General features: G+C 46.8%; 1 protein-coding gene across 1 annotated transcript; it reads left to right on the top strand.

The window, feature by feature from the left end:
- The first annotated feature begins 146651 nt into the window (after window positions 1-146651).
- FJX1 (four-jointed box kinase 1) lies at window positions 146652-151677 on the top strand. Its single transcript, XM_086959539.1, has one exon. The coding sequence runs from the start codon at window positions 147439-147441 to the stop codon at window positions 148636-148638; it is 1200 nt and encodes a 399-aa protein (XP_086815665.1). The 5' UTR covers window positions 146652-147438; the 3' UTR covers window positions 148639-151677.
- The last annotated feature ends 136681 nt before the right edge of the window (window positions 151678-288358 follow it).

Here is a 288358-nt window from a genome sequence, read left to right as displayed (position 1 = left end):
TTTGTGAAGAATTAGAATCCCCCCCTCCCCATGTATATAAAAGAACATTGTCTCTGTGATTAGCTTTCTTGGTGTGATTTTTCGTATACACGACTTACTGATAACCTGGACTTGAACGATAATTCTAACGAATTATGATTCCTCATATATTTATTCAAACCCATTTTTTCTTTCGATACAGTGGAAATATTACCCCCTTGGTTAATCGTGTCATTTACCCAAAGGCCCCTGACGTGTGTATAACATTATCCGGATATCGGAATTTTGATATCGGGTAAGGTGTTTGGACGCCCTGACATACTTATTAGGGTTTGATCTCTGGACAATTTTTTATACACTCAAAAACTTTTTTTCATTTCCAGCATCCATACTACTGTATTGGTCAAACTTTTTCATCTACGTCAATTCGTCGCTTTAAGATCTACTAACATCTTTGGTGAGATCATTATTTTGTATAGTGTCAACCTTGGCCCAGTCACCTGTGCGTAGGTGTATGTACATACTTTTCACATTGGGTAACCTTTCGGTATAGGTTCTTTTAGGGGCCACCCCCCCTTTTTTTCTCTCCTTTCCCCCCTTTTTCGTACTTTGGTTTTACTTTACGACTTTTTCATCTCTATTCATTTGTTTGACCTTAAGCACCCGTATTCGGTTCTGTCAATGTTATCTACAGTCATTAAGTTGCACCACTTTTGTGTTTATATATTTAGATATAGAGGCAAGATGTCTCTCAAAACATAGGATTGATATTGCGGCCCTTCTAAGTGTTGCCATCTCGTCTAGCAAAAGTTCGACTTAATGTATTTTTAACCTTGTTTGTCTTTTGTTGTAAATGTAATGTCAGTATGTGTTATTAATATTGGTGTATCATTTCTGTGTTGTTTTCAGCCCTGACGAAGCTCCCATGGTTGGGGAGCGAAACGCGTTGGCTGTCTTAAAAATGAAAAAATAAAAGAAAATATATTTTTGATACAACGTGGTCCTGGTTTACTTCATACTTGGTGCTGCCTCCATTCTTTTTCTGAAGTTTTCGTCTGGAATTCCAGTGGGACCAAACCACAGCAGGTCCTGGAGGTTATCAGCACAACAAAAAATTGGACATTTGAGGGACATTGGAATATAGAGGTGCTGGTTGTCAGATCCGCTGTGGAACTTTTTTTCTTTGGATTTAAATTTGATCGCTTAGCACTCTTTCCGCCCGTGACACTTGTGGATATTATATCATGGCTAGATACAATGATGGACGTGAAGAGATGGCACTTAATTTGTTTGGACCCAGCAATCCTACAATTACACCTGCTCCGGAACAACCTGGCAAAAAAAGTTTAAAGAGCCTTTTTTTAAAACTAGAGAGATTACGCAAACTAGAGTTAAGTAGATGGTGGGATGGTGTAACCCTGACACAATACCTTGAGAATGGGAAGGTCCCTAGAGGACTTAGGATACTCATTTTCCCCACCTTTGAGGACTTGAGTGAAAACCTACTCAAGGAATGGGAGAGCAATTTAGAGGGAGCATCATCTATTATGATGAAAATCTTGATTAAACACTCGTTAGAAAAGGGTGAAAAACTACAGGCCGAGATTGAGCAAATAGAGAAGGAGATTGGGGAGATGGGAGAGAAGGATCTAATTGAAAAGAATTTTGCCATTTTGAAAAAAGTAATGGATAATCACCAAATCTATCTTAAAGATAAAAAACTACGTAAAATTAAGAGGGATGACCGTGATTACAGGGACGGTCGTATCTACACTTTTGCTAAAAAATGTGACAATCTCCCAGGTTCTGAGGACAAAAAAAGATCTAGGGAAGACAGGGATGATGGTGATGATAACCAGTCAGTCAGCAACATCTCCATCTCATCAGCCAGCAGTGTTGCTTCTTCAACTATTACACCTGAGGTCCCTTTAGGCGAGGGCGCCTCGTCGTTCCAGAAGGAACTAGCAAAGCTAAGAATGTCAAGCCGTCTCCAACAAAAGAGGGAACAGCCAAAACCAGGAGGGGCGGTAGGAGGTGGAAAGGAAGTAGGAAAAACCGACAAATCTGTAAAAACAAAGAAATAGTCAATACTGCTCATTTGTTAAATATCACTGATGGTATACAAGATTTGAAAGTTGTAAATTTATCGAATAAAACCCTTGATGCTACTGATATGCAATTTCTGAGTAAAGGATTGAATTTTTGTCCTACACAAATGGGTGACCTTGCTGATGTACATGTTGACCTGTTTAAATTCACCAGGCTCCTTAAATTGAAGGATTTCTTTTCCAATAGATCTGTGTGTAGTGCTGTTCCAAAAAACCGGCTGAATGAGAGCGAACACACTATTGCCTCCATCCGTGCTGTCCATTGTCTCATGACTTTAGATGAGGAGGAACAGATCAACATACCAGCCCTAATGACAGAATTAGGCATTGACCAAGAAATCACTGATGATAGTGGTCTCCATCCCAGATCCAAATTTATTCCCACATTTGGTTACCACTCCAATATAGACGCTTTTTACAAAAAGGTCACTGAAGACCTGTACAAACTTGAAAATTCTAATCAACAATATACTAGAATCAGGTCCAATATAACTGACTCTGAAAGAAAAGCCCTTAAAAACCTCAAGGATGACCCCAACATTGTGATACGAGAGGCTGATAAGGGTGGAAGTGTGGTAATCATGAATCGGGCAGACTGTTTTGGTGAAATTAAACGGCAACTATCAGACAGTAAGGTCTATAGGGAGATGAAGAGCAATCCAGTACCACTTGTTATAAATACCATCAATGAGAGACTGTGTGAATGGAAGGTTTCCTGTTTACTGATGGTGGATGAATTTAGATTTTTACACGTATCTAACCCCTCCTACCCTTGTATATATATCCTCCCGAAAATTCATAAGGGGGGGGAGGGGTTTCCACCTGGTACACCTATCATCTCGGGGGTGGGCTCACCCACCGAAGGCCTCTCTCATTATGTGGATCTCAAGTTGCAGAAATATGTGCTTAGTCTTCCCTCCTATGTTCAGGATAGTAAGGATGTCCTGATCAAACTCAACGACTTTGAGTGGTCGGATGACCTTAGTTTCGTGACATTAGATGTCACCAGTCTCTACACGTGTATTGACAGAGTGTATGGGAAAATAGCAGTTCAATCATTTTTAGACAGAGAAGATGCCCAGCTCTATTCTCAGAATGAAATGATCATGCAGATGATAGATCTTATTCTGCTTAACAACTACTTCCTCTTTGATGATCGCTGGTACCAGCAGACCAGTGGTACCGCGATGGGTTCCAGGTTTGCTCCTTCGTATGCCTGCCTCTTTATGGGGTGGTATGAGAGGGAGCAGGCCTGGGCCCGATGTGCCTCCCCCTGGACTAACAACATCGTGTTCTGGGGGAGGTACATCGATGATGTGATATGTTTGTGGTCTGGAACTGATGAGGAACTTGCCAATTACTTTGTATATCTCAATGACAACCCTTACAATGTGAAGTTCACCATGTCACATAGCAGGAGCAGTATTAACTTCCTGGACATCACGTTCTATGTACAGAATAGTCGGGTCCAAAGTAAGTTATATCGAAAGGAAACCTCCTGTAACTCTGTACTACACGCCTCCAGTGCACATGCCAGTTCGGTAATCAGAAATATTCCATTTGGTGAACTCGTCAGAGTTCGTAGAACTTGCAGTGAAGAAAACACATTTAAAGACAATGTAAATGTGACCAAACAGAGATTCCTAAAACGAGGTTACGACCAACAAATTGTGGATAGAGCAGTATGCAGAATTGAGACGGTGGACAGAGAATCCACCTTGTCCAGTAAGAATGAAAGAGCGAAATTGGACAAGGGAACCAGCAGAGTTAGATTTGTCACCCAATATACATCCCACAGTGATAAAATCTTCAACATATTCAGGGGAAATTGGCATTTATTGACTGAAATAGAGGGCTTGAAAAATCATGTAGGTGAAAAACCTTCCATTACTTATAGGAGAGGCACTTCCCTACGCAGAGAACTATGTCCAAGTTATGTGACTACTCCCTCCAACAATAAGAATTGGTTAGCCCCTAAACCCTCAGGCTTCTTTATATGCGGAACCTGCAATGTCTGTGAGATGGGCAAAAATAAGACTACTACCTTCTCATACAACAACGATCGTCAATTCAGGATCACCCACTTTTGTAATTGTAACACCACCTACACAGTCTATGTCCTAGGATGTCCCTGCGGTCGTATATATGTAGGCAGCAGTATACGACCACTTAAACTGAGAATTCAAGAACATCGCAGGGCAATCATCAATAGGGACAGTAGGCATCCGATAATGGAGCATTACAACTTGGAACATGCTCATGATAACACATTCTGGTTCCACGCAATTCAACACATTCCGCCTAACAAAAGAGGTGCCAATAGGGAGCTTACCCTAAGGAGAGAGGAAGCTAAATGGATATGTCGCCTTCGAGCCATCAATCAGGTACACAATTCTGACAATGAAATGCACTATTTTTTATAATGTAATATCGAGCTATCCCCTTAGTGGCATTTCCTTGACATATCTTTGACCCATTGCCCTTAGGTTGATTAATTCCTGAATTCTGTACTCATTTTTTGCTTTTCCATGGCCCTGGCTTAGGTATAAAGGTGATGACTGTATCCCAGTGTGACCAATAACATTGGCCCTTATGATTTGTGATATGTTGTTTTCAACTTCGTATTTGCTGTCTTGTTGCTGATTGTATTTTTGCAATGTCTATTTAGAAATGGTTATGCTTTGCTTTGTTTACGTTTTGTTATTCCTTGTGTCTGCACTCGGTACTTCAAAGGTGATTGGGGTTCTTTTCTTTTTCAATCTACTCTCAATAGCTTGTGATTACTCATACTTTCAATTGGGATTAGTCCAGTATGGTTGAATTTTTATTTAGTATTCGACTTAATTTTTTAATTAATTTTTTCTTACTTCTTAAGGGCTCTGGCAGTATATCCGGAATTGATACATATATGCATACTTTTTACATTTGGTCTACCTTTCCCTCTGGGTAAAGTGCAGCTTTTTGAATTAAAGGTCTGTTCTTCAAGGTTGACGGTATTTCGTGGGCAGTCCATCATGGCCGCTCCACTCGGACTCCGTGTAGTCCCTTGTCTATCTCTCCGTCCGATGTTGTAGTCACGGGGCCTCTTTTTCTGCCTGCACAAGTCCAAGTGTGTGTAATTAAACACCATGTGATCGGTGCGCGGCGCGTTTAAAAACGCACCCGACGAGGTCCAATCTTTCTCGACCGAATCCGTCATGAAGACACTGCTGTAATAGGAAGCATGGAGGTAAGTGTGCACTATACGGACCATATGCTCTAGCGTTACCGGGCTCTGCCTTTTGTTAATTTCCATGTTATGGGTGGCGGTGTCAAAGCGCTCCGTTTTCTGCCAAGTTGCCTTTTTGTTAATTCCCTTGTTACGGGTGGCGGGTTCAAAGCGCTCCGTTTTCTTTAACTTGTCAAACCCAGCTTCCGGTCATCTACGGAATGCAATCTGGCTGCAGATATTTTATCGATGGTCCGTATGCGCTATGTACGCGAGTTTCTACTTTGGGGAAGGGAACGCTTATTTACATTGGTACGCTCCCGCTTTGGGGAAACATTGGGAACGTATACTACACAGAGATGCAATACGGGCTATTACGTGAGACTTCCTTTTCTAAGATTAATTTTTTAAGCCTGCGCAAGTTTTCTTAAACGATTGTGACAGCATTTTTTCCATAGGTTTGCATATGTGGTCATCTGTTTTCACACACGGTCCGTTGTTTAACAGCTAATTGTAAATTTTCTTGAACTTATTTTTACTCTTAATGATACTTGGTCGATATGTATTTGCAACAGGACCAACATTTTAGCAAATATCATTTTGACTAGCAGTGACTAATCGCTTGTGAATCAATATTGTAGATTAATGGAAAATTACTGAGTGGGGGCGTAATTTACATGCCTGTTTATATACAACCCCCCCCTTTTTTTATTTTTCCATTACAGCATTTGTGGTAGCAGCTTATTAAGGTCTGCGCACGTGCCTGACATTGGACGCGAAGTTCACATTATTTTTGTGAGTATTTTTGTAATAGCGATTTGTGAAGAATTAGAATTCCCCCCTCCCCATGTATATAAAAGAACATTGTCTCTGTGATTAGCTTTCTTGGTGTGATTTTTCGTATACACGACTAACTGATAACCTGGACTTGAACGATAATTCTAACGAATTCTGATTCCTCATATATTTATTCAAACCCATTTTTTCTTTCGATACAGTGGAAATATTACCCCCTTGGTTAATCGTGTCATTTACCCAAAGGCCCCTGACGTGTGTATAACATTATCCGGATATCGGAATTTTGATATCGGGTAAGGAGTTTGGACGCCCTGACATACTTATTAGGGTTTGATCTCTGGACAATTTTTTATACACTCAAAAACTTTTTTCATTTCCAGCATCCATACTACTGTATTGGTCAAACTGTTTCATCTACGTCATTTCGTCGCTTCAAGATCTACTAACATCTTTGGTGAGATCATTATTTTGTATAGTGTCAACCTTGGCCCAGTCACCTGTGCGTAGGTGTATGTACATACTTTTCACATTGGGTAACCTTTCGGTATAGGTTCTTTTAGGGGCCACCCCCCTTTTTTTCTCTCCTTTCCCCACTTTTTCATACTTTGGTTTTACTTTACGACTTTTTCATCTCTATTCATTTGTTTGACCTTAAGCACCCTATATTTGGTCGTGTTCGGTTCTGTCAATGTTATCTACAGTCATTAAGTTGCACCACTTTTGTGTTTATATATTTAGATTTAAAGGCAAGATGTCTCTCAAAACATAGGATTGATATTGCGGCCCTTCTAAGTGTTGCCATCTCGTCTAGCAAAAGTTCGACTTAATGTATTTTTAACCTTGTTTGTCTTTTGATGTAAATGTAATGTCAGTATGTGTTATTAATATTGGTGTATCATTTCTGTGTTGTTTTCAGCCCTGACGAAGCTCCCATGGTTGGGGAGCGAAACGCGTTGGCTGTCTTAAAAATGAAAAAATAAAAGAAAATATATTTTTGATACAACGTGGTCCTGGTTTACTTCATACTTGGTGCTGCCTCCATTCTTTTTCTGAAGTTTTCGTCTGGAATTCCAGTGGGACCAAACCGCAGCAGGTCCTGGAGGTTATCAGCACAACAAAAAATTGGACATTTGAGGGACATTGGAATATAGAGGTGCTGGTTGTCAGATCCGCTGTGGAACTTTTTTTCTTTGGATATATGTGTGATATGTGCATATGTATGTTTTTGGAACAACACCAATATTAGTGGTCAGATTACGTAGATGTATATATATATATATATATATATATATATATATTCACTGAAAAAACCATAGGTTTCACACCAGCTATAGTTAGCTGGAAATTTTACTGACATAAAACCATTGAAATTCCCACGTTATAGTTAGTTGGACTCACTATAACTTGCGCCTGCAATGCACTGCTGATGACGTCACATATTACATCACTCATGACATGGTCAGTGACATCACTCATGACATCACTGATGACACCATCCAGTGAATGTGTGTCTTTCTGAAAAATAAATATGTTTTACATATGTATATGTAAAGGTCGATGGAAGAATACATGTTTAAATAAGTGTCTAAATGGATGGTTTAAAAAAAATTCATTGGTTAACTGGCTTATTAAGTGTATATTAGTGAATACATATATTAGCGGGTAATGTTTAAATATTTAAATATATGTATCAGTGTTTCACTTTGTGTATAAGTGGCTGCATGGGTTGGTGAGTAGCTACACGTGTGTGTCTATGGGTTATTAGATTTTTTTTAGTATCAGTATGAGTGTCTGTATGGTTTGGTGGGGGTATTACTTAGCAGATAGATGCATCAATGACTGACTCACTGTTTGTATGTGTTTTGAAGACAGCATATGTGCAGAACTGTATGGGTGGATGAGTGTGTATATGTGTGTGTTAGTGAGTGAATGACTGTCTCACTAGTGTCTTTATCAGTAACGACATATGTTTTAATTTAGTATATGTGAGTATTGATGTATATAAGTGAGTATATGTGAGAGTGAGAGATTGTAAGAGTTCCTGTTTAAATAAGTATGTGTTTCTATAAGTGATTGTTTAAGAGAGTAAGTGTGTGTGAGTTCCCTTAGAAGTAAGGTGGTAGTGTGTGTATAACTGTATATGCAAATAAATGGATGTTCAATAGTTTATTTGCATGTGTGAGTTTGTGTGTGAGTAACTTTTGGATGACTGTCGGAGTGTAACAGGATGTATAGGTGTATCACTACATATGATGAGTGAGTATATGTATGAGTGACTATATAGAACTGTTGGTGAATGAGTGGATGTGTATTACTGAATTGGTTGTTGTAACTGGTATGGGTATCTCCATTTTTTTGACAATGTTAGTTTCTATTTTTGAATATGTGTTTCAAGGGTAATATTACACTGAAAGGAGGTCTGTCACTCTGTCACAAGGATGGTGTCATCAGTGATGTCATAAGTGATGTCACTGACCATGTCATGAGTGATGTAATATGTGACGTCATCAGCAGTGCATTGCAGGCGCGCAAGTTATAGTGAGTTCAACTAACTATAACGTGGGAATTTCAATGGTTTTATGTCAGTAAAATTTCCAGCTAAGTATAACTGGTGTGAAACCTATGGTTTTTTTAGTGAATTTAATAGGTTTTTTAAATGCTAATTCCTAACTATAACTGGTGTGAAACCTATGGTTTTTCAGTGAATATATAGGTTTTTTAAATGCTAATTCCTAACTATATATAGGGCCTCAAACCTATGTTTTTTCAGTGAATTTCAAAGGTTTTTTAATAGCAAATTTCTACAGCTATCAAATATAATATTTATAATCCTATATTGTATATTTATGTAATATTATTTTTTTTATGTAGATTGTTCATGTTTTTTTTATTTAATTTGTTTGCCCTGAGCGCTCCCGGTGCCTGTACCGGTGAGCGCACCGGTAAGCGCTGTCTTCCGGCGCGCCCCGGTGCGCTTACCGGTGAGCGTCCCATTTGAGCTATTGCCGCGAACAAAAACATCATCGTGATGTATTGCGTAGCCGCGTCCGCGTGATACGCACGGCGTAAGCGCACCCGAAAGCACTCGAGCGCATACGATTGCGCTACGTAAGCACCCCGGGGAGCGTAGCGTAAGCTGCCGTAGCGGTACCTGCCTGAAGATACTACCACCTATAAGCCTAAGGAGCACATTGTCTGGCAGTTTTTTTAAATCCCAAGGGGCCTCAAGAAAGTAAATGCGCCAAAGGTTACTTGTCTAATCTGTGGCACTGTACTTTCCAGGGGGAACCCTGCCAAAAAGTATTCTTTTGGCAACAACACCATGATTCGCCACATGCAACGCCGGCACCCAAACAACTATGCTGCGGCAGAGGTCAGAGGTCATAGAACGGACCAGAAACCCTCCCCAATCTTCTCCCAGTACCTCCCAAAGTAAGCAACCCACTCCATCGGGTCCAGAGACAAGTGAGATGGTCCCAAACATCCAAACCCAGTTTGGAGATTTCAAGATAGTTTGCAAATTTTGTGGAAGGACAATTTGCTATGGAGAGCAAAGTATTAAACTAATTAACCGTGCTGGAGACAACCACAAGTGCAAATACAATTCTCTGTTTTTTGTTTGTCCCCATAAAAATTACAAAAAAAATATAAAATTGTTCATAAAAGCCAAAAAAAGTAAAACATGTTCCAAACAACAATAAAAAAATATAAAACAACAAAAAGAATAAAAAAACAGTTCTTTTTAGAACTACCTCCAATTTATAAAAAAATGCTACATTTTTTAAAAACTCTGTCATTCTTTTTTCCCCATGGTACGCTCTCCGGTACGCTCCCCGGTGCGCGTACTGGGCACTCCCCCCGCGCAAATCGAACAAAAAAAAATGTTGCCCCGCGGGGCCCTTTTATGTCCCCCACATCACACCTAGAGGGTCAGGGGGGCCTACCCTGCCCCCTTTTGGTCATTTCCCCCTTTGTTTTTGCCACCTCTTGTGTCTCGATCCTACTGAGACACAAGATGGCAGCCGCTCCGGACTGTTTGGAATGTTGACAGACACCCGAGAGCCAATCAGCTTACCGCGCGTGAACTCGCGTAGCACACTGGTACGCACCCCGGTACGCGTACCGGGGCGCGCTAATAGATATATATTTTTTTTTTAACCTAAATTACTCAAAATCCACTGGAGCACATATCTTGAGACATAGCAAAGGCACATCGAGCTACCAGTCCCTACAATTTTGCCAAGTTTGGTGGAAATCCATTCAGCCGTTCGGGCTAAAAGTGAGTCCAACCGCCCTATAGAAATGAACATGGGGAAAACACGTTATGGGGCCCCCCTTTTATCTCGGCCCCGCTTGACGAATCCCCCCAAACGTTCAGGGAAGGAGCGGAGCGCAGCGAGGCAAATTTAAGGACAATTAAAGGCAGATTCCTCAACCGGCGCCAAAGTTATTCCCAATAGAATGTTGCGGATTTCCTATGGAAAACAATCTTAACTATAACTACCTACTGGAGACCGCCAGTAGGTAATATGTATGTATGTATATATATATATATATATATATATATATATATATATATATATATATATATATATATATATATATATATATATACATATACATATATATATATATATATATATACGTTTCACTTCCTCCAACAAAACCGGGACACATTGACTGCGGTGCAAAGCAGGGTCAGAGGTTTTCCTGCCAGTAGTACTCCGTTTTGTTGGAGAACACGTCCAAATACATTGACTTTTTCCTTCGTCCCTTTGTGGAAGCTATACCATCATACCTCAAGGACAGCAGGGACTTCATTAATAAAATCAAGAATTTTGTATGGCAGGACAGATTTTTACTCATTTCCCGGTACACGAACATTATCGTGTGATCAAGAGACCGGTTGGTCTCGAAACGCGTAGCGGTAACTAAGTAATAAACTTGGTGTTTTTTCACCCTCTTTCCGAGTGCGCATCAAATCCTTTGCGGGAACTGGGAACTTTCTGAAATTTACCGGCGTTGGGGCTCTGCCGGCATATGAGCCACCTGACTCGAGATTCATTCAAGAAGGACCCCTGTTTGTATATATATATATATATATACAAGGCCTCTGCGAAGGCCGAAACGTTATGCTGAGGTGTGCCGCTTTTCTAATTGAATAAAAACCCTGCTCACCTGCATTTAGGTCTCCTCTCTTCATCTGCGCCGAAGGTATCCAGGACTGGGCTCCGGGCGAGAGATAGCAGAGACTATTTCATATATATATATATATATATATATATATATATATATATATATATATATACAGACACAGAATCCCGGTACACGCTAGTACCCGCTCTCGAGTGGGTCGTCTCTGGGGTCCCGTAAGCCCAATTATTTCTCACCACGTTCTCCTTTTCGATAAAGTACGTAGACGACACACCAGGACGACACACCGACGAACAGAGTTTCAACAATATGTTAAAACTCTGTGCTTCCCTCTGCTCTGGCACACAAACTGCTGCCGTGCAGTAGCGCAGGCAACCATACATTCATAGAGAGAGTGAGTATCATTAAGTTAAACCTCACCAATAATATTGGTGATTAAATAAAAATAACATTAAAAATGCATATATGTATATATATGTATATATTTCTCACCACGTTCTCCTTTTCGAAAAAGTACGTAGACGACACACCAGGAGTTTGCTGTGTTGTGGAAGTTTATTGGCAGCAAAAAGCAAACCAAAACTGCTTTTTGCTGCCAATAAACTTCCACAACACAGCAAACTCCCGGTGTGTCGTCTACGTACTTTTTCGAAAAGGAGAACGTGGTGAGAAATATATATATATATATACATATATGCATTTTTAATGTTATTTTTATTTAATCACCAATATTATTGGTGAGGTTTAACTTAATGATACTCACTCTCTCTATGAATGTATGGTTGCCTGCGCTACTGCACGGCAGCAGTTTGTGTGCCAGAGCAGAGGGAAGCACAGAGTTTCAACATATTGTTGTTAATATGTCACAGCTAGGGTGACCAACCATCCACAAATTTCACGGACAGTCCGTAAATTGGACCTCACGTTCGTTGTCCGTGAGGATCCCTTTTATGGATGCCTTTTGTCCGTAATTTTGGGCTTTTCAGGGAGCAGATCTGTTCCCCTGCAAAAGGCCTCATCTCCCTGATGGGGCTGCCTCGCACTCCTCTGAGCACCAGAGCAGCCCCACCCCGCCTATTGTCATTCTGTGTGGGACTGATTGCCATATACAGAATGACAATGGGTCAGTCTGGCCTGGCACAGCATGTGGTGGCCTCTCTTCAGCCTCCGTCTAGGGCAGGGCATTCTGTCACATGGAAGTGCAAAAACGGCCATGCTGCTGCTACCTGATAATCCAGTTATTCAAAGGAAGGCAGTGAAAGAAGTTCACGAGGAAAGGATTATAGTTATAGTATAGCAGCCATGGTTGCTGCTTTTTATTTTATGCAACTGACAACCATTAACAAAGCCAATAGTTGTGGCTTGTTGTAGGTGTAACATTACTTTTACTAGTGTAACATTACTCTTTGTATTATATATCTGGATGTCTATGACAGAAGGAATAAAAATACCAGTCGGGCGTCACATTATATTATGCACAGATTTTTAGCTTATGAGTCTTAAGCCACCCATTTTATTATGTTGGATACCCTTTTGGAGAGACCCCCCCTAGTTTTTTCATCCCACTTAAAGCTCTGGAAACAACACCTTGTCACAGTCGCCCCACGTCCAGGTACTGTGCATCATGCATGACTCATGCCTTCCACTTTTTCAGAATGCCTGTGTGCAGGGGCATAGTGTGCCCTGCCTCACCCTACCCCTTGCTTTAGGAACCACAGCATGGGTAGATTTCTAGATGGGTCTCATAATTAATGTGAAAAGGTGAGTAAATGTAATGTAAATGTAATGTAAATGTAAATGTATGTGAGTAAGTAAGTGAAGGGATGGAATGGGTGGATGGCTGGCTGGATAGATGAGTGAAAGGATGGATGGATGAGTGAAAGGGTGGATGATGGGCTAGTGAATGGGTGGATGGATGTGTGAAATGATGGATGGATTGATGAATTGATAAGTGAAAGGGTATATTGATGAATTGATAAGTGAAAGGGTGAATGGATGGACGGATGAGAGAAAGGGTGGATGTAAGGCTGGATGAGTGAGTGAAAGGGTGGGTAGATAGACAAAAGGATGGATAGATGAGTGAAGGAGTGAAAGGGTGGATGGATGAGAGAAAGGATGGATGGACGAATAAAAGGATGGATAAGTGATAGATTCAATGGATGGATTCATGAATGGATGAGTAGATGGATGGGTGGGTGGATGGAAGGATGGATGGCAAAGTGAAAGGGGAATTTAAAGAGAAAGGGGGATGCATAAATGGATGACTGAATGGGTGAATGGGTGGAAGCATGAATGACCGGATGGATGAATGAGTAAGTGACAGGATGGGTAGATAGGTAAATGGCTGGATGGATGAGTGGAAGAGTGGATGGATGAGTGTACGATTGATAGGGTAAAAGGGTGGATGGATAGATAATGGATGAGTGAAAGGGTGGATTGAGGGTTGGTTGAGTGGAATGATGGATGGAAGGATACGTAATAGATAGGTTTGTAAATGGTTGAATATGGACATGAAAGGACAGAATGAATGGTGAAATACTGAGTGATGGATGAAAATATGATTACACATTGTACGCCCCATTATCTTAAGCAACATTTCCTATACATTGACTTTCACATTCATATGAGTGATTGTCTCTATATTATATGTGTGTGTTGTAATGCACTCCAGCGGTCTGCCCCACATACTTGGGATGAGTAGCACTATAGAAGAAAAAATACACATGAGAGAGAGTCTATGGGCGCCATTGGAGGGTGGTAGCAAGGCCAGACTAGCTGGACCCAGCATTAGGCATTTTCTCTGGGAGCTGGAAAGGTGGGGGCAGTTTTGTAACCACAAAAAGACCTGCACATTTGCTTAAAGCTGCGCGTGTACTGACAAACCAAGAAGTGCACAATTGTCTTAACCTCATATAAACTTAATTTCATTTGTACTTTTGGGGTTGTTTTTTACTTACTAATATACTATTGTGTAACCTCCTCTGATGTGTCTGTAAAACTTACCTTTTGTCCTGAATTTTGACCTTCCGTTCTGAATTGTTATCCCGAATTTAGACCCTTTGTCCTGATTTTTTACACACACTGTCCTGAATTTGCACCCATGCCAGTTGGCCACCCTAGTCGTATCCCTGTGCTTTGAAAGTGACTCAGTACGGCGCATTGAGTCACTTTGCTTGTAGATCTGCCCCTGTGCCTAAGTCACGGGAAGTTAGCCAATGGTTGAAGAGAGGGCGGCTGACACAGGTTCCAGCACAGCATGTATGCTGTAGTGGACAGAAAAAAATATGAATGCCACAACCAATAGTTGCAGATGCCTGGCCATACGTATTGATATAATTTTAGTAACATAAAAAAGTCTTGGGTAGCTTACATAAATAGCCTGTCAAGTTGAATGGCACTTGTGAACTTCAACTACAAGCATGGCTCTGTATTCATAGATCGCCGTTTAACTGAACTTGAAATGAAGGCGCATATCTTATTTTGACCAGCAGGTGTCACTATTAGACAATGCTATAAAAGAAATGGCGCCTACACGACTATGCAATCCCACATTAATAAAGAAGTTCGTTTGAGGTAACGTTTTGAAATATTTTGAAAGGCTTTTTTTAGTTTAGAGAAATGAAGGAGCGTGAATTAGAAAATGCGAGTTTGAAAGAAAACTGTCATGTGATGTGCGGATAAACAATTTGCGTAGCCCGGCGCCTGGAATGGGGTGTATGGGGGTGGTAAATCCCCTAATAAATACATTAAGATTTGCTAGGTCAATTGTTAGTAGAACATGAAGCTATTCACCGCCAGCTTCTCATGCTGCTCCTATTTTACAAAGGATGAGTAAATCTGCCTCTAGAAATGTACAATCTCACATGAATGCAGATGTATTTATTTTTGCAATTCACATAAGTTTTTTCAGGGTGAGCCTACTAATGGGCCCGAGTCACATGTTTCCAGGAGCGCTCCTGGAAATCTTTAGTGAATCCTACTTTTCCACACACAAATGTTTACACTTATGTTTTTACTTGAAAAAATTCAGAAGTGCAACAACTTTTTTCTCCACAGAGAACCCCCCCCTGCAGCAGACACTTTCCCTTAATCGGATCTGCTTTGTAGGTGTTCCCTTGCCCTTCCCACCCAGGAAAGGGTTAACTTCTCTTACTGAAAGTAGTAAATCCCCATCATTTTTCGAGGTAGTTGAAGAGTTCGTGAACACTGACAAACGTGTACGGGGGTGTGCTAACACACAGGGGGCACTTATATTCTAAAATACCCATTCCTGGACCCCTCAAGAAACCAGGCAGCAGATTTCCCAACACAAATATCTCTGTGTGTGTGAAACCATGGACACGTGCAAAACTATCTGTTCTGAATTGAAACAAAGTAATTTCACTCATAAAGAGGGCTATTTCAGTATGTAGGTCTGATTTATGTGCGCAAATAATTTTGAGAATACGCTCCATTCTGTCTTTAGCTGCTTCCACGTTCAACCAGACCAATGCACCTTCTGACCAGACCACGTGCACTCAGAACAGTTGTATGTGCCACACCTTCTGTGACATGCTCCTTCTGACCGCAACAATATACACAGAAACACACACAAGAACACACACACACACACACACAGACAACAGACAGACACTTCTCATTTTACTAGTGCTGCAGCATGTGCCTGTATCTCCTGGGCTATCTCATTGGTTTGGAGAGTGCAACCTGCAGACGACAAAGCTTTCGCACCAACCTGGGCAGAGGCAGCGCTTGCCTTAAACCCTTCCCCAACCCATAATTCCATTGTCATGGCTATCAGGTGTAACCGACCTCCGTCACAGGTGTAAGTGGGCTGTGGTGGAAGTACATAAAGGGTGTAGACATCAGCAGGCCAGTGTAAGATGTTTTTTCTTCTTAGTGGCCCAGGACGACTTGGTAGAAAAAATACCTTGTGCAAATGTCCAGGTCCGTTGGGCCACGGGAGAGTCCTGAGATACCTCCATGCACTGACTCCAGTGACCCTTTGTGACGCTTTAGATTACCTTCCCTGGGGTATCCAAGCACACCTTAGCCCTAAGTATGAATAGAATCCACTGGATTCCTTTTCTGAGTGCTGGGCATGCCACCTCCCAGGATTCCTTTTTTGTCAGGGCTTTCTTGCACACCCAAGAAAAGTTATCTTAAGGAGTACCATGGTTTCTAGGGTGACAAGATGCATTTCCCCTGCCCTTTGGGGCAAGAGAATCCATAGAGATACCCCCAGGTGCACCAGCCATCTGAAACAGGCCGGAGAAATTCTGTGGGATTCCTTGAACCTCGGCGAGGGACGGCGAGGGAGAAATTAGGAAACTACAATCAGATCTGGGGTGTCAGGCTCCTGTACCACCCTCGTGCCAGATCATGTGTAATGTTTGTGGAGAAAATGCTTATTAAATTCATACTTCTTAGGGCTTTTGTGGAGAGAGTGCAGTGGTGGAAATGGAGACAAGGATGCTGCTGTCGGATTGCCCCCATACCCCTCTCTGCTTTATAACTGGGTGTGAGTTTGATGCATTGTAGGGCAATATAGAGATACAAAAATACTTGGATAGATTTGAATGTCTTTAAGAGTGTATACATATCAAAACATCTCTTTCCTCTCCTAAATCTACTCATGCTTCTGACTTCCCAACCTCACAAGTACCCCATCTCATGCTCATAGCATCATATCACTTGTTGGCTCAGGTTTACTAACCTAGGATTTCATGCAAAACCATTTCACACTGCTTTGGCAGATTTGGATTGACATATGATGGAGTACCCTGTCTGCAAAACTCTAAACCAGGCCCAAATACCTTCGCTCACTCAATTCTACTGTGGCCTCCACAGCGGTATCAATAAGTAGGAAGTGGTGTGTCCTGTGTTCTTCAAAAAGTGTGGTGGCTTCTATTTATCATTGTAAAGGGCCACAAGTGCAGCACTTAATTGCATTGCATTGCTTAGCGCAAACACCCGTGCAAACTCTAGCAAATGTTGATCTGCATCTTTATTGCAAGTGAAATAGGCAAGGTAATATGTTAGATGTAAAATGTCTTTAAGTGCCCACTTTTACTAGTAACGGGGGAAAACAACTGTTGTAATTTATATTTGAAATGGTACATTCCCTGTGGCTCTACCCACTCATTTCCCCCTTCTCCTCCTTGCCTTTGTCATGCTCCATTCCAAGTTAGAATGTTCATATGGAAGCTCACATTAGAACGCAAACTGAAGGTGAGTTGTGTTGTGCTGGAGAACTATGTGAGTATAAAAGCGGAAACTGGAAAATATATCTTCTCCATGTGATCTTCCAACAAATTGGCGATGATCTGGAGAAAGCTGCACTGGGGGCTGCCTAAACTGCATGAATCCATTCCAGCATTTGATTTCCCAGTGGTACTACACTGGTTACAGACCCTGGCTCTTTGTGAAGGACTTCCTCAGCTTCATCTCTGCGAGTCCTACTCACAACTGTGGAGACTCATCTGCTGCCGAAGTCTTATTTCCTGCCACATCGATCACGACTTCTTACGGATCAGAGTCCTTCTCTCTGCCGCTCTTTCTGGAGTGTTAACCCTGTGTTCCAGTCTTTGGAGGTGTCCATTGATAAGGAAAGTTACTGTTTTATTCCATATAGTTACCCTATATAGGCATAGGTAACACGACAACCGTTCACCTATATCCTTACATAACATACATAACGGTACATAGGGACTAACTTTTTACCTAAATACGACACTGCATTCAGAACGGTGGGTTTTCTCTAGTTTGAAACTCATACATTAGGCATAAGGCTTCTCGGAAGCACAGCAGGATTTACAGCCGGACACGCATCTCCTGTATAATATCTATGTATAAAGTTCAAGCCCGATGTCAGCCTTTAGGCCAACATAGTAACACAGCAAGGTAAGACCTCTGGGGAAACTTGTGGGTATATATCATGTCTTGCTTAGACAGACAGAGAAGACCGTTACTTCCCAGCTGACACATTAACCAGAGTGCCTGAATGCAGACACTCCAGCGCGCAGTGGTCTAACATCCCTCGCGGGGTGTCCAACTTGAGACCAAGACATGGGCCCACATTCTCTCCTTTCTCAGGTAATGGGTTTGACTAGATCCTAGAGGGATTCTTGGCAAAACACCTACAGAGATGCTAGGTACATTTAGGTACATCTACTTAGGGAGGTATCAGTGAAGTACGCACTTTCTTATAATGTGTTTTATGTACTTGTATATGTTCATGATTACTGCAAAATGGTAGAACTATACCATACCTTTATTTTTGTAGTACTGATAATCATATATCTCTGCTACTGTCTAATGGTCATTACAGCACATCTATTTTACACTAGAATTACAACTGTTCAATAAATCTTCATTGAAACACCCAGACTGTTTTTTCATTGTATCTCTGAGACAAACTAAGTGAGCACGAGAGACTGAGCGAAAAGTAATATGTTGTTTCCATGATCCTAGGGGATCAGGGTTGTCATGTAGTGAGGTTGCCAGAAACTATTTTCTCCCAGATAAGAGTAGTTTCTAGTGGCACTGTGAGCTAGCTAATGCAAACAGGTTAACATATCCGGTGGGGTGGGCTGCCACCACACCCACAGTTTATGTTATTCTAACGTTCAGATCCTGTATAGAATATATAGGAACTACACAACAGTACAGAGAGGATGACATTGGCTAATCGGAGCCATTTGGCACTTTTCTGTGTCAGCTGTCAGCTTTGGGGCTGCCCACACGTAGGAGTTGCACCTACAGGTGGTGGAGTACGGCGTGTATGGGAGCCATTGGCAAGACTGGCTTTTGACCATGCAGAGACGGGAGGAGCCACCCACAAATCGGAAGCATCGAAAGGCGAGTGCCGTCTCCACGCTAAACCAGGAAAGATCCGATGCTCAGGATCCCATGATGAGAAGATACTTCACAGAAGAATACGTATACTCAACACTTCAACACAACATGGACCTTGACCTGTGGTGAGAGGTGTTAGGTAGCAGTTTGGAGAAGTGTACAAATTCTTCAACTTCGATTCTCCCATCAAATTAAGTACATTCTCTTCATTATCCTCATACTTATGTATGTGTGTTATAGCACTTCCTTCATGTTAACGCTTATTGGGAAATTTGCATAGAGATTCTAGTGGGCCTGGTATTTTATTTTTACATATACCAAATATATCAGTATTACATGCCCTGATGATGGTACCTTGAAGTTAGCATAACTTTTTTTTCTAGGATGACTTTTTGCATTTATAGCACTAGTAATTTTGGACCTCTTTTCCTCTTTGGTTATGCACATGTAATTTCTATTTGGACTGTCTCCTCAGTTCTCTCTATTACATTATATCTCATTCAGATTTCCTGTGCAATCTCTCAACCTCCACCATTCCTAAATAACCGCAGTGAACCTTTAATCCCATGGAAGAGGTGGGTATGGTTGTTTGCATCGCATCTGATTGCCATTGGAGGAGATAGATTCTCCTTAGTGCGCAAACAGCATGTCCTTTTACACAGTCTAGGAGCTCGTGCAAGGGAAGTTTTTGATGATTTACTGTAGTTTAGTGTGGGGGAGCTAGGGGGAAGACAATGTGCCAGGTGGTTTACAACTAGATGTTTATCAAAATACGCGCAAGAAACCGGAAAAGCAATTTGGAGAAAAAATTCACGTAGTTTTAGAACACAAGGAAAGTAGAGAAAGGTAGGTAATTACATTGCTGCTCTTAGAGGGTTATCTGCTACATGTGAATTTAAGTTACTGATTCTCTTATAAGAGATCAACTTGTAGGGTGCGTAAGGGACGACAAGGTTCAAGAGAAACTGCTAGTAAAAAACCCAGATTTGAAGCAAGCCATAAGTATTGCCAAAAGTATAGAACAAACTGTGTCCTGTAAGAACAAAATGAAATAATCTCTAGATACAAGTGATGTGACAGAGCAAAATATACATATAATTGCAAAGAAGAATGGCAAAACTAATGTAAGCTCTTCTTTACTACCTAATCAGAGTTTGTTGTCAGATCCCATGGATGCAACATAATCTCCTACATATGCGACACTTACTGATCCTCTCGCTCACCGAGGACCCCTTTAATGTCAAAATCAACTTCTGCAATGCCATGACCAACATGCCAAATGGATGAGAAACAAGTGCCTCCAACTCAACTCCAAAATACTAAAGTTCTGACCTTTAGAAAAAACACCTCCGCTTCGGACCACCGCTGTTGGCCTGCAGAATTGTGACCGACACCCATTGACCGACTATGCAGGCAACCCATGCATCATCCTCGACAGCCAACTAACTATGAAATGACTACTCAATGCAGTCGCCTCCTTCTGCTTCCACACACTCAGCATGCTCAACAGAATCTTCAGAATTATTGCAACCAACACTAAAAAGACCATCAGGCAGGCCCTTGAGACCAGTTGCCTCGACTACGACAACACCCTCTACGACAGCTTCTCCACCCAGTTACTCAGAAGACTCCAGAGCATACAGAACACTGCAGCCAGACTCATCCTGGACCTCTCCAAATGTTTCCACATCGTTCCCCACCTGAGAGACCACCACTAGCTCCCTATCTAGGAGAGATACCAATTGAAGATCCTCATGCACGCCTAGAAAGTCCTTCATGGCCTAGGGCCTGTATATATAAACCACTGACTGAGCTTCCACCATTCCTGCAGACACCTGCATTCCTTCTCACTCACCTTCGCACACACACCCCTTATCCATCACAGCCACTCCTTCTCCTACATCAGGGAACAAGCTTAGCCACCAGCAACGTACAGCGTGTTGTGCTTTGAAAATACTGTTGTAGTTCAAATTATGAACCTTGCACATTTCTACAAAAAAATTAAAATTCTGCAAGTAACAGTGGAAGAGTAGAACACAGAGGTACTGAACTCTCATAAGTCCACAAGAAAATGTAGACAAAAGAAGGCAGAAGCATCTCTTGAAACTAAAATCAGTAAATATAAACCCAATCATACACCTTAAAATGCATTTTAAGGCCTTTTCCATAGGTTATCATTACCATTTTGTTGAGCCCAAGTGTCTTATTTTGACTTTGGCAGTGTGTGAGTGGGCCGCCATATTGCCTGCCCGTTTCCACTACGCTAAAGATAAATAGACCACCCGCCACATTACGGTTTATTTTGTTACTGGCAGGCAGTTCTTTGGCATTCCCATGGCAGTGCCTTTGAAATAGGCACTTCAATGGGAACAGCAAAGCAAGTTCCTGCACAGCATGTAATATTACGTCCATGCCGTGCAAGAACTGGGCGTCCAAGGCCAAGAGGCAATAGGGTACGGCCTCCTTAGTTTCCGCTCCACCACAGTTTTCATGGCAGGCTCACCGTCATGAAAATCGTGGCGGAGAGTAAACTCGTAATTAGATCGGCGTAACTGCAGCAGCCCCACTAAGCATATTGCTACCTCTACAAAACCCCAACACCACTAGGAATCTCTGATCCCTGGCGGTTGCGACAGTGTCTATGCGGTCCGACTACCCATCTTGTAATGGGGTGGTCAGACCACCGGTGAGGTGCTGCATGCACTGCCACAGTGGCTATGGCGGTCTGATGGACCGAATAAGGCCTAAAGTCTCTGCCCTTAACTTGCCTTATTGAGTTGCCATCTCTGAGAAAACATTACTGTTAATAACAATTATGTTTTCATCATTAGACCATATAGACACAGATCAGGAGAAACACACAGTCTGAATTTGTTACCTTAAACATATACGTTTAAAAATATGAAATATTTCAAACCTCTTATTCCACAAACATTGGCATCAAAGGGGCCCATTTCACATGATAGGGAAATCCAGTTATTACAACAATAAGTAGAACTCCCTGCAAATATTTTCAAATATCTTAAACGGTCTAAACTGCAGTAATTATTGAAAAATCAGAGGACGGGCAATTAAAAATGTATATCAATATTTCTCCAAATGAATCGCACAAATAATGAAGAAAATTAAACAATAAGATTATACTCATTTGTTTCAGAATTCCTGAAGGATTTGAAAGTAAGCCAATGTAAGGAATGCACCCCACACACCGTTCCTATTCACCCCCCACACACATCTGTCCTAGGTACCTCTTTACATGATCTGAAGTTATTATTTAGGTTCCCTCCTACAACTCTCCCTTTATCTGCCTGTGCAACACTGCCAGATTCTCTGCACTCCCACACACCTAATCACTTTATTTAATTTTGCCCCTGAAAGCATAGACCTACTGGTAATGTACAGACATAGGCAATGCCACTGGAATTATGTGGCACGGGAGGACTAAATTATGCAGCAGGGTTCACTGAATTATGCAGCAACAAAGGGTAAATTATGCAGTGTAATGTGGCACGTTTTGTGTTACAATAACCTCATTATTTTCGCTTTTTATTTACATGTTAATACTTTCTGGGCAAAGGTTTCACCTCATTAGTACGACTTTAACAACCAAATACAGAAATAAGCAACAACAGTAAGGTAACCAAGCAACCTTTACGAAGGGCCTTCCACTGCACAGCAACATGTGTTCCTGCATTTTTAGTAACTTATGATCTATTTGAGCTAGAAACAATTTTTGTGTATTTGATGCAAGCAGCTCAAAGATGTAACACAGCAAGTTGGAGATGTTTATGGCCGAGTATGGGTGTGTTCATCAGTGTAAAGATAGTACTTTTAACACCAAGTCATCCATGATTCAGTATGCCACTAATGGCCACTAAAACTCTTGCAGCCCTGCTGAAAAGTGGCACATCCTGTCCCATTGCCTTTCAAGCCATAATGAGCCTTGTTGGGAAGTGTTTACACTACCCCTTTACTAATGATGTTGTACTCTAATAAAAGCAGGTATTTCCCCATGAAAACTAGTGTTGTCCATCACAACTTGCACACATTCATACACCAAGCACTGGTCTGATTCCACCCAGTACATCAGAGCATCCTTTTTCTAGCCATTGTTTCGTTGTTTATCTGTGATGTCATATCCAGGAGCCACAGGTTCCTCAGAGGCAAGGCCGTATTAAGAGCATTATAGGCCCCCGGGCAGAGCAGTGCACTGGGCCCTGCATAAACAACCACTCACATGAATAAAGATGATTAACAGAACGTTTTTATTATATTTTCGACTGCAAAGGGCTCCTATGCTTGCGGGTCGCCGGGCAACTGCCCAGCATACCCATGCGTTAAGACAGCAAAGCTCAGAGGTGCCACACAAACCCAATGCCATGAGTCACATATGAGTGTAAGCTTTCTTTTGGGTTGGCAAGACCACCAGCAGGCAGTGTTTTGGCGAATTAATAAGCCACAATTCCAAAAAGTCAGCCAGGTGTGTAACCACTACTACCAAAAACAGGGAAATGTCACCTCCCTCCAAGCATTGGAGACAGTGCGAGGAACAAGCAATAATCATCTCTTTGTCCACTAGGTGACTCGTGTAGGGTATCGTCACAGATAATCGCTGGTAGTGACTATAGCATGCTTGGGTACTATCTCTAAACCAATATTCGCGTATTCAGATGTGCTCAAATCTGACCTGCAGTATTCTGCAGAGATGTGCGGCCAAGTGTCGGTGGAGATGCTAATTCTTGTGGCAGACAATGTCTTTGATGCTGGGTTCACCCTTTGTATTAACAACATCTTTGAGAAGTCTCGCCAAGCCACCGAGCCTCAGAGGCCAAGGACACAAACCCAAGAAACCCCTTCTCCAGGTCTCCAGAACAAATAATGACTACAGCCACTCTGGCACCCTTTAACACATAACAAAATGTGCGTATTTGTAAAGCACACAATCATCGCAAAGGGTGTCTTGGTGCTGAATAACAGATGTTTATTGTTACCCAACTCAATGGTATTGACCTCAGAAGGATGAAAGACTGAGTGGACCCACCAGGATTTGATCCTGTGACTATGAGGTGAATGAATGATTAAATGCATTTATTTTATTTACATTGCAAAGTTACTTAAAACCATTTGCAATACAACTTACATACCACTAAAAAGAAAGTTGGAACAACCATTGTTTAAAAAAGTATTCATAAAAAAAGCATTTACATACAGCACTGTCAAAACATATTAAAAGGATGTATATATACATTAGTAAAACTGCGAGAGATTGCCAGTTCAACATTTTTGCACAATTTCATACAAGTTCTAAGATTTAATAATGAAAATGACGTCTTCACCGGCTGGTTACGGGAGACAAATTATTTAATAAACCAGATTTACTTTCGTATTGCCTGGAGCCTCTTCTTCCATAAGCCTAAGTCAGAGCTCGCTCGTGTATCTCCCATACCTGGCCAAGACTTGCAGTAGAGTGCACGAAAAGAGTACAGAGACGGCTACTTATACTGTTCGAACCCCGTTAATCAGCCATATTTATTTTGAAAGGTTCTGACGGGGCTGAAGCATACCAGGACAGCAACAAATCAAGTGTAGTAGAGATTCATGTGACTATGAGGTCAAACACAGGCCCCTACAGTGGACACATTAGCCCACTAACCTACTAGACCCGGTTGTTTTGCACATTTCCTGAACCATAATGAAATACGTTGCTTCCCCCAGTGAGAACTACACTATGGAGCAGTGAGCATTCTACTACAAATATGACTATGGTGCACTGCACTGTTCCAGGCACATCCCACCATATGCACTAGTCCCGGCAGAGATGCCATCCCAGCAGATATGCCATCCCGGCAGAGATGCCATCAATTCAGAGGGAGTTACAGGAGAGGACAGCGTCTGCCAATCCCCTATACCTAAACACACCATCCTAAAAACTGGCTCCAGAAAAGATGATGGTAACAGTCCACTTCAAGTTAGTGTAATCTGGTTATAGGCCTCACCTTGAAGCACATCTACATCACACATTAGCTCCTGGTGCCCTAACCAGTTCACGACAACCGTGATAGGTATTTCATTCTTGTAGTACAATAATACCCAACATTTCTCCAATGGAGAGACCCCTAAAGTCTTTTTTGAATGTCCAAGAAACCCCTACCCATGAAAATGCTTAAAGGTCAGAAATAGTCGATACTGGTGACACAATTCAATTATTGATACATATTTATGTGAAGTAACCATCACTCACAAAAATAACGTACTCTGAGTATCACTGTCGCTGACTACTGTGAAAGCGTTCTGTCTAATCAAAAATATAGTAGAAACCCAGAGAATTATTGGAAGCAGTCAGTGGGTAAACAGGATTCTTGCATCATGACACGGCGGCAAGTAGAAAATTCAGTTTTCAGCTCTATTAAGATGGCAGAAGGTTTACCTTTCTATCAACACCAGTGACATGGCTACATAATACAAAGTGCACAGAGGCACAAGACACGTAATTATAGGGCCTCATTTACCAGAAAATGACCCAGCGAAGCACCGCAAGCCATATTGCTGCAACTAGCTGTTTCATTTTATAAGCATAGGGATGCCTTGTATTAACAACAATATGACTCATCCGTGTGCTTTCCCCTGCGCTGGTGCACAATTGCCTCCCATCCGCCAGCACAGGAACCCTGGCATCATGTTGCTAGGGTGTCTGCATTGGGAGGGATGATTGTTTTTGTGCAGGAAGGGGCATTTATAGCATTTTCCTCTTTCTATGCATGCTATAGATGCAGCACATATAGAAAGATTAAAATAGATGACATATAAAAGTATTTCTCCTTGTTGAGCCACACTTATGCTTCCCTTGGGGAGGCGTAGGATTCTGCCTCATACCCGGCTTTACGCAAAACGTTGTAAATCTGGGAATATGTCAGGTTCCTTGGATGTTGCGTGGGAACACCCTCAGCAACACACATGGAACGCCCCTTTCACACAGATTATTGCGTGAATGGGGCCCGTATTTACAAGGCAATGAAAAGTAAACCTAGGTGAATTTATGTGATCTTGTAAATATGGGCAGGCACACTGTGCCGCTAGGGCATCAAAATAGTGCCACCCCGGCAGCTCCATAGACTTGTAAATGAAGCCCTTAATCTTAAATACAAACTGACCATAAAAATAAAAAACATAAAGAGTTAGTTGGAAGCACAAGGAGTCTACTCAAGTACCACCAATGGCTGGACAGAAATTTGTGTGATATTTCTAGGTATATTAGGAATTGTAAGCAGTTATTCTAGTTTTTCTTTTACAGTTTATTTATTATTTATCTAATATTCCACAATTTCTGGCAGAACTCTCTGCAAGTCTATGGAACTTTATAGAGCTTTCCCAAAACGCTGGTTCTGCAAAACTAGTCTAGAAGAACGAGGAGTGCGCCCTTTTCAACCTGAAAAAGAACTCATCACCACAAGCATTGGCCTAAACTGAATGAGGTCCAGGGATTAGAACCATCTTGGACAGGGAGATCCGCCCCATCGGTAATGTGCCACTTGACAGGACAGTGGCCAATACTGGTACTTTATAAATTTTGAGTCCTTTGCTGGCCTCTACCTCTGCAATTGCAGTTGGCTGCTAGTATTGCCAGAATGGATAGTGGCTCTGAATTTTAATGAGTAAGTATTTCTGCAAGTCCTTACAAATGGTCTCTTGCACCGTTCCGGATTCAGCACAGCACAAAGATTGGTCTGGATCGCATCAGAGATGCTGTACAAAGCTTGTGAATGCAAAACAACAGGTGATGGACAGAATGCAGAACAATGTCATACATTTACCCCAGTACAGAGATCTGGGCCTAATTCCATCGTTTTTTTGCTCAGCATGCCTTTCCAGTTTAAACCCTGCTATATGCAAATCAGTCTTGACCCTGAGCCCCATGGGTACAGTCTAGCCCGAACTGCTAAGCCAGGTCCTCCCTGGACTGGAAACAAGCATCCAAGGACCGGTTTCGGGCTTTCAGCCCTCATCAGCCAGGATAGCTTGATTCCAGTGGCATGGAGAGCACAGGACTCACGTCTGATTATACCCGTCCCACTCTGGGTGACAAATGCAAAACAACAGGTGATGGACAGAATGCAGAACAATGTCATACATTCACCCCAGTACAGAGATATGGGCCTAAATCCATTGTTTTTTTGCTCTCCATGCCTTTCCAGTTTAAACCCAGCTATATGCAAATCAGTCTTGACCCTGAGCCCCATGGGAACAGTCCAGCCCGAACTGCTAAGCCAGGTCCTCCCTGGACTGGAAACAAGCATCCAAGGACCGGTTTGGGGCTTTCAGCCCTCATCAGCCAGGATAGCTTGATTCCAATGGCATGGAGAGCACGGGACTCACGTCTGAGCATACCCGTCCCACTCGGGGTGACAAATGCAAAACAACAGGTGATGGACAGAATGCAGAACAATGTCATACATTCACCACAGTACAGAGATCTGGGTCTAAATCCATCGTTTTTTTGTTCACCATGCCTTTCCAGTTTGAACCCAGCTATATGCAAATCAGTCTTGACCCTGAGCCCCATGGGAACAGTCCAGCCCGAACTGCTAAGCCAGGTCCTCCCTGGACTGGAAACAAGCATCCAAGGACCGGTTTCGGGCTTTCAGCCCTCATCAGCCAGGATAGCTTGATTCCAGTGGCATGGAGAGCACGGGACTCACGTCTGAGCATACCCGTCCCACTCGGGGTGACAAATGCAAAACAACAGGTGATGGACAGAATGCAGAACAATGTCATACATTCACCCCAGTACAGAGATCTGGGCCTTAATCCATCGTTTTTTTGCACACCATGCCTTTCCAGTTTGAACCCAGCTATATGCAAATCAGTCTTGACCCAGAGCCCCACGGGAACAGTCCAGCCCGAACTGCTAAGCCAGGTCCTCCCTGGACTGGAAACAAGCATCCAAGGACCGGTTTTGGGCTTTCAGCCCTCATCAGCCAGGATAGCTTGATTCCAGTGGAATGGAGAGCACGTGACTCACGTCTGAGCATACCCGGTCTTCGGAAGCTTGTTTCCGGTCCAAGGAAGGCATGGCTTGGCAGTACGGGCTGGACTATTCCCATAAGGCACAGGGTCAGACTGATGTATATGGCCATGTCTGAACTGGGGTGGTGTGGAGTGCAAAAAAACGATGGATTTAGATCCAGATCTCTGTACTGGGGTGAATGTATGACATTGTTCTGCATTCTGTCCATCAACTGTGGTTTTTGTACAAAGCTTGTGAGACAGAACTTGGCCAAATATTATGCGCAAAATGTATCCGCATCAGGGCCCACCAGTAAGAAAATTTTGTTTTGCAAGTCTCTAATTGCGCTTTCTTGTGACTCGCAAAATGATACGTACTAATGTGTCTCAGATGTATTAGTGATTCCAAACGGGGTCGCAAAAGACCTGGCTCATCAATATTCAAGAGGCAAGTCGCAATTTGCGACCCCATTGGAATGGGCAATAATATAGGGATGGTGGCCTGCTGAGGACAACAGACGCCATGTCTGTGTTTGCTTTTTTAAAGAAAAGCAACCTTTTCCATTCAAAAGCAGCCTGTTTACTAACAGGAGCACAGGATGCCTTTAAAAGAAACAAATGAAAAGTTCCCTTTTAATTTTTTAAGGGCTAGCAATGGGCCATGGGACCAGCACCTGCTCCTAGAAACGTTTTCGCCGCCATTCTTAGAGGGAACGGGCTCACTTGGGTAGTCCTACCCATTTACAAATGGGTTACAATCAGATTGAATCTGATTGGATACTGCAAATGTTTTGCTACTGGAATTCGGTCGCAAGACATTCCTACATACCTCTGCGACTTGCTATTAGTAAGGGACGCCCTTGACACACTCCTCCTTAATAATGACCCACAAACCCATTTTTCGATTCGGCAATAGGTTACTGAATCGCAAAATAAAGGTTTATACATTGAAAAGCTGTTTTTGTGGTCGCAAATGGCCTGATTCTGCGAACCGCTTGTGACCGTATAAAACCTTAGCACATCTGGACCCAGAATCCTTTTCAGCGCCTTTCAGCTGTGTGCCCTATTCTCAAGGGGATCTGTCCCAGCCCCTCCTGCCTTTCAGAGGCCTGTCAGCAGATGTTCATATTTCCAGCAGAGTATCCCCCTCTGTGACCTCACATACTTTCACATATCTGAGTTCTGAGCGGAGTACCCTGCAGTCAAGAGTTCAACTTTCCTTCCTGCAAACAGTTGGGCGCAGATTAGCCGCATTACATTACAGGACAGCAGCGTTTCAGCACCGTCTCCGACGCTGACAGCCGCAGCCTCACTCACCGCAGGCGCATCATGCACACAATGGAGCTAATTTCTCTTCCCTCTTTGCAGCTTTGAAGCCATTGTCAGAGACAATGGGAGACACAGCTCTTTCATCCTATAAAGGCAGGCAGTCCCTTACAATGGGGCTTGTCTCTGACTCTTCTCTTAAAGGATTAGGCAGACCTGGTAATTAGCACGGCTTCCTTAAAGTGAAAACAAAGGGTTTCCAATATCTGCAAAACCGGACAGGAAATGGTTGGAAAGGAACATCCTTTCTTGACTGTGAGTGTATGAGGTGTAAGTGGTTGTAATTTTTACCGTACGCAATCAATTCAGACGCAAGGCGGCATAGTAAAGGGGATTTGGCGCAGGGCAGCACAGAAAGTCACCTTGCTGCGCTGCCCTGCGTCAAAGTGAAACGGCAGAAATATGCTGTATCATTGGCATGCGGCACATTCCTGTCCTTCACCCAGCGCTGGCACCGTTTCTGCAGCCTAGCGCCAACGCAGGCAAGACATGGTGCAAGGGTGCCCGAGTTGAGTGCAGGATTGTTTTGGTGCAGGAAGGGGCCCCTTTCTGCACAAAAACAATCCTGGGAGGCTTTTTCCTCTTAATATGTGTGCTAAGGACACATGCATTGGCATAGCCAAGAGGTCTTGCTTTTGGGACCTTCTAAGTATTTATTTATGCCGCACAATATCCTTGGTGCAACCACATCAACTGTTGTGTGGCTAAACACTTATAAGGTCCCAAAGGCAAGACCTATTGGCTATGCCAATGCTTGGTGTAGTTGTGTGTGTGTGTGGTTGTGTATGGGTGTGTGGATGTGTGTGTGTGTGTGGTTGTGTGTGTGTATGGTTGTGTGTGTGGTTGAGTGTGTGGGTGTGTGTGTGGGTGTGGTTGTGTGTGTGGTTGTGGGTGCGGGTGTGGTTGTGAGTGTGTGTGTGTGGATATGTGGGAGGGTGTGGTTGTGTGTGTGTGGTTACGTGTGTGTGGTTGTGTGTGTATGGTTGTGTGTGTGTGTGTGGTTGTGTGTGTGTGTGTGGTTGTGTGTGTGGTTGTGTGTGTGGTTGTGTGTGTGGTTTTATATGTGTGGTTGTGGGTGTGGTTGTGGGTGTGGGTGTGGTTGTGTGTGGTTGTGTGTGTGGTTGTCTGTATGGTTGCGTGTGGTTGTGTGTGTGGTTGTGTGTGTGTTTATGTGTGTTTGTGGTTGTGTGTGTGGTTGTAGTTGTGTGTGTGGTTGTGGTTGTGTGTGGGTGTGGTTGTGGGTGCATGGGTGGATATGTGGTAGGGTGTGGTTGTGTGTGTGGTTGTGATTGTGTATGTGTGGTTGGCTATACCAATGCTTGGTGTGGTTGTGTGTATGGTTGTGTGTGGTTGTGTGTGTGTGTGTGCGGCTGTGTGTGTGTTTGGTTGTGTGTGTGTTTGTGGTTGTGTGTTTGTGTGGTTGTGTGTGTGTGTGTGTGTGTGGTTGTGTGTGTGTGTGTGGTCGTGTGTGTGGTTGTGTGTGTGGTTGTGTGTGTGGTTGTGTTTGTGTGGTTGTGTTTGTGGTTGTATGTATGGTTGTGTGGTTGTGTGTGGTTGTGTGTGTGGTTGTGTGTGGTTGTGGTTGTGAGTGTGGTTATGTGTGTGGTTGTGTGTGTGGTTGTGTATGTGTGGTTGTGTGTGTGTGGTTGTGGGTGGTTGTGTGTGTGTGGTTGTGTGTGGTTGTGTGTGTGGTTGTGTGTGTGGTTGTGTGTGGTTGTGTGTGTGTGGTTGTGTTTGTGTGTGGTTGTGTGTGTAGTTGTGTGTGTGGTTGTGGTTGTGTGTGTGGTTGTGGTTGTGTGTGTGTGGTTGTGTGTGTGGTTGTGTGTGATGTGGTTGTGTGTGTTGTGTGTGTGGTTGTGTCTGTGGTTGTGTGTGTGGTTGTAGTTGTGTGTGTGGTTGTGTGTGTGTGGTTGTGGTTGTGTGTGGTTGTGTGTCTGTGTGTGTGTGGTTGTGTGTGCGTGGCTGTGTGTGTGTGGTTGTGTGTGTGGTTGTATGTGTTATGTGTGTGTCATTGTGTGTGTGGTTGTGTGTAGGGTTGTGTGTGTGGTTGTGTATATGTGTGTGGTTTTGTGTGTGTGTGTGTGTGTGGTTGTGTGTGTAGTTGTATGTGTGGTTGTGTGTGTGGTTGTGGTTGTGTGTGTGGTTGTGGTTGTGTGTGTGTGTGGTTGTGGTTGTGTGTGTGTGGTTGTGGCTGTGTGTGTTGTGTGTGTGGTAGTGTCTGTGGTTGTGTGTGTGCTTGTGGTTGTGTGTGTGGTTGTGTGTGTGTGGTTGTGGTTGTGTGTGTGTGTGTGTGGTTATGTGCGTGTGATTGTGTGTGTGTGTGTGTGGTTGTGTGTGTGGTTGTATGTGTTATGTGTGTGTTGTGTGTGTGTGTGGTTGTGTGCGTGGTTGTGGTTGTGTGTGTGGTTGTGTGTGTGTGGTAGTGTGTGTGTGGTTGGGTATGGTTGGGTGTGTGGTTGGGTGTGTGGTTGTGTGTGGTTGTGTATGTGGTTGTGGTTGTATGGTTGTGTGTGTGGTTGTGTGGTTGGGTGTGGTTGTGTGTGTGTGTGTGTGTGGTTTTTTGTGTGTGTGTGTGGTTGTGTGTGGTTGTGTGGTTGTGCATGTGGTTGTGGTTGTGTGTGGTTGTGGGTGTGTGGTTGTATGTGTGGTTGTGTGTGGTTGTGGTTGTGTGTGTGTGGTTGTGTATGTGTGGTTGTATGTGTGTGTGTGTGTGGTTGTGTGTGTGGTTGTGTGTGGTTGTGTTTGGTTGTGGTTGTGTGTGGTTGTGTGTATGACAGTAATATTAAAAGCATCCCAAAATAAAGGAACGCAATCATTGAGTTTGGGGAAAGAGAAAGCACGTTGTAAGTCAAACGGGCGCAGCAAAGCATTGACACAACAATAAAACTAGATCACTTAGCGAAGACTGATGACTAATAATGGATACAAACAGCCCATCATCTTAAGAGTTCGTTTGCAGCCCATGTGCACTCAAACCTGCCCCCTCCTTGTGAGTTGCAACCCATATTTCATGAGTTATAACTGCTGCACCCACCATAGCACTTTGAGATCTAAAGCTCTACATAGGTGTAATCGACTAACCAGTCGCCAACATGCTGTACTTTTAAAGAGAACGTGACAAAAGTTTCCAGCTTCCTCATCATGTCCTAATGAAAGCGCCAACAAAAGGACTTCCTGAATGGTGCAACGAACATGAAGCAGCCGCTGCGATCAGAAATAAACACTGTGTACGTTGTCCAGTTTCACCTGCCCGCGTACATGCACTGTAGCTGTAGGCTGGCCATGGTAGCATTTATTAATCCCTCACTAAAAGTCTCGCCTGAGCTAGTGCATGCGCTGGGTCAGGTGAGACCTAAAAACAAGGAGAAATAGTTATTTCTCCATGTTACACCTTCCCTGGGGAGGCGCTAGGTTTTGGTATCATCCCCAGATTATCATGGTCTTGTAAATCTGGGGATGCATCACAATCCATGGGTGTGGCAAAGGAACACCCACCACAATGCCAATGGAACGCCTCCCTAGCGCAGAGTAAGGCAACACAGCAATTTGCGCTGCCTTGTTTTAGTCCATATCTCTGAGGCCATTCATAGTCACACAAAGTGGCTTTGCGTGGCCTCACCAATATGATTTGGTGACTATAAATCTAATGAGTGATGTCATCTATGATTTCATTTCACATATAATGACTGACATAACACCATAGCCTAACTGCACTCTCACTTCAACATTTGTTTTTTTTAGATGCCTGCTGTAGTTTTTATGATATTCTAAATTGGCCCAATGCTCTTCCCTGCAGGGTGGACATTCCCTACTGCGCGCAAAGTTTGTCTATCGAAATATTACTATTCTAACATTAGGAAGCTATTAAGAGACTAAGGAGATGGGTAGGATGAGTGATTTAACATAGAAAGTGGTTTCTGTACTTATGAAGATGTCTGTCTTTTGAACAAATTTTTGTCCCTCTAAAAATACATTATGCCTCTAATGGCTTAAAATCCATCCCCTTCACATTTTTAACCCGCTAGCTCCAAACCTACTTTACAGTCTCAATACTCGTTTACCTCAGCCTGCTCGTTGCTAAAGGCTTCCAATTCAACAGCTCCTATTCCAACAAAGTGGCATTCTTAACTGCCTCATTTATGTCATGAATACAAAATATTAACATTCTAGTTCTTCATTAGAACTTAGTGTTGATGCTGTGTGTCTTCACTTTATCTTTCTAGAGCACTAATCATGATTTCTAGGAAAAATAAGAAACAATGGAATGTTGGGAGCTCCAATGTTATTGCATTACTGACATCTAGGAAAGAGGTACGAGAAGAATTTGGGAAACTCTCCAGCTATTCTCTAAATCAGTTTACCACGCAGTTGTGGCCAATAAATATGTACAAACTGTTGATGGCCATACTGTTAGAGAAGCAGTCTATCTGGCAATTAGTATTATGGCAGACCTAGAGCAGATTGTCGAATCTAACTTAGCTTCAATATTATAAAGGAAAAATAACTTTTCGTAGGATGGATAACATATATCCATTGTTGGTGCTGTAGTGTCATAAAAATGTTAGGGCACATAAGCAAGTACTTGCCATATGTATCGCAGAATGCGCTTAGCGCGTTTATTTCTATCGCTGGATATTTTAGCGGAGAAAACATGCAATTAGCAATGTTTATCTCCACTGTGATAAAATACAGCTAAGTCAGGTTTACAGCAGGTGTTAATAACTAGCGATAATCGCGCTTAGCGTGACTCTTTTTATCGCTTCGCCTGCGTTGCTAATAGGCGATAGCTGTGTTAGCGACTGCTTTCAGTTAATACTAGTTTGGGTGCGCCCACTTTGCATGTCATTAGCGATAAATATCGCTGACATGCAAAGCAGGCCCCAAACCTGTCGCTATCGCCTGGAAGCTGTTGCTAACAGCTGTTAGCGAGAGCTTGCTGATAGGGCGATAAAAATATCACCGCTTTAGCGGCAAAAATTGCTGCTAAAGCGGCTATACAGCCCTTGCTAATATGCCCCGTTATTCCGATCCAGAGAACTGTATCCCTCTTGGGTTTGGAAACCAATGGTTTAAGATGTAGGAGGATATGATAAACAGCTTCATCCAGTCCTATGCTAAGGCTCGATTGGCTCTGAAATTCTTGATGTTATCTAGGGAAAGAGGTGGTTGGGCTGTTCCTAATTTCAAACTCTATAAGTGGGCTGCTGTCCTACTGTGTATGAATTATGAAACCTCCTAATGGTGGGAGTGAAGGGAGTGGTGGTTCAGGAGAAAGTATACCCCCTATATACAAATAACTTCTTTGGGACGACGCTGAATGCAGTTTTTCAAAGAGAATTGAATCAAGCTATTACTAAAATGTAAAACCGCCTACTGGGCTGTTAGGTTCTGGTCAAACATAAAGAAGAGAATCAGACTAGGGGAAGTCAAATACCTTACCCCAAACTGGGGAGCTCAAGGCCTTCCCCCCATTATTCAAGGACCCCTGCTGTCTCAGGTGGGTGGTCACGGGGCTCAGGAACCTAAGGGATTTTTATACGGTAAACATCACAGCGTCATTTGGAGAACTGTAGCAGGATCACGTGTGGTATAAGAGGGGATTTTTTAAATATCTTTACATTCATGATTACCTTTTCAAAAAGAGAAAAGGACTGAGCAGATGAGCTAAATCTGCTGTCGTGGAAATGACGGGGAGAGACTCCCGATGCGCTATCAGTCAGATTTATGAATATTTGAGTGATGGTATGTCTAAGGATCTAGAAAAACACTCTGGCAAAGGAAAGAGAAGAATCAATAGTGCTGACTGTTGTTTTTATGAGTCTTTAGAACTTGGGCGCACTTTACTGTTGTCTGCAGGTTTGCAGGTGCATTACTGTAAAACACTGTTTGACCTTTATCATATGTCGCAAAAATCGTCAACTGGGGAGGGAATGCGGCATCGCCTGCCCCTGGTGTCAAAGGCAGGAGGCAGACCTGGTGCACTCGTACAGTTCTTGGCCGGCACTAGATTCACTGAAATGAAAAATAACGACGTTTATGAAAACAGAGCTACTGGGGAGTCCCAGTTAATATTAAGGGGCACACATACTGACATGGTTACTAGGGTGGGGCAGCTCTTTGTTTATGTAGTAACAGCTGTCGGCCGTATTATTTTTATGTGTCAGAATGGCGAACCCATATCCCCCGGCATTCCATCAATGGCTAGCAAGATTATTGTCTATTTATAATCTTGAAATTAGCCTATAGGCTCGGAAATGCTAGAAAGCCAGGAAAAAAGTGAACAGGTTTGGGCCCTACTGCGAAGATGGGTGGGGACAGGCCTCTATGATATATTTCTCTTTTAACTGGGTCTTAAGTGAACAGGTATGATTTTTGTCTATCCGGCCCTCCCCTGGTTGATGGTAGCACAACTTGTCCTTTAGCTGTAACCCCTGAGTGCCCCCTTTTACCGAGGATGTGAAGGAAGCCTATTGCACCATGTTTTTTTTCTCTTTTGTTTATCTTGATGTGGTACCTAGTAGTCCCCGAACTGTTGTGCACTTGCCTGTTTCTCACTGGTCTACACTTGAAGCATTAACGGCACTTAACCCTTTAGGATATGCCTCTGTAAGCACTATCACGTGCATTGATGTATGTTTTATGATGTAATCATACTAATTTCATGCCAAATCACTGTATGAAAGGACTGATGAAACTCATTATGGTATTTTATATCCATCTATTCTCCTCTTGTGGAATTAATTGAAAAATATTCTATTTAAATAATTTAAAAAAAAGGAAAGTTAGGAGCATCATTGAAGACAAAGGGGTGGCTCCGGGCTCATAGTGGCTGGTAGAATCCCCGAGCTTCAACATTCCAATGTTTGTCTTCATGTTGCTTATGTTATTAACATAGCTGCCAAGGTATCTGATTTCATAATTTCATTGAAATTATGAGTGATATTTCAATGACTATGAGTGACACTTTCTTGATTGCAAAATCAAGCAATGCAGACGAGGGAAACATATAAATAACATAAATTACACCCACTTAAGCAACAAGAAACGCCAAGAAAATCTTTAAAGTGCTGCAAAGCACCAGAAATGAAAGAGTACTAACCACTCGGTCCATGCACTGTGATGGCATTATAGCAGGTATATTCATGCAACCCTTTAGGGCCCCCTTCTCCACAGGCTGCATGATTGGCAGGTGCAGACTGCAGTACGCCCCCAGGCACCGCTGTCTACATTGCAATAGAAGGATGTTTTATTACAGGGGTTGGGCCTGCTCACCACCTGCTGAATCACTGCTCAATTAAGAGAACATGGATAACCTACACAGCTGAGGATTTGCCTAATGCAAAAAAGATGTAAACCTGCACTAAACAGCCTACCACCTGCATGTGCAGAGGAGGCCTGGATAGCAGGCTCAGGCCGAGGAGGGCTGCCGGCGCAACCCCAAAAAGCCCGAATCATGAACCACTCCTAGAAACTCGCTTGGAATCAAATCTCCTTGTCAGAGCCAGTACTGTTGCATACCGCTAACGTGGAATGGGTGGAGTCGAATGGGCAGAGCTTATACATTATTTGCACCATTACATGCTCTGCAGCAATTAAAAGGGAGAACCAACAATGCATCAGGGATTTCATATAGTTTTTCCGAGTGGAATTGCAGAGACTATCCATCGGCTTGGTAAAAGGCGGGAACGCCTTTGCATACTACCAACGTGGAAGTGGTGCGGCCAAACCGGTAGAGCTTGCAGGTAATTTGTCACCCTTGCATACTCAAGTTCTCCCTTTTAATTAAAAGGGAGAACTGTAGACTCTGCCCTCGGACCAAGAGACAACAAGAAAGACACCACTTGTCTTGGACAGTCACTACAACAGAGATTGCACTCCAATAAATCAATGATGTATTCACCTCCTTCAAGGATTTCAGATTGTCTTTCAATGTGTATTGAAGAGAAAACACACTGTCCATCAACCTGGATAATGGTGGGAACTTCGTTACATGCTACTAACATGGAAAGGGTGGGGCCAAAGTGTTGGTGCTTGTAGGTAATTTGGCATCTTTATATACCGAGCAGCAATTCAAAGGGAGAACTGTGGACCCTGCCCTCAGACCAGGAGAGGGACAAGGAAGAATCCACTCCTCTTGGACAGTCATTACAGAAGAGGTTTCACTCCAATAAATCAGTGATGCTTTCACCACCATCAAGGATCTCATATTGTTTTTCAACGTGCAATTGTAGAGAAAACTCACTGTCAATCAATCTGGAAAATGGCGGGAACACCGTGGCATACTAATAACATGGAAGAGGCAGAGCCAAATGGGTGGATCTTGTAGGTGATATGGTGCTTTTTTATTAAAAGAGAGGGGGGTCTTTAGAAGGCCTTGAAGACCCCATCCCACAGGGATACATATATTTTTTAAGGAGTCAGGGGCTGTGCAGCCCCTTCCCGAGTCTACTTTTATACCGGAGACCCCATCCCCTGTGGCCAAAATTTTATATATGTGGGTGCCCTGTTGCTCACCCAGGGCACCTCAAATAGACTCCTTGGAGGTTGCGGGGAAGCCCCACAGCCCCAGCCCCAGTCAGCTCACAACATGCTGCAGGAGCCGGTATTGCTTACACCCGGAGGAAGCAGCTATTTATGCTGCTCCATACAGGCGAGAGTAGAGAGTAGTCTGTGTCCCTGCAAGCATCACTGCAGGCAGAAATAGATGAAAAGTCTACTCCCAGCTGTCTGGAGCATTTTTTTAAATTTCGCCCGCCAGGGACTGGCTTGGTCTTTGCTTACGTTTGCCGGACTTTTAAAAAATGCTCCTGTCAGGTGAAAGCAAACAAAGGTTTCTCAGTGAGGGCAGGGAAACTGCTGTGTCCCGGGGGTGGGCAAGTGGACTGTGTGGCTCCCTTCTCTTTTAAAAATGTAACTGGCCCTGGGGATGGGGTACCTGTGGCCTTTGAAGGTTTGGTGAGGGGGGGCATGAGGCCTTCCTCCTCTTTTTGGCATATGCCGACCCTGGTCCTATAATGGCTAAGAACGTTGAGTTCTAGGGCTGAAAAGGCCTGGGGAGGCAGGTAACACAACCCCTTCCTGTCAATGAATGTGGCCCTGAAGGTGGACTACCCGGGTCCTATAAAGATTTGATGAGGGGTGTGAGAAGTTGGCCTGATATGTAGTATTTCCAATTCTGGAACCACTGGGTATCAGTCCAAACAAACCCCAAAGATGTCAGGTTGTAAGTCAACCTTGTTAGACAAGCTATCCTAGTGGTAGCATGGACTAAGCAGCCTTAAAGGCTTAACTTAAGAGGTCGTGTTAAGCGAGCTGTTTTACCACATACAATCCTGTAATCAAATGAAAGGACACCACACAAGTATATATTATAAAAATATATGTATTTATTTCTAAATTACTCCCCAGTACTCTTTATGAGGAAAGGGGAACAAGCGTTAAATCAAAAGCACAGTAAAACATATAAAGTTGCACAATTATGGATGAGGGCGGGTGGCCACTCAGACCATATACTAAAAAAATGGTATAAGGAACACTTATCGAACAGTGGTTAGGCCTAGGGCCTAGAGATTCGCTGGGAGCAGTCAGGACTAGCAATGCTGAAGTCGGGAGTAGCCCACAGGAGACGGGTGCAGCACGGAAAGTGCGGCGCGCACCAATGCACTGTCAATGGTGCGTAAAAGTCAGTTAAAGTGAATTAAAAGATACTTCCGCTGAACCTAGGAACACAAAACTTTAGACACAGACCCTAGAGGTGTGTACCAGTGTATAGACACCGGCGTTGCAATGTTACCTCACCCACAGGCCGTGGGTGCACAGGGTCGAAGTGGCGTCGGGTTCTGACACGCAGGTTCTTGGTGCTTGAAGCTGTTGCAGCTGCAGGCGATGTGAAGCAGAAGTGTCCGGTGCGATCCAAGGGTGGATCGAAGTAGAAAAGTACCTGAAAGCAGAGGGGACAGAGTCTGGGTCACTCAGCAGTGACCAGGGTGGAACCAGGACGGAACCAGGCAATGTCGGGCGCAATCAGGCGGTTGTCGATAGGCTTCTCTCCGCTGTCACGTGGGCTCTGGGGCATCTGCGACGTCCAGGAGCAGGTCACGATCTGTCCCACGTAGGCTCTCGCCGTCAGCACCGTCGGCTTCAAGATTGCAGCAAACAGCACTTGGCAAAAGCAATCCACGCGGAACCGGGAGATTGCTTATCACTCGAACCAGGAGGGTCAGAGTGGGGGCTCCTTTTCACAGGAGCTGGTGCAGATCTGGAGCAACCAGAAAAGCGAGTCGTATTTCAAGTTTCGTCGGCACAGGGGCCACAAGCCAGCTGGCAAGTGACCGGGCCAACGCATCAAGCGCACACAAGCAGAAGGGCCCCACGCAGCACTCGTCGAGTGTGGAGGGGTGAGCTTTGGTGCAAGTGGAGCTCGGGGCTGGGGCTTCTCAAACCCCGGTGCACAGCTTCGAGGATCACTCGTGGGCTGCACGGTCAGCGTCTCGTGGCCTTTTCAAGATGGCGTGCCCCACGCTTCCGGTCGCCTCCACGGGTCTCAGCTCTGCAGGGACTGTGGATCGGGCAGGTAGAAAGCAGGCAAGCTTGATCTCGTCGATCTCTGTCGCTCGAGTTCCGGCGGGAACTGCAACAAAGCAAGGGTCGAGGGCTGGATGGTGCCTGTTTGCACAGGGTGGTCACTCCTTGACCACAAGGGAGATTCTTCAGTCTTCTCACGTCGTGTAGAAAGTCGAAGGGTCCAGAATTCGTTTCTTATGTTTCTTCAGGATGATCTGAGTTGCATTGGGACTGCTCCCCCTCTTATTCGAATCTGGGGGGTTGGACATCCTGCTAGGTCCCCTCCTATGGGTGGGACCCAGGAAGGGGGTGGTTACACCCCTCTCCTTTGATCCTGGCCGCGCTGGGACAGGGGCTGGGAGGCCCCAGAACCGGTTTGGCCGGATTATGCAAGGGGCAGCCTTGTGCTCCCCAGGCAGTGTCTGGTTTCTTTGAAACCTCCCTACTCCAATCCACTATCTCCTGTCTGGGGTGGTTTGACACCGCCCTGTGACAGGAAACTCTTTGTCCAGGCCTCCTCTGCCGAGTTTCGGTCAGCAGCAGGAGGCCAGACCCGTGTCTGTGGCAGGGGCATCCATTTTGTGGATCTGAGGCTCATTTTAAATCAACCGCGTTTCAGTAAAGTAACATGTCTTCTCCCTCTAGAAGGGTGGAATGCTACCCCCGTCGCCAGAACTGGCGAGGGGGTAGTATTCCAATTCGTATGACACCCTACACGACATGTTTTGATAAAGCCAAACCAAAGTTGCTATATAACCGCGAGGATTATAAGGCGCTTAAGAGTATATGGTTTGGCATTATCCCGGAACAGCTTAGGGAGTTGTTCCCGACAGCTGCAGACAGGCTCAGCTCATGCCAGAGCTCCATCTCACATAGAACCACGCACTCTGCCTCCAGGATTGATGAGGCCTTCCATAGGAGTGGCTTACAGGCTATATATGTGTCCAGATATAGGTTTAGATATAGGTATACTATATCTAAGCAAGGGGTGATTACACCCACTTGCCCCAGCTGAGTGATCAGCCAGTTGTGTCAATTTAGATAGCCAGCCAGGGGTGGCAAAAGATATGCTGCAGCCCCTGGTAGGCCTTGGATGCACCTATGCCCTGGGCACCTATAGTGCTCTGTACAGGGCTGATAAGGTGACCCAAGCCAATCTAGTTATGCACCTAGGGTACATGGAACCCGTTTTACAGAGAGAGCAGATAGCCTGGGGCCCTGATTAGCAGGGAACCAGGCCAACTAAGTCGAAAACCAGCTAAACACAGGGCAAAAAATCTGGGGTAACCATAGTCAGGTAGCCACCTTCCTACATAACCCCCCCCCAAACGAAAGGAGATAAGGCTATCCTTGGCCAGGTAAGCCTATATTGCCTGAGTGGCCATATAAGGAAGTACCTGCACTAGCATGGGTACCCCCTGTCTTATGGTCCACTAAGCAGTCCCTCACCCTAGGGGTATTAGAGGGTCTCCACCATAGGGAATCACTACCTTGGGTGTGTTTATGCAAAGTTAAAGGCTGGTTTGGATATGGAGTATTGAAGTGAGGCTCCCCTAATTTTGGGCTCAACTTCCTCCAATTATCTTCCACCATGTGGGCCTTTCTTTCTTCAACTGAGTTGCACTGAGCTCTCAGGGTCAACCTCTGGCTACCTAAAGCTGGAGGCTGGGTCCCTCTGTTTGGCTTGCTGGAGGGACAGTTCAGGTTTGGGCCCTTTGGGTCCCAGGTTTGGCTGTGCCCAACGGAATCCATCTGTGGGAGGTCCCTAACTACTTTTAAGGGGGCTCCCTCAGGAGTTTTTAAAGTTTTCACCTTACTAGGGCTACTAGTTTTGGTGCCCCTAATCTGTTGATGGGGGTGCTTTATTTGACAGGGGGCCCTCTGGGTCTCACTGTCCTTCTTGTCCTCTGCAGCCCTGGGCTGACTAAGGCAAGGTAGAGAGGGGCAGGTTACCTGCTCCAGACTGGATCCCCCCTGAGAAGGGTCCACTGCCATCAGAGGCTCTGTCAGGCCAGGCCTAACAACCTCTGGGGCAGTTCCTTCATCAGGGGTAAGATCAGGTCCCTGAGGAGGCTGATCCTGTCTTAATGTCTGGTGAGGGGGAGATTTCTCTTCCTCCTCCATGCTCTCAGTTTGGGTGGAGTGATCCATCATTTCAGGCTTCACAACAAACATATCTGTTTGAGTTTGGGCTGTGGCCATCACAGCCCCACCAACCTTTTCAGGAGGAGACTCAGTTTGGGTTTCTGCTGTTATCATAACAGCTTTGCTATTCTGTCTTGGAAGAGCTTCTGGTAAAGATGGGGCAGAGAGTTGCTCAGCCCTACCAACCTTTTCAGGAAGGACATCTTGAATTGGGGCTATAGCCAGTACAGCCCCACTAACCTTTCCATTGGAATTTACCATTCTAGAATGGATTTCCTGTTCAACCTCAGCCCAGGCTGAGATTTCCAAATCATTACCCAGTAGACAGTCTACAGGCAAGTTTGGTGACACTGCCACTCTCTTTGGGCCAATGACACCTCCCCAGCTGAGACTTACTACTGCCATGGGATGATTTGTTTGGATGCCATCAATGTTTGTTACCTGGTATGTGGCACCTGGTAAAAGTTGCTTAGAGGGGACTATACAGTCAGCCACCATGGTGATGCTAGCCCCTGTGTCTCTAAAAGCTTCAACTTTCAAACCATTGATGATGGGTTCTTGTCTATATTTGCTCAAGGTATTTGGGCAAACTGAGAAGTTGGCAAACCCCATGCCAGTCTCATAGACAAGATCATTTGGGGATGGGGACCTGGATAGGCCAGGGTCCTCCTGGGCTCCAAAAGTAAACCCACCCAGATTCCTGGTGTGCTCCCACTTCCTGGGGTATTACTGCTGACAGTAACAGGAGGTGTTGGAGCTGGCTTTGGAGGTATGTTTTCTTTATTGCCATTCTTGGGACAACAGCTGTCTGTTTTGTAATGCCCAACCTGTTTACAGGCATGACAATAAGGCTTTTTCTCTGTGGATGAAGTGTCTTGGGACCCACCCCCATTCTTGGAGTTTTGGGGCCCTGGGGAAGTCTTTTCTTTACTTTTATCCCCACCCTTATCTTGAGGCTTGGTAGACTCCTTCTTCTGGTTACTGTCCTGATTCTTAGGCCTAATCCTGGTTCTGACCCACTTATCTGCCCTCTTTCCCAATTCTTGGGGAGAGGTCAAATCTGAGTCCACCAGGTGCTGGTGTAAGAGCTGGTTCTGACAATTACTTAGGATCTGCTCCCTCATAATCAAATTATACAATCCTGTGAAGTCATGTACTTTGCTGCCATTCAGCCAACCCTCCAGAGCCTTAGTTGCACAATCAACAAAATCAGTCCAGTCCTGAGTCTGTGTCTTCTGGGTATCTCTGAACTTTAACCTGTACTGTTCAGTGGTTAAGCCAAACCCATCTATTAGAACACTCTTCAGGACTTTGTAATTGCTGGCATCCTCATGTCTGACAGTGAGGAGCCTATCTCTCCCTTTCTCTGAAAAGGAGTACCGTAAGATTGCTGTCCACTGTTCCTCAGGAACCTGCTGTACCATGCAGGCTCTCTCCAGAGCAGTCATCCATTTGTAGATGTCATCCCCTTCCTGATAGGGGGGCACAATCTTTGTCAGGTTTCTACTATCATAGGACCTGGGTTTCTCTTTAGGAATTTTGCTGCCACCAGTGGCATCTAAGCCACTTAATTTCTGTTCCCTTGCCAAGGTAAGTTTAGCTTGAGCCAAGGTAAGTTTAGCTTGAGCCAGAGCTACCTCCTCCCTCTCTATCTGGAGTTGGACAGCCCTCATTCTGGCCCTATGCTCTTTCCTCTGGGAGGGAGTCATCCCTCTTTGAGATTCTCTTGAGGCACTAGAAAGATGAGAGTCCCTGGATTGAGATTTCACCCTCCTGTTACCTGGGAGAATTTGGTTATGAGATCTGGAGTGGTGCTGGCCCTCTCCATTCTCATGTAGGGCCAAGTTGGCCTGGTTAAGCCTGGCAACCTGTACCTGGTTTCCCCCCTGATCCTGATCTTCAGGCTCTTCTAAATCAGAGTCTTCCTCTTCCTCCTCCTCCACTACTTCATTGTCAGGAAGATCCTCATTCTCAGGGGAGTTTATCCCTTCACTTGTTTCTAAGGGAGCCTGACTCACCTTATCTAGGTCATCCTTTTCTAGGAGAGCTACTAGGGAAGGAATGGTAGGGCCTCTGCCCTTTTTTAGCCCCCTGGCTGTGCACAAGGCACTCAGGTCTTTGTGGCTAAGGTTGTCATATCTGGATGTTGTCCCTATAGGATCAACTATTACAGGAGCAGAGCCTGAGGCTCTACCTGTATCAGACATGACTGCTAGTGAGGTGTAAGTGATGCACTTACCTACACTAAGTGGTTTCCTACTGTACCTTGCTAGTGAGTTGTAGTCAGGGTGTGCTAATCCCTTTAATCTATGTAGGAAGGTGGCTACCTGACTATGGTTACCCCAGATTTTTTTGCCTTGTGTTAGCTGGTTTTCGACTTAGTTGGCCTGGTTCCCTGCTAATCAGGGCCCCAGGCTATCTGCTCTCTCTGTAAAATGGATTCCATGTACCCTAGGTGCATAACTAGATTGGCTTGGGTCACCTTATCAGCCCCTGTACAGAGCACTATAGGTGCCCAGGGCATAGGTGCATCCAAGGCCTACCAGGGGCTGCAGCATATCTTTTGCCACCCCTGGCTGGCTATCTAAAATTGACACAACTGGCTGATCACTCAGCTGGGGCAAGGTGGTGTAATCACCCCTTGCTTAGATATAGTATGCCTATATCTAAACCTATCTGGACACATATAAACCTGTGAGCCACTCCTATGGCAGGCCTTAACAATCCTGAAGGCAGAGTGCGTGGTTTAATGTGAGATGGTGCTCTAGCATGAGCTGAGCCTGTCTGCAGCTGTCGGGACCAATTCCCTTAGCTGTTCCGGGATAATGCCAAACCATATACTATTAAGTGCATTATAATCCTCGCGGTTATATGTCAACTTTGGTTTGGCTTTATCAAAACATGTCGTGTAAGGTGTCATACAATTTGGAATACTACCCCCTCGCCAGTCCTGGTGACGGGGGTAGCATTCCACCCCTCTAGAGGGGACGACATGTTACTTTTGCTAAAACGCGGTTGATTTTTAAAAGAGCCTCAGATCCACAAAATGGATGCTTCTGCCACAGACACATGTCTGACCTCCTGCTGCTGACCGAAACTCAGCAGAGGAGGCCTGGACAAAGGATTTCCTGTCACAGGGAGGTGTGACACCACCCCAGACAGGAGATAGTGGATTGTAGCAGGGAGGTTTGAATGAAACCAGACACTGCATGGGGAGCACAAGGCTGCCCCTTGCATAATCCGGCCAAACCGGTTCTGGGGCCTCCCAGCCCCTGTCCCAGCGCGGCCAGGATCAAAGGAGAGGGGTGTAACCACCCCCTTCCTGGGTCCCACCCATAGGAGGGGACCTAGCAGGATGTCCAACCCCCGAGATTCGAATAAGAGGGGGAGCAGTCCCAATGGAACTCAGATCATCCTGAAGAAACATAAGAAACGAATTCTGGACCCTTCGACTTTCTACACGACGTGAGAAGACTGAAGAATCTCCCTTGTGGTCAAGGAGTGACCACCCTGTGCAAACAGGTACCATCCAGCCCTCGACCCTTGCTTTGTTGCAGTTCCCGCCGGAACTCGAGCGACAGAGATCGACGAGATCAAGCTTGCCTGCCTTCTACCTGCCCGATCCACAGTCCCTGCAGAGCTGAGACCCGTGGAGGCGACCGGAAGCGTGGGGCACGCCATCTTGAAAAGGCCACGAGACGCTGACCGTGCAGCCCACGAGTGACCCTCGAAGCTGTACACCGGGGTTTGAGAAGCCCCAGCCCCGAGCTCCACTTGCACCAAAGCTCACACCTCCACACTCGACGAGTGCTGCGTGGGACCCTTCTGCTTGTGTGCACTCGACGCGTTGGCCCGGTCACTTGCCAGCTGGCTTGTGGCCCCTGTGCCGACGAAACTTGAAATACGACTCGCTTTTCTGGTTGCTCCAGATCTGCACCAGCTCCTGTGAAAAGGAGCCCCCACTCTGACCCTCCTGGTTCGAGTGATAAGCAATCTCCCGGTTCCGCGTGGATTGCTTTTTGCCAAGTGCTGTTTGCTGCAATCTTGAAGCCGACGGTGCTGACGGCGAGAGCCTACGTGGGACAGATCGTGACCTGCTCCTGGACGTCGCAGATGCCCCAGAGCCCACGTGACAGCGGAGAGAAGCCTATCGACAACCGCCTGATTGCGCCCGACATTGCCTGGTTCCGTCCTGGTTCCACCCTGGTCACTGCTGAGTGACCCAGACTCTGTCCCCTCTGCTTTCAGGTACTTTTCTACTTCGATCCACCCTTGGATCGCACCGGACACTTCTGCTTCACAGCGCCTGCAGCTGCAACAGCTTCAAGCACCAAGAACCTGCGTGACAGAACCCGACGCCACTTCGACCCTGTGCACCCACGGCCTGTGGGTGAGGTAACATTGCAACGCCGGTGTCTATACACTGGTACACACCTCTAGGGTCTGTGTCTAAAGTTTTGTGTTCCTAGGTTCAGCGGAAGTATCTTTTAATTCACTTTAACTGACTTTTACGCACCATTGACAGTGCATTGGTGCGCGCCGCACTTTCCGTGCTGCACCCGTCTCCTGTGGGCTACTCCCGACTTCATCATTGCTAGTCCTGACTGCTCCCAGCGAATCTCCAGGCCCTAGGCCTAACCATTGTTCGATAAGTGTTACTTATACCACTTTTTTAATATATGGTCTGAGTGGCCACCCGCCCTCATCCATAAACGTGCAACTTTATATGTGTAACAGTGCTTTTGATTTAACGCTTGTGCCCCTTTCCTCATAAAGAGTACTGGGGAGTAATTTAGAAATAAATACATATATTTTTATAATATATACTTGTGTGGTGTCCTTTCATTTGATTACAGGATTGTATGTGGTAAAACAGCTCGCTTAACACGACCTCTTAAGTTAAGCCTTTAAGGCTGCTTAGTCCATGCTACCACTAGGATAGCTAGTCTAACAAGGTTGACTTACAACCTGACATCTTTGGGGTTTGTTTGGACTGATACCAAGTGGTTCCAGAATTGGAAACACTACATATCAGGCCAACTTCTCACATTGGTGTGCAGCGGTGCGGATTTGAGCTTGCTGTTTGTTTTACCATTGCAATCTTTATCAAATTGAAAGATCACATCAAGTACCTCTAGGTACATATAAATCAAAAGCTTAGCATATTAAGTTCTACTGAACTTAGTAGTTGTAGATTAAAGGGATTAGCACACCCTGACTACAACTCACTAGCAAGGTACAGTAGGAAACCACTTAGTGTAGGTAAGTGCATCACTTGCACCTCACTAGCAGTCATGTCTGATACAGGTAGAGCCTCAGGCTCTGCTCCTGTAATAGTTGATCCTATAGGGACAACATCCAGATATGACAACCTTAGCCAAAAAGACCTGAGTGCCTTGTGCACAGCCAGGGGGCTAAAAAAGGGCAGAGGCCCTACCATTCCTTCCCTAGTAGCTCTCCTAGAAAAGGATGACCTAGAGAAGGTGAGCCAGGCTCCCTTAGAATCAGGTGAAGGGATAAACTCCCCTGAGAATGAGAATCTTCCAGATGAAGTAGTAGAGGAGGAGGAGGAAGAAGAAGACTCTGATTTAGAAGAGCCTGAAGATCAGGATCAGGGGGGAAACCAGGTACAGGTTGCCAGGCTTAACCAGGCCAACTTGGACCTACATGAGAATGGAGAGGGCCAGCACCACTCCAGATCTCATAACCAAATTCTCCCAGGCAACAGGAGGGTGAGATCTCTATCAGGGGACTCTCATCTTTCTAGTGCCTCAAGAGAATCTCAAAGAGGGATGACTTCCTCCCAGAGAAAAGAGCATAGGGCCAGAATGAGGGCTGTCCAACTCCAGATAGAGAGGGAGGAGGTAGCTCTGGCTCAAGCTAAACTTACCTTGGCTCAAGCTAAACTTACCTTGGCTAGGGAACAGAAATTAAGTGGCTTAGATGCCACTGGTGGCAGCAAAATTCCTAAAAAGAAACCCAGGTCCTATGATAGTAGAAACCTGACAAAGATTGTGCCCCCCTATCAGGAAGGGGATGACATCCACAAATGGATGACTGCTCTGGAGAGAGCCTGCATGGTACAGCAGGTTCCTGAGGAACAGTGGGCAGCAATCATATGGTACTCCTTTTCAGAGAAAGGGAGGGATAGGCTCCTCACTGTCAGACATGAGGATGCCAGCAATTACAAAGTCCTGAAGAGTGTTCTGATAGATGGGTTTGGCTTAACCACTGAACAGTACAGGTTAAAGTTCAGAGATACCCAGAAGACACAGACTCAGGACTGGACTGATTTTGTTGATTGTGCAACTAAGGCTCTGGAGGGTTGGCTGAATGGCAGCAAAGTACATGACTTCACAGGATTGTATAATTTGATTATGAGGGAGCAGATCCTTAGTAATTGTCAGAACCAGCTCTTACACCAGCACCTGGTGGACTCAGATTTGACCTCTCCCCAAGAATTGGGAAAGAGGGCAGATAAGTGGGTCAGAACCAGGATTAGGCCTAAGAATCAAGACAATAACCAGAAGAAGTAGTCTACCAAGCATCAAGATAAGGGTGGGGATAAAAGTAAAGAAAAGACTTCCCCAGGGCCCCAAAACTCCAAGAATGGGGGTGGGTCCCAAGACACTTCATCAACTGACAAAAAGCCTTATTGTCATGCCTGTAAACAGGTTGGGCATTACAAAACAGACAGCTGTTGTCCCAAGAATGGCAATAAAGAAAACATACCTCCAAAGCCAGCTCCAACACCTCCTGTTACTGTCAGCAGTAATCCCCCAGGAAGTGGGAGCACACCCAGGAATCTGGGTGGGTTTACTTTTGGAGCCCAAGGGGACCCTGGCCTATCCAGGTCCCCATCCCCAAATGATCTTGTTTATGAGACTGGCATGGGGTTTGCCAACTTCTCTGTTTGCCCAAATACCTTGAGCAAATATAGACAAGAACCCATCATCAATGGTTTAAAAGTTGAAGCTTTTAGAGACACAGGGGCTAGCATCACCATGGTGGCTGACTGTATAGTCCCCTCTAAGCAACTTTTACCAGGTGCCACATACCAGGTAACAAACATTGATGGCATCCAAACAAATCATCCCATGGCAGTAGTAAGTCTCAGCTGGGGAGGTGTCATTGGCCCAAAGAGAGTGGCAGTGTCACCAAACTTGCCTGTAGACTGTCTACTGGGTAATGATTTGGAAATCTCAGCCTGGGCTGAGGTTGAACAGGAAATCCATTCTAGAATGGTAAATTCCAATGGAAAGGTTAGTGGGGCTGTACTGGCTATAGCCCCAATTCAAGATGTCCTTCCTGAAAAGGTTGGTAGGGCTGAGCAACTCTCTGCCCCATCTTTACCAGAAGCTCTTCCAAACCAGAATAGCAAAGCTGTTATGATAACAGCAGAAACCCAAACTGAGTCTCCTCCTGAAAAGGTTGGTGGGGCTGTGATGGCCACAGCCCAAACTCAAACAGATACGGTTGTTGTGAAGCCTGAAATGATGGATCACTCCACCCAAACTGAGAGCATGGAGGAGGAAGATAAATCTTCCCCTCGCCAGACATTAGGACAGGATCAGCCTCCTCAGGGAACTGATCTTACCCCTGATGAAGGACCTGCCCCAGAGGTTGTTAGGCCTGGCCTGACAGAGCCTCTGATGGCAGTGGACCCTTCTCAGGTGGGATCCAGTCTGGAGCAGGTAACCTGCCCCTCTCTACCTTGCCTTAGTCAGCCCAGGGCTGCAGAGGACAAGAAGGACAGTGAGACCCAGAGGGCCCCCTGTCAAATAAAGCACCCCCATCAACAGATTAGGGGCACCAAAACTAGTAGGCCTAGTAAGGTGAAAACTTTAAAAACTCCTGAGGGAGCCCCCTTAAAAACAGTTAGGGACCTCCCACAGATGGATTCTGTTGGGCACAGCCAAACCTGGGACCCAAAGGGCCCAAACCTGAACTGTCCCTCCAGCAAGCCAAACAGAGGGACCCAGCCTCCAGCTTTAGGTAGCCAGAGGTTGACCCTGAGAGCTCAGTGCAACTCAGTTGAAGAAAGAAAGGCACATATGGTGGAAGATAATTGGAGGAAGTTGAGCCCAAAAATAGTGGAGCCTCACTTCAATACTCCATATCCAAACCAGCCTTTAACTTTGCATAAACACACCCAAGGTAGTGATTCCCTATGGTGGAGACCCTCTAATACCCCTAGGGTGAGGGACTGCTTAGTGGACCATGAGACAGGGGGTACCCATGCTAGTGCAGGTACTTCCTTATATGGCCACTCAGGCAATAAAGGCTTACCTGGCCAAGGATAGCCTTATCTCCTTTCGTTTGGGGGGGGTTATGTAGGAAGGTGGCTACCTGACTATGGTTACCCCAGATTTTTTTGCCTTGTGTTAGCTGGTTTTCGACTTAGTTGGCCTGGTTCCCTGCTAATCAGGGCCCCAGGCTATCTGCTCTCTCTGTAAAATGGATTCCATGTACCCTAGGTGCATAACTAGATTGGCTTGGGTCACCTTATCAGCCCCTGTACAGAGCACTATAGGTGCCCAGGGCATAGGTGCATCCAAGGCCTACCAGGGGCTGCAGCATATCTTTTGCCACCCCTGGCTGGCTATCTAAAATTGACACAACTGGCTGATCACTCAGCTGGGGCAAGGTGGTGTAATCACCCCTTGCTTAGATATAGTATGCCTATATCTAAACCTATCTGGACACATATAAACCTGTGAGCCACTCCTATGGCAGGCCTTAACAATCCTGAAGGCAGAGTGCGTGGTTTAATGTGAGATGGTGCTCTAGCATGAGCTGAGCCTGTCTGCAGCTGTCGGGACCAATTCCCTTAGCTGTTCCGGGATAATGCCAAACCATATACTATTAAGTGCATTATAATCCTCGCGGTTATATGTCAACTTTGGTTTGGCTTTATCAAAACATGTCGTGTAAGGTGTCATACAATTTGGAATACTACCCCCTCGCCAGTCCTGGTGACGGGGGTAGCATTCCACCCCTCTAGAGGGGACGACATGTTACTTTTGCTAAAACGCGGTTGATTTTTAAAAGAGCCTCAGATCCACAAAATGGATGCTTCTGCCACAGACACATGTCTGACCTCCTGCTGCTGACCGAAACTCAGCAGAGGAGGCCTGGACAAAGGATTTCCTGTCACAGGGAGGTGTGACACCACCCCAGACAGGAGATAGTGGATTGTAGCAGGGAGGTTTGAATGAAACCAGACACTGCATGGGGAGCACAAGGCTGCCCCTTGCATAATCCGGCCAAACCGGTTCTGGGGCCTCCCAGCCCCTGTCCCAGCGCGGCCAGGATCAAAGGAGAGGGGTGTAACCACCCCCTTCCTGGGTCCCACCCATAGGAGGGGACCTAGCAGGATGTCCAACCCCCGAGATTCGAATAAGAGGGGGAGCAGTCCCAATGGAACTCAGATCATCCTGAAGAAACATAAGAAACGAATTCTGGACCCTTCGACTTTCTACACGACGTGAGAAGACTGAAGAATCTCCCTTGTGGTCAAGGAGTGACCACCCTGTGCAAACAGGTACCATCCAGCCCTCGACCCTTGCTTTGTTGCAGTTCCCGCCGGAACTCGAGCGACAGAGATCAACGAGATCAAGCTTGCCTGCCTTCTACCTGCCCGATCCACAGTCCCTGCAGAGCTGAGACCCGTGGAGGCGACCGGAAGCGTGGGGCACGCCATCTTGAAAAGGCCACGAGACGCTGACCGTGCAGCCCACGAGTGACCCTCGAAGCTGTACACCGGGGTTTGAGAAGCCCCAGCCCCGAGCTCCACTTGCACCAAAGCTCACCACTCCACACTCGACGAGTGCTGCGTGGAACCCTTCTGCTTGTGTGCGCTCGACGCGTTGGCCCGGTCACTTGCCAGCTGGCTTGTGGCCCCTGTGCCGACGAAACTTGAAATACGACTCGCTTTTCTGGTTGCTCCAGATCTGCACCAGCTCCTGTGAAAAGGAGCCCCCACTCTGACCCTCCTGGTTCGAGTGATAAGCAATCTCCCGGTTCCGCGTGGATTGCTTTTTGCCAAGTGCTGTTTGCTGCAATCTTGAAGCCGACGGTGCTGACGGCGAGAGCCTACGTGGGACAGATCGTGACCTGCTCCTGGACGTCGCAGATGCCCCAGAGCCCACGTGACAGCGGAGAGAAGCCTATCGACAACCGCCTGATTGCGCCCGACATTGCCTGGTTCCGTCCTGGTTCCACCCTGGTCACTGCTGAGTGACCCAGACTCTGTCCCCTCTGCTTTCAGGTACTTTTCTACTTCGATCCACCCTTGGATCGCACCGGACACTTCTGCTTCACAGCGCCTGCAGCTGCAACAGCTTCAAGCACCAAGAACCTGCGTGACAGAACCCGACGCCACTTCGACCCTGTGCACCCACGGCCTGTGGGTGAGGTAACATTGCAACGCCGGTGTCTATACACTGGTACACACCTCTAGGGTCTGTGTCTAAAGTTTTGTGTTCCTAGGTTCAGCGGAAGTATCTTTTAATTCACTTTAACTGACTTTTACGCACCATTGACAGTGCATTGGTGCGCGCCGCACTTTCCGTGCTGCACCCGTCTCCTGTGGGCTACTCCCGACTTCATCATTGCTTATCCTGACTGCTCCCAGCGAATCTCCAGGCCCTAGGCCTAACCATTGTTCGATAAGTGTTACTTATACCACTTTTTTAATATATGGTCTGAGTGGCCACCCGCCCTCATCCATAAACGTGCAACTTTATATGTGTAACAGTGCTTTTGATTTAACGCTTGTGCCCCTTTCCTCATAAAGAGTACTGGGGAGTAATTTAGAAATAAATACATATATTTTTATAATATATACTTGTGTGGTGTCCTTTCATTTGATTACAGGATTGTATGTGGTAAAACAGCTCGCTTAACACGACCTCTTAAGTTAAGCCTTTAAGGCTGCTTAGTCCATGCTACCACTAGGATAGCTTGTCTAACAAGGTTGACTTACAACCTGACATCTTTGGGGTTTGTTTGGACTGATACCAAGTGGTTCCAGAATTGGAAACACTACATATCAGGCCAACTTCTCACAATCTACAACTACTAAGTTCAGTAGAACTTAATATGCTAAGCTTTTGATTTATATGTACCTAGAGGTACTTGATGTGATCTTTCAATTTGATAAAGATTGCAATGGTAAAACAAACAGCAAGCTCAAATCCGCACCGCTGCACACCAATGTGAGAAGTTGGCCTGATATGTAGTGTTTCCAATTCTGGAACCACTGGGTATCAGTCCAAACAAACCCCAAAGATGTCAGGTTGTAAGTCAACCTTGTTAGACAAGCTATCCTAGTGGTAGCATGGACTAAGCAGCCTTAAAGGCTTAACTTAAGAGGTCGTGTTAAGCGAGCTGTTTTACCACATACAATCCTGTAATCAAATGAAAGGACACCACACAAGTATATATTATAAAAATATATGTATTTATTTCTAAATTACTCCCCAGTACTCTTTATGAGGAAAGGGGCACAAGCGTTAAATCAAAAGCACAGTAAAACATATAAAGTTGCACAATTATGGATGAGGGCGGGTGGCCACTCAGACCATATACTAAAAAAATGGTATAAGGAACACTTATCGAACAGTGGTTAGGCCTAGGGCCTAGAGATTCGCTGGGAGCAGTCAGGACTAGCAATGCTGAAGTCGGGAGTAGCCCACAGGAGACGGGTGCAGCACGGAAAGTGCGGCGCGCACCAATGCACTGTCAATGGTGCGTAAAAGTCAGTTAAAGTGAATTAAAAGATACTTCCACTGAACCTAGGAACACAAAACTTTAGACACAGACCCTAGAGGTGTGTACCAGTGTATAGACACCGGCGTTGCAATGTTACCTCACCCACAGGCCGTGGGTGCACAGGGTCGAAGTGGCGTCGGGTTCTGACACGCAGGTTCTTGGTGCTTGAAGCTGTTGCAGCTGCAGGCGATGTGAAGCAGAAGTGTCCGGTGCGATCCAAGGGTGGATCGAAGTAGAAAAGTACCTGAAAGCAGAGGGGACAGAGTCTGGGTCACTCAGCAGTGACCAGGGTGGAACCAGGACGGAACCAGGCAATGTCGGGCGCAATCAGGCGGTTGTTGATAGGCTTCTCTCCGCTGTCACGTGGGCTCTGGGGCATCTGCGACGTCCAGGAGCAGGTCACGATCTGTCCCTCGTAGGCTCTCGCCGTCAGCACCGTCGGCTTCAAGATTGCAGCAAACAGCACTTGGCAAAAGCAATCCACGCGGAACCGGGAGATTGCTTATCACTCGAACCAGGAGGGTCAGAGTGGGGGCTCCTTTTCACAGGAGCTGGTGCAGATCTGGAGCAACCAGAAAAGCGAGTCGTATTTCAAGTTTCGTCGGCACAAGGGCCACAAGCCAGCTGGCAAGTGACCGGGCCAACGCGTCGAGCGCACACAAGCAGAAGGGCCCCACGCAGCACTCGTCGAGTGTGGAGGGGTGAGCTTTGGTGCAAGTGGAGCTCGGGGCTGGGGCTTCTCAAACCCCGATGCACAGCTTCGAGGATCACTCGTGGGCTGCACGGTCAGCGTCTCGTGGCCTTTTCAAGATGGCGTGCCCCACGCTTCCGGTCGCCTCCACGGGTCTCAGCTCTGCAGGGACTGTGGATCGGGCAGGTAGAAGGCAGGCAAGCTTGATCTCGTTGATCTCTGTCGCTCGAGTTCCGGCGGGAACTGCAACAAAGCAGGGGTCGAGGGCTGGATGGTGCCTGTTTGCACAGGGTGGTCACTCCTTGACCACAAGGGAGATTCTTCAGTCTTCTCACGTCGTGTAGAAAGTCGAAGGGTCCAGAATTCGTTTCTTATGTTTCTTCAGGATGATCTGAGTTGCATTGGGACTGCTCCCCCTCTTATTCGAATCTGGGGGGTTGGACATCCTGCTAGGTCCCCTCCTATGGGTGGGACCCAGGAAGGGGGTGGTTACACCCCTCTCCTTTGATCCTGGCCGCGCTGGGACAGGGGCTGGGAGGCCCCAGAACCGGTTTGGCCGGATTATGCAAGGGGCAGCCTTGTGCTTCCCAGGCAGTGTCTGGTTTCTTTGAAACCTCCCTACTCCAATCCACTATCTCCTGTCTGGGGTGGTTTGACACCGCCCTGTGACAGGAAACTCTTTGTCCAGGCCTCCTCTGCCGAGTTTCGGTCAGCAGCAGGAGGCCAGACCCGTGTCTGTGGCAGGGGCATCCATTTTGTGGATCTGAGGCTCATTTTAAATCAACCGCGTTTCAGTAAAGTAACATGTCTTCTCCCTCTAGAAGGGTGGAATGCTACCCCCGTCGCCAGAACTGGCGAGGGGGTAGTATTCCAATTCGTATGACACCCTACACGACATGTTTTGATAAAGCCAAACCAAAGTTGCTATATAACCGCGAGGATTATAAGGCGCTTAAGAGTATATGGTTTGGCATTATCCCGGAACAGCTTAGGGAGTTGTTCCCGACAGCTGCAGACAGGCTCAGCTCATGCCAGAGCTCCATCTCACATAGAACCACGCACTCTGCCTCCAGGATTGATGAGGCCTTCCATAGGAGTGGCTTACAGGCTATATATGTGTCCAGATATAGGTTTAGATATAGGTATACTATATCTAAGCAAGGGGTGATTACACCCACTTGCCCCAGCTGAGTGATCAGCCAGTTGTGTCAATTTAGATAGCCAGCCAGGGGTGGCAAAAGATATGCTGCAGCCCCTGGTAGGCCTTGGATGCACCTATGCCCTGGGCACCTATAGTGCTCTGTACAGGGCTGATAAGGTGACCCAAGCCAATCTAGTTATGCACCTAGGGTACATGGAATCCGTTTTACAGAGAGAGCAGATAGCCTGGGGCCCTGATTAGCAGGGAACCAGGCCAACTAAGTCGAAAACCAGCTAAACACAGGGCAAAAAATCTGGGGTAACCATAGTCAGGTAGCCACCTTCCTACAAGGGGCGCAACCCCCACCCCTTAAAAAACAATGCAGGCCGAGGGTGGGTTACCCTGGGCCTATAACTGAAGAAAGCAGCCCCGTACATCAATTTGTTTTTGAATCCCACAGGATTCCCTTACGATCGTGGCAAAAATTACTGATTTCTTTGTGTGTATTTTGACCCCGGGGGCAAGGATCCTAGGGGAACAGTGCATTACTACCCTGTCCCTTTATAGCACTATTTTGTAAACTTCTTTTTCTGATGTTGCTGGCAGCCAATCAGAGCTGACTCCCTAGAACCAATTAGCCCAAGGGAAATAAAGCTACCTGGGCCAATCAGAACGCTCTATTTTCACACTTACGCTCGCACGAGAGTCTCTCGAGCTTCTCGCAGACCCAACTTTCCAGACATACAAATATTTTTACCCTACATTTCTACATAATTACTGAACACATTTACACCAAACCATAATAGGCACAATCAGCGAACCAAGATCTAGCTTTTTGCCAAATTTTGTATAATTCCGTTCACCAGTTTTTTCTATATACCTATCTAAAGTCTATGTAAAATGCTTGGAGATTTTGCATTTTGAGACCCCTCCCATTATTTTTCCGGCTTTAGGTTGGAACACGTTATCTATCTATATGCCGTTTCAAACAAAGAAAACCATCGAAATTCACCTGTTATAGTTATCTCGAGAAACTATAACGTGTGCCCTAAAGTAACTATAACTCACGCCCCCACAGTGTATTTTTCATGGGAGTCCAGTTGTCATCAGTGATGTTATCAATAATGTCCCAGAACATCATAAGTGTCATAATATGTGTGGTCACATGCAGTGCATGGCAAGGGTTCAAGTTATAGTTACTTTAGGGAACAAGTTATAGTTACTTGAGATAACTATAACTGGTGAATTCCAGTGGTTTGGTTTGCCTAAAACTGACATTTTAACCTAACTATAATGGCCTTCCGGGGCCGCTCATAGAAGGGCTAGCACGGCAGTGTATCCCAATCCTGCCCCCTTATATTATTTTTTTATAAAAATTCAGGACAGAGGACCAAGTCCCCAAGGCCTTTTAAGGCAACCGCAACAATTCTTTTCATGTTGCGTCCAAACTGATGAAACACAACTGCCAACAACTGGAGCACAAATAGAGAATGAGTCAAAACAATACTGACAGGAGCACGTTCACATCTGCCCTGGTATTCTGCCATGAAATGATCCGGACTACCAAATGCGGCACTCCAGTAGACAGCATAGATGCCGGCATCATCAAAAGCAAAGAAATCTTCACCATTGTTAAGGAATTCACCACATCTGCGGTCACCACTCACTTGATCATCCCCTCACAAAAACTCTGCAACAATCTCTCTTAATTCTTCAACAACAAAATTACTGCCATTCAAAGTAAGTGACCTGCGATTGGACCCAACAGGCCTCGCTAAATGCCATGCGATCTTATGCAAAGAACGAATGCTAACCATGTGGCCCATTATCACCACCATTAGAAACTGCCACCACCATAAAGTCCATCCACTCAGGGGCCCCATCAGACCCCTGCCTCCACTACACCTACTCCAGGGAATTGCAACCCATCAGTGCCATGCTCACGCCTATTCTGAATGTTTCACTGCTTCTGCAACCTTCCCAGTCATTTGGAAACATACAATTGTCCTCTTATTGCTGATTAAACCCTCCGTGGACCTTTCAACACTTGCCGACTATAGGCAAACTTTCCTTTTACTATTGGCGGCCAAGGTGTTAGAGAAAATCATCAACAAATGCCTCACTGAATACCTCAACAACCACCAACTCCTTGACATCACTCAGTCTGGTTTCAGAGCCAACCACAGTATAGACACTGCAATCATTGCTGCCACAGATGACATCCACATGATTTGATTGCCCTCATCCCCTTGGCAACTCTGGAGTGTGTGACAAGGTCACCCACCCCATCCTCCTCCAACACCTAAACGACATCAAAATCTAACAACATGCACTTCAGTGGATCTCCCCCTTCCTGACTAGGAGGACCCAGTCAGTCAGACTAGCATCGTACTCAATAGTTGCCCACGACATCATCTGCGGAGTTCCACAAGTACCGTCCCTGAGCCCAACCCTCAAGAATGCATACATTATCCCTCTAGCCAGTACCAGCCGCTCTCATGACATAAATGTCATCTCCTAAGCCGACAACATGCAAATTATTCTCTCCCTTACGAACAAGACGTCCAGTATCTAGATCAAGTGTAATGCCCGAAAGACGAAAATCACCTATTGGATGAAGACCAACAGTGAACAAGCATTGGAAATGCAATAGGTCTCGCACCATTAGAGTTAGTGCTTTTAGAATTGTTTATGGGGTTTTTTTGTAAATGTTTAGCATTTTTGTTTCCTGTAGCCAATGCTAAAGTATTACAAATAAAAAAAGCCATAAACATTTCTAAAAGCTCTAACTGAAATGGTCTGAGAACTATTGCACTGTGTGAGGGTGAGGGTGAGTGAGGGTGAGGGTGAGTGAGGGTGAGTGAGGGTGAGGGGTTGAGGGTGAGGGTGAGTGAGGGTGAGTGAGGGTTAGTGAGGGTGAGTGAGGGTGAGTGAGGGTGAGTGAGGGTGAGGGGTTGAGGGTGAGGTGTTGAGGGTGAGTGAGGGTGAGGGTGAGTGAGGGTGAGGGTGAGTGAGGTGTTGAGGGTGAGTGAGGGTGAGGGTGAGTGAGGGGTTTTGGGTGAGTGAGGGTGAGGGGGAGTAGTTGAGGCTGAGTGAGGGTGAGTGAGAGTGAGGGTGAGTGAGGGGTTGAGGGTGAGGGGTTGAGGGTGAGTGAGTGAGGGTGAGGGGTTGAGGGTGAGGGGTTGAGGGTGAGTGAGGATGAGTGAGAGTGAGGGTGAGTGAGGGGTTGAGGGTGAGTGAGGGGTTTAGGGTGAGTGAGGGTGAGTGAGGGTGAGGGTGAGGGGTTGAGGGGAGGGGTCGAGGGGGAGGGGTTGAGGGTGAGTGAGGGTGAGTGAGTGAGAGTGAGGGGTTGAGGGTGAGTGATTGAGGGTGAGGGGTTGAGGGTGGGTGAGTGAGGGTGAGGGTTTGAGGGTGAGGGGTTGAGGGTGAGTGAGTGAGGGTGAGGGGTTGAGGGTGAGGGGTTGAGGGTGAGTGAGGTTGAGGGTGGTTGAGTGAGGATGAGTGAGAGGGAGGGTGAGTGAGGGGTTGAGGGTGAGGGGTTGAGGGTGAGGGGTTGAGGGTGAGGGGTTGAGGGTGAGGGGTTGAGGGTGAGTGAGTGAGGGTGAGTGAGGGTGAGGGGTTGAGGGTGAGTGAGGGTGAGGGGTTGAGGGGGAGGGGTTGAGGGGGAGGAGTTGAGGGGGAGTGAGGGTGAGGGGTTGAGGGTGAGGGTGAGTGAGGGTGAGTGGGTTTCTGAGCTGCAAGACGTACCATCAAGCTCAGCAGTAAGACCTTACAGAAAAAAAGGTTTTCCCTGCCAAATTGCAAACACATGATCGGCCATGCTACAGTATAAAACTGCACTAAATACTTTTAAATATACACATGATTAAACAAAGGTGTGTCCAAAAACATCCTTCAATCACAAACGAGGTAATGGATATAAAGATGTACCTATATTTTATGCTAGAGGGGCGTGATATTTCAATCACCCTCTGAAGTCATAAAAGTTTCAAAGAAATTTGAAAAACATGGAATCCAAATTCAGATTGTTCCTCACGTAGAGAACACAAGGTTGAAATTCCACTTGCGAAATATATAGGACGTGAGCAAGCTGATAATATCTGACAATATAATTTCTCAACCTCTGTAAACAACAGTATACAGGTAGATCTAGAATGAGGCAGCAGAGAGGCCCGCGGCCAGGATGATTAATTATACACTCATGCTCAGCCGTTCCCTTGGTATCCGGTTTTCTGCTTACAGTAGATAACACAGGTGTCATTTCCATGAAATGTTCTCTTATTTACTTCAAGCACAAGAATAAAAAAAAAATCACAACGCGCCTCAAATGAGGCGTCACAGATATGCACACATTAAACAGGTTTGCATCATTCAAAAATCTAACTCTTGCATACAACCCTCTTCAAACCCTAGGGTGGTGAACGAGATCCCCTGCTAACCTAAACCAGTCAGAAATCTGGCTGCTTTTATTTTTGGAAAAATGCTCATTCACTAAAGTGCGAAGAAGGCAGTGGGAAGGGGAAAAGCATCATGGCGGTCGCAGGCTGTAAACATGGGCACGGTGGACACAAAACATTCCAGAGCCTGGCGGGCGCACTCGCTTTTGTAAAATGCTTACCGGATTAGGAGAAAGTTTGGGATAAGCGCTGCTGAGGAGGGGCATACCCAATTGCAGTTCACCCACCAAAAGGTGTTTAACTTCAGGCGAGTTCTTCTGAATTGGGTGGAGATGTTATTCCAAATTGTTGAATATAGGGAACACGTCAGAACGTGGCAAGATATTTCTGAATGTGCCTGTAGTGGAAGTTCTTTTTCCTCCAAGTCCCAGTCCATGGTGGAATGTGGTTGAAAAAAAGCGAAAGAGAAAGCAGGGTAACCTGACCCAGGAGGGGGGAGGAGGGAGGAGAAATGCGTCTCGGCCGGAGCAGGGGGCGGAGCAGGGAGAGCGGGCTTTAGCACGGCGTCAGTGTTGGCATTGATGGGGGGTAGGGGGGAAGTGGGGATTTAAAAAAAAATAAACAAACAAGACGGAGGGAAGAGAGGGGAGGGGGAGGAGAAATGCGACACGGCGGGAAGGGGAGGGGGCGGAGCGGGTGAAATAAACAACCAAACAAGACGGAGGGAAGAGAGGGGAGGGGGGAGGAGAAATGCGACACGGCGGGAAGGGGAGGGGGCGGAGCGGGTAAAACAAGACGGACGTGCACGCGCTTTTAAGCTCAATGCGCATGCGCATTGAGCTTAAAAGTCACGGGCACTGCAAGGAATCGCCACGATTCCTTGCAGTGGATAAAGAGTGGATAAGCCCCCATAGTCTTGCTTGCTCGATGCGCATGCGCATCGACAGGCGAGACCTAAAAATTGAACAGCGACAAGACTGAAATTATTATGTTCGGGAAGAGCACTTCAATATGGGACTTCACCTGGTAGCCAACAGCGATAGGTTGAACACCTACCCCCACCTCCCCTGCCAAGAACCTCAGGATCGTCGTCAACAGCAAACTTAACAAGTCAAAGCTTTCCCTGCTTCATTCTTCTATACCCTTAAGATTTTCAAATGGCTCCCAATCAGGATATGGAAAACCATCACACACACCTGGTCACAAGCAAGCTGGGCTACAAAAACACCTTCTACGCCTGGATCCACAAAAAAACTCCCCAGAAGGCTTCAGACAATTCAGAACTTGGCAGTCAGAATCACTCTCAACCTCCCTCCCCACACTGATGTCACAACACACCTGCAGGTGCTTTGAGGTTCGGTAAGAATCGGAATGGCGTTTTGGGCTTGTTCGTAAATGGATGAGTTTGGTTTCTATGAACCGTAAATGACGAGATTAGTAGATGTACGTGTTTTCGCTACACTACTTGGAAGGGTTCGTCTTATTTACGGGTTTTTCATCTGAACCTTCGGGTTCCATTTTAGATACAGCATCCATTTTGTTTCTTGCCCTCACGTAGCCGGCGAACGGACAGTGTCCGCCTGATGACCCTGGGATTCCCAAGCTCTTGCGGAAGATGCATATTCCTTTGAGTGTGCCTTTATGACTAGGGGAATGACACGGCAGAAGCAGATGGCTCCGCTCGAGGCTCATCTTGCCGGGCCGGTCTACTGTTTCAGCCTTGCATACGTTAGGCTCGAATCCTTTGATCCTGTGATCACGCTTCCGATATTGCCCCCACACTCTTTTCAATCTGTTGTCTGTCTTTGTTCTCCTGCACCTGTTTCTGTCCCTTCTCTTAGGTCGTTTACAACTAGAATGGAATGTGCCTAATGGTGGGATAGCTTACTTTTACAGTTGGGAACCGACATGTTACTGTAATTATGTTCCGGGCTTCTGAAAACATGAATGCGATCCTTTTGAAGTTTACTGTGGGAACTGAGTTGTAACCTTTTGTTCGTTATGTTGTGCAATGGCGAAAATGTGTATAAAAGGAGCGATCCACTTTTGCAATTCGAAGCAGACTCTCTGAACCTACACTATGTTGTACTTCTAGCGATTTCTGTGTCCCTGCAGTAAATAAACGCTGATCTTTGATGCCGAAGGAAGTGTCCTGTGTCTCTGTAATTTGTACGCCGGAACAGATATCCCCACGAAGGTTTCAGGTGTTGTTCCCTGGCACCGCTGGGCCTTAAATTAGCCCAGTCCTTCAGTTGGCGCCCAACATGGGGCGACATCATGCGGTACCGGTCCAAAGCCTGGCGATCGTGAGGAACTTCGTGTGAAATCTCTGAGGGAAGGTGCACCCCGCTTCATCGATCCTGTTGTCGAAATAAGTGGTCCGAAGATTTTTCCCACGAAGATTCCCGCTTCCAGACGGCTGCGACGGACTGATGCCCTGACTGTCGACCTGTTTTGGTGCCTGGCGTAGTCCTTTGTACGGCGAGACGATAGACGGGCCGTCCTGGTGACGTCATTGTTCTTTCAGTTAAGTATTTGTGGGTCGCTCCCAGTTAGCTCTTTGGTTCCTTTTTAGGAACATTTGTTTCAAATTTGAAAACTTTGCATTTTGCTTGACATTTGCTACGTACTTTGAAACTTGGTTGTTGTTGTTGAAACTTGGTTGATTGCATGTTTCCATTGCATTTTTTGATTCTCAGTTGTTGGGTTTTTCTTTGACAATTGCAATTGCCAAAAACCAAGCGTCTCGTATTTTTGCGAGGATATCGTAATTCGATAACCCTTGAAGTTTGAAACTCGGTTAGTGTGCATGATGCCTGGCCGTAGTATTTTGTTTGGTTTTCTTAAATGTTGCAGCACGGATTCCCGGTTGGGGGACTCGTGTCCGATACCTCCGGTTGGAACTCTGATTTATGAGCTCTATAGTCGACATGGAGTGGGCCCAATTGTATATAATGAATTTTCGATCCGTTATACGAGAAAAGATGGTGTCCTTAGTTGGCCACCCCATGGTAGCTTTGAAACTGAGATCTTAGATAATCTCGAAGCAAAATTGTTTAAAAAGAAAGCTAGGCCAGCAATGTTTGATTCCTTTTGGTTATGGCGCAAAGAGGCCAGACAGAAAGAAATCAAGCTGACTAAGAAAATTAAGAGAGAGGGTATTATTTCGATAATGCAAGGTGCAAAACAGCATCAGCGAGACAATGCAGAGAAGGAAAAGGAAGTTTCTATCAGACAGCATAGCATGGCGGTGGATAAATGTTATCCGGTTTTACCGTCGAGTTCTGAAAAGAAGGAAGAAGATTCGAAAGAGGATCCTTTGTTATCTTATTTACTAAAGTCACCACCCCCTTATGTACAGGGTGTTATAGCCCCTATAGTTCCTCCTGTTCTCCCGCCTGTCGTTCAGGCGGCTGCTGGTCAGCCCATAGTTGGTCCTGTTCCTCTAAATCCCCTTCTTCCTCAAGTGGGCCCTGCTCCTTTACCACCTCTTCTTCCTACTGCTCCTTTGCCCGTAACTTCTCAGTCTATTGTTACTACTACTCCTGTTATCTTGGCTATTCCCACTGTTCCTACGTTTAGTCCTAATATTGTTGCTCCTATTCTTCTCTCCTCTTCTCCTTCTGTTCGTAAACGTATACCTAATTCTGTTGCTACTCTCTATTCTCCACTTTTCGGATCGTTATTCGAATCTGATGTCTCTGAAATCTCTCAGAGACGAAGTCAAATGCCTGGTTTAAGGGAGAGTGAGACGTTAGTAACTATGGCGCGTAGGTGGATTAGACACCCTGCTAAGTACACTTCACGCATAGTTTTCGATACGTTCTCTCAGTTTAATGAGCCCACACAGAGATTCGTGTTCGAAGAGATGTGCAAATCATTGAGAGAAGAGTGGGATAATGATGAGCTCGATATCGTACCGCCCGATATGGCTGAACTTCAGAGTCAGTTTTCGAACGGTATGATTGTAGGTGGTGATGTACGGCGTGAATTAGAGCGATTGTTAGCTTTTAGGTCTATAGTGCCTTCACGAGTGTCGTTTGACGACGACTCCGATGATCCGAAAATGAAATCTGGTTAGTATCCCATGCGAGAGGTCCCCCCAGTGTGGAGGCCGGGTGATGCTGCTGTCGTTCCTCCCATTTTGCCACACTTCCAGAGAGTTTAGATACACCTCCCATGGAAGCAATCAGAAGTCTTGCAGGTGAAACAATCCTTGCCTGACCCACGGAAGAATCTGGCAGGTTATTACAAGGAGTTATCTCAATTTGTGGATGCTTCTATTATGAACCTTGCTGATATCGACATGCTGTTTGGTAATGTCGTACCGCAACCAGTCTGGGCAAAGATTCGTCACGAGAATCATGCATCTGAGTTAGGTGGTGATTGGGCTGCAATTGTAGCAGCCGATGGACAGCAAGTTGGTGGGGCCAAGCCTGACAGTTAATTACGGATCTGCCCCAAAGAATCATTACGCTCATGAAAACACTCATGCCGGCGATGAGGGTGAACTGGGTTAAATTGTCTGCTTGCAAACAAAAGAAAGACAAGAGTGTCTCCGATTTCTTTACTAGGTTTAAGGAGGCTTTTATCGATCATAGTGGTCAGGACATGAGCACTGAGGGAGGTCAGCGATTGTTTGTCGATAAGTTTGTGTTCAATTTGTTGCCTGAACTATGCAATAAATTGAAAAATTCTGAAAGTGCTTGGGCTGTTTCAACAACGGCTCAAATATTAGCAACGGCTCAGTATTATGAGAATAGGGAAAAAGAAGAGAGTGATCGTGCAGAAAAGAAAACGTAGGAGCTAAAAACTAAGGTCTTGTTGCAGCAAGCGTATCCTCCGCGCTCGAATCAGAATGATTCGCAACAGCAGCATGTGCAGTATCGACCACAGGCACAGTCTTCTAGGATGCAGTCGCGCTCTGAAGACTCTGCATCCAGATCTATGATTGGGAATAATCAGTGTGCATATTGTAAGGGTGAGGGCCATTATAAATTTCATTGCCCTGTTTTACGTGACCGAACGAATAGTGCCTCAGTTCGAGGAGGTCGTGGTGATCATCAGCAAGCCTCTCGGGGTAGAGGTCGTGGCACCTCTCAAAATCAAAATGAGCGTTCTGCTCCTCTATCAGACACGAACAATTGTTTTGATCAGCGAAATACATCGTCTGGTAGATATGCACAGTATCATGTGGATGATTATTATGTTGAGCATGAGATAGGTGCAGACAATGATTATTAGGACAGCCATAGACAAAGAGAGGGAGTGGTATCAGTTCCGGTTGATCAGAGAGGGCCTTATGTCGCAGTTTCCACATTGGGCATAGTTGAGCCTTTTCTGTTGGACACTGGTGCAGCAAAAAGTTCCATCATGCATTCGAAACTCCCTGGCGCACCTTTGTCTGGCTTAACGAGCGTTTCTGTTGGATTCTCTGGCGCCCCAGTTAGCAATCCAGTTCTAGCCCTTTGTCCCTTACGATCGGGACACGTGAGCTAGAGGCTCCTTTGATTTTAACTACTGGTTGTGGTGAGAATCTCTTGGGTCTGGATTTGTTAAAGCGGTTATATGCGACTTTGTATTGCTCTCCTACGGGAGTGGAGCTTACATTAGGTCAGAGAGGGATCTCTCCTATGTACTTGTCAACTGATAAGTTCCCACCGGAATTGAGTTCCCTTCCTGAGTCTTTATGGGCAACAGGTCCCAATGATATGGGCCTACTTGACATACCACCTTATGTAGTCCAATTGAAATCACATGTGAGATTACCGCGTATCCCCCAGTATCGTATCTCTCTTAATGGCGAGCGAGCGCTATTAGCGATCATTTATGACTTGATCGAAAAGGATGTTATTGAAGAAACTCGGGGAAATGTGTGTAATAGTCCGGTGTTACCTATTTTGAAACTAACTGACCCATCCAAGCCTCCTGTGTACCGTTTTGTGATTGATTTGAGAGAAGTGAATAAAATCGTGATTCCACAGTTTCCAGTGGTTCCTGACATCACGGCTTTGCTGACCCTGATTCCAGCCTCTGCCTCCTGGTTTTCGGTGATAGATCTAAAGAATGCTTTCTTTAGTATTCCGATTGCTGAGGAAAGCAGAGATCTATTTGGCTTCTCATTAGGTGGTCGCAGTTTTAGGTTTAAACGCACAGCAAAGGGCTACTGTGAGAGTTCATCGATCTACAGTCAGGCCCTTAAGAGTCAACTTGATGCATTCGTGTTACCTACTGGTGCGGCCTTGATTCAGTATGTAGATGATCTGTTAGTGGCTGCCGACACTGAGCAAATTTGTAAAACTGCTACGGTATCGTTGTTAAAGCATTTATGTGACTTACATCACAAGGTGTCACCTTCTAAGCTACAGTATTGCTGTCAAGAAGTCACCTATTTAGGTCACTTATTGTCAAAGGAGGGAAGAAGGTTGACCCCAGAACGACTTGCAGCGATTGCTCGAATGACTGTGCCAACAACTCAAAGAGACGTACGTGCCTTTCTAGGTATCACGTCATACTGCAGGCAATGGATTCCAAACTTTTCATTGTTAGCGAAGCCATTGTTAGCTCTCACGTGCAAGGATGTTCCGATTCCTTTCCATGGACTGAAGATTGTCAGAAAAGTTTTTCTGAATTGCGTGATGCGTTGTGTTCGGCTCCTGTGTTAGGTACTCCTGATTACAGTAAGCCGTTTACACCATACGTTCACGAGAGAGACGGTTGTGCGTTAAGTGTTTTGACGCAACAATTTGGCGGCAAACAGCGTCCATGTGCATATTTTTCCTCGACTTTAGACCCCGTAGCTAGAGCATTGCCGAGTTGTCTAAGGGCGACAGCGGCAGCTGCGGTGTCCATTCGACAGTCCGCAGGTCTGGTCATGGATAATATGCTTACAGTGATGGTTCCGCATGCAGTTGACACTCTCTTGAATGGAACGAAGACTCAACACTTGACGAGTGCAAGGTTGTCCGGCTATGAGTTGACACTTTTGGCAAGTCATATACAGATAAAACGTTGTAATCTATTGAATCCAGCGGCATTGTTGCCGATTCATATGGAATCAGGTGATGTAGCACCACATGACTGTTACTTAAGAACTGAAGAAGAGACGAAGGGTCGTATTGACCTGAAAAACACTCCATTGGTAGATCCCGATGGTACTTTGTATGTTGATGGTTCATGCTTCAAGTTGCCGAATGGTGATGTGACGACTGCGTATGCTGTAGTGACGTTGAGTACGGTTGTGGAAACTGCGAGATTGAGTCAGAATTCGGCGCAATAGGCAGAGTTGATTGCTTTAACGAGAGCGTGTGTTTTGTCTAAAGGAAAGCGAGTGAATGTGTTTACTGACAGCCAGTATGCGTTTGGCGTAGCGCATAGTTTTGGTCGATTGTGGAGAGAGAGAGGATTCATGACGTCTCATGGCACGAAGATTCAACACGGACAGCTCGTGAACGATCTTCTAGATGCACTTACATTGCCTAAGCAAGTGGCAATCATTAAATGCAGCGCACATCGAAAGGTTACAGATGATGTTGGTCGTGGTAACGCATTTGCAGATGAGATTGCTAAGGAAACGGCCAAGAATCTGACAAACCGAATGTATGTTACGAGTTCAGTGAGATGGCTGGCGGAAACTGGTATGTGTGGGGACACAGTTGAGAGTGTGAAAGCGATTCAGAATGAGGCCACCGAAACTGAAAAGGCTAAGTGGAAAGAAAGCACGGGGAAGTTAGACATGAATGGATGTTGGGTTGATTTGTCAGAGAATCAGAGATGGATGTTACCGGATGCGTATGTGCTTGCCGTTGTTACTATGGCCCATGGCATGTCACATATTAGCGCGAAAGGTGTATGTAAATTGTTGTCTCCGGTATGGAAGAATGATGGGATTGTTAAGTGTGCTGAGAGAGTGGTTAAGAACTGTATGGTATGTTTGATGCATAATCCTGGCAAGGGCACTCCCACTCCACCTGGTCATTTTGCTCCTCCTACATGCCCCTTTGAAGTTATCCAATTGGACTTCATCCATATGGAGAGGTGCAATAATTTGAAATATGTATTGGTTGTGGTTTGTGCGTTCACCAGATGGATTGAGGCCTACCCTCTTAAGGATAATACTGCCCTGTCCACAGCAAAAGTTCTACTCAAAGAATATTTCCCGAGATACGGAATGCCACGGATCGTATGGTCGGATAATGGTAGTGAGTTTGTGGGAAGTGTGATGAAGAGTGTGTGTGCGGATTTGGGTATTCACCAAAAATTTCATAGCGCTAACCATCCTCAATCGGCGGGTTTGGTGAAAGGGTACAATGGTACTCTGAAACTGAAACTTGCCAAAATCCAAGCAACGACGGGGTTATCATGGCCTGATGCATTGCCTCTAGCTCTCCTGTCGACCAGGGCGACTGTGCACTCTCGAGTAGGGCTTAGCCCATATGAGATTGTGTTCGGCCGTCCCGCGAACATTTGGGGAGTTCCAAGGCCTAAGGAATTTAGCAGAATTGAATATCCAATGTTGATTGACTATCTTTACGATCTGACTGCTAAATTGAGTTTGATTCATCAACAGGTTTTTGAAGCTCTACCGGCACAAACAGAAGGACCTGGACATCGGCTCCAACCTGGAGAGTGGGTCCTAATCCGCAATTTTGGGAGAAAACGAAATCTTGAGCCAAGGTTCGTGGGACCCTACCAAGTCTTGTTGGCAACGAGGACTGCAGTTCGGTTGGACGGCAGGAAGCATTGGGTGCATGCCACCCAGACGAAGAAAGTGCTGCTTCCATTGCCAGCAAATAATTGGATACGGAAAGGATTTGCCTCGACTGAAACATATGTCATCCCAAAGTACGTGCCATTTAGTGATGCTCAACCTGTAGAGTTCAATCCAGCTCAGCCAGATACGTCTGTTAAATTATCTGGAACTTTACCTTTGTCCTCAGCATTGAAGAATTCAAGTTCTGAACAGTCACCTGAACAATCGAACTCTGTCTTGCAACCTGAATCATTGTTTGAAGAACAAACTCGACCTGGAAAATGTCGATATTTCCTTCGATCGCGTGATTAAGGACAAATAAAAAATTCCCTTTTATTTTTGAACTTATATTACCCCCTTTCAGTTGCTATGAACATTGTAAATATTTGCATTTTTCCTGATCTTGAGTTCTTTCATTTTGTTTGACATATCACGTGTGTTCCTTTTCTGTGCAGCTAGGAGACTTATATGAAATTGAATGCTTCATTGATTAAACCTACCATCTGGGTTGCAGTAGGGCCGTGCGGGTACCTACTTCTGTTTGGCATCTTTCTGACACTAGGTCGGTTACTTTTGTCGGTTTCTGGGAACTCCTGGGAATTGACAATTGCTACTCAGAATCAGGTGCGTCAAGAACGTTACGGACGGTCTTTAGAGGATGGAGTTCTCTAAGCTGTCAGAAAGAGAGATAATGTCGGCGCAAAGATCTAAGTTGCGTAAGATTTTTCAAACAAAGTGTGTTCTGTTTCAGATTTTCATGTTGTTCCTAACTGTGTCTATGTTATTGGTGGGTGGAGTGTATTTTGGGATTCAGTCACTGTTGCCTTCCACTTCATCTACTCCTCCTTCTCATGATCTGAATTCTGTTCTTGTTCCCACTGTCTCTCCACATTCTTTTCATCCTCTGCCCCACACATGAACAGGTCAGACATGCGGAATTCATGAACGACTCCTTTGTCCAATTCTTGCATCAGCATCAGTTGGTGATGAACACTACCAACTGTTGGGTGTGTGGGTTAATGCCACATACCATGGATAAGGGTATTCCGTATTTAGTTCTTCCCTACAGCTCCCAGGGGTCAGCTCGAGCGTTCCAAACCATGTTCCGTAGTGCACTAGATTCCTACCCCGTCGAGAGCCACGTTCTACAGACCCTGGTTCTGGCCCGTACCACAAGTCTTTGGCGATAGCGATTGCTGATCTGGATAGAGATATTTTTGATGCATCGCTTATTCCAGAGGAAGAGGTGCGAGCTTACAATGATCTGAGTGAGGCTGAGTACAGTATTTCAGTAGGTGATAGACAGCTTAAGAGCTCGTCTCCAATCTGGATTGTACCCCACCTAGGTCATTTTTGTCTGCAAGGTCTTGGTCGAAATCCAAGAGCTCAGCTTGGGAAGAGTGCTTGTACTGAGACATACGTGCTACCGATGCTCTCTTCCCCTGTATTTCTGACTGCCAAGGGTACCTATTTTGTGTGCTATGATTGTGCTTATACGTGGTTGCCCCGTGACTTCTCGGGCACCTGTTATATCGCGAATCTCTTGCCACCGACTTTCACAGTTGCCTCAGACTATCACAAGACAAGAGTTGTGAGAGGCGTTATTAGCAAAGAGGACACTGCTGGTCAAGAAGCAGGAGACTTCTTTAATGGTTTCCTACTGTTTTGGGGACCTATGGTCAATAGTAGGAACCTGAGACAGTTGACTCGTGTGGTAGAATCAACTGCTAATATAACTGCAAGTGCTCTTGGTAACCTGACAGCAGAGCTTCAAGCGGATAGACTGATGACGTTACAGAACCGTATGGTTCTAGATGTTGTACTCGCAGACAGAGGTGGTGTGTGCAAGGTGATCCATTCGAGCTGCTGTATTTTCATACCTGATAATGCTCCAACTGTTTATCAAGCCATCTCGAAGTTGCATAAAATCTCCGAGTCCATACACGTGGACGAAGGTGATTGGACGCTTCTAGGATGGTTTTGGGGTCTGATGTCGACTTGGGGTTGGAAGATTCTGATGATTGTAGGGGTTGTTGTGACATTTCTGTTCACGTGTTGTCTTTGTGTACAGTGTGGTCCTACCTTATGTAGCCTCTGTGCTACAACGTGTATAAGAAGGCCATCTGTTACCAGAGAGACATTGATGGATAGAATAATGTTCCAGCAACATCTAAACGATCTGATGAATATCGATATTGATTCTGATATCGACTAGTGCTTGCCTACATGAGGGCAAAAGGAGCGTCTGAGGTTCGGTAAGAATCGGAATGGCGTTTTGGGCTTGTTCGTAGATGGATGAGTTTGGTATCTATGAACCGTAAATGACGAGATTAGTAGATGTACGTGTTTTCGCTACACTACTTGGAAGGGTTCGTCTTATTTACGGGTTTTTCATCTGAACCTTCGGGTTCCATTTTAGATACAGCATCCATTTTGTTTCTTGCCCTCACGTAGCCAGCGAACGGACAGTGTCCCCTGATGATCCTGGGGTTCCCAAGCTCTTGCGGGAGATGCATATTCCTTTGAGTGTGCCTTTATGACTAGGGGAATGACACGGCAGAAGCAGATGGCTCCGCTCGAGGCTCATCTTGCCGGGCCGGTCTACTGTTTCAGCCTTGCATACGTTAGGCTCAAATCCTTTGATCCTGTGATCACGCTTCTGATATTGCCCCCACACTCTTTTCAATCTGTTGTCTGTCTTTGTTTTCCTGCAGCTGTTTCTGTCCCTTCTCTTAGGTCGTTTACAACTAGAATGGAATGTGCCTAGTGGTAGGATAGCGTACTTTTACAGTTGGGAACCGACATGTTACTGTAATTATGTTCCGGGCTTCTGAAAACATGAATGCGATCCTTTTGAAGTTTACTGTGGGAACTGAGTTGTAACCTTTTGTTCGTTATGTTGTGCAATGGCGAAAATGTGTATAAAAGGAGCGATCCACTTTTGCAATTCGAAGCAGACTCTCTGAACCTACACTATGTTGTACTTCTAGCGATTTCTGTGTCCCTGCAGTAAATAAATGCTGATCTTTGACGCCGAAGGAAGTGTCCCGTGTCTCTGTAATTTGTACGCCGGAACAGGTATCCCCACGAAGGTTTCAGGTGTTGTTCCCTGGCACCGCTGGGCCTTAAATTAGCCCAGTCCTTCAGCTTCACTGGCTCCATCTACACAAATGAGCACAAAGTAAACTCCTTAGCACTGGCGGTGGGGCGACCGCAATGCCTCGCTGCAGTTCCCGCCTGTGAACTGAATCAGACACCTGTAAAATTCCAATGAAGGTCAAACGAGGTTATTTGTATAGTGTATTTATTAGCATAAATACAATGAACTATTTCTTAACAGAGCCTGGGCCAACTGACCACAGATAGAATGTGAAGTATGTGGAACCCTGACCCATGGTTCTGTAAGACACCATTGGTCAGGATGCCACACATCCCCTTTCGTTAATATAAATTAAAAAAAAACTATATTTTAAATAGATCAGTGTGTTACATGTTATTGTCATTGAATCGTTAACAGAAAATGAATAATTAAACAAAAATAACGAATATCAAATTTCCAAAGTTAAAGTAGATAAAAGCTTATTTAAATGCTACCTTGTACATATATTCAACAGTAAACAAGGATAACCAACTTTAGTAAATATATTATGTCATGACATAATCATTACACCAGGCTGGTTTGGATTTCAACCTTGAGGTAGATGAATTTCTTGTAACATCACTGTTTTGTTGATTAAATGAGGTAGTCAATGAACCAGATGTAGTATCTAGCTTAGACCATAAACATGTAGGCACTTTCACTACCTTGCTCATGCTCCACACATTTCCATCAGTGAATTCTACAACTTGATGTGTCCGAATCATCCTCGTCGCCAGTGTAAAATTCCAATGAAGGTCAAATGAGGTTATTTGTATAGTGTATTTATTAGCATAAATACAATAAACTATTTCTTAACAGAGCCTGGCCAACTGACCACAGATAAAATGTGAAGTATGTGGAACTCTGACCCATGGTTCTGTAAGACACCATTGGCAGGATGCCACACCACCCAAAGAGGCTCTGTGGAAGGAGACAGCTGTGACTGCAGAGGGAGATAAGATAAGGCTATGCCTGGTGCCTGCCTTTTTCCAACTTACCTGCCCCACCAGCTTCCTGTATTAACTGGTTCCATGCTGGTGACGGAACCACTCCATCATCAGCCTCGGACGCGCTGTGCCGGTGACGGAACAGTTCCGTCACGGCCCGCCCGGCACGCCTGCACGGCAGCGATTTCGCTTTCTAGGGAAAGAGAGTGGTCCACAGGAAATGCCAAGTCCATATCAGTTTTCACGTATTGTTATTCAAAAAAACACACTCAAAAAACTCTGGACCTCATGAGTTTTGTAACAATAAACTTTTAAAGGGGGTGATGAGCGTGTTTAACAGAAGTTCTTGATATCCTTAGGCTGAATCCTTACTCATGCAATCAGAGTCAAAAGTCCAAATTATGTAGAAAAGTAGCTTTTTATTAATTTAGATAAAACCATGAAACAGCCGACACGTGTTTCGCCCCCTGTGGCGATTTGCGCCGGGGCTTTTTCAAGGCTGTAAAAGATCAAAAATACATCTGTGAGCGCAAGTGATTAAGGGAAGTGAGCCTTTGACCCAGTACCAGTGAGATGGAAATTGTGAGGAAAGGGTGAAACAGTCCGAGCTAGGTGAAGACTAGCGTGATTTTATTTATTTATTTATTATAAAGTTTTGTATAGCGCGAACAAGACCCGTGGGTATCAGAGCGCTTAACATGAAATAAGAAAAGGAAACAAGGTTAACATATGTATAAGCAGTTAGCAAGCAATCGCAGTGAGGTAGATGACATATATATTCGTAGCACATGTGACGTTAGCATAAGTAAATATGATATGATTAAATAATAACAAAACATGTATATATAACAAATATGAGGTAGCACGGTATAGGTTCATGTATGAGGTAGCACGGTATAAGTTCATGAAAGATGCTGTTCTCCTGTTCAATAAAATCTCCATTCCTATTGGCCTTTGGGTTGTTCCCATATCATAGGATACGTATTCCATTATAGTATTGTCTGTGCCTCCCATTTTGATGGCGTACATGATCTGTACTAAGGCAGTATTATATCAGATCCATGATCAGTGATCTTCGCTAAGTAATGTATCTATTCATCAGCAGGCACTTCACTTCCCGTTTGAATGTTACCAGATTCTGGATCTTCCTGATGTTTGGAGGGAGTGAGTTCCATATTCTGGGGGCCGCTCCTGAGAACGCTCTGTCATAGGTTTTTTTCTTTCGGAAGAAGGCTGGTCATGGTAGCAGTTCCCCAGCACTCCTAGATGGTCGGTTGCCACCGGACAACTGAATTTTCTTTGCTAGATATCTTGGGGTGTTGTCGTGTAATGCTTTATGTGTGATACATGCTATCTTTATTTGGATTCTTGCTTCATATGGTAGCCAGTTTAATGCTTTCAGGTGCGGGGATATATGGTCATATTTCCTAGTTCCAGTGATAAGTCTTGCTGCAGCGTTAAGGCAGGCTTTCAATGGTGCTGTGGACATTTTTGGTAATCCAGCCAAGGTGGTGCACCCATATTCAATCCTCGAGATAACTAAGGATTGGATTGCCAATTTGAGGTCTAACTCTGTGATGAATGGTTTCAATTTTATTAGGTAGTTCAAGTGAAAGCGGGCACTTTTCGCCATTGAGTTAATGTGGGCTTTCATGTCTAGATTCTCATCTAGGATGATTCCTAGAGATTTGGCTGAGTTGACAAGGGTTGGGGTGCAGTTTAGCGCAGTCACGACTTTCATCCATTCCATTATTTCTGTATTCCTCTTTGGTGGAGAGATTAGTAGGAACTCTGTTTTATGTGCATTCAGCTTCAGGTGGTTTGCCGTTAACCATTGAAGTGCCATTTTTAGTGTCTCATTCATTAATTCCAATTCTTTTATGGATCCGATCTTTACGTAAATTTGCGTGTCGTCAGCATACATGTGATAGGATATTTGAGATTTTTGGAGAATTTCTGTGAGTGGCTCGACGTATAGGTTAAACAGATCTGAGGATAATGTCGATCCTTGAGGGACTCCAATTGTGGTAGGGCAAGGAGGGGAGATTGATTGGTTAACCAGGAAGCGCTGTGTTCTGTTCTGTAAAAAGGACTCGAACCATTTCAGCACTATTCCCGATATTCCCATCCTGTCCCGTAGCCTGGTCAGTAATGCTTCATGATTTACCGTATCAAATGCCGATGACAAGTCAAGGAGAATCAGTAAGCATGCTTGATTTTGGTCAAGGGCCTGTAGTGCGTCATCGGTAATGTGGAGAATCGCTGTTTCAGTGCTGTGCCCTGCTCTGAATCCTGATTGGCATTCATCTAGCAAGGAGAATTTGGTGATGTGTTGGCTCAATTGGTTCTGCACACATTTCTCGGTCAACTTGGCCAGTAAAGGGATGTTGGTCACTGGGCGAAAGTTATTTGGATCTGATGTATCTGCTGTGGGTTTTTTGATTATGGGAACGACTTGACCTGTTTTTAGGCAGTCGGGAAGGATCCCTTGTGACAGTGACGCATTTATTATTTCGGTCCATATTGGAATCAGGATGTGATTGATTTCTTTTACGCATTTTGCAGGCAGAGGGTCTTTGTGGTGGTTGTTAGGTTTGATTCCTGAGAGCGTCTTGGCAATCGTGTGTTGGTCGTACAATTCGAATGTTTCCCAGCTCGCCTTGTTTTTTGCCATAGTGCAATCCGTTGTAGAGTTGGCATCGTTAGTAGACCAAGGTTCGTTGGGAAGGTTCAACGCCGAGTTGTTAAGCTCTATTTCGAGTGCTTTGGCCTTTTCGGTGAAAAATGTGGAGAAATCATCACAGCTTAGAGATGTTTTTGAATTTTCTTGCACTGTTTTGGCTAGTTTGTTTGATTGCTCCTTTAGGATTTCAAATAGTTTTCGTGGCCTGTTTCTGGCATTATCCAGTTCTGCTCTTATAAATTCCTTTTTTGAGTTGATGATCTTTTTATTATATTGTTTCCTTGTTTTTCTGAGGGCTTCCAGTTCAGGAGATGATGGGTGTTGCCTCCATTTTCTTTCGGCCATTCTCAATTTGCGTCTATCTTCATTTAGTGCTTCGTTAAACCACAGGTTTTTAGTCTTTTCTGAGATTTGTTTCAATTTTAATGGCATGGTGTTATTAACGATATTTTCGACAGTTGTTATGTAGTGTTCCGTCAGCTCGTTAACTTTTTCCAGGTTGTTGGGTGGCTTTAAGTCTCTTTCACAGCTTTCGACCAGTAGTTCCATATTTGCTTCTTTTGTGTCTCGAGTCCATTTTTTGGTCTTGACAGGTTGCCTGGTCCTACCTTTTCTCGTTGCGGGTATCATGAAAGTTATGGCGTGATGATCAGACCAGTCACATGGTGTTATGGAGTGGATTGTTGCAACTTTGTTTCTTGAGATTATCCAGTCTAACGTCCCTCCTTTAGAATGTGTGGGCAGTGTGCACGCTTGAGTGAGGTTTAGTTCAGTGAGGAAACCTTTAAGCATGTTGACCCGTTTGTCATTGCAGTTCTCCCAATGCAGGTTGAAGTCGCCTAGGAATATGTTATTGGCAGCGTCGTTAGAGTTGGCTGTTATGATCTCCATTAACTCTGCTATAAACTTTGTGTTATCTCCTGGTGGGTGGTAGAAAGTATGCAGGTTGCACCATTGAGTGTTAGTTGATCTTATGTTAAGACCAAGATACTCACAGGATTCAAGTGGGTCGGCCTGAATTTGTTTAACCTCTATGTCAGATCGATGAATACAGGCTATCCCTCCCCCTAGCTTTCCGTGTCTATACAGTCTCAGAACGTTGAATTGCGGTGGTATCAATAGATCCATGGTTGGGGATGAAGATTCCGTAAGCCAAGTTCCTGTAAGGATTGCCAGGTCGATGTCATTGTTGAGGATGAGGTCCGCTATGCCCGATGCATGTTTGGTAGCTGATCGGCAGTTGAGTAGTAGACAGGATAGATGTTTTTCTTTTTTACTAGCGTTCACATTTTCGGCTTCGTTTGGTGTTAGCTGTATGTGCTGTAAATTGTGGGGGTTGGATGTTCTATCGTTTTTTCTCGCTGTTCTGTTAACGTCTAGTGGGACTGTTTGGATTCTCTCTTCCTCCTTGTGGTCCGATAGGTCATATGTTCGGATTAAGGCCAGCGTTTCCTCTTTAGATAATGATTCCGTCCTGTCTGGTCGGTTGTCTCTCTGTTTTAAACGCATGTTCGCCTCGATGCTCTTTCTGTGTGAGGAATGTACAAGATTTTGGATATCCGTGACTTTGGCGTGAATGTTCGCCGTCCTCTCTTCGATTTTTTCTATCGCCTGTACGGTATTCATAGTGGCTTGTGTTAGCTTGCTCACAAGTTTCTGAAGCTTATTAAAGTCCTTCTTGTTCTGGTGGGGTTTCTTTGGGGCGGCCGATCTGTACATCCGCTCAACTCTTCTCCTTTTTGGAACGGTTCTTCGTTGCGCTGCCATTTTCTTTATCTTCTCTTTTTGATTGTCTATTCCATCTCCACTAGGTGTGTCGTTGGTGCTGGATATGTTCTGAGTTGGTAGGATCGTGTTAGAGGTTGAGGGTCTGTAAGCCGCTGGTGTTGTATTAGCGTGAGGTGTAGGGAGGTCAATGGAGTTAGATAAGTCCTGTGTTGTTGGGAGTTCGTTTGTTGATGTAGGTGTGTACGAATTTGGTATAGTGCTGGCGAGGGTTTGGGATGTAGGAAGGCTGATGTCTTCTGTCTCATCCAATTCCTGGTTGTTGGGTGGCGCTACCCTCACTGTCTCACCCTCTTCAGTCTCATCCCACTCCTGGTTGTTAGGTGGCGCTACCCTCACTGCCAGTGTATGATCTAATTGAGGGGTCTCATGGTTCGGGAGTAGGGGCGATTCTTCTCTGAGGCGCTGATTTTGTTCTTTGTTTGTTTGATAGGTAGACCTCTCAGTTCTTCTAGTCGTGTTCTCTGGTAGAGGCCTTACTAGACCCGTTAACTTTACCTGGGTAGTCGGTAGTGTTGACGCCAGCGCATGATGGCTCCTGGTTCTAATTGCGCCTCTGATTGTGACATCGTGAGTGTCTAGAGTGTCTACTGGTGGGGTTAGGAGAGGTTGATTACTCGGGTCGTCCATTGAGTCTTTTATCGATAGGAAAGTCTTGGCAAATCTCTCTAGATCTCGATTTGCTGCTTGTATCAGCACTGTTCCAGATTTATATATCGTGATGTTAAGTTCGGCTCTGCATCTTTGTGATGGTGCGGTTGACATTTTTAAGCCGTGAGGAATGTTTTTCGTAGTTTTTATGGTAAGCATCCTAGTGAAGGCATTGCGCCATTTAGCTGCTCTGGATGTATAGAATATGAGGTCATTCATTTTCCTACCATTAGTTGCATTAAAGTATAGGTCTGCGAATAGTATGTCCGGGTTTTTCCTCAGGTAGTCGTGTTTAAACTTCTTAGCTGCATTTTTAGTTAAATTATTGGGGTATTTTATACTCTGGGCACTCAAGCCAGTAGATTCTGGGTATCTTTCGCTCATTTTTGCTCCGTTCTGCATTTATTATGGTGTTTCTTTTTCCGTTTTATTCCAGGTAGCCCCACTGCTGATGTTATTTATTGCTGCTTTTAATCCCAGATCTAGAATTTTCCATTATAGTTTCACTGAGTAGTACTGGATAAGGCTTCTCTTTTCCATAAATATTCCTCATTTACCTCTAGTAGTTGTACTTTCAGAGTGCTTATTTATTAATTCGCCAGCTGACATTTGTTCTGCTCTATGCTGGGTGTAAAAACAATCCTTGTAAGATGGCTGCCGTTATGTTTGTTTTTATACAGGCAGGTAGTCCTTTCTCACTTTCCACTTCTTTCTCTGGTCCAGCTTCCCTCATTGATTGGTCCAATTTCCCTGGCTTTCCTTTAGTAAGTTAGATTGATTGCTGTTGCATGTAAACTTGCAGAGATTCCGCTTTTCTGTTGGTTGCACCTAATCTAGCCAAGTTCAACTTATCCCACAAGTGTGTGGATACTTATGTCAGATCCTCTGCGCTATATGTGTAAATGTTTATTTGTTACTTGTCCGCATTGGCCGCCATTTTAAGGTCAGGCAGGGCGGACTGCAGACCTTTCTCACTTTCCCGGTCTGTCTTGAAGTGCGGCGGGGGGGGGGGCGATGACTGGGCGCCGTGGGGCTGCGCCGCAGCAGCGCGAGTGCCCTCACCTCCTCGTCTCTGCGCTCGGTCCCCGATCCCCGTCCTGGGTCCCGGTGAAGCCGCCTCGTCCCCCTCACGGATCGGACCCCGCCTGCACCGCTCCGAGAGTTCTCCGCTCTCCGCCCGCTCCGCCAACAGTCTCCCGGGCGTCCGCTGATGCTGTCCCCGCCCGGGCGCCCCCGAGTCCCCTCTCGGTCCGGATGATGCCAGGCTACCTCTCCTACGGAGGTAATCACAATATCTTCTTTTTCATTCTGTTTCCGAGTCCTAGGTCGCCAGTCTTGGCAGGTCTTGGGCTGTAAAGTCGGGATGTTCAGGGATTTATTCCAAAATTGGCGATCCCAAATCCCGGAGCCCTTGCCTAGGACTCCTGGTCAGCGGCCATCTTCCTCTTTTATATTACTTCCTCTTTTATATATTGTGATATTATAGTACATGTTTCTGATTAGAAGTTATTTGAAAAAGATCAGCCCAGTGATGATTATAAGAGAGAGAAGAGAGAAAGGGAAGTAAATGCGTGAAAAGTTAGAGCCTAGCCCCTCTGTGATTTATATAGCATTAGTGATTTGAAAGGTTGTGTATCTGGAACTTGAATCAAGTGATTTACAGAAAGTGCAATACAGAGTGTTCAGTTTAGAGCAACATGCACGAGATGATATATAGTTTCAAGTGATCAGAGTGGCATGCCAGGAGAGTGTAAGGCGAAAAAGAAAATTCAACAATAGTTTCTGCATACCTATTTACAATATATTGTGTTCATTATAGATCATCATAATATGGGCATGTTTTCCACCAAAGTCCAATTTGTTTCAAAAGTTTCAATCTGTCAAATACAACATGTACATTTTTTAGAAGGTTTTACTGCCTTATATACACAAGAATCCATTTCAATAAATTTCTTTATCTAGACAAGGGTTCACATTCTAGGATATGCAAATATTGCCACAGTTGTTATGTTTTCTTTACTTCACAGAGCTCTTGCAACCGGCCATATATTATGTTAGGATAGGGTTCTTTTGAGCGTTTATAGAGCAAGTATAGCTAAAGATCCCGGGTGCAGCATGGTGGGCATTTAGTGAGTAGGGATCAATCTAGTGAGAACGATCATTGATGTGCTTCCATTTAAGAGACTGTAGCACTCCAGTCTAAACAGTGATAGCGCAGCATTTTGGTTAAGCACGGTGAGTTGCGAGGAAATGATGATTTGTTAGAGGCTCGCTTAAGAAAAGCATTCCGTAATCTGTGTTGGGCTATTACGCTAACAGAGAGTTGGTTGCCGACGTGAGGAGGCGGGAAGGGCGCGAACGCTATTTAATCAAAAGTACGGTTTTTGGTTAAAAATGCGTTGGCGTGAGCCCAGCGAAATTGAAACATAGAGGGGGTGTCCCTTGCGATTACGGACTACTTACTTGTGAGGGTGTAATCCCCAATTCACGTCGTTGTCCGTCCGCTCGATGCCGCTTTCGCGTTCTCTAAGGGAATGTCCTGCTGCCACTTTTAACCCGGAGAGAGAGAGGTTGACCCGGAAGCATGGGTCCCTTGATTTTGCTCTCATAAGGTGTTGGTTGGCTAATTAACTTATGCTTTAGCGCATGGACTACAGGGTCTATATTTTACAATAGGTTCACTATTTTCTGGTAATTGTTCACATTATTGTAAATGTTCGAGTGTTTAGTAAAAAACTGTCTTAAAGTAACCCGAAGGTCACAGACACAGTGACGTATGTGTAGTAATAGTCGAGGGTGGACTTAGTGTGTTTTCGTGCTCCGCCATTTTGGAGTGGTCTAAAATGTATGACTATTATGTTTAAAGATCATGATAGGCATAATAAAGCGGCGTATTTAAGCAAAAGTTGCAAGCCTGCATGTTAAATTAAGATTAATGTTGATATTTTAAACAGTGGTGGTGTGCAGGATTTTAATCGTAGAGGTCAGCGAAAATAATAAACAGAGAGGAGGGATAACCACACTTCATAAGGTGTGGAGTGGACAACAGAGACAATATATCGGAATTCTCGTTTTAAGATGATAAACCTGTTGTGGGTTATTGCAACAGGCAGGGCGGGTGTTCATTAGACCAGCATATTGTTGTAAAAATTACAGAGATGGTATTATGAAAAGGAATTTGTTGAATAGTAACAATTGTCGAGTGCAAAGTAGTTCTTCTGGGTATTCTACGATAGTATTTTGACAAGGGGACAGGGATAAGCCCAAACAAGTTGGTCTAAATGAGCATCAAAATCAGTATATGACATTTATAGCATGTGGACTTCACATATCTACTCTTTCGTATATAGCTTTGATCAGTATATATATGGAAGCAAGAGAATATAGTTTGCACAGAAGGAGAGATAATGTCCACAGTATGACCAGTCTGGTGTTTTTGGATTCATTCTATTGTATGTAGAAGGTGTCTGACCAAAAAAAGGGCAGGCCACAGCTTCCTTATGTAAGGCTCTGGTTTGCAGGTACAGTTTAATCCAGCCAATGGTGCCATTCATATTCTTGATTCAGGCCTTTTTCCACTGTTTCCATTTTTATAATCAGACAGCTCTCCTCTCTTCGTAGGAGGCGGTCTACATCACCGCCACGCACGTTCTATTGAGCGGGCGGGGCCGTGACGGAACCGTTTCGTCACAAGTACAGCGCACCCGAGGCTCGTGACGAAGCGGTTCCGTCACGAGCATGGGAGTGCCGTGCGGCCCCCCCTCCCCCTTAGCTCTGCGGCAGAATTACCGCCGCAGCGAAGGAGTTAAGCTGCAAGGCTGTGAGCACCCACATCAAGACACTGCTGGGGCTGTGTCCTACCAGCGGCTCCGCACAAAGTATCAGGCTTGGAAAAGAACTCCAGTGTGCTGAGGCACAGTGCCAGCCCTGGCCGGTATTTTAGCATGTTAACCAGGGCACAAGTCCTAAAAAAAGAAGTGGGGGAAAGCTTATGTCACAACAGGAAGTGATGTAACGAAAGACGGCTTGCACTAAGTTGCAGTTTATCGTTATTGGGCTTCCAGTAAAATAAGTGGGGGGACACTGTCCGCCCGAGTGGTAACCCGACTCGAGCCCCGATGTTAACATGTTGACTAATATAGCCCAATTACTCAAGAACTGTGGCCAGTAATGCCTGCAGATTGTCAACCACCGTTTATTCACAGTTGCCTGGACCACCCCTTGAAAGCTGATGGATTCTGATTATCGGAAGACATTTCAATTCCATTGGTATAGTATGTTTTAAATGTTATAACTGCAAAATAGATTACTATGAAATATATTAGGATAATTGGAAACTTGAAAGGACATGGTGTAAGGGCAAAGCTGCAGACTTTGGTGCTGGGTAACCAGGTTTTATTCTAGGTGTCGGGTCAACAACCTGTGATTCGGGGCAAACCACTTAATCTCCTATGCCTAACAAAAATAAAGGAGTCCCTGTGTAACGTAACTGGTTCTCATGTAAAGCGCGCTGATACCTCCAGGTTGAGTTTGTGCTACATCTATATCTATACTAATATAATAAATAGAGAGCCCAAACCTTTGAGGCGGATAATCTCAGGAACCACAGCACCAATCACAACACCCAATACAGCATTGGAAAGGGCAGTTGCAGCAGAAGGACATAGGCTATGCAGCCGCCCACCATATACATTTAAAAGGTCAAAGAACCATGCCAGCAAAGTAGTCCCTTGTGGGCGTGTCTGTGTTGTGCTGTGGGCGTGTGCTGGGGGCGTGACAAACGCTGGGGGCGTGTGGTACGTTCCGCCCTTCATGTCATGTCTCATATTGTGTGCTGTGGGCGTGTGCTGGGGGCGTGGGCGTGTGCGGGGCGCGGATTTACGGAAAAAAGCGAGCGTTGTGCCCAATATTTCATTGTTTTTTCTTCCCAGGTTCTGTACATTCCAGCTCCGGGTGTCCACCCTGCTCTCTTTTAATACCCCTGCACCCCATAATCATAACCCACTCTTACTCCTTAAAATACCCCAACACCCTTAAACACTAACCCATCTTAACCCTATAAATATACCCTGTACCCCAAAACCCAAACCTATCCCTAAAGCCTAAAAATACCCCTGTACCCCAAAAACCAAACGTAGCCCTGAACCCTATAAATACCCCTGTACCTCAAAACCCAAACCTACCCCTGAACCCTAAAAATACCCCTGTACCCCAAAACCCAAACCTAGCCCTGAACCCTAAAAATACCCCTGTACCCCAAACCCCAAACCTACCCCTGAACCCTAAAATACCCCTGTACCCCAAAACCCAAACCTAGCCCTGAATCCTTAAAATACCCCTGTACCCCAAAGCCCAAACCTACCCCTGTACCCTAAAAATACACCTGTACCCCAAAACCCAAACTTAGCCCTAACCATAAGCATAACCCTGTACCCCAAAACCAAACCTACCCCTGAACCCTAAAATACCCCTGTACCCCAAAACCCAAACAAGCCCTGAACCCTAAAAATACCTCTGTACCCCAAAACCCATACCTAGCCCTGAACCTAAAAATACCCCTGTACCACAAAATCCAAACCAACCCCTGAACCCTAAAAACACCCCTATACCCCAAAACCCAGACCTAACCCTGAACCCTAAAAATACCCCTGTACCCCAAAAACAATACCTATCCCTAAACCCTAAAACTACCCCTGTACCCCATAACCCAAAACTATATCTGAACCCTTAAAATACCTAAACATCCCAAAGCATATACCTCAGTACCCCAAAACATATACCCCTATACCCATACTTACCTTATCCAAACATTAAAAAAAACATGCTTTTACCATCCATGCATTTACAACGAATTTCGTTGTAAATGTATGCGTGGTAAAAGCATATAAAATGTAATGCCATGCGTTTTAATGGCATTGTGGAGTCATGGTACTTTCGTAATGAAAGTATGCGGAGTGATGATATGCGGAAAGAAAGTTGCGGAATAATGGGTGTTTACCCTCCCCCGGTAAGTACATTGGTGGCAGGGCGGCCCACATCTCCATCAACATACTCATTTTTTTTCACCACTGATTTGAAAAATGCACAGGTCTCTCTCATTGATGGCCAGCACCGACATACACTTTTAGACACACCTCCCGCCACAAGTTCTAGAATTGCGAACTTTAGAGCTGGGGAGCTACGTTCGAATCTCGGCATCAGCTCAACATCCTGTGATTCCAGGCAAATCGCTTTGTCTCCCCGTGCCTACCACAAATGAATGTGTTCTTCTGTAATGTAAATTGTGCTCATGCCATATGGTTGAGTTTGCGCTATATAATACTGCAAGGAAAAATAAAGTAGGGAAACTCGAGTTCACACACTACTGAACGCGCACTCTTAAGTGCATCAGCAGTGCACTGTGAATCGGAGCGTTTCACAGGCCTGTCACAGATAAGAAATGCTATCAAAACGAAATCCTACAAAACAATATACTACTGGCCGGCAGTGATTCATACCCGGACAACGTCGGGACAGGCTGCTAGTAAAACTATAAAAGAAAAACAAAGCACACACAAATACGAGTTAAAGAGCCAATAATGGCTGGCATGGACCTTGCCCTCTAACATCCTAGGGCCTCATTTATGAGGCTGTGCTTCACTTTTACGTCGCTGGTGCGTTACTTTTTGTGACGCACCGGTGACGTAAAAAATGCATCTTGTTGCGTCAAATTCACAAAGTGACGCATCTAGGTAGAGGCGTCACTTTGTAAACCCCTGCGCCACATTATACCTGCGCCAGGTATAATGTATGCAAGGGGGGCATATTGACGCAAGAAAGGGTCATGGAAGTGATGCAGTGAAATCTATGAGACTTCACAGCGTCACATTTAGGACACCGTTGCGTCAAAATCTTGCGCCTGCCTCACAGCAGGCGTAATACTGACGCAAGCCCTTTCACATGGGGATTTCCCCATGTGAAAGGACGCATTGCTGGAGTTACGTCACTTTTGTGACACACTCCAGCAATGCGTCACTTTTGCGCTTAGAGATACGTCAGAAATACTGACGTATCTGTAACTGCTTACGACATGATGCGTCATACATTAAATATGACGCATCAGGAATGTCGCAAGGAGTGCGCACTGAGAAGTGACGCATCGCTGCTTTCACACAGCGATGCGTCATTTCTCATAAATGAGGTGTTTTCTTTTTCGGTTTTCCACTCTTTCATTGAGAGCATCCGGCTTGGCTGGTTAGAATGTTCTAACAGTATTATTGCCTTTCTCCCCGGGGTTATACTAATTTAAAGGTCCTCTCCCTCGCATTGATTGGCCCTCGCCTGTGGCTCTGACGTTAATCTACTAAAATGGCCCTCGGCAGCCGCTATAAACCTGCATTACCGTACGTTACATTGATTTTAACCTGGGACCTACTTCTCGGATGTGCAAAAAGAAATGGACATAAAGAGGTTAGAATGAAAGGTTTCTGGGAAACGCAGGGGTAAGCTGTCATCCCCACAAGGGACATTAATGCAGGGCAATCACACTGCGGTATATTTAGCGAGGTGGGGGTGCACGTGACGGTAAATGGGGACAGGGAACGAGGCCTCCCCCGCCCAGCTCCCCGTCACAATGCTGTGTAGCTGTAATTAGATATTTTTAATCGAAAAAGAGACGCAACACCCGGGCTAGCGGTAAGGACATGGACTAATAATTTGGATTTTCGGTACAATTGCTTCTTTGTGAATCGCGGCCGCTTTCCTACCCTCGGGCTGATTCTCACACATCGACTTTCTCGCAGTTTCTGTTTCAGTGACGCTGGAGCTGACACACAAGTAAAGGTGGTGACAAAAAGCATTAACCCTTTAGAAACGACATCAGCTCTTTAAAAGCCAGAACGTTTGCTTATACGTGCTCAGACGAGAAGCGCTGGGGTGGCCCAGATGGATTTTTCAACTGTCTGAATATCAATTAATGTATAGTTGGGGGAGGGGGCACACCCCCCAGGGGGCCGGAGGAACCTAGGGAATGACTTACTCCTGAAACCAATGCTTAACATCCCATCAGCCCACAAAAAACAGCCGAGGAACTCTAAACGCTGAGGTTGGGAATAAACCTTGCCCAGGCTCTGTTTATTAAACCAAAAAAAAAGTGCAAACTACATTATAAACGTCATATTTACATTGACCAATGATGTTACATTAGCCCCCTGCAGCCCCTGTGGTGCGGTGGCTCCAGGAGCTCCAGGGGGGCCACATCCGACTCTGTGGATGGGCGGCGGGTCACTGTCTTGAGAGCTTCTGACTGGGTAATGTAATGTAATGTAAATTGATACTTGTATAGCGCACTACTCACCCGCAAGGGTCTCAAGGCGCTTGTACGAATACCGCTGTGGAACCCATCCTGGCTTTCCCTGTGAGGCGTCCACTACTGGGCACCCCCAAGGTGGAGGCCAGGCATCCTTAGCGTTGTGGGGGCCGTTGTGGAGATTAAGCAAGCTATTGCCCAGAGTTGCCGAGTGGGACTCCATGATTGGAATAGGCACCGAGGCGAGAATTATCAGGTCCGTGGAATTTTGAGCCCAAGACCCACCGAGGCATTGAACCCTGGTCCCGGGCTAGACCTCTGCATCAGGATCTGCCGCTCTAACCATTGAGACACACTTCTCCTCTGGGTGAGGGCTCCATGTAATTTACATGGAGCCCCCTGCACTGCTGGCATTCATTCACATAACATCTCTAAAATGTAAGGAAATGCTTCTTTTTGCATGAGCACCCCTAACGTTTTGACTGATGCTGCTGGGGTGTGTACTCTGCGAGTGCCATGAGATCTGCTAATTAGACCTCAGTGCCAGTGTTCTGCCCCTTACTAAATGTATGTTGAATTTTCTACCCCCAATTGGCATATGCTGACTGACTTATAAGCAGTGCTTGCAATGGAAAAATAGAAGTGCAGGTAGTACTCTGTAACAGAGTGCCTGCTTGTTTACTGAGAAGTGTCAGTACCTTCCAATTAAAAGTATTTCGTTTTTCTTGAGAAGTGCAGTTTATCTCTCTTTCAAAATAAAAAAAGTGCTGGTACTCAGTAATGGACGGTACCAGCAATTTAAAGCACTGCTTATAAGTCCCTTGCATATGGTGCCATGGGTACCACAAGCATGTAAGATGGAGAGTCTCCCCAGGCCTGCGGCTGGTCTTGCCACCCTGCGTGGGACAAAATACAAAATAGCTCCCAGCCCGCCACTGCAGCCAGGAAGGGCAGTACTAATCTGCTAGTTTGAGTTTGCAATTTAAACCAATGCCAAAGCCCTCACTTCCCTTAACAATATATATACAAGTCTCTCCTAAGGAAGACCTATGAAGCCCTGTAGCAGGGAGATGTATTGAGAAGGACATATACTCTAAATTTGAACTGACAACAACACTTGCAAATTTACGTTTTTGCTCAGGAAAAGTTAATCGTGCCATTGGCTAACACAGTTATCGTCTGACCCCTCAGCCAGGCTAACTTCTGAATTGTCTAATGGACTGCATCTGCCGCACCTTGCGATAGTGGAGAAAGGACAGAGTTTGTGGCTCCTGGCTCATGGGAAAGTCACTCCTTAAGCCCAGGCCAAAGGAGTGACTTCAAGGGGCAGTCAGCTGACCCCCTGGAGCTATCATCATGGCCATCAAAGCTGAGTAAGTCCACTCTGGTAAGTCAGCAGCCCCGTCTGTGAATCACCGCTGACAGCCACTGGGGGCATCAAGAGACCAATCCTCGTAGGCCAAAAGTTGCCTCTTAGACTGGTCAAAACAGGAGTGTCGTCTGAGTCTGGTTTGGTCAATCCAAGAGGGACACTTGCCTTCACCAAATGATATCGCTCGACCGATGTGTTCGGATATCAGTAGTCCAGCCGCAGCTGACCTTTTACTGGCTCAAAGAGGACAACAAAGGATACAGACCTCTGTGGCCAAAGTCACCCTACCAAACCTGTGGACTAAGGACTAACTGCAAGGACATTCCTGTCAACCGGACGCACTCAGAGTAACCTCAGCATCCTGCATCAGGACCACTCCATTGAAGTCTACAGAGGTCTTGATATAAAGTGTGGAACAGGACTGGAGACTGCTTTGGTCACCAGGTAACTGTCCACATACTGCTTAGGGGCCCGCTGACCTCCCTGTTAGACTTAGTCTTCCCACTTGGGCTGGAGTAGTCGAACAAAACTCTTTCAAATTTTTCAAAAGTTTAAAAACTTTGGAGTTTTCACTTTTGGACTACCAAGCAGAAATCTACATCTTGCTTAAAAATCTAAATATAAAAATATATATATATATATATATATTTACTGAAAAAACCATAGGTTATAGACCATATATAGTTAGGAATTTGCATTTACAAAACCTTATTTTACTCGCATAAAACCATTGAAATTCCATATATAGTTAGATGCGCTAACTATATATCGCGCACCCGCAATCCACTGCTGATGATGTCACATATTACATCATTCATGACATGGTTAGTGACATCACTGATGACATCACTGATGACATCTCAAATGACATCACTGATGACAACATCCAGTGACTGTATGTTTCTGTAAAGTTAAAATGTGACTTACATATTGAAGAATGAGTGGATGTATAAGTGTCTGGAAAAAGGATTTAGTAGGTGCATAACTGACTGTATGAGAGAATGATTAAATGTGTCTTAATGAGTGCATGGGTTAGTGACTAAACTATCTTAATTTGTGCATCATTATATCTGTTGTTCTACAAACTGCTGCATGTGTTGATCAGTAGCTATATGAATAACTGTATGGGTTATTGATTGGTTGTCCAAGTATTTGTATGGGACACTGAGTGAGTGTGTATGGGTAGCTGGGAGGTGTGTGACTCTGTACATAGATGTGTGAGTAGTTGATTCACTATATGTATGGGTTCAAAACTGCATGTGGAAACAGCTGTATGGGCGGATGACTGTGTGCATTAGTGTATTAGTGAGTGAATGAATATCTCAGTGCTACATGTCAAAGTAAGTACATATGTAAAACACAGTACATGTGAGAGTTGACATATATAAATAAGTGTGCATAAGAGCCAGTGAATGTGTGAGTGTCTGTATGGATCATTGTGAACTTGTATCAGGGATTGTATAACAGAGTAAATATGTGTTAGTATATGTTTGAATAAATAAGGTGTGTATAACTGTATAGTTGAGGAAATGGAAGTCTGATTGATTGTTTGCATGACTGACTAGGTGTGTGAGTAACTCCATGGATGAGTGACAGTCTGTGACTGTCTTTTTACACTGATTGTATCTAAGGTTATATTAGAGTCTGAAGAGGTTCATGGTATTATCACATGAATGATATCATCAGTGATGTGATCAGTAATGTCAAATGAGATGTTATCAGTGATGTCATCAGTGATGTCATTTGAGATGTCATCAGTGATGTCATCAGTGATGTCACTAACCATGTCATGAATGATGTAATATGTGACATCATCAGCAGTGGATTGCGGGTGCGCGATATATAGTTAGCGCATCTAACTATATATGGAATTTCAATGGTTTTATGCGAGTAAAATAAGGTTTTGTAAATGCAAATTCCTAACTATATATGGTCTATAACCTATGGTTTTTTCAGTGAATTTTCAAGGTTTTGTAAATGCAAATTCCTAACTATATATGGACTATAACCTATGGTTTTTTCTGTGAATTTCAATGGTTTTTTAATAGCAAATATCAAAAGCTGTCAAATGTCAAGTACGTGATAGGTAAAAACGTTTTCGTGTTTATGCACGCTGATGTGCTTTGAACGCTGCCCCCCCCCCTCCCCTCTTTTCTCTTAGTAATACTCTCTCTTTGCAGATAGTGAAGGGTAGTTAACGCAGACCTTTACCCCCGTTGTAATCCGTCGTACCTGCTTGTCTCTCCATTTCATTGATTGTTATCCAAGCATTTACTGTTTTAGAATTGGTTCTCTTTGGATCATTCTCTATTTACAAACAAGCACAAAGTCGCAATACTCTGTTTAGTCTTTGCAGATAGTGAAAAATCGTGTAAAAAAATAAAAGTAATCGAGCAAAATCAGTAGACCACTAATTGGATCTCTTTTTGACCTCGCTAAAATACAAACATTAGGAACAACCCTTCATGAGAAATACGAAAATAGTGAGATGAACTAAGCTCCACACCATGATGGCTGCAAGACAGATCGACTCCGCCACCCACCCCGCCCAAAATAACAACAAACCCTATGCAAATATTATAAATAGATACAACACACCAGCAAAGTAAAAGGGTAAAACATTTTATTAAATAACTATTTACATAACTATTTTATACTTTTTGTTGCCCGATCCGGCTAGCTCAATCGATCGAGCATGAAACTCATGCACTGATAGCAAGCGTTGCTGCTGATGCTATGCAGACAAAAACTGGTTTTCAGTTTGTACATTCTTTAAGATTTTTCCATCCAAGGCTGGTTGAGAGTTTGTAGAACGATGGCTTCAGATTTTCTACATACGGTGTGGTGGCGCGGACTGGGAGGGGGCGCTTCGCTCCTGCCCCCTCCCCAAGTAAGATTTTCATACGTGAGTGTTCGTTCATGCTTTTGGTCCCTGAGTTGCTTCGATGTCACTGCCTTATACAAATGGCATAAGTCCTGGATGTTGAGTGCCATACTTCAGAGTTCTAAGCAGCGCTTGTAACACTGTCTAAACCTTATTTGCACCTGCTGCAGCTTCACTATTCAAAGTAAGTGGGGTCCGTTTGTGGACCTGACTGCATTAGAAAACAATGTGATACGGTGCCTCCCTAAACCGCTTCACGGAGGCCCCCGAGGGGTGGTGAAATGGCGCGGACTGGGAGGGGGCGCTTGGCTCCTGCCCCCTCCCCAAGTCGTGTTGGCCTGGTGTGGCCTGAGATCGCCCCCGACATAGGCGGCCGGCTCCCGGGGTCCGGCGGATTTTTTTGCCTTTTGATGACTCTTCCATTCTGGACCTTGTCCCACAAACCGTTTAACCTGAAGACACGCTGTAGTGGGGCGCCCCTTTACCGTTTTAGTTGCCATTTCTCCCGCTTTTGCTACTCTGTGCCTCTTCCGCCATTCAGCTGTTTACCGCCCGCTCTTGCGACTACAGCGTCTCGCTCACCATGTAGTTGAGTTGCTCCCGCTCTTGCGATTTAACAGAACTTTTTGGACTGCTGAAAACGGTTGTACTCCGACCGCTGGTTGGTGGAGATATTTTGACTATATTCTGGACCTGCGTTGTCGCGTAATGCGTCATATGACGCGCCGCGTTAGCGCACCCGGAAGTGCTCCGGTGCGCAAGGCGCAGCTTCCCGGAAACGATCCAGAGCGCGCCGCGCAGCGCGTAACGTAAGCATAACAGGTCATGTGACTTGTTAATAAAACTTTTCATTGGTTCATTTTACTTTTGTTTTCATAATGATATAAGACTAGGTCATGTGACCTAAAAATAACACTTTTCATTGGATTAAAACATTTTTTTTTCCCAAACGATGAAAGCCCCACCTTGTTTCTGGATGTTTCATACTGAAGCTGGCGTCTCCATGAGAGCACCACCATCTCGTAGCTCCGTCGTGGCCATTCCGCAAGCAATCATGGCAGCCGCTCCCCACCGGAAGCCTGCGGGAGTCGAGATCCCCAAGACTTTTGTAGAATCTTCAAGGCTGAGGGGACGCTTTCGAGAATAGGACCCAAGCCCTGGCAGACAAGCGTCCGAGTTCCAAGGTGTCCCAGGGCCATTTTACTGGACCAGGCCCAAATCCGAAGAGCCGGCCGTCATTTTAAGAGTCCTGTGGCAGCCGCCTATCGCTGCACCGCAAGAGTGGGAGCAACTCAACTACATGGTGAGCGAGACGCTGTAGCCGTAAGAGCGGGCGGTAAACAGCTGAATGGCGGAAAAGGCACAGTGTAGCAAAAGCGGGCGGAATGGCAACTGAAACGATAAAGGGGTGCCCCACTACAGCAGACGAGCCTCCGCCATGTGCTTCAAAACTGCATACGTATCTCGTGATATCAAGGTTGGGCAACCAGTACACAACAAGCAGTTACGAGTCCCATTTACACCGGAGCCATTTTGGGCGCGGCCGGGCAGGTCCAAGATCTACTGAAACATAACAAATGAGGCTGACGTCTCTAAAGCAGTTGACGCACAGCAGGACATAGCAAATAAACATGAAGTCTCTAAAGCTGTTAACTCACTGCAGGACAAAACAAGTGAACCTGAAACCTCTGGAATAATTGTTGCTCAAAAGAACAACACACAAAACTCTGTAGAGCCTGAAGAAAGAAAAACAGAAGGGCACTGTAGTTTCAGACACACTTAACACTAATGACTAAACAAAGATATCGTCTGTTTATGAAGCAGTTTTCATGTTCACAGAATTGACAAAGAAGTGTGCAGACACCAATGCTATTAAGAAACACAAGGAAATCCCTAACGCATCAGCATTCTCGGAAAAGGTTGACACAGATAACATCTTAAGGAACGAAGAAAGACAAAATAAGGATGAGGAAGTTATCACTTTAGTTTTTTCATCAGCTAGCGACAGCAAAAAACACATTGTAATGGAGATTAGAGAGGCTACGGATGGATAACTAAATTATCAAAAGAAATAGCGACTCCCCCCTTTAGCAGATTAGCCAAATCTTTGCGTAATTTGGACATTAAAGTTATATTATTGTTGTTGTTGTTGTTATGGTTATAGTTCTGGTTAATTTCAGCAAGAAACACATTGTAATGGAGAATAGAGAGGCTACGGATGGGTGAATAAATTATCAAAAGAAATGGCGACTCCCCCCTTTAGCAGATTAGCTAAATGTTTGCGTAATTTGGGCATAAAAGTTATATTATTGTTGTTGTTGTTATCGTTATAGTTCTGGTTAATTTCCATTCAGACTGTCCTACACAGCACCACTCTAGGTAAACACTACTTTATGTAAAACCTGCACTTAGTTGGTCACCATGGGGTTTAAAAAAGGGATGGTTCTTCACCTGGATGCCGTCCACAACTCAGCACGTTGTGCTGCCTTGGGACTATTCGCACAAAAGACAGCTTCGGACCATTGTTGTTTTTTTTTGTCAAAAAATGTTTAAATATATTTACAGTTTTTGTTGCGTTCGTTATATTTAAAAGTTAATAAAGTTTTATAATCCTACTTTTTTGGAGTACTATATATTATTAAAAAATCGGGTGAATGGGGCCTTGAATCGGGTTATTGTCATGTGTGTGCTTTGCAAGTGTACTGCTACAGGATCGGACATTTCAAACTCAAATGCACGTTCTTTTTCTTACCTTTCCGAAGCATGGAGCGCAATAGCAGGCAGAGAAAGGGTGATGCAAGTGTTGAACACTGCCTGGCCTGGCAAGTTGCTGGCAGTGCCCCGCCCGCTCCTGAAAGAGGGCACACACACACCGCCGCCCGAGTACTTCACAGATCTTTAAAAGACCATGCGCTTGTTCATGAGGCTTAAATGGTTTATCACCCCTTCTAGAACCCCTGCATCGACCCTCTGATGTTTCCTGGAAGAATTAGCACGTAACACAATACCAAGCCTGTCAGCTGAAACCCCCGAGGAATCGTGGAGCATATTATCAAGGGGGTTTATTTCCGCTTTTTTGGCTTTAAAAGCCAAGAAAGCGGAGATAAAATTATCTCCCTATTACCAAGCTGTCGCTAACTCCAGTTAGTGACAGCTAAAAGGAGATAGCGACCATCTTGGGCCCCGCTTTGCATGTCAGTGATATCTATCACTAATGACATGCAAAGTGGGCGTGCCAAGATGTTAGCGACTGGAAACAGTCCATAACATCGCTATCTCCTATTACCAAATTTTGGAGATATTCGCGCTAAGCGCGAATATCTCCAAAAGCTAACACCTGCCCTGAGCAGTTTTTAGCCATGTTATCCAATGGGAGGTGGATAACATGGCTAAGAGCATTTGCTGGATAATGCATGAATATCGCTGACTTTTCAGCGATATTCATGCATTGCGGCCGTTTTTTATCGCATTTGCGATAAACCTTGCTAATAGCAAGGTTTATCTGCGATAAAAATCGCCGATGTGCGGCGATAATTTTTGTCTCTAAACAAGTAAGAGACAAAAATTATCGCTAGTTGTTGGTAATATGCCCCCGGGTTTTTGCTTGCAGGAATCGGGAGGCGGGAGACTAGCACTGAAATCAGTAGTCTCACGCCTGAATCGGGAGGGTTGGCATGTCTGGATTCCCTACAGCTGGGGCCATAAACTACATCCGCAGGGCTAGGTGATAGCCTGGGACCGGCCTGGCATCTAAAATGGCTGCCGTGCACGACAAAATTGTGGCATTGGAAAAAAGGCAAGATGGCGCAGACAATGTTTAACAATAAGGATTCATTTATAACAAAATATTTTATCGCACTGACAAATTGGTGGTCAACACTTCCTGATTTCCATCGAATCGAACGTTAACAGACGTCACGCAGCAAAAAAAAAAAAGCTCACGCACAGCCGCTGGAAGACATGTATCAACATATATGAGCCTCCTCAGCCACCCTCAGAAAACATAAGGGATTAGGATACGTCTCCCGCAGCCCCTTATACCTAGTAATTTAATTAAAACGAAGCACAAAATGGTCTCCCGCACCCCCTTATACCTAGTAATTTAATTAAAACGAAGCACAAAATGGCGAATTCCCGTTTCGCTACCAGTTCGCGGCCCGGGAAGCGCTTCTACCGTGAAAAATAATTTTTTTTTTATTTTCCCCACGGGACCCTTTAATAACCCCAACAACATTCCTAGGGGGTCAAGAGGGGTATACCTTGCCCCCTTTCATTAAATTCCCCCTTCGTTTTTCACCTCTTCTTCTCTCTCGATCCTACCGAGAGATAAGATGGCGGCCGCTCCGGACTGTTTAGAATGTTGACAGACACCGGGGAGCCAATCAGCTTCGCATCGCAAAGTTCCGTTTCGCGAAAAGTAAGTGGACCGGAGCGCAGCCCGGAGCGCTGTTACAGATATATATCTTATTTTCAACGTTAATTTCTCAAAATCCACTGGAGCACATATATTGAGACCTAGCAAAGGCACATCGGGCTAACAGTCCCTACAATTTTGCCAAGTTTCGTGCAAATCCATTCAGCCGTTAGAGCTAAAAGTGAGGCCAAAGGCCCTATGGAAATTAACATGGGAAAAACGCGTTTTGGGACCCCCCTTTTTTCTCGGCCCCCCCTTGATGAAACCCCCCCAAATTTTCGGGGGCTGCTCAGAAACAAAATGTGCCATTTTCCTGAAAATTTCAGCCGATTCCGTCCACAAACGCCAAAGTTATTAGACATAGAATTTTCAAAAGTTCCATAGACAAATAATCCAAACTATATATACCTACTGGCGACACGCCAGTAGGTAATATATATATATATACATATATATATATATATATATATATATATATATATATATATATATATATATATATATATATATATATATATATATATATATATGTATGTATATATATATATATATATATATATATATATATATATATATATATATATATATATATATATATATATATATTTATATATATATATATATATATCTGGAACCCTCTGGTGGATTTTGGTCATTTTGGTGTCTAAAAATTCATAAAAATATCTATTTTTATTAACTATGTTGGAATTCTAATGTGTCGAATGACTTTCTTATTTCGTTGCTTGGTGCTTCTAAATGCTTTACACTTGTTCCTTTGTTTAAACCTTTGGTTCTCGAAGACACAGCTACCAAGGGTTGAGCTAAAGGTTTTCCAAATGAGCCTTCTGGACATAAGACAGTTTTGCAAGTGTAATATATGGTAAGGGTGTACAAGCGTACAATATAATGCACCACAATCCTCACACAAAACAATTAGTCATAGTGCATTTTACAGTAATCTAGACATTAAACCACCTTATTTATTTTTGTGCTGTCACTTACATCAGAATACATTAGTCTTACTTAACATGTCTGCTATATACTGTTATTGCTGTTCATTTGTAGAGAGTTATAGACATATTACTTTAAAATATTATATTATATAACAATGTTATCCTTACTCTAAAGGTGGGTGAAGACAGCCTGGAAACACCTCAAATACATATTTATACTGCGGTAGATTTTCAATCTTCAAAAAATACATGTAAAAGTGAGCCTTCAAAGGTCCCCCACGCTGCCACGCAGAGGCGTGAAAGATTGTGGCGCCCCAGTTCTTCTCCTGTCTGTGCACCTTGAAGTCAGACTACCAGCAGAAGAGAAAGGAGGTGACACAGCTGAGCATCTTTCTTTAACACTGTGCGGGAGCTTGAACAAGAACCACAGCCGACTGGGAGAAGATTGAGACTTGATGCAATATAATATTTAGTGTAATACAGCATCCCACCTTTTTACAGGCGCGGTTCGTCCATTAGGGCGTGGGGGCATAGCCCCCCCTGCCCGACGCCGCCCACAGCTCCCTCATGACAATCATGTCAATGAATCAACATGACGTCAGACCACCGGGCGGGCGTCATGTTGATTCATTGACATGATTGTACAGACGGCAACACAAGGACGCATGCGTGGGGACGGAGGGTGAATTTTTACCCGTGCCCAAGCATGCGCACTTGTGTTTTGGCGGCGTTGCGCATGCCCATCAGGAGCCCTAATGGGCGTGCTGCGGGCGAGAGGGTACCTGTGCCCCTGGCGCCAGGATTGGCCAGGGGCGCAGTGAGCCTGTGACGTGTGCGGGACCGGCAGCAAGGTAAGAGTGTGTGTTTTTCGGTGTTCCAGTAAACTAGCTTGCACAAATGACTTGAGATAGTTCAGTGTGTTAAAGCATCTGCTGCAGAAATGTGTGCATCTATTCCAGGTCACCCGTTTATTTCACGGCATGGGGTTTTGGAAATGTAAAAATTCTCAGAATTTCTTTTTTGATAGTTGCAACAACAGCCTTCAACAGATTTCATTTTATAAACATTTTCCAGAAAATGAGTTAACTGTCACCACAAATATAATGTACTCTTTGAACTAAGGTTATAAAATTTCAAAATGTTAACAAACGGTAGAGGCGGAATAGCATGATATATGCATTTATTATTGCATGCATGTTGGTGTATGTTTGTATGTGAATTTGTATAGTACATACCTAGGGCTTACAGGATGGCAAATACATGGGCGGTAGAAGGTTTCCAGCATAAAAAGGTAGGGGTGATGTAATATGTAAACTGGCACATCCTTCAACATCGATCCTAAAGGCTTGTTAGAGTCCATAATTTATTTTTATATGGTCATAAAAATTCATTAATGATGGATGGATGCAGGGTGGGTGCATTCATGATTGTTCGGTGGATGGGTGGGTGGATGGGTGCATGGATGAATGCATGCATAATGGGTGGATGGATGCATGAATGATGGATGCAGGATGGATGGGTGGGTGGATGGGTGGATGCATGAATGATGTATGGATGTGCATGGATGCATGCATGATGGGTGGATGCATGATGGATGGATGGATGGGTGGATGGGTGGGTGCATGAATGAATGATGTATGGATGCAGGATGGGTGGGTGGATGGATGGGTGGATGCATGAATGATGTATGGATGGATGCATGCATGATGGGTGGATGCATGATGGATGGATGGGTGGATGGATGGGTGCATGAATGAATGAAGTATGGATGCAGGATGGTTGGGTGGATGGATGGATGGGTGGATGCTTGAATGATGTATGGATGGATGCATGCATGATGGATGGATGCATGATGGGTGGATGCATGAATGAATGATGTATGGATGCAGGCTGGGTGTGTGGATGGATGGGTGGATGCATGAATGATGTATGGATGTATGGATGGATGCATGGATGAATGGATGCATGCATGATGGGTGGATGCAGGATGGATGGATGGGTGGGTGCATGAATGATGTATGGATGGATGCTTGCATGATGGGTGGATGCATGATGGATGAATGGATGGATGGGTGGATGGATGGATGGGTGGGTGCATGAATGAATGATGTATGGATGCAGGATGGGTGGGTGGATGGATGGGTGGATGCATGAATGATGTATGGATGGATGCATGATGGGTGGATGCATGATGGATGGATGGGTGGATGGATGGATGGGTGGGTGTATGAATGATTGATGTATGGAGGCAGGATGGTTGGGTGGATGGATGGGTGGATGCATGAATGATGTATGGATGCATGCATGCATGATGGGCGGATGCATGATGGATGGATGGGTGGATGCATGGATGCATGCATGATGGGTGGATGCATGATGGATGGATGGATGGGTGGATGGGTGGGTGCATGAATGAATGATTTATGGATGCAGGATGGGCGGGTGGAGTTATGAATGATGTATGGATGCATGCATGCATGATGGGTGGATGCATGAATGAATGATGTATGGATGCAGGGTGGGTGGGTGGATAGATGGGTGGATGCATGAATGATGTATGGATGGATGCAAGGTGGTTCGGGCTCGCTCGCTGCGCTCGATCGCTGCGGTGCAATATGCAAATTAGTTTACGCCTCACCACTTTCAAATGTCACCAGCCGCCACTGCCTTTCAATAAAAGTATGCAGTGCTGTCATACTCATAAAGTGGGTGTTCATCTATTAAAGGAAAACTATGATCAATGCTATCCTATGGGAGCAGCTTTGACCACCACTCATCACAACAACATGGCAACTCCTACTTCTCTGTTCGTCAACACCAGCTTATTGTACTCACAAGTGTAACTATAAAGAAAAACATAATATGGTGAATACAAAGAGTGGCAAACTTCCTAAATGCTATCATTTCGATGTACAGCAGGATCTGGGTGAGAGTAAAACTGGCAGGGGAGAAAAGTATTCCCTTAAATTCCCTACATCCCGGGGTCTGAAGCAAGGATGTATTCTTGCGCCAACACTGTTTAACTTATATACAGCAGACCTAGGCGAGGAGCTACAAAACGCCAATCTAGCCATGCCAAGAACAGGTCAAAAGAGAGTGCGCCTACTACAGTAGGCAGTTGATTCTCTAATTTTCGACCAAACAGTAAACGCGACCACAGCAGAACAGAATGAAGCCAAGGGATTAGCAACGATACATCACCAATGTAAGCTCTATGGAAAACTATATAGCCCAACGATAGCAGGAATCGGGAAGATCATCACTGCAACACTGATACCTAGAGTAGGGTATGCACATCAAGCTTTCCCAGGAAAAGGTGATACATTATTAGAGAAAGTCCAATGCCAAGGATACAAGCGCATCTTTCATCTACCAAAATACACATGTAACAGCCTGATAGGACGTGAATCTGGACTCTCACAGCAGAAGTACGAATGCTTGGGTAGAACTGTGAAATATTTCTATAGAAGACTCCTGGTGTATCTTTGAAGGACGTATTAAAAACAATATATAGTGAACGGCAGACAGCCTGGAGTACTCAGTTACATAGCACAGTGGAGACTTTAAAACTGACAATATAAAACTGTACTATGGAAGCAAAAGGCTACACGATGGTGAGGTACTCATTACCCCTTCGATGCTTGTGACGGAACGGTTCCGTCACGGCGCCGGTTGGGCTGTGCTAATGACGGAACCGTTCTTAGAACCTTCAGCACAGCGCGAAAATTTGCGCCGCGCTGAAGGTGTTAAACAAACAAATTTGTAAGATATCGCGAGAATCTGATATTGCCAGTGTTCAGAAAAAGCAGCTGCAGATAGCCTTGTCTGCATCCTATGAGGCCCACAAAATACAGCCTTATTTTAGCCAGGTACTAGGGAGGAAATGCTTGAAAGAAATTATTTTGCCAAGACTGGTACCCTTGAAGTCAAAATAATTAAATCCCACCGGGAAAACAGTATCCAGCATCACACGTTTCGAAAGAAACTATTAAAAACTATCTTTCAGACAATGGGAACACGCACATGCGTGGAAGCGGTGGATGCATTATTACTTTGTACGGCTCCATTGCAACTATCAAGATTTGGCAAAGAACGGCCTTTAAAGGGCAGTCCCGCTGTCTCAATAGAAATTCTGCCTCCTAACTTGTGTGATGTCCTTGTCATCCAGCGCGGTACAAAGCGAGCACACTGGCACTTTACTTACTAGCTCTTTAGTGCACCTTATGTCATCCAGATGGGCTCCCAGAAGTGCCACCACGGAGGGAAAAAAATGGGAGCGCCAATGAAATTTGACATTATTACTACAGGTTATCCTGCATATTTTTAGATTAGATCATCACTGACCTCCCACCTTTTTGTTCTTCCTGCGCTTTCTTGCGTGTGCCAATGTTACTTCATAGCAGAAGTCATGACACATGATGAGAATCCAAATCCCGCTTTGATAGGGCCGTGTTGTAGGGAGCAGGAGCGGCTGCTCCACTAGGGCGGAGGAGTGTCGCCCTACTGCTACTCTCAGTGTGGGAAAGCCAAAACATAAAATGGCAATAATATTTGGTTATTACCATTTTATGTTTCTTTGTGCATTGCGGGCGGGTGGGCGGAGCTAACTAGGCAGGGCAGGATTTGTTTGCCCACTCCTGTATGGGCAAAGACTGTTTGGTCGGCCCTCTCGGGCCGCCCCAACTAGTCATGCACACTTTGCACTCTTCATTGCAGCCTGCATGGAGAATATGCCATTCCCGCCAGCCCCTGGCTGGGCAGCGTCCTGATCAATCACAACACTTCACTGGAGTGTTGTGATTGGCTTTGGGGAGGGGATAGAGGCTGCTGAAGAACCGGGTTTTAGAACCCAGCGGCGCCAGGGAAAACGCCCGATGTCTTCGAGTTCCCCTGGCTTGGCAAACAGAGACACAGGACACTTCTTGATGATGTCAAAGACCAAATTTATTGGCTGCCACCAGGAACAGAGGTCTACGAAGCACAACACAGGTGGTTCGCTAGAGACTGCACAAATTCATAGAGCGGAGCATCGTCTTTTATGCTAAAAATCACATTCCTGGCTAGCATCAATTACATACAAACTGACCAATTGGAGGGTGACATTTCAAACATATCGCATGACGACAATCCCACTTTCCATTGTCCAGCCCACCAGAAATGACCAAGCAAAATCCAACATTCCTGCTCGAACAGGCCGGACGGGCCCATCATAAAGACCTCAACCCAAATCAATAATTAAGCCATAAAGGAAGGAACAGAAGCAGATGACAAGCAAGATAGAAGGGTGTGTGCATGTACCATAAACTCAGCAATGTCCTGCTCTTTGATCTCTATCTGACCAGCTGCTTAACAAGTGTGAGAAGTTGGCCTGATATGTAGTGTTTCCAATTCTGGAACCACTTGGTATCAGTCCAAACAAACCCCAAAGATGTCTGGTTGTAAGTCAACCTTGTTAGACAAGCTATCCTAGTGGTAGCATGGACTAAGCAGTCTTAAAGGCTTAACTTAAGAGGTCGTGTTAAGCGAGCTGTTTTACCACATACAATCCTGTAATCAAATGAAAGGACACCACACAAGTATATATTATAAAAATATATGTATTTATTTCTAAATTACTCCCCAGTACTCTTTATGAGGAAAGGGGCACAAGCGTTAAATCAAAAGCACAGTATAACATACAAAGTTGCACAATTTTGGATAAGGGCCGGTGGCCACTTAAACCATATACTAAAAAAGTGGTATAAGAGATACCAATCGAACAGTGGTTAGGCCTAGGGCCTAGAGATTCGCTGGGAGCAGTAAGGACTAGCAATGCTCAAGTCGGGAGTAGCCCACAGGAGACGGGTGCAGCACGGAAAGTGCAGCTTGCACCAATGCAATGTCAATGGTGCGTAAAAGTTACACAAAGTGAGTTAAAAGATACTTCCGCTGAACCTAGAGGAACAAAACTTTAGACACAGACCCTAGAGGTGTGTACCAGTGTGGGAACACCAGCGTTGCAATGTTACCTCACCCACAGGCCGTGGGTGCACAGGGTCGAAGTGGCGTCGGGTTTTGACACGCAGGCTCTTGGTGCTTGAAGCTGTTGCAGCTGCAGGCGATGTGAAGCAGAAGTGTACGGTGCGATCCAAGGGTGGATCGAAGTAGAAAAGTACCTGAAAGCAGAGGGGACAGAGTCTGGGTCACTCAGCAGTGACCAGGGTGGAACCAGGACGGAACCAGGCAATGTCGGGCGCAATCAGGTGGTTGTTGATAGGCTTCTCTCCGCTGTCACGTGGGCTCTGGGGCATCTGCGACGTCCAGGAGCGGGTCACGATCTGTCCCACGTAGGCTCTCGCCGTCAGCACCGTCGGCTTCAAGATTGCAGCAAACAGCACTTGGCAAAAGCAATCCACGCAGAACCGGGAGATTGCTTATCACTCGAACCAGGAGGGTCAGAGTGGGGGCTCCTTTTCACAGGAGCTGGTGCAGATCTGGAGCAATCAGAAAAGCAAGTTGTATTTCGGTTTTCGTTGGCACAGGGGCCACAAGCCAGCTGGCAAGTGACCGGGCCAACGCGTCGAGCCGCCACAAGCAGAAGGGCCCCACGCAGCACTCGTCAAGTGTGGAGGGGGTAGCTTTGGTGCAAGTGTAGCTCGGGGTGGGGGCTTCTCAAACCCCGGTGCACAGCTTCGAGGATCACTCGTGGGCTGCACGGTCAGCGTCTCGTGGCCTTTTCAAGATGGCGTGCCCCACGCTTCCGGTCGCCTCCACTGGTCTCAGCTCTGCAGGGACAGTGGATCCGGCAGGGAGAAGGCAGGCAACCTTGATCTCGTCAATCTCTGTTGCTCGAGTTCCGGCGGGAACTGCAACAAAGCAAGGGTCGAGGGCTGGATTGTGCCTATTTGCACAGGGTGGTCACTCCTTGACCACATGGGAGATTCTTCAGTCTTCTGCGTTGAGTAGAAAGTCGAAGGGTCCAGAATTCGTTTCTTATGTTTCTTCAGGATGATCTGAGTGGCATTGGCACTGCTCCCACTCTTATTCGAATCTGGTGGGCTGGACATCCTGTAGGTCCCCTCCTATGGGTGGGACCCAGGAAGGGGGTGGTTACACCCCTTTCCTTTGATCCAGGCCGCGCTGGGACAGGGGCTGGGAGGCCCCAGACCCGGTTTGGCCGGATTATGCAAGGGGCAGCCTTGTGCTCCCCAGGCAGTGTCTGGTTTCATTGAAACCTCCCTACTACAATCCACTATCTCCTGTCTGGGGTGGTTTAACACCGCCCTGCGACAGGAAACCCTTTGTCCAGGCCACCATTTGCTGAGTTTCGGTCAGCAGCAGGAGGCCAGACCCGTGTCTGTGGCAGGGGCATCCATTTTGTGGATCTGAGGCTCATTTTAAATCAACCGCGTTTCAGTAAAGTAACATGTCTTATCCCTCTAGAAGGGTGGAATGCTACCCCCGTTGCCAGAACTGGCGAGGGGGTAGTATTCCAATTCGTATGACACCTTACACGACATGTTTTGATAAAGCCAAACCAAAGTTGCTATATAACCGCGAGGATTATAAGGCGCTTAAGAGTATATGGTATGGCATTATCCCGGATCAGCTTAGGGAGTTGTTCCCGACAGCTGCAGACAGGCTCAGCTCATGCCAGAGCTCCATCTCACATAAAACCACGCACTCTGCCTCCAGGATTGATGAGGCCTTCCATAGGAGTGGCTTACAGGCTATATATGTGTCCAGATATAGGTTTAGATATAGGTATACTATATCTAAGCAAGGGGTGATTACACCCACTTGCCCCAGCTGAGTGATCAGCCAGTTGTGTCAATTTAAGAACCAGCCAGGGGTGGCAAAAGCTATGCTTCAGCCCCTGGTAGGCTTTGGTGGCACCTATGCCCTGAGCACCTATAGTGCCTGGTACAGGGGCTGACAAGGAGTCCATTTCCAATTGTGGTATGTACCTATAGCACATGTATTATGAATTTAGAGAGAGAACAGCAGGCTGGGGGTCTGATTAGCAGGCCCACAGCCTCAGTAAGTCGAAAACCAGTGAAGCATAAAGCAAAAATTGGGGTGACCATAGGATAGCAGACCCTACTCTCCTACACAACCCCCCCCCCCCCAAAAGCAGGGACATTAAACTTAACCTTGACCAGATAAGTCTTCATGTTCTAAGTGGAAGTACCTGGAGAGACCATCTGCATTACCATGGTCAGTCCCTGGGCGGTGCTCCACTGTAAAGTCCATCCCCTGTAGGGAAATGGACCACCTGAGCAGTTTGGGATTTTCACCCTTCATCTGATTTAGCCACAAGAGGGGCTTATGGTCTGTCTGAATTAGGAAGTGAGTACCAAACAGGTATGGCCTCAACTTCTTCAGGGCCCAAACCACAGCAAAGGCCTCCCTCTCAATATCTGACCAACGTTTCTCCCTGGGGGTCAGCCTTCTGCTAATAAAAGCAATGGGCTGGTCTTGACCATCTTGATTAAGTTGTGAAAGCACAGCTCCCACCCCCAACTCAGAAGCATCTGTCTGTACAATGAACTGTTTGGAGTAGTCAGGACTCTTCAGGATAGGTGCAGAGCACATGGCCTTCTTCAGGTCATCAAATGCCTTTTGACAGCTAACTGTCCACTGAACCTTTTTGGGCATCTTCTTGGATGTCAAGTCATTCAATGGTGTCACAATGGACCCATAGTTCTTTACAAATTTTCTGTAATACCCAGTCAGGCCCAAGAAGGCTCTGACTTGTGTCTGGGTAGTTGGAGGAGCCCAGTCCAGTATGGTCTGGATCTTGCCCTCCAGTGGTTGAACTTGACCCCCACCTACTAGGTGGCCCAAGTACACAACCTTGCTCTGCCCTATCTGGCACTTAGTAGCCTTGATAGTCAGGCCTGCCTTTTGCAGGGCCTCCAGAACCTTCTTCAGGTGGATCAGGTGATCCTCCCAGGTGGAGCTAAAGACAGCAATATCATCTAGATATGCTGCATAAAAGTCATCCAACCCAGCAAGGACTTGATTCACCAACCTTTGGAAGGTGGCAGGTGCATTCTTCAAACCAAAGGGGATTACCACAAATTGATAATGTCCACTAGGGGTAAAGAATGCTGTTTTGGCTTTTGACTCTTCAGCTAGTCTGATTTGCCAGTAGCCAGCTGTCAAATCAAATGTGCTCAGAAACTTGGCAGAAGCCAATTTATCAATGAGCTCATCTGATCTTGGAATGGGATGAGCATCTATCCTAGTGACAGCATTGAGACCTCTGTAGTCCACACAAAACCTCATTTCTCTCTTCCCATCTTTGGTATGAGGTTTTGGCACAAGGACCACTGGGCTAGCCCATGGGCTCTCTGATGGCTCAATCACTCCAAGCTCCAACATCTTTTGCACCTCAGCCTTTATACAATCCCTGACATGGTCAGGTTGCCTGTAGATCTTATTCTTCACAGGCAGACTGTCACCAGTGTCCACCTCATGGGTGCACCAGTTAGTCTGGCTGGGTGTGAGTGAAAACATATGTCTGTGGGCCTGCAACACCTGTCTGCAGTCCACCTGTTGCTGCTCAGTGAGGCTGCCTGCCAAGGCTACTCCATCAACTGAACCATCATCAGGGTTCTGGGAAAGCAGGTCTGGGAGAGAGTCACTCTCTTCCTCCTGTTCCCCATCTGTGGCCATGAGGAGACTCATGTCCTCCCTGTCAACAAATGCTTTCAAACGGTTTACATGGAGCACCCTGTGGGGGCTCCTAGGGGTACCAAAGTCAACCACATAGGTGACTTCTCCCTTTCTCTCATTGATAGGGTAGGGTCCAGTCCATTGGTCCTGGAGAGCTGCTGGGCCCACTGGGTCCAACACCCACACCTTCTGCCCTGGCTGGAACTCAACCAGAACAGCCTTTTGGTCATGCCAAGCTTTCTGTAATTCTTGACTGGCCTCAAGGTTTTTGGATGCTCTCTCCATGTATTCAGCCATCCTGGAGCGGAGACCAAGTACATAGTCCACAATGTCTAGTTTAGGATTTTTGAGAGGTAACTCCCATCCTTCCTTCACCAAACTCAATGGACCTCTCACAGGGTGGCCAAACAAAAGTTCAAAAGGGCTGTAGCCAACCCCCTTCTGTGGGACCTCTCTGTAAGCAAAGAGCAAGCAGGGTAAAAGGATGTCCCATTTCCGCCTAAGCTTCTCTGGTAAACCTTTTATCATTCCCTTTAGGGTCTTGTTGAACCTTTCAACAAGCCCATTGCACTGTGGATGGTAGGGTGTGGTAAACTTATAGTTTACTCCACACTCTTTCCACATTGCTTTCAAGTATCCAGACATAAAGTTGGTACCTCTGTCTGAAAGAACCTCCTTTGGAAAGCCCACTCTTGAGAAAACTGCAATGAGGGCTTTTGCCACCACAGGAGCTGTGGTGGTCCTCAGGGGAATTGCCTCTGGGTACCTGGTGGCATGATCTACTACCACCAGTATAAATCTGTGCCCAGATGCTGTTGGAGGATCCATGGGACCCACAATGTATATCCCAACTCTTTCAAAGGGTACCCCCACCACAGGTAGTGGTATCAGGGGGGCCTTTGTTGTGCCACCTGACTTACCACTGGCTTGGCAAGTGACACAGGAGCGACAAAACTCCTTGACATTTTCTAACATGTGAGGCCAGTGAAAGTGTGGAACAAGCCTGTCCCAAGTCTTATTCTGGCCTAAGTGTCCTGCAAGGGGAATATCATGGGCCAAGGTAAGAAGGAAACCCCTAAACTTCAAAGGTATGACCAACCTCCTGGTTGTGCCAGGCTTGGGGTCTCTAGCCTCTGAATAAAGGAGTCCTTCATCCCAATACACTCTATGGGTACCTTGAGCATTCCCTGCAGCCTCAGCAGCAGCTTGCTGTCTGAGGGGTTCATGTGAAGGGCAATCTAATTGGGCCTGCCCCAGGTCTGCCCTTAAGGGTCCCCCTGTCCCCAGAAACTCAACCTGATCAGGTTCAAGCTCCTCTGAGACAGTCTCCTCTTGGACTGCAGAATCAGTTTCCTGTGAAACTTGATCCTCAACCTGGGGCAAGTGGGAAGGCACAGCCTTCCCACTTGCCCCAGGGGACCTAGTACAATCTGACCAGGGTCCCACCCTCTTGCTCCTTCTCTTGGGTTGTGGTTGGTCTATTGTTTCAAGATCCACCACTGGTTCAGGAAGGCACTTCTTAGCCTGAGACCTTGTCACTGCAAGGACATGAGCTGAAATCCCTAGCATTTCTGCATGAGTCCTGTACTCCACTTCTGACCAAACTGAGCTTTCAAGATCATTGCCTAACAGACAGTCTACTGGGAGGTCTGCACTCACAACAACTTTCTTTAGGCCATCTACCCCTCCCCAGGAGAAGTTCACAACAGCCACACTATGTGAAGTAGTGGAGTTGCTTGCATTGGTCACTAGGTAACTTTCACCTAGTACAATCTGACCAGGGTCCACAAAGTCAGGTGTCACCATAGTGACACTGGCACAAGTGTCCCTGTAGGCCTGAGCCAGTTTCTCATTGATTAAGGGAGTCTGCCTATATTTGCCCAGGTTACTGGGGCTTACTGCAGTGGTCAAAGATAAGTCCACATCATATAGGAGAACTGCCTGTGTGGGGATTCTGACTAGGCCAGATTCCACCTCAGTACCCAGGGTCAACCCTACTAAACCCTTTGGCTGTGTACCACCACTGCTAACTGTACTAGGGAGTGCAGGTGCTTTAGGAGCTGCAGTGGTGGGGACTGGATTTTTCTTTTTGCATTCACTGCCCCAGTGTGAAACTGATTTGCAGGTATTACACCAAGGTTTCTTTGGGCCATCATTCTTCTTTTTCTTGTTTCCATTTTGGGAACCCCCCTCCTTATTGCTAGTTTGGGGGCCTGAAGACTTCTGGTCCTTTTCTTTATCTTTCTGATTCCCACCCTTCTGGTCTGTTTTCTTCTGGTCACCTTGGTTCTGGTGTTTCTGCTTAATCCTTGTTCTGACCCATTTGTTTGCCTTCTTTCCCAATTCTTGGGGAGAGGTCAAATCAGAGTCAACAAGGTATTGATGCAACAGCTGGTTCTGACAGTTATTAAGGATCTGCTCTCTCATAAGATTGTACAATCCTGTATAGTCTGAAACTTTACTTCCCTGCAGCCAACCCTCCGGAGCCTTAGTGGCACAATCAACAAAATCAGTCCAGTCCTGAGTCTGTGCTTTTTGGGTGTCTCTGAACAACAACCTGTATTGCTCAGTGGTTAGGCCAAACCCTTCAATAAGAACACTCTTCAGAACAGAGTAGTTTTTGGCATCCTCAGGTCTAACAGTGAGGAGCCTGTCCCTCCCTTTCTCAGAAAAGGAGTACCATAAAATTGCTGCCCACTGATCCTCAGGGACCTGCTGTACCATGCAGGCCCTCTCAAGAGCAGTCATCCATTTGTGGATGTCATCCCCTTCCTTGTAGGGGGGCACAATTTTTGTCAGGTTTCTATTGTCATAGGCCCTGTCTTTTTCTTTAGGAACTTTGCTGCCACCAGTGGCATCTAAGTCACTCAATTTCTGCTCCCTTGCCAAGGTAAGTTTAGCTTGAGCCAAGGTAAGCTTAGCTTGAGCCAGGGCTACCTCCTCCCTCTCTATCTGGAGTTGGACAGCCCTCATTCTGGCCCTATGCTCTTTCCTCTGGGAGGGAGTCATCCCTCTCTGAGATTCTCTTGAGGCACTAGAAAGATGAGAATCCCCTGATTGAGATCCCACCCTCCTGTTACCTGGGAGAATTTGGTTATGAGATCTGGAGTGGTGCTGGCCCTCTCCATTCTCATGTAGGTCTAGGTTGGCCTGGTTAAGCCTGGCAACCTGTACCTGGTTTCCCCTCTGATCCTGATCTTCAGGCTCTTCTAAATCTGAGCCTTCCTCTTCCTCTTCCTCCTCCTCCTCTACTTCATCTTCAGGAAGATCCTCATTCTCAGGGGAGTTTATCCCTTCACCTGATTCTAAGGGAGCCTGACTCACCTTATCTAAGTCATCCTTTTCTAGGAGAGCTATTAGGGAAGGAATGGTAGGGCCTCTGCCCTTTTTTAGCCCCCTGGCTGTGCACAAGGCACTCAGGTCTTTGTGGCTAAGGTTGTCATATCTGGATGTTGCCCCTATAGGGTCAACTGTTACAGGAGCAGAGCCTGAGGCTCTACCTGTATCAGACATGACTGCTAGTGAGGTGTAAGTGATGCACTTACCTACACTGAGTGTTTTCCTACTGTACCTTGCTAGTGAGTTGTAGCCAGGGTGTGCTAATCCCTTTAATCTACAACTACTAAGTTCAGTAGAACTTAATATGCTAAGCTTTTGATTTATATGTACCTAAGGTACTTGATGTGATCTTTCAATTTGATGTAAAGATTGCAATGCTAAAACAAACAGCAAGCTCAAATCCGCACCGCTGCACACCAATGTGAGAAGTTGGCCTGATATGTAGTGTTTCCAATTCTGGAACCACTTGGTATCAGTCCAAACAAACCCCAAAGATGTCTGGTTGTAAGTCAACCTTGTTAGACAAGCTATCCTAGTGGTAGCATGGACTAAGCAGCCTTAAAGGCTTAACTTAAGAGGTTGTGTTAAGCGAGCTGTTTTACCACATACAATCCTGTAATCAAATGAAAGGACACCACACAAGTATATATTATAGAAATATATGTATTTATTTCTAAATTACTCCCCAGTACTCTTTATGAGGAAAGGGGCACAAGCGTTAAATCAAAAGCACAGTATAACATACAAAGTTGCACAATTTTGGATTAGGGCCGGTGGCCACTTAAACCATATACTAAAAAAGTGGTATAAGAGATACCAATCGAACAGTGGTTAGGCCTAGGGCCTAGAGATTCGCTGGGAGCAGTCAGGACTAGCAATGCTGAAGTCGGGAGTAGCCCACAGGAGACGGGTGCAGCACGGAAAGTGCGGCTTGCACCAATGCAATGTCAATGGTGCGTAAAAGTTACACAAAGTGAGTTAAAAGATACTTCCGCTGAACCTAGAGGAACAAAACTTTAGACACAGACCCTAGAGGTGTGTACCAGTGTGGGAACACCGGCGTTGCAATGTTACCTCACCCACAGGCCGTGGGTGCACAGGGTCGAAGTGGCGTCGGGTTTTGACAAGCAGGCTCTTGGTGCTTGAAGCTGTTGCAGCTGCAGGCGATGTGAAGCAGAAGTGTCCGGTGCGATCCAAGGGTGGATCGAAGTAGAAAAGTACCTGAAAGCAGAGGGGACAGAGTCTGGGTCACTCAGCAGTGACCAGGGTGGAACCAGGACGGAACCAGGCAATGTCGGGCGCAATCAGTTGGTTGTCGATAGGCTTCTCTCCGCTGTCACGTGGGCTCTGTGGCATCTGCGACGTCCAGGAGCGGGTCACGATCTGTCCCACGTAGGCTCTCGCCGTCAGCACCGTCGGCTTCAAGATTGCAGCAAACAGCACTTGGCAAAAGCAATCCACGCGGAACCGGGAGATTGCTTATCACTCAAACCAGGAGGGTCAGAGTGGGGGCTCCTTTTCACAGGAGCTGGTGCAGATCTGGAGCAATCAGAAAAGCAAGTCGTATTTTGGTTTTCGTCGGCACAGGGGCCACAAGCCAGCTGGCAAGTGACCGGGCCAATGCGTCAAGCCGCCACAAGCAGAAGGGCCCCACGCAGCACTCGTCGAGTGTGGAGGGGGTAGCTTTGGTGCAAGTGTAGCTCGGGGTGGGGGCTTCTCAAACCCCGGTGCACAGCTTCGAGGATCACTCGTGGCCTGCACGGTCAGCGTCTCGTGGCCTTTTCAAGATGGCGTGCCCCACGCTTCCGGTCGCCTCCACTGGTCTCAGCTCTGCAGGGACTGTGGATCGGGCAGGGAGAAGGCAGGCAAGCTTGATCTCGTTGATCTCTGTCGCTCGAGTTCCGGCGGGAACTGCAACAAAGCAAGGGTCGAGGGCTGGATGGTGCCTGTTTGCACAGGGTGGTCACTCCTTGACCACAAGGGAGATTCTTCAGTCTTCTGCGTTGAGTAGAAAGTCGAAGGGTCCAGAATTCGTTTCTTATGTTTCTTCAGGATGATCTGAGTTGCATTGGCACTGCTCCCACTCTTATTCGAATCTGGTGGGCTGGACATCCTGCTAGGTCCCCTCCTATGGGTGGGACCCAGGAAGGGGGTGGTTACACCCCTTTCCTTTGATCCAGGCCGCGCTGGGACAGGGGCTGGGAGGCCCCAGAACCGGTTTGGCCGGATTATGCAAGGGGCAGCCTTGTGCTCCCCAGGCAGTGTCTGGTTTCATTGAAACCTCCCTACTACAATCCACTATCTCCTGTCTGGGGTGGTTTAACACCGCCCTGCGACAGGAAACCCTTTGTCCAGGCCACCATTTGCTGAGTTTCGGTCAGCAGCAGGAGGCCAGACCCGTGTCTGTGGCAGGGGCATCAATTTTGTGGATCTGAGGCTCATTTTAAATCAACCGCGTTTCAGTAAAGTAACATGTCTTATCCCTCTAGAAGGGTGGAATGCTACCCCCGTCGCCAGAACTGGCGAGGGGGTAGTATTCCAATTCGTATGACACCTTACACGACATGTTTTGATAAAGCCAAACCAAAGTTGCTATATAACCGCGAGGATTATAAGGCGCTTAAGAGTATATAGTATGGCATTATCCCGGATCAGCTTAGGGAGTTGTTCCCGACAGCTGCAGACAGGCTCAGCTCATGCCAGAGCTCCATCTCACATAAAACCACGCACTCTGCCTCCAGGATTGATGAGGCCTTCCATAGGAGTGGCTTACAGGCTATATATGTGTCCAGATATAGGTTTAGATATAGGTATACTATATCTAAGCAAGGGGTGATTACACCCACTTGCCCCAGCTGAGTGATCAGCCAGTTGTGTCAATTTAAGAACCAGCCAGGGGTGGCAAAAGCTATGCTTCAGTCCCTGGTAGGCCTTGGTGGCACCTATGCCCTGAGCACCTATAGTGCCTGGTACAGGGGCTGACAAGGAGTCCATTTCCAATTGTGGTATGTACCTATAGCACATGTATTATGAATTTAGAGAGAGAACAGCAGGCTGGGGGTATGATTAGCAGGCCCACAGCCTCAGTAAGTCGAAAACCAGTGAAGCAAAAAGCAAAAATTGGGGTGACCATAGGATAGCAGACCCTACTCTCCTACAACAAGGAACTGACTGAACGAGGTCAGCCTCGGGCAAGGGAGTCAGTTCGTTCAGGTCACTCAGAAGTCAGCTAAGGTGTACGTGTCCCAAAGACTCGTTCGGCCGTAGTCATCGGCCTATGTGAGGGCAACCACACAAAATGGCAGCCGTACACAAAATGGAACCTGAGTTTTTGAACGAAATCCATGAATACGTAGTGTTCTCATTGATAAATTATTACGAAAACACTCATGCATACCGCACTCGTCATTTGCGGTCCGCTGACACTAAAATTGTCTATATCCGACGACCTTTATTAAACGGGTTCGGAATCACGTAACCACAGAACCACAGACCCTCCTTCTGCACTTACATAGGCAACAAACCCAAACCCATGCCAGTCTGGATCCAGGTCTATATTCATCAGATCATCAAGATGTTGCTGTAGCATCATCCTAGTACTTAGCAACTCTCTCTGGACAGGCTCCTCGCAGATGAAGTAGCACAAAGGCCACATATAGCAGGAGCACACTGTACGCAAAGATAGAACAGGAAAAGGATAGCTAAAATCATCCCAATGACCATCAGAATTTTCCCTCCCCACGTGGATAACAATCCCCAAAACCATCCCATCAATGACCAATCTCCCTTGTTTATATGTACAGACTCAGATATCTTATGTAGCCTGGAAATGGCCTGGAAGACTGTCGGAGCGTTGTCTGGAATGAAAACGTAGCAGCTCGATTGAATCAATTTACACACCCCACCTTTATCTGTAAGTGTGACATCAAGCGCAACTCTGTTCTGAAGAGTCATAAGGCGATCCGACTGGAGCTCAGCAGTCAAGTTACTAAGGGCACCGGCAGTTTCAACTATGGTGGACTCAACCAATCTCGTCAACTGTCGAATGCTCCTGTTGTTAGTCATAAGTCCCCAGAACAGCAGAAAACCCTTAAAGAAATCTCCCAATTCTTGTCCTGCGGTATCTTCCTTACTAAAGACACCTCTAGCAACTCTCGTCTTATGGTAATCTGCCACAGCTGTAAATGTGGGAGGCAACAGGAACGAAACAAAACATGTGTCCGAAAAGTCAGGGGGCAACCATGTGTACGCTTTATCATAACAGATGAAATAGGTACCCTTAGCTGTTAGGAACGCTGGGGAAGTCTGAGACGCAAATACATAAGTCTCAGTGCAAACGCTCTTCCCTAACTGAGCTCTCGGATTCTTGCCATTACCTTGCAGACAATAATGACCCTGATGGGGCACTATCCAAATCAGAGGGGATTTCTTCGCTCGCTGGTTAACACTCAGACTAACTCCGTATCCAGTAACGTTCCAACCAATGTATGCTTGTGTCTCATCTCTCGGGATAGTCTCATAGGAACTAATTCCTCTAATCATATCAACTATACCCTTGACCAGAGCACTAGTCTTCGGACTATCTTTCACGGAATGTTGGGGATAGACTCCATGAGCATAAATGAACATCGTTCTATATGCCCAAATAGAACCATTGTAGCTAAAAGGCAAAACCAGGTAAGGAATACCTTTATCGGTAGTATGAGGCATGAGGCCACACACCCAACAATTTGTCGTGTTCATTACTAGCTGGTGTTGATGCAGGAGCTGAACAAAGTAATTGTTAGCAAATTCCAATCTTCTAACAGTTTCATGTTCGGGCAGAGGGTGAAAAGAATGTGAAGAAACAGTAGGAGGAGGCATGGGTTGCATAGTGGGCATGAACGTCACTTGAAAAGAGAATGTCACATATCCAATTAAAAACATCATTAAGCTAATCAACATAAGCAAACACAATATTAAAAAAACGTTTTCTGCTCATTAATTTACAGATTTTGCTCTTGAAGCTTATTCTTTCAACAGGTCTCTCCATTTCGAAAAACTCCATCCTCTCTAATTGCTGCTCGCGGTGGTAGGGTGTTCTATGCTAAGGAACGCGTCTGTCAGTCCAGGGCAACTCCCTTAGACCAACCAGAACCGTCAACCTAACGTCTTCGGCTTGCACTCCAAAGACTTGACACCGCGACCCTACAGCTGAACCCGGATGGCGGTTCGAAAAACAAAAATCAAAGTAGTTCCTCGGAGGAGAGCTAACCTTAAAAATCAGTAAAAGAAAGAATTTCACTCTTTTATTTGTCCAGTGACTCTCGGTCGCAAATTATAATGCTCTTTGGCAGGCAATGTCTGTTCACGAAATAATAACTCAGGTTCAACAGTGTTCAAACGGTTCAACGGAGGCACAGCTTCCTGAAAAAGATTGTCACTTTCTTGCTCAGTGTTCGTTCCAATCAAACGGGCATCGCTAAAAGGCAGAAAACGAGGCACGGTCTCAGTTTCAGAATCAGGGTGTCCTTTCTGGACCCACCGGTCGTACGACATAGGCAGAGGAGCCCTCTACAATATACACCGTGGATCCAGTTCTTTTTACAGTGCACTCGTACTGCAGTACGGGTGGCCAATAAAACTAAATACGGGCCGTTCCAGCAGGGCTGCTCATTCTTGGTACGCTGGAAATTCTTTACCAGCACCCATGTACCAGGTTTGATGTCCTGTCCTGGATCTTCAGAAGCTTGTGGCAGTGTATCGTGAACCTGTTGATGCAAAACACGCAATTTAGCCGTCAATTCGTACAGGTAGTCAAACAATACAGGATGTTCTATCTCACTAAACTTTGTCGGCCGCGGCACTCCCCAAATATTTGCCGGGCGACCAAAAACTACCTCATACGGACTCAGACCCATTCGTGAATGCACAGTCATTCTAGTGGACAAAAGGGCTAGCGACAAGGCATCTGGCCATTGTAAACCAGAGCTCGCTTGAATTTTGGCTAATTTCAGTTTAAGAGTGCCCTTATAGCACTCAACTAAACCAGCTGATTGGGGGTGATTTGCAGCGTGGAACTTCTGCTTAATTCCTAATCCATCACATACTCTCTTCATCACTTGATCCACAAATTCGCACCCATTGTCACTCCAGATCATACTCGGCAAACCAAACCTAGGGAAGAATTCCTAAATAAGGGCTTTCGCTGTGGACAAGGCAGTGTTATCTTTCAAAGGGTAGGCTTCCATCCATCTCGAAAAAGAGCAAACAATCACTAACACGTACTTCAGGTTGTTGCACCTCTGCATGTGGATGAAATCTAGCTGCAAAATCCTCAAACGGATACGTTGGAGGAGCAAAATGGCCAGCTGGAGTTGGAATTCCCTTACCAGGATTGTACATTAAACACACCATACAATTCTTAACCAGATTCTCAGCACACTTAGGAATACCAGTATTCTGCCATACTGGAGCTAACAACTTACAAATCCCTTTCACGCTGATATGAGCCATTCCAATGGCCATCGTAACCACTGGAAGTACATACGCATCGGGTAACAACCATCTCTGATGCTCTGACAACTCAATCCAACAACCATTCGAATCCAATTTACCCCTGCTCTCTCTCCATTCATTCAACTCTTTCTCTGTAGCTTCAGCTTGGATGGATTTCACACTCTCGATCGTATCTTCACACATACTTCTATCCGGAACTCATCTCGCCGGACCCACAACATACATTCGACTCATCACATCTCTCGCAGTTTCTTTCGCGACTTCATCTGCAAACACATTACCACGACCAACATCATCCGTAACTTTCTTATGCGCACTGCATTTCACAATCGCAACTTGCAACGGCAAAGTAAGAGATTCAAGAAGTTCATTCACCAATTGACCATGCTGAATCTTAGTCCCATGCAAAGTCAGGAACCCACGCTCTTTCCACAAACGTCCAAAACTATGAGCCACACCAAACGCATACTGGCTATCAGTATACACAGTCACTCGCTTCCCTTTCGACAACACACATGCTCTTGTCAATGCAATCAACTCTGCTGCTTGCGCTGAATTATGTAGGATACATGCAGCTTCAACAATCGTATGCAAAGTCGTAACACCGTATCACCAGTCGTATCACCATTCGGAAGCACGAACCATTAACCCATAAGGTACCATCACACTCTAAAAGATGAGTATCCCTAAGGTCTATCCTCCCTTTCGTTTCTTCCTCTGTCCTAAGGAAGCAATCATGCTGTTCAGTAACATCTGTCTCAACTGAAATCGGCAACAACGTAGCTGGATTCAACGTGTTGCATCTCTTTATATGCACATGACTCGCTAACAGTGTCAATTCGTAACCCGACAACCGAGCACTAGTTAAGTGCTGTGTCTTGGTACGATTCAACAAGGTATCCACTGCATGTGGAACCATCACAATCAGTGTATTGTCCATCACCAAACCAGCAGACTGTCGAATCGAAACAGCCGCTGCTACTGTAGCTCTCAGACAACTCAGCAACGCTCTAGCTACCGGATCCAAAGTCGACGAAAAATAAGCACATAGACCTGCTTATCGCCAAACTGTTGAGTCAAAACTGACAATGCACATCCCTCTCTCTCGTGGACATACAATGTGAAAGGCTTACTGTAGTCGGGAGTACCCAACACAGGAGCCGAACACAACGCATCACGCAATTCTGAAAAGCTCTCCTGACATTCGTCAGTCCAAGGAATAGGATTTGGAGTATCCCTAACAGTAAAAGCTATCAAAGGCTTCGCAAGCAACGAAAAATTAGGGATCCACTGTCTACAATACGACGTAATACCTAAGAAAGCACGTACTTCTCTCTGTGTCGTAGGCACACTCCTTTTCGCAATCGCTTGAATTCTTTCTGGGGTCAGTTTCCTTCCCTTCTACGATAAGAGGTGACCTAAGTAGGTAACTTCTTGTCGACAATATGGCAACTTCGAAAGAGAAATCTTATGATGCAAATCAGACAAGTGACGTAACAACGACAAAATAGCCTCTCTACAAATCTCTTCATTGTCGGCAGCAACTAACGAATTGTCGACATTCTGAATAAGAGCAGCACCATCAGGTAAAACAAGCAAATCAAGTTGCGTTTTCAAAGCCTGACTATAGATCGATGAACTCTCACAATAACCTTGAGGAGCGCGCTTAAACCGGAAACTTCGTCCTCCTAAAGAGAAGCCAAAAATATCCCTACTCTCCAATCCGGATGCTAAAGAAAGCATTCTTCAAGTCAATCACCGAAAACCACGTGGCTGTAGCCGGGATCAAAGTCAGTAAAGCGGTGATATCAGGCACAACAGGAAATTGCGGAACTACAATCTTATTCACCTCGCGGAGATCGATCACAAACAGATATACAGGAGGCTGTAAAGAATCAGTTATTTTCAGAACAGGCAAAACCGGACTATTGCACAAATTACCTCTTGTTTCCTCAATCACACCTTTCTCAATCAGATCATAGATGATCGCCAAAAGTGCTCTTTCACCATCAATGGAAATTCGATATTGCGGACTGCGTGGCAATCTAGCATTCGCTTTCAACGTTACAATATATGGCGGAATCTCTAAGAGACCCACATCATTAGGACCAGTAGGCCAAAGAGAATCAGGGAGAGAAGACAATTCAGGTGGTAATCGATCTTTAGACAAGTACATCGGAGAGATCACTCTCTTACCCAATGTAAGATGTACTCCTGAAGGAGAACAATATAGCGTCACATACAATCTTTTCAACAAGTCCAATCCCAACAAGTTCTCACCACAACCTGTCATCAGAATGATGGGTGCTTCGAATTCGCAAGGTCCAACAGAAATAGACAACGGACTAGAAATCGGATTCGTAACCGGGGCGCCAGAAAAACCTACTGAAACATTCGTTAAGCCAGACAAAGGTGCGCCAGGGAGTTTAGAGTGCATAATAGAACTCTTTGCAGCACCAGTATCCAACAGAAAAGGCTCTGACACACCTGATGCAATCACTTCAACATAAGGTCCACTCTGATCTACTGGAACTGAAACAACTCCCTCTCGTTGTCTATGGCTGTCCTAGCAATCATTACTATCCACATTCTCACCTACAACATAGTAATAGTCCGCATAGTACTGTGCCGTCCTACCAGACGCACCATTCTGCTGATCAAAACTATTCATAGAGTTCTGTGGCGGCAAAGAACGTGCATTTTGAGGAAACACACCACGTCCTCTACCTCTAGGAGCTTGCTGAACACCTCGACCTCTCACACCTGAAGCACCATTCGTACGCTGTAACAGAACCGGACAACTACTCTTGAAATGACCCTCTTCTTTGCAATTACGCACATTGATTAGGACCTACGGGAAAACGCTGTTGAGAAGTCTCGAATCTTTGCGAGGTTCTCTGATATTGCTGAGGTTGCTGATAATCGCGCTGATTATTACGGGGCGGATAAGCTTGCTGTAGAAGAACTTTAGTCTTCAATTCCTTATCCTTCCAATATGCTTTCTCTATCTCATCCTTATTTCTATTCTCATAGTACTGGTCAGTAGCCAAAATCTGTGCTGACGTAGAAACAGCTCAAGCACTCTCAGAATCCTTCAACTTAGTGCACAATTCGGGAAGCAAATTATGGACAAACTTGTCAACGAACAACCGTTGACCAATTCTGTACTCATGTCCTGACCACTGTGATCGATAAACGTGTCTACGAACCTAGTGAAAAAGTCGAACATAGTCTCGTCTTTCTTCTGCTTGCACGCAGACAACTTGTCCCAATTAACACGCATAGCAGACTTCAAAGTCTTCATATAATCAATAATCCTACCAGGGAGTTCAGCAATCACATCCTCAGGTTTAGCACCACTTACTTGTTTATTATCTGTGGCTCTAAGATTATTCCATGTATCACCTAATTCCTGTGCATGATCCATATGACGAATCAATCCCCATATAGGCTGTGGAACAACATTCCCAAACAACATTTCTATATCAGCCAAATACATAATACATGAATCCGCAGTCTGTGATAATTCCTTATAGTACCCTGCAGGATTTTTACGTGGATCAGGCTTAAGGGCTAAAACTTCAGCACGCTTCCAGGGAACATGTACCCAAACTCGTTGGAAGTGTGGAGGAATAGGTGGAACAGCATTTGCATCACCAGGTTTCCAAACTGGGGGAACCTCTTGCATCGGAAATTGACGCGCCTTTCTCCTGACTGAAGAATCAGGCTCAAACAATCGCTAAGAAGGAGATTCACTCCTAAACGACAACAACGTCGCAACTGCTGTCTCAACCTCAATACCCACTAGAGTCCCTTTCGCAAACTCAGACCGTATATGGTACAACTCAGGCGGAGTTTGTCCTAAATCACCATCTTCCCATTGGTCACGAACGAAAGAACACATCATATCGAAAACATATCTTTGTTTTGGTGCTTCCCATTGACGGAAAACATCCATAACACACTCGAGATCATAGTGTAAAGGATACGTAACCCATTTACGCGCAAAGTGATCTAACACTGTCCGTTCATCAGGACCAGGCAATTAGCTACGCAATTGCTTACGCTCTACAACAGGAGACATACCCAATGAACCAAGAAGAGGAGAAAAGAGACCAGCAACACCATCAGTCATTCTCTGTCGAGCAGAAGGAGAAGTTGACAAAAGAACAGGAGACAAAGCAGAATGAGAAGAAACCAACGTCGGAACAGTAACAGGAGGAGTAAACAAGACAGGAGTAGGAGTAGCAGACTAAGGAGGTAGCAAAGTCGGCGGCCCTTGAGAAGGCTGCGCCAAAGGAATAGGAGCCAACGGAAGAGGATTTGGCTGTTGAGGAACCACAGGTGGCAAAGCAACCGGAGGTTGCGCAACTACAGGTGGCGGAGGTGCTGTAGCACTCTGCACATAAGGGGGTGGCGAACTCAATAGATGCGACATTAAATGATCTTTCACAAGATCTTTCTTTTCTTCTTGCTGTTGAGGCGGTAAAGCTGGATAGCACTTGTCTACCGCCAGTTTACGCTGCCTAAGCATCTGTTCGCTTTCTTGTTCTTCTTCGTTATCCCTAAACAGTATAGCAGCTTGCACCATTGACATACCTCGTTCTCGTTTATTTTGCTTCGCTAACTTAATTTCTTTCTGTTTGGCGTCCTTTCGCCATAAGCAGAAAGAGTCAAACATCGCCGGCCAGGCTTTCTTCTTAAACACTTTAACTTCGAAATTGTCTAAAATCTCGGTTTCAAAGCTACCATAACGGGGCCACTGTAGGACACCGTCTTTCCTGGTATATTTAATCCATACTTCATTATACGCGATGGGGCCCACTCCATGTTTTATATAGAGCTCATAGGTCGGAGCTCCAGTCAGAGGAACCGGACATGAACCATCCAATCGGGAATCCCTAGTACAACCACAACCAAATATCTTTCCAAGTCTGCTAAGACCAGGCATCTTCGCTCACTAGTCTAGCTTCAAACTTCAAGGGAATATCAAAAACGATAGTCTCGTGAATGCACGAGTCCTTCGGCTTTGGGGCCTGCAGGTACCAAATCAAAGAATCCAGATGGGATACCAAAACAAAACTAAGGACTGGGAGACGCTCCACTCATACTTAACTGAAATGTTGATGGCGTCACCAGAAGACCAGACTATCGTCTCGCTCTACAAATCATCTAATGGCTCCAAGACAGGGCGACAGTCAGGGCAGCAGTCCTTTGTAGCCGTCGGAAAGCGGGGAACCTCGCAGCAAAGACTTTCGGACCACGACGACATACAGGGGTCGATGAAGTGGCAGGCCTTCCTCCAGAATTTTCACACGAAGCTCCTCCCGATCTTCAGGCTTGGACCGGTACCGCTGAAGTCGCCCCACGTTGGGCACCAACTGAAGAACCGGGCTTTGGAACCCAGCGGCGCCAGGGAAAATGCCCGATGTCTTCGAGTTCCCCTACCTTGGCAAACAGATACAACGGGACACTTCTTGATGACGTCAAAGACCAAATTTATTGGCTGCAACCAGGAACAGAGGTCTACGAAGCACAGCACGGGTGGTTCGCTAGAGACTGCACAAATTCATAGAGCGGAGCATCGTCTTTTATGCTAAAAATCACATTCCTGGCTTGCATCAATTACATACAAACTGACCAATTGGAGGGTGACATTTCAAACATATCGCATGACGACAATCCCACTTTCCTTTGTCCAGCCACCAGAAATGACCAAGCAAAATCCAACATTCCTGCTCAAAAAGGCCGGACGGACCCATCATAAAGACCTAAACCCAAATCAATAATTAAGCCATAAAGGAAGGAACAGAAGCAGATGACAAGCAAGATAGAAGGGTGTGTGCATGTACCATAAACTCAGCAATGTCCTGCTCTTTGATCTCTATCTGACCAGCTGCTTAGCAAGGAACTGACTCAATGAGGTCAGCCTCGGGCAAGGCAGTCAGTTCGTTCAGGTCACTCAGAAGTCAGCTAAGGTGTTCGTGTCCCAAAGACTCGTTTGGCCGTAGTCATCAGCCTATGTGAGGGCAACCACACAAAATGGCTGCCGTACACAAAATGGAACACGAGGGTTCGAACGAAATCCATGAATACGTAGTGTTTTCATTGATCGATTTTTACGAAAACAGTCGTACATACCGCACTCGTCATTTGCGGTCCGCTGACACTAAAATCGTCTATATCCGACGACCTTTATTGAATGGGTTTGGAATCACGGAACCACAGCACCACACTGCCTGCTTCTTGTTCCTGTTGGAGGCAGGAGAGCAGGATCAGTGAAAATGTATCAACCGGGCCAGCAGAAAGTAAGGTTAAAATGTTTTTTTTTAATTATTGACCCCTCCCTTCCAGACAGGATCCCCCCCTCTACGTGCGACCTCACTCCTGCCCCCCCCCCCCCCACCCGTGAGCCCTGCCAGCTGCTACTGTTAGGGGGATATCCTTTCGTTTGTCTAAAATCATGTACATAAGCATTTTCTTTACTCTTTGGTGAGTCCTCTACCACTTAGTTTTACTACCAGAGGAGCAGCCTCTGATAGAACAAAATGAAAGGTTTAATGAAATCGGACTCTAGTATTGCATTTTACTTCCTATCCTTAAAGCGTAGATCATTGCTGTCTCCATTCCTGCAGCCTGGCTGTCCTTGCACTTTATTTCTTGCGCTTCTTGCACATGATGTAGTCTCTGAATCTGGTCCTTTAAAACAACCACCCTCTGCGCACACAGGTTTAGCGTGCAGGAAGAATTTTTGTAAATCTTCTGTCACTCAGTGCAGTTCCCAGAGAAGCCGCCTTGATGAACAACACTAACAGTTCAATGAAATCTGACTCAAGCGTTGCACTTTATTCCCCATCTTTCCAGCTTACAACCTTGCTGTGTTTGCACTCTAATCCCCATCTTTCCAGATTGCAACCTTGCTGTGTTTGCACTCTATTCCCCATCTTTCAATATTAGAACCTTGCTGTGTTTGCACTCTATTCCCCATCTTACCATATTACAACCTTGCTGTGTTTGTACTCTATTCCCCATCTTTCCATATTACAACCTTGCTGTGTTTGCACTCTATTCCCCATCTTTCCAGATTGCAACCTTGCTGTGTTTGCACTCTATTCCCCATCTTTCCATATTAGAACCTTGCTGTGTTTGCACTCTATTCCCCATCTTACCATATTACAACCTTGCTGTGTTTGTACTCTATTCCCCATCTTTCCATATTACAACCTTTCTGTGTTTGCACTCTATTCCCCCATCTTTCCAGATTGCAACCTTGCTGTGTTTGTACTCTATTCCCCATCTTTCCATATTAGAACCTTGCTGTGTTTGCACTCTATTCCCCATCTTACCATATTACAACCTTGCTGTGTTTGTACTCTATTCCCCATCTTTCCATATTACAACCTTGCTGTGTTTGTACACTATTCCCCATCTTACCATATTACAACCTTGCTGTGTTTGTACTCTATTCCGCATCTTTCCAGATAACAACCTTACTGTGTTTGCACTCTAATCCCCATCTTTCCAGATTGCAACCTTGCTGTGTTTGCACTCTATTCCCCATCTTTCCATATTAGAACCTTGCTGTGTTTGCACTCTATTCCCCATCTTACCATATTACAACCTTGCTGTGTTTGTACTCTATTCCCCATCTTTCCATATTACAACCTTGCTGTGTTTGCACTCTATTCCCCATCTTTCCAGATTACAGCCTTGCTGTGTTTGTACTCTATTCCCGATCTTTCCATATTACAACCTTGCTGTGTTTGCACTCTATTCACCATCTTTCCAGATTACAACCTTGCTGTGTTTGCACTCTAGTTCCCATCTTTACATATTACAACCTTGCTGTGTTTGCACTCTATTCCTCATCTTTCCGTTTTATAACCTTGCTGTGTTTGCACTCTATTCCCCATCTTTCCGTATTACAACCTTGCAGTGTTTGCACTCTATTCCCCATCTTTCCAGATAACAACCTTGCTGTGTTTGCACTCTATTCCCCATCTTTCCATATTACAACCTTGCTGTGTTTGCACTCTATTCCCCATCTTTCCAGTTTACATCCTTGCTGTGTTTGTACTCTATTCCCCATCTTTCCAGATTACAACCTTGCTGTGTTTGCACTCGAATCTCCATCTTTCCGGATTGCAACCTTGCTGTGTTTGCACTCTATTCCCCATATTTCCATATTACAACCTTGCTTTGTTTAAACTCTATTCCCCATCTTTCCAGTTTACATCCTTGCTGTGTTTGCACCCTATTCCCCATCTTTCCAGCTTACAACCTTGCTGTGTTTGCACTCTATTCCCCATCTTTCCAGATAACGACCTTACTGTGTTTGCACTCGAATCCCCATCTTTCCGGATTGCAACCTTGCTGTGATTGCACTCTATTCCCCATATTTCCATATTACAAACTTGCTTTGTTTGCACTCTATTCCCCATCTTTCCAGTTTACATCCTTGCTGTGTTTGCACTCTATTCCCCATCTTTTCACATTACAACCTTGCTGTGTTTGTACTCTATTCCCCATCCTTACAACCTTGCTGTGTTTACACTCTATTCCCCATCTTTCTAGCTTACAACCTTGCTGTGTTTGCACTCTATTCCCCATCTTTCCATAATACAACCTTGCTGTGTTTGCACTCTATTCCCCAATTTTTCCAGTTTACATCCTTGCTGTGTTTGCACTCTATTCCCCATCTTTCCAGCTTACAACCATGCTGTGTTTGCACTCTATTCCCCATCTTTCCAGAGTGCAACCTTGCTGTGTTTGCACTCTATTCCCCATTTTTCCATAATACAACCTCGCTGTGTTTGCACTCTATTCCCCATCTTTCCAGTTTACATCCTTGCTATGTTTGCACTGTATTCCCCATCTTTCCATATTACAACCTTGCTGTGTGTGCACTCTATTCCCCATCTTTCCATATTACAACCTTGCTGTGTTTGCACTCTATTCCCTATCTTTCCATATTACAACCATGCTTTGTTTGTACTCTATTCCCCATCCTTACAACCTTGCTGTGTTTGCACTCTATTCCCCATCGTTCCAGCGTATAACCTTGCTGTGTTTGCACTCTATTCCCCATCTTTCCAGATTACAGCCGTGCTGTGTTTGCACTCTATTCCCCATCTTTCCAGATTACAACCTTGCTGTGTTTGCACTCTATTCCCCATCTTTCCATGTTGCAACCTTGCTGTGTTTGTACTCTATTCCCCATCTTTCCAGCTTACAACCTTGCTGTGTTTGCCCTCTATTCCCAATCTTTCCAGATTGGAACCTTGCTGTGTTTGCACTGCATTCCCCATCTTTCCAGATTGCAACCTTGCTGTGTTTCCACTCTATTCCCAATCTTTCCATATTACAACCTTACTGTGTTTCCACTCTATTCCCCATCTTTCCAGATTACAACCTTGCTGTGTTTGCACTCTTTTCCCCATCTTTCCAGTGTATAACCTTGCTGTGTTTGCACTCTTTTCCCCATCTTTCCAGCTTACAAACTTACTGTGTTTGCACTCTATTCCCCATCTTTCCGTATTAAAACCTTGCTGTGTTTGCACTCTATTCCCATATTTCCATATTAAGCCTTGCTGTGTTTGCACTGCATTCCCCATCTTTCCAGATTGCAACCTTGCTGTGTTTCCACTCTATTCCCATCTTTCCATATTACAACCTTACTGTGTTTGTACTCTATTCCCCATCCTTACAACCTTGCTGTGTTTGCACTTTATTCCCCATCTTTCCAGCTTACAACCTTGCTGTTTTAGCACTCTATTCCCCATCTTTCCAGTTTACAACCTTGCTGTGTTTGCACTCTATTCCCCATCTTTCCATAATACAACCTTGCTGTGTTTGCACTCTATTCCCCATCTTTCCAGTTTACATCCTTGCTGTGTTTGCACTCTATTCCCCATCTTTCCAGCTTACAACCATGCTGTGTTTGCACTCTATTCCCCATCTTTCCAGAGTGCAACCTTGCTGTGTTTGCACTCTATTCCCCATCTTTCCAGATTACAAACTTGCTGTGTTTACCTTCTATTCCCCATCTTTCCAGATTACAACCTTGTTGTGTTTGCACTCTATTCCCCATATTTCCAGATTACAACCTTGCTGTGTATGCACTCTATTCCCCATCTTTCCAGCTTACTTCCTTGCTGTGTTTACACTCTATTCCCCATCTTTCCAGATAACAACCTTGCTGTGTTTGCACTTTATTCCCCATCTTTCCAGCTTACATCCTTGCTGTGTTTGCACTCTATTCCCCATCTTTCCAGATAACAATCTTGCTGTGTTTGCACTTTATTCCCCATCTTTCCAGCTTACATTCTTGCTGTGTTTGCCTTCTATTCCCCATCTTTCCAGATTACAACCTTGTTGTGTTTGCACTCTATTCCCCATCTTTCCAGATAACAACCTTGCTGTGTTTGCAATGTATTCCCCATCTTTCCAGATAACAACCTTGCTGTGTTTGCACTCTATTCCCCATCTTTCCAGATTACAACCTTGTTGTGTTTGCACTCTATTCCCCATCTTTCCAGATTACAACCTTGCTGTGTTTGCACTCTATTCCCCATCTTTCCAGATTACAACCTTGCTGTGTTTGCACTGTATTCCCCATCTTTCCAGATTACAACCTTGCTGTAATGTAATGTATGTGTTTTTGTAAAGCGCACTGCTGCCCTGAGGCGTCGTGGCGCTGTAGACCGCTGGGGAACCCGTCCTGGCTATCCCTGTGAGATGGTCCCGACTGGGTATCTCCAAGGTGAAACCAGGCATCCTCAGCGAATGTGGGGGGCCGTTGTAGATATGAGGCAAGCTAATGCCCAGAGTTGCCGAGTGTGATCCCTCGTTAGAGTAGGCACCGAGGTGAGAATTATCAAGTCCGCTGACCCTGGTCCACGACCCTGCCGCGTCGGGAATTGAACCCTGGTCCCGGGCCGTTCTCTGCTTCCGGGTCTGCTGCCTCTAACCAGAGAGCCACACCACTCCACTTTATTTGCACTCTATTCCCCATCTTTCCAGATTACAACCTTGCTGTGTTTGCACTGTATTCCCCATCTTTCAAGATAACAACCTTGCTGTGTTTGCACTCTATTCCCCATCTTTCCAGATTACATCCTTGCTGTGTTTGCACTCTATTCCCCATCTTTCCAGATTACAACCTTGCTGTGTTTGCACTCTATTCCCCATCATTCCAGATTACAACTTTGCTGTGTTTGCACTGTATTCCCCATCTTTCCAGATAACAACCTTGCTGTAATGTAATGTAATGTAAGGGGTTATTTATACCGCGCAACTATCGCTCCAAGGAGAATCTTGGCGCCCACTTGTATGGCTGATCAGATAGAATTCTTACACTAGGGATCTGGCAGTAGTGTCAGGTAGAGTAAAGATCCAGGTTTTTAATTGTTTCCTGAATTCAGTTTCTCTATCCAGAGCTCTTATGTAAGGTGGAAGTGTGTTCCAGGCTTTTGCACCTAACACCGCGAGGGACTTGCCTCCGCGGGTCTTAAGCCTGAATGATTGAGCTGCCAGAAGACTGGCATTGGTCGAGCGGAGAATTCGGGTTGGATGATATCTGGTGAATTTTTTCCGCAGATACAGTGGTCCTCGTTGATGAAATGCTCTGAAGGTGATGAGCAGTATTTTAAATAGAATTCTTTTAATGATAGGTAGCCAATGTAAAGTCTTAAGGGCTTCTGTCGCTGATGATCTTCTGGGCCACTTTATTATGAGTTTAGCCGCCGAATTCTGCACCATTTGGAGCCTATAGGTAACCTCCTTATTGGTGCCTGCATATAGTCCATTACAATAATCAAGGTGAGATGTAACCAGTGCGTCCACTACTGTTTTCCTGGCCTCCAAAGGAAGGAGATCGAAGAACTTTCTCAGACTCTTTATAACACCAAAGCACGTACCTGCCACTTTCAGTGCCTGCTGTTTAAAGGACAAATTCCCATCAAAGGTCACTCCCAGATTGCGGGCCGTGATAGCAGTATTGGGTGGTATTTCTGCTTTCTCAGGCCACCACAGTCTGGGTATGAATTCATTGTTTGGGCCCATCGGTATTATCTCTGTCTTCCCGGTGTTACATTTCAAATGATTAGTTTGCATCCATTCAAAGGTCGCCGTAAGGCAGCCCTTGAGTTTCTCTTCCCAGACCTGGTTGTCTTTATCCATAGTCAGGATCAGTTGCGTGTCGTCGGCATAGGCTATAGCTTCTATGCCAAACGATGCAATCAAACTGATTAGGGGTGCGGTGTAGACATTAAACAATGTTGGGCTAAGACTAGAGCCCTGAGGTACTCCTGTCGTGCTGTCCTGCTGTGTTTGCACTCTATTCCCCATCTTTCCAGATTACAACCTTGCTGTGTTTGCACTCTATTCCCCATCTTTCCAGATTACAACCTTGCTGTGTTTGCACTCTATTCCCATCTTTCCAGATTACAACCTTGCTGTGTTTGCACTCTATTCCCCATCTTTCCAGATTACAACCTTGCTGTGTTTGCACTCTATTCCCCATCTTTCCAGATTACAACCTTGCTGTGTTTGCACTCTATTCCCATCTTTCCAGATTACAACCTTGCTGTGTTTGCACTCTATTCCCAATCTTTCCAGATTACAACCTTGCTCTGTTTGCACTCTATTCCCCATCTTTCCAGATAACAACCTTGCTGTGTTTGCACTCTATTCCCCATCTTTCCAGATTACATCCTTGCTGTGTTTGCACTCGATTCCCCATCTTTCCAGATTACATCCTTGCTGTGTTTGCACTCTATTACCCATCTTTCCAGATTACAACCTTGCTGTGTTTGCACTGTATTCCCCATCTTTCCAGATAACAACCTTGCTGTGTTTGCACTCTATTCCCCATCTTTCCAGATTACATCCTTGCTGTGTTTGCACTCTATTCCCCATCTTTCCAGATTACAACCTTGCTGTGTTTGCACTCTATTCCCCATCTTTCCAAATTACAACCTTGCTGTGTTTGCACTGTATTCCCCATCTTTCCAGAAAACAACCTTGCTGTGTTTGCACTCTATTCCCCATCTTTCCAGATTACATCCTTGCTGTGTTTGCACTCTATTCCCCATCTTTCCAGATTACAACCTTGCTGTGTTTGCACTCTATTCCCTATCTTTCCAGCTTACAACCTTGCTGTGTTTGCACTCTATTCCCCTTCTTTCCAGCTTACAACCTTGCTGTGTTTGCCCTCTATTCCCCATCTTTCCAGCTTACAACCTTGCTGTGTTTGCACTGTATTCCCCATCTTTCCATATTACATCCTTGCTGTGTTTGCACTGTATTCCCCATCTTTCCATATTACAACCCTGCTATGTTTGCACTCTATTCCCCATCTTTCCATATTACAACCTTGATGTGTTTGCACTGTATTCCCCATCTTTCCATATTACATCCTTGCTGTGTTTGCACTGTATTCCCCGTCTTTCCATATTACAACCTTGCTATGTTTGCACTCTATTCCCCATCTTTCCAGATTACAACCTTGCTATGTTTGCACTCTATTCCCCATCTTTCCATATTACAACCTTGCTATGTTTGCAATGTATTCCCCATCTTTCCATATTACATCCTTGCTGTGTTTGCACTGTATTCCCCATCTTTCCATATTACAACCTTGCTATGTTTGCACTCTATTCCCCATCTTTCCATATTACAACCTTGCTATGTTTGCACTCTATTCCCCATCTTTCCATATTACAACCTTGCTGTGTTTGCACTCTATTCCCCATCTTTCCAGATTACAACCTTGCTATGTTTGCACTCTATTCCCCATCTTTCCATATTACAACCTTGCTATGTTTGCACTGTATACCCCATCTTTCTATGTTTACATCCTGCTGTGATTACACTTTACTTCATGTGCTTTTTCACACACTTTGGTGACTGTGAATATGCTCATTTAGAGCAGCTGTCATGAGATTATTGAGGGACAGCCCCACTCTGGCTACACAGGCTTAGTTCATAGGGAGAAGTCTGTCAGAGTGGGGTCCCTCTTCCAGCTAAGACGGCTATTGACCTGGTCGGTTACTCTTGCGCTTTTTGTACAGTTAAAACGTTCTGAACCGAGACCCTCAGAACAGTGACCCAGATGCTAAGCACCGGGTCCTAAGGAGGAGGAGTTTTAATATTATTCTCTGCCAGATAAATTGCAATTTATACTATGGCTTCTTGCATATAGATTGAACCCGAATTTGTATTCTTTTTTCTATTTGTTTTGGAGGATTTTATTATTATGCGATTTTAGGCCTATATATTGTTTGGTAACTGTATAATGGAAACAGAACGTGTAAGAATATACAGTCGCACATTGCTAACATAACTGCATTCTGTTTGCTTTTCATTTTGTAATACTGTGTTTATTGAGAAGGAATTGCAGTGATTCTCATCAATCACGTAATAAACATGGATTCATTCATTGCAGTGCCAAGGTTTCATCCAGGAACCATTCCTTCTCACCGGGTTTAGGGTTAGGGTTTCACAGCACTTCTAAAGCTGTACATTTAATTACCCAAAATGCTAACTAACACCGAGTCCACAGCTCCATATCATGGACGGACTGAGATTGATAATAAACGGTATAAGGTAGGATTTTGACCATAAGGGCAATTTACAGTATTGAGCCCACCAGGGCATAGGGCGCAGGCAAGGGCCACCCAGGGCAAGACAGCCGGGTGCTGGGCCTCTGCGGTGCCTGAGAGGAGGGGAGACTCTTTTCCAACACTGGTGGCACTTCGTAGCCACATCAGACAAGAGTGACTTGGCCCTACAAGAGGGCGAACTGGAGGCAGATCTACAAAAGGGAAAAAAAAGCACTATTTGTCAAACCACTCAACAATTTTTAGACCTTCAAAACGTAGAGGAGAGAGTGTGTGCAGATGTGTCCTGCAATCCACAGGAATGTGACCCGCCTCCAGCTACCGACTCGAACCGGCATGGCACATTGACATATTAATAATATAGTAAATGACTATTTTAATAATTTGTCTGTGTTCTGCGGGTGCTCTTGCAGCAGGTGGGGCGACGCTCCTCCGCCCAGTAAGTGGTATCGGCCCTGGGTAGTACATTGCAGGGGTTGATGCAGGGGTAGCTGGCATGGGTCGCTGGTGGGGGGTGGAGTGGCAGGGGGTCACGATTGTGGGAGGGAGGGAGAATAGTTTTTTTCAATGACTCACTTTGCCGCCACCGAGTCCCTCGTCTCTGCTCCTGCTCTCCTGTCTCCGACTACAGGAACAGGAAGCAGGCAGCCAGGCTTATCCCCAAAGCCATGGCCACATGGCAGTCAGCCAGAGACTGGAGGGATGGGCATGTTCTCCATGCAGGCTCTATTGCAGCATGCATGGCGAAAAGGGAAAGTGTGCATGACTGGTGGTTTGGGTGGCCCAATGGGGTAAACCATTGCTCACTTAGGAGTGGACAAACCACTCCTCCAATGACCTGCTCACTGAGCAGCCCCACCCACCAACCTGCCACAAAGCAGCACAAACATAAAAAGATAATAACTGATAGTTATTATAATTTTATGCTTGTGCTTCTCGAGCTGTTTGAGAGTAGTGGGGAGACGCTCCTTCGCCCTAGCGGAGGAGCCGCCACTGGGTAGATGCCTCTGTGGCCAATGCTCTCCGTGAGATCGGCTATGACAGGATGCTCTGAGCACTCCCCTCCCGAGAGGCCATGGGAATGACGAAGGGGTGTATGAGGTGGTAGCTGCGCGGATCCCGCTGATACTGTTTAGACAGCAGCCACCTTCCCTTTAACTTCTATTTCCACCCAAAAGCAAGCTTGCAATATACTAAGAGTAACACTACTACTAGGTGCACAGGAGATAATGACAATCCCGCCCTCCAATCCTCCCCATTATTGTGTGATCACTGTTGTGATTGCAATGCAGACAAGGATTGTAAAAACTAAAAATAAAGACCGACGATTCCCAGTTACCAAAGGCCACTTATTGTAATTTACATGAAGGGGCAATCATCACAACCCCCCCCCCCCTCCCTCCCCAATTGGTGCAACTTCTGCTCTCCGCACCTATGGCACAGCTACCAAAAATCATAGTTTGGGGCAATGATCAAAGTAGGAAACCCCTTGAGACTTGGGGTATAAAGACCAGTGTAGGTGCTTTCTTGTCCCGAGGCTACCAAAGATGACTGCCAGAGATGAAAACCAAAGAAGACTGGAGGAGTAGGAAATGTACAGTTTGAGGGGCGCTTCTTACATTACAGCTCTCTCAAAAGGAACCAAAAGTGAAATATTACAGGGAAACTTTGCATCGCTTGAGGGACTTTCTGCCTCACAATGTGCCTGCAGATTGATATCTAATTATAAATTATAACTGTTCTTTATTGGTGGTTATTTAAAACCAGTCCAACTATAACTTCAACATATAGGTACAGAGTAAAAGCTGCAGGAAACATAAAGTGTGTATACAACTGTGCTCTCAACGTCTTTCTCACCTGAATTTAGTGGGTTCTCTCCTCTGTTTTTAGCGTCTGGCTGTACTTTCTAACTCTGATGAGACAGTTGCACATTTAGTAAAATCCCAAATACAACACAAATGTCCAAAAGCATGCGGTCTTTGGAGACAAGGAAATAAAGAAATAAGTAACTTAGAAAGCAAAAAAGAAAGTGAAAAACTACCAAAAAACACAACACGACAGACAGAAAGGAGGAGTGATGTGAAAGAAGAAGAGAAATAAATAAACGTATGACATCAAGAGAAAAAAAATGCAGATTTTAGAAATTACAGCATACGGAAATAAACACTAAGAGATTAAAAAGTAAGAATAAAGCAGCCGAAAAGAAAGAGAAGTAAAAAGGAAGGTGAAAGTAAGAGCAAGGACGTCGAGTCACCAAAATACCAGGGGTAGTGCTTATGACATCATATACCGTTTTACCTAAATGATGTGACAGGAAGGGACACCATATGACATGTGACCCAGCATCGTCCCAAGAAGTGATTTCACACAAGAATTACCATTACTGAATTTGCATAATTGCATAATTAAACCTATCTATTTTTTTAGGAGAGAACAAAGGAAAGGGTGTAACTTTCTCTGGGAACATTTTGAAAAAAAATGAGCTTTACTAATGAATTTTAATGCAAACTTTTCACATAAATTTACTAAAAAGCCATAGGCTCTAAAAACACACAAAATATTAGAGTTATTTCATGGTGTGGCAAGCTACTGATATCCGACAGTCCCCACGAGTTTACCCAATTAGTTTTACAATGTCTATCTGTGCCCCATTAAGTAAAAACTGACTTCCATTGCTATGACCAACATTTTTCCATGGTGGCCCCTTTTTGCCCAATCAATACATATAATATGCCAGTGCCAGAATGTTCCTAAATCTGCTTCTCTTACACAGTGGAGATCCCTTATGTCAAAGGTAGTGTCTAATATGTCATGGACCTCATTTTGTCATGGATGCCCCCATGACGTTGCAACGGTGTCTTCCCACATGCCAAGAATGTCCTCCAAAGCACCACCCCAAGCAATGTGCATGAATTTTCTCTAGGAAGTCAGTGCTTAAATTTTTTCATGGGTGCTCATTGTAAACTTCCCCTACAGAGTGCCAGCAGTAGCATTCTGAAGGGGGTATCCCATATGCAAGTATTGCCTCCAGTATTCCAGCGCCAACATTTTGTCACGGGTGCTTCTATAAGCCAAGAAGCATGCCTGGTCTAACAGCAGAACTGCTAGCATAACGACACATGCTCACTTACATTCACTAATTTACACTCATTCTATCATTAAAACTGACTGGATCAGTCATTCGCACTCTCCCACTCGGTTACCCTGACTCACTGAAACGTACTCACTCATTTTGGCACACACAAACACACATCCACCATCTCATATACAAACGTACAAATGTACACTCGTTCTCACCCAAACTCACCCTCACCCACATGCATGCACACAACATACATTAAAACCATTTTATTTTTCTTATCTAAGTAGCCAGTGAAGGTCCAAATCTTGCTGCTCCACTTTTTATTACATTAATAGTGAATAATAAATCCCCTTTTTCTTTCTTTTCTCTTGCTTTCTTTTTCTCCTCTATCTTCTCCTCTTTTTCTCTCCTCTCTCTCTGCTTTTTCTCTTGGACTTCTTTAGTAACCTTCCCCTTTTCAACATATCTGCTTTGTGTTTGGAAGATTACTTTTGTTCGGCTTGTTCATATACTATCTTCTAGCTCCTCTCTGATTTATCTTCTACTTGACCCATGCCTGGCTTAAATGTATTATCCCTTAATGTTAAGGGTCTAAATCACCCAGTTAAAAGGTCAAAAATGTTGGACTACTGCAATTCTCTTTCTTCAGATCTTGCACTATTACAGGAAACCAAGGTTTCGGCTAAGGAGGCACTGTTCCTCAAAAAAGAGTGGGTATCAGACGTTGTTTGTTCAGATGCGTGTGGCAAAAGGAATGGGGTCATTACGCTGATTTCTAAAAAATCTGGTTTATCTATTGTCTCTTCTGAACAGGATACGGAGGGTCGTTGGCTGCTATCTAAATTGTCTGATGGTATTGTTGATCTTTTGTCATGAATATTTATGCTCCGAATAAGGATGATCCGTTATTTTGGAAATCAGTAACCAAAAAATTGCATGACACTCCTCATTCTGGTAATTTGTTGGTGGGGGGTGATTTTAATTTGCCAATGGATCCCATCCTCGATAGGAATTCTGCCTTTCATTTTCGTCCTCCGAAGTCACATAAACAAATGACTAATATGTGTTCTCTGCTTCACCTTCAGGATGTCTGGCGTCTCTTTAATCCCACTGGTAGTGATTTTTCATTTTTCTCCTCCCCTCATTCTACTTTCTCGCGTATTGACTACCTTTTAGTACACTCCTCCCTTCTTCAATCTTCCTCCTCTCCTCTTATTCATCCTATTTTGATTTCGGACTATGCTGCGATTTCTTTTACGTTACTGTCCTTTGCTCCCACGACAAAATCAAGGTCATGGAGACTAAATACAGAAATTTTGTTTGATGACTCCCAGGTGTCTGAGTTTTCTAAGGAGATTGAAACTTTTTTTCTTGAAAATGAAGGCTCAGTTGATTCACCAGTGATGCTCTGGGATTCCTTTAAATGCACTTTCCGGGGGCAGGTCATTAAATGTATGTCAAGGAGGAATGCTGCTATTAGAAAGGAACTAACAGATTTCGCTGATGAGATTAAAAGACAAGAATCTATTTTTCATCACTCTAAGGATAAATCCTGTCTACAATTCATTGAACACTTAAAATACACATATAATACTATTGTTACCAGAAGGGCTCATATTGGTCTTCATGCTCAGAAGTCTAAGGCACTCTTATTAAAAAATCGAGCTGGTAAGATTCTTGTAGCTACTTTAAAATTTCAGGAATCTTCTTGTAAATCTTCCAGGATTTCTTCTAATAATGATCATTTGGGTAATAAGAAATTTCGGATGGAGGAGATTCTTGTGGTGTTTCGTGATTTTTATGATAAATTATATACTCCCTCTAATCAGGCATCTTTTGAGCAATGTCAAGACTTTTTAAAGACTATTCCAACAAAATCGATATCAGTGGAAGATAGTTCCGTTTTGAATCGCCCTATTTCTTCTGACGAAATTACTGCTGCAATTAAAGATACTCGTTCTGGGAAAGCCCCAGGTCCTGACGGCTACCCTATTCTTTTTTACAAAACCTTTCTTGTTCCCAAATTACAATCCGTCTTTGATGCTTTTATTAAAGATGGCTCTGTCTCTGGTTCTGCCGCTGATGCTACGATTGTAGTGATTCCGAAAGAAGGTAAGGATCATTCCGACCCCAAAAAATTTCGTCCTATTTTTCTTCTTAACATGGAAGCTAAAACTTTTGCGAAAATCTTAGCTAAACGTTTAGAATCCTTTATTCCTCTAATACATCCCTCGCAAACAGGTTTTGTAAAAGGTCGGTTGGCACGTGACAATATTCGAACATTCTGTCACATTCTTGGATCAGCTAAACGTTCTCAACTTCCAGCTGCGGCCTTGGCACTCGATGCTGAGAAGGCCTTTGATAAGGTTTCTTGGCCTTTCCTGCGTGCGATTTTATGTGCCCATAATCTTGGGGACTCCTTTATTCAGATGGTTATGTCTCTGTATTCTCGCCCTAGAGCTAACATACGAGTTAATGGTACTACATCATCCTTTTTTAACCTTCCCCAAGGTACTAGACAGGGTTGCCCTTTATCCCCTCTTATATTTTTATTATCCATTGACCCTCTTCTCAGACTGATTGACCTCCACCCAGATATTAAAGGCTTTTCTTTTGGTTTTTGGTTCGCATTGTTTCAAAACAGCTGCTTATGCAGATGATGTCCTTATTTTCTCTGACATTGCATTGGCCATCCCTGCTATTTCTGACACGATTTCTCTCTTTTCAAAGGTCTCTGGATACACCTTGAATAAGGATAAAACTGAGATGTTCCCTTTAAATGCGTACTGTTTTTCTCACCATATGGGGTCTGCTGGCTTTGAGTGGCAAACTAAACAATTGAAATATTTGGGTATTTATTTTTGTTCTTCCTTAGCTGCTACAGTCTCTTATAATGAATCCCAAACCATTCTTAAAGTGCGGCGTCTTTTGGAAACCTGGTCTCCGAAACACATCTCTTGGTGGGGTCGCCTGCAAACGCTTAAGATGATGATTACCCCTATTATTAATTTTGTTTCCTCTATGCTTCCGGTTAAACTTTCTGCTTCCTTCTTTCATGAAATTGATGTTCTCACTTCTAAATTCTTATGAAATGATAAACGGGCTAGGATTGCCTATACATCTTTGCGTCAACCTTGTAACATGGGTGGATGTAATCTTCCTGATTGGGAGAAGTACCAAGTTGCCTTCTTGGCATCTCAAGGTGCTTTATGGTTTTCTTCCCCCTCTATTCATATTCCATCTTGGCTGTTGATAGAACAAACTCTTGCCTCCCCACTACCGATCGCTTCTTTTATGACTACGAACACCCTTTCTATCCTTTTCTCCCGTTCCATTATTTTAGATACTATTGCTGCGGTCCGCAAGATTGATAGAAGAGTTGCGGTTCCATTGCATAAATCTAGATGGTCGTCTATTTGGCGAAATTCTAAAATAAAAAGCAATATTGATCCTTCTCTGGTGTCCTATTGGGCTAACAAAGGGATTTCGGTTGTTAAACATCTCTATGATGCTGATGATCAACCGTTACCTTTTTCTTCCTTGGTAAGTCAATTCTCTTTAACTAACTTGGATTTTTATACCTTCCTTAAGATTAAAGTAGCACTTGCCAAGGTGCACCTTCATCCTTCTTCCCCCACAATCACTCTTTTTCACTTATGGATACGGTCTGGACATGTAGCCTCCAGAATCTATAAATTCTTATCGTCTTCTCTATTACCTACCCCAACTGTTACACAACGGAAATGGTTGCATCACTTTGATCATGACGTTACGGACCATATCTCTCCCGACACCTGGCAGCTTATTGGTAAGTTTTCTCTTCGTAATAAAATTGCCCCTTCACTAATGCAATCTAAATTTTTCTCTATGAATCTCCTTCATTGGACTCCTACTCGCTTGCATTCGCTTCATCTTATAGACGATAACTTGTGTTGGAGTTGTGGTTTGTTACCTGGGGATTTTCAGCATATGTTCTTTAGGTGCTCCCTCCTCCAACCCTTTTGGGATCTAATACATAAGCATCTTATGCTTTTTTTGGTATTAAATTTCACCTTTCCTTTCCATTAATTCTATTAGGCCTGTTAGCTGCCCCGGTCCCTCTTCCTTTGGCTTTTACGGAATTGCAATTGTTGGACCTGTTGTTAACCGTGGCAGTGAAAATCATTCTCATGGAATGGAAGTCTTTTTCTTCACTTTCCTATCATACCTGGTGGGCTTGGGTCTCCTTTATACGGAGTGCTCATACTTCAGTTGATCATGCTCATCTTTCTCCTACCATATCCGCTGGTGTTTGGTCTGCCTTAGATTCATACATGGTTTCAGCCTCGAAAGGGTTGGTTGCTCAATTTCCCTTTGATTTGTCTGTTTAAATGGTGTTCTCCTTTTTAGGAAGGTTCTTTGGAAGTCCACTTTCTCTCGTTCTTTTCTCTCGTTCTCTTCTCTTTCTTCCTTTCCCTTTCCTCTTTTTCCTCTTTTCTATTCTTTCTTCTCCCTCCCCTTTTTTCCCTTAATATATTACCTGATAGTGTTACTTTTGACAGTTATGTCTACTGTTTATTAATTGTTCTCCTTTTAGTGATTTATTTACCCGACTTCAGTAGCTTTAATGTATTAGACATATGCATCGAGACATTTATTTTTTAGCCTCATATGTTCCTTGTACTTATCTGATTTCTATGGTATCACTAATGTTTATACCTTATTTCCGTATGTGCTCCCTCAAAATAATAAAATCTTTTGAAATAAAAAAAAATAGTGAATAATAAATTATTATTTACTATTAATGTGATCAAAATTAGCAGAAAACGAGGTGAGAACATACTATGATAATGCGAGACTCCGCTGTGTTATTGCCACTGATATGTCAACTATAAGGCCAGAAGTCACAAAGGCAGTGTCTGGGGTAACAAGGAGCAAGCTAGGGGTCGCAACTGCGACCTCCGGCGATCCCTAAAGGAAGTGCATGGGTACGAGTGCACCCAAATTGTGTCACCAAAAATAAAGAAGGGTAGCCATGTAAATGTAGACAGGGGACAGAGTGAACAAAGGAATGAAGAACATGAAAGTAACGAAGGTACAGAGCAGGCCGGAAAACAGAGAACTGCAATATCAAAGAAACGAAAGAAGAAGAAAACAATCTAATAAGGGAAGACAGAGAAAGAAAAGGGAAAAATAAGAAATTAATTGGGAAAGATAAGAAATAAAGAAAGAGAATTAAATGACGATAATGGAGGAGGGAAGGGGGAAGGAAGGAAAGGAAGAAAATATGAAATGATTGATCAAATGGTGCATTCAACAGGAAGGAATGGGGTGCATAATATAAAAAAAGAGGAAGCAATGTGCGTTGTTGCTGCTATCATCATTAACGGTGTTGTTGCCTTTGAACATTCATAATCAACATAATATTAAAGAGGAAATTCAAGCAAAGAAAAAAGGTAACGTATTGATGAAAAGAGCAGAAATCAGGAAATGATGGAAGAAGAATGAGTAAGGGAAAGATAAAAGGATGACATTCAAAAGAAAAACGAGACAAAAAGTGATAGAATCTAAACTTTATTCGCAAATCGCTGATGTCTATTTTGACTTGGTTTTTAAGTACTGAATTGTGACAATAACCTATATGGACACGGGAGGGCGCGCGTTACCATGTTTTTTTGGAGAACAAAAAATATATACTTTGAAAAGAAGAAGAACTTGTTAAAATAATCTTTAACGGTTAAAAGTAGCCTTTGGAAATCACAAAGGTGACCTTGATCGTGTCTTGCAAGACCGGAAATGGCTGCTTTCCTATAAAGTCTGACTTACCCGGCTGCAGCGCTACAACCAGCCACACAGACAAGGCGCTTGTTTTAACATGTTGTCAAACTGGCCAGGGCCAGTGTCCTAATCTAGACGATTACAGCAGCACAATGGTGACAGCAGGAACATGCAGACAAAAAAAACACAGCGGGATGCCCAGGGTTCATGGTTCATTATATATGAATTGGTATATATTTGCTTTATATAGCGCTACACAAAAGGCTACTTCGTTTTGTAAACACTGTAAATAACAGGTGTAAAAATCACTCAATTTAATACGAATCAATTTACCATCATTAGAAGGATGGAAGGCTGAATTGGTCTGTGTGTCTGCGTTGCATAATGCGCTTGTTCGGGGAGGGGTGGGGGCTGCAGCAGAAACTGGCACATTTAAAATTATGGAACGGCATACTTGTCAGTTCCTTTATGTATGCACTGGTGAGCTTAAAGAAACGTGCTACGTAGATGTATATAAATGTATATATAGAGAGAGAAATGAAGAGACCATGGGGTTTATTTACAAGCCCCTTGCACCACTTTTGCATAATTTTTATCATGGGAAAAATGGCGCAAAAATGGTGCAAGTGGCTTGTAAATATGCCCCATGTGTCTCACAATACCGAGGGTTCATTGAACCAAAGGGCCCATAATCACTGGCCCCCATTTAAAAATGAGAAGTAAGCTGTTTCTGTATTATTTGTATTTTTAGTATTATTTATTATTAATTGGGGTCAGCAATGCCAAGCGTTCGAAACATATCTAGCAAAGGTGTAGGGTCCAACTTGCCAGCACAGTGGGAGTCTCTCCCTATCAGGGTGAAATCTGGAAATTACCCATTTGAAATGAGTGACCTGCCCACAGGCTGCTGTGTTTAACGGCTGTTGGTCTATGAAGAGCTTAGAGCTGTAAGGAAACATATTTTGGAAATATCAGTGGGGAATATTAAGTGAATTAAAATTGTGAAGCGGCCAGTACCATAGAGCCAAGCGTGAAATGAATTGAAAAGTCTGTGATTACAAGCAATAGTTTGGGTGAAGCTATTGCCCCTTTTTGGATCATATAAAACTCTCAGCCATGCACCAAAACAGTGGTTTCATGAACCCCCGCTTCAGTGGGGGTAACCACTTAACGTCTCATTCAAAGTTGTGCAGTTATACATTTCTTACTACAGTCTGAATGGCTCCAGACAAAAACATTGTCATGGATGGCAGGGCAGGGCGGAGAGCCCAGATTCAGGTGCTGGAATGTTGGCCAAGTTCATTACAGTAGAAATAGAAAGAAATGGTGCAAACGAGGACAAAACAGACAGAGAGAGCAGCAGATACTGGGAGAAAAGCAAGTGAGAAAAAATGCCAGAAAAGATAGAATTTTGGTAAAATCAAGATAGGGAAAAGAGTTAAAGGAGGAAAGGGTGAAAGGATGAATGCAAGGAAAGGTAGTAGGAGTGAAATATAAAAGGAAGGAAGGTAAGGTGAAAAGCGAAGTGGAAAGAAAGGTGACTGAAAAGAAAAAAGTAAGAATGAATGCAAAGCCTCATTGAAAGATACATAGATGGGTGGGTGAGAGACTCAATTGGTGAAAGGAAGATAGGGGGAAAGAACTGATGGATGAACAGTTGGTTAGACACGTGGAACAATGGACAGAAGATTGAAAGGATTAGTGGCTAGAAGAGTGAAAGTGGGAATAAATCTATGTGTGAAGAACATTGTTATTTAACGGAAGGATGGATAGACGGAAGAATGGACAAATGGACGGACAGTCGAACGGATGGATAGATCAGGGGCGGCTCTAGGTTCATGGTGGCCCTTGGGCAGGGAGCGTAGGTAGGGGGCCCCGGACGAAGGGGTCCGGGTGGGGCGGAGCGCGGAGGCCAGTGAAGAGGGGGGGGGTCATGGTGTTTGGAAGTTGTATAGAGCCAGAGGCCACCAAATCCCTGCCAGGGGCCCCCACACAAATATGTATCCATCCTCAGAGGATTATTATATTAAGGATATATATTGATGTGGTGGCCCCTGGGATTTGGTGGCCCTGTGCAGGTGCACAGCTTGCACATGCCTAAGGCCGGCCCTGGATAGATGTATGGACGGATGGGTGGATGGATGGACGGACGGATGGATGTATGGACGGATGGAATGATGGATGGATGGATAGATGAACAGATGGACAGACAGATGGTAACATGGAAATAAGAAACGTTGGCAGAACAGAATGAGGGGTGCTATGTCAATGGAAGGTTAGAATAATGAAAGGATGGAAAGATAAAAAGGATGATTTACGGATGGAAGGGTCGCAGGATGAATGTATAGATGAGTGGAGCTAAGGGTGATGAGAAATATACAGGAAAGGGTTTATCTCACTTGCGGCTCATCACTTAGAGGTTTAGTACAAAGTGGAGGGAGGGGTTGTTTTAATGTTCTGACTACTCCCGTGCACCAAAAACTGACATATCTGAAAAACGTGCCAAAATCAAAAATGCGTTTTCAGTCCAACGGGATCATCCAATCATAAGATACGATACATTGCAGAGTAAATGCCCTGAGAGCGCAGAGTCTTGGGCTTCGAAGACCTAAAAACCCTCGAGCATCCAATTACGAAGGTGAGACAGGTAACTCAGGGTTATTTTGCTGAAATCTGCCTCATACAAAGTCAAATCATGACATAATACAAATGAGATGGGCCTGTCTATAGTAATGCACAATGTGTTTAAGTCTTGGGATATTTCAAAGACATAACAGGCCAGGCTTCCAATAAACCTTATAGTCTGTTTATTATGTCTATGAAGCAGGGATCGTCTTGGCCTCAACCTTCACGGATGTGATAGAAGGTCTTGTAGCCCTGGACTTCGCCTGGAAGCAGAAGGCCAGGGCTGTGATGTTCCCAAGGTCCATGTTCCTAACACTGGGGGGCGCTCTCTGCTACCCCAACTGACAGTCTGTCAATTTAACACATGTGAAGTTCACAACAGTTGATTGATTTAAAATATCCCAAAAGCCATTCACACCATACAATAATATTTGATGTGTGACATGTATTACGCAGTCTCATAGTAATGCGTCAGACTAATCAGTGCTCAGAGACGAGTGAGTCTGTCTCGTGAATCTCATGAGGGCCAGGGTAGCATTGCTTGCATGGCGCAGGCGGATGCCACACCCCGTGACCACCCCCGTGCCCTGCCCAGAGGCGGCTGCACTTCCTGTGACTCCCACCAGCCGGCAAACAGTGCACTAATGGTGAAAATGCCCCTCTTGCCATCTCTTTCCAGGACACAGCCTCCGGGCGACTCCTTGGCGCTTAATTGTCAATGTCCATCTCTGCCCGCTTGCCAGATGTTCTTTTTTTATTCGCACCTGTGTTATAAAGGACATTGGATCATAAATGAAGTAAGAATCATTTCTTCAAGTTGAAGAGGGGAACCGGCATCTGTACAGCTTCAGCAGCAAACAGCAGCTGCCACATTTCAATCATTACCGACAAATCTAAGTGACAGAAGAGAATTCTGCAACGCACATTGAGTGAGGTTTTACTCCAAGGAGTGAGGCTTCCATCCAGTGAGAGTGACTGTGCTCCAGTGCGTGGGGTGGACATCAAATGAGTGAACGGTGCACGAAGGTGTGAAACTGCCACCTACCGGCGTAAACTGTGCTCCAAGGCATTCGCCTTGCACCCAAGGAGACAGCCTGTTCCATAATGCTTGAGACACGCATCCAGCGTTAGACTCACCCACTGCACGAGGCTATGAACCAGACTTGAGACCAGTGGCGTGACAAAGTCCCCCGAAGCCCCTGTGGTGCGGGACGGCCCCGAGCTACAGGGGCCCCTCTCAGCACAGTACCCTGGCCTGAGAGCTCCTGCGTGTGGTCGGAGGGGCCCCCTCCGTGTATTTTGCAGGGGTCCCCCTCAAGTTTTATTACGCCACATTACGCCACTGCTAGAGACGTATCTATTAAATTAGAGAGTGCACTATATATTTGAACTCACCTGTTTAGTGAGTTTATGCTGTAAACTGTGAAACTCACAGAAAACAAGACAGACTTTGCACCAAGGCTTGGCGGTCACATCAAATACGAACTGGGCTCCGAGAAAGTCACATTCAGTGCGTGCAACTAAACTCCATGGGGTGTGACTTGCACAAAATGAGGCAGATCGTTCAGAGAGGGGTGGGGTGGCCCCAATGCGAGAGGCTGCGCTCCGAGATGTGACATTCACACCAGTGAGAGAGAATGGGCCCCAATGCTTGGGGTTCACACACTGTGAGAATCACTGAGCTGGAAGATGTGGGATACAGATCAATAAGAAAGAATAGTGCTGCCTCTAGGGGGTAGCAGATTTGACATGATCCCCCGCCCCCACCTCGTGCCCCGCCACCAGTGTGCCATGGGTCCTAGTGCCAAGAAGGAAATGCCACCCCCTCCTTTCTAGGGCGCTGTTTGAATTACGAAATGCACCAATAATCAGGGTACGGTGGTCCCCTCGGGCCTCTGGGCCCCGCCCAGTGCCACTGCACCTGCTGCACTAGTGAAAGGAACGCCTCTACCCCCTCCACAGATACTGAAATGCATTAGCAGGTGACCCAGAAAAAAGAAAGACATGCACTTTGTCACACATATTAATTTGTCTATAGCCTCTCATTATAAAACAGTGTTGTTTGCGTAAAATGTTTACATTTGTATTTATGTGTGTAAATGTCCGTGTCTATAAAGGATATGTTCACAGACACATTTAAAGTCAGATTTAAACATTTTAAGCATATTTATAAATATATATCTAATGCTCGTTTGTCCCTAAGATGTACTTCTACAGCCGTGACTTAATGTGCAGCTAAGCGTGAGACTCACGCTCAGTGCGTGAGACTGTGCTCCAGGTGTGGGGCTGAAACCCCGGCTTGTCAACTGAGTTTTGGGCCTCGTGTCAAAGAAATGAGACCTCTCCAGAAAGTGCAAAGAAGTAGTGAGTTAGCCTATGCTCCAAGAAGTGGTACGTTCAAAGAAGAACCAGTGAGCTAGACGGTGCTCCAAGAAGTGGTACGTTCAAAGAAGAACCAGTGAGCTAGACGGTGCTCCAAGAAGTGGTACGTTCAAAGAAGAACCAGTGAGCTAGACGGTGCTCCAAGAAGTGGTACGTTCAAAGAAGAACCAGTGAGCTAGACGGTGCTCCAAGAAGTGGATTTCCCTCCCAGCTGGTGCCCCGAAATCGCGTTTTATCCTCCCGTTTTACATAGCGCGAACTCGACCCGTAGGTATCAGAGCGCTTTACATGAGCACCGGGTGCATTAAAGAGGAGGGTTTTAAGGCAGTCTGCAAACACTGCTGGCATTCTACCCATTCCCTGGCTTTGGGGCATTTGTCGTCCATTCTAGGTGAATTTGGAAAGTGAAATCCGAGGAAGAGAGCAGTGCAAAGCGTCAGCTCAGGATGCGCACGCAGGAGGCGTGCTTGCACTGTTGCTGCATACGCATGTAGCGTGCATATACTGTTGCTGAACACGCAGAAGACGTGCATGTATTGTTGCTGCACACGCATGAGGCGTGTATGCACTGTTGCTGCACACGAAGGAAGCATGCATGCACTGTTGTTGCACACACGTAGCGTGCATATACTGTTGCTGCACACACAGGAGGCGTGCATGCACTTGCTGCACACGCATGAGGCGTTCATGTACTGTTGCTGTACACGCAGGAGGCGTGCATGCACTATTGCTGCACACGCAGGAGGCGTGCATGCATTGTTGCTGCACATGCAGGAGGCGTGCATGCACTGTTGCTGCACACGCAGGAGGTGACTGTTGCTGCACACGCAGGAGGCGTGCATGCACTAATGCTGCACACGCAGGAGGCGTGCATGCACTGTTGCTGCACACGCAAGACATGTGCATACACTGTTGCTGCACATGCCGAGGGCTGGCACACGCTTACCCCTGAGATCTGCGCACATGGCTGAGGATGTCTCTGGGTGGTGGGTGGGGTCCACCGCGGCTGTCTCACGTGGCCTGCTTCCGAGGGGCGGAGCCTCGCTGCCCAGCCCCCAGCCCCTCTGCTTCCTGCGTCCTGGGTGCCTGGAATTTCAATCCGTGCTCAGAGTCGTTGTGAGCGGAGCTGGGCTGGTGGAGCGCGCTGAGGGGACTCGAGGAGCTGCAGAGGGGAGAGCGGCGCAGGGGAGCTGCAAGAAGTGACCTGAAGGAGCTGCAGCCCGGGGGGCGGAGCTGTAGAGGGAGCAGCAGCCCGGGAGACTTGAAGGAGGGAGCCGGAGCTGTGGAGTGGCTGCAGCCCGGGAGCGCTGAGGGACGGAGCCGGAGCTGTGGAGTGGCTGCAGCCCGGGAGCGCTGAGGGACGGAGCCGGAGCTGTAGACCGGGCTGCAGGAGTCCTGCGAGAGAGAGTGCTGCAGGAGAGAGCGGACGGAGCAGGTGCAGGTCTGGGAGAGTAGAGTCGTTCAGTGCTCCGTGCCTCTGGTGCACGAGGGACAAGAAGAGACATCTCTCAGGCTGGGACATTCGTTGCATGGAGTCCGGTCAGTGAAAGCCCGGAGCCAGGCGCCTGAGGTCGTAAAGTCTGCGGGAGGGCGATGAATCCTTCCCCTCCCCCACAGCCTCCCCCACAGCTAGTGCCACGAAGACCCCGGGTAACGGTGCATGCGCTTGGGGCGCTGAAACCGAGATCTGACGGCTAGGGAAGCGCTGTGAAACGGAACCCTGAGCCCCGCAAGGCACTGGAAGCAGATGCACGCTCGGTTTGTGGAGGAGCAGTCACTCAGAGACATCTAGGCTGGAGTGCATGAGCAGTGAAACAGAGACATACAGTCATTCAGAGACAGCCTAACTGCGGTGCCTGACCTTGTGTGCAGTGAAAAGGAGACCCCTTAAGAGACAGGGAAGTCAATAAGAGACATCCTAACTGCTGTGCCTGAAATGGTGCGAAGTAAAACAGAGACGCACCGGGCCTGCTGTGGAGCAGTCATTCAGAGACCTCTTTCTTGGAGTGGTTGAGCCGTGAATCCGAGACACCACGGGTCTGTTTAGGACTCGTCAGTCAGAGACAACCTGGCTGTAGTTCACAGACTGGCTTTGCACGGACTGGGGATCTGACCACGGAGCTTCGGGAGGAGAGCGCGAGGCTGGTGACGTCAAGCAATGACTAGTGTCCGTGCAAGCGCCTGAGCGCATGGTGCACAGTGGGGTCTATGTATGGGCTGCAGTAATCCACCCTAAGCCCAGCGCTCCAAAGTGACCAGACCCGGCGGATATAGTGCTGTTGCATCCGGCCCCGTGTGTGAGGGTGCAGCCCCTTGCACCAGTCTTGTGATAGTGCTCATTGGTAGAGGCGGGCTCCCGGATGTGGCTACCTCCTCCCTCTGTGATACATGGGACTACACAGCTACTCTGGACCCCTGAGAGTCCGTGCTCTGCACCTAGCAGTGGGACCTATGGCGTGCGCTGTCGAGGCGCTACAGCAAGCTCACTCCGAAGGGGCGTGGGCCAAGGTCACTTGGATACAGCGGTCACCGAGCGTCTACGCGAGCTTACAGCAGTGATCGGGTCCTGTGCACCAGGGTACAGCATTGATCGGGCCCTGTGCACCAGGGTGCAGCAATGATTGGGCCCTGTGCGCCAGGATACAGCAGTGATCGGGCTTTGTGCACGAGGATACAGCAGTGACAAGACCACGTGCTTGGAAGTATAGCAGCGGCTGGGTTTGCACTAGGACCCAACAGTCATCAGACCCTCTACAGAGGGTACAGCGGTGACGGGCTCGTGTGCATAAAGCACAGAAGCGATCGGACCACGTGCACGAGGACGCAGCAGTGAGTAGATTTTGTGCACGAGGCAAGTGGATGCATCAGTATTCAGATTGGTGTACGATGATGCACCCGCGATCAGACCTTGAACCAAAAGTCAACCTTTGTGATTGTACGTGTGCACGAGAATACAGCTGTGATGGGACCTTGTGCACAAGGATACAGTGGTGATGGACTTTGTGCACGAGGGTACTACAGTAAACATGGATATATAGCAGAAGGCGACAACAGCCATTAGATCGTGGCAGGAAGACGTGCAGATACCAGACCATGTCATGCGTGAGGGTGTAAGTGGTAAACAGACCTTGTGCTCGGGGATGCGGCATGAAAACAGCGCTGCTCGACCCTGTGCCTTGGACATACAGAAGATGGCAACATGCTGTGCATAAGCATACCCCGGTGACCAGACCAGTTTAACAAGGATTGATCAGATGTTGTGCATCACTATACACCTGTCAGGGGACCAGGTACTACAGCTGAGCTCATATGCTGGTGCTCTCTAGCGCCTGGATACCCTCTCGGTGATTAGCCGTGCTTTATACATCCTGCTGCATTGATTGATAGTGCCTCTCACTAGTGGCAGCTCTTGCGGTCCTGATGGGGAGGCAGCAGTGCCCTTCCTGACCGGCTTCAGCAGCAGGGATGAAGCCACTTCTCTTTCTGCACTCCGTGGCTGTGGCCCTGCTCTTCCTAGTAGGGTGTGCTTTCGTGCTGTGGATAGGGCTGTCGGGGTCCCCAGAGGAGAGCCAGGAGCGCAGGACCAAGCGATCCCGCCTCTCTGCGCGGTCCCCAAACACTTTCCGAGCCCTGCTGACCTTGCCCGGTGGCCAAAGAAGCACAAACGGTGGCTCTCCAGACATGGTGATCAAGAATGGTGGCAACCATGTGGACCAGCGACCACGCAACGTGGTGCAAGGCGGCGTCTTCTGGAGCAGCGCACTTGAAGTTGCATCTCCAGTAGGGTTTTCGGATGCACAGGTGGACTCCTGGATGGAGACGGCCAGGGCTTCCCGCGTTATCTCTCTGGAGAAGGGCTGTGGTCGCAGCTCCAACCGGCTTGCCCGGTTGGCAGATGGCTCCAAAGCCTGCATCAGATTTGGCATTAATCTGGAGCAAATCCAAGGCGAGGCCTTCTCCTTCTACCTGGCCAGGCTGCTGGGTATCAAGAACGTGCCACCCTTGGCCCTGTCCAGGGTGAGCGCCAACAGTGTTCAGTGGAGTCCAGTCCGAAAAGAGCTGCTTGGCTCTCAGTGGCCAGATGAATCCATCGTTAGTTTGACTCCATGGATAGACAACCTCACTGACGTGGTGGCCCCCAAAGCGTTGTGGTCGGAGGATGGACGGCTACGTCCACTGAGGGCTGACTTGGAGAACCTGACCCAGGCTGAGCTGTTGGAGCTGATGCAATGGACCGACCTCATCGTCTTTGACTACTTGACGGCCAACTTTGACCGGCTGGTGAGCAACCTGTTCAGCCTCCAGTGGGACCCCCATGTGATGCAGAGGGCCACCAGCAACCTTCACAAGGCTCCCAATGGTGGCTTGGTCTTCATAGACAACGAGGCTGGGCTGGTGCACGGCTACCGCGTGCGCGCCATGTGGGATAAGTACAATGAACCCTTGTTGAGGGCCGTCTGCCTCTTCCGAAGAGGGACAGCCAGGAAAATCCTGGAACTCCACAAGTTTAGGAACACGGCCAGTGAGCTTCAGAGACTCTATCGGGAGCATGAACCCTTGGCCAAGGACTTGGGGCCTCTGTCCGAAGACCACGCCCAACTCCTGCAGGACAGGGTGGACTTAGTGTATAAGCACATTCTGCTCTGCCAAGCAGCCTATAGCTGATGATGTAACAGTGCCGTCGCGGAGCCAGCAACTGCGCGACACATGGTCAACGAGATGCACCTATCTAGGATGTAAACATTCCAGGAGCCGAGATGCTGAGATACAAATGGACAATTGTCTTCAAATTTGGTATATTTTTGAGACTTCTGTATCAAAGGGTGGGCTGGCGCGGCCAGGGTTTGAGTGATGAAATGTAACTGAATGTATAGAGAGGATGCATAGCCGGTAACTCTTTTGTGGTTCAATAGTACCATCATGGACTTGAGATACCACGATGATAAACATTAAGGCAGAAGAGGGGTGCTTGTATTTGACACCAGAACCCCAAGATAGCACTATTGACTCATTATAAATAGTAACCCACTACACATTTTGAATACTACAGAACATTTGTAACTTTTTATTTTACTTTTCACTTTTTATTTGACAGCCTCCAATGATTTATAAGCCATAGAACATGGAATTACAACACACCCACACATGGAACATGATTGACGGGTATTACTTTTACGTGAATTACTGGTGCTGAAAGCATTGAAAGGCAGAACATAAAATGCACATCACGTCGGGTGACATATAGCCGTGGAAAGAATATTTCAACTGCGGTTGTAATTGTACTGGTTTAATAAAAACCGAGGCTTAGGGATGAATGCCTTATCCAGTTTCCCAGGCACGGCCACCAGCTATCTCTACTGGCGTTTCCGGGTTGAGTCGGGGCCATGGAAATGAGCTCTGCGTTTTTTTTATGAATTCTGTTGATTATTCTGTGGAAAAGTTATGTTCTGAAGTGGTACATATCCTATTCGGCTCACTATCACCTATTGAATTTTAAGGCAATATTCCGGTAAATGCTGGTGTTCCGAACAAAGTATTCAGAACTCTAGGAATTCTGTTGGAAACGTCGTGGTTTCTCGTGTTGCCACTAGGTTCTCTCAGAATAAAACACGACTGTGGGCTACGTGCTAAATCCCTGCACGGGCCATAGGGAGTCCTTTGCAGCAACGTGTCCCCTGGCCTTACAAATGCCTTTCTATAGAAATGGCTTAAAACGTGGCTCAGCTTTGCCGAAATATGGCATCTTTTCTCACCTGACTTAAATTCTGGGTTAATGGGTCAAGCAGGACTCGGATGCCGGGCATTCCAGCCGGTTCCTTTCTTCTTTGCACCCGTATGTATGGGATCGCCTTTGGGAGTAGGGCTATCTACCTTACTCCCTGCCTCAGACTGAGCTCCATGGTGGGGAGTGAGTACATTGAGAATTCTGCACCCACTCGGGTGTGACCCCGGAATCAAAGCCCCGGCTGATGCTGTGGGCATACCTTGTACCCCGTATATTTTTACAAAGTGGCATGCTGCTTTTCGAAGGGGCATTTTACGAGCTGCGGATGCCCTGTTTGTCATAGGCATACAGGGACCCACCGCCCCCCCCCCTCCCACCCTCGGCATTCCACAGACCGTGGGAAGCAGGCGAGCTCTGGCTGTCTTAAGCAGCCAGAGGGCTGCAGAAAACGTCTCGGTGCCAAGAAGCTGCACTGACAGTGAGACATCTCCAGTTCCGATCAATGCATCCTCTGTCTGGAAAAGTTAAATGACCCAAATTGTGATAAAGATGTTAGGACCGTTTGCGCCATGACTCACGGGTTACAATTGTTTGTCTCCGGTGCATAGTCGGCGTTTCTGACTTGCTCTTTCAGTGAGGTCTCTTTTTAAACCACTAGTGGGGTATGCCCTGTATACATGAGCATAACTTATCAAATTTGCTGCCTTTGAGCCGGTAGAAGTGGGTTCGAATCCCAACTTGTGTGATCCTGTGCAAATAACTTTCTGTCTCCATATGCACTCGTTCCCTCAGTTTCCAGAGATTGGGAACTCCTACGGACGTTTCAATGTGTTGCTGGGAACTCGGAAAGGAATGTATTGACGTCCGCCGAGTTTATCCTGCTGCACTTTACCGCATATATGCCCGCTTGCCTTTTCTGTGTTTTTATTTTCCATCACTTTGAGGTCATTTGGCCCTAGTCCAATGTCACAGAGATATTTTATTTTTCATGTATTGTGTGAACACTTGAGAAACAGGCAGGATGTTGAGAACTAGAACAGTATCCCGGTTTGACTACAGAGTAAAAGACACGTCTTTCTACAATCTTGAATCTAAAATCTTTTTTTTTTTTTTAAATGTGGTCTACTTGCTTTTTCTCGACAAGAACGTGGTGTTTCTAAAAGTGACATTGTGGCGTAAATCGGTCAGAAATGAGTTACTTTATTCCCAGACAGAAATAAAACAACAAAGTAGGGCATTGGAGTAATTTAATCTGCAGTGACATTTAATCTCTTCGATAGCCCCGGGTGTGCTGTGAGACAGACCGAGCACAGTCAAAAGTGGGTCTGGTGGCTCAGAGGACTGATGCGGCCACTGTAGGGGGCTGTGTTTGCCCTCAGGGTCACAGCTACAAATCCTAGTGGGTCCACTCCTCTCATCCTTATGAGGTCAATAAAATGAGTAACATTGAGTTGGGTAACAATAAACCTCTGTTATTCCGTGCCAACGGTGCCAAGATACCCTTTGTGGTGATCATGCGTTTTACAAATGCACATGTTGTGGTTATGGTATATTCTGCTGCTGTTACCCTGCAAAGCTGAAAACAATGTGCACAAACATGTACCCTGTATGCGAAGAGGTAGTAGACATACCCCACACTGGCTCCCTAGTAGAACTTCAATGAATAATATATTTTTGCTCTTACAGTATTCTGTACCTGGTGTCAAAACTGCGAAAACATAATTTCAAGCACTTTATTTTTACTTTTTTCTTAATCTTAAAATGACTTTTTATTTGACACGATTTAATTTGTATGTATATACAGTTCTTATAAAACTACACTAGCTCTGATAATATTTTGGTGAAACAACATGACAGTTGCATTATTTTATATATTTTGTTCAATGTCTTCTCTTCACTGGTTTGAGGGGTGAAGTGAGAGCCCTTTGTGGTGAGAACTTCATGATTTTGAAAATAATAAACTTTCCGAAGTGAACATTTGTAAAGGATGGTGCATTTTGTGCAGGTCAGTGTCGCGTACTTTAAAAATACACATTTCAGCAGCACTTAAGAGAAACTCCAGCGAGGTTTATATTTATGCATTGAAAGCCATGTTCCTTACTGCTCTGTTCCAATGCCCAGTTGGTTTAGTTTAAAACCCATATTGAAAGCCTAGGAGTGGAGTTGATGGGGGCGGCCATCTTGAACAGCTGGGCATTTCTGCATGACGTCACTGTGGTGTAGAATCCGAGGGTGAGAGCAAATCCCTAGGCATGCAATCCATTCCGGAAACCCCGCTTGCTCAAAGATGGCCGCCCCCAGCAGGTGGAGGGTCTGTCAGGGTACTTTTTGAACCTTCAAACAAATGTTAGCCGTGTGTTTCTATATTTACCGACTTTCTAGACATACCCTTTAAAAAGTAGCCGTTGTGATTAGCAGGGAACAATTTTTAGTTGTGTGGGGGTGGCGTGCCATGTTTATTAAGCCTTTTGGCAGTAGCACAACATAGCCAATAGGTCTCAGGCTGTATAATAAATATAAAAAAAATAAATATATATATATATAGTGAAAAAGTGGTTTGAAGGGTGACAGGCTGGTTGCAGTGTTCTGCCTTGTTCTCCGGGGAAAAAAGAAAATAAGACCGCGGATAGGACAGGGGGCAGCTACGGGAAGGGTGGGTAGCAAAATGAAGGTTGGATAGCAATAAGAGGTGGCGGGTGAAAGGAGGGGTAGCAACACAGGCGGGAGTAGCACCTGAGAAATGCAACATGCAGAGGCAGGGGCAAGGACATGGTCAAGAGAGGCAGAGAGGGGAAGAAAGTTACATTAGAGAGACAGCCGGAAAACACATGCGCAAATATTGAAGGCTTAACCAAAAGGAAAAAAATAATAATATCAGGAAAGTAAGCAGTGGTAGGACACAAGTACAAGTAAAGAAAGGAAAAAATAGTGCCTAGAGAGTAAACGGTGTACTCAAGTGCAAGTGATCCGGATATGCTAAAGACGAAGAACAAGCACTAGAAGAGGTAGGAAAGTCCACACAAACGTACCAATAAAAAGCAAACCCATGAGAGTGACAATAAAAGCAACCAATGGTGAACAATGGGTGGGCTCTAAACCGACTGTGAGCCAACAACAGGTCTTTTGCGAACGCTAAAAGGGCCTCTCACAAACAGTTACCTTTTCACTCTGCTCTAGAGAGGATCAGAAATTCAGAGAACACAAAAGTGCTGTGAATGCCTGGAACGGCCAAGTGACTGATGAGGTGGAGGGAATACAAAAGACCTGTGACAGCCTTCGCTTTCAGGAGGCAAGGGTAAATCTCAGGCGGTGTAGGCACTGCGCCAGGGGTAGGTTGGTAACCAATGAGTACCGTAACAAGGGGACATGGGTCCTAATGCATGCAAGACCAAGGACCTCCCTTCTTTGGCAGTGAAAAACATTTACAGTTGTGGTGGAGTTGGCCCCGGTGCTGCTGCATCTGCTGCACTATTGAAAGCTACTACTCTGTGTACAAGTGGGTGTGGTGCGCGTGTGGGACCTAATTTACCCTCGAAGTCCATGTTTCTGTGAACGTTTACTAGGTAGGGTAGACGCTGAGGTCATGGCAGGTTTGTGCAGGGGCAAGGGGAAAACTGGCTTCTCCCTACTACCACATTCTGTGTGTTTCTCATCAAGGTAGTCATGGGCAGTGTGGGCAGATGCCCAGGGCCTCCCACTCAGCTAACCAGCATGGGGCAACGCACTGATCATGTGTCCTGTTGTTTCCATGTTAATGCAACTGAATGAAAGGTGTCTTCTTGCAATTAGGGTCTATGGGATGGGTTCCCTCCCTAGGTCTCTCAGAGAAGGTGTCTGGAGGCCTAGGGGAGGGAGACGCTTCCCCTTGCCCAATTGCAAGGAGACCCATTCAGAGACACTACGGGACGGGACGGCCATTGTCCAGCATTTTAGCGCCCCCACATTTTTATTAACTTTTAGCCCACAAGCAATTCTTGCACCCATCGGGCTGAAGGTGTGAGTAATGCTTGTGGCCTAAAAGTAAAAAATGTGAAGGCGCTAAAATGCTGGACAATGGACGTCCCACAGTGTCTCTGAATGGTCAGGGGTCACTTATCTAAATTAGAGGGGCCTCGCACATTCCTTTTTGGCCCAGGGCCCCGCAAATCCTAGAACGACCCTGGCTGGAGACCCCCCCAGGGCCTGCTCGCCACAATGTACCTGGTGGGAGTCACTAGTCCGTGTCGGTCTCTGTTTGCGCCCTGCTGCCTCTGTGATGCCGGGCTCGCATTGTATCCGAAGCAGAAAGCGCCTGGGCTACAAAAACAGAGGGAGCGGGGATTACCGTTCAGGAATGTGCGGAAATGTCAACAGCACCGCATTTTCAAGCCCTTTTATGTGAGCTTAGCAGCATCCCTGCCTCACTCACACAAAGTCCTGTGTGATGACAGGGCATCGCTCGGTCTGCATGGAGTGGCAGACCCTGCCCTGCACACACCAGTCATTTCTCCCCTCACTGCCTCCTTCATAGCCCCAAGCATTGTGGCCGGTCATACCCCCAAGCGTCTTGAGGCGGCCATGGAAGCATGATAGGCGCTGCATCAAAAACGGAACAAAAGGAAAATCATGTCTCAATTGCAGTAATTCCACTGGCATTTTGTAAAGAAATAACGTCTTTTTAAAAATGCCTCATCCTTTATACGTCAGTGCCACTGCAAATAGGCAGGGCCACTCGAATTATGAGGCAAGGTGAGTAAATTATGTGGCAGGAATTATTCCGCATAATGTATTGCATTTTGTTAGAATATGACTTCATTATTTTTTCATTTTTACACTTGTTAGCACTGTCTAGAACTTGGTTGCACCTTATTTAATACCTAAATAAAGCAATAAACAATAGAAAGTTGACTAGTTAGCCTTTGAAAAAGGCCTTCACCTGAGTGTCAACAATTGCAGCTGCGTTTTTAGAATCTTTTGTACCATTTAAGCTAGAAATATATTTTTGGGGTGTAAAATCTGCAGATTATACAGGTAGAGGATGGATTATGTGACAAATGACCCAGTCGCACACCCATATAATTCCCGATAGGGCTGCTTCTGGGTGCTTTGCCCACTGCATGCAAGTACCAACTGCAGTTGTGAAAGGACGCTGTTTCCTTTTGTACACAGGCTCTCGGCCGCCATTGATAAAACCGCACAAGTCTAATGCTGTGATACTAGTACGGACCGCGGGCCGCTTGCGGCCCTCCTCACCTTCATATGTTACCCACTGCTGAAGGACCGCCTGGGCTGCTGTTTACGTAAGGCAACTCTAACTTTCAGAAAGATGTTAAATGGACAGGCAATCCTTTATTAACAAGATAGCTGAAGTAGAAAAAAAGAAACAAATAAGGAATCCTGCCTCAATTTAGGAACACATTGTTTTCAATCATTTTACAACAAAGGTGTATAAAAATGATAATCTCTGGAAAATTCAAAAGAGTTTTTCATTAACATACAGAGGCGTCTCACCTTAGCGCATTACAGTATATCAGTGAACTGAGTAGTATTTTCAAAAGTGATATTTTACTACATGGGCGACATTTTGTTTTATTACACCAAACACAAAGAATGTCTTGTACACTGCATATCCAGAACACATATTTTTCAAACCGAACTTGCATGTGGTAAAGAAAAAAAAGAGACAAAGTGAAATTTAACAATTGTCCAGGATCACACAATTTGGTCGAGTTGTAAAGCCAGGAGTGATCATAGGTTTTCTGGGTTCACATTGTGCCCTTCTATTTTATTCCAATGCAATAATGTAGTACTTTTATTTTTATACACGTGACTCTCCCAAGGTAGTGCTAGCTAGCAGAGAAGGCTTATCCTAAGATGATGTAGAAGCGAAGTGATTCAGATACTGCATAGCACAGAATAGTGTGCTATGTGTTAAACAGTGGTGGCTTACGTGACTCGCGGATGGCGAGTTAGGGGTGTGAGAGGGGTGCGTGGCTTCACAATGGGAAAAAAATGCAAAAAAATAATTATACACTTACTTTGCTTACGGGTCATGCGACTCTGCTCCTTGCCTTACTCGTGGGATAGGAAGAGAGGAGCACAACGCTGCAATGTAGCGTTTGAGTTTGAGTTTAAAATATTTCTAAAGCGCGCGCACACCAAACGGTTTCATGGCACTGTACAAGTACTGAAAACCTGAAGGGAATGAAGAACGGGAAAAAGAAGAGGGAGTTTAAGGGGAGAAGGCTTGTGTGAAAAGAGGTTTTCAGTGCCCTACGAAAGAGGGTGTACTGGGCGCAGGATCTGAGATGATGTAATGTAATGTAATGTATATGCATTTATATAGCGCACTACTTACCCGGAGGGTCCCAAGGCGCTTCGACCGCTGCGAAACCCTTCCTGGCTTCCCTGAGAGATGGTCCCTTAATGGGTTTCTCCAGGGTGAGACCAGGCATCCCCGGCGGTCTGGTGGGGCCGTTAGTGAAGATGAGGCAAGCTAATGCCCAGAGTTGCCGAGTGTGATCGCTGATCAGAGTGGGCACCGAGGCGAGAGAATTATCGAGTCCGCTGACCCTGGTCCAGAAACCTGCCGCGCCGGGAATCGAACCCTGGTCCCGGGCCGTCCTCTGCTCTCGGGTCTGCCCCCTCTAACCAGTGAGCCACACTACTTCCGGGAGAGAGTTCCAAAATACAGGTGCGAGTGTAGAGAATTTGGAGCCTCCCCATTTTTTTCGTTTGAAACGAGGAACTACAAGCAGTTGTTGAACGGATGAGCGCAGCTCCCTCGCCGGGACATAGGGTTGAATTTTTGAGGAGATGAAGGCAGGGGCTGAGCCGGACCAGGCATTGAAGGTGATGCAGCCCAGTTTAAACAGGGCTCGTTCTCAAATGGGGAGCCAGTGTAAGGACTTGAGGAGAGGAGTGACGTGGTGGGATTTGGCCAGGTTGAATACTAGGCGGGCCGCCTGGTTCTGGACTAGCTTGAGGCGTCGCACACTGTAGGCAGGCATGCTGCAATAAAGGGCATTGCCGTAATCCAGGCGGGAGATAACCATCGCCAGTACAATGAGTTTAAGGGCCAAAAGAGAAAAAAAACTAGAAACTTTGCGGAGGGAGAGGAAGGACGAGGACACCACTGAGCTGACTTGGGAGTGAAGGGAGAGTTGGTCGTTCAATTTGAACCCGAGTGTTTTTACAGAGAAAGACGGAATGGGAGGGGGACCTAAGGAGCCAGAAGAAAGAAGACCAAGGACTGGAGCGACCACCTGCCAACACCAACTCCCTTTTGTCGGGGTTTAATTTCAGGTGGTTAAAGTTCATCCAGTCCTGGATGAACATCATGACTGACTGAAAGTTGGACATGGACTCAGGGGATGCGGATAAAGAAAAGATAAGCTGGAGGTCATCCTCATAGTTGTAGACGGAGACCTCCTGCTGTTGAAGGGCGAAAATGAGGGGGGAAATATACAAATTAAATAACAGGGGGGAAAGGGAGGAGCACTGTGGAACCCCGCATTGAACCGCACGGTAGTCTGCCGAAAAGTCACCCAAGCGCACTGCCTGGGTGCGGTCACACGGGAAAGTAAGATGGCATGATCAACCGTGTCGAAAGCAACGGAGAGATCAAGGAGTACCAGGGCCTGGTGATGGTTAGTGTCCATGCCCTCTCTGAGGTTGTCAAGGACCGATAGCACTACGAACTCCGTGGAGTGTGCGGGGCGGAACCCAGCCTGACGGGGGGCTAATACCCTGTTCTTCTCTATAAAGGCACTGAGTGTGCTCGTTACATGGCGTTCCAGTACCTTCGCCAAAAAAGGCAAAAGTGAAATGAGGCGGTAGTTGATCAGTACTGAGGGATCGGCGCCAGGTTTTTTAAGGATGGGCAAAATGATGGCTGATTTGAGAGATGGAATGACAATGCCCTGTAATAATGAGCTATTGAGAAGGGTGAGAGGGGGCGATACACAAGCAGAAAAGATCTGTTTAAGGATGTGAGCAGGACAAGGGTCTAAAGGGGAACCCGATTTAACTAAAGGTAGAAGGGAAAGAATTGAATCTTCTATAAAAAGGGGGAAGGAGGCAAAAAATGCTACGGCGGGGGGACACAGGGGGTCAACAAAGGAGGGGGAAGGGGGGAGAATATTTGCTTTTATGTTGTAGATTTTGTCTACAAAAATTGAATTGAGGGAGTCACATAGATGCTGGGAGGGAGAGGGTTTGAGGGTGGTCCGATCAGAGTATGCAAGATCATGCACAATGGTGAAGATTTCTTTAGGCTGGTTTTCGGCTGTTAGAATTTTAGAGGAAAAGTCGGAATTCTTGGTGGACAAAATAGATCTTTTGTAGCAGGCCAGAAGGGTGGTGTACTGATCACTGAGGTTCGGACAGTAGTGTCGCCTCCAGGAGCGTTCCGCACGGCGGACGTTAAGTTTAAGAGCCTTCAGTTCCTCATTAAACCAACGGTTTGCGTCATTGGTGCGCCTGGATGACATCCGCCTTAAGGGGGCGACTAAGTCGCAGCCTGATCGGAGCCAGGAATTGATGGAATCGGCTTGCCCGGAGGACGACAATCCGTGGAGACCCGGGCTGGAAGCAGAAAGTGTGACAGACAGGGAGGCCATGTCCACATGGTTCCAGGAGCGCGCCTAGATGTTTTTTGGGAGAGAGGACTTGTGAGCTGGGCTAAGCAGTAGGGAGAATGAGATGAGGAAGTGATCGGACCAGGTGCAAGGGGAAATAGACAGCGAGGAAACTGGGCAGTTGAGAGACCAGATCTGGTCGAGGATGTGTCCCTGGATGTATGTTGGGGCGTGGATGGAGGGAACAAAATTAAGGGAGCGAAGGGTCTCAGAAAACTCTTTCGATGTAGAACATTCAGCCGGAACTAAAGGCCAAAAGTTAAAGTCTCCAATAATCAGGATGGAGGAATTGTTTACTGCTAAGGTAGCCACCAGGTCTTGGAAACTGGGGAAGAAAAGTTGAGAGGCTGTAGGGGGGCGGTACATAAGAACACAGGTAAGTGGAGTACTGAAAGAAAGTGATCGGGCAACTAAGAAGTCTGAAGAGCCGATGGAAGAGAAATCTAGAGGTTGAAAAGCGATTTCTCTGCGGGCAATCAGGGCGACACCTCTGCCTGATTTGCCGGGGGGACGGTCGGCTCGAAGAGCGTAATAGGAGGCTGGGAGCATGGCTAATAACGGGGGGAGGGAACTGTCACAAAACCAGGTCTCTGTAAGGAGTAATAGGTCGGGTTAGTGCAGGTCCAGTAAGTTGAAAAGTTTGTGGTAGTGCTTAACCGCCGACCTGGTGTTGAGGTAGTAGGCAGATAAGAAGGTGAGGGGAGGGCAGGCTGGTAGGCTCGGACTGGGACAGGTGGTGGGAAGGGAAGGAGAGGGGGAGGAGAGGGGGGAAGTGTAGGTGGCAGACAATTCCAGCTAATTGATGCGTGCAGTTGCAATATCATCCAGAGGCCAAGGGCCTTGGAGTTCAGTCAACTGCGCGGGGGAATATTGTATGGAGTGGGTATAGAGGGTGGCCCCTGGCCCCGGTCGGACTCGGACAGGCGCAGACGGGCTTGCCTTATGCGCGCCTTCGGGGTGCAAACGCCGCGCCCGCTGCGCTCCCCCGCTGCGCGTCCGATGGAAGCACATCATTTATGGGTAGATGAAATGGGGCCGGGGGGCGTGGCCTCCTAGAAGGGGGCGTGGCCTGCGGCCTGGCCGGGATGGCGGCAAAGAGTGTCTATCACCGATATCGGGCAGATCTAGATCCGCTGCAGAAACCAGTGTGGTTGTGATCGGTAAGCACCCAGGCTCCCCATACCAATCAAAATGCTGCAATGCAGCGCTGTGATTGGTTTTGAGCCTCCTGGTACAACGCTCTATCAGGGAATGGGGTTTGAGCTTGATCTCGACGCCGGCTGTAATGCAGACTGCATGGAAAACAGGGAAAGTGCGCATGGCTGGTTTGGCCATCCAGAGAGGGCCGACCAAACAGTCATTGCGCACTTATGGGTGAGCAAACCACTCCTCTGTGAGCAGAGCAGCCCCGCCCACCCACAAAAGAAACAAAAAAATAATAATAACTCAAAGTTATGATTTTGAGTTCAAAAGTAAGTTAATTAAAAAGGAACTATTAGGATAAAGGTATATAATATAGCCAAAACAATAGATAATCGTAAAATATTAGGTTCGAGTACAGACAGTTCTAAGGAGTAAATATTAAAAGAATACACATGGTTTGAAGAATAATATAAGAATCAAAGTTATCATTTCATATTTCCTTAACTATGCACTGCTCAATAGCAGTGGGCGATGCCGCTCCCCCATAGTGGAGGAGCAGCCCCTGTTGTTTAATGTTTGACACTTTCAGAGACTAGGGGGTTATTTTAGAAGGCAGAATGGAATAAAACCCTCGAAATAACCCCCTTGACTCACTGACAACACCATGAACTTGCTTTGTATCATTAACGCCCACCTTTAATTGCTACCCTTCTCCCCAAAGCCCTACTCCCACCCGGCTGGCACCACAGACTGTAGGGTGACCAACCGTCCGTAAATTTCACGGACAGTCCGTAATTTTGGCCGTCTGTCCGTTGTCCGTGAAGGATCTTTTAACGGACGCCATTTGTCCGTAATTTTAACCGGGCACCGGTCGCAGCTCCCTGAAGCCGGCGCAGCTTCCACCCACCTCCCTTCTTGACTCCGATGCTGAGGTCAGGTGTCACAGACTCCGAGGCAGCACAAAAGCTCACATACCCAGCAGCATCGGAGAGGCACAGCGGGGTGGCAACTCTCACACCTAAAGCCCTTGATGAGCTGTGAAGAGGTGCTTGAAGGTGACTGCCCCCCCCCCCCCCCCCCAGCTTCAGGAGCATCTGTTCAGATGCAAACAGCCCTGAATATGCCATGTCTCCACAATTTAGAGGGGCTTCACACATTCCATTTCTGCCCAGGGCTACTGTGACACCAGAGATAGGTCAGAAATGCGAAGGTCTGGAAGCTGGGAACACTGCTTTCTGGGCGGAGAGCATTCCTGCAGGAATGGGTGCTCCCTGCTGCCACGTCACTACAGGGAAAACAAAAGTCATGGTAGAAACCAAAAGCCTCTCATTTCATGATTTAAATGAAATCATGAAATGTGCGGTCTTTCGTTTCTACCATGACTCCCTCCATATACAACAGAGGGCTTTAAGTAGGATGAAAAAAACTGGGTGTGGTGGAGGTTCTCGTTGGAGGGGCTGATGTATAATGAGCGTGGCTTAACACTTTTAAGTTAGAAGAAATCTGTACTTAGCATAGTATGCTGCCCTACTGCTCTGAAGAGATTAGGAACAGCTGCAGGTCATTAGTTGCAGGTAAGGGAACGCATTGCTAAGCACCCAACTTTGAAATAATCCATGTGAGAGGGTTACCCCAGAACACTGGCTGGGAGCACGTGGGAAGGGAAATATTCACCCTGCTTGTTCATCACAATAGTACTTCCGTGAAAGGCTGCTTCACACTCGAGTCGAGACTCTGAATCGCACTTTATTCATTGGCCAGTCAAGGGTGCTTATGTAAAAAACGATAATGTCTTTAATGATAAAAGGCTGACAGCTAGCTTTATTGCTGCCCTGCTGTTATAGTTATATGGGGTCTGTACGAATGCAGAGCATGTGTTTGTTTCAAGAAGACAATGGTGTAATGCAAGTTGTCCCTACCCGCCAAGCCCCAAGATTGTGAAGAGAGTCACCTGAGCATCTGACAGATATTTACTGGCTTTTGGCTGAATAAGGGCCCCTCTGATTGATTAGGGGGCACCTGTGGGCCTAAAGGACACCTGTACCCCTGAAAGAAGACCGTGGGTTAATAGACTCGTTTTGGTTTTAAACGTGATGTGTTTTGTGAAATCACATGTGTCTCGCTGTCACTGATAGCTTTAGAAACTCTCCAAACAATCAATCTCTTCAAAACCTGTGTACAGATTGACTCAACATCCGGTGAATTCACCCATGGGGCCTTTAATTTCTACCATGCGCCCATGCAACATACACACACAGCGTGTGTTTCTGTTGTATATGGAAGCATGCGATGGTGGTCCCACTGCTGAAGAAAGCTAATGTGGATGTCAGCAACCCAGCCAACTTCCGGCCCATTTCCCTGCTTCCCTGCCTCTCAAAGGTGTTGGAGAACCATGTTAATCGCCACCTCACCACCTACATTGAGTCAGCGAATGTCCTCCACCCTTCTCAGTCTGGTTTCCGGGCGGGCTTCTCTACGGAGTCCACCCTTCTGGGAGTCTCGGAGACAGTCAGGCGCCAGGTAGACAAAGGAGAGACAGTGGCACTCATCCTTTTGGATTTGAGTGCCGCTTTTGACACCGTCTCCCATAGTATCCTTTTGTCTGCCTTGAAGTCTGTTGGTACCTGCGGCTCCGCCCTTGCCTGGATCTCTGATTTTCTTTCTCATCGCACTTTCCAGGTTTTCTCCCCCTCTTCCGTGTCCACTGTTCACAACTCCCCGTATGGTGTTCCTCAAGGTTCTATTCTTAGTCCTTTATTTTTTAATCTTTATGTCAGACCTCTTGCTTCTCTTGCTGAACAAGCGGGACTTTCTATTTTTTCTTATGCTGATGATACCCAGATTATTTTCTCTCTCTCCTCCAATCAACACTCCCCTTCTTCTTCCCTTTGTTCTGGACTCACTGACATCGCCAACTGGATGCGGACTAACAAGCTAAAACTGAACGGCGATAAAACAGAGCTTCTTCTGTTTGGGCCGGATTCCGCTCTCTGGGGCCCGCAACATTGGCCTCAGCAAATGGGACCTTTACCGGTCCCAGCAACTTCAGCACGTAATCTGGGGGTCCTCTTTGATAATCAGTTATCCATGAGACAACATGTCGTCAAGGTCTCGGCCACATGTACCACCATCATCAGGTGGCTGAGGAAGATCACATGGATGTTGCCTCCAGATACCCAGAAGTCAGTGGTCCAGGCACTAGTGACATCGCGGCTGGACTACGGTAATGTACTCCTTCTGGGTGCCTGTAAGGAGGTCACCCGGAAGTTTCAGGTAGTCCAGAACATGGCTGCCCGTCTACTTTGTAACCTACCGAGAACAACCTCTGTTGCTTCTTCCCTGCGTAGCCTTCACTGGCTGCGCATAGAATCTAGGACCAAATTTAAAGCACTTTGCTTCATGCACCGTATCAAAGCTGGAAAAGCCCCCCACTATCTTTCCACCTTAGTCCAACAATACTGTCCCTCCCACACCCTTAGGTCTTCCACTCACTGTAGATTCTCTGTTCCCCGCTTCAAGCGTGCCAGAGTCGGCGGACGCTCGTTCTCCCACCTGGCACCTGCGCTCTGGAACTCGCTTCCCATCCCTCTGCGGTCTGAAACATCCTATATCAAATTCCGCAAAGATGTGAAAACCTGGCTGTTTTCTCTGTAATTGATTCCTTAACTTCCGTCTGCCCTCTTACTTCTGTTCTCTTAGCGCCGGGAAACCTTCGGGTAGCTGAGCGCTTTACAAAATTAGATATAATAATAATAATGGCAGACACCAAAGGCAGCGCATTTCATGATTTAAATGAAATCATGAAATGTGCAGCCTTTCGTTTCTACCATTGCTGCCTCCATATACAAAAGAAACACGCACACACTTCTATGTGTGCAGAGTTTTAAGTGGAATGAAAAAACTGGGGGGGTCTCTAGTAGGGGTGGCCAATGTAATTATGAGCGTTGATTAACACTGTTAAGCTTAAAATCTGTACTTCGCATAGTCTGCTGCCCCACTGGTATTGTGCTTCATGTGTCATTGCCTCTCCAGATAAATATTACGAGACACACTTATAGGGCCTGTTTCCGTTGGTTGGGTGTGCTTGGCTTGGGGGTCATTTTGCAAGCAGACCATTTAGAGGATTGGGCTAATTTTTGATCTGTTTCTAATGTTTTCTTTATATTTGTGCTTTAACATGCTATATTTGGATCCCCGTTTTTCTCCAGTTTGCAGTAAAAATGTGGTGTAAAAGCCACCATTTGAATCAATTTTTTAAAAAAAATTCTTGCGCACCCTCCTTTTGTGTTTCGGGTTTGCTCGCTTCGCTCGCTTGCTCGTTATATTAGGGTACAACATTTTTCGCCTCACCACTTTCAAAATCCACAAGCCGCCCCTGGCCCTACCCCACCCTGGAAGAGACCAAGATGATTCTAGAATACTGCATGCCCACCCCTGTGTCCACCCTGGTGGATCCTGTTCCCCTCCTGTGATGGCTCCTGTCGTCCCGTCCCCCGGCCTGTGATGGCTCCTGTCCCCCCCCTGTGGTGGATCCTGTCTCTGCCCTGGGTGGCTTCTGTCCCAGTCCTGGAATGGCTCCTGCAGCATGGGTGAAGTTTTTGACGGGCCTCTTCTCAAAAAGGCTCAGCTCAAAATTAATATGAAAAGGTGGGCGAGTGAGTAAGTAAAGGGATGGCTGGATGAATTAGTGAAAGGGTGAATGGATGAATGAAAGATTGAATAAATGGATAATGAGAGGATGGATAGATGAGTGAGTGGAAGGATGAAAGAGAGAAAAGGTAAATAGCTGGATGTATGGGTGGAAGGGTAGCTGGATGGGTAAAAGGGTGGATGGATGAGTGAAAGCATGGATGAGTGAAAAGGTGGATGATTGAGCGAGTGGGTGGATGCATGAGTGAAATGATGGATGGATTGATGAACTGATAAGTGCAAGGGTGAATGGATGGACAGATGTTCGAAAGGGTGGATGTAAGGATGGATGAGTGAGAGTGAAAAGGAAGTTAGATGGACAAAAGGATGAATAGATGAGTGAAGGAGTGAAAGGATAAATGAATGAGAGAAAGGATGGATGAGTGATAGGGTCAATGGATGGATTCATGAGTGGATGGATGCATGAGTGGATGAGTAGATGGGTGGATGGATGGAAGGAAGGATTGCTAAGTGAAAGGGTCGATGGAGAGAGAAAGGGAGGATGGATGACTGAAAGGGTGGAAGGATGAGTGACTGGGTGGATGGATAGTAAGTGAAAGGATGGCTGGATGGGTGAAAGGGTAAATGGCTGGATGGATGAGTAAATGAATGGATGGATGGGTAGAAGAGTGGATGGATGAGTGTACAGATGGATAGGTTGAAAGGGTGGATGGATGGATAATGGATGGATGAGTGAAAGGATGAATGAAGGGATGGATGAGTGAAATGATAGATAGAAGGACACATGATGGATAGGTTTGCAAATGGTTTAATATGTTTGGATATGGCTGGGCATACTTATATACTATTGCGCGACCTCTGATGTGTCTGTAAAACTTATCCAATTGTCCTGAAGTTTTGTCCTGAATTTTGACCTCCTGTCCTGAATTTGTGTCCTGAATTTTGACCCTTTGTCCTGAATTTTTACACTCACCGTCCTGAATTTGCACCAATGCCAGTTGGTCACCCTACACAGACTGTACTTTGTGGCCCCTGGGAAAGTGTTTGTGAGTACCCAATGCAATATGGCCGCTGCCGAGACGTGTGGTCTGCTTTCATGCTGGAGCAGCATCTCAGCCTCCCAGGCTGCACTAATGGCCGATAGATCATCCCCAGCACATCCTGGGTAATTATAGGTCTGAGGAGGAAGAGGGGCTCTCACGCAATGATGAATGTCTGTAGGATTTCCTGGAAAGCAGAGAGCATATTGCAGTGGTGGCTTCGAGAGTATGTATTTCATTGTTTCAGGGCAGCTTTAAATGCAGAATAGCTAGACACGGGCTGCAGTCCGGGACAGTCACGGTTAAAACTGCTCTTCGGCGCTTCGAGCTGACATTAACGTGCCTTTAGCGCTATATGTGCAAAGCACCCCCAACTAAAGTGGGGAGGAGAGACAGATTTTAGCTTGACCGTCCATGCAGGTGAAATAGAAAGTCGCCTAGGGCACCAAATTCGTCTGGGCACAACATTGTAGGAACACAAATTAAATTGAGAAAAATGTACATAAAATTAAAAAGATGGGTTAGGTGAGCTGCGAGTTTCGTTTAGATGCCTTTTAGGGCCGTCCTCGGCTCTGCTGCTTGTGTAACGCTTTGCAGCTAGCCACAGGCTAGAGAATGCTGCCCCCTGTCTTTATTTGACTGTGAGGCGTCTCCTGCAATGTTATGGCCACCCCTGGAGGCCACCATTTCTGAACCATGGTGGCAAGTGGACACAGATCGGATGTTGGACAGGCCACATGAAGGGCCGCTCTCCCCCGGCCCAACCAGGCCTGAGTCCAGTCCCGCAAGTACCACACACCACCATCACACGTCCTCCGTCCCCTCAGGGACCCCTGCCCTCGAGCATGTCGACCTCGTGGGCCCGATCCACTGCCGGCCCACGCGCCCAGCCTGGGGCGCCATCTTGGACACTCCACCACGAGGCCGCCTGGCCCCCGATCGACCTCAACCCTGGGCCTGGCCCGGCCTCAGACATTCCGGCACCACCCTCCACCCAGGAGGTGAGCGGGCTACTTGGCAAGTCAATGGGAGAAAGAGGTGCCGATGGCTCTCCCCCACCAAGTGCCGCTCGCCCATCGCCTCCCCGGGCGCTGGCTCCACCCCCCTGCTGGGTGTCTGGACTCCCTCATCCCGGACCTCCCGACCTCCAAGTGCGAGGGTCCGGACATCAAAGCACGCCAGCCCTATAACTGGGGCAGCTCCAGAGCAGGAAGGCAGTTGTATCTTGGAGTCGAGAGACGTAAAGAGGAACTCATCCTGGACGGACTACTGGCGCTGCCATAGCTCTGTCCTGTGCACCATCGTCCTGCCTGTTGGCGCTGCCACAGCCGTCGTAACCTTCATCCTTCATCGTCGTCGGGATCTGCTGGCGTGGCCGCGGACCGTTGTAACCGTCATCTTCCACCGGGACCTGCAGGCTCCGCCGCGGACCGTCGTCCTTCCTTCATCCATCTCGGGACCTGCTTGGCTCCTCCACGGCCCGATCATCTAGAACGCCGAGCTCGAGGATTGAGAGCTATTTTGTGCTCATTGGTAACTAAGACTGTCCCGCTACCCCTTTCCTAAGCCAGAGACTAGAACCGAGGGGACCCCTGAGTCCAGACCTCCTTGTATCCATCATCGTAACCTAAGAATTGCATATAAAGTCTCGTTAACCTTCAACCTTGTGTGGTGTCCGTCTGTGGGGGGGAAGTTATTTATCTGTACAGTCGTTGGAGACGGCTCTCCCTGGAGACCTCTCCCCGTAACCTCGGCCGACCCTCCCGGTCCGTCTAACATTGGTGGCCAGCGGCGCGATCCGAATCACCGCATAAACGTACAGAGAATAGCTCACCCCACGACGAAGTCACAATGACCACGAAAGAGAGCGGATCAACCGAGAAATTCCAAATGGAGAAATTGGAGGAGTACAACCATCGTGAACTTAAACAATTCTGCATCGAACTGGGTATCGCTACCACCGGACTGAGTACCAAGGACGATTTTAAGCATGCCCTAGAATCTTGGGCAGAAACCGGGGCTGCCGGAACCCCTGATCAAAGCACCATAGAAAAAGCGACCACGGCCCCGGAAGGGCAAAGAACGGGTCTCTCGCAAGGCGAGATCCAGGAAAGAGAAAGGACCCGACTACACGAACTAGAAATGGCCCGACTTAAAATGGACGTTGAACTTAAGTTGGCCGAACAAAAAATCAACTTAGAGCACCTGCGTCTCCGAGAAGAAAGAGAGGAGAAACAGAGACAAAGGGAGCTCGAGGAAAAAAAACTAGCGTACGAACACGAACGAAACCTAGCCGAGATCAACCTACGCAAGCAGAATAAAGAAGCAGGGGTACCGGAGCGACCCCCCACCTCAGGGGCCACAGACAAAAAGGTACACATCCCCAAGGATGTTGTCCGAGAATACTTCAGAGAGGACGACATCCAGCAATGGTTTAAAGCCTATGAAATCGCTATGACTGCACACCGGATCGATAGAAGCGACTGGGGAGCCGGTCTCTGGGGAAGATTCCTCAATGAGGGCCGCGACACCCTACTACAGCTCCCGGACCACCAGATGACCTCCTACGACCATATGAAAGCGGCCCTCCTCACCCGCTATGGTCTCACACCCGAGATGTACCGTCAGAGGTTCCGAGACTGCACCCGCATCCCGGGTACAACTTGGGTGGACTATGTAACATACTTTAGCCGAGCCTTCGAGGGCTGGATCCGAGGAAGCAACGTCACGACCTACGAGCAACTATTTAACCTGATGGTATGGGAGCATCTGTCGAACAATTGCTTCATTGAACTCCGCCAACACCTCCTCGACAGCAAGTTAACGGATCCCCGGCAGCTCGCAGCCGAAGCTGACCGGTGGGAGATCACCAGAGTGGGCCGGAATGGGTCCTACGAACAGAACCGGAACAACAATGGTCAGCACCGACCCAGAGGAGGAGGAGGGGGCCAAGGGCGAGGAAGAGACAACGCCCCGGTCGCCCCCGCTACCAACACCACCCCCCCGGCCAACCGGGGCAGCACCCCAGCGCGACCGGGGTACAGAGCCAATGTCACGTGTCACCGATGTCAACGAGTCGGCCACTATGCGAACGACCCAAACTGCCCGCAGTACCAGAGCCCAAGACCCCGCCAAGTGGCCGCTGCAGCCCTAGGGGAAGAACAGATCTCCGAGGAACAAGAAGAGTACGAACAAGAGCATCAAGAGTGGGAGCCGGCCGCCATGACTCTAGCCTGCTTAGGGGGGAAAGACATGGTCCCGCGGGTCCCCCTACCCGCTAACACCCAGAAGTACAGCCAATGGGTGAGCATCAATGGACACCAGGCCGAAGCCCTTCGTGACACCGGGGCCAGTGTAACAGCCGTCCGCTGTCACCTGGTGGCCCCAGAACAGTATCTACCGAACATTCTCTGCCCTGTACGATCAGCCGATAACTCGGAGAGCCTGTGTCGGATGGCCTGCGTCCCCTTCGAATGGGGGGGGGTCTCCGGCATGTTGAAAGTGACGGTCCGAGACGATGCCCCCGTAGACTGCCTCCTGGGCAATGACCTGGAAAGCTCTCCGTGGGCCGCCGTGGAGAGAAAGGAACACCTGGGGATGTTGGGCGTCCCCGACTGGGCGTGCGTCACCACCCGTTCCATGGCCGCCCGTGCCAACCACCAGCCAGAAGAACCCGAATGGCCGGCGCCACCGCCTCCGGTTGCCCCGGCCGAAAACACCGACCGTAACATTCCCGCCGAACCAGCTCAACCCACCGACCTCGCTAACCTCGACCAGTGGCCTCAAGAAGGGGGGCCCACACAAGAACAATTTCGCAAAGAACAGAAGACCTGCCCCTCCCTCGAGGGACTCCGCCAGCAAGCGCTCGCCCAAAGCGCAGGGGATACCCCCGGAACTCATTGGGTCTACTGGGACAATGATCTGCTGTACAGCGAGCAAAGAATCGCCGAGCTGGGGAGCAACCGAGTACTAGTGGTACCCCTCCGTTTCAGAGACTTCCTGTTAAACCTGGCCCACGATGTCCCCCTGGCAGGACATCTGGGACAAGATAAAACCTACAGTCGCCTAGTGACCCACTTCTTCTGGCCCAAAATGAGAAACGATGTGCACCAGCATTGCCGATCTTGCCCCACGTGCCAAGCCAGTGGGAAGAGCGGCCGCAAACTAAAGGCTCCCCTGCAACCTTTCCCCGTGGTCACTACCCCGTTTGAGAGAGTCGGAATAGACATTGTGGGGCCCTTGGACCCACGCACAAAACAAGGCCATCGATTCATCCTGGTGCTAGTGGACCACGCCACCCGCTACCCTGAGGCTGTTCCTCTGCGAACTGTGACAGCCCCGGTGGTCGGCCGGGCCCTGATGGGGATCTTCTCCCGGGTGGGCTTCCCCCGAGAAGTCGTCAGCGACAGAGGCACGAACTTTATTTCCAAATACATGAAGTCCCTCTGGCAACAGTGCGGGGTCACCTACAGATTCACAACCCCCTATCACCCTCAAGGGAACGGACTCGTTGAGCGGTTCAACCGCACACTAAAGGGAATGATCGGGGGGTTGGAAGAGCCCCTCCGTCGCCAGTGGGATGTGCTGCTGCCGTGCCTCCTCTTCGCATATCGAGAAGTCCCCCAGAAATCCCTGGGCTTCAGCCCATTTGAACTGCTATATGGACACCCAGTGCGAGGGCCGCTCAGTCTCGTCAAAGAAGGCTGGGAGATGCCTCCGCTAAAGAACCCTCCAGATGTCTTCCGGTACCTCCTCACCCTCCGCAACCAGACCCGGCGGTTCAGAGAACTAGCGAAGGCCAACCTAGAGGCCAGTCAAGAGGACATGAAAAAATGGTATGACCAGAATGCCTCATCCATTGAATTCGAACCTGGCCAACAGGTATGGGTGATGTCCCCCACTGAGCCATGCGCCCTGCAAGACAAATGGACAGGGCCCTTCAAAGTAATAGAGCGCAAGGGGCCTGCCACTTATCTCATCGACATGGAATCCTCCCGGAACCCTCTCCGGGTCCTCCACGCTAACAGACTAAAGCCCCACTTTGTGCGAACAGAGCTCAGCCTCCTGATGGCCACAGACACTGGGGTTGAAGAAGACTCCGAGCCTCTCCCTGACCTCCTACGGACTCAAGAGCAAGACGGCTCCGTGGATGGGGTCCGGCTCTCAGAGGCCCTCACCAGAGAACAACGCCAGGAGTGTCAAGCCCTCCTATCACAGTTCGCCAGCCTGTTCTCCCTCACCCCGGGTGTCACTTCCTGGTGTGTGCACGATGTGGATACCGGGGACAGCCCCCCTATCCGCCACCGGGCCTACCGCGTGCCAGACCGGGTACGGGCCTGCATCCAGGAAGAAATAGCCAAGATGCTCACGATCGGGGTCATCGAGCCCTCAGACAGTCCCTGGGCCAGCCCTGTCGTACTGGTCCCCAAAGCAGCTGCCCCCGGCACCACACCCGAACTCCGGTTCTGCGTCGACTACCGGGGCTTGAATGCGGTCACCAGAACAGACGCGCACCCCATCCCCCGGGCAGATGAACTAGTCGACCGAATGGGAGCTGCCCGCTACCTCAGCATCTTCGACTTGACAGCAGGCTATTGGCAGATCGGCCTCACACCCCGGGCGCAAGAACGTTCTGCCTTCTCCACCCCCGATGGCCATTACCATTTCACGGTCATGCCCTTCGGCATGAAGAATGCCCCAGCAACATTCCAACGGCTCGTCAATCAGGTCCTGGCGGGGCTCGAAGGATTCAGCGCCGCCTACCTAGACGACATCGCTGTATACAGCCACCATTGGGCCGAGCACCTCCACCACCTCCGAGCAGTGCTGCAAGCCCTTCAGCGAGCTGGCCTCACGATCAAGGCCAGCAAGTGTCAAATTGGGCAAGGGTCTGTAACCTACCTCGGACACCAGGTGGGAAGCGGCCTAGTGGCCCCGCTACAGCTGAAAATTGCCGCCATCCAGGCCTGGCAGCCCCCCATCACCCAAACCGAGGTACGAGCCTTCCTGGGCCTCACGGGCTACTACCGAAGGTTCGTAAAAGACTATGGTACCATAGTGGGGCCCCTCACAGAACTCACGTCAAAGAACCAGCCCAAGAAAGTCACCTGGACCCCAGAGTGTCAAACTGCATTTGAACAATTAAAGGCCGCCATGTGTTCCGCCCCTGTGCTCCAGGCCCCAGACTACAGCCGGGAGTTCGTCGTCCAGACGGACGCCTCCGACCAGGGCATTGGGGCAGTCCTGTCTCAAGTGAACACCGAAGGCCTTGATCAACCGGTGGCCTTCATCAGCCGGAGACTCCTACCACGGGAGCAACGCTGGAGCACCATAGAGAGGGAGGCCTTCGCTGTGGTATGGGCCCTCAAGAAGCTCCGGCCCTACCTTTTCGGCACCCACTTTCGGGTGCAGACCGACCACCGACCCCTGCAATGGCTGATGCATATGCGGGGGGAGAACCCAAAGTTGCTACGCTGGTCCATCTCCTTGCAAGGTATGGACTTCACAGTCGAACACCGGCCTGGGCCAGATCACGCCAACGCGGATGGCCTGTCCCGGTTTTTCCGCCTCGACGAGGAGAGTCCCCAAGAGGATGGGTAACTCTCCCCGCCTTCAGCTGGGGGGGACGCATGTTGGACAGGCCACATGAAGGGCCGCTCTCCCCCGGCCCAACCAGGCCTGAGTCCAGTCCCGCAAGTACCACACACCACCATCACACGTCCTCCGTCCCCTCAGGGACCCCTGCCCTCGAGCATGTCGACCTCGTGGGCCCGATCCACTGCCGGCCCACGCGCCCAGCCTGGGGCGCCATCTTGGACACTCCACCACGAGGCCGCCTGGCCCCCGATCGACCTCAACCCTGGGCCTGGCCCGGCCTCAGACATTCCGGCACCACCCTCCACCGAGGAGGTGAGCGGGCTACTTGGCAAGTCAATGGGAGAAAGAGGTGCCGATGGCTCTCCCCCACCAAGTGCCGCTCGCCCATCGCCTCCCCGGGCGCTGGCTCCACCCCCCTGCTGGGTGTCTGGACTCCCTCATCCCGGACCTCCCGACCTCCAAGTGCGAGGGTCCGGACATCAAAGCACGCCAGCCCTATAACTGGGGCAGCTCCAGAGCAGGAAGGCAGTTGTATCTTGGAGTCGAGAGACGTAAAGAGGAACTCATCCTGGACGGACTACTGGCGCTGCCATAGCTCTGTCCTGTGCACCATCGTCCTGCCTGTTGGCGCTGCCACAGCCGTCGTAACCTTCATCCTTCATCGTCGTCGGGATCTGCTGGCGTGGCCGCGGACCGTTGTAACCGTCATCTTCCACCGGGACCTGCAGGCTCCGCCGCGGACCGTCGTCCTTCCTTCATCCATCTCGGGACCTGCTTGGCTCCTCCACGGCCCGATCATCTAGAACGCCGAGCTCGAGGATTGAGAGCTATTTTGTGCTCATTGGTAACTAAGACTGTCCCGCTACCCCTTTCCTAAGCCAGAGACTAGAACCGAGGGGACCCCTGAGTCCAGACCTCCTTGTATCCATCATCGTAACCTAAGAATTGCATATAAAGTCTCGTTAACCTTCAACCTTGTGTGGTGTCCGTCTGTGGGGGGGAAGTTATTTATCTGTACAGTCGTTGGAGACGGCTCTCCCTGGAGACCTCTCCCCGTAACCTCGGCCGACCCTCCCGGTCCGTCTAACATCGGACATGGCCAATTTAAATTGCGTACAATTTAAATCAGAAGCCACTTAAGAATGCCTCTGAAATGTCCAGGATCCCTCTAAAGGGCCCTCAGGATTTTAAGGCATTTTCATAGCGGCTGCCTAACCACAATGGCAACAAGGCGCTACACTGAAACAAATTCCGACAGTGCAATAGCCTGTGTTAGCATTTCTTTCGAGCACTTGATACAGTAGACTACTCAATGGTAAAAGGAAATTCTCCCATCCGGGAAACAGCCAGGGCAACGCCATCATAACCGTGCGACCCTTACCACATAGCCATAACAACGCATATGCCTTTACCACACGTCCCTTTACCAAGCGCCTTTAGCACACATCACTGTAGCATGCATGCCTTTAACACACATGCCTTTACCACGCATGCCTTTACCACGCTTGCCTTTACCACGCTTGCTTTTTACCATGCATGCCTTACCCACGCTTGCCTTTACCAGGCTTACCTTTACCACACATCACTGTAGCACGCTTGCCTTTACCAGGCTTGCCTTTACCACGCTTGCCTTTACCACGCTAGCCTTTACCACGCTTGCCTTTACCACGCTTGCCTTTACCAGGCTTGCCTTTACCACACATCACTGTACCACGCTTGCCTTTACCAGGCTTGCCTTTACCACACATCACTGTACCACGCTTGCCTTTACCAAGCTTGTCTTTACCACGCTTGCCTTTACCAGGCTTGCCTTTACCCCGCTTGCCTTTACCACGCTAGCCTTTACCATGCTTGCCTTTACCACGCTTGCCTTTAACACGCTTGCCTATAGCAGGCTTGCCATTACCAGGCTTGCCTTTACCACGCTTGTCTTTACCAGGCACGCCTATAGCACGCTTGCCTTTACCAGGCTTGCTTTTACCATCTTGCCTTTACCAGGCTTGCCTTTACCACACATCACTGTAGCAGGTTTGCCTTTAGCACGCTTGCCTTTACCAGGCTTGCCTGTACCACGCTTGCCTTTGCCAGGCTTGCCTTTATCACACATCACTGTAGCACGCTTGCCTTTAGCACGCTTGCCTTTACCACGCTAGCCTTTACCACGCTAGCCTTTACCACGCTAACCTTTACCACGCTTGCCTTTACCAAGACTGCCTTTACCATGCTGGCCTTTACCACGCATCACTGTAGCACGCTTGCCTTTACTACGCTTGCCTTTACCACGCTTGCCCTTACCACGCTAGCCTTTACCACGCTAGCCTTTACCACGCTAGCCTTTACCACGCAAGCCTTTACCACGCTTGCCTTTACCAAGGATGCCTTTACCACGCTGGCCTTTACCACGCATCACTGTAGCACGCTTGCCTTTAGCACGCTTGCCTTTACCAGGCTTGCCTTTACCACGCTTGCCTTTACCAGGCTTGCCTTTACCAAGCTAGCCTTTACCACGCTTGCCTTTACCAGGCTTGCCTTTACCACACGTCACTGTAGCACGCTTGCCTTTAGCACGCTTTCCTTTACCACGCTTGCCCTTACCACGCTAACCTTTACCACGCTAGTCTTTACCACGGTTGGCTTTACCAAGGATGCCTTTACACGCTGGCCTTTACCAAGCATGCTTTTACCACGCTTGCCTTTACCACGCTCATCTTTGCCACGCTCGTCTTTACCACGCTCGTCTTTACCACGCTTGCCTTTACCACGCTTGCCTTTACCAAGCATGCCCTTACCACGCTCATCTTTACACGCTCGCCTTTACCACGCTCGCCTTTACCACGCTCATCTTTACCACGCTTGCCTTTACCAAGGATGCCTTTGCCACGCTGGCCTTTACCACGCATGCCTTTACCACGCTTGCCTTTACCACACTCGCCTTTTCCAAGCATGACCTAACCACACTTGTCTTTACCACACTTGTCTTTACCACGCTTGCCTTTACCACGCTTGTCTTTACCACGCTTGTCTTTACCACTCTTGTCTTTACCACGCTTACCTTTACCACGCTTGCCTTTACCAAGTATGTCTTTACTAAGGATGCCTTTACCACGCTTGCCTTTACCAAGCATGCCTTTACCACGCTCGCCTTTACCACGCTCATCTTTACCACGCTTGCATTTACCAAGGATGCCTTTACAACGCTGGCCTTTACCACGCATGACCTTACCACACTTGTCTTTACCACGCTCGCCTTTACCAAGCATGACCTTACCACGCTTGTCTTTACCACGCTTGCCTTTACCAAGCATGACCTTACCACGCTTGTCTTTACCACGCTTGTCTTTACAACGATTGCCTTTACCACGCTTGTCTTTACCACGCTTGCCTTTACCACGCTTGTCTTTACCACGCTTGTCTTTACCACGCTTACCTTTACCAAGCATACCTTTACCAAGGATGTCTTTAACACGCTGGCCTTTACCAGGCATGGCTTTACCACGCTTGCTTTTACCACGCTTGCCTTTACCAAGCATTACTTTACCACTCTTGTTTTTACCACGCTTGCCTTTACCATGCTTGCCTTTACCAAGCATGCCTTTACAACGAATTTCTTTCCAGAGGCACCATAGGCATGAATTCTAAAGCCATATGTGTGGTATAGGTTTTACAGGTAACTCCAGGCAAGTATTAAGGGGCATATTACCAAGGGCTAGTATCGCCGCTTTCTTGGCGTATTGTGCAGAGAAAGCGGCGATACAGCTAGAGCCCTATTACCAAGGGCACTTTAAAGCCTGGGCCGAGCCCACTTTGCATGTCGGCGATAAACATCGCTAATGACATGCAAAGTGGGCGTTCCCACGTCCAACCACATGTAAAATGTGGTTGGAGGTGGGAACACCCTATTACCAAGGCAGGCTTTGGGAGACACAAACCTGCGATAAACTCATTTATTGCAGGTCTCCCAACGCCTGCTCTGACCAGGCGTTAGGCATTGTTAACATGGGGGTGTGGATCATAAAGCTGAATCCACCCCCCCCCATATTATCAAGGCCCACATTAGCGCATGAAAACAACGTTTGTTTTCATGCGCTAATGTGCCATATCGCCGACTATCGCCGGATTTCTAATCGCCTGCCTGATGCGCATTGATAATTGCGCGCTAATTAGGCGATGTAATCCGGCGATACGGAGATGTGCGTTGTGCGTTTTGCAACGCACACCTCGGTAATATGCCCCTGAGTGTTATATACATATATCCACCTGAAAAGAACCGGCTCCCTTATTCGGTGGACACCATCGGCATGCAGGCAGCCCCAACAATCAGAAAATAGCAATAGATATCAGCAGCGAGGTCCTAACCCACTGAACTATCTCTTTCTGTGGTCTCAGTTATGCAAGTGCAGCAGAACCTTCAAGTTAGGACAGGAGGAAGTTTGGCTTGAAAGTAGAAACGTCTCCAAGATTTCATTTGATCCGACTCGTGGTGCTTTGAGTCTGGGTGTCCGGGCACTTATTTTTGAGGTGCTGTATCTGCACAACACAAGCTGCAACAACGCCTAAGCAGTGGGCACTTTGTAGTGGGTAAGTTTGAAACCTGTTCATTCCAGTGCTTAGAAACGGCCAAACTATTATTTAGCACTATATACAAATAATGTAATTATTTTATCTTTAATACAAGAGCCAGATTTTTTCCCCAGAAATATTCTGGTTGTGAGTTTTGTGAGAAGTTGGCCTGATATGTAGTGTTTCCAATTCTGGAACCACTGGGTATCAGTCCAAACAAACCCCAAAGATGTCAGGTTGTAAGTCAACCTTGTAGACAAGCTATCCTAGTGGTAGCATGGACTAAGCAGCCTTAAAGGCTTAACTTAAGAGGTCGTGTTAAGCGAGCTGTTTTACCACATACAATCCTGTAATCAAATGAAAGGACACCACACAAGTATATATTATAAAAATATATGTATTTATTTCTAAATTACTCCCCAGTACTCTTTATGAGGAAAGGGGCACAAGCGTTAAATCAAAAGCACTGTTACACATATAAAGTTGCACGTTTATGGATGAGGGCGGGTGGCCACTCAGACCATATATTAAAAAAGTGGTATAAGTAACACTTATCGAACAATGGTTAGGCCTAGGGCCTAGAGATTCGCTGGGAGCAGTCAGGACAAGCAATGAAGAAGTCGGGAGTAGCCCACAGGAGACGGGTGCAGCACGGAAAGTGCGGCGCGCACCAATGCACTGTCAATGGTGCGTAAAAGTCAATTAAAGTGAATTAAAAGATACTTCCGCTGAACCTAGGAACACAAAACTTTAGACACAGACCCTAGAGGTGTGTACCAGTGTAAGGACACCGGCGTTGCAAAGTTACCTCACCCACAGGCCGTGGGTGCACAGGGTCGAAGTGGCGTCGGGTTCTGTCACGCAGGTTCTTGGTGCTTGGAGCTGGTGCAGCTGCAGGCGCTGTGAAGCAGAAGTGTCCGGTGCGATCCAAGGGTGGATCGAAGTAGAAAAGTACCTGAAAGCAGAGGGGACAGAGTCTGGGTCACTCAGCAGTGACCAGGGTGGAACCAGGACGGAACCAGGCAATGTCGGGCGCAATCAGGCGGTTGTCGATAGGCTTCTCTCCGCTGTCACGTGGGCTCTGGGGCATCTGCGACGTCCAGGAGCAGGTCACGATCTGTCCCACGTAGGCTCTCGCCGTCAGCACCGTCGGCTTCAAGATTGCAGCAAACAGCACTTGGCAAAAGCAATCCACGCGGAACCGGGAGATTGCTTATCACTCGAACCAGGAGGGTCAGAGTGGGTGCTCCTTTTCACAGGAGCTGGTGCAGATCTGGAGCAACCAGAAAAGCAAGTCGGATTTCAAAGTTCGTCGGCACAGGGGCCACAAGCCAGCTGGCAAGTGACCGGGCCAACGCGTCGAGCGCACACAAGCAGAAGGGCCCCACGCAGCACTTGTCGAGTGTGGAGGGGTGAGCTTTGGTGCAAGTGGAGCTCGGGGCTGGGGCTTCTCAAACCCCGGTGTACAGCTTCGAGGGTCACTCGTGGGCCGCACGGTCAGCGTCTCGTGGCCTTTTCAAGATGGCGTGCCCCACGCTTCCGGTCGCCTCCACGGGTCTCAGCTCTGCAGGGACTGTGGATCGGGCAGGTAGAAGGCAGGCAAGCTTGATCTCGTCGATCTCTGTCGCTCGAGTTCCGGCGGGAACTGCAACAAAGCAAGGGTCGAGGGCTGGATGGTGCCTGTTTGCACAGGGTGGTCACTCCTTGACCACAAGGGAGATTCTTCAGTCTTCTCACGTCGTGTAGAAAGTCGAAGGGTCCAGATTTCGTTTCTTATGTTTCTTCAGGATGATCTGAGGTCCGTTGGGACTGCTCCCCCTCTTATTCGAATCTCGGGGGTTGGACATCCTGCTAGGTCCCCTCCTATGGGTGGGACCCAGGAAGGGGGTGGTTACACCCCTCTCCTTTGATCCTGGCCGCGCTGGGACGGGGGCTGGGAGGCCCCAGAACCGGTTTGGCCGGATCCTGCAAGGGGCAGCCTTGTGCTCCCCAGGCAGTGTCTGGTTTCTTTGAAACCTCCCTACTCCAATCCACTATCTCCTGTCTGGGGTGGTTTGACACCGCCCTGTGACAGGAAACTCTTTGTCCAGGCCTCCTCTGCCGGGTTTCGGTCAGCAGCAGGAGGTCAGACCCGTGTCTGTGGCAGGGGCATCCATTTTGTGGATCTGAGGCTCATTTTAAATCAACCGCGTTTCAGTAAAGTAACATGTCTTCTCCCTCTAGAAGGGTGGAATGCTACCCCCGTCGCCAGAACTGGCGAGGGGGTAGTATTCCAATTCGTATGACACCTTACACGACATGTTTTGATAAAGCCAAACCAAAGTTGCTATATAACCGCGAGGATTATAAGGCGCTTAAGAGTATATGGTATGGCATTATCCCGGATCAGCTTAGGGAGTTGTTCCCGACAGCTGCAGACAGGCTCAGCTCATGCCAGAGCACCATCTCACATAAAACCACGCACTCTGCCTCCAGGATTGATGAGGCCTTCCATAGGAGTGGCTTACAGGCTATATATGTGTCCAGATATAGGTTTAGATATAGGTATACTATATCTAAGCAAGGGGTGATTACACCCACTTGCCCCAGCTGAGTGATCAGCCAGTTGTGTCAATTTAAGAACCAGCCAGGGGTGGCAAAAGCTATGCTTCAGCCCCTGGTAGGCCTTGGTGGCACCTATGCCCTGGGCACCTATAGTGCATGGTACAGGGGCTGACAAGGAGTCCATTTCCAATTGTGGTATGTACCTATAGCACATGTATTATAAATTTAGAGAGAGAACAGCAGGCTGGGGGTCTGATTAGCAGGCCCACAGCCTCAGTAAGTCGAAAACCAGTGAAGCAAAAAGCAAAAATTGGGGTGACCATAGGATAGCAGACCCTACTCTCCTACATAACCCCCCCCCCCAAACGCAGGGACATTAAACTTAACCTTGACCAGATAAGTCTTCATGTTCTAAGTGGAAGTACCTGGAGAGACCATCTGCATTACCATGGTCAGTCCCTGGGCGGTGCTCCACTGTAAAGTCCATCCCCTGTAGGGAAATGGACCACCTGAGCAGTTTGGGATTTTCACCCTTCATCTGATTTAGCCACAAGAGGGGCTTATGGTCTGTCTGAATTAGGAAGTGAGTGCCAAACAAGTATGGCCTCAACTTCTTCAGGGCCCAAACCACAGCAAAGGCCTCCCTCTCAATAGCTGACCAACGTTTCTCCCTGGGGGTCAGCCTTCTGCTAATAAAAGCAATGGGCTGGTCTTGACCATCTTGATTAAGTTGTGAAAGCACAGCTCCCACCCCCAACTCAGAAGCATCTGTCTGTACAATGAACTGTTTGGAGTAGTCAGGACTCTTCAGGATAGGTGCAGAGCACATGGCCTTCTTCAGGTCATTCAGGTCATCAAATGCCTTTTGACAGCTAACTGTCCACTGAACCTTTTTGGGCATCTTCTTGGATGTCAAGTCATTCAATGGTGTCACAATGGACCCATAGTTCTTTACAAATTTTCTGTAATACCCAGTCAGGCCCAAGAAGGCTCTGACTTGTGTCTGGGTAGTTGGAGGAGTCCAGTCCTGTATGGTCTGGATCTTGCTCTCCAGTGGTTGAACTTGACCCCCACCTACTAGGTGGCCCAAGTACACAACCTTGCTCTGCCCTATCTGGCACTTAGTAGCCTTGATAGTCAGGCCTGCCTTTTGCAGGGCCTCCAGAACCTTCTTCAGGTGGATCAGGTGATCCTCCCAGGTGGAGCTAAAGACAGCAATATCATCTAGATATGCTGCGCAAAAGTCATCCAACCCAGCAAGGACTTGGTTCACCAACCTTTGGAAAGTGGCAGGTGCATTCTTCAAACCAAAGGGCATTACCACAAACTGATAATGTCCACTAGGGGTAGAGAATGCTGTTTTGGCTTTTGACTCTTCAGCTAGTCTGATTTGCCAGTAGCCAGCTGTCAAATCAAATGTGCTCAGAAACTTGGCAGAAGCCAATTTATCAATGAGCTCATCTGCTCTTGGAATGGGATGAGCATCTGTCCTAGTGACAGCATTGAGACCTCTGTAGTCCACACAAAACCTCATTTCTCTCTTCCCATCTTTGGTATGAGGTTTTGGCACAAGGACCACTGGGCTAGCCCATGGGCTCTCTGATGGCTCAATCACTCCAAGCTCCAACATCTTTTGCACCTCAGCCTTTATACAATCCCTGACATGGTCAGGTTGCCTGTAGATCTTATTCTTCACAGGCAGATTGTCACCAGTATCCACCTCATGGGTGCACCAGTTAGTCTGACTGGGTGTGAGTGAAAACAATTGTCTGTGGGCCTGCAGCACCTGTCTGCAGTCCACCTGTTGCTGCTCAGTGAGGCTGCCTGCCAAGGCTACTCCATCAACTGAACCATCATCAGGGTTCTGGGAAAGCAGGTCTGGGAGAGGGTCACTCTCTTCCTCCTGTTCCCCATCTGTGGCCATGAGGAGACTCATGTCCTCCCTGTCAACAAATGCTTTCAAACGATTGACATGGAGCACCCTGTGGGGGCTCCTAGGGGTGCCAAAGTCAACCACATAGGTGACTTCTCCCTTTTTCTCAATGATAGGGTAGGGTCCAGTCCATTTGTCCTGGAGAGCTGCTGGCCCCACTGGGTCCAACACCCACACCTTCTGCCCTGGCTGGTACTCAACCAGAACAGCCTTTTGGTCATGCCAGGCTTTCTGTAATTCCTGACTTGCCTCAAGGTTTTTGGATGCTCTCTCCATGTATTCAGCCATCCTGGAGCGGAGACCAAGTACATAGTCCACAATGTCTAGTTTAGGCTTTTTGAGAGGTAACTCCCATCCTTCCTTCACCAAACTCAATGGACCTCTTACAGGGTGGCCAAACAAAAGTTCAAAAGGGCTGTAGCCAACCCCCTTCTGTGGGACCTCTCTGTAAGCAAAGAGCAAGCAGGGTAAAAGGATGTCCCATTTCCGCCTAAGCTTCTCTGGTAAACCTTTTATCATTCCCTTTAGGGTCTTGTTGAACCTTTCCACAAGCCCATTGCACTGTGGATGGTAGGGTGTGGTAAACTTATAGTTTACTCCACACTCTTTCCACATTGCTTTTAAGTATCCAGACATGAAGTTGGCACCTCTGTCTGAAAGAACCTCCTTTGGAAAGCCCACTCTTGAGAAAACTGCAATGAGGGCTTTTGCCACCACAGGAGCTGTGGTGGTCCTCAGGGGAATTGCTTCTGGGTACCTGGTGGCATGATCCACTACCACCAGTATAAATCTGTGCCCAGATGCTGTTTGAGGATCCATGGGACCCACAATGTCTATTCCAACTCTTTCAAAGGGTACCCCCACCACAGGTAGTGGTATCAGGGGGGCCTTTGTTGTGCCACCTGACTTGCCACTGGCTTGGCAAGTGACACAGGAGCGACAAAACTCCTTGACATCTTCTGACATGTGAGGCCAGTGAAAGTGTGGAACAAGCCTGTCCCAAGTCTTGTTCTGGCCTAAGTGTCCTGCAAGGGGAATATCATGGGCCAAGGTAAGAAGGAAGCCCCTAAACTTCAAAGGTATAACCAACCTCCTGGTTGTGCCAGGCTTGGGGTCTCTAGCCTCTGAATAAAGGAGTCCTTCATCCCAATACACTCTATGGGTACCTTGAGCATTCCCTGCAGCCTCAGCAGCAGCTTGCTGTCTGAGGGGTTCAAGTGAAGGGCAATCTAATTGGGCCTGCCCCAGGTCTGCCCTTGAGGGTCCCCCTGTCCCCAGAAACTCAACCTGATCAGGTTCAAGCTCCTCTGAGACAGTCTCCTCTTGGACTGCAGAATCAGTTTCGTGTGAAACCTGATCCTCAACCTGGGGCAAGTGGGAAGGCACAGCCTTAACCCTCTTGCTCCTTCTCTTGGGTTGTGGTTGGTCTATTGTTTCAAGATCCACCACTGGTTCAGGAAGGCACTTCTTAGCCTGAGACCTTGTCACTGCAAGGACATGAGCTGAAATCCCTAGCATTTCTGCATGAGTCCTGTACTCCACTTCTGACCAAACTGAGCTTTCAAGATCATTGCCTAACAGACAGTCTACTGGGAGGTCTGCACTCACAACAACTTTCTTTAGGCCATCTACCCCTCCCCAGGAGAAGTTCACAACAGCCACACTATGGGAAGTAGTGGAGTTGCTTGCATTGGTCACTAGGTAACTTTCACCTAGTACAATCTGTCCAGGGTCCACAAAGCCAGGTGTCACCATTGTGACACTGGCACAAGTGTCCCTGTAGGCCTGAGCCAGTTTCTCATTAATTAAGGGAGTCTGCCTATATTTGCCCAGGTTACTGGGGCTTACTGCAGTGGGCAAAGATAAGTCCACATCATATAGGAGAACTGCCTGTGTGGGGATTCTGACTAGGCCAGATTCCACCTCAGTACCCAGGGTCAACCCTACTAAACCCTTTGGCTGTGTACCACCACTGCTGACTGTACTAGGGGGTGCAGTTGCTTTAGGAGCTGCAGTGGTGGGGACTGGATTTTTCTTAGTGCATTCACTGCCCCAGTGTGAAACTGATTTGCAGGTATTACACCAAGGTTTCTTTGGGCCATCGTTCTTCTTTTTCTTGTTTCCATTTTGGGAACCCCCCTCCTTATTGCTAGTTTGGGGGCCTGAAGACTTCTGGTCCTTTTCTTTATCTTTCTGATTCCCACCCTTCTGGTCTGTTTTCTTCTGGTCACCTTGGTTCTGTTTTTTCTGCTTAATCCTTGTTCTGACCCATTTGTCTGCCTTCTTTCCCAATTCTTGGGGAGAGGTCAAATCAGAGTCAACAAGGTATTGATGCAACAGCTGGTTCTGACAGTTATTAAGGATCTGCTCTCTCATCATAAGATTGTACAATCCTGTATAGTCTGAAACTTTACTTCCCTGCAGCCAACCCTCCAGAGCCTTAGTGGCACAATCTACAAAATCAGTCCAGTCCTGAGTCTGTGCTTTTTGGGTGTCTCTGAACAACAACCTGTATTGCTCAGTGGTTAGGCCAAACCCTTCAATAAGAGCACTCTTCAGAACAGAGTAGTTTTTGGCATCCTCAGGTCTAACAGTGAGGAGCCTGTCCCTCCCTTTCTCAGAAAAGGAGTACCATAAAATTGCTGCCCACTGATCCTCAGGGACCTGCTGTACCATGCAGGCCCTCTCAAGAGCAGTCATCCATTTGTGGATATCATCCCCTTCCTTGTAGGGGGGCACAATTTTTGTCAGGTTTCTATTATCATAGGCCCTGTCTTTTTCTTTAGGAACTTTGCTGCCACCAGTGGCATCTAAGCCACTTATTTTCTGTTCCCTAGCCAAGGTAAGTTTAGCTTGAGCCAAGGTCAGTTTAGCTTGAGCCAGAGCTACCTCCTCCCTCTCTATCTGGAGTTGGACAGCCCTCATCCTGGCCCTATGCTCTTTTCTCTGGGAGGAAGTCATTCCTCTTTGAGATTCTCTTGAGGCACTAGAAAGATGAGAATCCCTTGATAGAGATCTCACCCTCCTGTTACCTGGGAGAATTTGGTTATGAGATCTGGAGTGGTGCTGGCCCTCTCCATTCCCATGTAGGTCCAAGTTGGCCTGGTTAAGCCTGGCAACCTGTACCTGGTTTCCCCCCTGATCCTGATCTTCAGGCTCATCTAAATCAGAGCCTTCTTCTTCTTCTTCTTCCTCCTCCACTACATCATCTTGAAGATCCTCATTCTCAGGGGAGTTTATCCCTTCCTCTGTTTCTAAGGGAGTCTGACTCACCTTATCTAGGTCATCCTTTTCTAGGAGAGCTACTAGGGAAGGAATGGTAGGGCCTCTGCCCTTTTTTAGCCCCCTGGCTGTGCACAAGGCACTCAGGTCTTTGTGGCTAAGGTTGTCATATCTGGATGTTGTCCCTATAGGATCAACTATTACAGGAGCAGAGCCTGAAGCTCTACCTGTATCAGACATGACTGCTAGTGAGGTGTAAGTGGTGCACTTACCTACACTAAGTGGTTTCCTACTGTACCTTGCTAGTGAGTTGTAGTCAGGGTGTGCTAATCCCTTTAATCTACAACTACTAAGTTCAGTAGAACTTAATATGCTAAGCTTTTGATTTATATGTACCTAGAGGTACTTGATGTGATCTTTCAATTTGATAAAGATTGCAATGGTAAAACAAACAGCAAGCTCAAATCCGCACCGCTGCACACCAATGTGAGAAGTTGGCCTGATATGTAGTGTTTCCAATTCTGGAACCACTGGGTATCAGTCCAAACAAACCCCAAAGATGTCAGGTTGTAAGTCAACCTTGTAGACAAGCTATCCTAGTGGTAGCATGGACTAAGCAGCCTTAAAGGCTTAACTTAAGAGGTCGTGTTAAGCGAGCTGTTTTACCACATACAATCCTGTAATCAAATGAAAGGACACCACACAAGTATATATTATAAAAATATATGTATTTATTTCTAAATTACTCCCCAGTACTCTTTATGAGGAAAGGGGCACAAGCGTTAAATCAAAAGCACTGTTACACATATAAAGTTGCACGTTTATGGATGAGGGCGGGTGGCCACTCAGACCATATATTAAAAAAGTGGTATAAGTAACACTTATCGAACAATGGTTAGGCCTAGGGCCTAGAGATTCGCTGGGAGCAGTCAGGACAAGCAATGAAGAAGTCGGGAGTAGCCCACAGGAGACGGGTGCAGCACGGAAAGTGCGGCGCGCACCAATGCACTGTCAATGGTGCGTAAAAGTCAATTAAAGTGAATTAAAAGATACTTCCGCTGAACCTAGGAACACAAAACTTTAGACACAGACCCTAGAGGTGTGTACCAGTGTAAGGACACCGGCGTTGCAAAGTTACCTCACCCACAGGCCGTGGGTGCACAGGGTCGAAGTGGCGTCGGGTTCTGTCACGCAGGTTCTTGGTGCTTGGAGCTGGTGCAGCTGCAGGCGCTGTGAAGCAGAAGTGTCCGGTGCGATCCAAGGGTGGATCGAAGTAGAAAAGTACCTGAAAGCAGAGGGGACAGAGTCTGGGTCACTCAGCAGTGACCAGGGTGGAACCAGGACGGAACCAGGCAATGTCGGGCGCAATCAGGCGGTTGTCGATAGGCTTCTCTCCGCTGTCACGTGGGCTCTGGGGCATCTGCGACGTCCAGGAGCAGGTCACGATCTGTCCCACGTAGGCTCTCGCCGTCAGCACCGTCGGCTTCAAGATTGCAGCAAACAGCACTTGGCAAAAGCAATCCACGCGGAACCGGGAGATTGCTTATCACTCGAACCAGGAGGGTCAGAGTGGGTGCTCCTTTTCACAGGAGCTGGTGCAGATCTGGAGCAACCAGAAAAGCAAGTCGGATTTCAAAGTTCGTCGGCACAGGGGCCACAAGCCAGCTGGCAAGTGACCGGGCCAACGCGTCGAGCGCACACAAGCAGAAGGGCCCCACGCAGCACTCGTCGAGTGTGGAGGGGTGAGCTTTGGTGCAAGTGGAGCTCGGGCTGGGGCTTCTCAAACCCCGGTGTACAGCTTCGAGGGTCACTCGTGGGCCGCACGGTCAGTGTCTCGTGGCCTTTTCAAGATGGCGTGCCCCACGCTTCCGGTCGCCTCCACGGGTCTCAGCTCTGCAGGGACTGTGGATCGGGCAGGTAGAAGGCAGGCAAGCTTGATCTCGTCGATCTCTGTCGCTCGAGTTCCGGCGGGAACTGCAACAAAGCAAGGGTCGAGGGCTGGATGGTGCCTGTTTGCACAGGGTGGTCACTCCTTGACCACAAGGGAGATTCTTCAGTCTTCTCACGTCGTGTAGAAAGTCGAAGGGTCCAGATTTCATTTCTTATGTTTCTTCAGGATGATCTGAGGTCCGTTGGGACTGCTCCCCCTCTTATTCGAATCTCGGGGGTTGGACATCCTGCTAGGTCCCCTCCTATGGGTGGGACCCAGGAAGGGGGTGGTTACACCCCTCTCCTTTGATCCTGGCCGCGCTGGGACGGGGGCTGGGAGGCCCCAGAACCGGTTTGGCCGGATCCTGCAAGGGGCAGCCTTGTGCTCCCCAGGCAGTGTCTGGTTTCTTTGAAACCTCCCTACTCCAATCCACTATCTCCTGTCTGGGGTGGTTTGACACCGCCCTGTGACAGGAAACTCTTTGTCCAGGCCTCCTCTGCCGGGTTTCGGTCAGCAGCAGGAGGTCAGACCCGTGTCTGTGGCAGGGGCATCCATTTTGTGGATCTGAGGCTCATTTTAAATCAACCGCGTTTCAGTAAAGTAACATGTCTTCTCCCTCTAGAAGGGTGGAATGCTACCCCCGTCGCCAGAACTGGCGAGGGGGTAGTATTCCAATTCGTATGACACCTTACACGACATGTTTTGATAAAGCCAAACCAAAGTTGCTATATAACCGCGAGGATTATAAGGCGCTTAAGAGTATATGGTATGGCATAATCCCGGATCAGCTTAGGGAGTTGTTCCCGACAGCTGCAGACAGGCTCAGCTCATGCCAGAGCACCATCTCACATAAAACCACGCACTCTGCCTCCAGGATTGATGAGGCCTTCCATAGGAGTGGCTTACAGGCTATATATGTGTCCAGATATAGGTTTAGATATAGGTATACTATATCTAAGCAAGGGGTGATTACACCCACTTGCCCCAGCTGAGTGATCAGCCAGTTGTGTCAATTTAAGAACCAGCCAGGGGTGGCAAAAGCTATGCTTCAGCCCCTGGTAGGCCTTGGTGGCACCTATGCCCTGGGCACCTATAGTGCATGGTACAGGGGCTGACAAGGAGTCCATTTCCAATTGTGGTATGTACCTATAGCACATGTATTATAAATTTAGAGAGAGAACAGCAGGCTGGGGGTCTGATTAGCAGGCCCACAGCCTCAGTAAGTCGAAAACCAGTGAAGCAAAAAGCAAAAATTGGGGTGACCATAGGATAGCAGACCCTACTCTCCTACAAGTTTTACTGCCACTGTAGCACTGCAGTACTGTATAGTAATTGTGATTTATGAGGCACAATTGTGGCTATAAAGACATACAAACTGATGGATGGAATGCGTGCGTTAATGTCGGTCACTAGTGATTGCTCTTGGTATTCCATTCCATCGATTCCAGCTTGTCACTACCATTACGGACGGGGATTACTACAACGATGACTGTTGCAGAGTACAGCACGCAGCAGTTCGACAGGGAGAGGAAGGGAATCATTTAGACAATGCGGAGGGAGGCGGTTATCTCGTGGGAGAGGCCCTGGGAGCCTTGTAGACTGAATCCTTTCCATGCTTGACCTGGGATGTAGTTCGGGTCACTGCCTCTGCTTCTATGACGTGAGTATTAGGCCCAGGAGAGGGAGGAATCAGTTCCTATTCACTCCTCTTGCTTGATGTCGGCGGGAATGACTTTACTGGGTCTCGAAACATATTTCACGATTGGGGAATGTTGGAGTTTTGCCATTGACTTGCAACAGGTCGAGCGGAAAATGTTAATTTTGACTCAGAATACACATCTGGCCTTTCTCCGGGGAGTCCGGGCGTTCCCTGGGAGCTGCCAGGATAAAGGAAAGAGAAACACTGCGTCCTTCCTGCAAGTGTGTCTGAAGCTTTCTAACCAGAGTTCAGCAGGAGTGCACCGACATGGGGTACAGCAGGAGTGCATCGACATGGGGTACAGCAGGCGTGAACCGATGTGGGGTACAGCAGGAGTGCACCGACATGGGGTACAGCAAGGATGAACCGACATGGGGTACAGCAGGAGTGCACCGACATGGGGTAGAGCAGGAGTGCACCGACATGGGGTACAGCAGGAGTGCAACGACATGGGGTACAGCAGGGATGAGCCGACATGGGGTACAGCAGGGTTGAACCGACATGGGGTACAGCAGGGTTGAACCGACATGGGGTACAGCAGGGATGAACCGACATGGGGTACAGCAGGGATGAACTGACATGCGGTACAGCAGGGATGAACCGACATGGGGTACAGCAGGAGTGAACCGACATGGGGTACAGCAGGAGTGCACCGACATGGGGTACAGCAGGCGTGAACCGATATGGGGTACAGCAGGAGTGCACCGACATGGGGTACAGCAGGAGTGCACCGACATGGGGTACAGCAGGCGTGAACCGATATGGGGTACAGCAGGGATGAACTGACATGCGGTACAGCAGGGATGAACCGACATGGGGTACAGCAGGAGTGAACCGACATGGGGTACAGCAGGAGTGCACCGACATGGGGTACAGCAGGCGTGAACCGATATGGGGTACAGCAGGAGTGCACCGACATGGGGTACAGCAGGAGTGCACCGACATGGGGTACAGCAGGCGTGAACCGATATGGGGTACAGCAGGAGTGCACCGACATGGGGTACAGCAGGGATGAACCGACATGGGGTGCAGCAGGAGTGCACTGACATGGGGTAGAGCAGGAGTGCACCGACATGGGGTACAGCAGGAGTGCACCGACATGGGGTACAGCAGGGATGAACTTGCATGTGGTACAGCAGGAGTGCACCGACATGGGGTACAGCAGGAGTGCACCGACATGGGGTACAGCAGGGATGAACCGACATGGGGTACAGCAGGGATGAACCGACATGGGGTACAGCAGGAGTGCACCGACATGGGGTACAGCAGGGATGCACCGACATGGGGTACAGCAGGAGTGCACCGACATGGGGTAGAGCAGGAGTGCACCGACATGGGGTACAGCCGGAGTGCACCGACATGGGGTACAGCAGGGATGAACCGACATGGGGTACGTCAGGGATGAACTGACATGGGGTACAACAGGGATGAACCGTCATGGGGTACAGCAGGGATGAACCGACATGGGGTACAGCAGAGATGAACCGACACGGGGTACAGCAGGGAGGAACCAACATGGGGTACATCAGGGATGAACCAACATGGGGTACAGCAGGAGTGCACCGACATGGGGTACAGCAGGGATGAACCAACATGGGGTACAGCAGAGATGAGCCGACATGGGGTACAACAGAGATGAACCGACATGGGGTACAGCAGGGAGGAACCAACATGGGGTACAGCAGGGATAAACCAACATTGGGTACAGCAGGAGTGCACCGACATGGGGTACAGCAGGAGTGCACCGACATGGGGTACAGCACGGATGAACCGACATGGGGTACAGCAGGAGTGCACCGACATGGGATACAGCAGGAGTGCACCGACATGAGGTACAGCAGGAGTGCACCGACATGGGGTACAATAGCGATGAACCGACATGGGGTACCCCAGGGATGAACCAACATGGGGTACAGCAGGAGTGCACGGACATGGGGTACAGCACGGATGAACCAACATGGGGTACAGGAGGAGTGCACCGACATGGGGTAGAGCAGGAGTGCACCGACATGGGGCACAGCAGGAGTGCACTGACATGGGGTACAGCAGGGATGAACCGACATGGGGTACAGCAGGGATGAACTGACATGGGGTACAGCAGGAGTGAACCGGGATGCCCCCGGGTAAGCTGAGCGCATTACAAATTTCATATAATAATAATAATAATAATAATAACCGACATGGGATACAGCAGGAGTGCACCGACATGGGGTACAGCAGGAGTGCACCGACATTGGGTACAGCACGGATGAACCGACATGGGGTACAGCAGGAGTGCACTGACATGGGGTACAGCACGGATGAACCAACATGGGGTACAGCAGGAGTGCACCGACATGGGATACAGCAGGAGTGCACCGACATGGGGTACAGCAGGAGTGCACCGACATGGGGTACAACAGGAATGAACCGACATGGGGTACAGCAGGGATGAACCGACATGGGGTACAGCAGGGATGAACCGACATGGGGTACAGCAGGAGTGCACCGACATGGGGTACAGAATGGATGAACCGACATGGGGTACAGCAGGAGTGCACCGACATGGGGTACAGCAGGAGTGCACCGACATGGGGTACAGCAGGAGTGCACCGACATGGGGTACAGCAGGGATGAACCAACATGGGGTACAGCAGGAGTGCACCGACATGGGGTAGAGCTGGAGTGCACCGACATGGGGTACAGCAGGAGTGCACCGACATGGGCTACAGCAGGGATGAACCGACATGGGGTACAGCAGGGATGAACCGACATGGGGTACAGCAGGAGTGAAACGACATGGGATACAGCAGGAGTGCACCAACATGGGGTACAGCAGGAGTGCACCGACATGGGGTACAACAGGGATGAACCTTCATGGGGTACAGCAGGGATAAACCGACATGGGGTACAGCAGAGATGAACCGACATGGGGTACAGCAGGGAGGAACCAACATGGGGTACAGCAGGGATGAACCAACATGGGGTACAGCAGGAGTGCACCGACATGAGGTACAGCAGGGATGAACCGACATGGGGTAAAGGAGGGATGAACCGACATGGGGTACAGCAGAGATGAACCGACATGGGGTACAACAGAGATGAACCGCCATGGGGTACAGCAGGGATGAACCAACATGGGGTACAGCAGGAGTGCACCGACATGGGGTACAGCAGGAGTGCACCGACATGGGGTACAGCACGGATGAACCGACATGGGGTACAGCAGGAGTGCACCGACATGGGATACAGCAGGAGTGCACCGACATGGGGTACAGCAGGAGTGCACCGACATGGGGTACAACAGGGATGAACCGACATGGGGTACAGCAGGGATGAACCGACATGGGGTACAGCAGAGATGAACTGACATGGGGTACAGCAGGGATGAACCGACATGGGGTAGAGCAGGAGTGCACCGACATGGGGTACAGCAGGAGTGCACCGACATGGGGTACAGCAGGGATGAACTTGCATGTGGTACAGCAGGAGTGCACCGACATGGGGTACAGCAGGAGTGCACCGACATGGGGTACAGCAGGGATGAACCGACATGGGGTACAGCAGGGATGAACCGACATGGGGTACAGCAGGAGTGCACCGACATGGGGTACAGCAGGGATGCACCGACATGGGGTACAGCAGGAGTGCACCGACATGGGGTAGAGCAGGAGTGCACCGACATGGGGTACAGCCGGAGTGCACCGACATGGGGTACAGCAGGGATGAACCGACATGGGGTACGTCAGGGATGAACCGACATGGGGTACAACAGGGATGAACCGTCATGGGGTACAGCAGGGATGAACCGACATGGGGTACAGCAGAGATGAACCGACACGGGGTACAGCAGGGAGGAACCAACATGGGGTACAGCAGGGATGAACCAACATGGGGTACAGCAGGAGTGCACCGACATGGGGTACAGCAGGGATGAACCAACATGGGGTACAGCAGAGATGAGCCGACATGGGGTACAACAGAGATGAACCGACATGGGGTACAGCAGGGAGGAACCAACATGGGGTACAGCAGGGATAAACCAACATTGGGTACAGCAGGAGTGCACCGACATGGGGTACAGCAGGAGTGCACCGACATGGGGTACAGCACGGATGAACCGACATGGGGTACAGCAGGAGTGCACCGACATGGGATACAGCAGGAGTGCACCGACATGAGGTACAGCAGGAGTGCACCGACATGGGGTACAATAGCGATGAACCGACATGGGGTACCCCAGGGATGAACCAACATGGGGTACAGCAGGAGTGCACGGACATGGGGTACAGCACGGATGAACCAACATGGGGTACAGGAGGAGTGCACCGACATGGGGTAGAGCAGGAGTGCACCGACATGGGGCACAGCAGGAGTGCACTGACATGGGGTACAGCAGGGATGAACCGACATGGGGTACAGCAGGGATGAACTGACATGGGGTACAGCAGGAGTGAACCGGGATGCCCCCGGGTAAGCTGAGCGCATTACAAATTTCATATAATAATAATAATAATAATAATAACCGACATGGGATACAGCAGGAGTGCACCGACATGGGGTACAGCAGGAGTGCACCGACATTGGGTACAGCACGGATGAACCGACATGGGGTACAGCAGGAGTGCACTGACATGGGGTACAGCACGGATGAACCAACATGGGGTACAGCAGGAGTGCACCGACATGGGATACAGCAGGAGTGCACCGACATGGGGTACAGCAGGAGTGCACCGACATGGGGTACAACAGGAATGAACCGACATGGGGTACAGCAGGGATGAACCGACATGGGGTACAGCAGGGATGAACCGACATGGGGTACAGCAGGAGTGCACCGACATGGGGTACAGAATGGATGAACCGACATGGGGTACAGCAGGAGTGCACCGACATGGGGTACAGCAGGAGTGCACCGACATGGGGTACAGCAGGAGTGCACCGACATGGGGTACAGCAGGGATGAACCAACATGGGGTACAGCAGGAGTGCACCGACATGGGGTAGAGCTGGAGTGCACCGACATGGGGTACAGCAGGAGTGCACCGACATGGGCTACAGCAGGGATGAACCGACATGGGGTACAGCAGGGATGAACCGACATGGGGTACAGCAGGAGTGAAACGACATGGGATACAGCAGGAGTGCACCAACATGGGGTACAGCAGGAGTGCACCGACATGGGGTACAACAGGGATGAACCTTCATGGGGTACAGCAGGGATAAACCGACATGGGGTACAGCAGAGATGAACCGACATGGGGTACAGCAGGGAGGAACCAACATGGGGTACAGCAGGGATGAACCAACATGGGGTACAGCAGGAGTGCACCGACATGAGGTACAGCAGGGATGAACCGACATGGGGTAAAGGAGGGATGAACCGACATGGGGTACAGCAGAGATGAACCGACATGGGGTACAACAGAGATGAACCGCCATGGGGTACAGCAGGGATGAACCAACATGGGGTACAGCAGGAGTGCACCGACATGGGGTACAGCAGGAGTGCACCGACATGGGGTACAGCACGGATGAACCGACATGGGGTACAGCAGGAGTGCACCGACATGGGATACAGCAGGAGTGCACCGACATGGGGTACAGCAGGAGTGCACCGACATGGGGTACAACAGGGATGAACCGACATGGGGTACAGCAGGGATGAACCGACATGGGGTACAGCAGAGATGAACTGACATGGGGTACAGCAGGGAGGAACCAACATGGGGTACAGCAGGGATGAACCAACATGGGGTACCGCAGGAGTGCACCGATATGGGGAACAGCAGGGATGAACCGACATGGGGTACAGCAGGGATGAACTGACATGGGGTACAGCAGAGATGAACCGACATGAGGTACAACAGAGATGAACCGACATGGGGTACAGCAGGGAGGAACCAACATGGGGTACAGCAGAGATGAACCAACATGTGGTACAGCAGGAGTGCACCGACATGGGGTACAGCAGGAGTGCACTGCCATGGGGTACAGCAGGAGTGCACCGACATGGGGTACAGCACGGATGAACCGACATGGGGTACAGCAGGGATGAACCGACATGGGGTACAGCAGAGATGAACCGACATGGGGTACAGCAGAGATGAACGGACATGGGGTACAGCAGGAGTGCACCGACATGGGGTACAGCAGGAGTGCACCGACATGGGGTACAGCAGGGATGAACCGACATGGGGTACAGCAGGGATGAACCGACATGGGGTACAGCAGAGATGAACCGACATGGGGTACAACAGAGATGAACCGACATGGTGTACAGCAGGGAGGATCCAACATGGGGTACAGCAGGGATGAACCAACATGGGGCACAGCAGGAGTGCACCGACATGGGGTACAGCAGGAGTGCACCGACATGGGGTACAGCACGGATGAACCGACATGGGGTACAGCAGGGATGAACCGACATGGGGTACAGCAGGAGTACACCGACATGGGGTACAGCAGGAGTGCACCGACATGGGGTACAGCACGGATGTACCGACATGGGGTACAGCAGGAGTGCACCGACATGAGGTACAGCAGGGATGAACCGACATGGGGTACAGCAGGAGTGCACCGACATGGGGTCCAGCAGGAGTGCACCAACATGGGGTACAGCAGGGATGAACCGACATGGGATACAGCAGGGATGAACCGACATGGGGTACAGCAGAGATGAACCGACATGAGGTACAACAGAGATGAACCGACATGGGGTACAGCAGGGAGGAACCAACATGGGGTACAGCAGGGATAAACCAACATGGGGTACAGCAAGAGTGCACCGAGATGGGGTACAGCAGGAGTGCACCGAGATGGGGTACAGCAGGAGTGCACCGACATGGGGTACAGCACGGATGAACCGACATGGGGTACAGCAGTGATGAACCGACATGGGGTACAGCAGAGATGAACCGACATGGGGTACATCAGAGATGAACCGTCAAGGGGGTACAGCAGAGATGAACCGACATGGGGTACAGCAGGGATGAACCAACATGGGGTACAGCAGGAGTGAACCGACATGGGGTACAGCAGGAGTGCACTGACGAGGGGTACAGCAGGAATGCACCGAAATGGGGTACAGCAGGAGTGCACCGACATGGGGTACAGCAGGAGTGCACCAACATAGGGTACAGCAGGGATGAACCGACATGGGGTACAGCAGGGATGAACCGACATGGGGTACAGTAGGGATATACCGACATGAGGTACAGCAGGAGTGCACCAACATAGGGTACAGAAGGGATGAACCGACATGGGGTACAGCAGGGAGGAACCGACATGAGGTACAGCAGGAGTACACCAACATAGGGTACAGCAGGGATGAACCGACATGGGGTACAGCAGTGAGGAACCAACATGGGGTACAGCAGGGATGAACCAACATGGGGTACAGCAATAATGAACCGACATGGGGTACAGCAGGGATGAACCGACATGGGGTAAAGCAAGGATGAACCGACATGGGGTACAACAGGAGTGAACCAACATGGGGTACAGCAGGATTGCACCAACATGGGGTACAGCAGGGATGAACCAACATGGGGTACAGCAGGGAGGAACCGACATGGGGTACAGCAGGAGAAAACCAACATGGGGTACAGCAGGAGTGCACCGACATGGGGTACAGCAGGGATGAACCAACATGGGGTAATGCAGGGATACACCGACATGGGGTACAGCAAGAGTGCACCAACATGGGGTACAACAGGAGTGCCCCGACATGGGATACATCAGGGATGAACCGACATGGGGTACAGCAGGGAGGAACCGACATGGGGTACAGCAGGGATGAACCGGCACGGGGTACAGCAGGGAGGAACCGACATGGGGTACAGCAGGTATGAACCGACATGAGGTACAGCAGGGATAACCCAACATGGGGTACAGCAGGGATGAACCGACATGGGGTACAGCAGGTATGAACCAACATGGGGTACAGCCGGGATGAACCGACATGGAGTACAGCAGGGATGAACCGACATGTGGTACCGCAAGTATGAACCGACATGAGGTACAGCAGGGAGGAACCAACGTGGGGTACAGCAAGGATGAACTGACATGGGGTACAGCAGGAGTGCACCAACATGGGGTACAGCCGGAGTGCACTGACATGGGGTACAGCAGGGATGAACCGACATGGGGTACAGCAGGGAGGAACCGGCATGGGGTACAGCAGGGATGAACCGACATGGGGTACAGCAGGGATGAACCGACATGGGGTACAGCAGGGATGAACCGACATGGGGTACAGCAGAGATGAACCGACATGGAGTACAGCAGGGATGAACCGACATGGGGTACAGCAAGTATGAACCGATATGAGGTACAGTAGGGAGGAACCGACATGGGGTACAGCAAGGATGAACCGACATGGGATACAGCAGGAGTGCACCAACATGGGGGACAGCAGGAGTGCACCGACATGGGGTACAGCAGGGATGAACCGACATGGGGTACAGCAGGGAGGAACCGACATGGGGTACAGCAGGGATGAACCGACATGGGGTACAGCAGGGATGAACCGACATGGGGTAAAGCAAGCATGAACCGACATGGGGTACAACAGGAGTGAACCAACATGGGGTACTGCAGGATTGCACCAACATGGGGTACAGCAGGGATGAACCGACATGGGGTACAGCAGGGAGGAACCGACATGGGGTACGGCAGGAGAAAACCAACATGGGGTACAGCAGGAGTGCACCGACATGGGGTACAGCAGGGAGGAACCAACATGGGGTAAAGCAGGGATACACCGACATGGGGTACAGCAAGAGTGCACCAACATGGGGTACAACAGGAGTGCCCCGACATGGGGTACAGCAGGGATGAGCCAACATGGGGTACAGCAGGGAGGAACCGACATGGGGTACAGCAGGGATGAACCGGCACGGGGTACAGCAGGGATGAACCAACATGGGGTACAGCAGGAGTGCACCAACATGGGGTACATTAGGAGTGCACCGACATGGGTACAGCAGGGATGAACCGACATGGGGTACAGCAGGGATGAACCGACATGGGGTACAGCAGGAGCGCACCAACATGGGGTACAATAGGAGTACACCAACATGGGATACAACAGGAATGAACCGACATGGGGTACAGCAGGAGTGCACCAACATGAGGTACAGCAGGGATGAACCGACATGAGGTACAGCAGGAGTGCACCGATATGGGGTACAGCAGGGATGAACCAACATGGGGTACAGCAGGAGAGCACTGACATGGAGTACAGCAGGGATGAACCGACATGGGGTACAGCAGGAATGCACCAACATGGGGTACAACAGGAGTGAACCAACATGGGGTACAGGAGGGGTGCACCGACATGGGGTGCAGCAGGGATGTACCGACATGGGGTACAGCAGGGATGAACCAACATGGGGTATAGCAGGAGTGCACCAACATGGGGTACAAGCAGGGATGAACCGACATGGGGTACAGCAGGAGTGCACCAACATGGGATACAACAGGAGTGCACCGACATGGGTACAGCAGGAGTGCACCAACATGGGGTACAGCAGGAGTGCACCAACATGGGTACAGCAGAGATACACCAACATGGGGCACAGCAGGAGTGCACCAACATGGGTACAGCAGGAGTGCCCCAACATGGGTACAGCAGAGATGCACCAACATGGGGTACAGCAGGAGTGCACCGACATGGCATATAACAGGAGTACACTGGCATGGTTACAGCAGGAGTGCACCAACATGGGGTACAGCAGGAGTGCACCAACATGGAGTACAACAGGAGTGAATCGACATGGGGTACAACAGGAGTGCACTGACATGGGTACAGCAGGAGTGCACCAACATGGGGTACAGCAGGGATGAACCGACATGGGGTACAGCAGAGATGAACCGACATGGCATACAACAGGAGTGCACTGACATGGGTTCCATATGTCGGTGCAGGCATGCACCGACATGGGGTACAACAGGAGTGCACCAACATGGGTACAGCAGGAGTGCACCGACATGGGATATAGCAGCAGTGCACTGACATGGGTACAGCAGGAGTGCACCAACATGGGGTACAGCAGGAGTGCACTGACATGGGTACAGCAGGAGTGCACCGGCATGGGGTATAGCAGGAGTGCACTGACATGGGTACAGCAGGAGAGCACCAACATGGGGTACAACAGGAGTGCACTGACATGTGTACATCAGGAGTGCACAGACATGGGGTACAACAGGAGTGCACTGACATGGGTACAGCAGGAGTGCACCGGCATGGCATACAACAGGAGTGCACTGACATGGGTACAGCAGGAGTGCACCGACATGGGGTACAGCAGGCATGCACCGACATGGGGTACAACAGGAGTGCACCAACATGGCATATAACAGGAGTGCACTGACATGGGTACAGCAGGAGTGCACCAACATGGGGTACAGCAGGAGTGCACTGACATGGGTACAGCAGGAGTGCACCGACATGGCATACAACAGGAGTGCACTGACATGGGTACAGCAGGAGTGCACCAACATGGGGTACAGCAGGCGTGCACCGACATGGGGTACAGCAGGAGTGCACCGACATGGGGTATAGCAGGAGTGCACTGACATGGGTACAGCAGGAGTGCACCAACATGGGGTACAGCAGGAGTGCACTGACATGGGTACAGCAGGAGTGCACCGGCATGGGGTACAGCAGGAGTGCACCAACATGGGGTACAACAGGAGTGCACTGACATGGGTACAGCAGGAGTGCACCGGCATGGCATACAACAGGAGTGCACTGACATGGGTACAGTAGGAGTGCACCGACATGGGGTACAGCAGGCATGCACCGACATGGGGTACAGCAGGCATGCACCGACATGGGGTACAGCAGGAGTGCACCGACATGGGGTATAGCAGGAGTGCACTGACATGGGTACAGCAGGAGTGCACCAACATGGGGTACAGCAGGAGTGCACTGCCATGGGTACAGCAGGAGTGCACCGGCATGGGGTATAGCAGGAGTGCACCAACATGGGGTACAACAGGAGTGCACAGACATGGGTACAGCAGGAGTGCACCGGCATGGCATACAACAGGAGTGCACCAACATGGGTACAGCAGGAGTGCACCGACATGGCATATAACAGGAGTGGGTTTCCAAAGGAGGGGAGGCGAAGGGACACTATTTACCACTCAAGATAGTGGAAGGTCCAGTAGCAGCTTAGTGTCCGTACTAAGTACTAGAGATGCTAGCAAAAAGAGGGGGTGCTGCACTGTTCCTGGAGAGAGGTGAGGTAGTAGGGAAAGTTTTTGGGAAAGATTTACCTGGCGTGACCAAGGGTGTTCCAATGATACCCTGGGGCATCCATTATGTTGGATGAAATTGCCTCACACACCCCGAAGAGTGTCATGCTTCATCATCGGCGGTTGCTCCTCGTCGGGGAGGCGGTGCAACCCCCGACGGGCTCACCTCAAAGAGGGGCTCTTTGGCGGAGATCTTTTTCCAACAGCCTTGTGGTGAAGTGGGGGTATGTGGGCAGGATGTTGTATTTCTATTGAACTGGTTAAAATGTAGCGAGGGGTACCGAAATGACCTTTATTCTGGGGGTCCTCTGGCTACAGTTAAAAGGTGAGGCTAGCTTCCTAGGTGTCAACTAATTAGGGTTGTGTGACCCTAGAAGAGGCTAGAAGTGAATGTGGTCAACATGTTTCTCGCTAAGGCTATATTAACCGCGATTCTTCAGGACCAAAGTGAAAACAACAACAACATGCTAGTCTCATATATGTTGTATATGTTACCTTAGTGGATCCTCCTATGCCTATACATAGAGAAAGGATAAGGAAACAGTAATTAAACTCAGTACCGATATGCGAGTCACAACAATGCCAGGGAGAAAATGTGTACATATATACTGACATGCTGGTGGTATTGGGAGTGATTATACACATCCACCGCATGCCAAGTGTATTGAGCGTGCAATGTTCAAGGTGAATAGCACACACAATAACTAAAACTGTGACTAGGACTGTGATTAGTGAAGATGGTGATTAAAAACATTGATCCGGAGATTACTTGTTAAAAATGCAGCAGTCTACAAATGAATGCCTGCCTGTGGTGTTTCAAATACTGGGCAGGTCTTTCGTGCAGACACCAGTGGACAATTTTTCTAGACAAAATAAGCCACATTCCCTGTGCCCTGTAAAAACGAAAACGAAGATAGAAACACTTAGTTGCAATCCCTACTCACCTAATGGTCATATGTTAGAGGCCACATGAGGGATCGGCGGTGTGGTACTACAGAGTTGAGCCCTTATGATGTGGCTGGAATGGAGGTGGAGAGAGAGAGAGCATCCCTGCATTAAAACGAGTGGGCTGCATAATGCCCAGTAATTGGTAAACACAGTCCTAGTCACAGTTTTAGTTATTGTGTGTGCTATTCACATTGAACATTGCACGCTCAATACACTTGGCATGCGGTGGATGTGTATAATCACTCCCAATACCACCAGCATGTCAGTGTATATGTACACATTTTCTCCCTGGCATTGTTGTGACTCGCATATCGGTACTGAGTTTAATTACTGTTTCCTTATCCCTTCTCTATGTATAGGCATAGGAGGATCCACTAAGGTAACATATACAACATATATGAGACTAGCATGTTGTTGTTGTTTTCACTTTGGTCCTGAAGAATCGCGGTTAATATAGCCTTAGCGAGAAACATGTTGACCACATTCACTTCTAGCCTCTTCTAGGGTCACACAACCCTAATTAGTTGACACCTAGGAAGCTAGCCTCACCTTTTAACTCTAGCCAGAGGACCCCCAGAATAAAGGTAATTTCGGTACCCCTCGCTACATTTTACCCAGTTCAATAGAAATACAACATCCTGCCCACATACCCCCACTTCACCACAAGGCTGTTGGAAAAAGATCTCCGCCAAAGAGCCCCTCTTTGAGGTGAGCCCGTCGGGGGTTGCACCGCCTCCCCGACGAGGAGCAACCGCCGATGATGAAGCATGACACTCTTCGGGGTGTGTGAGGCAATTTCATCCAACATAATGGATGCCCCAGGGTATCATTGGAACACCCTTGGTCACGCCAGGTAAATCTTTCCCAAAAACTTTCCCTACTACCTCACCTCTCTCCAAGAACAGTGCAGCACCCCCTCTTTTTGCTTATATAACAGGAGTGCACTGACAAGGGTACAGCAGGAGTGCACCAACATGGGGTACAGCAGGAGTGCACCAACATGGGGTACAACAGGAGTGCACTGACATGGGTACAGCAGGAGTGCACCGACATGGCATACAACAGGAGTGCACTGACATGGGTACAGCAGGAGTTCACCGACATGGGGTACAGCAGGCATGCACTGACATGGGGTACAACAGGAGTGCACCAACATAGGTACAGCAGGAGTGCACCGACATGGGGTATAGCGGGAGTGCACTGACATGGGTACAGCAGGAGTGCACCGACTTGGGGTACAGCGGGAGTGCACCGACGCGGGGTACAGCAGGAGTACAACGACAAGGGGTACAGCAGAAGTGCACGGACAAGGGGTACAGCAGGAGTGCACCAACATGGGGTACGACAGGAGTGCACCGACATGGGTACAGCAGGAGTGCATCGGCATGGGGTACAGCAGGCGTGAACGGACTAGGGGTACAGCAGGAATGCATGGATTAGGGGTACAGCAGGGATGCACCGGCATGGGGTACAGCAGGAGTGCACAGACAAAGGGTACAGCAGGAGTTCAAAGACAAGGGGTACAGCAGGAGTGCACGGACAAGGGGTACAGAAGGATTGCACCAATATGTGGTACAACACGACTGTGCTGACACAGTACATCAAGAGTTGCACTGAGCAGGGTATAGCAGTATTGTACCGACATGGGGTACAGCAGTATTGCACCGACATGGGATACAGCAGGAGTGCACTGACATGGGTACAGCAGGGATGCACTGACAAGGTGTGCAGCAGTGTGCGCCGAGGTGGGATATAACACGAGTGCCCCAACATGTGGTACAGCACGAGTAAACCATCATGTGGTACAGCAGCAGTGCACCAACATAGGGTACAGCAGGGATGTACTGACATGGGGTACAGCAGGAGTGCACTGACATGGGGTACAGCAGGAGTGCACCAAGATGGGGTACAGCAGGAGTGCACTGACTACGGGTACAGCTGGAGTGCACCGACATGGGGTACAGCAGGAGTTCACAGACATGGGGTACAGCAGGGATGCACCAGCATGGGGTACAGCAGGAGTGCAACAACATGAGGTATAGCATGAGTGCACTGACATGGGTGGAGCAGGAGCACATAGAAAAGATGTGCAGCCAGAGGGCACCGAAATGGGGTACACCAAGATTGCACGAAGATGGGGTACAGCAGGACTACATCGACATGGGGTACTGCAGGAGTGCAACGACAAGGGGTGCAGCAGTAATACACAGACATGAGGTACAGCACGATTGCACCAACATGGGGTACATCAGGAGTGCACCGACATGGGGTACAACAGGAGTGCATTTATTTATTTAAAGAGTTTTATATAGCGCTGACTAGACCCGGAGGTATCAGTAAGCTTTACATAACAAAAAACAATCTAACAGAAAAAGTTCAACAATAACACAATAAATCCCAAGAATTAGGCAATACAATAAGAAGGGGAGAGAAAGGAGAGAGAAAAGTAGCAGAGGGGCAGGGGAGGTGAGAGAGGGAGGATAAGGGAAGAGACAATATGGAGAGACGGAAAGAAGTCCGTCTAAAGACCGACTAGGTAGGTGAAGACCAAGGAGGGAATCCACGGCCCATCTCCCCTATAGCTAAACCAGGTAGCTCCATTGGCTATCAAACAAAAAAGTGAAGTCTCAATACATTGAGAGAGGGGAGAAGGAGAGACATAAATAGAGGGAGGATGCGGTAGGAGACGACAGGAGGGACAAAAGAAAGTGCAACAATGTGGTTTAACAGTATAACAGAAAAAGATCAACAATTACACATTACATAAACCATCAGCAATACATTAGGAGAGAAGAGGGAGGAGAGAGGAAAGAAGTGGGGGAACATGAGAATAAGGTAAGAGACAACCGTAGAGACGAGAGGAAGTCTGTCTAAAGATCGACTGGGTAGCTAAACCAGGTAGCTCCAACGGGCGTCAGACAAAGTAGTTCGGTCTCAAGTGTCGAGGGAAGAGGTTCGCAGAAAAACAGGATGGGAGGGAGAAAAGGCAGAAAGACAAAGGAAAATCTGCCCAAAGACCGGCTAGGTAGGTGACGGTCGAGGAGGAAGTCCCAAAATCCATCTCCTCTATAGCTATCAGGTAGAGCACTGACATGGGGTACAGTACGTGTGCACTGACATACTTAATCAAGAGTGAACTGACAATGGTTACAGTAGAAGTACACCGATATGGGGTACAGAACAAGTGCAACAACATGGGCTACAGCAGTAGTGTACCAACATGGGGCACAGCACGAGTGCACCGGCATTGGTAAAGCGGGAGTGCACTGACATGAGGTACAGCGGGAGTAAAGTGACATGAAGTACAGCAGGTGTCCATCGACATAGGGTACAGCAGGAAACACTTACAAGGGTACAGCAGAAATGCACCGGCGTGGGGTACAGCAGGAGTGCACCGGCATGGGGTACAGCAGGAGTTCACTGACATAGGTAGAGCAGGAATGCACCTACATGGGTACAGCAGGAGTGCACCGACATAGGCAGAGCAGGAATGCACTGACATGGGGTACAGCGGGAGTGCACCTCCATGGGTACAGCAGGGATGCACCAACTTGGTGTCATCAGGAGTGCACCGAGATGGGGTACAGGATGAGTGTACCAACATGTGCTGCAGCGGTAGTGCATCTACATAGGGTACAGCAGGAGTGCACCGATATGGGGTACAGCAGAAGTACACCGACATGGGTACATCAGGAGTGCACTGGCATGGGGTACACCAGGAGTGCACCTACATGGCGTACAGTAGGAGTGCACCTACATGGGTATAGAAGGAGTGCACCTACATGGGGAACAGAGGGGGTGCTCCGACATGGGGTATAGCAAGGATGTACTGACATGGATACAGCAGGAGTGCACCTAAATGGGGTATAGCAGGAGTGCATCTACATGGGTACAGCAGGAGTTCACCTACACAGCAGGAGTGCACTAACATGTTTTTTTTGTTTGTTTTTTAGTCCTCATACATGCCACCAGAAGATATATATGTGGTATCCTTCTGTCCTTCTCTGTGTTATGGATGTGTGACTTGCTGATTGTAGAATGTTATTCATAGAATGCCATGATGTAGTTATGTTATGATTCTATTTGAGGCCAGGACTCGGTCAGTTGCTACCTGCCTGTGTCTCCTGTGGATGAGATCCTTTCTTCCTGAAATATGAATAAAGAAACCTTTTATTCATCCTACATTTGAGATGTACGTCTTCACATTGGCGACGAGGACGGGATGAAGGCTTCTCTTACAACTTCAATTTGCATTTTGATCTCAACACCAAACCTCAACCTAAGGTACTTAAAATTTCTTTTATATTCTTACTGGGCTTTGGAATCCAAGCAAAAGAAGATTCTACACTATTTCAGATTTTGTTTTCTTTTCCCTGCCCTTTATATTCCTTTTGAGACTTAAAAATACTGTCAGCTCATATATATATATTTTTTTAAAAGCGACTCATTTCCTAAAAAGCGGCGCATTTCCTTGATTTATACTTCGATTGGGCTTCAGCGCATTTCCTTGACTTGTACTTCGATTAGTCTTTAAAGTGAATATACAGTCCCTGAGCTTTTATACTTTAATAACTCGCTTCACGGAACGTTTTGCTTTATTCATTTTCACGGACTAAATATCTGCCTGCCGAGTACAGCTGAAATATTTGCTCAATTATCTTTTCTTGGACAACTATCGGGTTTTGTGACTCTGAGTTTACTGTTTCTTCAACGAAGCAAAAATTTGAAAGTAAACACTTACCTTCATCTATGCCTTCCTCGTTCTTCTCTCAGTCACGCTCCAAACCCCATCATGCGCGCATGCTTCTAACGCTGCATCTCAAATAACTCTACGCTGCGCTCCAGTTACATCATAAGGAGGCTCCTTCCTTGACAACGCGTCACATCCGAACTCCGTCCTTGACAACGCGTCACACCGCAGCTTCTTCCTTGACAACGCTACGCTTTCCTTGACAACGCTGTGCTTTCCCTAACAAAACCACATCGGAGCATCAGTTGGAGCAGCGCTTCTACACCGAAACATCTCTTTTGAGCAGCACTTTCTCCTCAACTATCAGGAATGAGACAAGACGACTGTGAGCACTTTCTTTTACGAGGATAAACTTAACTTAAATACTTTCTAACTGTATTTCTTTGGATGTAAAGACTTTGCAGTTTCTACCAACGCTGACACACTCAGCTTCATCAGTGTGTGCAGTCATTGTTTTTTTTATTCTTCTACGCTGACACACTCAGCCTTATTAATGTGTGTTTAACTATAATTTATTTACAGGTTTTGCTGATAACCTTATTTCTTTTGATGATTGATTGATATATTGATGTCTTTTATTCTTCTACGCTGACACACTCAGTCTTATTAATGTGTGTTGACTATAATTTATTTACAGGTTTGCTGATAATATATTGATGTCATTTAGCTAATACTTACTTACAGATTCATTGACAGGCTTTTTTGATACTGCCTTGTAATTCCAATTTCTTGATTTATTTCTGTGTTTACCTTATTTTCTGCTGACACTTTTTGATATTTTAAAAGTGAGTCATGCAGAACGTTACAGCTGCGCCTTTTTTCCTTTCGAAACCAGGGGATCCTCCCATTCGCTGGTCCAAATGGAAAAAAGTGTTTCTAAATTATGCAAGGGTATGTGGTACTTCTCTTTCTGCGGAAAGGAAGTCTGCACTTTTAATGCACTGCTTAGGCTCTGAAGGGCAGGAAGTCTTCGAACATTTGCCTGAGTTATCTATCGAAGAGGCAAACAATTTAAATGAATTTGAGATCAATATTAAAAAAATGGATAAACATTACTTACCAAAGGTTTGTACCATTTTAGAAAGGTACCACTTTGGCAGGCGTATGCAGAGTCTATAGAGACTTATGTCACATCTTTGCGCAAGTTCGCTGCCACTTGTAAATTTGATGGTACCTTAGAAGAAAGAATACGTGATCAATTCATGTTAGGATGTTGTTTAGAAAAAGTCAAAGATGAACTCTGGCAAAAAGATGATCCTAATTTAGATGAGGTCATCACTATAGCCAAAAGACTAGAACATTCTGATGCGTGTGTACAGGTTTTTAAGAAAGAAAAGGAAACATCTGAGGAAAAAGTTCTAGTTGTTAATAAGAAGTCCCTGGAAAAAGCAGACCTGAGAACAGCAGCTAAAACCGCTAAGAAAATGTCTAACTCTGCTTCTTCCTCTTATAATTTTTCCAGAACTTCCACTAATTCTAAATTAAAATGCTTTCGCTGTAATGCCTCTGATCATCTGGCTAATGATAGGACATGTCCTGCTTTATCTTCTAAATGTAATAACTGTGGTAAGGTAGTACATTACTCGAAAGCTTGCAGATCTCAAATTAACAAAAAAAATAAACAAGTGAAAGAAGTCATAGTTGATGAAGACTCTGATTCTGATGAGTTACATTGTGGTGAGATTTCCTTATTTGATGAAGACTTTATTTGTGATTCTGATGAGTCACATTGTCGTGAAATTTCCTTATTTGGTGGGAAAAAGTGTAAAGGTGCTGTTGATGTCGTACGCATTGAGAATTGTGAAGTCAAAATGTTATTTGACCCCGGGGCAAAAATCACTTTAATACCCGAAGTTTTCTTTGATAAGAAAATTTTTGGAAAGGTAAAAGTTTTTAAGCCTGATATAAGACCACTGGCCTATGGGAGAAAACCTATTAAACTTGTAGGTTATTTCAATGGTCAAATTGACTACAAGGGACGACTTACTGCAGGGAAAATTTACATCTCCTGCAGGGGAGACAGCATTCTAAGTTGGTTTCATCAGGCAGACTTACATCTCGCTTTACTTCCTGGTGAGAACCCCTGCATTGTTCTAAGAGATATAGTATCTCACTCTGGTGAAGATAATCCTGTCTTAAATAATGCGTTCCTATGTACGTCTGGCTGTAATGTGGTGAATGTACAAAAGGCCTCTGATCTGAGTAAAAATGAGGGGTCTTATCCTGATTGGCGGGGACTATTTGAGAATGTCTTCAGTGACAAACTAGGTTGTCTTTCTGGTTATGTTCATAATATTATCTTGAAGACAGTTGCAGTTCCAGTGGCATGTAAAGTGCGTAGTGTTCCTTTAGCTATGCAGGAACCGATGCGATTGGAATTAGAGAAACTCTTGACTGATGGAATCATTGTGAAATCTGAGGCAAGTGAATGGGTTTCGCCTGTTGTTTTAGCTCGTAAACCCTCAGGCGAGATTCGTTTTTGTGTTGACCTTAGGGGTCTTAATAGAGAGGTTGTGGCAGATAGATACCCTCTTCCTAATATCAATACCATGTTAACTCAACTTGGGGATGCGTGCATGTTCTCCACTCTAGACCTGAGGGCTGCATACCCTCAAGTGAGGATTGATGAGACGTCCATGGGTTTCACAACCTTCATCACACCCTTTGGCACATATAAGTTTACTCGCTTACCTTTTGGCTTAATCTCTGCAGCCTCTGTTTTTCAGCGAGTGATGGAGGATGTATTGAAGGGTATTACTGGCGTTAAAATTTATCAAGATGACCTACTTGTTTTTGGTTCATCACAATGCGAACATGATCATAGAGTTAGATCTGTTCTAGAGCATTTTCAGGACAGAGGACTGACTTTAAGGGAAAATAAGTGCAGATTTAATTTGACTGAGATTGACTATTTAGGTCACTGTTTGACTCCTGATGGTGTAAAACCAAAGGATAAGTTGGTGAAAACTATACACAGCTTGCCTACGTCAAAGTCTAGAGAAGAGTTGGTTACCTTTTTAGGTATGGCAGAATATTATAACAAGTTTGTGCCTCATTTTGCGAATAAAACTTTTAACATGAGAGCTTTGTTGAAAAAGGGAGTAAAATTTTCTTGGTCTCAGGTATGTCAAAAGGAGTATGAACTTGTTAAACAAGATTTAAGTCTAGCCCCTTCTTTACAGAGTTTTGACGTAAATCATGATTCAATTTTGGTAACGGATGCTAGTTCCCGAGGTTTAGGAGCTGTGTTCAAACAAATGAGGGATGGAAAAGAGATTACTATCTTGTTTATGTCTAGATCCTTAGGTGGCCCAGAGTTATCATATTCTGTCATTGAAAAGGAGGCTCTTTGTATTTATTGGGCAATTAGGAAATTGAAGAAGTTTCTATGGGGTAATTCGTTTGTGGTTCACACTGATCACAAACCCTTGAAGGAGGTCTTTTATAAGAAAGGATTGGATGCCATTTCTTCACGTATTTGTAAATGGGTTATCGCTCTCCAAGAGTTTGAATTTGATGTGAGATATTTACCGGGGGTGAATAATAAGGTTGCGGATTGTCTCTCTAGATTAGTAGTGGAACAGAATGACCAGAACTCTTTATCTTCTGAAGATTCTTGGGAGATAGATGAGTTCAAGGTGTGTGAGATTGTTGAAGGAGTTGTTCAAGAGAGTGATTGGAGAAATGCTATGGGTACAGACTCAGAGTTACAGGAAATTTGTGATTTGTTAAGTAAAGGGTGGCCGTGTCTTAAGAATCTGAGTGTTAGTGCCAAGAGGTACTGGAATGTCAAGGATGAATTATCCTTAAAGGATGGTTTGTTGTGGAGAGGCACTAGGCTTATCCCACCTTCTCACAGAACGGACCCGCCATCTTGGGTAGGGAAGGTCGACGGCCGAGTTGACCGCCCCTCCCGCCCTCCCTGGATATTTAAGGGCGGGCCCCTATACCTTCGTGACATTTTGCTGAAGCTAATAACATCTTTACCCTGAGGCGGAAGCCGGGGCCCTCAGCGCTCTCTTGCGCATTCTATGTAATTATCGGAACAAAAGCTTGATTGGATTACTTTTTAGAGCACAGGCTTGACGGGGCAGTCGTGCCCGTGTACTCGCTAGCTGGAGTAGAGACATTCTTAAATGCTGTAAATATTTTAAATAGTTGCTATTTTAAAAGCGGACACTGCCTCACCTGCAGCGAGATTGCCTCGCCAGGCAGCATCCCCGGGACAGGCGCTGGTAATCGCCTCACAGAACGGACCCGCCATCTTGGGTAGGGAAGGTCGACGGTCGAGTTGACCGCCCCTCCCACCCTCCTCCTTCGCCTCTACCATGCATAAAAACAACGGACCTGCACGTCCGCGCAGCGGGCGGGCGCAGCGGGCGGGCCGGCGGCGCGCCGAAGGCGCGCCAAAGGCACGCCCGTCTGGGCCCGTCCGGGCCAGGCCGGGCACAGGGCCATCCACTATGCCAGTTTTACACGAACATCGGATTAGACACTCAAGGGACTACCTCCTTCAATTCTGTGAGGCAAATTCTCTCCCTACCTCGATTCCTCTAATCACCTTCCACAACGATGCACCTGAGATCTCCTTTAACCAGACAACTAATAGCTTCAGTCTGGCCCTATTGAACTGCAGATCGGCTGTTAAACATGCGCTAGAGATAAAAACGCTTATTCAGGACCTACAATTAGATACTCTTTTTCTCACGGAAACCTGGCTAACGCCCCATTCAGATGCCGATATTGTGAGTATGCTACCCAATGACTACCTCATACACCACCAAAATAGAATAAAAGGCATAGGAGGCGGATTAGCGATTATTCACAGGAATTCCATTACTTGTAGGTTACAAGAAGGCGGGATTGAGGATTGTGAAAATGCTTACTTCTCCCTTCAACTTACCCCCAATAAATCTATGTCTGGTCTTCTGATTTACCGCCCGCCGGGGGCCATAGGTAACTTTGTCAGATCATTACTTGACACCACCACTTCTTCTTGCACCTTGACCCCTAATTTTATCCTGCTCGGCGATTTAAATCTACATTGCGAGGACAGTACTAATAACACTGCGAGGGACCTTATTTCTGAACTGAAAGTACTTGACCTCCATCTGATCAATTCAGAGGCAACCCACACCAAGGGTCACCTTCTTGATCCCATATTTGCCAATCTTACAAAAATTGAAACTCGCCCTGCACTCCTTCTCCCCTGGTCTGATCACTTCCTCATTCCTTTTATGTGGCAAATCAGTAAAACCATCTGCCACTTGCAAACGCCTAGAGAATGCGACAGACCATGGTCTAAAATACCTCTTGAAGACTGGACACAAGAGTTGACACGATCTACCCCCTTTGCAGATCCTGATCCTGTGTTAGCTAACGATAACTTCACCAACTGGATTACTTCCACCTTGGATATTGTCGCCCCGAAGACAGATTTAAAAAAAAGAAGTACCACTTTTAAATCACCATGGTTCTCACAGGAACTCAGGAATCTTAAGAAAATTTGTAAAACTCATGAGCGTAAATGGAGGAAAACATGGGATCCTATTACTAAGGATGAATATAAGTCAGCGATGAGGACTTACAAAGCGGCGCGGAAAGCAGCCCAAGCCTCCTTCTTTGAGAAAAAAATCAAAGCTGCCTCCAACTCTTCTCGGGAAACCTACAAAATAGTTAAGGAGCTTCTCACTGTACCCAACACTCCCCCAAACCAACTACCCACAATTGACAGATGCAACCAAGTAGCCTGCTTCTTTCAAAATAAAATCATTAAGATCCTACAGTCACTTCCGCCTTTACACGAAGACAATCCCCTGACTGCTCCATCAGTCACTGTCAGTGGCCCTACTTTAGATAACTTTAGCTCACTTTCTGAGGACGATTTTGTAAAAACCCTTTCAGATTTGAAAAGTGGCTCCCCTAATGATCCTGCACCCATCCGCATTCTCAAAAAAGTTGGATCCACCATTTCACACCTGGCCACTAATCTTATCAATGCTTCGTTAAACCAGGGAGTGGTTCCTCCTAATTGGAAACATGCCATTGTTAAAGCTCTGCATAAAAAACCGGGTTTAGACCCCACAGATTTGACTAACCTCCGCCCAATTTCACTCCTTCCTGGATTAAGTAAGATAGCAGAGAAGGTAGTTAACAAGCAATTGTCTGCCTTCCTTGAAACCAACAACCTCCTTCGACCCACTCAGACAGGCTTCCGTCCAGGTCAAGGGACGGAAACAGCCCTTTTGAAGGTAGTTGAAGAGGCAAGATGCATCCTGGATTCGGGAGGATCAGTGTTACTGATCCTCCTGGATCTAAGCGCTGCATTCGATACGGTGGACCACAAAACCCTCATTAAACGCCTCCTCGGTCTGGGAGTAAGGGGCACAGCTCTCTGCTGGCTCTCGTCATTCCTAAAAGACAGAACATTTCAGGTCTGTGAAGGAAATGTGCGATCCGACATTCTCCCTCTCCAGTGTGGGGTCCCTCAGGGCTCTTCACTGAGCCCTACTCTTTTTAATATATACATGGCCCCCCTGGATGACGTGGTCTCTCCTTTTGGGATAAAAGCCGTCACATATGCTGACGACACCCAAATGATCGTATCATTTTCCCTGGAAGAGGACAAGATAAAAAATCTCCATGACTGTTTAGAGGGTATTCATGCATGGATGTCCGCCTCAAGGCTTAAGCTCAATGGTTCAAAAACTGAGCTCATGCTGTTGGGAAATAAAATTTCTTCTCTTCCAGCTGCCATGTGGCCAGCATGCTTAGGTTCTCTCCCACAACCCAAGACTGAATTGAAAAGCTTAGGTTTCTTGCTTGAACAGGACCTTTCCCTCAAAACGCAAGCGAAAAAGACAGCCGGTACTTGTGTGGGGTTACTGCGTTCCATCAGAAAGATCCTCCCTTTACTTCCAGAACCCTCTCGGAAATTGCTCGTTCAAGGTCTAGTCTTATCAAGACTAGATTATTGCAACGCTCTCTTTCTTGCTGCCCCGGAATCCACGATCAACATTCTTCAAAGAACACAGAATGCCGCAGCTAGGATTCTTACTGGGACCTCTCGCAGGGTCTCTGCCAAACCCGCCCTCAAGGCATTACATTGGCTGCCGATCCGTGAAAGGGTCAAATTTAAGGCCCTTTGCACGGCCCACAAAGCTTTGCAAAACCAAGGGCCTCCAATGCTAAAAGACATGATCTTTCCATACAGACCTAACAGGCCGTTGCGCTCAACTCAAGGTCATCTGGCCACGGTCCAGAAAATCAGAAAAGCCCGGACTGGAGGACGCCGTTTTTCGGTCACTGCGGCCACCTCCTGGAATGCTTTGCCATTTCACCTCCGCTCCGAGACCAATCTTCTTAAATTTCGCAGGCTCCTAAAAACTCACCTCTTCCCGCAATAACCTCTTCTCTTCTCCCCGTCTTACCCCCTCAGTAGCTCTGCAATATCAGCGCTGGGACGCTTACGGGCAGCCATGCGCTATATAAATCCCAAATTTCATTTCATTCATTTCATTTCATTTCATTTCATTTCATTAGAGAAAAAAAAATTCTCTTAGCCCATCAAGGACACCAAGGCATATCCAAAACAAAGGAGAGGATACAGTTACATTTCTGGAGGCCAGGTATCGACCTTCTTGTAGAGTGAATGATTCGTGATTGTGTTGAATGTAACTCTTCTGACAAGGTGTGTAAGACAAGGACGCAACCAATGGTTATTAGGGAAATGCCGGTACGTTGCTGGCAGGATGTAGCCTTAGACATCCTAGGCCCCATTTCTTCTGGGAACACTCAACGGTATGTGTTAGTCATGATGATTATGTTCTCACGATGGCCAGAGATAAAAGTCACCCAAAACATTGAGACCAAGGATGTAGTCAAATTTTTACGAGATGTTTTCAGTAGGGAAGGGTTCCCTGAAACTATCCTTACTGATAACGGGGTACAGCTTGTATCAAAAGAAATGGAATATTTCTTGGCAAGTAAAGGTGTTAAGCACAAGCATTGTTCACTTTACCATCCGGAATGCAACGGAATGGTGGAGAGGTTCAACCGTGTACTTAAGGAATCGATTCAGATTTCTAAAGATCAGGGCTCTGATTGGAAAAGTAACCTGATGGATAGAGTTATGGTTTATAGAGTTACACCACATTCCACCACTGGTGAGATCCCTTTTGTGCTTTTATGAGGTCGCACTCCAAACACTTCAATTTTTCAAACTTGGATGATAAATTTAGGGGTGGAAACTGGGAATCATAACAAGGGCCAAGGTTCATTGAAGCAAGAGGTGAAGTCTGAACTGAGGAAGAAGAATTTTGATAGCAGACATGCAGTTGCTCATACCAAAGTGTGTGTTGGGGATCGGGTGAGGATTCGTCTTCCACTTAGATCTTCAGGGCCAAAGTTTTCTTCTCCCTTTCATGTCACGAAACTCTTTCGTAATGCTGTTAAGCTTAATGATGGAAGGATGTGGAATTTAAATCGAATTGCTTCATGTTCAGGTTCTGCTGGAAAGTTTTTAACAAGTAGCAATTTGATTAATAAGGAGGTTCATGTTAAGTCTGATGTTCCTGTCAGGAAAACTACATGTTTAACCCGTGCTCCTGCAGCTCTAAATGATTATATTTTAAAATAATAATTTTTATGTTTCAGGGGAAGGTGTGTGGTATCCTTCTGTCCTTCTCTGTGTTATGTATGTGTGACTTGCTGATTGTAGAATGTTATTCATAGAATGCCATGATGTAGTTATGTTATGATTCTATTTGAGGCCAGGACTCTGTCAGTTGCTGCCTGCCTATGTCTCCTGTGGATGAGATCCTTTCTTCCTGAAATATGAATAAAGAAACCTTTTATTCATCCTACATTTGAGATGTACTTCTTCACAATATACTCTAGATGGGATCTCTCTGCGCCTTCCACACAAACATAATCAATTTCCGCCCCCGGTGTCTGTGTCCAGCAGAGGTAAGGCGGTGGACAGTCATAGGTACTAGGGAGAACAGGACAACAAACCTCTGGCATAATCATTGGACCAAATGAGTTCTTCGTCCAGGCCACTAATGCGGACCAGATTTTATTGGAACTCGCTTCATCAAAAGCCTTGTCTGACTGGCTGATCATCATGATGTTTTTTTAACAATCAGCAAATATGGGTGGAGCCTCCGACTTCCATCCTCTACAGATTTCTCTCCTGGCAATGACTATCACATAGAACAAAAATTGTGATGCAGAGTTGTACATATTGTAGCCCGTTGGCAACCCAAAAAAGACCAATCTAGTGCAGCAACATACAGCCACCCAATACCTGGAGATCTTTGGTCAGTCCATAAACATATGTCGATCGTCCGCTGCCGGATATTTACATCTGGGACAATAGTGTGTATCCGTTGTCACCTAAGATAGTTTAGCCGGAGTGCAATACACCCTATAAGCTGTAAAAAGGTGATTTCTCCTCAAATTTGCTGGTTTAATTACTCTCTGAGACATGGAAAAAGAGTCACTCCAGATTCTCTGTGTCTCCTCACAACTTCCAGTTAGAACATTACCCCACAGATGCACCAATTCAGAATCTAAGCTGTCTTTTACTCCAGTAAATGTCCTGGAGGTAGGAGACCTCACGAGTGCACTAACATGTGGTACAGCAGGAGTGCACCATCATGTGGTAGAGCAAACGTGCACCTACATGGGTACAAAAAGAATGCACCGACATGTAGTACAGCGGGAGTGCAACGACATGGAGTACAGCAGGACTACACCGACATGGGGTACAGCACGAATCCACCTACATGGTGTACAGCAGGAGTGCTCTGCATGGGTACAGCAGGAGTGCACCGACTAAGGTACAGAAAAAAGTGCACTGACATGGGTACAGTAGGAATGCATGAACATGGGTACAGCAGAAATTCACCCCATATCTACGAGGGCACAAGGAATTCCCAGAGCATCATCCACTACAAGTGAAACTGAGGATGGAGCCCCTCCCAGCTGTGGGCCTCATCTCCCTCATCTATAACTTTCTAGGGATCAATACCCCAGACTCTAAAGGAGAAATGGGAGGAGAATATGAGGTAGTTTGAGAAGAGCAAATGGGGCACAGCCCTCATGAGCCCCAGGGTACCGCCGATCCCAGCGAACTTTCTCCTTATTCACTTTAAGTACTTGCACCATATAATATTGATCGCAGTGCCTTTGGCGCTTGCACGTATCTGATACACCGTCCTGCCTGACAGCGGCGGTGCCTCTATGAGGGCAACAGAGCGTCACCCAGCCGCTGAAAGTGAATTGTTATCTTTCATTCTGGCAAGCAGCCGAGTGTGAGAGGGTGGCTGGAAGGAACAGTAGGCATAGTGCGCATGTTAGGTTGTCCGGCTGTCTTGTGACAGCTATTCGGACATGCGCACTTTGAATACTCCAACCCGAGCTGTCTTAAATAGCGAGGTGGAGAGCAAGCACAGGCCACAAGGGTTTGAAGGAGCTTTGGACCAGGGCGCTCCAGCCAATCCTGGCACTGCTCTCATGCCTCTAAAGCAGCTTGAGACGAGCACTGTGAGAAACTGGCAGTGCCTTCAGCCTCAACTCCAGAGCTCTCAATCGTAGCCCTTTATAAACACTGTTTAAAATGGACTACGATTGAGATCTTTGGAGCGGAGCCTAAGGGCACTGCTGTTTTTTTTGTCAGTGGGTTAAATATACGCCCCACCAGTTTTGTTTGCCGCTGGTTAGCACTGGTGCCTGAGCTGTTGGTTTGGGGTTGGTGGCTCCTGCTAAACTGTTTGGAGTTGCACAGTACACCACCCAAACTGGCACTTAATTAAGGTGGGACTCGGGGCTAACCATGCTCTATTACCCTTACACCCAAGAAGATGGCACTTTTTAATTTCCGTGCTGGCAGCAGATTTAACCCCTTCTGAACTAACATTGATCCAATAGGGCCCAGTGATAGGGAAACAAGACATTACACACCATTTCTGACAATCCCAGGTCCGGGCCATATGGTCCTGGAAGGCAGAGATTGACTTGTGTTACATCAGAGAAAGATCGATATATGAAGGCCAGGGTTGCCCACAGAAACATGACAGAGTCTGGGGGGATGACAAGAGATATCGAGAGGGATAGAAGATGAGAAGCATGAATCCGGTGCCACAGTGTTTTTGGGTACAACAGATACAAGTAGGGGAGAAAAAAAGTTCGATCTTCAATTTTGGTTTAAATGTTATGTTACTTTAATGTATACTGAAGTCATAAAAAACTCAATAAACAGATTATATATAAAAATGTAGATTTTCATAATCATTACATATAAAATGTATTTATTTTTTATAACTACTTTAAACATTTTTGCTTAATCTAAGATTATTTCCTGAAAGGTTTTATTTTAGGTCTATAACTCCATTAGTTCCTGTAGTATGTTGCAGTACCAATGGTAGGCCATGTGTGGTGCCTGACTTACTGGAGGATTGAACATGAAGACAGGACTTTTTACAGTTTGTGACTAGCATGGGCTACCTATTTTGTAAGACTGACCCCCTCCTTATTCCTTCCCACAATTTGTATTAAGTATTCCTAATTTTCTAGCCACTCCCCTCTGTCCCTCCCACATGTACTGATAAAATGTATACTTATGATTGAGTTGACTCTGCAGTCAAATTGGAGATCTCAGCTCAGAAAAAAATTGAAGAGACAGAGGCAGAACCTCTGCATGTAGATCTGTGAATAGAATTTTCAGGTATCGCCTCGGTAGCGCATGCGCTGTCTCTTTGAGACATGCTGTATCCAAAATATAGGCTTTAAACTCCGCCCATGTTTTTAATTGGCTACTGTGACTGTCTTTTGGAAATGCTTCTTTTTCTTTGGTTACATTTTTTTTAGTCGCATCCCTAGTCCCTCCTTTTCTACTGTTGTAACCTCCCACTAGGACTGCCCCTGTTACATGTGACCTTACTCTATATGTGTTATTTATAGTTTCTGAGCACTCTTTTGTTAACCCTTTCCATGCTCATGACGGCTCCACGCCGTCATGAGCCACGGGCGGCGTGTGCTCATGACGGCATGGAGCCGTCATCAACTGCCGCTCCGGCCAGGCTCCGCCTGTGCGGCACTAGTTGCCCTCCTGTGCGGGTGAACTAGTGGGTGGACGGGGTCATGACGGCTCCACCCCGTCATGAGCACACGCCACCTGTGGCTATTCATAGCGTGGAGCCGTCATGAGTAAGGGAGCACCACGCCCACCCCCCTAGCCCTGACCACAGCGTGGCCGAATTTGCGCCGCGGCGAAGAGGTTACTTACTCTTTTATCTTAGCTGGTATTGCAGGCACAACAGCTACTCACTTTCCTGTCTGCACTTCCCAGACCCGTTGTTCGTGTAATTAGAGTTGTGTTTTTATTTTATTTCAGTTGCTTAGCATGTGCTGCTCACTAAGAGTGCATACCAGCCAATATTCTATATTTTATATTTGTTGCAAGGAACACTACATCACACGGCAACTGCACACTTTTCTTTTGTTCTGTGTAACTCCCCTAACTCTACTATTAAAACATTCTATGAGTTTTTGGTTGCGCGTCATGCTGAGATCTATCTTTAACAATTGCTGCTGCGCTCCTTTCTTTTATTCTGCGCAGCTCGCCCAACTTCACTTTTAAAACGTTATCTGGGTTTCTTTACAGCACGCCGTGCTGTGCTTTATCTTTAACAACAGCAGCTGCGCCCCTTTCTTTTGGTCTGTTTGGTTGCCCAACACAACTTTTAAAACATTCTATTGCTTTTGCAGTGATTCATTAATTTCACTTCTACGTCCAGCGACCCCTTCTGCCACGGACCCATTCAATAGATCGTCAGTCTGTGGATTTCCGATCATCACCAGCTCACTTGAGTGGTGTCCTATGGGATGGCTCCTCCGATTGGTTGGTGCCTGTACCTTCAAATCCTGACTTTAGCGCTCTTGCATTGTGACGTGACATGCTCTTTTCCCACAGGTCCTGCTGTCAGAGCTATTCCATATGGGGTATTGTAATGTGGCAGTAGGGTCGGTCATGTGTTATGTGTTCTGCTAACCCTCCAACTTCCACCACATAGCATCGTCTACTTACTGGAAACCTGACTGCGCATATCTCGCTGCGCAATATAAATATTTTCAGTAATTCATTCTTTTAATTTCTACATCCATCTACCCCTTCTCCCATCCAACTAATTCACTAGATTTTCACTGTCTGGCTGTATTTTTAATTCTGGCTCCCTAACACTATTCAAGCATGTCTGTCTTCATCACAGTCCTTCCCTCATGTATTCATTCCCTTCCCCTCTCACTGTCCCTCGATCGCTCTGAACCTCCCTTCTACCTGGCTCTCACTCTTCCTGTTGCTCCTTTTACTCTGTTGTTACTTCCTCCCCACTGTTCCTTTATTGCTCCTTTATTCATCCCTTCTTTCTTCCCTCTCTTCCTCCTCGATGCCTCCTACCCGCCACCTCTCCTTACCTTCTTCTCCCGTCCTCCTCTGTTCCTCGCCCTTCTTCTCTTTTCCTTCTTTCACTCTCTTGCTTCATTCCTTTCTTCTTCTGGCCTTTCCTTTCCCATACTCTCTCTCCCGTGAACCCTCTCCCCTCTTTCCCTTGCTCAAACCCTCATATTCTGCACTGTGCTGACAAACAGTCCCCACATTGCTCTGTTCCAAGATCCATACCACAATATACTTTATTTCAATATGTGTAAATTCACAACTGCCAAACACAGCCTGTTTATGTTAAACAGTCAAGCAAAGTAGGACTCGCCTGAGAACTGTGAAGTGGTGAGGGTCATCTTATGTTAGGTTTCTATACTTTGTAGTAAGCAGATCCTACGTACACGTGTCCGGTGCGCAGTACTCTAATTACAAGTACAGCGGTAGAGCACCACTTCTCCTCTTCCCTCGTTTCACTGACTAAGCTGACTGACCCTCCGTACTCCCTTCCCTCGGGGCTATTGAGGGCACACTCTGCTCTCCTACCTCTGTCTCCTTGAATGTGCCTTCCTTTTCATATTCCCTCAGTGTTCCTCCAATCCTTCATTTTCCCTCAATGCATCCTCTACTATGCCTTGCTTCAGTGTTCTGAACTCACCCTTGGTACCCCTGAGTACATAACCCTTTCGATGTTTCCTAAGGGTTCCTGTAAACACTCCTAGATCTCTTTCCTCACTGTCTATGAGTCAATACAAACCAAAGCTGCTTTACTGCGCAGTTGCTGTGAAAGCTTTTAGTATGGTATTGCATGTACTTTTTTTCTAAATGATCACTCCACTGCAAACAAAAAAATAATTTAAAAATATTGTCATTTACAACATCAACAGCTCTAATTGTCACAAATGTGAGACCGATTGCATTGCAAATGCTTGCTTAGTATGCTTGTAGTACAAAATGCAGTTTGTGAATTAGCCCACTGGTACTCTATACTGTATGATACACGGGATGAATGTGCATATTGCAGTGAATCATGTTTTATCAGAAATTTACTGATTCAAACTCTCCGGAGATAGTTCAGTGGTCTAACACAATAAACTGCAGGTACATATGTATAGGCAAAACCCTCAAAGTAATAATCTGGCAACAAGCCCCTACCCTGTGCTTGTGCCTGTGTCTACCCAGCACATCATAAACTCTATTCCCAGGTAGAAATACCCTCCCACATCCGCGACTTGTGTGCAATGCATTGTTCACTAGTGCGGGACACTGTGTTAGAAATTGGATTTTTAGTAGGCTAGGGCATGTGCCAAAGCCATGCAGAAACCACCACTCTAGTCAGGATAAGGGAGTTACACTCCTAAAAGAATACCTGCTCACTCCCTTGGTAGCTTGCCACGAGCAGTCAGGCTTATCTTAGAGCAGAGGTCTTCAAACTTTTTGATGCCGAGACCCCCTTGTAAAACCTTTTTAGGCGTAAGGACCCCCTTCCGACAAAAGATTCTAGAAACTAGTACTCCTCATCATAAACAACTATCGACAACCATAAATGCGCCTGTTAGACCTCATCACATCCATCCATCCATCATTCATCCACCCACACTTCCACACATCCATCCATCCTTCATCCATCCACCCTTTCATCCTTCCATCCATACATCCATCCTTAACCTATCTACCCGTCCATTCACACACCCACCTTTTCACACATCCATCCATCCATCATTCATCCATGCAACCTTTTATCCATCCATACATCCATCATCCATCCACCCTTTCATCCTTCCATCCATACATCCATCCTTTACCTATCCACCCGTCCATCCATCCATCATTCTTCCACCCACCTTTTCACACATCCATCCATCATTCATCCATGCAACCTTTTATCCATCCACCCATACATCCATCCTTCATCCATCCACCCTTTCATCCTTCCATCATACATCCATCCACCCTTTCATTATTCCATCCATATATCCATCCACCCTTTCATCCATACATCCATCCTTCATCCACCCACCCTTTCATCCATCCATCCACCCATCCATCATTCATCCCCCACCTTTTCACACATCCATCCATCCATCATTCATACATGCAACCTGCTATCCATCCATACATCCATCATCCATCCACCCTTCCATCCTCCCATCCATACATACATCCATCCTTTACCTATCCACCCGTCCATCCATCCACCCATCATTCTTCCACCCACCTTTCCACACATCCATCCATCATTCATCCATGCAACCTTTTATCCATCCATCCATATATCCATCCTTCATCCATCCACCCTTTCATCCATACATCCATCCTTCATCCATCCACCCTTTCATAATTCCATCCATATATCCATCCACCCTTTCATCCATACATCCATCCTTCATTCACCCACCCTTGCATCCATCCGTCCACCCATCCATCATTCATCCCCCACCTTTTCACACAACCACCCATCCATCATTCATCCATGCAACCTTTTATCCATCCATACATCCATCATCCATCCACCTTTTCCTCCTTCCATCCATACATCCATCCTTTACCTATCCACCCGTCCATCCATCCACCAATCATTCTTCCACCCACCTTTTCACACATCCATCCATCATTCATCCATGCAACCTTTTATCCATCCATCCATCCATCCATCCTTCATCCATCCACCCTTTCATCCTTCCACCCATACATCCATCCTTCATCCATCTAACCTTTCATTAATCCATGCACCCTTTCATTATTCCATCCATATATCCATCCACCCTTTCATCTATACATCCATCCTTCATCCACCCACCCATCCATCATTCATCCCCCACCTTTTCACACATCCATCCATGCATCCATCATTCATCCATGCAACCTTTTATCCATCCATACATCCATCCTTCATCCATCCATCCACACTTTCATCCTTCCATGCTTCATCCATTCACCCTTACATCCATCCATTCACCCATCACTCATCCACCCACCTTTTCACAAATCCATCCATCATTCATCCATGCAACCTTTTATCCATCCATACATCCATCCCTCATCCATCTACCCTTTCATCCTTCCATCCACCCTTTCATCCATCCATCCTCCATCCACCCACCTTTTCACACACCCATCCATCCTTCATCCATCCATCCACCCTTTCATCTTTACATCCATCCACTCATCATTCATCCACCCACCTTCACACATCCGTCCACCCTTTCATCCTTCCATCCGTCCATCCATACAGCCATCCATCCTTTCATCCATACATCCTTCATCCGTCCACCCTTTCATCCATCCATCCACCCATCATTCATTCACCCACCTTGTCTGTGCCTCTCTCATGGGGGGTCAGTATCTCTCTGCTTCGTCTTCCTCTCTCATGGGAGGGCATCTCTGTGCCTCCCTGCTTGGGGGAGGAAGGGGGGTGGCAGCCGGCTGTGAAAACATCTCACCATGAAGAACAGACTCTCAGCCACATTTCTCCTGCGCAGGCGCCAGGTATGAGGGCTCGTGGGACTTGAACCAATGATATGATTGTAATGTCCTTCTGCTGTTTACTGTGTGTTTGTAAAGCGCTCTGATACCTACGGGTTAAACTAGCGCTATATAAAACGTTAAAAGTAAAAAAAAAAACACAGCTAAGTCCATTGAACTCAAAGGGCTACAGCCTCCTCCGCCACCCCCCTTCTCCCCCCCTCCCCCCCTCCCAGCCCGTGTATGTCAGCCTGGCTGAAATAGCTTGGACACACACAAAGGCACACCAGAATACTATCACAGGTCTTTAAAAGACCTTTACTTGTTAACGAGGCTTTGATGTTTTTCACACCTCGGTGTGAATTAGGCGGCCTCCGCCTTGAGCACCCTCGATCAGCCCGACGCCAGGAACTGCACTCTGGCAGAATCTGCGACCCCCTTCCCAGGACTCCACGACCCCCCTGGGGGTCGCGCCCCACAGATTGAAGACCTCTGTCTTAGAGGCTGTGTGTAAAGCATTTGCACATAACCAACAGTAATACAGTGTTAGCACTACAAAAGGACAACACTCCAGTTTAGAAAAATATCCAATATTTTTATATACTTAAGACAATACCAAAAATGATAGAAATCCACAATACAGTACTTAGAAATCTTCAGTTATCAAAATAACCTTGAAAAACAGTTCCTTGAAGTTGATAGCTCCATCCTGGACAATCCCGGCGTTGTGAACAAACAAACCCAAACAGTTATGGCCGACTGCGGTGTCGCGAGCCAGCTACTGTGTCGGGAAGAAGTGTAAACAGTACCTATTAGAAATGCAGGGTGTTGGCGATCTCTTGTTGAGTTACCAAAAGCACTGTGTCCTCAGGCGCGGTGCCGAAGGTCGATGCAGGAGTCGTCGGGCACTCCCAGTCACACGGGTTGCAGATTGGACTCCTCTATGTTGCAGTGTGGAGCGCTAGCGTCGGTAGGTGTCGGGTGCTGTGGGGCGAAGTGCAGCGGTGTGTGCGTGCGGTGCCCTCAGGTCGTGGTGTGAGCAGCGGCTCGGGGGCGGCATCAGATGGCGTTGTTGGTGAAACCAGGGTTGCGGTGCAAAGTGAATGCGGTGCTCTTCGCGGTGCTGGCAGGTCGCGGTGCAAGCAGCCGCATCGTCATTGCTGGAGCACTGTCGTCTGGAGCCGAGGGTGCTGCTGTCTGTAGGCCAAGGCTGCGGTTAGGGATGAGGGTGGTGTGTCATGTCACTATATGAGCAGTGCCCTTGTACCACGGTGCAAGCAGCGGCGTCAATTTTGTCCGTGGAGCGGCGTCATTGGGGAGGCCATGGCGTGATCGTGAAGCGAGATGGTGCGGAGTGCTGTGCCTACAGGTCATGTGTGAGCAGCGGTTTGGTGGCGGCATTAGCAGGCGTTGTCGGTGCCACCAGGGTGGCGGTCCGGTGTTCCCTTCAGGACACGGAGTCGGCAGCAGCGTCATAGACAACGTTGGGTTGATTTTTTCTCTGTTGCAGCACAAAACACACAGTCCACAGTGCTGACGGCAGAAGAGCTTGAAGTCTTTGCTGTTACTGAGACTTTTTGAACAGGGTGCTAGCTCTACCTCATCCCTTGGAGAAATTCACAAAAGTAGATTGTAGAAAGTTTAGTCCAGTCCTTTCACTGCCCAAGACAGAAGCAGCCATTGCAGGCCAACACAGCAAAGCACAAAGCAAAGTGGTAGTACCTCCTCATAGCTTCTCCAGATCTTCTACTTGGCAGTCTTCTTGACCCAAAAGAGTTCAAAAGTTCAGAGATCTGTGCCCCAATATTTATATCCCAAAATTCTTTGATCTCTTAGACAGATAGTGTCTGTCCCCTGCCAGAACCAGTACTGCCTTCTCTGGTGTGACTTCCTGGCAGGAGGTGGAGATGGCAGCCAAGGCCTATTCATCCATTTTCTGACACACATAGACTATCTAGGGCCACTCCTGCTCCCCAGCCATCTGTCATCCAAACCCCAGGCAGGCAATCCACATTCTAGTAGTGGTATCCATCGATGGCTGAGCAAGAAAATACCTAATTTTTCAAAGTGGTATTTTCAAACACAGAATGTAAAAATCATCTTCACTAAAAGATGCATCTTTAGATTCTGAGTTCAGGCATACTAAACTTTATTTTCCTACCTAATTCCCCCGGCCAGTTATGTCTATAAGATGTTAGAAACAAACTCCCCATTCTGTCCTAGGGGAAACAGGTAGCCTTGCAATAGCGAAAAACGAAATTGGCCGTAATTCACTATCAGGACATGGCACACACACCAGGGCATGTTCTACCTTTCACAAACACTGCACCCGGCCCACAGGGGTACCTTGGGACTACGTTAGGGGTGGCTGACATGTAAGAAAAGGAAAGGTAAGGGACTGGCAAGTGTGTGCAATGGCCAAGTCGACATGGCAGTTACAAACTGCGTGCAGACTCTGCAGTGGCAGGTCTGGGTTCTTTTGTCTTTAGTTAGGACTTTATCTTAAATTAAACTTAAGCGTAACATACGTCTGTCTTAAGTTTAATTTAAAACAAAATCCTAATTTAAGACAAAATCATAATTTAAGATGAAATCCTAATTTAGGAGAAAATCCTAATTTAGGACAACATCCTAATTTAAGAAAAAATCCTAATTTAGGACAAAATCCTAACTTAAGCCAAAATCCTACTTTAAGACTACTAAATGCCTTTTGTGAATACCAAAAGTAGTAAGTTTTGGATGTTGTCGTTAGTTAGTTCTGTGTATCGGCCCCTGAGACTTTCATAGATGTTCTATCACTGGGCACCCACGGCCTGGTACACTTCTTCTGAATGTTAGTCTGTGGTTTCTAAAAAGTCCTGAAAGGCTTCCCAGTCATCAGAAGTTTGATTACCATGGACGTGCTCTAATTCTCTGCACGCCCCTTATTCTTCGGCACCCAGTACAGGTGAAATGTTGAATATCATATCGAACAATAGAGTCTGGCAACATTATTTACAACCTATTGAAAGGTCCTACTCTGCAGGCACCTACCCGTCGAAGCTTCTGTTCATTACAGAGGACAAAGGAGTCCATTGGTAGCGTATAAGAAGAACCCACACCTACAAAGTTAGCAATCTATCTACTGATCAGGATATCTTTTCAAACAAAAGGAACAATAAAGAATCGTTTGCAAGGCCTTTGTGTAGTCAACATTAGGGTCCCTACCTGCTGTTTTCTCAACAGAACACTGGATGCTTTACGCAAACGAGCCTAGCGAACCCCTGTCATGTTAGGTAAGGACCTTTTGTTCACTATAAGTATCAATTGACTCCTTGGGCAGCTGATAGGAAGATTCTATGGTGTTCAAGCCTCAGGTTTTTAATGGCACTTCTACGATGGAGTCGGGAAACCTGTGTCCACTATAATAAGCAATGTATTCTTTTGACAGCCTTTAGGAAGTTCCTATCCTATTTGGATTTGTCGGAAGGCCCGGCGCTGCAAAGCTACAATCCTCTGTCAATGTTGAGGAGCAATGGACCGCTTGGGCAGCCTATAAGATGGTTCTATGCTATTCGAGACTCGGGTTTCCACCAGTACCCCAGAATTGCAAATCAGCAATCCATTGTTGATCCTGAGAAATAATGGACTACGTCTGTAGTCTATAGGAATGTTCTATGCTGTTTGGCATCAGATTTCTGTAAGTGAAGCAGGGATCCCTTGTCGACCACGGCACAATGTACAACTTGGGCAGTCTACACAAAAGTCCTATGCTCTTTGAGCCTTGGGTATCGCTGAGTGCGTCTGCGTTGCAAAGCAGGAATCCTTTGTGACCCTGAGGAACACTCTGACTTGTGTAGCCTATAGGAAGGCTCTGATCTCTGTGAGTACCCCTGTCTTGCGAATTAGAGGTCTTTTGTCGACCATGGGTAACAATGGACTACTTCTGTAGCCTCTGGTTCTTTGCTGTTCGAGACTCCGGTTTCTGTGCATACCATTGCAATGCGAAGCAGGGCTCCTTTGTCGACCCTGAAGAGCAATAAACTACGTGGCCAGCCTATAGGGTAGTTCTAAGCTGTTCAAGCCTTACGTTACTACAAGTAGCTCTGCATTGCAAAGCTGAGATCTGTTGACCCCATGGAACAATGGACTCTAAGAGAAGCCTACAGGATGGTTCTATGCTGTTCGAGCCTTGGGTTTCTCGCAGTCACCCTGAGTTGCAAAGCTGGAATCCTTTTTTGACCCTGAGGGACAATCATCTACTTGTGTAGCCTATAGGAAGGCGCTCTGCGCTGTCTGAGGCTCGGATTTCTGTGAGTACCCCTGTGTTGCGTAGCAGAGATCCTTTGTTTGCCATGAGTAACAATGGATCACTTGTGTAGTGTATAGGACAGTTCTCTGCTGTCTGGGCCATGGACTTTCCTGAGTACCCCCGCATTGCAAGGGGTCCTTCGGCGACCATGAGTAGCAATGGGTTGGTTCTATGGGTGAACAAAGCAAATCCAAAGGGGATGATGGACGGAGTGTTGAACATTGCAAGCACTCACCCCCGAACTGCAAAGCCATGTCTTGCCTAGACTGGAAACAAGCATCCTGGGCCTGGCAGTTCAGGCTGGACTGTTCCCATGAGGCACACGATCAGACTGATTTGCATATGGCCATGTCTGAACTGGGGTGGCGGAGTGAGCTAAAGAATGAGGTTGGACTAAACCCAGATCAGTTGACTGGGGGTGAGTGCTTGCAATGTTCAACACTCCGGCCATCATCCCCTTGGATTTGCTTGGTTCTATGGGTGCCCTCCGTGAAGGCCCCACGCTGTCGCACTCTCCTTCTATTGACGCCCCTCCCTCCCTCATCCTTGGACATCCGCTGCCGTGCACCCATCATCCTGAGCAGGAAACAGTGTTCCCCGGAGCCGGTCTCCTGCTCTGCAGTGGCGCCCACGCCTGCCCCGCGCCTCTCCCTGCTTCCGCGAGATACCGCGAGCCGGGCAGAAAGGATGCGCTCCTGCCGAGAGAACATGTGCCCGCGAGCTGATAGAACTTGGCATTACCTGCACATTAGGGAGGCATCCAGTCCTCATTCAGCGTTTTTGAATACAGAATAAATCCTGGCAGACTGCGGCGCTCCACACATTATTGTCCCAGCGCCTTATCAGCTCAGGAAGTATCCAGGCAGAAAACGCAGCTTAGTTTTTTTTTAAAATGCTATGCTTTTTGCACGCTCAGTCAGCGATGGCTTTAAAAGTTTAATTCGGAGAGTAGTCTTCTCGTGCGCTGTGGCAGCGGCCCTCCTTGGCTTTTAACTGAGCACTCCCACCCTTCTCTGATTGGATTTTAGTACAATAAAGCGCACACCACAAAAACACATTCCCTCTCTCTGTTACGCTTTAAACGACAGATAACATTATTTAATATTTTAGTGCCCTGTGAAGGATGAACGTATCAGCTGTCATTGCAGATATGTAAACGTGCAGCGGGTGCATTAATACTGTTTTCTATCTCAGGGCCACAGGAGTGATGCAGGCAGGCGAGGACCAAATTATGCGGCATGATTGTCTAAATTATGCAGAAAGAAAAGGTAAATGATGCGTCATAATGCAGCACATTTCGTGATAGTAGTATTTCGTTAATTTGTCCTTTTTCCATATGGCAAGGCTGTCCAGGCACCTCATTATCACCAGTTTAACACCCAGATACAGCAATCATAATTTGACGGATTACCAGTCAATCTTTGCGAAAGGCTTTCTACTGCGCGGAGAAACACATTGCCACACTTCCAGTTGCATGAGCCGTTTGAGGTAGAAACATTTGGAGACAGATGATGGATTATGTGGCAAATGTGGCGATTTAATAATTATGTGGGGAACTCTGTGGCCGCAGAATCTTATAATTCCCTGTCTGTGGTCTGTTCTGTTGCCCGTGGCAGGCAATTAATATAGCCTTATAGCCCGCCGTAGAGGGCTATACCAGCTATTAAAGGCTCTCTCCAGCGTTAAAGGCCCCGAGCCGAAGGCGAGGGCCTTTAACAAGGGAGAGGGACTTTAATAGCGGTATAGCCCATCTACGAAGGCCTATAAGGCTATTAGAACATTCTGTCACTAGAGGACAGAATGTTCTAACAAAAAATACAAAGCCTTTTGGGAGCGTGAGGGGATTGGAATCCCCTCAGGTTCCCTGAAGCCTTTGTTCACAGCCAGAGCTGTGAACAAAGAAACATTGGAATGTTGGAGCTCCGGGCTTATACCAGCCATTAGAAGCCCAGAGCATTCCATTGTTTTCAACAGAGCTCCCAACATTCCAATGTTCTAATATTGTTTTATTAACGACCCCTCGTGTCTTTTAGTTTGCTCACGTTTTTCTAAGTTTAAATTTCTTTTTTCTTTTCCTCTCTCTTCTTTTCTGAGCCATTTCTCTCTCCTTTTCGCTCTATTTTCATATTGCTTTTTTCTATTGGGTATTAGAGCTAGAAAGTGGACTTGGAGGCGCCAAGAAGAATCTAGCCTGCTTCAATGCACAGTGAATCAATGTAGCTGATCGCCAGGAGTCAGGACTCCCCATCACAGGTCAGAGGTCATTCCTGTGGCACCAGGTACCAGCCCAGCCGACAGTCGCGGATCCTCTGCTAAGGCGGAGGAGCGTCTCCCCACTGCTATTTGAGCAGTTAAAAAAGAAAATCATAATAACAAGCCGCTGTTATTATTTTATTTTTCTGCGAGGGATTGGAGCCGGAGCAGGTCTGAGCACAATGAGGAGTGGTATTTGCACTTCCATAGTTAGCATGGTCGTTTGCCCGTTCTTCTGGGGCCGGCCAAACATTCATGCGCACTTAGCATCTACTCCACGGGGCTGTGTTGCACAGCTCGTGTACAACATTTCCAGGTTTCCTGGTACTGAAACAGGCCACTCAGGCAAATCACAACACTGCTCTTGCAGTGTCGTGATAGGCTAGGAGAGGCTGGGAGCCTGGGTGCTTCCGGCGCTACAGAGTGAGGACGGAGTGGAGGGTGTGGCGGCAGCAGTGAAGAAGGTACGTTTTGTAAAAAGATTTTTTTATCGAATTCCTCCGCCGCGCCCGACCACTTCCCCGTACCAAAGCATCTGCCACTGCCAACCGAGCTTATGGAATAGCATTTGCCCTTTTAGAAAATCTTCAAAAGCTGCTCTCTTCCAGCTAATCTAGCAGGTCTGGCCTCTTAAGGGCTTAAAACCATAGCGTAGGTAGAGAAGCTATATAAAGATATGGCGCAGAGGAACCACGTGGAAACGAGAGTGAGCTTCCAGAGGAACTAGGCGGATTCTGCCAGTAGGAGAGTCATTAGTGTAGGGTGTAGCAGGTTAGCGGTCCTGCTATCCGCAGACTCAGCTGTGCACAATGACATCCTCTGGCCAGGCGTGGCCAGAGGCTTCAAATAAATGGGAGTAGACCAATCAGGGTCTCAATCTGATACTGATACACAGCGTGAGTGCTGATATCTCCAGGGACCCAGGAGAGGGGCCTGCACACAAGGGACACTGGCTAGCTACCGTCATATCATGTACCACATTGGCGATGCCCCTGCACACCCCCACCGGTATGCAGACAAAATATCGAAATTTAAATATCGATATACAATAATATCGTTGTTTAAATATCGAAGGGACATATTATAGAAGGTAAGTAATATCGATAGATTTTAATATCGATATTAGTAATATCGATGTTTTAAATATCGATGTTAGTAATATCAATGTTAATAATTTCGATGTTGCTAATATTGATTTTTATATTTTTTGTTGTATATTATTATGTATTTATTATATTTTTAATTTATTTTTATGTAATTTAATTGTTTTTTTTTAATACTATAGCGGGTTGTGGGTTTATAGGGGAATAGGGTGGGAAGTAATTTAATATATTATAATAATTATTAATAATTATGAATTATAAATGAATTTTAATTAATTGGAAATTAATTTTAATTAATTGATTATTAATTTTAATTAATTGATTAATTGATAATTATGTTTTATAGCGGGTTGTGGGTTTATAGGGGAATGGGTTGGGAAGTAATTTAATTATACTACATTAATTATTAATTAGTAGGAATTATAAATTGATTTTAATTAATTGGTAATTAATTTTAATTATTGGTAATTAATTTTTATTAATTGAGTAATTGATAATTATGTATTGTAGTGGGTTGTGGGTTTATAGGGGAATAGTATGTTATTTTTACCTCTACGCTATCCAACACTTTCCCTACTGTTGCACTCTCTGGAGTGGGAATAGTAATTGTTACCCCTATGCTATCCAACACTTACCCTACTGTTTCACTCTCTGTAGTTAGAATAGTAATTTTTACCCCTACTCTTTGCAACACTTACCCTACTGTTGCACTCTCTAGAGTTGGAATAGTAATTTTTACCCCTACGCTTTCCAACACTTTCCCTACTGTAGCACTCTCTGGAGTTGGACTAGTAATTGTTACCCCTACGCCATCCAACACTTTCCCTACTGTTGCACTCTCTGGAGTTGGAATAGTAATTGATACCCCTACGCTATCCAACACTTTCCCTACTGTTGCACTCTCTGGAGTTGGAATAGTAATTGTTACCCCTACGCTATCCAACACTTTCCCTACTGTTGCACTCTCTGGAGTGGGAATAGTAATTTTTACCCCTACGCTATCCAACATTTACTTACTTTTTTTACTTTGTTTTACATTTTTATTAATTGTTATTTATATTATTATTTTACGTATATGTAATTTATTATATTTCCATTTATTTATAAGTTATTTAAATATTTTTTTAGAGGTATTATTAATGAAGAATATACTATGTATTATATCTTTATTATTATTTGTTTTTATTACATAATTTATTACATTTAAATATTATAATATATTTTTAAGTATGTTTATTACATTTATAAGTATTATTTTATTATTATTACTTTTTTTAAATAAAAAACAATAGTTTTTTAAAAACAATATTTGTGACATCGATATTTTTTTTCTCGATATTTTTGTACTTACCTTGTTAGAGATAGGATGTCGAAATTGTTGTAATCGATATTTTTGTTGCGATATTTTTGTAGGTAGATATTTTTGTATTCAATATTTTGTCATAGATTCCCCCCACCATGGAGGCAAAGGTGGCGTCCTACAGCTGCGCAGATCCAATTCTGAGGCCGACATTGCTGCGTGTAGTGCAGCAGCACTCCAGCGAAGACAACGGCCGTCGTGAGGCCGGAGAAAACACCCCTGTAACCGAGGTACTCTCCCTCCGTGTCTGACAGTGGTCGAGCAGGGCAGGAGGTCTAACTCCCATGCAGGAGGCACAGCAAGAAGAACACTGCAGTGAGTGGTGAACAGCCCCTGGCCCTTCCACCACACACAGAAACATGTGCAAACAGTCTGCTTCTAGCACGACGTAGAGTCCGCACATGACCCAGCCAGTGCTAGCACGTTTTGCAAATGGCTAGCTCTGCATCTATCCATGTCCGAATAATAAAACAAGCAGTGGCACCTGCAAGAAAAGAACAGGAAAAATAGGGTAAATACAGAAAAAGGCAAACAACCAGAGAAGACCCCCACGACCCAACAGAAGGACACACACACAGAAACTGAAACCAGTACCACCAGTGGAGGCACCAGAAAACACAGAGCGACCAACAGACCCTCAAAACCCCATATCCCAGGACAAAGGACTAAAAGAAACCGGATAGATCCCAAACCCCGGGCAACATGACAGAGGAAGCACAGCCTCAGCAGCCGACCCCCACCATTCAACGAGCTAGCGGACCCAGCACCTGAATCCCTAAGATGGAAAATATGGATTTGGGGACTTGAGAATTACTTTCTCGCCACAAGGAAGAACAACAGTGCCGTCAAAAGGTCAGTACTCCTCCACCACGCAGGAGGAAAGATATATAGACTGTTTAAACATTTACCAGATACTAGACGGGCCACAGACTATGACATAGCTGGTAAGGCACTCAATGCCCACTTGGACCCCCAGTTAAATCCTGACTACGAAAGGTTGCAGCTGTGCCAAGCCTGCCAGCGAGAGAGGGAGTCCGATGATACTTTCTACGTGAGACTAGGCAAACTAGCAAGCACCTGCTACAGGGATGCCGAAACTAACCATACGGAGCCTAATTCTGTACCAACTAAATATCAGCCTTGACGATATCTTGTCTCTAGAGTGATTGCATGACCTGCGTGCAGCCTGGGACAATGAAAAAGTACCTGGCCATCACACATACCTGGAGCAGCCACCAAACATCAAGACCAAACGGGCTGATGCGATTCGGACCAAGGTCAGGGGAGACACGACCAAAGGTAGAAGGACCCAGCAGATCAAGCTGAGGAGCAGGTATTGTGGTGTGTGGATCACCTGATCAGCTGCCCTGCACAAGGTTGCATCTGCCCCAACTGCTGAATCCAGAACAACATCGCCTCAGTCTGCAGGAGGAAGCTCAGATACAAAGGCCCCTGAGACAACCGATCGCCGTCAAAGATGGCACGAGAACTGCCTCTCACTAACATGTGGTGCCCAAATGAGGTGAAACCCCTGGCGAGTCAAAACTACCACCAGGAGGACTTGTCCCCAGAAGAGGGGGAAGAAGAAGATAAGTTCTTCATATAATTCACTAGAGAATTGTAGCATCAGGAGGCCACAACCTACCTGCACCATCCAATTTGCTGAATCAGAAGTCAAAGCCATATTTGATACTGGTGCATCAGTCAATGTAATGGGGGTGCAGTAATACAACCGTCTCCAGCCCATGCCTCAACTAGTGCTGTCATCCACAAGGATCTTCACATACGGGAGTCAGTTACCTCTATCTCTCCACGGACTAATGTCTGTAAGTGTACAATCTGAGGAACAAGAAGTCATGACAACATTTCAAATCATTGACCAAGAAGTTGATACGTTGATCAGCAACCACACAACGGAGGACCTCGGCCTCATAAACTACACCAAGAAAGTAATATCACAATAAATTGATGACTTACTAGACCAATTACCTGAACTGTTCCAAGGCCTCGGCTGTCTCATGTATCCCCCGGTGAAAGTACACATCGATTCCCCAGCCGCACCGGTGGCACTCCAGCATCGCCACATCCCATTCCATCTCCGTCAGCTGGTAGAGAAGGAGCACGAGAGGCATGTGGACCAAGGCATAATAGAAATAGTATCAGGAACCACACCATGGATCTCACACAATGGTGATTGTAGAAAAACACAAGCAACCAGGCAAATTCCGCCCAAGTATTGACATGCAACTCCCCACTGTGCCATTAAACGGGGGCAGCACATTTCCCCCACCATGGACACGTTAATAGTAGAAGTCAATGGTACACGCAGCTTCTCAAAACTGGTCTCTAACGCTTGGTACCGCCAGCTACTATTAGCAGAGGAAAGCCGGTACTACACGACATTCATCACTCACCTAGGACTACAGCGATACATGCCTCTGATTTTCGGCAACTCATCAGCCGCTGAATTATTTCAAAATGCCATAAGGGAATCCTTGTCCGGCCTGCCAGGCATTCTGTATGTCAGAGATGATATACAGTTCCATTCACCAACTGCTGCCGAACACTACAGTGACCTGAAACCCACTCTCATACGTCTCAAAGAATATGGAGTGAATGCACAAAGACAAGTGCTCTTTCTTCGAAACTTCTTTTGAATTCTTTGGATATGTCTTCAACCAACAAGGGATACAAGTTGCCCCTCGCAAGTCACAAATGATCAAGTAAGCTCAAGCACCCACCATCGTCCCAGAAGTGAGGAGCTTCTTAGGAATGGCCACGTATTGCCGAAGGTTCATCCTGGACCCGGCAACCTTCGCTGAACCCCTGAGGTCCCTCATGAAGACAGACGGAAAGTGGGCAGGTAACCATCGGGAAGAAGTAGCCTTCCAGAAATTTAAAGTAGCTCGTCTTTACAACACCACACTCATTTTCTTCAATCCTGACAAGTGTAGCTAGTTGTAAATTGATGCCAGCCCAATGGGACTGGGAGCTATACTGGCTCGGGAGCAAGATCCAGGTTGGTGGGTCACATTGGCATTCGCTAGCAGGGCATTGCTGCATACGGAGACGCGCAATGCTCAACTTGAGCAGGTAGCCCTCGCGATCAACTGGGCCTGTTGGCACTACCATCTGTACTTAAGCTGCCAACCCTTTAAAGTTATCACGGACCACCAGCCTCTTATCAACCTCTTCTGAGGGTTAGCTCCTCTTCCACCCCCATGGAACGAAAGATGGAGGCCGTCTACCGTCCAGGATCAAAGAATCCAGCCGACTATCTGCCTCAACACTCAGTTCCTTCCAACACCCAGGACGGCCCAATGGGTTGGAGTACTATATCAGAATGGCCTGCCCCACACCCTACGACTGGGAGGCATTATAGAGGCAGCTGAGACGGACCCTGTCCTCATTCGAGTACTAACAGTGGTGCAAAGTGGCACTTGGGGAGATTTCCTTCAGGACGCCAATGACTGCTCTGGTAAAGAAAAACAGAATCTGACAAAGATCTGGCGAGTACGGTACAAATTCAGCATGAACCCAGAGGGGCTCTACATTACCCACTCCTTTTACTCAGAGATGCTTCTATCTTTCTCCTCCCGCTTCATTATGTGAAGCTCTTGTTTTTCATTATTCATAGAGTCTTAATCTCATCTCTTCTCTTTATGAAATCCTTTTTCTCCTTACTACCTTCTCTCTTGGTTCCCGCTTCTTCCTCTTTTCTCACAGCCATTCTTTCGTTCCCACTCTTTTCTGTTGCCATTCTTCTCATGCCATCATGCCCTACACAACTCTTCTACTCCTTACTTCTCCCTCTTTCCCTCTCACTGTTGCTGGAGAGGTTATTGTTCCTTCTCCTCAGAGCTCTGATCTACAGGGCAACTTCTAGGCGCTGCAGTGACTTCAGCAAACCATACCCTCTCAGGGGTAGATCTCGTGCAGACCACTCTTATTATGGAAGAATTCTCTGTGGGCCATCAGGGTTCTACTGTGCTACAAGTGTTTTTTTCGTTTCTCTGAGGTCACTTCCCATGTTATCAGAGATACCTCAATCCACGACCAACCTGATTTGTTGCACCGTTGCACCCACCATACAGACAGGCACACTAACTACGGTCGCCGATCCACTCAGTGGCTAAATTTGTTGCTAACGCCACTGATCTATATTTTTGTATTATCCTTTACTCTCCAGGGGCGGCTCTAGGCCTATGGTGGCCGTGGGCAGAGAGCGTAGTTAGGGGGCCCCGGAAGAGGGGGTCCGGGCGTGGGCGGAGCACGGAGGCCAGTGAAGAGGGGGGGTAGGGTGTTTGGAAGTGGAACAGAGCCAGTGACCACCAAATCCCTGCCAGGGGCCGCCACGCAAATATGTATCCATCCTCAGAGGATTATTATATTAAGGATCTATATTGGCGTGGTGGCCCCTGGGGTTTGGTGGCCCTGTGCAGGTGCACAGCTTGCACATGCCTAAGGCCGCCCCTGCTTACGTACCTATGATAATGTATCGTTTTTTATTCCCTCTGGCAATACTATGTCAGACCTTGAAGGACCCCCTTATCTCTGTTTGGAACTTGTGCACATGACTTGTAAAGCACTTTCATCTCCTCAGGTCTAGTAAGCACTATATAAAGCTCTCAAATAAATAATAATAATAAAGAATAATAGATGAGAAGGTGGTGATTTTGCTTCCTAATTCTGGCTCCCGCTATAGGGACATGTCCTAGCGCCAGTCTTACTCTAGCAAAGATGGCCGCCTCAAGCAACTGGACCAAAGGGGTTTTAAAGGGAACCTTGAGAATCTGTAATAAATCATGAACTTCAGTATTTAAAAATTCAAAAATAGACTGCATTACAATGGACAGGTGCGATTACTGGGTGGCCTTTTTCTACAATGCACCTCGAGTATCTAGTAACTAATCATAATAAAAAAGGGGTGCGTCCACTGTAACACTGCTGTAGACATTTTACTATTAGAACACAGCTACACAAAACATCTCTCACAGAGTACCATACACAACTCTTTTTGCTTGTAGCATCTTTAAAGCATTAGGTCTGAGCCATATTCCCAAAGAAAGGTAATACCGTCACACTGTGAGTTGGACACATGTACCTTTATTTCAAAGTAATTAGTTCCATGTAGACGGTTCCACCTAGAGATCGTCCAACTGATTCATCTAGTATGTTGACATGTCCTTCCCATCGTTCTTTGATATGGAACACGCCAAGATTCCACACCAGTCACGTGAATATTACACATTCACTTACATAAAAAAATAGTCAATGAGTTTCATTGACTTTCATGCTAGGTGCTAGTCATCAATTTTTATATCACCACAACTCATATACATTGGTATATCAATAACCATATTTTAAGACATGACGTAATCCTAATTCCACTCAGGTGAGCGTCTTAACCTGGTCATTAATCTATCATTCCTTTGACTCACACTCAACCCTGTTTTCACTCTCTTCTCAGTGGATGTGTTATTGTGTGTGCCTGCAACATCGTCTATGCCTCCTGTAGCAACTTCCTCGGGCCATAAATATTTTTTCAATACTGACACTGTGCTAATGCTCCATACATTTCCATCAGGCAATTACACAACATCACAGCCCAGTCTAACAACTTTCAAGGGATCAGTGAACTCGGATTCCCTCTCTCTTACATACTTCCCTTTATTCACACAAATCCAATCATCCTGCTGATAGTACCCTCACACCTCTGATTGATGGACTTATCCATAACTTTGTCTCTGATTCGACAATTGGGACTGGCTTTTGTTTCACCACTCCATCTATTACTGACCCAACGTTTGTCATCTATTTTAATTTTCTCAAATACATCCAACATCCATGACTGTTTAATATTGCATCCAGCCGGTCTTCTAAGCATATTTTCAAATGGAGATTTTCCTCCCACATCCCTAGGGGTATTGCGATAACTCCACAACAGTTCTCTGAGAGTGTCATGACAATTCTTTACAGAAGCTACAGCTATTTGCAGCCCTTCCTTTAATACCTTTATCTATCGTAGCACAATACCATTACTTTGTGAATTGTATACACAGGTGGGAATGTGTTCAACTTCATGACTTGACAAAAAAAATTCCTTTCCAGAGAAGTTAACTTGACTCCGTTATCTGTCACTAAAATTCTCTGGAATCCCTCTCAAGTAAACACTTCTTTTAAGAAATTAATTCATTTTTTAGATATGACCTGATTAACAAATTTCAACTCCGGTCACTGCGACAATTGATCAATCAAAACTAAGCAAAACACCTAAAATTTGGCCAAACACATGGGTCCAGCGATATCTAACGATACTCTCTCTCATACTCTGGTATATCAAGTCAAGGGACATTTCTCTTCTTTTACAATTTTCTGTTATTTATCACTCATGGCACACTCTGTGCATGATCTTACCTTTTCCTCAATTTCCTTGTCCACACTCAACTACCAAAAATTGTTACGTTTCATGCTACTCATACCTAGATTTACCACATGAGCCATTTCTAGAACTGGCTGTTCACCACATAGTAGCATCCCATTACATTCACATAATTCATTCTCTAAATACCAATATGCTAATGCATTTTCATCCACTATATTTTTCATCACCAACCTAGATTAAATGTACTTTAAAACTAATTGTAGTACATTCTCAATTCCACTACCTTCACTCCATTGATTTTCAGCTAAACATCCTTCTGAAGTTTCACAAATGGATATTACTTTATATGAAACAGAATTGTCTAACTGTGATTCATCATCAATGTTCATTGGTATTCTTGGCAAACAATCAGCTAGAATGTTGCTAGCTCCTGGAATATATTTTACAAGGAAATGGAAATCCTACAACCTATATTGCCATTTCTCCATTCTTGGTGTGCCTCTAGTGGTAAATAGCTCAGGTAATGGACTGTGATCTATGTTATTAGTCTAAGTTCTGTGCCAATAACATACTTTCTAAAATACTCAATAGCCCACTAACATGCAATAGTTTTTTTCTAAAGTTGAGAGTTACATTCTGCACCTTGTAACAGCCTTGAGGCAAACTTTATGTTCACCACTTTTCTATCTTATTCCTGCATTAGTACTGCCCCTATACCAACATTGCTGGCATCAGTTGTTATGATTGACTAACAATTGATGTCAAATGGCGATAATGTGGGTGCATTGACAATACATTTTTTCAAATCGTTGAATTCTTGCTTGCATCCATTACTCCAATCAAACGTATGCCTTAATTTCAGTAATTCTCCCATGTGTACAGTTTTGCCAGAAAAATTTGGAATGTTAACCCATTATTCTCAAGAATGGTTAAAATCTTTACCAGTATCTCAGCATGTTCTTGTTTTGATGTTCCTCACACCAATATATCATCTTGAGAATACATCACATTATCAATATCTTTGAACAATGTATTAATCATATGCTGAAATACCGCTGACGCCAAAATTAAACTAAAAGGCATTCTCTTGTAACGAAATGTTTCCTCTGGAGTAATGAATGATTTATATGGCTAACTCTCAACATGTGAACCAATTTGGGTATATGCATTTGAAAGGTCTAGTTTCGTAAATACAGTGGCCCCCTTCAGTTTTGTAAACATTTCTCCAATATTTGGTAGAGGAAAACAATCCACCCACACAAAGTGGTTTTAGTCTCTCAAATCTACACATAATCTAACCTTCCAATTAGATTTCTGTACAACAACCAATGGAGATAGAGGTAGAGGGGAAAGGCACACGTAAACACCCAATCTCTATGGAGTGGGCGCAACTATTAATACAAATCATACAAGAGACAACAGCAGAGGAGACACCGGAACCAACACAACCCCTGCCTTACACGCTTCCCAACACCCCAGGTCACAGGCCCCAATGCCAGACGAGGGTAGCCCCCGGTGAGAGGATAGAATAGGGCAGAAAATCCATACCACAGTGGCTACAATCCACCCCATGACAGTTCACTCAGTCCCCATCCCGGGTCGCATGGGACCCCACTCCCGGACAAGTACTCAGTTTACATACCGCCCGCTACGGTCACTCTGCCTCACCTGCCTCTTATACCTCCCCACCCCCCCTTTCTTTTGGGAGACGTTTCTTCCCACAGTTTCCAGTTAAGTTGATAGCGGCGATTTGGAAGCCAACCTATTCCCGGAATACCATTGATTGGACATACACTAAAGGGTGATCATACACAGGTAGCGGAGAGGAGGGCATACCATTCCTCGTCAGTATACTACTCAGGGGACCGGACGTAACACGGCACACCATCATGTAACAAGACGATCTAGTAACAGATACCTGAGATGATGGGTAACCATATTTGGAGGACCAGAACCCGAGCGATAATGATGTGCTATAATTGAAAATTATGTGTAATCACTAACGTATGTGATGTTTGACCTGTGATTTGTCTGATGTCCCTTATGGGAGCCTGTAAAGAAAAACCCTAATAAAAAGATGTATTAAATAAAACAACCAATGGAGATAGCAATCAAAAGACTCAGGGGCATATTACCAGTGATTAGCGATATTTATCGCTAACGAGGCTTAGCAACAAATTTTTTAACGCTATGCTTCGCCGGAAATTATCACTGAGATAACTTGCTATTAGCAAGGTTTATTTCAAAAGCAATAAAAATACTCGCTCTAACTGCCAAATGAGAGATTATCGCTGGAAAACTAACGATAATCTCTCAAAGTTTGGCGTTAGCTTGATGATAGGGGCTCACAAACTTAGCCATGATTTCCACCTTCCATAGGATATCATGGCTAAGTCAGGAAAATATCAGGTGTAAAAAAAGCAGCGCTAACCGCAGTTAGCACTACTTTTTTTATCACTAACAGGGTTATCGATATCCTTGATAATAGGAGAAATGTCGCTTAACAACATTTCTCCTATTATTTTTCTCAGGAACGCCCCCTTTGCATCTCATTAGAGATGCAAGGAGAAGCGTAAAGAAAAAGGGTGCTAACATGCGAATTTACGTGTTAGCACCCTGTTGATAATTTTATCTCCGCTTTCTTAGCTTTTAAAGCCAAAAAAGCAGAGATAAATCCCTTGATAAAATGCCCCTCAATTTCTTCTACAATGTCTAAATCTCATAACCTGTCCAATTCTTCCTTCAAAGCTTTTCTCATTGCTGTGGGCACATACCAAACTTTATGAACGTTCAGCTCAACCCCCTCTTTCAGAATTATCTTGTGCACAAAATGTTTCAACAAAGCTAAATCCAATGAAAATACCTCAGGAATAATATTTTCCCAGTCCATGGAACTATCCAGCTTGCTTGAGCAACTAAATCGTCATATCCTAATACAGGATGATTGGCGTCTAGCCTAACTAATTTCCTTTGTTGTAGCCACCCCAATAAACATGAACCTTATTTGGCAACATATATTTTTGTGTCAAATGGTTGGGGACAGAAATCACCCAATCACATGGGTTTGTTCCCATAACCCACTAATGAAATGTCTGGTGGAGACAAATTTACATCAGGAAGACATTGCAATAATCGTCTCTGATTAAAGTGTGTCTGTCTCTAGAGTGCGCCATAACTTTTACCTCTACAACTCCTATATCTACCAGACTAAATGGTGTATCTTTCTTACTCTCCATTCCTCCACTCACACCTAGTACACATTCCTCCAAATTGAATCTACATCTTGTCTAACCTCTCATTGCGATTCTTATTTTTACAGATCTTTGCAAAATTACCTTTAACTTTGCAATTCCTACATATTTGGCCAGTAGCTGGACATGATCTGTCATTGGCATAATGACCCCATTGACCACATTTAAAACATACAATTGGCCTTCTCTCCTTGGTTGTATCATATTGTTCTATAAACTTCGCTGTTGTTTCTCCTTGCTAGTCTTTAGTGTTGGCGCACTTTTCTTTTACCTGTTGTACACCTCCTACAGCCCTATAAGCTAATTCTACATCCCTAATTCCGCTTCTTCAAATTGAAGAGCCATATCTATTGCTTACCCTACAGTCAAGTCATCTACCAATAATAACTTTTCTTGTAATATAATATCAGCTACTTGTGCACTAACTGATACCATAACATTTGATCTCTAAATGCACCATGATCACACTTAGCAGCCAACACTCTTTGAACACTGACAAATGGACTCCTTAATTAGGTAACTGACCTCTACCCATTAATGTATGTCTTGCAACAACAACATATGTTTTCTTTTTATATTGTAACTCTAATTGTTGAATAGCCATTTCATAAATATCAGAGTAATCTTTGCTTTCATCATCTGGAATCATTTTTGGTAAATGTAGTAAAACTCCTCTATTAAAACAATGTTTTAAAATTGCTAATGTTTATTTTTCAGTAAATATATATCCTACAATTTCTTCCAGGTAAGCTTCAATTCCTACTCTCCACTGTTCCCACTCCAGAGTTGGTTCTCTAGGATCAGATAAAAAAGGTGCAGGGGCACTGATTCCTACCATGGTTTTTAAATTAATACATACAAAGTGTATCCCACTGAATAAAAGAAATGTACTGCTAAATACTATATTAAGTAACAAAATAATAATTCTGTTATAAAAAAAAGTGTGTGAATCACCGTGTTCGCCAGTATTACTTGTAGTCTGTAGAATATTGAAATAGTCAAAAATACCTACATATTAATTAATGTATTTTCATTCAAATAACTCCTTTGTCGACAGTGTTTGAATCACTGATGCTGACCCACTGATATTGCTGACATCCAGAATTTGTAGTAGCAAAATATCATAAATGTCTTAACTCCTTTGTTGGTAGGGTGTGTATCACTGGTATTGTCACATATATACCGTTTGTAGAATTAAAAGTATGCACATCAATACTGCGGTATCTCAATGAATAACTAGAGTTCTTGCCCAATACTATAAAATGGTCGCCACAGCATGGTGCTGCGTCGTTTTTTTTACAGGTGGTGGAGCATGTTCATGCCCGGCAGCGTTATACACATTGAGATGCTGCGGTGGTAGGTGTATCACTAAAACCTTGGGGCATATTATCAAGGGGGTTTATCTCCGCTTTTTTTGCCTTTAAAAGCCAAGAAAGCAGAGATAAAAATATCTCCCTATTACCTAGCTGTCGCTAACACCAGTTAGCGACAGCTAGTAGGAGATAGCGACCATCTTGGGCCCCACTTTGCATGTCAGTGATATTTATCACTAATGACATGCAAAGTGGGCGTGCCAAGATGTTAGCAACTAGAAACAGTCGCTAACATCGCTATCTCCTATTTCCAACTTTTGGAGATATTCACGCTAAGCACGAATATCTCCAAAAGCTAATTCCTGCCCTGAGCAGTTCTTAGCCATGTTATCCAATGGGAGGTGGATAACATGGCTAAGGGCATTAGCTCAGTAATGCATGAATATCGCTGACTTTTCAGCGATATTCATGCATTGCGGTGTATTTTTATCGCATTTGCGATAAACCTTGGTAATACCAAGGCTTATCTGCGATAAAAATCGCCGCAACTCAGCGCAAAATTTTTGTTTCTAACCAAGCAATAGCGATAAATATCGCTATTGCTTGGTAATATGCCCCTAAATTTGCAATGAATCGGCTGACTCTTGTGCACAAACCTGCGTAGACGCATGTGTACCGTAACGCTCCCCAATAAAGTCCCTGCCAAATCCCAAAATCACAATATACAATGACCTATTGTTAGGTGCTATAATATTATCACCTTTCTATAATCAGCCGCTTCCGGCCAGATCTACGTGCTGCCAATGCAATGAACAAGTTTGTGCCTTAAATGTCCATGGTTCATCTGTTTTCTAAAAGTCCTTTGAGTTTCTTTTTTTTTTTTTACTTATTGGCCTAACAACTGTAATACCCAGGATTGTCTACCTTACCGTACTCAGTAATGTTTTGCGCATCCTTATACATTTTTATTAGTTCATTATGTTATTCTTTCTTACTCCCTCTACAATGTTCCCCTTTACCTTGTACTTCCTTTCCATTATTGTGAAGCGCTCTGATACCCTTTGGGTCTTGTTCACGCTACACAAAACTTTTAAAATAAATAAATGCAACTTCTAAACAAGACTCCCGTATGGCATCAGGTATCCTCACAGGCGTCCCTTCTGCAGGTACGCTTATCGCCAGTGCCAGCCCATATTCACAAAGAAAGTTAACGCCGTCACACCGTGAGTTGAACATATGTATCTTATATCCAAGTAAATATTTTCATGAAGTAGGGATTGCCTGGACCTGGCCCAACTGATTGAACTGGTATCTTGACATGTTCTTTCCTACGTTCTATGATCTGGAACACATGTCAAGATTCCACACCAGTCACGAGGATATTACAGTCTGCCTTGTGTTCAATGCATGCACATAGAGGCACACAGCATTTGTACAGCGACAAAACACTGACAGATGCACTCTTTCATTACCTTCAGCAAAATTGAAGCACCTGTGAGCACGGATCAACAAACATACAAGCATCAATGTGCAGCAACTGTCATCCTGTGTAACAGGGAAATTAGTAGTGGCGTAATGAAATTTGGGGGGACCCCTTTGTAAGGTATATGGAGTGGCCCCCTCCAGACTCAATAAAGAGCTCTCAGGCTAGGGTAGTGTGCTTACAGGGCTGCCTGCAGCTTGGGCCCCCCAACCGCTCAGGTTGCGTGGGCCTATGTTTTGCCACTAGGAAATAGGGTAATGAGAAATAGGGCACAAGGTAATGTGTATAAAGCAGCACACAGCACAAGGTGATGAGCAGCAGGGTAACACATTCAATGTATATCAGGGTAAGGCTCCTCAGGAAGTACTGGTGAGCATCCCCGGTGCATCAGGTGTGTAGCAAAGGAGAGCTCTAGTCAGCTCATGGTAGCACTGGGTGATGTGCATCTGGAGAGAATTGGGTGTTGTGTATGAGGTGAAAACTGTGTGGTATAGTCATGGGAGTGATGGTTGTGGCTGTTCCACTCCAATTTGTTGTCTGGAGGTGAATATTGCAGCATCTCTATGTGATTGTCACCATATTTGTGCCTGTGATCTATGAGAGCACAATGAGAGCACGGGGTGATGTGCACACGGAAAATAGTGGGTGTTGTGCATGAGGTGATCACTGACAGAATAAAGAGGACAAACCTATTGTCTGGATCGAATATCGTGTAAACAACATCAAGGATTATGATATCGAAAAGATAAGTGCAAATATGTTACTACTGTGGCACCTGCTCCGACTCCGACGCAGCCCTTGCTTCACAACCGAAAAATCGATGCATTGCTTGCTTCACGGCTGTAAAAACAATGCAGTGCATTTTTCACCACCACTGCATCGACATAGCACGACTGGATTTTTGACACATCTTCCTGCAACATTATCCTCATCGACGTAGCCCAGTAGTAGTTAACCAAGGCCGCATGTCCAGGGATTAACGTTCCACCTCCCCTTCCAGTACGGAAGGGACGCATCACATCCCCTGTGTAGAGGTTAGGAACCGACGCAACACCTCCCCTGGCAGTAAAGAACCACCTAATCACCTCCCCTGGGAGTAAGGTACCAACGCAACACACCCACAGCGGAGCAGTAAGGATCCGACGCATCACCTCCCCTGGAATTCAGGAACTGACAAATCACCTCCCCTGGCAGTAAGGAACTGACTCATCAACTCTCCTGGTAGTAAGGAACCGACGCTTCACTTTGATTCTCTGATCCTGTTTTGTCTTCGAATTTTGATACATCCAAGGTACTTTGTGCTATAAAAAAAAACGCATCTATAGATTTTTCTGGTCTGAACTTATTTAAACTTTCAAAAATTATTATGTTTACTTTTATTCAGAATAATATTGGCTCTTTTTGTTAACTGGCGTGGACTCCTTTTGTAATGGTCTCACTGTGTTTATGTGAGCATGAGTACAGATGTTTTATACATTGCCCCTGAGCCTGACAGCTCATGACAAGCTACCAAGAGGATGATCAGGGTTATCTTGGCTTTATGGATCCCTTACCCTGACTAGAGTGAGGTGCCTACTTGGACAGGGTGCAAACCACTGCCAACTAGAGACCCCAATCCTAACAACAACCAATTCTTATGTGACTTCAGAATTGTTCCTGCCCCTCCCCCCATTAAACTAAGTTAATTACTTTGCTGCCCAGCATTGAGAACAAATATCTCCCTGCATAAAAAGTCCAATGATCAGCGATTGACTCAATTCCTGGGAACGAAAGCGGTGGGGAGGTAATCTGTATCTGATAATTAGATTGTCACACTACACCCGGGCTGGGGCTCACTAGAACAAAGTAGGAGGGCCAGACCTCTGCCGCCAACACAGGAGGGGCTCACCTTTGAAGTTTTGGTGCCAGTGGAACAGCAGTGATGTCAGCTAGAGCAGAGCTGGGGTCCCGAGAGGAACCCTTTCCAGAGAAGCCGCCATTTTGTATTGTCTCAGAATTCTGTACAGGAAGTTTCGGGCAGGGATACAAATATGATGTGGCAACTCAGAATTGGTCAGTGGTGCCTGGCATTTAGAACTTTCACCCCACTTAAAAACTACTGCACACGGGAGAGAGAGAGTTGGGAAAACTCTTCACCAGGGAGGCAATGGTGACGGCAAGGATACCCAGCTGGAAATAGAAGCCACCTGATGCCCTGCATGGATGTACTAAGGACTCTGACTTCAGCTGACCTCCCGCAATAGGCTGGGTCTCTATAGGACCAGTGGTACTGCACCCCTTATCCCACTGAGAACCGGTTGGGGAAAATACCTAGATCCCACAACCCCAATAGGTGCTATGCAAGACAGCCAAGAAACCCTGGAGACTGGGAGTGCAGGGGCAAGATGATGATGTACTGCAAGCTGGTAGGGGAGCGGCTGCATAAGATGCCCCCACCAGCATGAGAAGAGCATCAGAAGCCAGGCAGAATAGAAGGGTGGTGCAGGGAGGTAGAAAATGAAGCCCCCCTGCAAACAATGCCCCTGTAGATGCCATAAGGTCTGATTAGAAATGCTTCTGGTGACTTGACCTGGCCACCAGGAGCAGAACAAGCTCAGGATGTAGAAAGCCAGCCCAACGGGGCTCCAAATATGCATTTTTAAAGATTTGCCCTTTTATAAAAGAAAAGGAAGACACCTGCTGCTTGGTACTCTGCTGATATTTCTCTGAAATACCCCTGGAATGGGCCAGGTTCAGAGGGTAGGCATATGTTCATTTAATTCATTTTCTGGGGGAGCAGGTGTCGGTGGACACCCTTCCTCCCGAATCAGAATTGCTCCTGGAACCCTCATCTCCCCAGGGGCCAGCATAGTAAAACAGAATGAAGATGAAACAGAGACAAATTCTCACTGGTTCCCTGGGACCAAAGACCAACCTGGCCAGGTGCATTGGCTGCTCCCTGGCCCATGTCTGGGTGGTGGTACGCGCTGGACACTGCTACCTCAGTCCACTACCACCGTGTGCAGGGGACATTGCGTAACTCCCACCCACTGGCAGGAACCCTAGAGAGCTGCTTACACCGTGGAACGAAAGAGAAGATAGATGCCGCAAGCAGCGCAGCACAGGAGCTGCGCACAGGAATCCAGTGGCATGCAGAATATTGTAAATATAAATGTAAATTGATACTTGTATAGCGCACTACTCACCCGCAAGGGTCCCAAGGCGCTTGTACGAATACCGCTGTGGAACCCATCCTGGCTTTCTCTGTGAGGCGTCCACGCCTGGGCACCCCTAAGGTGGAGGCCAGGCATCCTTAGCGTTGTGGGGGCCGTTGTGGAGATTAAGCAAGCTATTGCCCAGAGTTGCAGAGTGGGACTCCATGATTGGAACAGGCACCGGGCGAGAATTATCAGGTCCGTGGAATTTTGAGCCCAAGACCCGCCGAGGTGGGGAATTGAACCCTGGTCCCAGGCTAGACCTCTGCATCAGGGTCTGCCGCTCTAACCATTGAGCCACACTTCTCGAGTCTCAGGGTGCGACAGGCACCCAAACAAACAAAAGCCAATCCCATGGACCACGGCTGCTTGAAAAAGGGAAGGAAAGTAGCAGAGTCGCTCAATAAATAAGCATTTTTAAATACTCATAATTCCTAATTTCCCGCATGGGGACTAAAAACATCCCCATTGGCTTCTGGGGTGCCCCAAGAAAGGACAGAGACACCACTAACGCTAGGAACAAGTATCGCGGGGTTGCTTGAGTTGCATCAGCACCCACCCCCCCACCCCGGAATGTTTCTCTTACTATAACTCTAAGCCTCCTGTGGCCCTACGGACATGACCCCAGTAGAGGTTAAGCATGTGTTCATATACTTCAGAGAGCTGGAGATTTTATTCTCAGGCTCGAAAGTGTGGGAACCCCTTGCGTTTAGTCCTATAGTCATAATGTTCTGTAGCAAGTGAATAAAGACTCAGCCACATGTGGTTTTGTATCCAAATGCTTTATTGACAACTTGAATATTGAACAATTCCTATTTATCATTATAATAAATGTTTATGACTGGTAATACTGTTTTCATTGATTTAAATGGTACTATAAGTTTCAAACATGATGTATATAATTATATTAATGTGTAGAGACCGTGCTAACGCTACTAAGAATGCCTTATATTTACTGATACCCCTTATAAAGTGTTACACTGAGAAAGTATGACATGTGGTTAATATTATGTATATGTCACACCTTGACAAAGCCAGTAGGCCTACCTCATATAAAAATTATACCCCCTCATATTGTGTTTTCCCATCTGGTATAGGTGGGAGGGGTTTGACTACGGGGTGTAGGACCCATTAGCAGTGTATTGTGATATGAGGATGTTATCACCAAAGGTATCTACCTGGTGTGTATATTTGTAATTTAATTTATAGTATTCAGTAGCGTGAGTGTAATAAATGTACTTTGGCTTTTTAAAAAAAAATAAAAAACACTGACTGGACAATAATATATTGAGTTTTTATGTTGCGTCCTAGCAAATCAGGATTGCTAGCCCACACCACATTCCCTGATTCGACTTTGGACCGCTCTGCTTTGCTAACCTGGGAGTGTAAAGTGCTACAATGGTTACTTGATTATCAGTAACAATACAATTGCGTACCTATTACTTGTGAAGGACTCACATCTTTCTCAATTAACAACATATTTTCGAAGACAAGGGGGTCCATTAGGATGTCGGGCGGATTGCCTCCGCCAGGGTAGCGGTGGCCACCGCCACCCTGGCGGAGGCAATACGCCCGACATCCTTCCCTGTATTCCCCCCGCCATATTACGATGGCGGAGGGGACCGCAGCGGTGGGAAACACCGCCCGCCTGTTTTCCGCCCTGGTCGCCTTGTGGCCGGGGCAGAAAAGGGATAACATGGTGGCGGTGTCTATCAGACACCGCCAGCCATATTATAATGGGCATTTTTCAATGCCTTTCCGTGGCGGCGCCGCCACGGAAAGTCATGCGGTCTTCACTCTGGGGCCCCCTGCGGGCCTCCAGAGTTAAATACAGTTGGGGGGTGCACATGTCGGGTACCTGTGGTACCCCCCTTCATTGTCATTTGCAAAGCGGCAGGCACCGCGCGGTGCCTGCCGCTTTGCAAATGAAAATGTGAAAGTGCATTTTCAGCATTGTGGCGGGCGGTGCAGAGAGCACCGCCCGCCACAATGCTGAAAATACAGGATGTGCCCACCACTGTGGCGGGCACATCCTAATGGCACCCCCGGGACCCCCGCCCTTATGGCGGGCGGTCCCGATTTACGATAGGATGACGGGCGGGCAAAGTCCACCCGTCATCCTAATGGAACCCAAGGTCTTTGATGGTAACTGCGTTGCACCAATGCAATGCCCATCTGATTACAAGGAGTGCAAGTGTCGTCTGATGGTAAAACCCCGGGTGGACCATGGGACGATAGTGAATGAATGAAAACAAGTGAAAAATCCTCGTAAACTGCGAATAGTGATCTCAAATAGGTATCCCAGTGTTGAAAGAAGTCAAGTCAAGTCATAAAATTTGTATAGCGCACTACATACCCAGAGGGTTTCAAGGCGCTTAGGAAGGGGAGGAGGATTATTTGTCAAATAACCACGTTTTAAGCTGCTTTCTGAACGCTAGGTGGTTCTGGGTGAGGCGAAGGTAAGCGGGGAGTGAGTTCCAAGTTTTAGCGGCCAGGTATGAAAAGGATCTGCCTCCCATGGTGGTCTTGTTGATGCGAGGTACAGTGGCGAAGGCTTGGCTGGAAGAGCGAAGTTGGCGGGAGGGGGTGTAGAAGGACAGTCGAGAGTTGAGGCAATCTGGTCCGATGTCGTAGAGTGATTTGTGTGCGTGGGTAAGCAGTCGGAAAGTGAACCTCTTATTGACAGGTAGCCAGTGGAGGTCTTTAAGGTGACCAGAGATGTGTTCGTTGCGTGGGATGTCTAATATCAACCTGGCTGAGGCGTTTTGGATTCGTTGTAGTTTCTTCTGGAGTTTGGCGGTGGTACCTGCGTAGAGGGTGTTTCCGTAGTCCAGTCGGCTCATGACTAGAGCGTGGGTGACTGTTTTCCTTGTTTCGGAGGGGATCCAGCGAAATGTTTTTCTGAGCATGCGAAGAATGTTAAAGCAGGAAGAGGATACGGCGCTGACTTGTCTGTTCATTGAGAGTGAAGAATCCAGGATGACGCCAAGGTTCCGTGCGTGGTCTGTCGGGATGGGTGCTTTTCCGAGGGCTTCCGGCCACCAGGAGTCGTCCCATGCAGAGGGGGATGTACCTAAGATGAGGACTTCTGTTTTGTCTGAGTTCAGTTTCAGACGGCTTTGTTTCATCCATTCGGCGACTTCTTTCATTCCTTCGTGTAAGTTAGTTTTGGCGGTGCTGGGGTCCTTGGTGAGAGAAAGGATCAGTTGAGTGTCTTCCGCGTAAGAGATGATGTTGAGGTTGTGTTGGCGGGCGATGGCCGTGAGGGGGCTCATGTATACGTTGAAGAGGGTGGGACTGAGTGAGGATCCTTGAGGTACGCCGCAGATGACTTCAGAGGCCTCGGACTTGAATGGTGGGAGGCGGACTCTCTGGGTTCTTCCGGTGAGGAACGAGGTGATCCAATCAAGTGCTTTTCCTTGGATTCCGATGTTATTGAGGCGTTGTAGAAGGGTGCTGTGGCAGACTGTGTCGAAGGCAGCGGAGAGGTCGAGGAGGATGAGGGCGACTGTGTCACCATTGTCCAGTAGAGTTCGAATGTCGTCTGTTGCTGCGATGAGGGCGGTCTCAGTGCTGTGTTTGGCTCGGAAGCCAGATTGTGAGGGGTCGAGGGATTTGTTGGCTTCGAGGAAGGCGGCGAGCTGGTTGTTGACGGCTTTCTCGATGACTTTGGCCGGGAATGGAAGAAGCGAGATGGGGCGGTAGTTTTTGAGTTCAGTGGGGTCTGCTGTTGGTTTTTTCAGAAGGGCGGTGAGTTTAGCGTGTTTCCAGTCTTCTGGGAAGGTGGCGGAGTTGAAGGAGCAGTTGATGACGTCTCGGAGGTGCGGTGCTATGACGGAGTCAGCTTTGTTGAAGATGTGGTGAGGGCATGGGTCTGTGGGGGATTCAGAGTGGATGGAATTCATCAGGCGGATTGTGTCCTCAGTGGAGATTGGGTTCCAGGCGTTAAGGGTGTTTACGGGGGGAAGATGGTCAGCTGATGGTAGGGTGGGTTGGCTTCCGGGTTGGTTGTCAAAGCTGTTGTGGATGTCAGCAATCTTGTTGTGGAAAAAAGAGGCTAGGGAGTCGCAGAGGGTTTGAGAGGGGGTGATGTCGTTGGAGTTGGCCGATGGGTTGGAGAATTCCTTGACGATGTTGAAAAGTTCCTTGCTGTTGTGGGCGTTGTTGTCAAGTCGATCCTTGAATGCTGTTTTCTTGGCTTTTCGGATCAGTTGGTGGGAGTGCGGGTGGCGCTTTTGAAGGCGTCCTTGTTGCTGGTGGATGGGTCTTTTTTCCAGGCCTTTTCAAGGGAGCGGCATAGTTTCTTGGACTTCTTGAGATCATCGTTGAACCATGAGGCCTTCTTGTTGCCAAGTTTGTGTTGACGTTTTTTCAGTGGTGCTAAGGAGTCGGCGGTGTTGGATAACCAAAGGGTGAGGTTGGAGGCGGCTTCGTTGGTGTTAGAAGAGAGGGCTGGGGAGGTTCGAAGGAGCGATGCGGAGATCTGATCCGTGGTGATTTTGTTCCAGTTTCTTTGTAGGGTTGGTTGGAGGTGGATGATGGGTTTCGGCTTGTTGTAGGTGAAGTGAACGCAGCTGTGGTCAGTCCAGAGGAGATCCGTAGTGTGGCTGAAGGAGATATGGTTGCTGGAGGTGAAGATGGGGTCGAGTGTGTGACCTGCGATGTGGGTGGGAGAAGTGACCAGTTGTTTAAGTCCGAGGTTGGCGAGGTTGTCTAAGAGGGTGGCGGAGTTGCGGTCGTTGATCTTGTCGAGGTGAAAGTTGAGGTCTCCCAGAAGGATGTAGTCTTTGGAGGGGAGCGCGTGTGGAGTGATGAAGTCCGTGATGTCTTCACTGAATTTTGCGCGGGGTCCTGGTGGTCTGTAGAGGAGGGTGCCTCTAAGAGTTGTCTTGGGGTCGATGTGGATCTGGAAGTGAAGGTGTTCGGAGTTAGCGAGGTTGGCGTCAGAGCTGGTAGAGATGCGGATGGATTTCTTATGGACGATAGCGATTCCTCCTCCTGTATGGTCGGTGCGGTCCTTGCGTGTGATCTTATAGTCATCGGGGATAGCGATGGTGATGTCTGGGGCGGAGGAAGCGTTCATCCATGTTTCCGTTAGGAAGGCGACGTCTGGAGAGATGGTGTCTAGTAGATTCCATAGGTCAATGGCGTGTCTGTGGATCGAGCGGGTGTTGAGAAGGATGCATTGTAGGTGGTTGGGGTCGGGAGTCTGTGGTGTGGTCGTAGCGGAGATGTTGTCGGTGCCGCTGAATTTGCAGGAGTAGCAAGAGAATGGTCCATGGGTGTGTCCAGGAGCGGCTTGGACGCAGTTGGGGGCGCGACCGGGTTTGAGGGCTAGGAGGGTGGCGGCATCGTAGGTGATGCGGGGGGGTTGGGCAGCGCGAGGGGCAGGGGGTCTGGCGCTGGCACTGTCGAAGACATACGTGTAAGTAAACCTAGATTTATATGGTTTTGTGAAAGCCAAGATGGTCAGATAGGGCTCTGAAGGGTGATGGTAGTTATTCCACATGTTTGCTACTAGGCAGGAGAACTTCCTCCCAGTCCAGATCCTCTAAGGCAGAGAAGTATGAACAGATTGTCAGAAGCGGAGAGGAAGGAGCAGGAATTTGAAAAGGATGTGGCTAGGTCATAGAGACGTAGACAGCCAGAGGCGGCCACTGAGACTACTGTTGCTCTTAAAGCCATAATTGCCCATTGCCCAATTCTTGAGTTGTCACCATCAGGATCTTGGATGTTGCAAGAAATAATGGGGTGCCAAAAGGTGGGGACAGTGCTGCATTCTGAGAGGCAGCATATGGTAACTCCTACAGCATGAGTAATAGTACAGTGGAAATTATATTTTCATTTTCTAGAGCCCAAGAAGAACTTGTTATAACAGTAAAATATATCTATGTATGTCAACTAGAAGAGCCCGCAGCTCTCTTACAGTTGATATATGGGGCGAAGGGATCACTGACAGAATATCGACAGTCAAAATATTGACTTGCCAAAATATCGAGGTAAAAATATAGAATGCCAGAATATCGACTTCCTATCTACAAACAGGTAAGTACAAAAATATCGATTTAAACATACTTAAAATACTCAAATAAACTTAAAATTAATAAATAATTAATGTAACTTAAAAAAATATATTTTAAAACGGGACCCACACCTCACAGTCTTTAAATGCCAGACGCGTTTCGGGGGTAAACAATCCCTTCTTCAATGGCAAAGTGTTCCTGAAGAAATGAAAAGCGACTTTACATGGCGCATTCTTTATTCACAACAGCTGCCCCAGTGGGCGTGGCCATAACTACGGCCTCCTGGATGTTGTAGTGTGCCACAGTCCTGCCCCAGTGGGCTCGCTTAATCATTTCCAAAAAATTAGAACAATGTTAAATCTCCAGTGGGTAGGGGCGAGCATCCGTTCACATCCATTGGATATTTATTTTTGTAAGTACCCCAATGTAGGCCTGGGTAGTCACTTAACCTTTCACCTACATTTACCCTGCCATTGTACTACATAACGGTTTTTGGTATTGACCTTGTACCTAGTTAGGTGCTGCATAAAAGTGGTGTGGTTTTCCCAGAAAACTAGCCTTCTGTATTATACATGAGGATTCTAAGAATCACAGGAGAATTACCATTTTCTCCATAATAACTATGTATAAGGGTCATCCCAGACTTGTCCCAGCCTTCCCATCCAGCGAGCAGCAGCCCAGACATGGACCAGAAGACACAGCCTCCCATCTGACAAGCAGCATCCCAGACATGGACCAGAATCCAACTCCTCCCATCCTGCGAGCATCAGTCCAGGCATATACCAGGCAGCGAGGGTTCCTGTAATATTAATAGTGCTTGGGAGGAGTTATGAATGCCCCCTGAGCAGAGAGAGCTGTGCACTGACAGCTGCCATTGTAGTACTGCAAGGGGTCAGGCCTGTGACCCAGAGAGCATCGCCTGCCAGTAAACAACACCGCCAGCTCCTGGAAGCCTTAGAGTGAGAGAGGAGGGAGCTTTAGCCACCAGGGCGCCACTTTCAAATAAGGGTGGCGCAGTTACCACCTACTTAAAAAATGCTGGATGATCTTCAGTCACTAACCCCATTATTCCATTCCATTGTTTTTAGCTGATCATAGACAAGTACTGTTTATATGCAAATCACTCTTTGCCTAACCCAAAAAAAGATGTTACAGTTCCTTACTACCTGCTCTGAGTACGATAACAAGCCATCCCAGGTAGGTTTCGGACTCGCTAGGAAGGGACTGAACTACAGAGCACAAAAAATGAGGAAGGAATTCTTGAGTTACCCTCAGTCCCCCCTCCCGTTGTTTTTAGCCCATCTGTGTCATTACAGACCAGGGCCAGTCATAGACAAAATCAATCTCAACCCCACCCTAAATAGGAAGGGCCAGCCTGTACTGCTAGACCATCTTCTGTTTGTCATCAGTGACATGACTACATGCTTTGGCAGTTGCTAGTCCAAATCCACCAAAGACAAGTGGCCAGTCGCAGCTCCTCCGCTAAGTCAGAGTAGCGATGCCCCACTGCTCGTTGAAAAGTGGAAAATAAAAATAAAATTATAGAATGAAGTAATTATAATTTGCTTTTTCTTTGCGGGACCCCAGCCAGGTTCGGCAGGGCGGGTTGAGCTCCCCGCCGCCAAAGGGAGCAGGAGTGGTTTGCACTCTAGAAGTACTCTTGGGCCGGCAAAACAGTCATACGCACTTGGCATGTTCTCCACACCGCCCAGAGGAGAATGTGTCCAGCCTCCCAGGTACTGCCTGAGTGGCCAAACAGTCTGTGCAGACCGATCACACCGCTGCTCCTACAGCGTCATGATTGGCTGGGAGCTTCTGGTGGCCTGGGTGCTTTTGGTGCTGGTGAGGAAGGAGGAGAGAGGTGTGGCAGCAAAGATGAAGAAGGTAAGTTTATTTTTATTTTTTTAATCCCTTTCCACCAATATTTCGAGGCAGCAGCTACTGCCAGTGGCTTAACATTAACTCCCCGCTGGCGAGGGAGGGTGGCGGGGGGGCAAGTATCCTGGTCAGCGAGCTCCTGATTGAGTCAGGAGTGGCTCCACATAGTTTGCAGAGGGGCCCCTTCAAGTTTCGTTTTGTAGGTGCCAATGAAATTTGTTCTACTAATAGCCACCTCATGGTGCAGATTTGTACAAATCGCCATCCTGGGTGCTGCCTATTGTATGAACAATCTGATAAATTATGCGTGCAGGAACAGTAGGGCTGGCTGAGTGTCTTTCTGTTCCTGTCAAGGCAGCTGCTTTTCTGCTTTCCAACTGGGAGAGGTATTTACTTTCACCTATTTCTTGTGTCCACACCTGAGATATCGGACTTGCATGGTTAGGAAGACTAGCCAGCGAAGCGATACCGGACTGCCACTGTATTAGTGTGTTATGCCAGACAAGGAGAACCCTAGATTCCGTAGGGACTTGGGGTACAACATTAGAAACAGTGGTCCCTATGGAGAAAATTCTAATCTTTTTCAGAGCTTTTGTATTATTCAGAATTGAACATAGTAAATAATTATAACAAATCCAATAATGAATATAAAGTAAGGTGGAAAGGTGGTCAGCGCTCACTTAGTAATGTAATGGTGGTAATGCGTAGCATCAGTTATAAACATTGCCAATATAAAAAGGGTAATCAACATGGTTCATTTGTCAATGCCGTTACAATCCCATTAAAAGTAAGGGACCATTTTTGGGTCCAGCCTAGTGACAGAGAACATGCGCTGCTCGCTATGCGAGACTGCTTTAGTAAAGCATGGGAGAGAAGCTGCGCCCACTCTCCTTACGAAGGACTCCTGAGGCGGAAGCCGGGAGCGCCGAACTTTGCTTTTTAAAACATTTGTGTGATACTTTGCTTTTATATGTACCTGGCATAGCTGCACTCTCTGGCATTTCCCTCAAACAGCGGGCTTACGCTGCAACGATCCATTACTTCCAGGGCGCCATTCACGAGGGCGAGGTGTGCCACGTGACACGCCCCCTCGGTTGGCCACGCCCCCTCACCATCTCTATATATAGTGCGCGCAGCTGTCATAGCGCGACACTAACGAAGGACTCCTGAGGCGGAAGCCGGGAGCGCCGAACTTTGCTTTTTAAAACATTTGTGTGATACTTGCTTTTATATGTACCTGGCATAGCTGCACTCTCTGGCATTTCCCTCAAACAGCGGGCTTACGCTGCAACGATCCATTACTTCCAGGGCGCCATTCACGAGGGCGAGGTGTGCCACGTGACACGCCCCCTCGGTTGGCCACGCCCCCTCACCATCTCTATATATAGTGCGCGCAGCTGTCATAGCGCGACACTAACGAAGGACTCCTGAGGCGGAAGCCGGGAGCGCCGAACTTTGCTTTTTAAAACATTTGTGTGATACTTTGCTTTTATATGTACCTGGCATAGCTGCACTCTCTGGCATTTCCCTCAAACAGCGGGCTTACGCTGCAACGATCCATTACTTCCAGGGCGCCATTCACGAGGGCGAGGTGTGCCACGTGACACGCCCCCTCGGTTGGCCACGCCCCCTCACCATCTCTATATATAGTGCGCGCAGCTGTCATAGCGCGACTCTAACGAAGGACTCCTGAGGCGGAAGCCGGGAGCGCCGAACTTTGCTTTTTAAAACATTTGTGTGATACTTTGCTTTTATATGTACCTGGCATAGCTGCACTCTCTGGCATTTCCCTCAAACAGCGGGCTTACGCTGCAACGATCCATTACTTCCAGGGCGCCATTCACGAGGGCGAGGTGTGCCACGTGACACGCCCCCTCGGTTGGCCACGCCCCCTCACCATCTCTATATATAGTGCGCGCAGCTGTCATAGCGCGACACTAACGAAGGACTCCTGAGGCGGAAGCCGGGAGCGCCGAACTTTGCTTTTTAAAACATTTGTGTGATGCTTTGCTTTTATATGTACCTGGCATAGCTGCACTCTCTGGCATTTCCCTCAAACAGCGGGCTTACGCTGCAACGATCCATTACTTCCAGGGCGCCATTCACGAGGGCGAGGTGTGCCACGTGACTCGCCCCCTCGGTTGGCCACGCCCCCTCACCATCTCTATATATAGTGCGCGCAGCTGTCATAGCGCGACACTAACGAAGGACTCCTGAGGCGGAAGCCGGGAGCGCCGAACTTTGCTTTTTAAAACATTTGTGTGATACTTTGCTTTTATATGTACCTGGCATAGCTGCACTCTCTGGCATTTCCCTCAAACAGCGGGCTTACGCTGCAACGATCCATTACTTCCAGGGCGCCATTCACGAGGGCGAGGTGTGCCACGTGACACGCCCCCTCGGTTGGCCACGCCCCCTCCAACGCCCCAACCACCCAGCATAAATCATGTGTCTTGGGAGGAAGCGCAGCGGACGAGCGCAGCGGGCGCGACGATTGCGCGCCGAAGGCGCGCCTAAGGCAAGCCCGTCTACGCCCGTCCGCGACAGGCCGGGACTAGGGGCGCTCCACTCTGCCCCACCCATCACCTACACCCCGGACCTACTACGTAGCTACCAGGGTCCCTGGCCCATCTCGGCCACAACCAGCTCCCTTATCACCACTCTTGGCATAGCTCCCCCTACCCCTCTTTCTCACTCCCCTCCCACAGTCACTTCTTCTCCCACTAACTGTGGAACTGCTACTCCCCTTACCCCTAAAAACCTCACAGCTATCTACCTCAACACCCGATCTGCGGTCGCCCATGCGCACGAACTTTCGGTCCTGCTGGACCTTCACACCCCCGATCTCCTCTTCCTAACTGAGACCTGGTTCTGCGACGACTCCCTCCCCGCACTTCTTTCCACCTAACCGGCCTCCTACTACGCCCTTAGGGCTGATCGTCCATCAGGTAGAGCCGGGGGCGGCGTGGTGGTCGTCGCACGTACCGATCTCCCCTTTCAAATCCTATCCCTACCTACCATTGCTACAACTGAATTCCTAGTGATCCGCACACTCTCCACCTCTCCCCCCCTAACCTGCTTCCTCACTTACCGTCCCCCCCAGTCCCCCCTACAGTTCCTCCCCGACTTTCTGGAGGTCCTGGTCACTATTACTGTCAACAATTCCTCTATCTTACTCCTTGGCGACTTTAATTTCTGGCCTTCCGATCCTGCCGAATGTCCTTCATCAAAGGAATTCTCCGAAACCCTTCACTCTCTCAACTTTACATCCCATGTCCACTCCCCTACCCACACTAAAGGTCATCGGCTTGACCAGATCTGGTCCCTGAACTGCCCTGTGGAATCACTCTCTATCTCCCCTTGCCCTTGGTCTGACCATCACTTGATCTCCTTTCTCCTTCCCATTCTTCCCCCAGCTAAGCCCCTCCGACCCAAAAACACCTGGGTCCGATCATGGTGTCGTGTCAATCTTAAAAATTTCTCCTCCCTCCTGACTAATTCTCTTCCCTCTCTCCAGGGCCTCACCACCGCTTCCCAGGTTGATTCCATAAATCAATGGCTCACTCACAGCTGCGACTCTGTTGCCCCGCTCAAACGCATCACCTCCAAACGCGACAAAGACGCCAATCGGTGGTTTAATAATGAGCTTAAAACCACCAAATTAACTGTCCGTCGCGCAGAGCGGGCCTGGAGAAGAAACTACTGCCCCACTTTGAAACTGGAATACACCAACATCCTGAGCCAGTATAAAAAAGCCATCTTGGAGGCCAAAACATCCTACTTCTCTTCGAAAATCCTAGCAGCAGAGAACCAGTCCAAAGAGATTTTTTCCATCGTCCACAACCTGGCGTTCTCGGACAGAACTACTCTCAAACCAGCCCCATCCGAAGATCTCTGTCTCTCTCTTAACGATTATTTTATTCACAAAATTACCACCATTAAGGCCAACATCCCCCCTCCCTCCCCATCTTTTGTTGATCCTCAATGTCCTCCCCCAAAAGGTGCACTAATCTCCTTTCCCCCTATCACTCGGGAAAGTCTGACCTCTGTAGTGCCACTGATCAAATCCGGCTCACCGTTTGATCCCTGTCCTGCCCACATCCTCCGCCACGTCTTTGTCTCTTGCCCAGACCCTCCCCTCCACCTCCTCAACAGTTCCCTCTCTCAAGGCATAGTTCCCAACTCCATGAAATCCGCGGTCATTGTGCCCATTCTGAAGAAACCGGGGGCAGATCCTTCTGTCCCGGCCAATTTCCACCCCATTTCCCTCCTACCTTTCTTGGCTAAGGTGCTTGAGCGCCATGTCACCTGCGCTCTGAGTTCCTTTGTGGAGAAACACGGTGCCCTTGCCCCCCGTCAAGCCGGTTTTCGCCCCGCACACTCTACGGAGTCTGTTGTTATGTCGGTCCTTGACACCCTCAGGGAGGGTATGGACACCAATCAGCACCAGGCGCTTGTGCTCCTCGATCTCTCAGCCGCTTTCGATACGGTGGACCACAACACCTTACATTCCCGTATCGCGGCGGCGGGGATCGGGGGGAGTGCCCTGGTCTGGTTGTCCTCCTTCTTGAGTGACCGCACCCAGGCTGTCCGCCTGGGTGACTACACAGCGGACACCCGAAGAGTTCAGTGCGGGGTTCCCCAGGGTTCCTCTCTCTCTCCCCTCCTATTTAATCTGTATATTGCCCCTCTTATTTTCTCTCTTCAACAGATGGAGGTCACCATATTTAATTATGCGGATGACCTCCAGCTGGTCTTTAATCTCTCTTCTCCTTCTGCCACACTTAACTTTCAAACTGTTAGCTTCATATCAGGGACTGGATGAACCACAACCACCTTAAACTCAACCCTGATAAAACAGAACTGGTGTTGACGGGTGGTTCATCCAGTCCCTGGTCCCCTCTCTTCTGGCCCCCTTCTCTTGGTCCTTCTCCTGTTCCCTCTCCCTCAGTCAAAACTTTAGGCATAAAACTCAACTCTCAACTCACCCTTCACTCCCAGGTTAGCTCTGTGGTATCTTCTTCCTTTCTCTCACTGCGTACTATTCGCAGGGTGTCCCGATTCTTCACTCTCTCCGCACTTAAACTCATCATTTTGGCCATGGTGGTGTCCCGCCTGGATTACGGGAACGCCCTGTATGCCGGCATTCCTGCATACAGCCTGCGTCGCCTTCAACAAATACAGAACCAGGCGGCCCGCCTGGCCTTTAATCTCCCTAAATTCCACCACTCTACCCCTCTTTTGAAATCACTGCACTGGCTCCCCGTGCGAGCTAGAATTCAATTCAAGCTCGCATGCATTACTTTCCTGGCCCGCTCCAGTTCGGCGCCAGCCTTCATCTCCTCTGAGATCGTCCCTTATGTCCCCACTAGGGCTCTACGATCCTCCACCCAGTCCCTCCTTACCATCCCACGCTTCCGGAGAAAGAAGTGGGGTGGATCTAAATTTGCTGTCCTCGCCCCTACCCTCTGGAATTCCCTTCCCCTTGAACTTCGCTCCATCCCCCTCTATTCGCAATTCCGTAAAAGCCTCAAAACCCATCTTTTTACAAAATCCTTTGACTAATTGCCCGCTTTGACCTCCCTACCTTCACCCTCAGTCCCCGTTAGCTATAGCGCCAAGAAGCCGCTGGTATACGTGCGCTTAATAAGAACTTTTAAACTCAAACTCAAACTCCTTCCATATTTTTCTTTGGCTTGAGTCATCATCTTTAGTAAATTCTGCCTTTAGATTCGTTAATAGGCTTGTTAGTATAGCCTTGTCTTCATTTGTAACCACCTATGGCTACTGGCCCCTTTACTTCTGCTGTTACAGGGACCTGTTATTTAGTCTGTAAGCACTATTTACTTTATTGAGTTTCTCTCACTGGCACGCCGGACATGCGCTGCTACAGCTGAAACCGCTTGTCATTTTTAAGCAGCACGGCCGCCCCATAACACGGGCGTCCGCTTTCAAATATTTTAACCCGGTATTATCTTGTGTATGTTTCAACCCTCCCCCACCCCCCTAAGTAAAATGGATTTAGAAATGATCGGCAAATTTAGTCATGTCAATTCCGGGTAGCACATAATTGTGTGCTAAGGGGCTGCAGCTGACAACAGCACATCTGTGTTACGTGTCATCTGCACTAAGCCACCTGACAGGTTGTTTTCAAAAGCCTGTTTTATTAACAACACCACAACCACCAATATCACCACCACCATCAATACCAACACTAATACCACCATCATCAACCTTATCACCATACACTAATACAACCACCACCACCAATAGCACCAATACCACCAACACTGCCACCACCACCAATACCACTCTCACCACCACCAATACCACCACCACCAATATCACCAATACCACCACCACTATCAATACCACCACCACCACCAATACCAATACCACCACCAATACCCCCACCAATAGCACCACCACCAACAATACCACCACCACCAATACCACCACCCCCATCAATACCACCAACAATACCACCACCACCATCAATACCACATTCAATACGCCACCATCAATAACACCACCAAGACCACCACCACAAAAAAGCACCAATACCAACAATACTTGTGATACCATCACCAATACCACCACCACAAATACCAGTACCACCACCACCAATACTACCACCATCAATACAACTACCACCAATACCAATACAGCCACCAATACCACCACTACCAATACCAATACAGCCACCAATACCACCTCGACCAATACTACCACCTCCAATACCACCAACACCACCACCACCAATACCACCAATTCAGCACCACCAATTTTACCGATACCAGCTCCACCAGTACCAATACCACCACCACCACCATCAATACCAATACCACTACCTCAGCACCTCTTGTTCACTAGTAATAGCAGGTGCACTGTACGAGTCCGGAGCTGCAGCCGAAAACCCTCCCTACCTCCATGCCTGCCATAAAACACAGCCAGCCCTGCACTACGTGGTAAAGCCAGGACCCTACTACAGCTGGAGAGTTGTTATTAGGTCAAAGATATCAATGACATTACACAATGGAAATAGTCCCTCCACTCCTCCTCATGAGCCGTCACAATGTAATCACAGAAGGAAAGGTGTTGTAGCGCATTGTTAGGTTTTATAGCTCAGATCATATGTAACAATCACGGTTCGCGGCGCTTTCCGCTCCATGCCATCCCCGCTAACGCACACAGAAGCGCCGGGATACTCACTTCCGGGCGGCAGTTGAGTCCCGGTCTAGTCCTGGGCAGCTGTCCTGGTCTACGGAAGCACTACCGGGGGTAAAGCTTAAGCATCGCGTTTCCCGCCGGCTCCGTGCTTCGAATCCTTTCCGGATCCTCCTGACAAGCAAGATCGACTCCCGGAGCTGAGACACGTCAGGACCCAGCTGTCCTATTCCGCGCTGAAGCGCTGTTTGGATCCGTTCTCGCCGCGCTGGAGCGCTTGTTGTTTTGAACTAAAATTGTACTTGCGCAGGAGCGCATGCCTGTTTCCTTTTGGTTCTCCGCGCTGGAGCGCTATCCAGGGCAGTTCGTTTTCTGCCTACATTAACCCTTGCCGCGCAGGAGCGCTGCACTGGGGTTAAGGGTCTTTGCACAGGAGTGCTTTACTTTTGGGTTTTCTTTGGTAGTTTCCCCATCGCGCAGGAGCGCTGCTTGGGGGTATATCTCCACAGAACTGGAGCCTTGTACATTAGTACGCTTTGTTTTCCAGGGATGCCAGTGTAGCTGTCACTACGTTTTGATTTATGTATCACGTGCAGGAGCGCTTTGCCTTCTGGTTTGACTATTGATATGTTGGTACATTGCGCAGGAGCGCCCCACCTTCGTTGTCCTTCTTTGGAGCTGCAATGATGTCTGGGTCCTGTAGTCTACAGAAGCGCTGGTCAGTTCCCGGAGAGAGTTTATTTCTGTGTGTGTTTAAGGGGTAGCTTTGACAGCGGGAGGTGTGGTTCTTTTCTGATCTGGTTCTTTTCTGGTTTCCAGCTGGCACCGAGATACCCCGCAAGCTCCACACCCACACTAAGCCTCTACATCCTGGCTCCCTTCCCTGCGTCCATCTCATCCCTGCTGGGTTCTACATTCCACGAGGGTCAGGTGGGTACAGGAATGGGTGCTCTTGTCGTCTCTACGGAATTGCTTCACAAGCAGAGGTAAGTCTTGTGGGGCACCTGACAGTAACTCTCACTTCACACTTTGTGTCTGTGTAGTTTACAACACTTACACATCTTTTTCACTGTACTATTTATCACTACTTTGAACACGTTGCAGGCCGGTCATTACCTCTGATATTTACAATCTAACAAGCGGTCGAGAAGGCCCATTATTGCAATGCAGTAGGTCTCGCATTTGAGAGAGTTTTAGCTATTAGTATTGTAAAAGACAATGCCTTTTATTTAGGTTTTAAAACCCAAAACATAGATAAAACGCATTATCTTTTACAATGGGCAGAGATAGAACTGAATAAATTTAAACGAGCTGAAAAGGATATATGAATATGAAATTAAAGTTACAACACAAAGCATAAACACAAAGTAAATAATAAAGTTAAAAATACAGTCTTATCGCTGACATTCCAACTACAAGTGATTCAACCAGTCACGAGGTTGTGCTAAAGTAGTGAAATGGAAAGGGTGGGGCACCCCTAGAACTCAGTACATGGATAGAATATGGTGAAGCATCTCTGTAGCTCCAATGCCGGGACAAGAAACTGAAGAAGGAGTCAAGGTCCAGATGCCAAAAATTACCCCTCCGCACAAGGTGTGTGGCAGACTATACCAATCAGTATCACGCAAAAGGCTCCAAACTAGAAGAAGTAAAAACACTGAGATGGCTAAGAGAAATACGGAATAGGGAAATCCAAGAAGCCACCAGTTATGGGGCACACTGACCTGGAAACCCTATAGTTGGCGGTATCCACAATGAGGTGTTCCATGCAGCGGCCAGTTTGCATTATCAATTTGCTGCGTCCAGCTATGATTAAAAAAAGGCTTCTAACTGCAAAAGGCGAAAGAGTGTCTTAAGAGAATCATGAAAAAACGAGAGGCAAGGGAGTGCATTCCATGGCGGCCATATTGAGATTGAATACATACCATGGCGGCCATATTGAGTGGGAGTGCCCCCAAGTGAGTAGTCAAAAACTAGAAAGGATGTATCCTAGCAATCAATGCATTACATTGTTGGGGGATTTTTTAATATTTAGATAAGCGTAAACGTTATTAACACAGCATGATGATAAAGTAAGATTAAAAAATCTGTACCTGCTGACTATGAACTTTTTAACCAAATTGAACACAGAGAGCAATATCATTTGTTAATATCCAATGTTCTTCAATGGATTAATCTGCCACTCTCAAAGCAATGATGTCCTTTTCTCCATGTGGTTGCAGCCCGTATTCATTGTGTCCAGACTTAGAATTTACTTAGGTTTCTCCTTGTTTAGCAAGAATGTGATGTCACCACCCTTGTCTGTTACCGAGATGATGGAGATGACCTGTCCTTGATTAGATCTCTTCTTCTGTATGATAACACTCCATATAATAATGTACTACCATTAGTGCAGTGGTACCCATACACCTGAATCTACTTCAGCGTCGGCATGAAGGCGCAACTTTATGCCAACCTATGAAATACTTGAAAATATACCTTGCAACAACAATCGAGTGAAGATGTTGGGTCTGATTTCTAGTACTTTACTATTGCAATGCCGAGGTTACTCCTCCAGCTGACTTAAGAGATGTCCACGGGCCAAGCAGATACGTCATGCAGTGACACGAGCCGCCGTAACGGCGCTACCTGTCACTGCACTGTAAGTCTGGCGGGTATTTCTGGGTACAGCAAACTTTACGTTTATTAATTTTTTTTAAAACAAAATCCCAAAGTGGATTCTATTTATTTAAAATAAAAAAACAATGACCTTTCTGGCACTGGGAGTAAGATTTTACCTGGCGGTAATGGACAGTGTACATTTGCCATTTATTTGGTCACTTAAATAGGACAGGCGGACACATTACAATACCTCCAAAGGTCTTTAGACTCTTGTTCCATTGAGGGGTATGTGTGCAGTGGAGACAGATGTAGTTTCCGCCGTCAACAAACTGAACCTTCAGTTTAGCGGAGAGGGTACCCCATCACCTATGAACAGAGAACCCTCTCCGCATAACCCTAAATAGAGCCCATTGTTGTTACAGGTGTGCTACATGTGTAACTTGGATTCTATTACTTCTTAGCAGTTTTATAAAATGTATGTCCGGCCCTCCTGGGCATCAGAGCACTGGACACTTTAAGCATGGTTTATAAGGCTCCTACTGTTCCAAATGTACTGTTTTTACAGATAAATTCAGACATAAAACCATCTCTATGCCTGTCTCTATTTATTTTTAAAGATTGATAAGAACTGAAATAAGGTTGTTTTTTGAGTTGTTCTAAATGCTGCCTGACAGGCCCACAGCTGTGCAGATTGACGGGGAAGGAAGTTAAAAAGAGTGAATGTTTGCTAATGAGGCTTGAAGAGCTGTGGATGCACACAAGAGCGATACTAAGGAGCATGTTTCTGCGTTATCATCTAAGGGTATTATTAGCATTGAAACCTGTCAGGCACTGGATTATAAGCATGCATTTATCGGTTAAATAAATGTGAGATATACCAGTATCAACCTAATAATTTTACAAAAGCCAAAATAAATATGGATCAACACAGAAAAAATTAGCAAAAAATAAATATAGGCGGAAATGTCAAAAATAAACCATAAACCGAGAGACCTATTTATAAGGTGTTGGGGTTCAATTAACCTGCAGGATAAACACAAAGGAGGGAGAACGTACATGTTGTAAAGATTACATGGACAGATGACAGGATACTTCTGGGTGGTTATAAATAGATTTAATCCAAGACACAGCTGAGTACAATCCTCGCCAGCTGACCAGACCACCAACTGACACTCATGGAATACTCCAGGAAGCAGTCAGACCAGACCACCAACTGACACTCATGGAATACTCCAGGAAGCAGTCAGAACATGTTTGCATTGTGGTAGACAGAGAACAAGGAAACACAAAGAAAGGACTAAGACAAAAGACAAGCATATAACATGAAGAATCAATGTACAACAGTACACCCATCAAAACACAAATGGAGCAAGCACCAGCCTTGTACTGGTGAGCCTCTTTGATCCGATTCAGTATTTATAATATCCTGCGAACTGGTGGGACACTGGGGTGATGTGACAGGTTAGGATGTGGTGTTAGAAACAGAGCTGCCGACTTTGGAACTGAGGAACCGGTTTCGAGTGTCGGAGTCGGCTTAACATCTTGTGATTCTGGGTAAATCATGTAATCTTTCCGCGCCAACAAAAATGATTTTGTCCAAGTGTTTCATAACAGGGGCTCGTGTAAAGCGCTCCAATACCTTCGGGTCGAGTTGGCGCTAAATAAAATTGCGGTACAAAAGGGGTGGTGATGGACGGAGCATCTGAATCAATCAAACACTCACACCCAGTCAAAAGATCTGGGTTTGATCCATCACCGTTCCTTTGCCCACTCTGCCACCTCAGTTCAGACATGGCTATATGCAAATCAGTCTGACCCTGTGCCTCATGGGAACAGTCCAGCCCGAACTGCCAAGCCATGCCTTCCCTGGACCGGAAACAAGCTTCCGAGGACCGGTTTCTGGCATTCCAGCCGTCTTCAGCCCGGCTTGCTTGAATCCAGTGGCAAAGTGATCTAAAGGAATCACGTCACGAAATTATAACTTGTCACTATATGGTAGTGGGCAGGTGTACTGTTTTCATGACACTTTGGAAACGCAAATAAACAACCTGCCAATATGCCAATAATAAGTAACTTGTCACTATATAGAAGTGGGCGGGTGTACTGTTTTCATGGCATTTTGTAAACGCGAACAAACAACCTGATAATATGCCGGTTGAACCACCCATTCTAGTTCGATGGGGCTAGAGGTCTCTGATTAGTGCATGATAGACCTATAAAGAAGCTAGAGTATGAGTTAGAGTTGTAATAGACTGATAAATGCATGTTGGTCGTTAATCCATTCTAATGAGAGAGTGAACATACAATATTGAACGCTCTCTTTTCAGAGGGATAGAGGCAAACATACCGCTTTTTCTTTTGTTTTTCCATAGTAAATCGAAGTAGGAAGGACTGCTGACCCCAGGGCCGGACTGAGACCAGTAACCAGCCCTGGCAGGTTGCTTCTCCACCGGCCCTGGTAACGGGAGGGGAGAGGGTTGTTAACCGCAAAGCACTGCTACCGCTTTTCTTACAGAGGGCCGATTTTACAAAACCGGCACTCTGTGAGAAAAGCGGCCCCCTGCGGCCACAAAACCGGCCCCCACCCCTCCAGCCCACCGGGGAAATGCCCGGTGCCCACAAATGCCAGTCCGGCCCTGGCTGACCCACATGCGGGGTTAGAGTTCCATGAGGACATTGCCCTCCCGGCTGGTACGAGCTTTGATGGCCGAGTCAGGGTAATTAATCAAAATTCTTTGTTTTTAAGTTATATGCGTTTGAGTGTGAAAAACGGGACGCTGGACTAGCAGGCAGTTACAACTGAGTTTTTATATCTTTTCAGTTGCTGAGACTGGTTTGTCCTAATGCAGTGGCTTTAATATATATGACGCCCTGAAGAAATTGCCAAAGTTTCGATGGCAATGAAACATGTCGGCAAGTAAAGTGGTGTTGGTTGGTTAATTAGTTACCACATTCACTTTTTTAGACTCCACACCCAACACAAGAGACAGAATAAAATTGCATATCTGTGTTGTCGTGTTGGTTTATATGTTGTTTTTGACACTTTTATGGTTGTCTTGTGGCCTTCTTTCACTGCATTTCTTCACAAAATTCTTTTTGTGGTTCTTGGACACATTTTTCTTTCGAGCTTGATGGTACCGATGATGAGTACAGGGCAACCCTGGCGAGTACCTGCCAGGTTCCCTTAGGTGGTGCGCCCGTGAGGTGTCATCTCGCTCTCACACACTTTTTTCAGTTCTCTGGCTTTATTATTTGACACTGAGTGTGTGTATTGTTGTTGTCTCGCAACTTGATGTTCATTGTCAGGGAATGGGCGATTCTTAAAGGAGGCACATCATTAGGATACACTGGCTACCCTGATAACTAATGGATGGGGAGTAGGTTTTGCAAAGATTATGCAACATACAGTGTACCTGAAAAAGAGTTGAATGTATAAATGCCGACCAGGTCTAGGTCTTTTGTGTATTAGGTTACTATGAGTGGAGGGAGACCTATGACTAGCTTTACCCTCTAAGCTCCTTTGTGTTTTCAATGCACCTCATTAGTACCAGTTAGATGCCCAAACATAGCAATAAGCAAGAGAAAAGTGACCAGTCAACCTTTGCAAAGGGTCTTCAACTGCTGGCAACATGTAAATCATCAGATTATGTCGCAGATGACCGATTATGTGGCAAATGCGGGAGATTCATAAATATGATAAAAACGCCCTGACCGCACAATCGCATCATTCCAGTGACCCTGACTATAGCCTCTGGTATCGGGTATTTTGTGGTGGGCTAAAGAGCTAAATTCCAAGGGGCAGATTTACAAGCCCCTTGCGCCACTCTTGCGTCACTTTTCCCATGTTAAAAGTGTCGCAAAAGTGGCACAAGGGGGATGTAAATCTGCCCCAATAGTTTGTAAAATGAAAGGCTGGGGCTCCGATATCACATCCCCTCGCCACGTGACAGCGAGTTTACCCTAGGAAGGGGCCGAGGTTTCTGCAGAAAGGTCCCTGGAGCTGCGCCCCTGCCCTGGCGCTCTAGAGCAGGGGGTGTTGAACTAAGGAGCGGAGTTCCATCAGACAGACTAGGGGGACATGTGGAGGCCTGTCCTGAATGTGCTGGAAGTGTGGGAGGCAGAGAGCTTGGGATATCGAACGACATTGGAAGAGTAAATAGAAACTGATCAAGTCTTTCCTCCGCCGCAGTCCAGAGCAGCTCTAACAATCCAATGGAATTTGAAACATTTTTCGTTTCCTCTGTTCTCATTACTAAGCATCTGTGAAATGAGCTGTACTGGGGCTTAGAAGACACTGACTGCCAAAATAAGACATAAAATGTACCCGAGAGCCGCCTGCAGGGAGACAGCAGGCGCGCGGGACGTGCCCGGGCTTGTCGGAGGATTCCAAAATCAAACTTTGTGCCGGAGAATGAATGTCAGCTAATGTCCCCACGCTGAGCCGAGCGCAGCCCCGAGCAGGAGTCTGCAGGGCGAAGCAGCCTGGAAACCCAAAGTGATGGACATGACCAGTCGAACTTTTAAGCGCCATCCAGGGCAGAGAACCCGCCCCTGCACGCCAGTCCCTGATAATGGACGTTCTAGAATGAAAGTAGAAAATACAAGAACACATTTGAGAGCACAAAAATACACATGGAATATCTCGACCCTTTAGCTCGTTTTAACCGAATGTTAACTCATTTTATTGGAATGTGGAACTCCTTTTATTGACCTCCGAATGATGAAAGGCAGAAACCCCCCTCCAGGGTGGCACTTAACTCCAGAAGACCCACAGATCCCTGCAGCAGGCACATGAACCCAACCATTTATCTTTCAAAAGTTTTTAAATCTGCAACAGATGTTATATTCTTTTCTTGTGAAGCACACTCAACAAATTAGCTATTTCAGGTGACCCCTCCCAGCCACATTGAGAAATGTGTTTGCTTTCTTCTTTATGCGGACCAGTACAAGGGTGCCGCTCGAAGGCTTGGATTACCGGCGGACCGCGTGACTGTCCAGGAGGCTGCAGTGGGGCTGCTATTTGGCTAAGAAGAGGGTCTTGGACTGTCATCAACGGCGCAGCGGGACTGCGAGTCCCAGGTACCCCAGCGGCTGCTGAGACGCCGCACCTGGGACTCTTCCCGGCTGGCCGCGCCTCTCTCTCGTGTGCTCAAAACCGCGCCTCGCGGCCCCCGCTTCGCGGGAGCCGCTTGAAGGCTTGGATTACCGGCAGACTGCGTGACTGTCCAGGAGGCTGCAGTGGAGCTGCTATTTGGCTAAGAAGAGGGTCTTGGACTGTCATCAACGGCGCAGCGGGACTGCGAGTCCCAGGTACCCCAGCGGCTGCTGAGACACCACACCTGGGACAATTCCCGGCTCGCCACGCCTCCTAGCCCTAATCAACTACTTCTTCGGTACCACACACGCGCATCGCGGGACGCGCGCGGGTGGTCGCCGGGCTAAGCCCGGGCAAAGGGCGGGCCGTTTTAGGCCGTTAGAGGCCGGCAGAGAACGGACCGGGCCATCCCTCTAACGCCTACTCCGTTCAAGCACTATTACCTCCTTTGGTTTGCGACCCTTGTTTACTCTAATATAACATGGCCTCCAGGGTATCCAGTAGCAAGGCTGCTCAACAGTGCACAGGCACTTTGGAATTTTTTTTCCCTAAGGCCAGTGCTGTGGCTAATAAAGAACTTACTGTGCTAGAAAACCACCCCGAGGAGGGTATAGACAATTTGTCACTAGATTCCCCGGAATCTTCAATTGATGCCAGCACACCCTTACTTCTGGATGCCACCCACCTGTCGCTCATGGATAGCATTGACCAGACTATCGAGTCAGTCTTACAACAACTGAGGACTCCGTCAACTCTCCAGAGGGATAGGGAGTCACTACGCCTTTCGGGGGTTATAGGTCCCACCCCTAATGTGGACTGTACGGAAACTGAGTTGCAGGAGGTGGGCCAGGTTGCAGCGCCAACAGAATCCGCATGTAGTAGAGGGGATCAACCACCTAAAAGAAAGAGGTCAAGGAAGCTAAAGGGTGCAAAGAGGGCTAAAGTTGATTCAACTATGCAAAACCTGGATGCCAACACAGGCATTTTGGTCTCGCCTGGGGTTACTTCCCCGGGAAACAGGTCGGAACACTCTAGCCCCCCACCAGCCACATCCCTACCAGTGTGTTCAGGGCCATTCATATTTGGTGGGACCCCCCCTAATACCACAGACTTGCTCATCAGCTCACTCACGGACATTTTTAGAAATTTACTGAATCCTTTGTCTGAAAAATTGGACTCTATAGAGGCTAGACTGATGGTTATAGAAAATATTCACAAAAAAACGGTCTTGGCCCGGGGGTGAGTTCCAACGTACAGAGGGCCCCCAGGGAGATTGCTGGGAATAGTCGTCCGACCTCTGTAACGACTACCCAGGCCTCAAATGTGGCATCAATCCAGCCAGGGGATTCCTCTAGCAACAATACTGTTTCTGCCCCCCAATCACTTCCATCGACATCCCAAATGGCGAGGCCCCCTGTCCCTGCCCCTGGAAGGTCTAAGCAACCCGTACCTCCCCAGCAAACGAGAGAGGAGAGTTCAGTTAACTGCCATACTGGCCGTTCCAACAGCCCCAACGCTAGGCGCAGGATGGTCAATCTGCCCCCTGAGGCAGTGGCATACACTGCGATTATGGTAGGAGTGCCCGAGCTCACCGGGGATGCAAGGGAGCCGCAGGACTCGCTACACAATAAGGTAATTAGTTGGCTTAATATTAACAGGCCCCTTCCACCTAATCTAAAAGGAGATGTTTTGATGGTCAGAAGGGTTCCTTGGATTGGATCTACTCCTAAGAATAGAGTGGGGGACTGTATAATTGTTAGTTTTAAAAGCCCACACGTTGCCCCATATATCTGTAACTGGCTTGTTAGGGCTGATAAAACCTCCATTGAATTAGTGTCCCTTTCACATTTTTATCCAAATGCTTGTAACCCTGTTGCGGGGAGGGGACAGGGCTGGACTAAAGTGGGCTTTGCAGTGGATGGCTCACGATACAGGCCCAAGTACAGTGTATTCCCCACTCATGGTAATTTTATCCACCCAAACAGATTTTCCTGCCTTGATCAGGTGGATTGACCAAAAAAGGGTGAAATTCAACAATCCCCAGAAAGATCTGTTATCGGGGTGGTAGGCAGGGGGGAAGTGAGAGATGTTCAAGTGACTGATAACAGGATGCAGGATCTCGCTAAAGAGGGAAGGGCTCCGCCTAGAAGCATTAGGGGCCGAGCAGAGTTACCACTTAATACCCCGATTGGCATATATTAGACACCAGTAGATGTGGCTGTACCTCCTCCTACTCTGACCACCACAATTGTTCCGGGAGATCCTGATCTTTCCTTAGCCACCGCTTCAATTCCATCTAGCGGGGCAGGTCCACCTCCACAAGCTCCAGGGTTGCGAATTCTCTCCTGGAACGTGGCGGGGATCACGAATAAGGTAGATACACCAGACTGGGATCTCCTGATAAATGGCAGCAAAATCTTCCTTTTTCAGGAGACATGGGCGAGGGAACCCCAGAGTAAAAGGGGGTTCGAGATTTTTGAAATCCCTGCAAAGTGGAATGGGAGGGGGAGGCCCTCGGGTGGCTTGGCAATTTGGGTAGCGAGTCACATTGGGTGCCAGGCGGAAAAGATGGACACACTTTCGCAGGATATCCAGTGTGTGCTGCTTGGATGGCCCGGTAGTTCACCTTGGGCCATTATCAACGTTTACTCGCGCCCAGTCGCTCCGTCCACTGAATCCCCCACCTTAGATGAATTGTCATCCTTTCTAGGTCAACTGCCAGGCGACCACAAGATAGTGATGGGAGGGGACTTCAACTGTCAATTCGAACCCCTAGAAGGACTAAAGGAGGGTGCTCTCACCAAAGAGGATGACTACTGGGGAGTCCCACCCTCGTCTTCACCCCACCCTAAAGCCTGGTCCCCGCTGGCAGTACAGCTTATTTCCCTTACCTTGAACTTCGCAATGAGGGCTTGTAATGGGCGTACTCCGTCTGATACCCCCTCATTGTGTACTTTCAATAGAAAGGACCATGAGTCAAGGCTGGATTACATATTATTAGATATTACCATGTGGCCTAAAGTTTACGACTTCAGGGTGCTACCAAGGACAGATAGTGACTACAATGCCCTTCAACTGGAGATTCAGTATCCTGTACCGCTAGAAGGGTTGCCCACTTCTCCTTGCAGCGACGACCAGGGGGACTTGCTTCTCTCCTCAAACAGGCGCCGCGTTAAATGGGGAAAGTTGCTCAACACAGAAGATGCTATAAATAAGTTATATGGTTTAGCACTCCCCAGGTTTAAGGAAGTGGATGATCTCATAAACCAACTTAGGCCCACTGATTACAATGAGAGACTAGCTAACATTCATGAGTAGCTAGTGAGGGCCCTTGCTGAGGTTTTCTATCCGGTGGTACCGTCACGAAGGAAAAAGACTCGTACCCCGACCTGGTACAACTCCTCCTGTAGGAAACTCAAGTCTGAGTTAATTGCTACCATCAAAGAGGGATCTAACAAGGCCAAGGTTGCAGATCTTAGGAGGGAGTATAAGGCAGCAATGGTCAACGCAAGGGCGGACTGGGACTGGAACCATTGGCATGATCTGTCTGAAGCCTTAAATGCTAAAGATTCTAGGAAATTTTGGGCCCTGGTAAATACTGGGACAGGGGAACTCAAATCCGCAGTGGAGCCTAACATCGCCTCCTCTGTCTGGGAGACCCATTTTGGGACGCTCTATCAAGATACTATCCTATTAGCCGATGAAGTGGCGGCTGAGCCCCCTGTCTCCCCGGAAGTGGGCCTGGAATTTTCTCTAGGTGAGGTGGTGATTGCATTGGAGCGGTTAGCGCTGGGAAAGGCTCCGGGGTTGGATAAGTTACCAGGGGACCTCTTTAGACATCACCCTGAAATCTGGGGCCCGTACCTTCTTATTCTTTTCAATGCCATCTTAGGAGGTATGGAGGTCCCCTGCTCTTGGTTTGGGGGAGTGATCGTGCCGATATATAAGAAGGGGTCTCCTCTGCTCCTGGCCAATTACAGGCCGATTAGCCTTATAGATGTCCCCCAAAAGCTTTTCGCGCGCCTCATCCTGAACCACCTGTTAGACTGGATGGAGGCCAATGACATCTTGAGCCCCCTACAGGCTGGCTTCAGAAAAAACACGTTGACCATGGACCAGATTTTCCGCCTCGTCCTCCTCTATTGGAACACGGTGAGCCTGGAGGGGGGAAGGCTGTACATGGTCTTCGTGGATCTGAGGTCAGCCTTTGACCTAGTCCCGCGCAAGAAACTTTGGGAGGTCCTGGAAAAGTTAGGAGTACCCCCCCAGATACTTAGCATCATAATCAGGCTGCACGAGAACAATTATGCTGGAGTTCTGGACCTTTTTGGTTCCGTCCAGAGGTGTCAGGGAACAACACCCAAAGACCCCGGAGTTCCACCTGCCTTGGTGCACAAATGAACAGAAACACGGGCTTCTCGATGGTGGCGTCAAAGACCAAAGGTTTATTACTGCAGGGACACAGAAGTCACAGATACTACACACGGGCAGTAATCAGGAGCCTGTTCGATTTGTACAAAGCGGGTTGCTCCTTATATACGAAATTTTAAGCTGGGGGCGAATTCTTTACATGTAATACATTCCCAAAACCTTTGTGTCTGAAACAATAAATATTTGGTGTTACACAGGATCCGTCGATAATATCTGAGGCCAAACATTGCGAAGAGAGGGGTTCCCACTAGTTTGTCACAATTCCCTGTCAATATTGCATTCAGGACCTGGACCGCCTCATCGTAAAGTCCGTTACCTCCCCCTAATAAAGATTCAGAAAGAAAGAAACAGAGCCAGGTGTGGAAGATAGAAAAGTGGGATAAGGGATGTTTGTGAGTTGTAAATGGGCAAGGCTACCGGCTTCGGCCGCCTAATCATGATCAGGACAATGGACACGAAGACCAGTTTGGCAGGACTGGCCTCGGGCAGAGGAGGTAGCCTTTGTCAAGTCATGCAGCTACAGCGTGATCTGGTTTAAGGAGCACGTGTCATGAAAGAGGTGAATCTCCGGCTAAGGTTACGTGTCCTTAATCGAAATGAAGTGATCAGAGGCTATTGCATATGTGAGGGCAAGAATCACAAAATGGCGGCCATGATCTAAGATGGATGCCGTGGGTAGATCAGAAATATGTCAATGGACGGAGTGCTCTTGCTCGTAGCGTAGCGAAAACACCAGGATATACTAAATGGATCATTTGCGGTTCGCTGATACCAATATTATGTATTTCCGACAAACTTGAAAACACGGGTTCAAGTCGTCACGGAACCGTCACGGAACCTCAGACCCTCCTTTTGCCCTTACATAGGCAATTACTCAGTCTATGTCAGAATCTTGTTCTATGCTCATCAGGTCAGTGACATGCTGTTGTATCATCATCCTTTCTCGTGTCTTTTCTCCAAACGTAGGTGGTTTTCTGAGACAAGTTGCAGCACAAAGACTACACAGAGCAGGACCACACTGGATAATCAGACAACATGAGAATAGGAATACTAAGATGACACCAATGACCATCAGAACCTTCCATCCCCACGCTGATATCAGAGTCCAAAACCACTCCATGAAGGACCAGTTTCCCTTGTCTACATGTATGGAATCTGAAATCTTGTGCAACTTAGAGATCGCCTCATAGACTGTTGGAGCATTATTAGGAATAAAGACACAGCAGCTCGATTGGATCATTCTACATACCCCACCTCTATCTGCAAGTATAACATCTAGAACCATACGGTTCTGCAACGTCATGAGCCTATCCGCCTGAAGCTCAGCTGTCAGATTGCTAAGGGCACCAGCAGTTTCGGTAATAGTAGATTCAACTACCCGTGTTAGCTGACGTATGTTTCTACTATTGGCCATAGGTCCCCAGAACGGAAGGAAGCCTTTGAAGAAATCTCCAGCTTCCTGACCAGCGGTATCTTCCTTGCTGAAGACACCTCTCGCTATTCTGGTTCTGTGGTAATCAGATGAAGCAGTGTATGTCGGAGGCAACAATCGAGCAATGTAACATGATCCTGAAAAGTCGGCAGGCAACCATGTATAAGCTCTGTCTCGACAAATGAAGTAGGTACCCCTAGCAGTAAGAAAGGCAGGGGAAGAGTTAGCCGGAAACACATAAGTCTCTACGCACTCACTCCTCCCTAGCTGAGCTCTCGGATTTCTCCCATTACCTTGCAAACAGACCTGACCTCGGTGAGGTACGACCCAGATTGGAGTTGAGCTTTTACGCTTGCTTTCTCCTAAACTAAGGCGATACTCTGAAGTATTCCAACTTAAATATACTCGCAATTCGTCTCTAGGGTAAGATGGAGTATTATTGACGTCCTTGACCATGTCAATAATTCCCTGGACCAAGGCTTTGTTGGCAGAGTTATATTTAGTGGAACGCGGTGGACGTGGAGGATAGGTTTCAAGGGCATAAGCAAAGATGGTTTGGAAGGCCTGAAATGATCCATTATAGCTGTAAGGCAAAACCAGATAAGGAATACCTTTATCCATAGTGTGGGGTATCAAGCCACACACCCAGCAGTCTGTAGTGTTAACTACCAGTTGGTGTTGGTGTAAGAGCTGTACAAAAGTGTTGTTGGTGAACTCTGAGCGTCTGGCTTGCTCATGTTCCGGAAACGAGTGAAAAGAGTGTATAGAAGAAACAGTAGAAATAGCAGGATCAAGGGGAGGTACCGTAGAAACTGGCACAAAAATTAAATTTATACTAAAGACGATTCCACCCACCAATGTTGCTAAAACAATCAAGAATGTAATGGCACATTGCATCAAAAAGCATTTGCTGTGAAGAATTCTATTAAGTCTGTTTCTGCGAACATAAATCACATTCTCTCGTTGCAGCGCAGGAAGCTCCATCTTCTACAATCCGCTCGCGACCACTGATGATGTGTACGTAGATGAAAATGCCTCTATCAGCCCTGGGAGTTCCCAGAACCAACAGAAAGATCGACCTTGTGTCAGACCCCTGCAAATTCAAACTAGGCACACAGCCACGACCCTACGGCTACCCAGACGGCAAGGCAATTTTTAAAAACAATAAACAATAGCAAACTTCCTGGCTGAAGGCAAAAGTTCAATATATCAAAATCACAGTATGCAGTTGCCTGCTTTATTTGTCCATTTTATGGCTTCTTAGGTTGTATCTCTGCTTCGCTGGTACTGTCTGATCGGAAAATAGGGTATCACTAGCAGCTGTTGCAGAGTTTAAGTTCGCAGATAGCAAAGTTTCTTCTGATGCTGGAGACAAATGTTCAGTGTTCAAAGGAGTCTTTTCAGGAGGAGAGTCGGATTTTGAAGCGTCAGTAATCAATTCGGCATCGCTGAAAGAGATGAACTTCGGTGTGATTTCAGATTCGGAGGCACCAATTCCCTTTTTCACCCAGTCGTCGTAAGGGAGCGGCAAAGGGACACGCTTAACATGTGACGCGTGTACCCAGTGCTTGCGTCCAGCTACACGAACTGCTGTCCTCGTTGCCAGTAAGATTTGGAAAGGCCCCACAAATCTTGGCTGAAGGTTCTTCGTCCTCGCGAAGTTCTTGATTACAATGAAGTCACCCGGTTTCAGCTGGTGCCCTGGACTCTCCGGAGGTTTTGGCAAAGCATCGAAAACCTGTTGATGAATAAGACTCAATTTAGCAGTCAAGTCGTAAAGGTAGTCTATCAACATAGGATATTCAATGGAGCAAAATTGTTTAGGCCTTGGCACACCCCAGATATTTGCCGGGCGGCCAAAGACTATCTCGTACGGACTAAGCCCTATTCTAGAATGTACTGTTGCTCTCGTTGATAACAAGGCCAAAGGAAGTGCGTCTGGCCAGGCTAAACCTGTGGATGCTTGTATTTTGGCTATTTTCAGCTTGAGGGTGCCATTGTAACCCTCAACTAAACCAGCAGACTGGGGATGGTTTGCACTGTGAAATTTCTGTTTCAATCCTAGGCCGGCACACACACTCTGCATAACTTTCCCGATAAACTCACTTCCGTTATCTGACCATACAATCCGTGGCATTCCATATCTAGGGAAAAATTCCTTGAGAAGAATTTTGGCAGTAGATAGGGCAGTGTTGTCCTTTAGTGGGTATGCTTCTATCCACCTGGAAAAAGCACAAACTACCACCAGGACATATTTCAAATTGTTGCAGCGTTCCATGTGAATGAAGTCTAACTGAATTACTTCAAAGGGGCAGGAAGGAGGAGCGAAATGACCAGCTGGAGTTGGAGTTCCCTTGCCAGGGTTATGCATCAAGCACACCATACAATTTTTCACCACTCTCTCTGCACACTTACTGATTCCCTCATTCTTCCAGACCGGAGCTAACATCTTGCATATCCCTTTAGAACTTATATGCGCTACTCCATGCGCCATTGTCACTACTGCAAGCACATACGCATCGGGCAACATCCAACGCTGCTGTTCTGTCAAATCAATCCAACATCCATTCGAGTCCAACTTGCCCGTACTTTCTCTCCATACACGTTTCTCTTCCTCAGTCGCTTCTTTCTGGATCTCTTTCACACTTTCCATAGTATCCTCACACATTCCAGACTCAGCAATCCATCTTGCAGACGTAGCAACATACATTCTGCTCATTGTGTCTCTAGCTGTCTGTTTAGCGATTTCGTCAGCAAAGGCATTCCCACGACCAACATCATCCGTGATTGCTTTATGAGCACTGCACTTCACAATCGCAACTTCAGTCGGCAAGGTTAGAGATTCCAACAAGTCGTTAACTAGCTGACCATGCTGGATCTTAGTCCCATGGGACGTAATGAACCCTCTTTCTCTCCACAACCGGCCAAAACTATGGGCCACGCCAAATGCGTACTGACTATCTGTAAACACATTCACTCTCTTTCCCTCAGCTAAAACACACGCTCTCGTTAGAGCTATTAATTCTGCAGCTTGGGCAAAATTCTGACTTACTCTTGCAGTCTCCACAATCGTCTTCAAAGTCGTTACTGCGTAAGCAGCAGTCACATCACCATTCTCCAATTTAAAACATGACCCATCCACATACAGCGTACCATCCGGATCTGATAACGGAGTATCTTTCAAATCGATGCGTCCTTTTGTCTCTTCCTCCGTTTTGAAATAGCAATCATGTGGCTCGGAATCACTCGACTCTTGATCAGTCGGCAACAATGTTGCTGGATTCAATACATTGCATCTTTTGATCTGAATATGACTCGCTAGTAATGTCAGCTCTTAACCAGATAATCTCGCACTAGTAAGGTGTTGAGTCTTCGTTCGGTTCATGAGTGTATCCACCGCATGAGGAACCATGACCACTAGCATGTTATTCATCACCAAACCAGCAGATTGTCGAATGGAAGCTGCAGCTGCCGCTGTAGCTCTCAAACAACTAGGTAACGCTCTAGCTACCGGATCTAATGTTGATGAAAAATACGCACAAGGGCGTTGTTTATCACCGAACTTCTGTGTCAGAACACTCAACGCGCAACCTTCTCTTTCGTGAACGTAGAGCGTGAATGGTTTACTGTAATCAGGTGTACCCAATACAGGAGCTGAACACAATGCTTTTCGTAATTCAGTAAAACTCTCTTGGCATTCATCAGACCATGGCACCGGACTCGGAACATTTTTCCCAGTCAAAGCTACCAATGGTTTCGCTAAAAGAGAAAAATTTGGAATCCACTGCCTACAGTAAGAGGTAATACCTAGAAAGGCACGTACTTCTCTCTGTGTGCGTGGAACACTCATCTGCGTAATTGCTTTTATTCTCTCTGGGGTCAACTTCCTTCCCTCCTTTGACAAGAGATGACCTAGGTAGGTCACTTCTTGGCAGCAGTATTGCATTTTGGAAGGAGACACCTTGTGATTCAAATTAGACAAATGATGCAATAGGGAAACTGTAGCTGCTTTGCAAGTTTCCTTGTCATCTGCAGCCACTAGAAGATCGTCTACGTACTGTACTAGGGCAGAACCTGGAGGAAGGACAAAAGAATCTAACTGACTTTTTAATGCTTGACTATAAATGGATGGACTTTCACAATAGCCTTGTGGTGCGCGTTTAAATCTGAAACTGCGACCTCCTAGACAGAAGCCGAAAATATCCCTACTTTCTTCGGCTATCGGAATGCTGAAAAAGGCATTCTTCAGGTCAATAACTGAGAACCATGTGGCTGTGGCAGGAATCAATGTTAACAAGGCAGTAATGTCTGGCACTACAGGAAACTGCGGGACTACAATCTTATTAACTTCTCTAAGGTCTATGACAAACCTGTACACTGGAGGTTTTGTAGGATCAGTTCGCTTTAGAATCGGCAATACAGGACTGTTACAGACATTACCTCTAGTTTCTTCAACCACACCTTTCTTAATCAAGTCTTGCACAATCAATAAAAGTGCACGCTCTCCTTCACTCGATATTTTATATTGGGGGATTCTTGGAAATTTTACATTTGTTTTCAAAGTTACCACATACGGTGGAATTTCTAGGAGACCTACATGATTAGGACCAGTCGCCCAAAGAGAATCAGGGAGTGAATGTAGCTCCGGCGGGAGTGCATCCATTGACAAGTACATCGGAGAGATGATATTTTTACCCAACGTAAGTTGTACTCCTTCCGGAGAACAGTACAATGTTGCATATAGTCGTTTTAACAAATCTAAACCAAGCAGATTTTCATTACAACCTGTCGTCAAAATCAGGGGTGCTTTCAATTGGCATGGTCCAACAGAAATAGACAAAGGACCAGATATCGGGTTGTAAACAGGGGCGCCTGAAAAACCTACGGAAACATTTGTTGAGCCAGACAAAGGTGCGCCAGGGAGTTTCGCATGAATGATAGAACTTTTTGCGGCACCAGTATCCAACAGAAACGGTTCGACTACACCTGATGTTGCTACTGCGACATAAGGCCCACTCTGATCCACTGGAACTGATACTACTCCCTCTCTCTGTCCATGGCTGTCCTAGTACCCATTTTGCTGAAAACCCTCATCTACTTCATTATAGTCCTCAACAAGATACTGTTGAGATCTATTTTGCTGAGCAGATTGTCCATTTCGTTGATCAAAGTGATTAGAGGGACGATCATTCGTTTGTGGAGGCATAGCACCTCGTCCTCGTCCTCTAGAATTCTGCACAAAACCACCACGACCTCTCTGAGCTGCTGCTGCATTATTTTGCGCTAATATTGGACATTCATTTTTATAGTGACCCTCTTTCTTGCAGTACGCACACTGATTCCACTGATATTGAGGTCTTGATGAACCATAATCTGTCCTTTGGTATGAACCTTGCTGCGTATTAGTCTGATTCGTGCGAGGCGGATACGCCTGCTGCAAAAGAACTTTAGTTTTTAAATCTTTCGTTTTCTTCTCTGATTTTTCCTTTTCCTCTTTATCCCTATTTTCGTAGTACTGTGCAGTCGCAAGTATTTGCGCTGTCGTAGATACAGCCCACGCACTTTCTGAATCCTTTAATTTATTGCATAATTCAGGTAACAAATTATGCACGAATTTATCTACAAACAGTCTTTGCCCTCCTTCTGTACTCATGTCCTGACCACTATGATCTACAAAAGTCTCTTCGAACCTCGTGAAGAAGTCGGAGACGCTTTCGTCTTTCTTCTGCTTGCATGCTGACAACTTATCCCAATTTACACGTAATGCGGGCATCAGAGTCTTCATTAGATCAATTATTCTACCTGGAAGATCAGCAATTAGAGGTTCGGGTTTTGCACCACCTATTTGCTGACCATCTGCTGCAGTGATAGCTGCCCAATCACCACCTAAAGCAGCTTGATGATCCTCTCTACGAATTTTAGCCCACACTGGTTGCGGAACTACGTTACCAAACAACATATCGATGTCGGCTAGGTTCATTATACAAGCCTCAACTGTCTGTGTTAACTCCTTGTAATATCCAGCAGGATTCTTACGTGGATCTGGCAAGGCTTGTTTCACCGCTAACACTTCAGCTCGCTTCCATGGAATGTGTATCCACACTCGCTGGAATTGTGCTGGAGCAGCTGCAATTCCTGCATTATCATCACGTTGTATTGCTTCGCGCCAGATTGGAGGAACCTCCCTCATAGGATATTGGCGACTTGGCTTCACTTTACCTTTCTCTAAATCTCTCGGTGAACGAAGAGATGGATCACTCCTAAAACTTAAAATAAGTTCCATTGCTTCCTTTATATTCTCACCCACTATCATTCCAGCAGCGAACTCTTTTTGAATCCTAATTAAATCTTCCAAATCTGATTCAACATCATCTTCTTCTATTTCTTCACGTAACAACGAGCACATCTCATCAAAGACGTACCGTTGCGTTGGTTCCTTCCACTGCATAAATGTGTCTAGCACATCTCTCGTACTATATCTTCTACCCTTCGAAATCCATCTGAGAGCCGTGGAATCTAAAATTCCCCGTTCCTCAGTACTTGGAAGCTGACTACGTCTCTGAACTGAATCAGGAGTAGGAGTCTTGATTAAAGTTTTATATAAAGGAGACAGCATATTAGTAACAGAATCAGTGATTCTTCGACGAACAGAAAGCGGAGTTAGCACACTCGCAGACATAGAGAATGCAGTAGAGGTAGGAATAGATGACGAAACAGTAGGAGTATCGAGGAAAATAGTTTCTGGAGCAGTAGGTACAGAAGTAGGTATGGAAGCTGGCAGTGCAGGAAGAGAAGGAGCTGTAGGAACATTCACATTCATCACAGGAGGTACGGGAACTTGATTCTGAGGGATAGGAGCAGGAACACCAGGTTGTCCAGCAACCGGCAATTGAACATTCGGGACAGGCGGAGCCGTAGCACCTTGTGCATACGGTGGAGGTGACCGTAACAGGTAAGATAACAGAGGATTGTTTTCGGAATCCTCCAGTATCTTAGCCATTTTCGATGGCAAGGCAGGATAGCACTTGTCAATCGCTAAGTTATGCTCTCTAATTGCTACATCTATGGCCTTCTCACACTCGTTAGCCTGCAACTGTTTAGCCGCTTGCTCTAGAGTTAACTCTTCTTGTTCTTTCTGTTCTTTCTTCAACCTTTTCATTTCTCTCTGTTTGGATTCTTTTCGCCAGTAACGGAAGGAATCAAACATTGCCGGCCGGGCTTTCTTCCTGAACAATTTCGCTTCTAAGTTGTCGAGAATCTCTGGTTCAAAACTACCATGCAGTGGCCAACTAAGGACACCATCCTTCTTACAATAACGGACCCATACCTCATTATAAGATATAGGACCCACACCGTACTTACAATATAAATCATATAGGGGAGTCCCAATCGGAGGAACCAGACATGAGTCCTCCAATCGTGAGTCACTGTTGCAACTAAAACAAGACAACATTTTCCGACTTACCATTTTCAGTCCGGAACACAAAACAAACAAACACGGAACAAATATGTGCACTCGAACCAAGAACTTAGGCCTACCAAAACGAACTGATGTATCGATACCCAAACTAAACCAAATAGATTATCGTAACTAGAACAACCAGTGATAATCTTACAAAACCAAACCAAACCAAGAACCGATCAAGGATTTTTAACAATCCTCACAAAGTAACCAGCTAGCTATCACTAAATACTTAACTGAGTCACTGAAGACGTCACCAAGGAGAAACCCGTCACGTTTCGCCGTACTAAGGACTGCACCTCGGGTCCAAGACAGGGCGACGGTCAAGGCAACGGCCCACTGCAGCCGTCCTGAACGGGAAACCCTCGTGGAAGAGAACTTCGGGCCACTTTTGCGATATGCCGGGATCGATGAAGTGGGGCGCCTCCCTCAGGAATCTTCACACGAAGCTTCTCGAACTCTTCAGGCTTTTGGACCGGTACCGAATGACGTTGCCCCACGTTGGGCGCCAATTGGAGTTCTGGACCTTTTTGGTTCCGTCCAGAGGTGTCAGGGAACAACACCCAAAGACCCCGGAGTTCCACCTGCCTTGGTGCACAAATGAACAGAAACACGGGCTTCTCGATGGTGGCGTCAAAGACCAAAGGTTTATTACTGCAGGGACACAGAAGTCACAGATACTACACACGGGCAGTAATCAGGAGCCTGTTCGATTTGTACAAAGCGGGTTGCTCCTTATATACGAAATTTTAAGCTGGGGGCGAATTCTTTACATGTAATACATTCCCAAAACCTTTGTGTCTGAAACAATAAATATTTGGTGTTACACAGGATCCGTCGATAATATCTGAGGCCAAACATTGCGAAGAGAGGGGTTCCCACTAGTTTGTCACAATTCCCTGTCAATATTGCATTCAGGACCTGGACCGCCTCATCGTAAAGTCCGTTACCTCCCCCTAATAAAGATTCAGAAAGAAAGAAACAGAGCCAGGTGTGGAAGATAGAAAAGTGGGATAAGGGATGTTTGTGAGTTGTAAATGGGCAAGGCTACCGGCTTCGGCCGCCTAATCATGATCAGGACAATGGACACGAAGACCAGTTTGGCAGGACTGGCCTCGGGCAGAGGAGGTAGCCTTTGTCAATGCAGCTACAGCGTGATCTGGTTTAAGGAGCACGTGTCATGAAAGAGGTGAATCTCCGGCTAAGGTTACGTGTCCTTAATCGAAATGAAGTGATCAGAGGCTATTGCATATGTGAGGGCAAGAATCACAAAATGGCGGCCATGATCTAAGATGGATGCCGTGGGTAGATCAGAAATATGTAAATGGACGGAGTGCTCTTGCTCGTAGCGTAGCGAAAACACCAGGATATACTAAATGGATCATTTGCGGTTCGCTGATACCAATATTATGTATTTCCGACAAACTTGAAAACACGGGTTCAAGTCGTCACGGAACCGTCACGGAACCTCAATGCGCAGGTTAGGTGTGGCAGGGATGGCAAACTCTCGTCCAGGTTCCCGGTCCGTAGAGGGGTGAGGCAGGGTTGTGTTCTGGCCCCGACCCTGTTCTGTCTCTTCATTAATAACGTTATATCCCATCTAGAAAACGTTAAGGACAACGATGCCCCACATTTGGCAGGCAGGAGGGTTCCGGCAATTATGTTTGCCGATGACACCCTCCTGCTTTCCAAATCCCCCATGGGGATCCAGAGGATTCTGGATGGATTTGGTCTTTTCTGTAGTCAAAATGGTCTAGAAGTGAATACGGAAAAGACCAAATTCATGATATTCAACCCTCCAAATAAAGCCAGGCCCAATCCCACCCTGGGTACTGCCAGCCTTGAGAGGGTTACTACCTTTACATACTTGGGGGTAACACTACAGGAAAATCTCTCATGGGACCGACAGATAGCAAGATCAAGGCTTAAATTATCCCAGCTGTCGGGCGCAATCTTGAAGGTGGCCAACACTTCCACTTTTATGCCTATAAGTCAGGCTCTCGAAACCTATCGGACTCAAGCCAAGGCAGCGGTCATGTACGGGAGTGAGCTATGGGGGTTCAAAGCGGGCCAAGATTTGGCGAGAGTGGAAAATAACTTCCTTAGATGCCTATTAGCTCTTCCACGAGGCACACCACTCCTGCCACTGAGATTAGACATGGGTCTCCCCCCTATTGCTGAGGAGCTTGCATCAAAGCCAGTGAAGTATTGGCACAGGCTTTGGTCCACAAACGAATTACATCATTATAGGCAGGACCTTATCCATGTCATGAGCCTGAATTGGAGTAGCAAAATCCCCTGGCTCGCTTTCGTAAAAAATTAACTGTACGAGATGAACTTATCTGAGCTATGGGAGGATCCCACGCAAGGCTGCCAAAGGGTCTCACGCAAAGGCCTGACCCAAATCTACTAAGATAAGAGTCTCTCACTTTTGATGAATGCCCAAAATAGCGGTTCCCTTACTGTGCGATTTCTGGAATCCAAAAATTCTTATGTATTTGAACCTTTTATGGATTTTATTTTCCCCATCCTTGCGAGCAAATTGTTTGTACAATGGAGGTTAGGCACACTCCCCACTAAAAAATTTACCCACAGATGGACTAAGGGGGGTGATAAAATGTGCCCATGTTGTAACACCCACGAGGAAGACGACCTCCATATTATGTTTGTGTGCCCTGCCTATCACAGACCTAGAAAATACTGGATAGCGCCGCTCTGCAGGAACTTGGGGTTCAGAAATTACTTACAGGCATATAGAGTAATGAAAACCAGTACTCTGGGCCACATTGTGTTCGCCATATCCAAATTTCTAATGGCAGTATGGCTAATCAGGAAGAAAAAAGCCCTTTAAACTGTGGACACTGTTATGATACTCTTTTATTTTCCTCGCTGGACAAGTAGGGAATCTTTTTTATACTGTATTGTATTTTTACTATGTATTTTATAACGTATGTTATTGTGTTTTGTATTGTATCTTTTATGGTCTATATGGCCGAAATAAAGAATTTTTGGATTGGAATGTCAGCTAATGTCCCCACGCTGAGCCCAGCGCAGCCCCGAGCAGGAGTCTGCAGGGCGTAGCAGCCTGGAAACCAAAAGTGATGGACATGACCAGTCAAACTTTTAAGCGCCATCCAGGGCAGAGAACCCGCCCCTGCACGCCAGTCCCTGATAATGGACGTTCTAGAATGAAAATAGAAAATACAAGAACACATTTGAGAGCACAAAAATACATATGGAATATCTCGACCCTTTAGCTCGTTTTAACCGAATGTTAACTCATTTTATTGGAATGTGAAACTCCTTTTATTGACCTCCGAATGATGAAAGGCAGAAACCCCCCTCCAGGGTGGCACTTAACTCCAGAAGACCCACAGATCCCTGTAGCAGGCACATGAACCCAACCATTTATCTTACAAAAGTTTTTAAATCTGCAACAGATGTTATATTCTTTTCTTGTGAAGCACACTCAACAAATTAGTTATTTCAGGTGACCCCTCCCAGCCACATTGAGAAATGTGTTTGCTTTCTTCTTTATGCAGACCAGTACAAGGGATTTTGGGACTTAGAGGAGATTTATGCTCTGCCAAGGTAAAAGAAATAGAGTATTTGTTGCTGTTGTACCAGATGACGCAGCACACCTCAGCTTTAGTCCTAATACTGGTACTAAGTGGGATTCCACCACGGACCGTGGAAAGTCTCTTCGGTGAAACATCATCAATCAGGGGTTTATAAAGCACTACAACTCACCCATTAGGGCCCCAAGGTGCTGTTGTATAGTTCCTATGAATATATATAGGATCTGCGTGTTTAGAAAACATAAACTGTGGGATTAGTGTCCAGACTGATTCCAGACACCCCCACCGGATATGTTCCCCTGTATACCAGATAGCTCCCAGTGCCACTGTACACTCCTCTTACCTAGGAGAGAATAGTTCCTGGCAACTATCGAACATGACACCCCTGTCTCATCAGGGATCGTGGAAAAAGTACAGTACTTTTCGCTCAGTCACTCGTACTAACTTCGTTTCAGAGAGATACATAGAATGAATGGTGGGGACGTTTTAATAGGCATTTATTGAACTTGTGTCATTCTAGTGTAAAATAGGTGTGCTGAGACAACCGTGAGACCAAAACAGATATAAATGATTATAAGCACTAACAGAGTAAATGGATGGTAGATTTCAGCCATGGTGCTAAAATAATGACTACAGTCAGGTATAAAACTACATGACAATAGTAATGCGTACTCCTACGATGCAACCCTAACTAGATGTACCTAAGTGTACCTAGCACTGCTTGCAGGAGGTCTGCGTACAGGAACCTCAGAGACTCGCGTCAGGGTCAGCATGGTAGTCTTTCTCCTCTGCTTGCCCCAGCAAAGATATGGTGTACATATATCCAGAAGGTACCCTCAGGAGTTCTACCTTGCTGTGTAATGTCGGCAGAGGATGACGGATGCCAGATAGGAGGCTGTGTCTTCTGGTACATGTCTGGGCTGCTGCCCGTCAGACAGGAGGCTGTGGCTTCTTGTACATGCCTGGGCTGCTGCTCGCCAGATGGAAGGCAGTGGCTTCTGGTACATGCCTGGGCTGCTGCTCACCGGATGGGAGGTGGTGGCTACTGGTACATGCTTGGTTGTGCTGCTCACTTTACGGGAGGCTGTGGCTACTGCTACATGCCTGGGCTACTGCTCGCCAGATGGGAGGTGGTTGCTTCTGGTCCATGGCTGGGCTGCTGCTTGCTGGGTTGCAGGTGCTGGCTTCTGGTACATGCCTGGGCTGCTGCCCACCAGACGGGAAGCTGTGGCTTCAGGTACATGCCTGGACTGCTGCTCACCGGACGGGAGGCCGTGGCTTCTGGTACATGCATGGGCTGTTGCTCACCAGATGGAAGGTGGTGGCTTCTGGTACATGCCTGAGCTGCTGCCCACCAGACGGGAAGCTGTGGCTTCAGGTACATGCCTGGACTGCTGCTCACCGGACGGGAGGCCGTGGCTTCTGGTACATGCATGGGCTGTTGCTCACCAGATGGAAGGTGGTGGCTTCTGGTAAATGCCTGGGTGTGCTGCTCACCGGACTAGAGGTTGTAGCTACTGGTCCATGCCTGGGCTGCTGCCCGCCGGACGGGAGGCTGTGGCTTCTGGTCCATGCCTGGGCTGCTGCCCGCTGACCAGGAGGCTGCGGCTACGGGTACATGTCTGGGCTGCTTCTCACCAGATGGGAGGCTGTGGCATCTGGTCCATGCCTGGGCTACTGCTCGCCGGTTGGGAGCGGATGCTTCGCCGGACGGGAGGTGGTTGCTTCTGGTACAAGCCTGGGTTTCTGCTCACTGGATGGGAGTCTGTGGCTTCTGGTTGAAGCCTGTGCTCCCTCTCATAGATGAGAGGCCTCTGGTAAATGCCTGGGCTGCCGCTCCACGGATGGGAGACGGTGGTAACTGGTGCATGCCCTGGCTGCTGCTCGCTGAATGGGTGGCTGTGGCTTGTGGTACATGCCTGGGCTGCTGCTCGCTGGATGAGAGGCGGTGGCTTCTGATACATGTCTAGGCTGCTGCTCGCCGGATAAGAGACTGTGCCAGACGGGAGGCTGTGGCTTCTGGAACATGCCTGGGCTGCTGCTCGCCAAATTGGAGGCCGTGGCTACTGGTACATGTCTGGGCTGCTGCTCCCAAGATGGGAGGTGGTGCCTTCTGGTGCATGCCTGGGTGCGCTGCTCGCCGGACGGGAGGTGGTTGCTTCTGGTACTGGCCTGGACTTTTGCTCGCCAGATGGGAGGCTGTGGCTACAGGTCCATGCCTGGGCTGTTTCCCTCAGGACCGAAGGCTGTGGCTTCTGGTCCATGCCTTGGGCTGCTGCTAGCCGGTAGCGGTGGCTACTGGTACATGCCTGGGCCACTGCTCGCCGGACGGTAGGGGGATGCTTCTGGTACATGCCTGGGCCACTGCTCGCCGGACGGTAGGGGGATGCTTCTGCTCCATGCCTGGACTGCTGCTCGCCGGACGGGGGGCGGTGGCTTCAGGTACATGCCTGGGCTGCTGCTCGCCAAATGGGAGGCCGTGGCTTCTGGTACATGTCTGGGATGCTGCTCGCCAGATGATAGGTGGTGGCTTCTGGTACATAGCAGAACAAAAGGGGGAGGAGTTGGACAGAGCATCT

The sequence above is a fragment of the Lissotriton vulgaris genome, chromosome 2_2 (genome assembly GCF_964263255.1).
Source record: "Lissotriton vulgaris chromosome 2_2, aLisVul1.2, whole genome shotgun sequence".
Classification (NCBI taxonomy): domain Eukaryota; kingdom Metazoa; phylum Chordata; class Amphibia; order Caudata; family Salamandridae; genus Lissotriton; species Lissotriton vulgaris.
This window is presented reverse-complemented; position numbering and strand designations above follow the sequence as displayed.

Excerpts from the sequence above, each read along its gene's own strand:
- FJX1 (XM_086959539.1), top strand. The coding sequence starts at position 147,439 with ATGAAGCCACTTCTCTTTCTGCACTCCGTGGCTGTGGCCCTGCTCTTC.